We start from the raw sequence: 226727 nt of genomic DNA, 5'->3' as shown, positions 1-226727 counted from the left end.
TACCAAAAAAACAAACTATATATTTATTTGTCCATAAAGGAGTAATACAATAGTTTTTCTTTTTCGTAAGCTTAATCGCTGTTTGAAATATTAAAAAATGCATCTAAATTTTAAGCAGAGTTTTGGCTTATAATTAAATAGTACTGAACTGCTTTTGCTTTACATTAATTTCTTGTGTTATCTGAATGTAAGAACTGCTAGACAACAAATTGAATAAATTAAACAGAATATACTCAATATAAATCAATATTTTGTATAATACTTTCCTCTTATTTGCCTCAAAAATATATAAATATAATTCACAATTACTTATCCAAATTTTAGGTAATAGCAAACATTTTATAATTTCTTAAGTAATCTTAAGAAATTTATAAATTTTTAATAGGAAAATAATTCAAATGCTAACCACATATATATTACATAATCACACTGTACGTATACGTTATATATAAAATAATTTTCAAAATAGACAGATGGTTAAAAATAGAGAATTATATATAAATATATAAGCATCTCTAAAAATATGTGACTCCGGAATGTATTTTGTTCTTAACCTAAGTTTCTATATTAAAATAAACAAAACAAAATCAAATAAAATTGTGGATGGTGAAAAGTAAAAGAAACAAGTAAGAAAGCTACAGTCGATTGTGCTCGACTGTGAAATACCCGCTACCTATTTTTAATATTCTAAAAATATACCCAAAATATACCGCAAAATACTTAAATAAGACGAAGACTATATTTGATATAGTATTACTTTAAAAATATACCATAGAGGTATAGATGTATTGCAGGCACAAAGTTGTAATATCCTATTGGTAGCGGATGTAAAAGCAAATGTGTTCGAAGCAAATAATGAAAATAAATTTGGGAAGCTCTTTAAAGGTCTTTCCAAAGTTGTCATGTATAACTTCGATCTAAAATATATTTTATAATTACATTTATACACATTTCTCTTCAGTCTTAGAAATTTTCAAAATATCAAAAATAAGTAAATTTTATAAAAAAGAATAATTGAGGTTTTTATTAAGAAAGCAAGAAACTTACTTTAGTTAAATTTTTGGCAAAATTTCGAATTGAATTTTGTGCAAATCTTTGACTAACTTCGATCAACAATACCCAAAATTAAAAGCTTAGCAAACGCAACGAATAATCAAATGTAACTGAAGACTTTTGAGGTAAGGAAAGTATGTGGCACATTGTTGCAGATGTTGTCAAGTTTAAAGAAGTTTCAAGTGCTCGAGAGTTACGGTTTTGTGGAGTTAAAGTGGAGAGGAATGAAGTAAAGTTAAGTAGAGGGAAGTAAAGGGATGTAAAGTGGTTTTGTCGACCGTGAAATAAACCGAAAGTCGAACCCCTTTTTTGCCGAGCTGTGTTAAACAATGTAATTACGAGCTAAGCCAAAAACGCTTTAATTTATAGCTAACGACGTCGATGGAGGTTGTCATGGAACATGCAACGAGTATCCACTAGTCCAGATACTCCACAAACTGAAGAGGTTGCCAAGGGAAGGCAGAAGGCAAAATCTATCAGCCAAATCAATCGTCTGCTAAAGACTCAAGTATGGCTCACTAATGATGAGGGAGGAATGATGAGAGAGAATCGAATCGCAGTCGCCTAGCTTAACACTCATGTCAGCTGAGTTGAGTTGCGTTGAGTTGTCCTTAGCTTGGTTAAACCTGTTAACGTTAAGTTTGCCTCATTGTGCTTGTTGGTCCATAAATTGACTGGTCCTGGTCCTGGATACTGGAGTCGGAGCTCAGCCGTGCGCACTACTTGACCACACATTGGCGCATTGTCACGCGCGCATCGCAACTTCCAAGGCTCCTCATTCCACCTCCTCCCCCTCCTTGAACCAGCATATTCATCAATAGAGCAAATGCCACAGAGCAGTCGAAGAGCCTTCATCTGTGTGTCTGTGTGTGTGTGAGTCAACTTGGAGTTGGGTTAACAAAAAAAAATCTGTTAAAATAAATCACAACAATTTGTACATTTTCGCATCGTTGGTCAGAGAATAAAGTGTAAGTTGGTAAGATGGTGACGATGACGATGATGACGACACATGCCACATGCTGGCCTAACCAGCATCATCTTAGGGCCTCACACACACACACTCACACACACCAAAAAAAAGGACAATGTCGTCTTGGTTTGCTGTCGCTTTCTTTTTATACCCGTTATCCATAGGGTAGAAGGGTATTATAACTTTGGGACAGCAGGAAATGTAAATAAGAGACAGATTTATTTATTTTGTTTTCCATGGTATATATATAGTCTTTATTATATTTTAGAATTTGTTCGGTATATTAATTTAGTATATTTTAGAATACTGAATGCAGCACTACACCGATATACCAAATATGGCCTTAGGTATGTTTTAGTATTTTTAGGTATATATATTTGGTATATTATTTTAATATTGCATAATAAACATACATATATCTAATATAGTATTGCATCGATATACCAAGTACAGTCTTTGGTATATTTTAGTATTTTTGGTATATTAAATTGGTTTACTTTTAGAATACTGCATGTTATATTTTTAATTCAGCACTGCATCGATACCCCAAATCGGTACATTTTTGTATTTTTTCGGTATATTAATTCGGTATATTTGTACAATATGGTTTTATTAAAAATGGGCAACGGGTATCCCACAGTCGAACCCACTGAACTGCAGTTTTCTTGCTTGATTTTATATTCCTGGTAACCATTTAAGCTAAGAGTTATAGTGGCATTGTATGTATTAATTTATAAACTTTTTAAACATATTTTAGGAACATAATTAAACATAATTTCCGACTTTGGAATATTTACAACAGCACAAGTTTTAATTATATTTATTTTTTAACATACAACAAGTAAAATATAACATACATATAAATGTCAGCAACATGAGCTGACTTTCTGTTTGTAGCAAAAACTTTTTCATATATCGCTACAAGCTTTATTATAAAATTTAGAAATGCTGAACAAGTATTTTTTAGTTTATAATTATATATGAGCATTAACTTTTATTTACAATTTTGTTGTAATTTTGAAATTGAAATTGTAAAATTCAACAATAGCAATTAGTATTTTGATTTTCAACAAAAGAATAGACCCTTATGCATTTTAAAATAGAATCCATTAATTCTTAATTTTAAATTGTAATTCATTTCTCATTTAAATTAATATTAAATTGCCAAAAATGTAAATACCGGGTATGCCACAGTTGTTCATTCTTATTTGCAAATTGCTCGCTTTTTTTTGTATTTGGGTATTAAGTTGTCATTTGACACTTGGGATGAGCGACTCCCACATTCTCTGTCTATCTCCATCTCCCTAACACTCCTACCATATTGCACGTGACTCCAGTTAACACTACACCATGGAGTAAACTTCACTTCTTCAAAAACATTTCGCAAATTCAGGGTACTGAAGTTACGTTTTAGAGGTTAGAAATGAAAAATGTTTGTTGAAATAAAAACAGAATTGAAAAATGTCTAAGATATCTTAGAGGTATTTACTGAATTACGAGTACTTCAACTTAATGCATTTCTGTTCACTCTTTAATTTTTTTTTATTTATTTTTTATTTTTAATATTATTTTAACAATATTATAACTAATATTATTATTTTATTTTATATTTTTACTTTTACTCATATGTTTTTAGTAGCTGCCAAATTTATGTAAGTAAATGTTTACAAGTTTTTTGTGAAGATGATTAAAGCTTCTCTCTGTACCTACATAAAAGAAATATTTTATTTATATTTATGGAATTGCTCTAGCTTGAGCTACAAATCGAATATAATTATAATAATGTAATAACATATATGTAATATATAATTTAATATAATAATAATAATAATATAATATAAAAATAGTAATATAAAATCTATTAAGACCAGAAATGTCTAGCCTGATTTAAAACTTATAAATTAGTTATTGAATGGATTTACTTATTTTGGGTATTATATTAACAATACTCTTCAAAACTGTCCTTTATTCCACAGTGCAGTGCTCGGTATCCTCACAGCATGCGTGGGCTGAACTTATGACAACTTTGATTGCAGTCAATTTATTAGCAGCTTGGCAAATGTTTTCCGCAAGCCAATGCCACCAACCTCAAAGTCTGACCAAGTGACAGGCAGGGCAAAGTGGCAAGGTGGCAAGGAGACAAGGTGGCAAAGCCCAACGTACGTGGCTGAGCATTACAAATGCCTGACATAATTGTTTAACGCCATGTTTTTAATTAGCCACGACGTATGGACGGAAAAGTGCTTTTACCCTCCCCTCCCCTCCACACCTCAGTGAAAAACCAGGAAAACAAAGGCAAATGACAAACGGCGGTAACAAAAATACGAGACGAGCGGAAAACAGAAAATAAAACGAAATGCTGCCAGGATATATGCTTAAAACCCTATTACCATGGTAATCCTTTTGACAAATGAATTTTAACATGCCCTCACACACACACACACATACGCACACGCACAGTTCACCTTCCCACACATACATACACATAAAGACAGCTTCAACTCTTGGGGACAGCGACAGCTCAATGTCACTTTTGCCGCAGTCATAGACGGCAAACACAACGCGAAAAAGTATGCTATAAAATGTGAATGTTCCAACTCTGCGTATGCGTGTGTGTGTGTGAGTGTGTGTGTGTGCGCTCGTGCGCATATGTCTTACTTCACGGTAAGCATAAACAGCACATATGTTTATCGCCACATTCAAGTGGAAATCAAGTTAAGTTTAACTTTGATTCGATTCACTTGCAAATGTCTGTTTTTCCCCCCTTTTTTAAGCGTAGTTCTGCAAAGTATGATTTAAGAGTCAACTCTAATTATTACTGCGCTGCACATTAAAAATATTGCAATAATTGCGTAAGTACAAAGTACATTTGAAACAAGAGGTTGCGTATAATATCCATGACTCTCTTAAACGAGTAAAGAGGAAAGTGTCACACAAGAAAATTAAAAAAATCCAAATTGCTGGCAAATAAAGAGCAGTAAAAATGAAGTGACAAAATGGAAAAAGTCTTTGAGAAACTTAAAGTTATAGGAATAAATTTAATTTCACACATTCTTCAATTTGTTTCAACAAAAGCAGAATATGAGCATTGAATGAAAATTGGTCTGTTCTTGAAAATTGCAAATGAAAAAATGTTGATGCAATTGTGTAGGGAAGATTGTAAGAAATTTTACCATCTTTAAGGTTTAGTTTCTAGAGCAGAGTTCTAACTTTAGTTAAATTTGTCAATATGCTAAATTATCAATTGTAATAGTAACGATAAAAAAAAGTTTACTATCAAAAAATTCAAAAACAAAAAAATAAGAAAGCTTTTTCTTAAAATATACTATCTCAAATATACTAAAATATACCAAAGACTATATTTGGTATTTGATGAAGTAATATATTCTAAATATACCATAGAATGCAAAATATACCATATTGTCAGCCAAAGCAACTAAGACCAGTAATAAGTAACGTTTTAAATAATTACTTTTAATTTAAAATCAAATTAAATTAAATAACAGACAGAAATAAACCAAAACACAGCTTGTGGAAAGCAAAAGATAATTTCGCATATATCTTATATTCAACATAGCTGAAGTTAACTCAATATTTAAAGTAGTAAATGTTTGAAACATAAAAATTGTAATTTTATTACTTCATAAATTCAATAAAATAAGACATTTTATTACACATAAATGAGATAGATACATTTCTTGTTTCTTTCTTCTTTTTGCATTAAGAAGATAAAGAACAAATAATTAAATTTAATTTAACAGATTTAGTTATTGATTATCAATCAAATGATGTTAAGTAAGACACTAGGAACACACAGATTGAGTTATAACTTATAAGTGAATAAGAAAGCCAGAATTCCACCTAATATTTTGAATTTGGTTAAAGACTAAAATACGCCTATTTAAATAAAGACTTGAATACTTTATGAATTCAATGGGATATGAAGGACATGCTATATAATAAATGAGCTAGTCACAGCTCATGCCATCGACAAAACTACGCATCAAATAAAAGAGTGTGTGTGTATGTTATATTATATTTCATACGTTTATAAATATTCACATTTGGGGCATGCAGGTAAGATGCTGATGCTGATGCTGTGAGATGCTTGGATGTTGGCACGCACTTCTTCTTCTTTATCGGGTTGCTCTCCCATCGCGGCTATAGAGTAAACTCAATGCACACAGCGGGAAGCCAATTTTGGTAACGTTTTTAGCTTCGAAGAACGCTTGAGCTCCTTTTTTGCTGGTGTTGTTGTTGTTGTTGTTGCCTGATGCCACCAGCCAGGGCAATAAAATATTCATTTTCTTGACATTTGTTGTTTTGTTTTTCTCCTCAACGTTTTTTTTTTTTGTTCTCTTTGCTCGCTTGCTGTCGATTTTGCTGCTACCCAAGATGCATCATTCAAAGCAGCAGCAGCAGCAACAGCAACAGCAGAAAACGATGGCGCTTCCATTCATCGGTTGACACGCACCGTGAACTTTGGCACCCTTCATAAAAAATGTAATTTTCGGAAAAAAACATTTGGAAATTTCAAATTGAATTTGCCGCACGCTTCAAGTGAAAGAAGTAGAAAGCGACTACCAAAAAAAAAAAAAAAAAAAAAAACTGAACTCTATATATGCAAAGCGTCTTCAAGATTACAGTCAGGCCGGGCTTCCGTTCGCCTTACCTCCCTCCCCATCCCTCCCCCGTCGCTTCCTTGGGGCACACATAAAAGCCTGGCCTGCTCGTTTGAGACATGTGTAAAAGTATGAGAGTGTGTGTGTGTGTGTTAGAGAAAAAGTGTAAGTGACATGAAAGGCGCACACAAAGCGCAAAAACCTTTAATAACTTTACGCTTTTTGTTTTCAAGTGCACTTGCCAGCGCTCTGTGTGTGTGTGTGTGTGAGGGTCTGTGTGCCACGCCCATTCATCAAAGAACCGCCTCCTTCTCCCCAAATACGCCAGACGACGAGAGGACAAAAAATAAAGGCAAATGCTGCGCAACTTCCGCTTTGAAGTTTTTTGTTTTTACTCTCAGCTACCTTAAACTTGCCCCGCTCCCACGCCCCCACGCCTCCACGCCTCGTACACGCCCCCCTATGTATATGTATATAGTATACCACTTAGTTTGTTCTTTAAAATGTGTGTTTCCATTGTCAACTCAAACCGCTCGCTGGCATCGCTCGATGTTCCTTATTTATGACCTATTTATTGTCAATAAATGCAGCCTCCAAGCGACCATTTTGTGCCTCGCGACTAAATAAAGACAAATGAACCATCACTTTAGTGGGTGGATCGACACACACACACACATACACACACATACATATATGTATGTATGTGTATCTACATCTATATGCATCATGTACAGAGTTTCTACTCTAAGGTACTCATTAAATCGTCCACAAGCCAAATGGCCTGTCTTTTGTGCTTATAAAACAAATTTATGACTCAATTTATTTACACACATACACTGAGTTTTTTTCTTATTCAACTTGCTGCATTTTTAAGAAAATATATATGTATAACATATATAGTTTAAGCCACTTTATTTAAAATTTATTAACATTTTCCTTAAGCACTGGCTATGGGAGTGCTTTAAAATAATTTTTTGTATGCACTCTTGGCAACTTTAATGCCAATATTAAATTCCAACAAATTTTAAATTCATAGACTTTGCATATAAAAATAAAATTCAAAACAGAAAACAAACTTTATTTAAACTTAACATTTGGAAAGTCTTAAATTGTTATTAACAATGGAATTAAAATGATATTTTTTAAAAAAATGTTGTTTTTTTGAATTGATAATAATTACTTAAAAAATTAATGCATAAAATTTTATACTACAAATACTTTTGGAACTGAAAATTTGTTATAAATTTATAAGAAAACATTTTGTATTTGCATTGAGACCATAATAAAATGAAATATTTGAAATTGTAATCCAATATCACACATATTTTCACAATAAAAATTGTATATAAATTCGTAAAAAAAAATTTGTATTTTTTTTTTTGGACACACATATTTTTGAAAATAAAAATTCTATGTAAAGGTAAAGCCTGTATTTTTTTGGTACCATATATTTTTGAAAATTACTATTGTATAATATATGAATTCGTAAAGTTGAAATATTTTTGTGTTTTTGTTTTGTTTTTTTTTTTTCTTGACAAATCTTCAAAAAATATAATACTATAGAAACCCAAATAGAGTGAACATTCTAATCATTATTCCTTTTTAGGCAATCGTAAAAATTCTTTTTATTGAGATATAGAATATGTTAGCATTACACTAAAAAAGTAGAGAAATTTAAATTTCTTCACTAAAAACATTTCAATTGCCATGCAGAAACTTAAATACATCAAAAAATGGCAAATAAATTCATGTATACCTTTACATTATTATTATTTTATTGAAATAATAAATAAATAATCCTTATTTGCAATGAGATGAGACAGAGCGACTAAAGCCTTCAGGCTTTTTCCATTAAAATCATTTCGATTGCTTTACATAAACTTTAAATACATCAATTTATTCAACTCTGCTTCCCTTAATAGTAACTGACACTAAAATAAAAGAAAATTCCCCCTACTTAGCTAAAGAGTATTTGGAATTCACAAATCGGACAACTGCAGATATGCAGAGCAGCTTTGAGTTGGAATTCTAGAATTCTAGAATTCTAGAATATTGGATTGGACCCTCGCTGAGTTTACGTGATCTACAGCAGCTCGTATTTGCCGCCTCCGCAGTTTCGCAATCTTAACCATTTTCCGCCATCCCCGCGCCACGCCCACATTGAGGTTTACACAAAGTTAAAATATCCCTTTAAACGTTTCGAGCTGCTCAATGTGTGTAAGTAGAAGGGCATCAAATATAATAACGACCACAACAATGCGTGACGTGAATGCAAAAAAGCGTTAGGCTAAGGACCTAAAGAACGGTGTGTGCATTAGCTGAAGTGTGTGTGCGAATGTGTGTGTGTTGCACGTGTGTGTGAGTATGTTTGTGTAATACTTTACATATGTATATACGTACATACATATGTGGCAAATCACTTTCTAAATGCAATGCCAATAAAAAAGCATAGCAAAAGTGTTGAAATATATAAATAGATATTCCACAAAAGAAAAGCTAGCGCAAACACGGAGAGGGTGGGGAAATAGGAAATACTAGGTTTGGGGGATAAACGGAGATCAACGTTGATATAATTTGTTGGCGCTGACAGAAGCGGGTCGCTGCGCCCGCCGGCCAGATACAGCTCAAAAGAGAAATGGATGCGCTACGTGACAATAACAGGCTTCAAATGGTGACAGCAACTTTTGCCACCGAATTGCGTTCGAATTTTGTAAAGAATTTTCCACTCACCTTAATGCTGTCAACAATTGAGTATGCTAATTAACATATTAATTAAAGTAAACGCAATAGAACCATTAATCGACTTCCGATAATTTCCTGATCTATTTCCTTAAACATTAAAGTTTCGAAATTCAGAGATACTTTTCTGTTGTTAGATGAAAAATAAAAGAAATTAATGTAAGTCCAAATTTAAATTTAACTTAAGATTAACGCAATTTCAATAAATAATAGTTTCTATCTTGTTGGACCTCAGAATAGTTAAAAACAAGATAACATTTTTACAGCCTGCATTCTTAATATCATCAGACAAAGAAAACTTATTTAATATAAAATGAAAAAAAAAACAACATAAAATTCAATGTATTATTGAAAATTTCGTAGACAATTCAATTTTATTTATATAGTATAATATTTAATAGAAAAACGTCAAAATTCATTTTACAATTTATGAAATTTATTCAGCACAAACAGTTCAGAAACATACGCCCTCTGGCGGACCAAGTACGCAACCAAACAAAGCTTTCGTGCGAAAGCTTTTGCTGCCTACATTAATGGGTCTTGAATAAGGCACATAGATGAAAGCTTTCTTTTTCTTTTGTACTTAACAGTTACATTTTTGGTTCGAGTTCAACTTAACCTAGAACAAAAAACAGTTTGCAAATGCTCACACACACACAACTGTACTTAAGAATGGCGCCTAAAATAATGGTAAATGGAATCCATACACTACACTTCCTCAACGGGTTCCGTTTCTGGTTGCGTGCCATTGGTATCAGCAAGTTCCTGCACAGCATTGACTGGTTGTTTTTTAATCTAAGGGAATTATAAGGCAAAGTTGTATTTAGCAAAACATCTCTCCCAACTCTCGAGATCATTATCATAATACTTCACAGATCATGCAGTAGTTATTCGGGCCATCAAGCATGCATTTTGGGTTGCAACTCTTAATACTATTTACATTCTTAAATATTACTCGTATTTGTTTAGTATTTATTTACTTAGTCTAAGGTTAGAAAGTAGGAATTGTTTTTTCGATGAACTTTACCATAGAATTTTATGCGGCGCATGAAAACTTTTCGAATTGTGTATGGGGATCGCTTAAAAATATGTGTAGACCAGTTTTTTTGGCGAGGCGAAATTGAATTTTGTGAGACCCAAATAAATATTATTATTATATCACATACAAAATGGTGACCCCTTTTTGTCGTTGATTTGATTTGTTTTCTTTTTCGATGTTTCATTTTGTGGTTAGTATGCAATTAGTTTTCAATGGGTTTTCAACAATTTGTTATTATTCTGCGATGAATGTAACAATTTCTCAACCGAATCGCTGCGAGTTTTTCTTACTTTGAAACAATTGATATTGAAGTGATTACACATTTCCGTGACCTAAGCGAAAAAATACAAAAAAGTTAGATAGTTTTTAATGTAATTTTAAAAATTATTTCTTACCACTCCATAGCCATAATGCCAGTGTGCTAATGTGCAGAATATGGTCAGTCCATGAACGAGCCAGCGTTCTCCTTGAGGTGTCAGATCAATGCCGAAGACCTCTTCATACCAGGGAAAACAGCAAACTCCCACAGTGGCTGCCAAGGGCCACATAAGTATATTGAATGCATCACAGCGAGTATCTGACATTTGAGCGACAATTAGACGGCACTGCAAAAGGAAAAGAGTTTAGACAAAGGAAATCTAGAGGTTTATTCTTTATATACTTACAGCAATATTCGAAAAGATTGTGCCATAAAGCATCCAGAGTACGCGAGGTTCAAGATTGATTACATTATTCCGCGAGTAGAACGACCAGATCAAGGTGATCACAAAGAGCCAGACGAAGGCAAAGAATGGACGGAGCATTTCCATTGGGGGACGCATTCTTCCCGTCTTATTTTTGTATGATCTGTAGAAGGATTTTTGTTAAAAACAACCAAATAATTTAAGTTTTTTACGTTTCAATACTTACAAATAGATGTTCCTTATAATAATCGGATGGCTGGAAAGCATGCCAGAGCCAATAAGTCCCACTTCGAACACGTTTGCAATAGTTATATCGTAGAAGCTGGTGCGATAAATCTCTGGACCAACGAGAGTGGCGACAAACATCATTATGCTGACTCCCTGTTAATCAAAAAGTATTATGTTATATAATAATTTAATTAATAAAATTGTAGAGAACATCCAAGCAACTTAAAGCTGTTTAAACCTTAAAATTTTTTTGATTTTGTATTACCTTAGAATTAACAAATTAGTAAGGATCTTGAAGTCAACTTAAACTACTTTAAAGCTTTCTGAAAAGCTTTTTAAAGCTTGGGACAAAATAGTTTCCTTTACTTTGATGTATTTTAAACATATGATAAGCATTTGAAATCTCATTTCGAAATTGAAATAATCAAATTTAAGCTTTAATAAAACCACTCATAAGCGCCTTATAGATTTTTATAGTTCTCGATTAATAATCTAATACAATTGCCGAATTATCCCAAGTAATGATATACTTTCCTCTTAAAACTATTATTCCTAGTACTCACCCACATGGTAAAGTCGTAACCCCAAGGCAAAAACATAACGCCTGTATTATACTTCTCAACGTGTGTAAAATAAAAGTTGAGAAAGACGTTCCAAATAACGAAAAACATGCGTATTGGCGGCAGATCAACCGTGCCGAATAATGAAAAGATATAGATGGGAATAAGCGCTGCCGAATACGAATCCAATCCGTGATCAAAAAGCTCTCCCAAAGGTCCGCTAGTCCCCGTACGACGCGCCTGCTTGCCATCCATGCCATCTATATATCAACGATATTGATTAGTTTTAGAGTTTTATAGTACGTTGCTAGTCACTCACCCAAATTATAATAGATTAGTATGTTAATTGCAGCCACAGTCCATACCCAACCAGGTACAGTATTCCCTATAGACTTATCATTGGCAGCATCAAAATTCCAATCGTAATAAGCTATCAATATGAAATTCACGACGGTCATCAGAAATCCCACAAATGTGAGAATATTGGGTGCCATCCACATGGGAACGTACTAGGAACATAAGAAATTTTAAAGATTTGTTTGGAATACAAACAAAGAACATTAATTTACTCACTTTTACGCAGACATTCCAGAAGGGGTGCATAACATAGACACTGAGAAAACTTGTGTCTATGCTGCTGTACTATAGAGAAAAAATATATGATGGTTATATTAGTTTAAATAATGTTCAAAATGTTCGCAAAAGAATAAATATTTGAATTATGCAAAACAAATCGATCATATGTATGTAGGTCATAGAAACTTCACACATTAAAACATTTGCTTATCAGAATAAAATAAATTTACAAACAAAAGTATAAACAATAATTAAAAGAACTTTTATCAAAAAGGTTTCCCCTTTATAAAAAACAAGTAAGAAAGTTACAGTCGAGTGTGCTCGACTGTGAGATACCCGCTACCCATTTTTAATAAAGGCAAAATATTGCGCTATCATTTTCAAAATATACCGAAAATACTGAAAAAATACTAAAAATATACCAAATGGTATATTTGGTATATCGATATAGTACACCATTCAAAATATACCATAAACGGCACAATGTGCTAGATTGTCGGCCAAAGCAACTCAGACCCCTAGTAAGTAGGCGTTTTTGCCCATACAAAAGTATTTCTTTAACAACTTCTACAATTTTTATCTGATCGCAACCAAATTTTCAGGAATCATAACTACTACAGTAATTATTGTATATACCAAAATTTGTAGCTCTAGCTTTAAAATTACACTTGTTATTCAATTTTTTTGATTTGCGGGGGCGGAAGTGGGCGTGGCAAAAATTTGAAACAAACTTGATCTGCGTGCAAACATAACAAATGCTGTCGAAAAAAAATTATAGCTCTATCTCTTATAGTCTCTGAGATCTAGGTGTTCATACGGACGGACGGACAGACGGACAGACACACAGACGGACAGACGGACATGGCTATATCGTCTCGGCTGTTGACGCTGATCAAGAATATATATACTTTATAGGGTCGGAGATGCCTCCTTCTACCTGTTACATACATTTCCTGCCGGCACAAAGTTATAATACCCTTCTACCCTATGGGTAGCGGGTATAAAAACTGATAGTACTTATCAAATAAATTCGTTTATTTTAGTATCTTCATATTATATCTATACAGTATCGCTATCAGCAGACAGTTTCAAAATACGTGTTCCAATTTCAAAGTTTATTTTTTTCTATTTCACAATACTAACAATAAATAATAATAAGTTCAGAATATACTTAGTTTTCCACTATTAAAGTTCTATCTATATAAAACGTAGGAAATCTTCTTTCATGCTTAACATATAGGTTAATCTTTGCAGTACAAATTCCAGTCAGCTTGAGTTTACCAACTATCTCTCAGTCGCCACATGTTTGCTATGCATGTTGACAGTTCAATGCCTTCTGTGGGATTTACGAAACTGATTTGTTTGATCGCCATCCGGTTTATTGAATTGAATGAATGATCCAAGACTAGTCATAGCGAGTCTCCCTAACGAAAAATTGTGATAAGAGCCTCAAATCTTCTTCATGTTGCCCAATTCTCAGATTAGCTGCGAGTATATAAATCTATTATTCATATTCGTACATATATTCCTGTGTGTATAAACCGGAACTGGTTGTAATACTGATAATAATAACTATAGGTATAATAAAATTAATTGAAATTGATTGATGCGCCGCTTTAAATATGCATATCCATTGATTTTTCATGTTCGTGCGCAAAGCTTAAAGTTGAACCCCCGTATATAATTGGTATTACCAACCCCGACCTTCTAACCCAAAAATAAAAGTAGAACTCTCCTGCTACAAGTTACCCTATAGACGGATAAGAGTATAAGTTTAAGTATTGACAAAGTTTTCGCAACAAGTTTTGTATAACTTCGACATTTGTCAGCTGATTGTTATGAAACTTTCGGGATAGAAAGTGTAGAAAGTTTAAACTTATTTTCTTAGTGGTGTATTTAGCATACCTTATTTTAGTAGATTACAGGGTATACATAACTAAATGCTTACCTTGTAACGTTCGAAACCCCTCAAATGAGTCTCCGTCAAATAGCGCATGCAACACATTTTGTAGTTCTTGTTGTAGTCTCGTTAACAGTTGGAATATTTATTTTTGTTGTTGTTATTGTTGTTGTTGTTGCTGTTGCAGCGATAACAGCTGAGCGTTGAACTTGCTGGTCACACAGTTACTTTGTTAGGGGCGGCTAATTACGATGATAATAGTTGTAATAATAATGACCTTTGACTTTGATTAAAACGTGTTCTGGCACATTGCACAATTAAAGAGGGTTTGGCTCACCGGCACACGCACTTCTCTCTCTCTCTCTCACACTATCTTTTGATCTCTCCCTCTCGCCCAATCACGCTAAATTAAATAATCGCCTGCAGAGAGAGACAAAACACACACGGATGCGAACTGTTGTTTTGTAAGTTCCACGTTTGCCAGCTGCTTCGTTTCGCTGGCAAAACACGCAAAAAACCGTTATTCGATATGCATATACAATGTACTACACATAATACTATGATTTATAACTGTGAAACAGAACACTTGAGACGGCCGAGTACAAATTCAAGTGCGAGTGCGAGTGCGAGTGCGAATGCGACTGACTCGGGACTATTATCAAGACTGAAGACTGAAGACGAACTGAACTGGGCAACCGGTGCGAGCGCAGCCCGAAAAATAAAGCAAAAGGAACAACAGCAAAAGCAGCAGCAACAACAATAACAACAAGAGCTTAATTTACAGCGCCGACTGCGGCTGAGCTGCCGGCGTCATTTGCTCTTTCTCTCTCTTCCAAATCCCATTGCACACGTTCTTATCGCTTGGATTTTGTCTCTCCCAGCACACACACATGCACAGGCGCATACACATATTCGTCTGCCTACGCACACTCAACGTTTGTATGTGCGTAAGCGAATTTGCATTGAATGAATTAAAATTTGTAAAAATTGAGCGCCCTCTACAGCGTCGACGTCGACTGCGCGGCGGCAGCAGCCAAGAACAACAACAGCTGACAGAGGTTATTGGTTATCAGGCAGCGACGCATGGGTTTGGTTAGAGCTCTCGAGAGCTGATAGCCTCAATCTCTTCGGAGTTCGATTATGTTATATTATATGTATGTATGTAGATTCGTAGAAATGAGGTGTTGTGTTTTATTGAACTTCTATCAATGAACGATTAACCTGCACTTCAGCCATCACAACAAGCACAAAAACATAACAGGATCATAAACAGCTCAATCAATAACAGCAGATTCCATCATGTGACTGTGGGAATTGTGGCGCTCATTTCACATATGCACTTGACTAAATATAGATCACGTTATTTATACTGCCAAGTCTAATACAGAAACTAACATACAATCTATTTATTAATTTCCAAACAGTTCAAGTCCAAGCTGATAAGTGATAACCCTTTGCGTCAATGAGTTGCCATGCTAACAAGACTGACTAAATATTTCGGCATAATCTGGCATTATTTATGGGCTCGCTAAAAATGAAATAATTCCAATTATAGCCCAATACGAAAAATATTAGCAACTATGTTAAAATAAAATTATATTGAAGTGTATGTGATATGAATTTTTACTTATTTTTTAATACCACGAATATTTTGTAATCATTAATTATGATTGATTTATTGTGAAACAATCAATTCTCAAATATATTCAGGTTATAAAGATGATTTATTATCATACTTAGCTGAACATTTGAAAGTGACATTTTTTTAAATTGAATTTTCTGCTTAATTCACTTCTCACTTATCGAAAGTTTAAATACTAATAAATGGAATTCAGAAATTCAGAAATAATATATCATCATATATTCTGGGAAAAATTTAAAAAAAATAGAATATATAAATTTCCTAATCAAAACATAACTTTGTACCAACTACAATTTTTTTTGTGGACTGAAAAACTATCAATAATACTTACCTTACCATATCCATTATTTTTTATTGAACTTATAAAACTATATAGTTTATAGTTAGTCTTATCGCCGCAGACAACTCTCAATAAAAACAGGTAGCACAACAAAGTCCATAAATCGTAGTTTATAAACAACAAATTAGTTACATTTAATCATAATGTCGTAGTAGATAACTTGAACGCAATCATTTAATCGTTTTCCTGCCTCAACCAATATGATAATGATAAGTACATATCATACGTACTTACATCGCGATAACAAAGTGCAGTCTTATCTAAATTTTGTTTGATTTACGCAACAAGGCAGCAAATAGGTTTATAAATAATAATAAACAAAAGTAGAATCCAAACAAAAGCATTTGAAAGGTAAATCAGGTAAGTTAGTTGAGCCATCTGGATGTCTCCGTGGCAGTCAAACCCTCGGAGCGCAGACGCTGCAACATGGGGCGATAGATGTCCGGTGTGAAGGGCAGCAGCACACCGCGTTCTTGGATCTCACCTGCGAGAAAAAGAGTATATACATTTTTATAGATACATTTAAAGTTTGCAAGTTGTGTTTGCATTACCGTCCAGTATCATTTTGGCTGCAATTGCGGCAGGTTTGCCCACGGTCATGGCCATGGCCGAGTGACCCTGCGGCTGCCCATAGACCACAAAATTGATGCCACGCTCCTCGCGACGACCGTCGGGCCAGCGAATGCCAACCTCATGGCGCAGCACAACCAAATCACGTTCATCGCGTTCTAGAAACAAATAAATATATTCAATTCAATAAAAAAGAGCTTAAACCTCTAAAAATTTCTTACCGAATGCCAAGCGCTTGGAAAGATAATGACTCAGCGTGTCCAGCGGCGAGTTCAGCTTCACCACAGGCGTCTCATCGAGCAGTCCCAGACTCTCAATGCCATCCACATCGCCCAGACGCTCGACTAGCTTCTGCTTCAGATTCTCATAGAAGATACTCGTATCGGACATTCCCAGCAGATGTGTGACCAGCTGACGCCATGTAACTTCCGGTCCGCTGGGATGCAACAGAGCATGAGGCTCGGGATCAATCAAACCTAGCAACTGCATGGGCTTAATCGATTCCGAGAAGCCCTTGTAGCGTATGGTGCCGCGCAGCAGCGTGTGTACATCGCGTCCTAAACCATAGAGTGAACCGTACTTGGTGGAATCCCGATTGGGGAAACCCTCGAGGGCAAAACCGGGCAAAAAGTCAAGACTGCGAGGTGTGGACATCAGTTCACCGCCACCGGAGATTTCCACAATCTGTCCTTGGCTCAGATATTTGGCAGCCGAGAGCGTGTTGAGCAGCACGCCACGCGGAGACCAAGAGAACTTGTAGCGCAGCGCATTATTCGAATGCTCCGGAGCAGGCAAGCCACCACAGTAGCTGACAAAGGACTCAACGACGGCACCCTTCTCCTGCACCTCATGTATGCACTCGAGTGCCAGCAGATGATCAATTCCAGGATCCAAACCGACCTCATTCATAATCGTAACTCCATTTGCACGTGCCTCCTCGTGAAGAGCGGAAATCTCATCATTCAGATAACTGGCGGTGACCATGTGAGTACGCTCCGCAACGCAGTAGCGTGCAATCATCCCATGCAGACTGTAGGGCAAAAGGGAGATCACCACATCAGCCTTGCCGCACAACTCCTGCAAATGTCCTGTGCTCTCATTGACATCCAAATAGACGCTATCAACACCCGCATATTGCTGAGCCAAACGATCTGCCTCCTCCTTGACCTGAGAGCACACCGTGATGTTGACATCCTTCTCGCGATGCAGCCACTCGACGAGGGGCGCCGAGACCATGCCAGCGCCCAGCACCAGGACCTTCTTGTGGGACTCGGAGCGTCCCTCCATCTTGTGGCGCGAGCGATTGTTCTGCGAGTCGCGCAGCTCTTGAATGTACTGGAAACCCTCGGTCAGCTCACCATTGCTTGCGATAATTGCCTAACAATTGAGAGAGCAACAAAGAGAGGGAGAGAAAGCAAAGTGAGCGTTAATAAATAAAGATTGCAATGCATTGCAAATAATATACGCCCATTGTGTACTGATAACTGCTGAGAATTTAGGGCTGCACAAGTTCAAGTTTAATCAATGATTGCCAATTTACGAAAACGAGATAAGATCAAGGTATTGTGGTCTTCATAATTAATATAAAGTTTATTAATAAATTTACTAAATGAGGCATAATTTTGTCTAATAAATATAATAAACTTACTTAGTACTTGTATGGAATTTTCATTTTAAAACATTTCCAAAATTCCTTTTGAAATCTATTAAAATGTCGTAAACTTTTGAAACATTTAAATGAAACCAAAAAGTTTTTATAATGTTACTAGCGAAATACTTAAAAAACTCTCAACAAAAATGACTTGATCGACAAACAAAATACATATACTTATTTTCGTTCATCAAAATATTGTGTCTCGACACAAACATGTTTAATGTAAATTCAACTAAAAAATGTTGAGAAATTTTTTAAACATGTTTTCATTCCAATGCTTATTAAATCTTATTAAACATGTTTTTCACTCTAAACGCTTATTAAATTTGCATTCATTATGAATAATTTTTCTTAAATAAATAAATTAAATTCCTATCAGCAAAGAGCTGAAATATTGCGTATACGACAACTGTATGCAACTTCAATTCTTGAGACTTTTTCATAGCACATAAAAGTATGCTACACTTTTTGTAAAGAAATGTCCAATGAAGTATGAATTTATTGTGTGTCTAATTGGAATGCCGATTGCAAATATTTCGTATCAGAACTATGCTTCCATTGAAACTAACTAAAAATAATCTTCCCTATTAAATGTAATATCTAATTTAACAGAAAATAATAAAAATAATAAAAAATTTAATGAGCATTTCGACTTACCGACTGTATGGGATAGGAGAACTGTTCATCCTGTAGCCGCTTCTTGGCATCGCTCTTGATGATGTCGTGCACATGTGGCGACAGCAGTTCACCAAACAAATCTGTGGACTCACGCGGCAACTGAGTTGGCATATTATCAATAGAGCAGACCAGCACACCCGGACCCTTGAAGCTCTTGGTGTCCTTATTGCGATCAGCATCGTACAGACAGAATGGTGTATCGATTGTGGTGCATTCGTTCATGAACTCAATGGAACCGCCAGGATCAGCGGAAATATCGCAAATGGCGAGCATGCGATGTGGCAAAGCGGGACTTCCTTTGCTGGTGGGCAGCCAAGGAGTGTTGGCTGGACGCAGCAGATTCTTGGCATCCGGAATACTGATCAATTTGGGACTGCCGACAGCCCAATAGATGCCATTGACAATAACGGAGGCGTAGGGAGCAATCTTCTGATTGAATGTGGATATATAACGTTCAGGAAACTCATCGTACTCCTTGGCATCGAAACCGCCGCCCTCGCGACGTTCCAAATGATCCGAACGACTGACTTCACAGCCGTACAACTTATTTTGACCTACAAAGAGAAAAGTAACATAAGAAAATCTTGAATCTTCAATTCCTTAATTCCTTCCAAACTTACTGCCATGCTCTGCCACCTTGCGCAGCATTTCAGGCGGCACATATTCGATGGGCAGCTCGGAGAACACTTCCTGTGCACCCTGCGACACATTGCCCGAACCGGTGAACACAAATGTCAAAGGACCAATTGATTTGGGCATCATGCCCAACGAAATCTCATAGCCACAGTCACGTATCGCCTGTCGAGCCATCGACGAGTTGCGATAATTGTGCGCTGGGCCAATGTGCATGAAAGGTGTGTGATGTCCCAACGCCAACAAACGAAGACCGATGCCATGCAGAATATTCACCATGCCAGCGACGCCAGCGTATTTGCCAAAGGCCACCAAACGTGCACCGCGCTCATCAATAATACGTTCATAGTCGATTAGACGAATTTTCTGTAAATCATCATGATTAATTAACTAACACGATATCGCAGTATGGTAAATTAACGTTTACCTTTTCGAGAATGGCATCCAGCAGCGGCATGTTGGATTCTTGTGCCTTGATCGTGTGCGAGAAGAAGCAATAGGTTTTACCTGGAATGAGAGCATCGATGGGCACCTGTTTGACGCCAAAGATAACGGAAGCATCGCTGATGTCCTCCTGGATCTGAGCACCAGCTTGCATATATGCCTGACGGAATGAGGAAGCAAAACAGATCAGTCAATAAGTTAATCTTATCGCATCAATAAAACATTAATCGATTTTTATGCTCGCTATCTATGTGGAAATATTCAAGCTTCGTTATCGCACAATTAATCTGCAAGAGCACTTTAATAGTTTATTGCTCTTTTCAGCATAACAACCAACAATACTGGTTCTGACCGGATATGTGTCATGTGGACAGTAAGCAAACAAATTATAAATTATAAATACATTTTAAATACGATTGCAAACAAACTAATATATTTATTTATGAATTAGAAAATTTGCGAGTACTCTACATATTTAAGCGAAGAAATTTTGATTTTAAATAATTTTTGTTTATTAATATTTTTATTTTTTATAAATAAAACCTTGGTAGATTTCCACAGTTGCAGTATATTTTGTACTGTATGGTATATTTTAAATGTAGTACTATATTAATATATCAATTATAGCCTTTGGTGTATTTTAGTATTTTAGGGTATATTAATTTGGTATATTTTAAGAATAATACCGCACTGTTTAGCTTTTATTCAAAAAGGGTTGCAGACGAGAACACTCGACTGTAGCTTTCTTACTTGTTTCTTTTAATATTTTTATCAAATTAGAAAGCAATTTAATCAAAACAAATTTTTATTATTTGTATTGCATTTTTAAAACTTTAAATTCCCACTTTAAGTTAATTTACAATTATTATAAAAACAAATTCAAATTCTCACTTAATTTGAATTGGATATCTTAGAAATTGAATTTATTTCACATTATGAAATTAAAATACTCATTATCACTTAACAAAATTCTGAAATATTTAATTTATTAATTTTCTTATTATTAAAATAATCATTTTCACATACATAATTTTCAATACATACTCATTATCACATATAAAATTCTGAATTATTTAATTTATTAACATTCCCATTATTAAAATAATCATTTTCAATTCACAGTTCTCACTAATAATGCAATAACATTGATCGCATGATTAGTAATCGCATTAACCACAAGTGCGAACATACTGAAATCATGTGCTGCTTGCTAGGCAACACTAATCACAATCTCTAAATTTGCTGCTAAATTTATAAATACATTTTTGTTTTGAAAATGTCAATCGAAAGTTGTTATTGTTTTTAAACTGAAACACGATTATAAATATTTTATCTGCCAAGAAAATCAGTTGACTATGGGGAAGTATAAATACATATATGCGTAGTATATATATTAACATCCATATATAACAACAATTTGGTCGGAGATAACATGGAATTAACGTTGGCTTCCACAGGCTGTTGACTGCAACCAAGGCCAACAATTGCCAAATTTATAGCACACACCCGAAAAGCTTATCTCCCACAACACACAACAACACTTTTACGATACACCCCACTTTTTGTATAGTATATACCGCATATGGTAGTATATTATAATACTATGATATTTTTAAAGATGCGCTTATTTGCATTCCACAAAAGCAATAACACTTTTACGATACACCTCACTTTTTGTATACCGAATATATAGTATATACCGCATATAGTAGTATATTATAATACTATGAGATGTGCTTACCTGCATGGGATAAGCGCGTCTATTCGAAGGCTGAACGATAACCTTGACACCTTGCTTGACCAACTTTTGCACATGCGTGGGTCCAAAGGGAGCACGTCGCTCCCACACCGATTGATCCTCTCGCCTGATGGCAATCACACGTCCATGCTGCAGATCACATTGAATAAGAAGATATATGCGTATAACGAATTACGCCCCCCGGGGAAACTTACATGACGATGACGGGCGAAGGCGGGCGCGATTGTTGCGCGCAATTGAGACGAACGCCACATTGCAGATTACAGTGCGAATGCAAAAATATATGTGTGTAGAAGAAATATGAATATCACGAGATGAAGTCGAAATTTTGATGCCAACGCTGATGCACCATCCGTTAACTTCGAGCACTCGCAGCGATCTAAACCCCGAGCGAGACGACAAACGACGCGCCCTCTATCAGCAGCCGGAGAAAAAGGCCGAACGGACAGACGGACGGACGGACAGGCAGACGGACACAGTTGGCTGGACGAGCAGCGCGATAAGGCGACTTCAAAGAGCATTGTAAACCTATGTGGAAGAAACAGAGAATGTGAGAACGCTCTTAATTCTGTGCTTGTGATTGGCTACTTACGCATAGTGAAAGTGCTGCCGCCTGCCGACGACAGCTCAAAAATTTTCCATTCACAAAAGTTTCCATTGAAGAAAAACCGATCGATAATGAAATTGGAAATACAAAATTACAAAAATTTGATTTTTTGCTGTTATTTTTCTTTTTTATTTATAATTGCAATTCATCGATCGATTTCTCATAGTTTCGTCTAAAACACTATAGCTTGTGTTCTATATTATTCACATCAAAAACAAATTTCCTTATCACTAAAAAAATCACTAAAGCTACTAGGGGTGGAAAGTGGGGGAGGAGTAGATAGATAGATAGATCTCTGTGCTTCACATCTACATACACAGACTGGGGGAGATGTTAAAGATATAAATATACAATAATTCACTTCTATAGCTAGATAAACAGATATTGCAAAAATTCAAATATTGCAAAATAATAACATTTAATCAAAGGGGGAAAGTATATTGTATTTCTTTTTGGGTGTTGTTTGATTTTCATTTTTTGGGAGAGAATTGGAGGCCACAAAGAATGCGATGCAGTTGGTCAAGTGTGCCTTTTACAGCGCTGGCGCCTCGGGCAGCAGCGATGTGAAGAACGTTATGACAAAAGTGCGCACTATGGAAATCACAGAGTTATTGGCATTTGCCGGCTCAACAACAGCGGCAGCAACGGCAGCAGCCTCAGCGGCATCAGCTTGATCCGCACCACCAGCAGCACTTGCCGCTGCCGGTGTCACGGCTGCTGCCTCGTCCGCATCCTGTCCAGCGGGTGCAGCTGGTGCCGGCTCGGCAGCAGCTTGTGGATTATTGTCACGCTCAACGGCAGCATCCATCATGCGTTGTATTTGCTGCACTGCAGCAAAGGCGGCTGCATCGTTGCCAGCATTGTTATTCCTATTGATGTTGTTGTTGTTACGCTCGCGACGTCGACGCAAGATGCCAATGTGATAGCTGTAAAGAGGAAAATGTTTAGTAAACTTTTTTTTTAAGTTTTTTCTTTAGTTTTATATCTTAAAACTTCTGCTTAGAGAAAAGAGCTCAAATGAGACCAAAAATATATCCTTTTGTTTGTTTTCGAAGTATGAGTTTTCTTTAGTTTTAAGAGCCACAGAAATCGCAGTCAGCAATTCCGCTCGAAAATTTTAGCGGTGCCACAGAAACCAGAGCAATTTGACTAACCATTTCAAGCTGGGATGTTTATGGCTGCCACCTTGTCAAATTAAATTTTCTTAGCTTTATATTAGATTTGTATCGTTCTAAAACCACAGGTTTGATATTTGGATTTTAAAAGTTATTTTTTATATCTTCTAATTAATAAAACATTTAAAAATTGTCTCGAAACACATGATAAGTTACTCAACAATTCTAAAACCTATTTACCAATTTACGGCAACTGTGTGATTGGGAGTAATAAAGTGGAATCCAATTTACAACAAAGGCCGCCAAGACAAAAGACAGAGTGAAGCAAATAAACCCATCCTATGCTTTCTTAGGTTCAATTCTAAAATTTATCTTATGCGCATGAACAGTATAATAACGTGGAAACTAGGTAAAGTAACCGTTAAGTGATTACTACTGAAAAATAGACCACTAAGCTAAGTGGAGCAATGTAGGTGATGAATATACGTTATTCAGTTCTTTTTTGGAGAGTTATCGCTATGCGACATAAATAAGTCACTAAATAAATTTTGGTACCATGTTTAGTGTACATTTAAATGCTTCTTTGTGAATTCTAGCACTGCATAGGCCCGCCGTTAAGTGTTAACAGTTGTATTCCAAAATATACTCACAGATAAATGCCGCTTGCGATGAGCAGCACCAACAGACAACGCATGGGCGACGAATTGAAGTACAAGACGGTCGCGAAGATGGCCAAACGTGTAAAGCTAAAGAAACTGTCCAGCCAATCGCGCATCTCTGGCTCCTCCTGTATATTGACGAAATTGGGACCATCCACTTGACGGCCAGCTGCCGCTGCTGCAGCTGGTTGCAGACCAGCTGCGGCTGCCTCATTGGCTGCCTGTGCTGCTGCTGCAGCGCCAGCTGGCACCGCGGCTGGATCAGCCTGCGGGACACTCATCATGTGCGGTATCACAGGCATGTTTTGCAACAATGGATGCAGCATGGGCAACGCTGGACCAGCATTCTGTGCACCACTAGGACTGCAAATTGAAAGCGAGATTAGTATGGCAGACTTTAAGAATATAAAGTAGACTCACCGTTGCATCACTTGCTGCATGTATTGGGCATAACAATGCTGTATCCAGGCATTGGTGAGCAGCGCCTGTTGCTGTTCTTGCGTCAGATGCGTCATTGTGGACACATTGACAGCACCGTAGGCAGCTGCTGCTGCCGCTTGATAGGCAGCCAAGTGATACGCATGATTTTGCATGTTGGGATCGGTCAGGTGTTGCATCCATGGGTACTGTTGGTGTTGCTGTTGTTGTGGCTGTTGCTGTAATTGCTGATAAGGAATTTGAGCAGCAGCAGCCGCAGCTGTAGTCGATACATGACGTTGTCTAAGCTCGTTATCATTGGTATTATTGGTCTCCAGACGTGGCGTGGCATTAACATTGGCATTTGCGGTGGCATTTGTGTTTGTATTAGCATTGACGCCGTTGTCCTTTGCCGGCGTTGTCATTGCCTTATACGGCGGCTTTGTCAAGCTCCTGTTGACGCAGACCAAGTGAAAAATGTGATGCTGTTGATAAACATCTTTGTAGCTGCGTATGACCTCCGATAGCTTCTGTGTATCGTTCACCAGTTTGCCCGAATAGATGAGCTTTTGGTCTTTGATTTCCTGCAAATTGCACAAAACAAAACATTTCAATTAGTCCATGAACATTGAGAAGACATGATGTAAGCGAATGACGTGTCAGAAATGCAACTCACAATGTGCAGGTGATGCAATTCAGTAAACAGCAAAGTAATAAATAGAAAGAGACTGTGCTTGAAAGCAAAGTTAATTTTCGAATAATTTACAATATTTATTTTCAGTTTTCGCTGATAAAACCGAATATAAGGTTGTCATTTCCTCTGGCAAAAAGATAAGCAACGATCTGATTTCGCTTTCCATCATTGAACAGATAGATAAGATGAAACAAACAATATTATTTATAAGATAAACGAAACCTATTTTTGAAATTTAATTACTTTGGAGTTTAAGCTTTAATAACTATACTTATTCAATACAAAATGTAAATGTTATTTACGCCTAATTAATAAATCGTTAAGTTTTTCAATGCTAAATTTGCTAGTCATTAAATCATTCATTTATCGTTAAGCCATTGACAGCAGAACTAATTAAAGCAATAGCTAGAATAGTTTGGTTGGCCAAGAAAATTGTCGAGTTCGCTGAACTAATTAATATTTAGCCAATGGGCATAAATTTGCATATGGAACAGCTAAATTGTTTGTTTTATTCCATTTTGTGTGTTATCTAAAGTTGAGCTTAGGCGCATTGTGCTGATTTTCCATAAAGCGTGACGTGTACTTGGAGCACAATTGCAAATTAAGACGCAAATGGCAGAAAGCACTCGACGTTGGAGTGCAAAAGATATATATACAAACAATATTAAAAGATTGACTGACAGAACGTTGCTGATAAGATACACTCGGTGAACGGAGAAAACGATAGCGACTAACGAATACACTACGATCAGATAAATGTGACCGGCTTGCGTGATTATTTGTTAAAATGAGAGAATGTAGGCAAGGCAAACTTTCACAGCAACACTGAAGCTGTAAAAGAGAGAACAAAACACCTACTGGTCACAAATTCAACACGTGAGTCAGTGAAAACCGTAATTAAACAACATAATAATGTAAAAATGAGCAAGTGTGTGAGTGTGTGTGTGTGTATACATACCGGCTTGCCGGGATACACCATAGACAGCTGCTTCTTTAGCCGCTCCACGGTCCAGCAGAGATCGCTCTCGATGTTCATGTCATCGTATTGCTGATTTGACGATTTAATTAAAAGCCTAATGCTGCTGACGCCGCTGCCGCTGCTGGCGTTGCTGCCAGCAGCGCTGCTCCCAGCAGTTGTTATTGTTGTTTTGTCTCGCGCAGCATCATAACCAGCGGCCGTTGCCGCAGCTGGCGACGGCGACGGCGTTGTGGCTGTGCTGCTATCATCCATTGTTGACCCTCACCCTCCTCCTCTCTTCCTTCTTCTTCCCGTGCTACTTTCTATTGCTGCTTGCTAATTGCTGTGCACGAATATTCGTCAAACGAATTATTAAAGCAATAACAAAACCAACACAAACAGGCGATGTTGTGGTTGTTATTAGGGCGCAGCAGCAGCGACAAGTGTTTTTTCCTTCTCTTTTTTTTTGTTGTTTTTGTTTTTCTATTTGTAGTGAGCTGATGATTTGATCGTCAGCAAAGTTGTACACAGTATGTTTTGCTCTTCTAATGCACTAACACTACACTATATTTGATACTTGTTGTTGTTATTGTGTGTAGACTTCAACTTCCACGGTCACTTCCTTCCTCCGCTGGAATGAATGAGTTTTTTTTCGTTTTTTTTCTGTCGACAACAAATTTTGGTATTCCAGATTGTTGTTGTTTTAGGGTGTACAAAAAACGTAGCTGTTGCTGTGTTATTGCCCCGTAGACGTAGTGCATTAAATTGAGAACTATTTGTTCGATTATGAAACGAATTTCCGAGAGCAGTTCCCGAACTGTGAGCTGAGCAAAATAAATAATCAAAGTCCCATCGTCGTCTGTCTGACCAGCAACACTTGTTTTTTTTTTATATTTGATACACTGGGCAGGGTTGCTTTGATGCGGATGGCGTTGCCACTCTTATCAACATGACGTGTAGCTAAATGTTTGGCCAGCATTTATATTATTAATCTCAAATAAAAACTATAATAATTAAAGAAATAGATATAATGAAGATATTTATAAATATTTTGCAAATGTCTACTAAAAAGATATTTTAATAGAATTAATTTTCTTCTATACTCAGGCAAAATTAGTACTTAGGCTGTTGCACGACTGGCCACACTGACAATCATAGAATAGTTTCAAAGTCTGGGCATTTTTACATATGGTGACCACCGATAGCGTTCCAGAAAAAGTCGCGACTGAGTATAATCATCAAAATTCGTATAATTTTGGCATCCATGGAACAAAAATCAAGTGTTTCGGCGTTACAAGAGTTTTGCGCCAAGGCAAAAACTGGCAATCCAGTCTACGATTTCATTGATGGCGACGAAGGTGGTTACATTTGCAAAGTTGTGCTCATGGATACCGAAGCCTTTGGAAATGGTATAAATCAAATTTTCTGTAAACTGACTGTATAATTAGGATTATTCAATAATAATGTAATTTCCATTTCCGTAGGACGCTCTAAACGGGATGCCAAGCATTTGGCAGCTGCCAACATAATGCGTAAACTGCGCAAGCTGCCCGGCTTTGACAGTTTGGGCAGCACTGCTACAGTTTGCAACAATAATGTCGACGATAGTGTGCAAAATGAGATGGCAAACATGAACCGCGACATGCTGAAAGAGTTGCGCGACTATTGTGTGCGTCATGACATGCCATTGCCCACCATTGAAATTGTGCAGCAGAGTGGCCAACCCAACGCCCCCGAATTTGTCGCCTGCTGCTCGGTGGCTTCGATTAAACGTTATGGCAAATCCGATAGCAAGAAAGATGCACGCCAACGTGCTGCCATCGAAATGCTGTGCATCATCTCCACCTCGAATACAATCAGTAATGTGAATGCCTCCACAAATTTGGTTAGCACCAAGCCACAAAATGCCGACTTGGACGCCGGCTTGGAAGATTTGGAAAGCGAGAGGCGTCGCAAATTCAAAACATATCGTGAACTAATCGACGCTGGTGGCGATGATACGCGAAATATCAAAATTAGCGATCGTCACAATTACTTCAAGAGCTTTTATCCAGCATTAAAGACGGCAGCCTTCGATGTCATAAATTCCCAGGAATACGTTTCTCAGAAGGAGCAGCTAGACGTGTTGTTGGATGCCTTAAAGTTAACGCCGAAAGTTAGTCAATTGGAGTCGGCGTCTATGGAGCCTCTGTTGCAAATCGAATTGAAATGCGATTTGAATTGTCTGTTCATTGGATTGGAGAGCGTGATCTATAAGCAAATTATACAATATTTGCGGGAAATGTTAATTTAGGCGACTCACATTCGATACTATAGTCACATCTCATAATTTATAACATTAGGTATATTTCAACTAATACTTAAAACTAAATAAACGTGTTATTTACAGATTACACAGTATGTACATACATCATATATATATATTTGCTTAATTAATACAAAAAAATACAATGTGTATAAATGTGAAAGCGAAAGATTATTCATTTTTCATTGTTTGATTTGTTAACTTTGTACAATTCAGTTTTTATTTGCATTAATTATTGCATTGTTGGAGAAAGGAACGAAACCGCGTACTCATTTTTTTATTAATAATATACAAATGTGTTAATTTTTTTTCTTAACTACAACTACAAACTAATTGTAATTTGTGGGATTCCCCTAACTTCAAATACTAAATGATATTGCAACAACAAAATTGAAACAAAATGTGTCCATCTTTTTTTATTTCCAAATCCATAAAAAGTAATAGAGATTAGGTAAATCGATAAAAAACTCGCTTCTCGCTCCTATCGATGTAATCGAATTCACAGTTATCGAAGGCAATCTTTTAGCGGTTTCATTCCCATCTCCTCTTGAATTACGTATCCGCCGTGTTTTCTCCTATTTAATTTTTTTTTGTTGAGGTTGTGGGAGCTGGTTTTGTAAATTTTTGCTAAAACACTAAAAGAATTTTGGGGATTTACACGAAATAATTAATGTGGCAAAAAATAATCTAATAGCTGATCTTCTTGCGCAGCTTAAGATGCTGTTGTTGTTGCTGCTGTTGCTGTTGCTGTTGCTGATGATCGCGATCGCGTTCCTGGGTCAAACGGCTGCCACCTCGTGTCAATTGTGGTTGCCACGGCAATGTAGGCGGTGCTGTGGGCGTGGGAATCCCCGAATTCGATGCCGATGTGGAGGCCGACGAACCAGATTCAGCAAAAATGCGTCGCGATAGTCGAAAACTGCCACCAGATCCTGAGCCGCCTCCTAAGCTGGTTGTTGGCGTGCCACATTTGCTGCTGCCATTGTTGTTGTTGTTGTTAAGGTTGCTGTTGCTCTTGCTGGCTGCTGCTGCTGCGGCGGCTGCTGCAGCGACACTTGTTTTGCGCAACAATTTCGTGTTGTACTCGTCGCATTTGTCCTTCTCGATGCGTGTGGAGCTCAGGGAACGTTTGCTACGCTTGCTGCCCAAATTGAAGTTGTGCTGCTGTTGCTCATCGCTAAGCTGCCTTGTGTCTGGGGGAGGAGGTGTAGAAGAATGCGTGGAAGAATTACTCAAATTGCAGATGTGTTGCTGGTTGTTGTTGTGATTGTTGTTGTTGTTGTTGTGGTTGTGATTGTTGTTCAAATTGGGTATCTTTGATTTGCCCGTAACATTGGCTGCTGTAACGCTTGTTGTTGATGCTGCTGCTGTTGCTGTCGTTAGCGGATTCGAGTTGAGATCAAGCGTGGCAGATGAAGAGCGTGTTGCAATGTTGTAGCAAGCAGCAACAGTTGCCACCGTGGGTATCGCAGACACATCACGATAATAACGCGCTGTTGCCACGGTGCACGGTTGCTGCTGCTGTTGTTGTTGCTCCCCCGTTCCCGAACCCGACCCTGACCCTGACCCCGACCCCGTCGTTGCAACACCAGGTCGCTGAAAGCGAACACGCGATCGACCACGCAACGTCATGTGATGATGCGAACTGCGCGAAACGCTGCTTCGAATGGGCGGAATTGTTGCCGAGCTGCCGGCAACGCCAATCGGAATTTTACTCTCATTGATAGTGGCATACGATTTCAATTGTTTATCGCCAACAGCAACAGGCTGTTGCTGCTGCTGCTGTTGCTGTTCTTCTCGCTGCAGCTGTTGTTGTTCCGCTTTGCGCAAGTGTTTCAACTCCATTCTGTCAAATGTTGTTTGCATGGTGTGGAGAAGGGAAGGAGAGCGAAATATTGTGACCAAAGACCAGAGACAGAGAAATATACAACAGAAAGAGAGAGAGATAGGGAGAAAGGAGTGTAAGCTGAGCGGAAACCAATGCAATTCTACAACATCATCAACAACAACTTAACACACACAAAAAAAAAGTAGTTGGCCAAAGGAAAAAATAATATCGCAAGCTTGAGATAATTTTGGTTTTATTTTTTTGTTTTTATGCATGCACAATCAAATTGTAAGAATAATTTAAATAAAAAAAGGAATTTTGTAAGTACAACATACTTGAGAAATACAACACAATATCAGATAATATTATTAGCTGTTACAATTAGTTGCGTCGCTCAAAACTCAAAATTTTGAACTTTGTTTTATTTTGTTAGAAATGTGCAAAAATTTTGCTGTTAGCGGGTTTTTTTTTTGGGAAAAGGAATGCTAAATTAAAATTAATTTAATATTAAATGAATACTTGCTTATAAAATATTTACAACTGCCGTACGAAAAATATGTGCAACAATTGGACGAGAACACCACACTAAATATCAATAATAATCATAAAGGGGAAAAAATACAAATGCTAAGAGTAAAAACCGACAAGAGAAACTCAATTCAAATATATATAACAAAAGTGTGTTAATTGCTCTTGAAGCTAGCCAATTGAACTTGTGGATATAAAAGGGCTGGTGCTTAGTGGGCGGAAGGGGGCGGGGCGAGTGGTGGACGGCACTTACCTTTTGCTATAGATGGCCAGACTGCGAGTGCGACTAGCCGTCGAGTTGGTCTGCACATTGTTGTTGTTGTTGTTGTTGTTAGTGCTATTATTGTTACAGTTATGCATGGAGTTGCTTAGATTATTGTAGTTGTTGTTGTTGTTAAGGTTATGTGATGTTGTTGCCGCTCCCGCTGTTGTTGTTGCTGTTGGCGTTGTCACCGCTTTGAGAGGCAATGATGTCGTCGTGGACATGGCAACCACATTGTTGTTGTTCCGAAATGGCTGAGAACGAGCGCGCGTATGCCGCAGATTACTGTCAATTTCACTAAAAGCAAAAGCACACACACAAAATATTAAGTATACGCTGGTAAAGTTGTTACCATTTCAACCACTCACCTGTTGCCCGCTGCTGTGTTGCTGGCACGCGAATGATGCCGCCGCAACGCCTTGATTTGATTCAGTTTATCGCCCTGCGTCTGCGCCTTGCTCTTCTCCAGCGCCGTCTGCGTCATGCGCACCGATGAGGCAATCGTGTGACGCGCCGCCTCAAACACATTGGCACTCGGTTTGCGCAGCTTCTTCTCCGTGCAACTGCCCACGGCATTTGGCTCCAAGACCAGATTGTTGCCATTATTGCCACTATTGTTATTGCTGCTGCGCGAGGCGGCATTAGGATTGACCAGACGACGCAGCGAGGTGGCTATAATCGTTGGCTTGTTGGCGCTCGATGGCGATTTGCGGCGTCGCGTTGAAATCGTGTAGCTGGTGGTGGAGCTCAACGGTTGATCGGCCGCAGCACTTGCAGTGTCTGTATCATTGTCACTGACATTGCAATTAGTTTCGTCCGTCGACTGATAGTGCAAATCCTGCTCCTGCAATTCCAGCTGCCGTTCGGATAGCTCATCATCGGTCTGCTCACCGCCACCATGAACGCCACCGCTGCCGCTGTAGCTATTCGCATCCAGCGTGTCCTGATCATGCAAATGCATTGTGTCCACCCGCTGTGAAATGCCCTTGACGCGTGTCAACAACAGATCCACATGGTCAAAGGGACTCGCCGAGGATTGATGTTGCTGCTGCTGTTGCTGCTGACGCAGTTGTTCGTTCTCCACCAGTTTCGTCTTCAGATCCAAGCTATAGATGCCATACTTGTGCTGCAGCATCGGCAACGAGCTGCGACGTCGCATACGCTCGCCCTCCGACCACAACCAACTCTGCTTGCTGCAAGCAACGAAGAATTAATCAATAAGATTTCTTTAATATATAATTATGAATTCATTAGCTTACTCCTCCATCCACTGTTGCTGATGGCCAATCACAGAGCCAGGACGACACAATCGCAGCCAAGCGATAGCCTCCAGTGCACTAAATCCGTAATGCTTCATTATGTAGGCGCCAATCAAGCTGCCCGTGCGTCCCAAGCCCGCCTTGCAATGCACCGCAATGGCGCCCTTTGTCGTCTCGCAAATGTTTAGGAATTTCTTGAGTATGACATCGCTGGGCGTGCTGCCATCAATGAAGAACAGATCCCTGTGATCGAAGCCAGCATTCTCGAACGACGAAGCATGATACACTTTGGCATTCAGACGTATCACGGTCGTCACAAAGTTATCCCGAAAGTAGCTAAAATAGCGTTCGGGTGCATGGCATGGATAACCGTTGGGTAGCGTCTTCGACTTTTGATGTGGCCCACAGAAGGCGATAAACTTCTGGGGGACAATCCAATTGAAATCGCCGTTTTCGACACGCTCAAAATACTCGTACTCCTCTGCATCAAAGTCATTGAAATTGAAGAAGCCCGCCTGCAGGCCCTTGTGTATGGCATTGAGGCAGTCGAGCAGCGAGATCTTAAAGCTACTGGGTCCATAGCTGGCATCACAGAACAGCGTATACGCTGGCAAATCGCCGGCAACAAGTAGTTTATATGCCTCTGCTGGTGATTTGTTCAGGTAGATTATCTGTGTAAAATATTCACATATATAGAGTTACACAGATTGCTCTATTTCATATATTTGCAGCAAATACACTTACTGCATACGAACCAATCAGGTAGGCCGCATTTAGACGCTTCGCCGGATTCATTGAGGTGTAGTGCACGATTTTCTTGTTCGCGTGCCCCTTGGCACTTAATTTCGTGTTGAGCTTCATGCAGTAGCGATATAGTATACACAAATTGAGTGGCCCAAAATCATTGTAGAAATTCTCATACACAAACTCCTCATCGATGTTGAAATAATGTGTATTCGCCGTATTCTTTGGCTTGATATTCTTCTTGAATACCACAAAGTACAAGCGATCTGCAAAATTTAAATCTCAATATTAGAACCATATTTGGAATGAATTTATTCAAGTTTTCTTACCTGGTTGTATCTCGGTGGCACAAGCCAAGAGATCCGAGTTGTCGTCGTCCAGCATCATGTTTAGTTTTGTGAAGACTGTGTGTGTCATAAATAATGCGATAATAAACAATTATTATTTATTGCAGTAGTGTGTTTAAACACAAAACAAGTTACGAGTACACCGCAAGCAAAGCCCACACACACACGCCCTCCACAAATGCTTCCGCTTCTTTCCATAATAAATAACTATTATTTCAAAAAGAAAAAAAAAAAACAACTCATTTTTTTCCGTCTTTTCATCTCAAGCTAATAAAATTCGCCCACTCTACTGACTTTGCCTTTATTGGACAGAGTAAATGCTGTTTTCCGCAAAAGGTTTTTTTCCTATACATATAGACACACTTTCAAATATATAGAGATATATATCTACATTTGTGCACGTATAGTCATAAAAAATATAGTGAAAAACATGTGTTCAATATATGCGAATTGTCCTCCTTTGCCGACAAGGGACATTTGAAGCACCCTCGGTTGTATTTGCCCTATTTGCCCCACTTTTTCTTGCTGCAATCTGCTTCTGTGTGTGTGTGTGTATGTCTGTGTGTGTAGCCATAGGTGATGGCTATATTGATATGCATATAACCATCAAGCCGTCAGTCCACACGTCAGGCAGTCATTTGCCGACATCCGCATCCTAATAAACAAGGCGAAAGGCCATAAAAAGTACAATAACAATTGCAAAACCGACTATCAAATGCGCTTTTATGAACAGTCTAAGGAAATACTTTGTCAACAACATCAAAGTTCGTAAAGTAACTAAAGGGAAAGAAATTATTTGGTTCATGATTTATATCTATATTTCTCTCCATACAGAAAAGTAATAAATGGAAATAAATAAGAAATATAGAATTTAAATGGTATTCACAAAATGTGTTTATTTTGAAAATAAATAAAATAAGTTATTATGCTTTAAAATCAAATTGAAAATAGTTCGAATTATAAACATAAGAGTTTATATTCAATAAGTCTCAAATATGGTGATCATTTTATTTTCAAATCTATTCTTATTTAAAAATAATCCCAAAACGACGTAATTACGTTTTAAAAGTGTATCTTTCTTTCCAAGTAATAGAACCTAATCCATGTGAAGATACTCTCCAAACTATTGTGTATCGATTTGACATAACTTTTTGACACAGAACTTGTAACTAGTTAAGGGGAAGCCCCTCTTCTAGTGCTTCAAGCCAGGCAAACACACAGCTGATGGGTCTCAAAGGCCCTTTTCTCATTCCCCTCAGACAAAGTTTATGATGTTGCCCCGCTTGGAATGGACGGAATGTGTGTCGTTCACACACTTTCACGCACACTCATCCATCGTTTAGTATATGCACATATGTACATAAGTACATATGCACTTACATATGTATGTATTGTCCATAGAACTGTATTATAATATTCGATTTTATGCAAATTTTTAACCTTTTAGCTTAGTCATAGTGAGCGAAAGAGCAGTTGGCGTGCCGTTCGGTGGATTTTGAGTTTAGGGACCTACGTTTCCTTTTCCGGATTGAAAAGTTTAAAAGTCAAGCGAGTCGGAGCGCACCTTTAATGCCGGATTCGCATGTCAGAGGGCAAGAGTTAAAACCAAAGCTAAAGATAGATTGCAATCAGCCCCCAAGACTATAAAGACACACACAAACCAACGTACAACGTGGACTCAATGTATACTGCAAGTAAGTAAGGCATGCCAAGGAATGTAAATACATGCCTCGATAAGTGCTTCAGTAAATGGGTGCGAAATATCATTAAATGGGTGTAGATTCCACACTGTGTAGAATATAAGAAGTTGCAGCGTAATTTACTCTAAACTGAAAAGTAATCCTAACGATTTTTAACCTATAACAACTGTTGAGAGTGATGGATTACCACATAAATGGGTAAATGGGTATAATAATAGTTGGATTATAATCATTTGAGCAATCTAAAAGAATCATAATATCATAATTTCTTTGCAAACAAATTTAAATTTCAGCATTTTGTCTAAATCGAAATATTTTTTAATAAAATCATGTAAAACTATTTTAAGTAAAATAATTTATTATACTAGTTTACTTTTTTGGTACTAAACTACTAAATAAATTTATATCACGTAAAGAAAATAAAGAATTCTTTGACACTAATGTATTTAGCTTTATAATAAAGATGTTATCTTTACGAAATTTTATCAATAGTTTACTTTGTGGTAATAAATCAAGTTAAATTATTTGAAGTAAAGAAAAGTACATTATTCGAAAATCCTCTACGAGTTTTCAATAGCAAATAAATTGACAGTTGATAGATTGTATGTTTATTGATAATTATTTCATGGACAGTTGGGTTCTGTATAAAAGACCTTAACCTCCACATAACCTATAAATGAGCAGCTCTATGCGACAGGTAAAAGCGATGCAAGTTCAAACGAAATAACTTGGAATGCTCTACAACCAACAAAAATACATACATATGTGTAAATAGCCCATACAATATCCACACACACACAAGCATATTGTATTTTCAGCTATTCTTTGCTTATTGTGTCGCGAACAGATCGATCAGTTCTCTCTCGCTCTCACTTCAATGCGATGAATGAAAGGTTTAAATTAGAGCTGTGGAGTGCCAACGCGCCAAAATAACATGCATATCTATGCTATGCGTGTGTGTGTGAATGTTTATGTAAGTAAGATAAGTGCATATATGAACATTCCACGTGACGACAACAAAGCATATCTCCAAAAACAATCTCTCTCACACACACACACGCATAGAGTCTTGCAAGCGCACACTCATGCAAGTGCTTATCGATACACTCACACACACACACATGCACATGCATAGTCACAGCGCAAGTAAACATTGAAGGGGAGGCAAAATAAAAAGAAACAAATAAAAGTGTCACAGTGTCCACAAACTGCATTGAAAGCGGTTTGTGTGCTTGTATTTGTGTGTGTTGTTGAATTTATAGTTGAAACTTAAAGCTAAACTGAGCTAAGCTGGGCGCAGTAAAACAATAAGCATTTAAAACAAGTTTTTAAAAATAGCCCAGCCACATGTGACGTCACCAACAATAGCTTAAGAACAACACACAATATGCTGCACACACAAACCTACAAAAAAAGCTACTCTCTGTTTGTCAACGTTTAAAATGAATGGCGATGGCGCGATGGCGATGTTCGTCGTCGCGTCCGTTTCAAAAGTTAGTTGTCAGTTTTTGTTCAAATGAACGCAGCAGCGGGCAGCGCTGTTGTCGGTCGAAGCAGAGATTTTTGCCGCGCGCATACCATACACAAACACAGCCAACAATTTACAACTACAACAACAACGGCAGTTCTCCCCCCAAACAAGTCTCCACCCCGTCAATGATGCCTTTTTGTTTTTTTCTTTACAGTACTGCGCATGCCGTGTGTAGGCTCTCTCTCTCTCTCGCTCTTCCGCTCTAGCGCTCTCAAAAGCGCTATGCTTTTCTCTCCGTCATTTACACTTGTTCATATTTAAGCATGAGTGTGTGTGTGTGACTGTTTATGTGTGAGAGTGCTGGTGTTGTATTAATAAAAGCAACCAACGCACTTTTCTTCAAAATCCAACAACACAAAATGAAACTGAAACGCGAAATGGTCGGAAGAATACGTTTGTTGTTGTTTCTGTTGGTGGCTTTGGGTGCTTTGTGTACTGCGTAATCAATTTTTAGGGTATAACGTCGCTTTTCTGGACTATTTTCGTTGTAAAAGTTCTTGAGAGTGGACTGCATATTGCGGGGGGTGGGGGGCTTGTAACAGTTGCACAGTTGGCATACACACACATACATATACATTCATGTATTGGACTCACCTAAATATTGTTGGATGTATAGATATGCACAGCAGGATGGGGCAAAAGCAGAAGTAGCAGCAATCGTACAACACACACCATGGAACTAGAAATTTATATGTGACAAAAAATTCTTGGAGGGGAAGGGGACTCTGCAAAACGAACAGCACCACACAATGTTTTTTTTCCTGTTTTTTGTTTTTTTTTTATATGCGGGTTTTAACTACAAATTTAGATGACACAAAAATTTCAAAGCACAAAGCATCTAATACATCATTACTTTTGTAGTTGTTGGGTTTTTAATTTCTTAACAGCATTCTCAGTGTTAGAAAATCGTGTAGGTTTTTTGCTTCGTTTGCGTTTTATGTTTTTTCTTGTGTATATTGTTTTTAAATATCGTAACGTTTCTCTCACAAAAATAGGCGTTGCGGTCCGAGTTTTAAAGGCGTTTTCGACTGCTCTGCAAGAGCTCCCAAAGTGAACTGACAACTCGTTGCGGCGTTGGCGCTTTTTCCGCTTAGCTGTGTGTGTGTATTTGTGCCTGTGTGCTGCTTGCCCCATACGACCACTAATGCCGTGTTGGCGCTATACAAATATACCAATACTGTGATAACCGATTCAATTTTACTCTCTCGCTCTCTCGAGCGAGCGCATATTCAACCAAACCAGGGTTGATTTAATACTGACATCGCATTGCCAACTTGCTTTGCCAACCGGATGTTTTATATACTGATCAGAATATCCGTTGAATTTAAATTCAAATTAAGTAATTCTGCAGCATATGGAGAATGTATTACAATCATGCATTATTTTTTAAGATTAATAAATAGTTATGATACGAGTAGCAATAGCGAACTTAATTACTTACCATCCACTCAGCTGACTTTGTGGTTTCTGTGTGTGCACTTCACTCTGTGCAGTGACCATGGAATGTATGCATTTTTGTCCACAAACATAACGGGCCCCATGGCCAAGTCAGGTACAAATATCCTCTTCTCGCTCTTACGCATGCAGGAACTAGTGTTGAGCATTTGAGCATTCACTTGTTGCTGATCAAGAGAGCGGTTCTCTTTGAATGGATGCTCTTTGTAGCTACGTGACTGAACCGGGAGTTTTTTATGCATTTTTTTGATGAAAATTTTATAAAATCACAGTAAGATCAATAAAAAATTACGGTATGTATTAAAATGCTTAAATAATTGCCTATTAATAGAACTTTTCGTTTAAAGAATTAATTTAATTGCAGCGCGCGAAACTCAATTTGAAATTCAATGAAATCTTGCATCTTGCGCTCTACTTTCTGGCTTACACTCTTTCTTCCGCGCTCTTTTGTTGGCCTCTCACTTAAAGTATCTGAAATACTTTGTGGGCCCGAAGAACAGGCAAACCGCTCGTCACGAGCTCAGTAACGAGAGTGGATCTTTACCGAACGGACGGGTTTTTCGGTGTTGTCCGGAGTTTTTCTTTCGCCGTCTTCTTTCTGATTGTCTTGGAAAATATATCTTCTGTGTTCACAGTACGATTGTACATGTGAGCGTGTGTGTGCCGTGTGTTAGTGTGTGTGTCTGCTCCCTTCAAGTTTAAAAAAAGAAGTCGAAAAGTGTTTGGCTGCGGCAACACCACAACAACAACAACAATAATAACAACACAGTGTTGGAGTGTTTGTTGTTTTTGTGTATAACAGAAAATGTTTTTTGGAAACTGCGCGAAGTAGCAGCAGCAGCAAAAGGAGCTGTAACCAAAGCATGGTAAGTGAAAAATGTTTAAAGTTTTAGTTTAGTTTAGTCTTTAGTCTCATTGAAGTTTCAACTTCTGAACTAAAGAGAGTGCGCAGCTGTTGCGCTGCCACAAACGGACGCGTCGCAGTCGCTGTCGACGCTGCCTGTTTATCTGTTTTGTCCCGTTTGTTATTACTACTACTTCTACTTCTCTGCATCCGTTGTTTCTCTGTGTGTTAGTTGTTGTTGTGGCACTGTATTGCTTTTATCGCTTTGCTGTGATTTTTCATAAAAATGATTTCATTTTGTTGTCACATTAAAAGTTTTGTATTTTATTGTACTGTAAGTGAAGCACATAAATTCTTTTAGTTGTGATGTACATGTATTTTATAAGAACATACACATGTGTACATTGTACACTCGGTAACACGATACCTCCTACCCAAATCACATTTGAGAATGCCTTGCATATGCATTTATGTGCGCATTCATAACGACGAGGGCAGCTCGATAAGTTGCATCTCATAAATGCAGTTGCTTAGACCAAAAAAAAAGAAAACATGTGATTCATGTTGCTGTGCCTTGAATATCGTAAACCATTTTATTGCATTTCTAAAAATTGCAAATATACAAATTAAAATTTTATTGCTATACTATAAATAGATTGGCTATTAATCACATTCAAGTAACTTTCCATTATATAATATATACCATATTCAAAAAATGTTATCGTATTTTTCATACCTAAAAAAAGATTGTTTTTGTAGGAAATCTTAGTCGATGTAGTTGTACTCTAGAATTGATTGCCAATTATATATTGTACATACATATATTTCAAATGGTAGCGTTTGGGTAAATTGTCAATTAATTTCTTTTCAATCACATTAAAAATCAAAAAATGTATTCTTTAGTTAGTTTTGAACAATCTTAATGCTATTATTTTTATTTATAGGTAGACTTTGAAGACTTCTTTTTTTTTTTTAATTATTATGCTCTACAAAATTGTTAATTCTCTTGACTAGCAATAACTGTCTAAGCTGCCCTCTTGAATACCTATCACCTCATAATTCTCCGTGTTGTTTGCAGTTTGTCTATGTGTGAGTAGGCAAGGAATAGCAGAGTGCATTATGAATTGCATAGCCAAGCAAATTGTCATACGACGAGGTTACTAATTAAAACATGAGCCAAGCTTAACCCTGACAACTACTCTAAGATATGCATCCAAAAGATACAACAGCTATCCAGAAGATTCATTTATAGTTACAATTATAGTGTGTGTGTAATTTTTAGTGCATTTAGTGGGCAGGACTTAGCTCAAGTTCTAATAATAGTCGCATTGCCGCATGCTGCATGATCTCATTCTACTTAGAAAGAGTTCTACATATACCACACATGTTCTCCATAAGCTGCAAAACTGTTCCAGCTGAGGATGTTTGGTCAATTGATAGAATTGAAAATATAAACATGGCAAATGCTAAGAAAACATTGACTGCATACATGAGCAATTTTATGAACTTGCCGATAAATACACGAACATACATGTACATTAAATATATATGTATATTATATATCTACAAATATTATATGTAGTATATGTATGAGCACATGTCGGAATGAAGTCAAAATCGTAACGTTGCCTTTTGCTCCACTGCTGCTTCAGTTGTATACCCTTTAAGCCAAAAGCATGAATGGGCTTATGACGCTGTAACTAATCTTAACTTGGAAATCTTAAGAAATATTTTATGGGAATACCCATTAAAAGGGTAAGAAACTTGTTTTGTAACAGTTATAGCATATTTATAGTAACAACTCCTACAAAACTTTCAAAATTTATAATCTCCAATTTGATTCTCTATTTGACAGTCTAGGAAACTTGAAGATCACTTTAAGGATCGCGTTATTTTATTTTAATGATTTGAAATACTATTACCCAAAAAATACATTTATTTTATTACCCCGTAATCTTTTATATAAGTAGTTATGACACAAATTATCATTACTTCCCTTCAAGCAACATTTAATTATATTAATGACTTTGTTGACACATCCCCAATTTGCCAGTTCTAGGGTATTTCCAGCTCGGGCATTTAATGGCTTTGATTTCTCACTTGTTTACCCATACAAATTCATAAACAAACACAAACGCATCTCGGCGTATCTTTGTGCAAATGTGTGTGTGTCTGTGTGGTTGGTAAATTAACGTTTTGTTTAGTTCCTTGCTTATTTGTTTATTTGCCCGTCTCTGTGTTGTCTGTTGTGCTTTTTGTGCGCCCCAAACGAAAATGAAATTAACAAAAGACAAAAAAAAGAAGAGAAAAAATAATAAAGTAGAAAAAAGCATAAAAAAGTCTGCAGTAATTAGAACGAGTATAAAGCGGCGTTTTCAGGGTGTTGAGCATTAAATACCCTAGCTAATTTAATTAGAGTATCTAATGAAGTTAAGTTGTCTTCTAAGTGATCTTAAATAGTGTTGAATATTCTCAAAGATACCTTTTATTCTTTTGTAGTATCAAAATCATCTTGACTATTTGTGTTAATTTGTTAATTAATTTGTCTGTTCAAATCAAATTCGCAAAATTTGTGAGTATTAAATTGTCATCTAAGTACAATAATATTAAAATTGGTTTTATTTTCTAAAGATATATTTTATTTATTGGTTGTAATCAATTAACTATTACTACTGAATTAAAAAGTATCTCATATCTTTAATGTCCCACTTTTCATCACATAATGCATATACCCTTTGAAAAACAATTTTAAAACCCGCCAACACAAACACTCTCATCGTCTGTCCGTATGCACACACAAATAGTAGACAGACACATATGTATGTTGTGTCGACTCGAGTCACATCTGTGAATGAACTCTTATCGGGCCATGCCGTGCTCGAAATTACGAAATAGCTGGGAAGCCTTCTCTTTTTCCTTCTCAACCTCCTATTCCTTACTTCTATGACAGCTATATAGATCCGAATTCCAAATCCTATCAATGACCACATCTTTTCGGCTCCAATTTCATTTCATTTTTTGTTTTAGAGCTTATCTCTATTTGCTCACAGCTTGTAGCACAGTTTTCATTTGACTTACTTAGTTGCGTGCTTAAAGGAATTGAACTGATAAGAAGCATAGACCCAGATTTGGTCATTCAGTACAGAATCCAAACACACAAACTAACTAACTTAATGTATGAATACCCTGGGAATTAATAGGAGAAGATAAAAATTTCTTTTATTTTTTAAGAAAATAGTTCTATATTTTTAGCAAAGAATACGTATAGATTAAAAGAATTTTCTTATTTAAAGATCAATCTTATTAAAATATATCAAAGAAATCGAAGTGAATATGAATTTCCCACAGGTTTTAATTAGTTAACCCAATTTACAATTAAACATGAAGCATTAAGTGTGCTAACATAGATCACTTTAAAAATACTAATATTATAGTCTCGTTATTCTTTCTGAAGTTTTTTTTTTTAAGATAAAGATATTATATCTTCGATTGACCAAATATACTCAACAACTACTACGTATGATCTCATTTAGTACTCAGTCCAGCTCACCCCGTTGAGTACCCATAACTCTTTTAATGTATGTTGTTTTATGTTTTATGTGAATGAGACCCGATGCTGTGTCTAAAAATAATCATCATGCCGAGCATTTAGTACTCGACTTAAGGCTGATAAACGTTGAACGCACCAAGCAACAACGGATTAAACTCTGTATATACTACACACATAATTATTTACTTATTTATCGCTCCTAAAGTCGAACTTATGTGGTAGTATATACATCTTCTTTACGGCCTACGCTTCGATTCATTCAAAGAGACTTCAGTTTGTGCGTAAGAATCGTTGGGTAAAGACGTTCCATTGCGGAGCGTTTCAAAATTAAATTTGTGTTTTCTATTTTAATTAGAGATTGTTGATAAGCAAAGCTCTAACATAATAATAATGTATTTGAATATTTTACTTACAGTTCCACAGAGATTAGCAGCAACATGAGAGTGCCAGCTTGAACAGACGACCAAAAAAGTTAGGAACGAAGTGAGTTGCGTTTTGAAAATGTGATCCAAGTATAAACATTAATTCCCATCCAATTTCCAGCTAAAGGATCCGTATCCACGTGGTCAACGCCTATCTGTACACATAGTCCATATACGACATTTCTCTCTGTAGAAGGGAAATTGAAAACGAAACGCTGATTATAAATCGGAGCCGGAAGCGCTCTACTGGGACACGACCCCACAAATCGACAGCGAGAGCGCGAGGAGAGAGAGAGAGAGAGCGTCAGATTAAAGCGAGATGTCGCCGCGCAGCGACGTTATCGCGGTTTTCTTTGTGCTCGCCGTGGTGTTGTGCAGCCAGCTGGCGGCGACACAGCGACCACCACAGTCACCGCAGCACGGACGACGCGATCGTCCCCGCAATCCGCCTCGTCAATATGTCAAGACCCATCCCTGTGAGCGTTCCTCCTGCTATCCGGCGACGGGCAATTTGCTCATTGGACGCGAGAATCGCTTGACGGCCAGTTCGACTTGTGGTCTGCAATCTCCGGAGAGATTCTGCATTCTGTCACATTTGGAGGACAAGAAATGTTTCCTCTGCGACTCGCGCGAAGGAACGCGAAATGATCCGCACAAGAATCATCGTATTGGTCAGATCATATACAAAACGAAGCCAGGCACAAATATTCCCACCTGGTGGCAATCGGAGAATGGCAAGGAGAATGCCACCATTCAATTGGATCTGGAGGCCGAATTCCATTTCACCCATTTGATCATCACCTTTACGACTTTCCGCCCGGCTGCCATGTACATTGAGCGCAGTTTCGACTTTGGCGCCACGTGGCATGTGTATCGCTACTTTGCCTACGACTGTGAGGAGTCTTTCCCGGGAGTTCCCACCGTGCTGCACAATATCACCGATGTCATGTGCACCTCGCGCTACTCGTATGTGGAACCTTCGCGCAATGGTGAGGTCATCTTCCGTGTGTTGCCGCCCAACATCAATGTCTCGGATCCGTATGCGGAACATGTGCAGAATCAACTCAAAATGACCAATCTGCGTATTCAGATGACCAAGTTGCACAAGCTCGGTGACAATTTGTTGGACAATCGGTTGGAGAACGAGGAGAAATACTACTATGGTATCTCCAATATGGTGGTGCGTGGTTCCTGCTCCTGTTACGGTCACGCCTCGCAATGTTTGCCTCTGGACAATGTCATCACACAGGACTACGAGATGGTGCACGGACGTTGCGAGTGCACGCACAACACGAAGGGTTTGAATTGCGAGTCTTGCGAGGACTTCTACAATGATTTGCCATGGAAACCGGCGTTTGGCAAGCAGACGAACGCGTGTAAGAAATGCGAGTGCAATGGTCATGCGGTTAGCTGTCACTTCGATGAGGCTGTCTTCATTGCTTCGGGTCATGTGTCCGGTGGCTTCTGCGACAACTGTTTGCACAACACCCAGGGTCAGCATTGTGAGGCCTGCATGCCATTCTTCTATCGTGATCCGCTTGAACCGTTGAGCAGTCCCCATGTCTGCAAACCTTGCGATTGTGATCCCAATGGCGCATTGGATGAAGGCATCTGTGATTCGGTCCTCGATCCCGCGGATGTGGCGGGCGCTTGCCATTGCAAGGCTAATGTGAAGGGACGACGTTGTGATCAGTGCAAGGATGGCTTCTGGCATCTCAATCCCCTGAATCCCGAGGGCTGCGAGGCTTGCACTTGCAATACGCTGGGCACCGTGAACAACTCTGGTTGCAACATGCATACTGGCGAATGTCGTTGCAAGCGTTTGGTCACCGGCAAGGATTGTAATCAATGTCAACCGGAAACTTTCGGTTTGTCCGAGTCCGAGGATGGCTGCACGCTGTGTAACTGCGATCCAGGTGGCTCTTATGACAGCTTCTGTGATGTGCTGACGGGACAATGTCGCTGCCGCTCTCACATGACGGGACGCACTTGCTCGCAGCCCAAGCAGAATTACTTTATACCCTATCTGCCTGTGGTGCACGATGCCGAGGTGTCCGAGATGTGTGTCTCCTATAGCAATAATGCCAACTGCAGCATTGTAACACAGCCAACTGGCAACACCAACAGTCAAGACGAGGACTTTACGGGCATCGGTTACAAGCGTGTGGGCGAGAACTCCCAGATGGTCATCAATTCGGATAATATACCACGCTCCATGCCCTACGATGTGCTTATACGCTATCAGTCCACATCACGTGGCGACTGGGAGGGTGCCTACATTACACTGGTGCGTCCCGACGAAATCGATCCTCAAGGTGAATGTGCCCAGCTAGTGGCGGGACCCGTGACTGAGGCACGCGTGCCATTCACGCTGCCAGAACGCGATCGTCAGGTGGTGGCAATGCATGACGTGTGCCTTGAAGCGGGCAAGGTGTACAAGTTTAGGATCTTCTTTGAGCGCCGACGTAACAACGAGGACAATCCTACGGCCACCATACTGATTGATTCGCTGACGCTGATACCCAAAATCGAAGTGACACCCATTTTCCATGGCTCGCCAATTGCAGACTTGCGTTTGAGAGAATACATCAACAAGAACTGCAATCAGTCGCTGTACGACATTCGCTACAGGGGACAGGCGCCTGAGGTGTGCCGGGATCTTGAGCAGGATGTGAGCAAGTACATTTATGATGGCGCTAGCATGTGTAATTGCAATCCCACCGGTTCGCTGAGCAAGGAATGCGATGCCAATGGCGGCTTTTGTCATTGCAAACCGCATGTTGTGGGCAGACAGTGTGATCAATGTGCTCCCGGCACTTATGGCTTTGGACCCGAGGGTTGCAAGGCTTGCGATTGTAATAGTATTGGCAGCAAGGATAACAATTGTGATCTACTCACCGGACAATGCGCCTGCCATCCCAATACGTATGGCAGGGAGTGTAATCAATGTCAGCCGGGCTATTGGAACTTCCCCGAGTGTCGCGTCTGCGAGTGCAATGGACATGCGGCGCTGTGTGATGCTTTAACTGGACAATGTTTGAACTGCCAGGACTCGACGACTGGTTTCAATTGCGATGCCTGTCTGGATGGGTACTATGGCAATCCTTTGTTTGGCAGCGAGATCGGTTGTCGTGCCTGCCGTTGTCCTGATACCATTGCCAGCGGTATGTCGCATGCCGACAGCTGTTCGCTGGATACACGCAACAACAACATGTTCTGTCATTGCCAGGATGGTTATTCAGGACCCCGTTGCGAGATCTGTGCGGACAACTACTATGGCACACCCGAAGATGGCGGCAGTTGCCAGAAATGCGACTGCAGCAACAACATTGATCCCTACGAAACGGGCAATTGTGATCGTCAGACTGGAGCCTGCGTCAAGTGTTTGTACGACACGACTGGGGATCATTGTGAGCTGTGTCGCGATGGCTTCTTTGGTGATGCTTTGCAGCAGAATTGCCGTCAATGTGAATGCGATTTCCTGGGTACAAACAAAACGTTGGCACATTGTGATCGTCACACTGGTCAGTGTCCTTGCCTGCCCAATGTGGAGGGTTTACACTGCGGCAAGTGTGCCTTGAACCACTGGAAGATTGGCTCCGGCGAGGGCTGCGAGGCCTGCAATTGTGATGCCATTGGCGCCGTCGAGGAGCAGTGCCATGTCTTCACCGGTCAGTGTCAGTGCAAGGACGGCTTTGGCGGACGTGCGTGCAATCAGTGTCAGGAACATTACTGGGGCAATCCCAATGAGAAGTGCCAGCCTTGTGAGTGCGATCAGTATGGCTCAGCGGACTATCAGTGCGATCGGGAGACAGGTCAGTGCATTTGTCACGAAGGCATCGGTGGCTACAAGTGCAACGAGTGTGCCCGTGGCTATCTCGGACAGTTCCCGCATTGTGCGCCTTGCGGCGAATGCTTTAACAATTGGGATTTGATCTTGAATGCCTTGGATGAGTCGACACAAGCCACAATTCAGCGTGCCAAGGAGATTAAGCAAGTGGGTGCCACTGGTGCTTACACCGCTGAGTTCAGTGAGCTGGACAAGAAACTGCAACACATTCGCGATCTGCTGCAGAATACCACCGTCAGTTTGCAGGACATCAATCAACTGGATGCGGCAGCCAACGCATTGAAGCTTCAACTCCAAGCGCAACATCAGCGTTTGAGCGAAACGGAATTGAATTTGGATGACATCTACAATTCGCTGAGTTTGTCCGCTGTTGAGCTGGAAGGTTTGCAGAATCATTCACGTCTTGTGCAAAAGCTTTCGAAGGAGCTGAAGGAGAATGGCATTCAACTACAAGAGTCCAATATTGAGGGTGCATTGAACTTGACGCGTCATGCTTATGAGCGTGTAAGCAGCTTGTCCGCCCTGAAGGATGAGGCCAAGGAACTGGCGTCCAATACGGATCGCAATTGCAAACGCGTCGAAACATTGTCGAACAAGATCAAGGATGAAACGGATGCCATTGCCAATAATGACAAAACGATTGCTGAGTATCGCAATGAGTTGAGCATGTTGAGTTCGCAGATTCCAGACTTGAACAACCAAGTTTGCGGCAAGCCAGGAGATCCTTGTGATGCTTTGTGTGGCGGCGCTGGTTGCGGCAAGTGCGGTGGTTCCTTCTCCTGTGAGCATGGTGCCCATGCGCATTCAGGTGAGGCGCTCAAGGTGGCCAAGGACACCGAGGAGGCCATCACCAGCAAAAAGGATGCGGCTGATCAAACAATACGCGCTCTAACGCAAGCCAAGTTGAACGCTTCGGAGGCTTACCAGAAGGCCAAGCTTGGCTTTGAGCAATCCGAGCAGTATCTGAATCAAACAAATGATGCCATCAAACTGGCCACCAAATTGATCCGTGATGTCGAAGATTTCCGTCAGAACACAACTGCATTGCCAAGCGAAAGCAAGCAGCTGGCACAGGATACGTTGCTTCTCGATTTGACGCTGGATCCCAAGGAAATTGATTCGCTGGGCAATAAGATTAATGATGCTGTCAGCTCGCTGAAGAATGTCGAGTCCATAATCTACAAGACGCGACCGGATTTGGAGCGTGTCAATACGCTAAAGTCGCTGGCGAATGAAACGAAAGAGACGGCTGACAAAATACTGGAGACGGCCAATTCAGTAGTGGAGAATTTGGCATCAGCAAGCGTGTCGCAAGGCAAGGCACAGGATGCCATACAGCAGGCGAATAGCAACATTGAGCTCGCTGACAAGGATCTGGAGCAAATCGATCTGGAGACCAAGGAGGCCGAGTCCCCGGCACAGGTCACCGCACAACAGGTGGCTGATTTGGCAACGAAGATGAAGCGTCTAGAGAAGAATATACTGAAGAACGAACTGGACGCCAAAGAGATAACCAAAGAGGCGACGCGTGTCAAGCTCGATGCGGGACGTGCCCGGGAGGAGGCCGGTAATCTGCAGTCCTCGACCAGTGCCACCAATCAAACTTTAACGGATCGTGCCAGTCGCTCGGAGAATGCCCGAGAGCGCGCCAAGCTTTTGCTGCAAAGGGCCTCCAAGCTGACAGTGGACACCAACGAGAAGCTGAGCGAACTGAATGTGATGCAGGAGACGTATCTGCAGAAGAATCAGAAGTTAATCGAGCTGCAGAATGCCGTACAGGATTTGAATGCCAATCTAGACACTTATCTGCATAACATTCAGGAAAATGCCGACCGCTATCGTCAGTGCACCATCTAAAATCAGTGAAGTTAGTAGTTGCACCACCTAAAAAAGTGAGGTTAGTTTTCCAGTGAAAGTGTTTATTTGATTTTAATTAATATACCATTTGTTTTTACAGCTGCCTTCAGCTTTGCTGCTCCAATCATTTATTTTTGCCATATTTCATGAACAAATTTGCGCATCGCAAAACAACGAATTGAAGATCAAGAGGAACTAACTACAATTAAAACAAGAAAAATAAGTGTAACCGTTACGTTTTTTGTCTGTACTCTTAAGCAAATGCAAAAACAATGTTAACTCACTGCAAAAATGTTCATTTTTAAAATTACGCAATTTTTTTCTCTATCGAGAGTCGGTGTGTACACACTGAACGACGTTTTTTTATTTCTACCTTTTAAAAACAACAAAACAAAAACAAAAGCAATATTTTGCGTGTAATGCAAACAACTAAATACAATTACAATTACAAATAAATATAATTACAAAATACTACTTAAAATAACTCAGAGCATTTGTTTTTATTTTTATTATACTATTTGCAGAGAGCGGCAGCAGACAGCTTGTCTAACTTGAATGAGAAATGGCAAATGGGAAAAATGTTGTCCCTTTCAATTTTGTTTATTTTCGTTTGATTAGCAATTTGCACTTTGCAAACATAATGGCAAAGAGCATAATAAATAACACTATATATTATTTGGTTGTTACGTAGTATATTGCAAAATGCTATTTTCCCAATTTGCGGTTTGTCATTTCGTTTTGTTCCACTTTTTCGCAACGTCGCGTGCTGTTCTTATTATTGTTTTGATCTTTTCGTCCAAATTATTTCATTTCTTCATAAGCAAAATAGTTTTCTGGTATTGTTTTAAAAATGTCTGCAAAGGTAATCATTTGTTAAGTGTTTTCTAAAATGGATAAACGTTATATGCACGCAATGCGTAGCCCAGCAGGTAAAATTTGAATAGTTTACAGACTATTCCTAAACATATTTGTGTACAAAGTAAATCAGAGAAGCCCACTACAAATACCATTTAAGATAAACATTCATAAAACAAAAAGTTAAAGCTTACAATTAGCGTTATTTTTACGTTTTTAAAATTCAATATCGAATTAAACATGGCTTCAACTACATGTCATCGTTTAACAGCTCTAACGGCAATTTAAGAAGGACATTCCATATTTTTATTGCAATCATTATTAGTTTTTATTTTATTCTGAATTAATTAAAATTATGATTTTTTAAATATTTTTTGTTGCTCATTCTGAATTTATACATTTAATAAATTTAATTGGTAGTTTTTAATAAATAAACAAGGAGTCCCCTTGTGCTAATCACAAAAATAATCGAGCGAGACAATAAATCATCATCAAATCCGTGTTATCGATTATGTCGCAAAATGCAGCACTGGTTTCAATGTCCATATGACATATGCACAATGGCGACATGCTCACAGCTGTACCTCACTAAAGTCAACAAAGGCGTCGATGCATGACAGACAAATAAGGCAAATTTAAATAAGCTTTTGTTACTAAAAATAAAATCTGCTCCTGACATATGGATAAACATGGAATTTCAATTAAAAATCCAAATTATGCACATATACATGTCGGCGTGCATTTGCTGAGCGACTTTAACGAGTGTTCACTGTATTAATACGAACAGATGTCTGTCAGTGCACATATGTATGTATTTACGCATAGACACACACACACGCACACACACACAGATACGTAAATAGACGGATGTTGTTCTTGTTTCTGCTGCTTGTTATTTTCTCATGCAAGCAAGCAACACAGAAAAAGAAGCGAAGCTATTAATAAGAATATTCTGAAATAATATAATGCTACAAGAAGGCGGTCGTCGAATCTGCGCTGCTGTGCAATAATACGTCAAATAATGGGAACGACACCAGGCAGCAGCACCAGTCTATAAGGAAAAAATTAAAAGCCAAAAAAAAAAACGTAAAAGGGACAGAGAAAAAAAACAGTACGCAGCAAAATTGAAATAAAAGCGAAATTCCGATTTCGAATCAAGTGCGTTGTTGTTGTGCGCTGTGCTGCTTACATATTGAATTAAAAAATCGTCGCAATCAGTTTCACGTTCAGTTGTGACACAAACACACTCACACCAACATCACATAGAACATTTAGTAGTGAGAGTGAGAAAATCCTTTTGCCCCTTTTCAATGGATGACGAATTGGAAGACAAAATCTTCTATCAAACATACGTATCGCATATGAAAATCCTGTCCAAGTTTGCAGTGGGCTTCTCGTCCATCAACTCACCGTTGGCCTATTTATGGAAACTATGCCGCATCTACGTGCTACGGCCCGAGGTCATATTCTGCGGCATCATTCTGTTTGTCTTGTTGATCTATTTGCAAGCGGTCGATGTATGGAGTCGCAGCATCTTGGGACGCATCCAAGCGACGCTCGGACGTCAAAAGTCTGCGTCATCGCGTGTACTAGAAATGGCGGGCGGCGCCGGGGATCATCAAAGCTGGGAGGAGGTGCGTCAGCAGAGCGCCGCCTTCGCTGTGTTGGGACGTAGACCGCATATGGAAGACAGGTGAGTAGACGATAATCGATTACCCAAGTAGGTTCCCACATTAAGACTTCTCTTTGTAGGTTCATCATTGAGGAGAACATCAACAACAACACAGCGATTTCGTTCTTTGCTGTCTTCGATGGTCATGGCGGTGAATTTGCCGCGGACTTTGCACGCGATGTGCTGGTCAAGAACATCTACAACAAGATTATTGAGGTGCACAAGCTACTCAAGAGCGATGGCAAAGACGACTTCGCAGGCTACGACAAGAGTCCGTATCTGGCGCGCAAGCAAAGCCGCAAGGATGCCACCAGCAACAAGGAGAATGAACCCGTGGCACGGAAAGATAGTTTGCGTAAGGCGCACAGCACAACTGTTGAGTGCAAACCGGCGAAGACAACAGAGGCTTCAATTGCGGACTTTTATACAGCGCAGCTCAACAGTGCCATGCGTGCCGCAAATGGTGGCAATGCAGCCAAAGAAACGTTTCTTAATAACAACAATAATGCACAAAGTGCGGGCAATGCGCCGCCTCCCAGTTACGAAGCTAAATGCTACATTGAACACGGTCGCATTAATTTTGGCAAGCTAATCACAGACGAAATACTCGCAGCGGATCACAAACTAGTGGAGCAAGCGAAGCAGGCAGTGAGTAAAATAAATGCAGAGACAGTTTTGTAACCATTTAGTAATCATCTATTTTTGTAGACCAACATTGCGGGCACCACCGCCTTGATGGCCATTGTGCAGGGCAGCAAGTTGATTGTGGCCAATGTGGGCGATTCGCGTGGCGTCATGTTTGATGCACGTGGCATTGCCATCCCCTTGTCCTTTGACCACAAGCCGCAGCAGGTGCGTGAACGGAAGCGTATTCACGACGCTGGCGGCTTTATTGCGTTTCGTGGTGTTTGGCGCGTGGCTGGCGTCTTGGCCACGTCACGAGCACTCGGCGATTATCCGCTGAAAGATAAGGTAACCCATTCCATTCATTTATTTAAATGGCGTGACGAATGCATATAGTATAAGCTGTAGCTAATCTACTTCATAATCTATCTACTCTATATAGAATCTTGTCATCGCCACACCAGACATTTTGACCTTCGAGCTAAATGATCACAAGTGAGTACACCACACATTTGCCTTGTCTAAGTTAATGAACTTAAATCACGTCATCAACAGGCCCCGTTTTCTAATACTCGCATCAGATGGTCTTTGGGATACTTTTAGCAACGAGGAGGCCTGCAGCTTTGTCCAGGAGCATCTAAAGGAGCCGGACTTCGGTGCCAAGTCTTTGGCCATGGAATCGTATAAGCGCGGCTCCGTCGACAACATCACAGTGCTGATAATTGCCTTTAAGAACGATGTGTATCGCATTGGTGGCAGCAAGTTGCCTGCTGATGCAACTGCTGCAGCTCCAGCTTCAGTGGCCAAGGCGCCAGCGGCGGCAGCTTCTGTTGTGCAGCGATCAAATTCAATCAAAACAAAGTGACAGGTGTTATGGTGGTCCAACAGGTGTTCGCGATTTTGAATAGCAACAAAAAATTAAAAGAAAACGAAAAAAAAAACCTCTCTAGACAAAAACATTAAAAAATAATGAAGAGAAGAGAAAAAGTGCCCAAGTGCTTTTTTGAAATGACAAATTTGCTGCTTGGTTTCGAATTAGGATTTGTTTATTTATAGCAATTGTTTGTTTTTGTACAAATTTGTTTAGCATTATCACATTTTACCCCCTCACACAAACACTCACTCATATTTAAACACGCATACACTTCCTATATAACAACAAACAACAAAAACATTCATTCATCAAGTTCATAAATATTTATTTAAATTATTTTGTTATGCACTTATATACTATTTGTAAAAGAAAAATATTTCTTTTCTAACTTATGAAACGCGTTTACAAATAAAAACAAAAACTACTCGAAGAACGAAATTGGAATTTGTTTATACAATTTGATCCCATTAAAGGTAAATATTTAAATTTCTACAGCAAATATCGGATTCCACAGAATCATGATAATTAATCGTTCAATAAACAACAATCAATGTACAAAGAGCTGTCAAGAGCTATCCGATATTCAAATTACTAAAAGAAAACTATTAGATAATTTATAGAATCGTCGCTTTATTTACGTTTTGTAGCACAATCAAATCCCATTTTGCGACACGGACTTGAATCATACATGCGATGTCAAAAACTAAATACAAAATTTGCAGCGTCGTCCGTTTAGTGAGCTGATACAGACACTTGCCAGACACGGATGGTGTTGTCAGAGTAGCCAGCGAACAGAGTCTGGCCATCGGTGGACCAGGCCAACGACAGGCACTGGGGCTGCTCGGCCTTGGATGTGGGCGACACAACCTCAGGGCGCAGCTCCTCGACGGTCTTCTTGCATGCCAGATCCCAGATCTTGATCGATGGGCCGTAGGCGACGCACAACCAGTAACGGTTGGGCGAGAAGCACAGGGCATTGATAATGTCGTTGTGCTCCAGAGTGTACAGGTTCTTGCCGTCATTCAGATCCCACAGCAGAGCCTTGGAGTCCTTGCCACCGGAGGTGCAGAGAGAACCATCGGGCGAAACGGTGACGGTGTTCAGGTAACCGTTGTGTCCATGGTGGTTGTTCTTCAACTTGCAGTTGGCCAAGTTCCAGACCTTGACGGTACGATCCCAGCCGCAAGACACAATGATGGGGTTGGAGTGGTTGGGCGAGAAACGCACGCACGACACCCAATCGGTGTGGCCATCCTCCTGGATGGTGAACTTGCACTCAGCCAGAGTGTTCCACAGCTTGATGGTCTTGTCGCGAGAGCCGGAGACGATCTGACGATTGTCAGCGGAGAAGGCAACAGACAACACATCCTGTAAACGAAAACAAACCAATTTGTTATTAGCTAATTGTAAGAATTATGATATTCTTAGTGGGGTGGGAAAATCACATCTGGTAGAAATTTGTGGTTTACTTACGGTAACGCGTTGTGTACGTTAAACTCAGGCGTCGAATCGTAAAGATGTCAACCAGAAATTCTGCCTCGCATAGGCGCAATTATTTTTAAAATATGTATAAATAATACATATATTAATTGGTATTTTGGTGCCAACTAAACTAAGCCTAACCTTACTTTAAAAGAGGATGTGGCACCAATACCTGGGGTTTCGAATTATGGTTCAAATTCAAAATTCTAAAGCCCTGCACTAATTAAACCAATGCACACTTTTAACAATCTTTGGAAACTTATCCCACCTTGGTGTGTCCCTCGAAACGGCGAGTGGTCTTGCCGGCTGCCAAATCCCACAGGCGCAGAGTCTGATCCCAGGAGCCAGACAGAGCGTAGTTACCATCGGAGGACAGCACAACATCGCTGATGAAGTGGGAGTGTCCGTAGAGACGCTTCTGGGGATAACCGTAGTTGGTATCCTCATCGCGGGTCAATTTCCAGACAATCAAGGTCTTGTCTGCAAATTTATAATACAATTATTAAATACACAACAATATTTACAAATACAATTGCCGGATGCTGCAAATATTTGGCGATTTTTTAAATCGTCTTGGCTGCAAGCATAACCTCACAAAATGGATGCTAGGGAAAAAATACTTGCCACGGGAAGCCGAGATGATGGTGTCGGGATCCTTGGGGTTGGTGGCGATTTGGGTAACCCAGCCATTGTGGCCGATGAGGGTACCGCGCAATTGCAATGTCTCAGACATGTTTTAAATTATTTTATAAATCGCACTTGGAGAAACACGTCCAAACGCGCTGCAAGCTGGCAGAAAAAGAGGCGGAAGTGCCAGTGTTGTCAAACAAGCATAAACTTCAAAGTTATCGATAGGACAAACCAAATATATCGATACTTAAACAATTGTGCAAGTGCCGAAAGATACTAGCGCACACTGCTTGCAGTATTTGTATTTAGAACTTATTTAATAATTTATATTTTTAACGGCTTAGTTTGAGTAGTGGGAGTAAGCCGTATCAATAATTTGAAACCAAAGGTTTCTAGATGTAATAAAAAATTACGGATACAATTAATTTAAATATATACCAAAAGAAATATCGATGTATCGATATACTGTATATATCGCTATACCTCTAATGCGATTGTGTAGGTGTATTATTATTGTGCAATTGGCGATTTGTTTTGCATATAAGTTTTAAATTAAACTCGGACTTGACAGTTAACATTTTAATAGCTAACAAACAGCGTAGACTTGTAAAATTATAAAACACACAATATGAGCCTAGATCAACAACAGAGTGCCGCGCCTAATCCCCGCAATCCACACGGGCTTGGTGGGTTTTAAACCAACTAATGAAAAGCTGATATAATCAACATATTTTACCGGTGATTTGCAGGTGATCCAAATGACACAACGCTGCGCAAGGTAGAGCGTGAGGTGCTAATACCAAAGATCATGCGAGATAGAGCACGCGCCGAACTCTGCACCCAGGAAGTCGCCGATTTTGAGGAATGCTGCAAAGCGAGCAGCATCTTCATGGTGGCCACATGTCGCAAACAGAATTCAGCGCTTATGGATTGCCTGTCGCGTTGGTATCAGAATGAAGCCTTCAAGGAGGAATGCCGTGTCATCTATTTAAAAGAGCGTTCCGAATATCGCAGCACCGGAATACCGAAAAAGCATCGCGTGGAGAAGATTTAGTGTATTATTATTGTTTTTGTTTACTTTGCACAAAAGATGTGTAGTTAAAGCGACGTATCACAGTCTCTTCAATGGTCAGGGCTGAGAGCGTTTCTCTTGTGACTAGCAGTGGATTAAACTCTTGTGTTTGTTTGACGTTGAGCAGCAGAACATCCTTGTCTGAGGTCTCAGCAACACGCTGCACGCCCTTTAGATTCTTGGCCACAAAATGAGAGCTGTTATCATTGGAGGGATTTTGTACAATTACTAAGAAACTGGCATGGAAATGACTTGGGCCCTGTTTGTAAATTACTGCAAAAGTGGGAAAATTAAACAAAGTATTTGTGTAGAAGTTTCGTTACTCACAAAAGTCACCGCCAAACTTGATACCACTCTTAATGATCCAGTTCTTTGCCTTTAAATACAAATAAGCAGCCAGTTTGTACACAAACTGGGTGTCATATTCAAGAGCTACTTGAAGAAATCCCGTCCAGCTCAGCGTGTTGCCCGCCAAGTCGCTAATCTCCAGCGCCTCCAAGAAGTAGGCCAGCAAACAAGCCTCCTCGAGTCCCAGGAGCAAGGTCTCGTGGGGATTCCCCGAGATGGGGCCTCCTCGGGACATGCTGCCCTTACCATATCCGCCATTGTCGTGCAAGCTTGCAATTGATGCCTGCTCAGTGTTTACCACTTCTACAGCAAGTCCATTCAAGATTCCTTTATACTCACAAATTGGGAAGGCAGCATGTTTATTGAAGTTGTAAAAACTTTTTCGCTTTCGTTTAAAATGCGCTTTGAATTCCATTGCTTTGTTTAGCCTAGAGGTGGAAAAACATCGATTGCAATTATTAAAATAAACGTTATAATACCGATGGTTTATACTAAAAAACAGAAACCCTCTCAGGGTTGCCAAAAAGTACAAAAAGACGTTGTATTTTATATAGCTAGTTAAATAATTGTTTATTTAAAAAATCCAGATGTTGGTTGAATCATTTTTTACATTAATGTGACCTTCTCCCACTAAGTGTAATAAAATTTCCATTAAAAATAGATTTTCCTGCGAAGGCATTTAAGATTTGAATTATATGCAAAACAGCCATATCAATCAGCTCTTAGACAGCCTTACCAAATAATTCTAATTTGAATGCAAAAAAAACCTAGCAAGCGTCATTGAATAAAATTAAATGCTAAAAAGACATAGATATATTTTTTTTCTTGTGGCACGTTTTTGTAACTGCGATAAACATATACTTTTAAATACTATATTTACAATAACAATTCGCTAGTTGATTCGCCGTCTCGTATCTGCCATTCACCACGCAACGCGACAACACCTGACATGCAGCAGCAAGTGGCAACCTTTTGTTGCGGCGAAAACGGCGAATAAGTCACAAGACCAGTCAGCTGAATTTCGGTGCTGTCGCATTACTGTGTGAAAAGACACTCGTAATTTTCTAATATACTATTTGCTTTTTCCCCTCCATAGATATTTTTGCTAAAAACTATTTTGTGTGCAAACTGCGCGCAACATTCGAACATAGCAAACAGCAAATAAACAGCCAGCAAAATGACTACAGCACTTTATTTGCCCGAGGAAAACATTGGTAAGCGAAAACAGAATGAAGAACATCTGACCTCTGTGTGCGTGTGTGTGAAAAATCGAAGCACCCCCCTCATAAAAAAAGAATGTCTTTTGTTCATTTGCATTCCTTTTGCATATTGCAGATATGATTGCTGCCACTTCGGTGTTGCAGCAACAAGCAGCCGATATTCGCACGCGCACCATCAACTGGGCATCGTACATGCAATCCCAGATGATCAGCCAAGAGGATTATCAAGCGATTAGTGCATTGGATAAATCACGTGCCGCCTATTTGACTCAGAACTCCACACAGGTGGTGAAGACCCTGTTGAATCTGGTGTCGCATCTGTCCAAGGACTCGACCATTCAGTATATTCTTGTCCTGCTCGACGATCTGCTGCAGGAGGATCGCTCCCGTGTCGATCTCTTTCACGAAACCTCTGGCAAGCTGAAGCAATGCGTCTGGGGACCATTCTTGAATCTGTTGAACCGTCAGGATGGCTTCATTGTCAACATGTCGTCGCGTATTTTAGCCAAGTTCGCCTGCTGGGGCCATGAGACGATGCCCAAGTCGGATCTGAACTTCTACTTGCAGTTCCTTAAGGATCAGTTGGCCACCAATGTAAGTACAAAGTACCTAGTGCTGTTTGTCCTCTTTTCCTCTCTCGAAACGATTCCAATTGCATGTTTATGTTGTACATATGAATCTCGGGTCTCAACAACTGATTCTTTGAGAGAGATCTTTATACGCAGTGTACATAGCATGCAGCACGATATATCTTATGCTATATAGAGTTAGGCATGTTGATATTGGATTATGATATATGTTTAATCTGTAAACTATACGGAATGAAACAAACTTTATGTCTATATCGAGTGATTTATTCTTATCTTAAGATTTGAATATTACATTGTTATGTGTAATCCACAAACTAATTTAAAAAAGTTTAAGATTTATTTCTAAATATCAACATACCTACCATGGAATTATTTTACTGAACATGGATGCACTTAAAGCATGTTGTCTGTTTGCATTTTAACATAATTTGTAAATATGATGGAATCGTGCACTACCAATTTATGCTCTTTAGTTTCTGATATACATAGATTGATATCTCATTTGAGTCTTATTTTGTCCAATTTATACGTCTTGCATAATAGTATAAAAGTTATTATTCTTATATTACTTCATTGATTTATTGATTTTTTATAAAAGTTAATTTATATCTATAATAATTAGAATTGATATTAGATAAGCATTTTGTCTTGATGTATAAAGATATCAATCTTATCTTAAACCTGATAATATTATTTATTTTGATAGTATTTTCTCTATTTATAATACTTTACTCGAACTGTCATGGGATTGATAATTCGTCTTCAAATTTTCATTTTAGTTTAATATTTTCAATTGGATAAATAATTATATGCTAGGTGTCGAATATAAATAATATAAATTCCATAGTTTCCCAATTTGGTATTAAAGTACCCTGATATATTATTAATTTTTTTTGCATTCTAGAAAGTTATAAATTTTATAGTTTACTTTATTTTCTAATTTTGATCAAACTTTAACTTTTTTTTTGCAACGATTCTTTATCTTTTGATTTATCAAAATTATACTAAACGATAATTAAAACAAAATGTTGAGCTACAATATTTGTTACTAATTTGTTGTCGAGTTTTAAAGTAATAATTTTCAATTTTAATGATTTTTAAGTACGTTCTTTAACCAGCACGCTTTGCTAGTTTTGCTTGCTTTTTATATTAATTTCAACTTACACACTTCTCCTAATAATAACTCAAAACCGATAATAATTAATTGAAGCGCGAAAACTCTAAAAATGAGCCGTAAGAAATAACTATGGTTATGACAGGCAAAAGACAACAATGATTTGATTGATTGTTTGATTGAGAATGATTGCAAAAATAGTTTGCCTGTCTGCAGCCCTAGTTGAAATCAAAAGTTTGTCATTAAATTACACGCACCAAGAGAAATTCGAAATCAATTCGTATCAATGATGTTCGTATAACCGTTGTTTTGCGAATACTCAAAATTCTAAATATGTAAATCACCGCACCGCACCGCACCACCGCATTACCCCCACTATGAGGTGGGGAACCACAATAAAAATAAATCACAAAACAAACTATATTAGAGATAAATGAATAAATATTTTAAATAATCATTACGTTATCCGATTTATAAATGTTCTACGTGAAGTCTGAAAATCCGTTGCACATTATGTGAATTACATTTTTATGTACTCTTCTTTTTTTTTGTTGTTTTTATTTATAATACAAATTACAATTTACAATCCAAATATATTCCCCCCAACAAACAACGATACAAACTGTCCAAAAAAAATGATAAAAAACAAAAAATGAACCACAACACGCATCGTATATTACTCTACCGTATATAACTCCGATCACGATCACGATCACGGTAATGAACGATCGATCACTGCGGATGCTGAACATTTCTCCACGCACCACACAATTGACCAAACCCAACCAAACCAATTGACTGTCTTTAGAGCACTGCCTATTTGCAAGAGATGGCCCAGCTGGCCAAGCGGGCGCAAACGATCATTGTGCACTCGCATGGGCAGCATGGTAAAGATCATCACGGCAACCAGTACAGTCCCAGCGTGGCGATGTTGCAGCAACGCCACGATCTGGCCAATGAAACCTACCGTGACTTTGGCAACTCCTCGTCCGATCAGCAGCAGGATGGCAAATGTGTTATACCGGTATTCCATCAAAATATGCAGCCCACACACAAAACTCTCTCAATCTCTCACTCACCCACCCACCCAACAAACAAACTCCACTCGCCAAACACCAACAAAAAGAAACTCAATACTCAATAACTCCAAAAAACAAACACACACACCCGACAAACTCTCACACACACACATACATATATATACAATATCACACACTATAATTTGTGCGAGTTGTCAACGTTATAATCACGATCGTGATGTGTGTATATAACTTTTATGCTCCTCATTATAAAAGTCACCCCAGTTTCGCCTTGTATTCATTTTAACAAGTGCTAATAACTGATGTCTAAGTAAGATAAAAGTCCGATAACTGAATTCTTCCTTTCCCAAAGATGCAGCTTTTTCCACACAGTTTTTTTTCGCAAGAGATTTTAGCTCTAAATGCATTATAATGTTTTCTACATTTAATGAAACTGATACAATATACTTTTTTTTTAAATATATGAAATTATTTAGCAACGTTAACGAAACTCTCCTATCCAAAGGATGTAGCTTATTCCGCACAGTGGAATTGCAAAATTTTTTTAAAAAATTTTTTTCCTTCCTGATTAGACTCATTTTTTTTTAATAAATGAATTTCAAAATTAATGTTTATAAAATGAAAGATCTCTGTGTGTCTGTTTCGAGCGTGTGTGTGTGTGCGTTAATCAATAGTTTAATTGTTTACTAACCCCACTAAATATCATCAGAGCTGATTTGAAAGCAAATAAATGGAAGCATCGACGCTGTGTTACAATATGTGGTAAAGGTAAAGGTAAAAGGTAAACGGTGACGGTGTGAACGTAAAACACGATCTAAAAAGAACCAAAAAAGAACATACTACAAAAATAATTTAACTTCAATACTTACTCTGGAGGGCACTGCAACTGCAATTCGTATCCTATTTTGATCTACACTCTTATTTCGTGGTTAATTAGAGCACTCCTTCTCCACTGTAATTTCTCTATCTATTTTTTCACTATCTTCTTTCTCTCTTTATCAATGTAGTTTAGTTGTAGTCACTGTAACTGTTGTGTTGCTGTTGTTTGTAGACGCATAGACCGAGCAACAATTAGTTGGTATAATTAGAAATCAAAAACAAACAACCCAAAAGAATTACAAAAAAAACTGCAAAGCAAAATGTCATAACTAACTCGCTACTAAAACATAAAGCCTGCCAAAAATCCGTGAGTTGCATTATGGGATCACACTAATAGTATCTTTTGGTATCCACAGAACAACGAATACATTCAATCGGTGGCACGTTGCCTGCAGATGATGCTGCGTGTGGATGAATATCGCTTTGCGTTCGTCAGCGTCGATGGCATTAGTACGTTGATCCGCATTCTGTCGACTCGCGTCAACTTCCAGGTGAGTTTGAAATTGAAATGTGTAAATTGCTTTGGTATCAATTTAAATTCGATTTCTTATTCATAGGTGCAATATCAGCTCATCTTCTGCCTGTGGGTGCTCACCTTCAATCCCTTGTTGGCCGCCAAGATGAACAAGTTCAGTGTTATCCCCATTTTGGCCGATATCCTGAGCGATTGTGCCAAGGAGAAGGTGACACGCATCATTCTGGCCGTGTTCCGCAATCTGATCGAGAAGCCCGAAGACTCTTCGGTGGCCAAGGATCATTGCATTGCCATGGTCCAGTGCAAGGTGTTGAAGCAGCTGTCAATTTTGGAGCAGCGTCGCTTTGACGACGAGGACATCACCGCTGATGTCGAGTACTTGAGCGAGAAGCTGCAGAACTCTGTGCAGGATCTCAGCTCGTTCGATGAATATGCCACCGAGGTGCGCAGCGGACGTCTCGAATGGTCGCCGGTGCACAAATCGGCCAAGTTCTGGCGTGAGAATGCTCAGCGTTTGAATGAGAAGAACTACGAGCTGTTGCGCATTCTGGTGCATCTGCTGGAGACCTCAAAGGATGCGATCATTCTGTCTGTTGCCTGCTTTGATATCGGAGAGTATGTCCGTCATTATCCCCGCGGCAAGCAGTAAGTTCTCATCATCAACTCTTTGGCTACTTTTTATTTACTTCTGTTGTTTTTCCTTTGCAGCGTTTTGGAGCAATTGGGTGGCAAACAGATTGTCATGCAGCACTTGGGTCATGAGGATCCCAATGTGCGTTACGAGGCTCTGCTCGCTGTCCAGAAGCTGATGGTACACAACTGGTTAGTATGGCATTGCAAATACTTCTACTCATTGCTCCTGTGTGCCTCAGGTGCCGCTCGATACGCACACGCGTGTCTATACGAATCCCAATTCCAATTCCGAGGCCATTCAGAGTTGAGGCTATCAAAATTTGTGTGCAAAGCATTTTGAAAGTGAAATTAAATTTGCTGTGCTTTTCTTTTTCTTCTTTTTCTCAAAAAGGGAATATCTCGGCAAACAGCTGGAGAAGGAGAACGAGACCCAAAAACAAGGAGCTGCACCGATTGCTGGCAAGGCTTAAGTCCTTCAAAGGCTGTACCGCCCCTCGCCCCCAAAAACAAAAAAAACACCGCACAGCTACCATGTACAACCGTTAGCCAAGGTCGCCAGCCGCCTGAAAAACTTAACACTAACAATAAAAAGTTGCGGGGACGTGTCATTATCGTTAGTTCCGTTTCTGCCTACTCCCCCCGTCTCCTTCCACGCCCATTTATTATTATCGTTTTCTTCTTCTTGTTACCATATAAGCGCATGTGTTTTTTCCTAATGTTTAAACTAAGTTCTTAAACAAGTCCGTAGAATGTTGAAAGAAACGAAAAACAAACTTTTCAGATTGCTGCTCTTTTGTTGGCATTCCGAAAAAAATCAAGTAGAAAAACAAATTAAAATCAAAGATACATAAAAGAATCACAGAGAGATATTTTAAAAAAGAGAGAGCGCGATCGATTAGCCAAATGAGAAAGAATACATATAAAAAGAAAATGCTATATTATTGTCTTACGTTTTTGTTGTTATTATTGTTTATATATATGTGCTATGCGCAGCTGTACAGAGTTTGTCTCACGATTTTTACAAGAAAGTCTATAGAAAATTTGTATTATATATTCGCATCGCCGCACATGTAAAACCTATCAAGTATTTCTTTTTCTTAAAGCAAAATATATGAAAAAAACAAACAAACATTAAAATAAAATGCAATATTTAATTAAATGTTATTAAGCGTCTTTGTGAAAATCATTCAAACTTGAATCACGACTAAATAATGCATTCAACTGTTATTCAAATGTATAAAACAAATATACATACATATTATAATACATGTAAATGAAACAATAAATATTACTATTTAATGTTTTTGAAAGTAAAGTGCATCTGTTTTGAATTTGCGGGTAATCCCCTCGTAAAAGAAGCTTTGAAAGCTTTCTCAGCGCTTTTCGAAAGCTTCTTCCCTTTGAAATAATAAGACCTTCAATTGGTTTTTGTTGTTTTTTGTTATTTAATTATTTTGTTGTTCATCTCGTGGTCGTTACACTTTTTAAAATAAAATTAAATAATGTAATTGTCCTATTTAAACTTTATAATTAACATAATTGTAGTTTCTGTATTTTTCTCTTGCTTTTTATATGTATGTATTATGTAGATTGTTTTGTTTGTTGTTGTTGTGGTGATATCGACCGTAATACAGAATTATCCTGTTTGCTAAGGTGGTGTCTAGATTTACTTGGTGGCCGATTTCAGATAGGCAATCAGATCACCGCGCTCATTGGGCTTCTTCAGACCGGCGAAGATCATCTTGGTGCCGGGGATGTATTTCTTGGGGTTCTCCAGGTACTCGAACAGTGTGTCCTCGTTCCAGGTGATACCCTTAGCCTTGTTGGCGTCTGTGTAGGCGAAACCGGGCGCCTGGCCGGTCTTGCGACCGATCAGACCATGCAGGTTGGGACCGACCTTGTGCTTGCCACCGGCCTCAACGGTGTGGCACTGTGCGCAACGCTGCACGAACAGCTTCTTGCCCTTCTCAACATCACCAGCTGGAACGCCCATTATTAAAGTTGTATTTGTGATGTGTTAACACCGACTCGACTGATTGCCATGAAAAGGAGATAAGAAATCGTAGAGAAAAAAACAACAATTAGCTAAAAGCGTTACATAAACAAATGCATCACACTTTATTTGTATTATGATGTTTGCTAGAGTGAGCAATTTTTTTGTATTTTATCAACAAAAAATTATTTCTAATTTCCTCGTACTACTGATAAGCGAGTAAGTAACGGTGGCATGTGCCAACCAATTAGTAGTGCAGCTAAAGCGATTTCTGTTATCTAATGCTTCGAGTTTACCGTTACACTACACTTCGCCCGTCCGCTCAGAGTTCATTCATCGCTTCAGACAACGGCAAACAACGTCATCAGACACACAGACATACGCACACATTCACACGATTTGGTCACATGTTGGCGCTCTCGCCACTCACACACACTCTCATACACTTGCCATCTCCAACAACGTAACGTAAGATTTTTCGTTCGCTGCCGCACAGCAACAGGCAAAAAATTCCATACAAATGTTCCCCTTCCTCCTCTTTCTGACTCAGGGTCTTTGTCGCGGTCAGCATAAAAACGGCTGAGCGCGGCTTACGTTATGACTAACTTGCATTGCGTGTGCAATGTTATTCGAACTTGAACGTTAGAAATTGCATGTGACATTGTTGTAAAGTGTAAATCACATTCTCTCCCACACTCTCTTGGAGAGAGTGCGTTTAGAGAGCGAAATTATATAAAAGCGACAATGTTCGCTTGCTGTGGCGGCCTTGCTGCGACCACTTTTATTTCTACAAAAATTGCATTGGAAGTGGGCCAGCATCTTATGCAGCTGTGTGCGTGTGTGTCTGTGTAACTATCAATGGGTGCGAATACGTGAGTGTGAGAGGGAGGCGAAATTGGGCCAATGTTCTTGCGAAAGCTTCACATTGCTTACATAATCAACGACCTGCTTTTTTTTTGGTCTGCAAAAAACGGAAAATGGTTATGGGAAGTGCACAACTTGTCTAACAACCACGTGGCGCGCGAATTAAAATTCTTCAGAAAACGAGCCATTTTTTCTCTACAGCAAAAAGGCGGGAGTGAGATAGCATATGATCGTACTTTTTTTTCCGTTGGTTGCTTGCTCATGTAATCGGACTTGTGCTCTTTTCAATGTCAATGTGGCAGGGTGTTTACGTATATGATTATTTATAAACTAAATTATTGTGTGGATCATGCAAGATCAGATGAGTAACAATTAGCAGCCAACTTTTGCACCTTTCATAACACACACATACTTTGCATCAGTTTCCTATATGTACATACACATATAGAGGGATACACACACACACTATCATCCACCTTCACACGTTTATGTAACGCAAACAACCCCCAAAAAATAAATTTGCGCACGTTTATTTTGTATTTACACTGAACAATCACTAGTTATATAAAATAGAGCCCAAGGTACAAACGATAAAGCTATCTATTCACTTTTTAATACACTTAATCAATATTTCAGGGATTTTGCACACATCTGAATATTTACGTCATTGCTGAACACCCGCTATACTACTTACATTGAACACAAACCGTCGTTTACTGCGAACAGTTAGCTAGCGAATGAGACAACAGATGCCAATTGGTGTATCATATTGTGTTCTTAGCCTATCGTTATCGTCAGTCATTTATCGATACATTATCCAGTCGAATATTCTAATTAGCTGTTGGGCAACAATATTACGGGTCGTCGAATGTTCACAATATTTGAGAATTATTTTAAATCCAACTTTTGCTGTAGAATGTATTTACTATAAACTTTCTATAATTTTTTTTTTATAATAGTCAGCTGTAGTGAAATCATATACAAATATGCATATCGCAATTACAAGACATTAGTCGTATTCCCTTAAATTTTAAAAGTGCGGCATCCAACCTAAAAAAAGTAATTGAAAGTAATCGATATTTATTTTGGTTGCGTCTTAAAGGTCACTGCTACGTAACTGAATGCAACACTGTGCCCGCCTTGCAATAATTTTAAAAATTAGATGATTGAAATTGTGCAGTTTTTATTTATTAATGGTTATTATATGTATATAAGAGTTTCACTTGAAGGTATGGTATCTTCTAATTTAATTATCTAAAATAGTATATTCAACTATTTTCCACGCTTTAGGAACGCTATCAAATCAGCCCGATCCTCAGCCTTTTTAAGACCAGGAAACACCATTTTGGTACCGGGAATATATTTTTTGGGATCCTTCAAGTATTCATCGAGCGTGGCGTCGGTCCAAGTGACAGCTCTCTTGATATTAGCATCCGTATATTTGTAGCCAGGAGCAGATCCGCATTTACGTCCGACAATTCCACCTAGGTTTGGCCCTTGCTTGTGATTACCACCAGATTCGTATGTGTGGCATTGAGCGCATTTCTGTACAAATATCTTTTTGCCATTGTCCGCATCGCCTCCCATACTGGAATATGTTTTTCCTTGAATGAGAAAGAAATAAGAGGAGAGAGTGTGAGATGATGATACCAAGTCAATTTACAGTGTTTTTTTCCCAATAGTTGTCTTTAAAACAAAAGGCTCGGCTCATTCGGCCTTCAGCACACGCCTCAAGGACATTGGTGACACGCGACTGCGAGTGTGAAAGGGATGGCCTATATGTGCGTGTGTGTGTCTGTGGGTGGTTGAATGGCGCTTTTAGCTCTCTTATGTCACGACATATCGTCGTGAGCCTGAGCCACGCAGTCTGCCAAGTTAATTGCCTAGTTCTGAGAGTGGGTGTGAATGTGGGTCGTCGTTGTTGTTGTTATTACGTGCGTGCCTAACCAAATGTGTAAAACGTGGCTAACTGCAGCAGTCAGTATTTCATGTAGTGTTTTTTTTGCTTACTCACATGCAAAAAATAGAAGCAGCTGTCATAACTACAATCGTACACAAATTTAATACATACAAATGTATGTACATATTTACATTTGTATGTGCGTATGCAATGTATTTATAGCGTATTCAATTTGTGTATTGTTCTATTCATAAGTCGCCAGCTCGTGCACAGACAATTTAATTGCTGCCCAATAAATGGCTGCGTAAGTGTAAATGTGTATGAGCATGTGTTTGTGTGTCCACTTAAATTAAATTAAATATGTATCGATGATGACAAACATGATGACAAATGCACGCTCACTCTCCTCTCTGCTGTGTTTGTTATTGTTGCTCTCTTTATTATTTTCGGTTTTTGGCACTCTTTTCGTTGCAGTCAGCGATGAGTGCAAGTGACAGGGATGGCAATAGTACAGGAATTGGGTCAACCAAATGACAATGGAATAAAAACGCAAAAAAACAACATGGCGCACAACGTCTAACGGTACTCAAACTAGTGGACTGCGGTCATATCGTAAAACGAAAAGCACAAACACACACACGTGCATTCACACACATGTGCATAATTCAATTAGCAGCCCTGCAGCCCCTTGAGCATGTGCTTTGAACATTTCCTTTCAATTAAAACGCATTTGACGCATGCTTCTTACTTTTGCGTTCGAGCACAAAACAGATGCCGCCAAACACAAAGACAAACAACACAGGAAGCAAAACACACAATATGTAAACGAAGTTTGTATGTGTGTTTGCACAATCGACTCGCATCAGGTGTTTCTCCCCATTCTCTCCCTTTCTCGCTTTATTGTCGCTGTGTCCTGCTCCTGCTGCTGATGCGGTTGCTGACTGACCTAACCCAATTTGTGCTAACCATAAATCTTCCACAGACTGCTGGATGTTGTGGCTCCTCTTCTGACCGATGACCACTATAAATAAATGGCGCTTGGAATTGAATTACGCTTGAGCTAACATTTGTGGAACGTAATGGAGAGAAAGAAAGAAGAAAGTTCATCACAGAAGAGGAAGAAATTATTGTCTGCGAGATGCATTACACTGCGGCAAGTCCATAAAGGCCAAACAATACATGAATTCAGGTCGATTTGTCGTTATTTCAGTTTAATCAACTAGACAACAATAAGAGAAAAATAATAAAAAGGCAAAACAACTTTTGAAAAAGAAAACAACATTTGCAATGCTCACGTGGCGAGCACGGAGGTTTTTCTTTTTTGTTGCTGTTGCGCAATTTCGTTTTGGCTTTGATGTCGCCCAACCACTAGTTAGGAGAAGAGTGAGGGGGGCAAAACCACCCACAGAATCACCCGCTGTTATGGACTATGTGATGTGCGATTGTGTGTGTATGTCAGTGTGTGTGTTTGAGTGTGGCTGCATAGAAAACCCTACGTTTTTATTGTATATGTTTCAGTATGTTTATGATACCTGCTACTTATAGAGTAAAGAAGTATGCTAGTTTATGGCAATTGAAAATGCTTGTAGCAAAGTTTTCTTTAGTTTGCTTTCATCGGGTATATGAGAGTCGAGCATTCTTTGTCTGCAGCATTCTTTGCTTGTTCTATGTTGTTCCTGTGTGCTGCTTCTACTTTTGCTGCTACTGCTGCTTTGGTGCTGCCATTTTTCTAGAACGAGGTCGCTGACTGCCCTTCAACGTTGCCTGAGACGTCGTCCACGACAACGTCAAGTTACATAAGCAGCAGCAGTAGCAGAAGCAGAAGCAATAGCTAGCATCAGAGCGTCGTTAGTTGGCTTTGGCTTTTTATGCTACTTTTGCCAAATTTCCCCAACGCACACACACACACACAATGTTGGGAAGAGAGCAAGCGTGCGCGTAAGCGAGATGGAGATATTGAGAGCGTGCTTGACATCCCAATTGTGTTTCGTGTCATGCCAAGACCGAGACTGCAAGAATTTTATGCAGATCGTTAGATGAATCGTCTTGTAGAATGCTTCTTGCATTGAGTCTGGTGTACGCGCCCTCTTAGCGCAACGCGTAATTTCCCTAACGCCTACTTTTCTCGAACATGTGCAATTTTGTGTATCATTTGTCATTTGTTTTGTGAGTGCTGTACGAGAAAGTTGATTTTTTCCTACGCGTCTTTTATAAAACAATCAGAGGTAAGTTGTTAATATTATTAAACTACTATTCTAATCTGATTTAAATTAAAAAATATATTTGTATTTGTATTTATATTTACAGTTTTGAGGACCACGAAAGAGCTACGTTGGATGATAAAAATAGAAACTACAAGGCATTGTTCAGGGCGAAGAATATTGAAAACGGCGAAATAAATTAATTTTTTCTTTTAGCTATTATATTATTTAGTTATAAGTAAAACTGTTTAGATAATATTATATATAAATTTAAGTACTCATTGTATTAGTTTTAATAAATTTAATTTCAAGTATAATAAACATTTTATTTACTGCATATATTTTTGAGCGTATTTTTATTTTGCATATTCCGAACTACGCACTAGAATCTAAGCACAGATTTTCGGCAAGAGCTGCACCGCATATTTTCTACAAGAAACGTCGAGTACAAATTCCGCCAGCGCAGCCGAGGGAAATTTAAATTTCCCTTTGGCAAGAATTTATACTCGACGAGTCTTGTAGATAATCAGTTCCGCATATACGGCAAAACGAAGTGAGTAAGTCTTTTCGCATCTTGTGTCTACACATGACGGGACTGGAAGAAAACTTGTATATTGTCTACGAATAAAACACAATCGGGATTTGCCATGCAGCAGCTGCAGTCGCAGCAGCAGCGTGGGAAATGTGAATGAAAAATTGCTCAAAATGCTTATCAAATGATATGCATCAATTTTTTCTCGAGCAACTTCAACTACAGTTAAGTACTCACACACATATACTCCCACATGCTTACATATGCATATTTACATTGCCCCTCCAAATGCGAGTGCAGCAACAACAACGACAACAACAATTAGACTTACCTGCTTGTTGTGACTGTCTCTCTGCTGCTTGTTGCTCTGCTGCCTCCCACTATTATTCTGATGAGCGCCAAGCTGTGCTCTCGCTCTCACACTCGCTCTCTCCTCTCTCGTGCTTTGCTGCTGCTTTTGATTTTGTTATTGCTTTTACGTTGAGGCTGCTGCTGCTTTGCTTTGGAGCGTCGTTGCTGCGATGTGCGTTTTCATTCAGTCAGCTGAGCTCGCGGCGCAAGGTTCTCTGTTCGTTGTCGTTCGTTGTAAAGTTTCTCTATTGCTGCTGCTACTAATTTCGTTACGCGTTACGCGTCGTCGTGTGAATTAGGAAAAACAATACAAATTAATTGTATACTTTGTCAACGCAATATTTACCGAACGGAAAATTTGTTAGTTTAGCAGCAGTCACGAAAGTTGAAAGCTAGCTGCTCTACTTTATTCTTATCACACACACACACACGTTGACATCTGCTGTAATTGTAAAGAGCCTACTTTTTACTGCAAGTCAGCGTAGCGCCTACAAAGTCGCTGCCAACTTAACTTTTTGCGGTAAGTCACTGTACAAACCAGTGTTCGATAACGTAACGTAACGTAACACAACTAAAATTCATTAAGCTCGTCGAGTGTTGTGTAATGCGTTCTAAGCCTGGAGCTAGGCAAGCGTCATTTCATTGATGTCCTTGGGTTTGGCGCGTGTCCTTGAAATCCTACAACCGAAATGCTTGTCTTCTTTCCGTTTGTGTGTGTGTGTGTTTTGGGTGCTTCGTTTGTTTGTGTGTGTATGTGTGTGTGTGTGTGGGGAAGTGTGGCACGCATTTTACGTAATAAAAGCAAGTTTATATTTCGCCTTCCACTCGACCGTAAATCTGAGCTCGTTTTTCATTTGTTTTTATGACCCTATTTGAATTTTGCCCGCTTTTCCAGTCTTAATACTAATAAGAATCGCAGCACTACGAGCTGCCTTTTCAATTTCCAGTTAAACGTTAATGCTAATACTAGTATTATGTGTATATTTTCCGACACTGTGGCTTATGCGAGTGGAATTTTTATAGCAGTTTTTCCGAGCTGTTTGATTTATTAAGTTATTCATGGGAGCAGAGAGTGTTTTATGGGTTTTGTGGCATTGAAAGAAATTATGCAGTATATTAGTTACGCAAAGAATTAAAATATCTCCCTGCAATTAAACTTTTTTACGTCTTTTAGTATTTGAACTTAGATTTATTTAAATCAGTTCTTATTATTATTCGTTTTTATATTTGTTAACCAAAATTTAATAATCAGCTTCAATATAAGTGTCGATTCGAGAATATAAACAAAATCTTTATTCCTAAACACTCGGTAAGAGCCTTTCAAAATCTATAATTATAATCACAGTTTACATAAAATATGATGAAAATTCTCTTAATTTAATTTCCGCTTCGGTAGGCAGGGATTATTCGGTATTTTCTTTGAATGTTAAGGATGTTATTGATGATATCTCTGAAACAAAAAGTATAATCGTTAGATAAATCAACTTTAACAATTCACATTTGTCTTTCAAGCCATTGTGAATCTTCCTTTATGATAAATATCTACAATTATAAGCGCTTGTAGACATTCGTAAGAATTTTAATGTACATATGTACAATCACGATTCACACAAGACTTGCTAAAAGTATCTTAATTTAATCTCACATTATCTCTGTCTCCGGGGGATCTCACGTAAAATGTCCTTTCACTTTGCTTTCCCGGCTAAAAGGCATTATTTTCATTGTGCTCGTTATGTACTCCATTGGCTCCATTGTTTTTGTTATGAATGTGCTGCGTATATCTGAGTGTGTGTGTGTTATGCACTTATGTACGTGTATGTGTATGTGTTATGTGGGCCAATGAGCATTATCGCAGCCCCAAAGCAACCATCAATTTGAGACACAAACAGTTGCGGTGAATGTGAGTGAGTGTGGTTATCATTTAGTTATTAATTTGTTTTATGTGCCACAGCACTAAAAGTGCATAATTATTATTAATTAAGTGTGCCAGCAGAGCACTCACAATCGCACTCTGGAACTCATAAAAACTACTTGTGTGTGTTGAGCTATTCACTCTCATCTCAACACAGCACATCAGTCACATTGTATTCAATTTATTGGCATTTAGCATTTAATTGAACGTTATTTGCAAGCTCAAATCAAAGTACATAAATATACATTTATATATCGAGAGAGAGAGAGAGGGAGAAAGAGATAGAGAGAGATTGCAATATCCCGTTTTATATATGCTTAGCCAGCTGTTCCTGAATTTGGGTCAACTTCAATTCTGACCACATTGCCCAATCTTTCATGTGCTGCGCACTTTTTGTTGTTGTTGTTTTGGTTGTTTTTTTTTTATCATATCGTTAAATGCACTTGGCTCCACGAAACAAAAGCATAACTATGATCGAAATATGTGCACATTCAGAGTGCCCGATATAATCATATGTATGTACATATATACACTCTCATGCTTATCGTTGTGTTATCGCCTTTGGTTACATTTACAGCCAAATGGGGACCCGAGGAAATCAATATTTGTGTCCCAAATAGGGTCCAATAAAACAGCCCACCAACTAGAGAATGGAGAGTGAGAGTGAAACCCAAAAGAGCAACATTAAGCTGATTATATCGCTACGCTTCTTGACTGAACAGGGGGCGGGCCGAAGGGGGGCGTGCAAGCACTTGGCCGATAAGACTTTGTTGCTTCACTTCCCAAAACAAACGTTTCTTATTGTTATTGTTCTTTTCGTTTAGGATGCAATAGGGAATGTCATGCATAAAATTGCTTTGCATTATCAAGAAACATAAAATAAACTTAAAAATGGTATTTAGGAAAAGAAAATCGTATATTTGAATATTTACTAAGAAATTTATTTATTTTTGAAAAGATGTGCAATTTGTATTTTATAGTTTAGTTAGATAACTTTTACAGTAAGATATTTATATAGCATTGCATTATCAAGAAACATAAAAAAAAACTTAAAATGTTCAATGGAAAATTTCGTTTAGATAAATAAAATTGTCAAAGAAATTTATATATTTTTCATAAGATTTGTAATTTGTATTTTATAGCTTAGCTAGGCGGAGTTTACAGTAAAATGTTTATATAGCTTTGCATTATCAAAAAACACAAGAATGACTTAAAATTTTCTTTAGGGAAATGAAATTGTGTATTTTGAATATTTACGAAGAAATTTATTTACTTTTTAAAAGATATTTAAGTTGGATTTAATAGCTTAGGCGGAGTTTACAGTAAAATATTTATAAACTTTTAAAAAACTGAAAAAGCCAGCTAATGTCAACTAATTTGAAGATTTATCTATATGAGAAAGAGCTATAAAAGTTAATTAATGCTGACTGAACTCAGAAGGCAGTAAAATCATTTTCTTCTATGTTACTTTGCATTTAATTTGAGACTGAATTGAAATTCTACAGCAACTTGTTGTTTAATAGTTTTTTAATCGATTTTTTTTCGAATTTTGTGTTCATCTATTGCATTTGTTATTCTTTGAACTATGTTTTAAATTTTATAGAGAAACATTCAGTTGTTTTCAAATTCAATTTTCCTCAAGAACTTGCTTTGCGCTATTCAATTTCACTGGGAACAAACAAAGACTTATTAACTAATTTGCGAGCTGGTAACAAATGTTGTGCCTGGCTATTGACTGATTGCGATTAGCTTAAAATTAATGAAGGCCGCTTAAAGCTGACAAGTTGAAACCCGACCCGACTGCAAAAATCCTTTTGGAGGCCCGCATAAATGAGATTCGCACGAGCAGAAGAAAAATAAAAAGAAGCAGATGATGTTTTCCCTTAAAATAAAAGATGAAGATGGAGTGAAGACGCATAAATTTTCGGTGTGTGTGTGCAAAATTTACAGATTAAGCTAAAGCAACAAACAGTTGAGTGGGGGAGGAGGGAGGAGAGCTGGAAAAATGAATTGCCTTTTGTTTACAATTGCCACCCGGCGATGGCAAAACAATGGAAATAATGAATAAATGCGAGAGATGCGAAGTGAAATGCTGATGGAATTCGCTCAGTTTGCAATTAAAATTGTGCTGGGAGCGTCCTTTTCTGCTGGCGTGACATAAGCGATAATCATATATCATTTATCGCTAATCGTTAATCGATAACGATTCGCGTCGCAATTGGAGTCGGCACAAAGGTCAAAAGCTGACTGAAAAAAGGGCCACAAAAAGTGAGCTGAGAGTTGATCAAATATGCAAATGGTCTCGGGTCAACGATAGAGGTGTGGCTCAGGTGTGTGGTCTCTGGCCATAACAACAACAACAACAACAACGCAAACTGACAGTCATCTCTGCTTACCTGCCCCGCTCTCTCCGCTCTCTCTCTCTCTCTCTCTCCGAAAGAAAGCACTTGAGCTCTGACAACTTGACAGCTTGAGCTGTTTTGGCTTTTCTTCTCTTTCCCGCTTTGATTTCAATTTCAAATTTTATTTGTTTTTGTGTTAATTAATTTAAGGCACGTTTGTTTTCGTCGCCGTTTAACGAGCTCCAAATGATGCTAAAAATTGTTTACAAAATGCCTTCTCAATGGAGGCCATTAGTTCCAGCTACAGCTACAGCTCTAGCTCTCTTCTTATCAACGAACCGATGTCGAATACATTTCCCATCATTATGTAATCATCTTGACCCCTTCCACGTCTAACGAGTGACCACCAAATGATTGGGGGTCTTTTTTTTCTTTTCTTATTTTTATACCGCTAATGAGGCGCGAGACCGTCGCAATTTCTTGTGGCCAACTTTGAACTTCAGGTTTTCAGCGTGTTTTCTATTTCTTCATTTATTATTGGTTTTTCCTTTATTTTCTGTGCGTTTTTTTTTTTGTTTATTATTGTTGCTGCTTTGGCTCATTCGTTCATTTTATGCGCAATAATGATTAAATATTTGCATTTTGTAGTTTTCACGCGGCGTATGCGTAATATTTACAAAGCAGGAAATGAACAACGTCGACCAAAGTAATGGCTCTGCCCCGTTGTGGTCTGTCTGTCTATATCTGTCTGTCTATATCTGAATATGTGTGTGTTTGCTGGGCTGGGTTCTACCTAACGATTCGAATAAATATACACAATGGGTCAGCAGACTTTTTCTCCTCTTCTCTTCTTCTCTAAATACTACATAGTATTTAAGGGGTAAACAAATTAATATTGAAATACAAGTAAAATATTTCTGTTTGCCTGTGGCTGCTTTTGTTTGGTTCATAAATGTGTCTTGAATGTGTTGAGGATGCTATTCCGGATATTAAAATGCGATGCGATGCGAATATAGTTGATTTCATTCCAAATATTTTCATCTGTGATTAATGTGTTTGTTTCTTATTATTTCTTTTTGTAAACCTGTAAAATCTCTTTATTTGTAAACAATCTTTTATCTCTGCCATTAAGAAATATATAACACAGTTTTTAATTGTGGTTTTGCGGTTATTTGCACAGTTATCTAAATCTTTGAAATGCAAAGTATTTAAATTGTTTTATTGCTGAAATTTATCGAATTTTCTTAAATATGTTGATTACTTGTGCTTCAGTATTTTTCGCTTAAATGAATATTTAATTGAATTTTAAAAGCAAAGTTTTCAATTTGTTTTGAGTGCTCCATATAATTTAATTATCCGTAATATGCAGTCAGTAAAAGGATGAACTCAGTTTTCGTCCAAATTAAATTAATTTTTTGAGCAATACAAAAATTTAAATAGAGTTTTAATAAACTCTTTTAACATGAATCTTGCAAATAAAGTAAGAGAAATGTGTTGTGTTGTATATTTTTTAATATTTCAGTTCTTTTTGGACAAATTTGTTTATTACGCTATTTTTGGTACTTACAATAATAACTATAAATAATTTATAATTCCTAAAAACTTGGTTGCGATCAGATTAAATTTTTAGACGTTATTTAAGAAATATTTTTGTACAACAATCAGGTCTTAGTTGCTGACAATCTGGTATATTTTGCACTCTATGGTATATTTTCAATAAAGTACGGTATTAATATACTAGTTTTAGCCTTTGACAACTTTTAGTACATACTTTTAGTATTCAATATACTAATGCTTTGCATTTGGTAAACTTTATTTTTTTGCGGTGTATTAATGTAGTATATTTTAAGAATAATACCGCACTGTTTTGCTTTCATTGAAAATAAGTAGCGGGTATTTTACAGTCCAGCACACTCGACTGTAGCTTTTTTACTTGTTTTTCAATATTTCACTTAATTTTTAACAAATTTCATTATTCTGCTTCAATTACTTTTAGCAGTCACAACTGGCAAGTTAAGAACTATTTCTAGTCAAGCCTTTAGTTAATATGAAATTTCTTGCCAATTTTGCGAGGTATTTAGACTTGGGTTTAATGCGCATATTTTGCTGACTGCGTTTTCAGCATGTTGTAAGCAAACTACATTGTAGTTGGTAGTTGGTAGACGAATGCATTGTCTGTATTCTGACTGTCGCGACAGTTTGTCGTTGTGTAGCTTGTGCTTGTCGACTGCTCATTATGTTGTTGTTGTGTATGTTTGTATTTCTCAGGCTGGCGGTGTTCTTTTTGTTTGCTCTATCTATCTGAAAGATAGCTGCAGCTATGTACATAGCATTTTTCGGTTAATTTACATGACAACACGTTTCGAAAGTCAGTCAGTCAACAGCAACAACAGCAACATAAAAGAGAACAAGAGACAGAAAGAGAGAGACACAAAGAGAGAGAGAGAGAGAGAAAAACGACAACAAGATACAGCTACACGGGTATTGTAAGTAACTTGCAGATACATTCGTTCGTTTGTAGCTGCAAAGTTAACTAGACTGTTACAACTGTTGCTGTGGGAGGCAGGGAAAAAGGGGAGGGGCTGCCCCTTTAGGGCACTTGCCGCCTTGCGGTTTTCTTGTTTTTTTTTGCTGCCCTGCGCTGCTTCAATGCAATTCTGGGCCAAAACAATGCGGCGCATCTGTCGGATACATTTTAGTATCTCTATTTAGTTTCATGTAGTTTGCTGTTTGCAGCTGTTGTGTGATTTTTCGCAGACGTCGCTTTTTACAGTTGCAACAACAATGGAAGCAGCTTACAACAATAACAACAAAAGCAACAACAACTCATATTGAAATTAGCATTGCTTTGAATATTAATGAGGGCTTTTCCCGCCCAAGCGCATCTCGCGAAGCTACTTAAAGTTTGAAAATGTATCTTTTTTTTTTTTAAGTCTCGTGCAGCGTATGATTATCGTTGTAAGCTGTAAGTAAGCTGAACGTCGTTGTACATATTTATGAGCTGTCAATTCAAGTTGAACTGGAAACTGGTCGCAAACACTTCTGTGATGTCATTCTGCTGAGCTCATGGCGCGCCCAAACAACAACAGACGCTGATCACGCCAAGATTCGCTTGAGCGGCTGACTTGGAAAAGCTTTTGTCAAGGCATTCAAGTTCAGCTGATTTGGTAGATATTGCGTGCGCCGCAATTAGATGTTTGTTGCAGCCATGGTCATCGAAATATAGGGCATAGATTTTGTTTTGTAATCTGTCGTTTGCTCAGAAAACACTTTTGTCGGATATTAATTAATTAAATGTGCGGTGACGCAAAGACAACATTCTAAAAAAAGCTCGTTGTGTAACTGTGAGCATTGTCTGGAAATTTCGCAGTTCTAGCTTTTATAGTCTGCCAGTTCTGAGTGTTTATAGCTATGGACAGACGGGCATACAGATTTGGATAAGTCTTTTTGACTGTAAAATTGGCTGTAAAAATAGACAATTAACACAGTGGGTGTATAGTTAATGACTTTTTCTAATATTTATTAAATAAACACTTTAATTTTGTAGCTGTTTTATATATTTAGTTAGTCCAGTAAGTGTTATATAAAATTAAACACAGCTTTGTTATATTTACGTATGTGTGTCAAGCAGCTGTTGTCTGTGTCACGATCAGTTACAGGCACAACGCCTGTAGCAGTCAGCTTTTGACAAGTGATATGGAAGCCCCATCAAGACGGATGTCAACAAAGCGAAAGAGAGAGGGAGAGAGTGAATGAGTTAGGTTATGTCTGACTGTCTGTCAGAGACGCGCTCAGCTGGCACGCTTTTGATAAGAGCAGCGCGTTTGAAATGCAATTGGAACAGACAGAGAGAGAGAGAGGCATATACAAGCATAAATACATAGACAACAAATACATATATTCTATATGCAGCTGGTTTGCCCTCAACAGCATGTCAACTCGTTGGCACTCAAACAAACTCTCTAGCACCTTCTCTTTCGCACTCGCAGTGGGCAATTGAATGTGTCGCACGTCGCATGGCAATTGCAGAGGCTGCTGGTGAAATGAAATGCGAATGAAAAGCGCAAATTGATAATTGAGTTTGGCACAGGCTCAAACTGCATATTGCTTGCCTGCCAACTGGGTCAATGTGAGAGCATGTGACAACAACAACAACAACGACTGTTGTCAGCGGGCATCACAAAGGTTACGTATACGCCTAGTATATATTAGACATCCAATCATGGACTAGAAAATATGGTTATCTGTGTGGCGCCATGCTAAGTGTTAAGTATCTCGCATCTCCGTTTCCAATTCCAATTCCAATCCAAGTGACGAGGCGAGCGGTCTTCTTTTTAATTTAACGGTAATAAAAACATTACGTATACGCCCCGCTGCTAACGGCAATGCAATAAAACAAATGCTCTGCGCCCCCGCCCCCGCCTGCCTAGCTGGAGAAAAAGTCTAATCATTTGTTGTTGTTGTGTTCGCCACAGCAGCAGCACCGACAAAAGTGTCAACCGATGCCAGAAGATGCCAGACCCGACAGTTACGAGCACAGCAGCTGGGCGGGAGAGAGAGGGAGAGGGAGTTGAAGGGAGCGATGAAGAATGGGGGCCAACCAAGACGGAGCGTGGGTAGCGTGGGCAGCAGCAGCAGCAGCTGCATAGCTCGCATCAAAAGATTAAAGCGCAACACGAAACCAACGAAATTCCCATTTTCCCTCTGCCATTTCCATTTTCCGAATATCTAATGCCAAGCGCAGAAAACGAATGAAGAAATTACTGCAGCGCAGCAGCCAACAAATATTTCAAGTGAATTCAAATGAATTGTATTAAGTTTCTGACACCAATACGACTTTTCAATACTCTCTCTTAACAACGACATCACTTTATCAAACTCTTTCAATGAATCTTTAAATATCCAACACTTTTAGTCAGTTGATGAGCTTGTATTACCTTTCTTTTTAAATTATGCGAGTGTGTAAAGTATCTTGTTGTGTGTTTAGGGTATTGAAAATGCGCAGGCGTTAAAACCGTTATATCCATATGATCTCTTGAGAAGTGTTGTGGTGAGATGAACAACATCAAAAAGGTTTTTTTGGCCAGGCGAAGTAAAAATACTCTTTGAGTATTTTAGATACTTTATTTTAGAAGAAATTAACGTTAATAAAGATACCTTAAAAATAGGAATTCTATTATTTACAAAGTTGACATTTTAATCTATAGCATTAAAATTGTAAATTTTAGAAATTGTGATATTTAATAATTACATTTTTTATATTCTATATTTGAAATTTGTGATATTTTTTTATTAATTCACAATTCAGCTAAGAATTTTCGATTTTTTGTTTAATTTAAATATACACTTTATATTAATACGATATATATTACTTTATATTAATTCGATATATATTATATTTAAAAATGTTTTAAGAACATATATTTATTCGTCTTTAAAGATTTCATTTAGATTTGTTGAACAAAAATTGGTTAATTTATAAGTTATCGGAAGTTGAATTTCTTCTATTATTTTCACTGTATGAGTGTAAAACTCTATTATAACCGTTGTGATATTTTCTATATCATTTATTATTTTAAAAATGTAAAATATATAATTTTGCTATTTTTAAGAATCAATCTAAACTTGTGGAAAATGTATTTAGTGAGTTACACAAAAGTTTAATTTCTTCTATGCTTTTATTTATTTTATTATTCTTTATTCAAATACCAAAGAGGTATTTTGTTGTATATATTCAATTAATTTCCAAGTTAAACTACATTTAAATTTTGGAAAACATATATTTATTCTTTCCTTAAAAATTCAATTTAAACAAGATTATCAAAAAGACGTTAAATAGCTTCAATGGCTTCCATAGTTTCTATCTATTAAATAGCTTCTAAAAAATGTTTAAAAATTTTGAAATGGTTTGAAGAATATATATTTTTATAGTTCTCTTAAGATTCAATTCAAACGTGATAAACAGAATAGGTAATTTATTTAGTTATCTATCGATTATGAATATAGATTTAGTCAAAGGTTGAATTTATTCTATTTTTTGAATTGTTTTCTTCTTCGATACAAACAAGAGATATTTTTCTGTATCTCTAATAATAATAATTTCTTATGTCTCTCTGCAAAAGAATTCTCCAATATGTGTGCAAACTGAATGGATTTGAGTGTATGTATTGTATAAAAAAATTTTGTTTTGTTTTTGTCGTCTTTTCGTTTTGTTGACTAGCAGCGAAAATACATAAATAAAATGTTGTCGCGTGGTATACAAATTCAGCTGTTGCATTTCTTGTTTGTTTGTAGTTGTTGTTGTCATCGTCATCATTGTTGTTGTTGTTGCAGTATGACACATATATGTAGACTGTTGCTGTTGTTGTCAGTTTTGTAGACAACAAAAAGAAAAAAGCGCTGAGATTGTAAAACAGAAATGAGAATTGAAATTAATTTGCTGCTGCTGTGTGCGAGGCGACAGAAAGGCGTGGGTAGAGCAAAAGAGACACGAAAGGGACACAGTTCAGAAGAGGGAAGAGGGGGAGATATAGAGAGAGACAGAGGGAGGGGGGGAAGTGTTGGGTTTGTCGATTGCATTGCATAATTGCAAATGACGTAGAACGTTGTTGAACAGGATTTCATTTAATTAAGCACATATTTGTATCTGCAAGATACACAAACAACACACATACATAGATACACATTCGTTGTAAATGGGTAGCTATGTGTGTATATGTGAAAGTGTGTGTGTGTGTGTGTATGTATCTGCGTCTATGTAACGAACCGTTAAGTTTGTCATTGAAGCGGTTTTTTCTGGCTTGCTTTTTCGGATGGGCCACTGAAAAACTGGAGCAACTTTTTGAATGGGGTGGAGAGAAGAGAGGGATGAGAAAGGGGGTCGAGAAACGTACAAGGTCGTTGTCAGTTAGATGGTATTTGACTCGTGACAGGGGTGAGTGTAAAAGGGGGCGTGGTGTGAGTGTGTGTGTGTTGGAGGCGTAGCCAATAAAGCATTAACAAAGTTTTGCGTATACGCTGTCAGCAGTTTGCTCTATCTGCCCGTTCAAATGTCACGCTCCATAAAGTTCCCCACTCTCTCTCCCTCCCCTCTCTGTCTCTTCCCCCTCTCTATAGCTTCTTGTACAAGCACTCAACTTAGCCATCGAGTGGCTTTTGTGCTGAAGCAGCGTTTGATAGCCACTTGACAAAAGCTAATCCTCATCTCTCATCTCACTCATTTGCTCTTTCTCTTTTCTTTCTTGCAGCTTGTGCGTTTGCTTTTCACACTCTTGTGCCCCCCGTTGCCCACGCCCCGTTGGAGGCGTGCGCCCAGAACAGCCGTCAAGACGACTTACTCGATCATGAAGATGAGCTCGCCAAGGATCATGCAGCAGAAGCGGAGCAGTAAATCATCGAATTCGTCACGTGTCTCGATGACCACGTCGACGGCCGATGAGAATCTCATCGAATCGAAGCTCTTCAGCTGGATGCGACTCTTTCGCTTCGCCTCGCTGCTCTGTCGCGCCGAGTAGAGAGGAGAGCAGAAGAGCGAATAACTAAATCGAATGTTCTTTCTCCCCGATATGCTCTTCTCTAGTTGCTAAGAGACAAACCCCACAAAGCTATCTCTCCTATCTCTCTATCCTAAAACAAATAGAATAATGGAAAATGCATTCAACAAACAAAAGATACACAAAAAAAAAAAAATAACTAAAAGATACTCGTGCTAGTTGCCGCTTTCGATTCAAGTTTTCCTATTATATGATAAACAAATATGAAAAAGATTAACAAAGAAACTTTAATTAAATAAAATATAAATTACAAAGAAACAACACTTTATAGATTCTGCAATGTAGAGCGTAAGAAAAATGTCGGGTATATTTCCATTATCGAATTAATCAGTTTTTGGATTTGTGTTCCGTTATACGTACATATATTTTTTTGTATCTTTCACAATTAAGTCAATTTTTAGTGTAAATTTCGCACTCTGCGAAATTTGTCGCGCCTTTCGTACCTTTTGTATTGTAATAAGAGAAAACAAAAAGAAAAAATTATTGTAACAACATACATATGATATGATATGATGATATATGGCCGTTTATTGCGTTGTTTCTTCGGGATTTAGTGCTTAAGTTTACAACAAAAACAAAAAAAAAACATTAAACAATACCAACAACAAAACACAACAACAACAAACCGTAACAACAAAACGAAATATATTTTTGTAACTTACAAAACTGTTTTTGAGTGTCACAGAAAAAAAAATGGAAGTGCAACAGAAATGTTTGAAATTTAACTAAAATGCTAGAAAGCTACCATGCAATACTAACAATAAAAATATAATAATATTAATGCAAATAACAAATAAATATATATGAAATATGTATACAAGTAGAGAAATATATATACAGATTCGAAACTCAAAGTCGAGCAAAATGCGCTTACCACAAAACTTCACAAACAAAAACACACACACACACACTTACACACACAAATGTAACTGACTAATTTTTGTCCCCTTAGTAAGTGTAAATTGCATTTAATCCAAAGATGTTGCCAATCAAGAGAATAGATTACATAATTACGCAAAATAAACAACAATATGAAATATCACAAAACAAAAAACAAAAACCTGGCATATTGTTTTTAACAGATTTAAAAGTATTTTAATTCCACACAACCTCAATGAAGCAATTAACAGCAACATGACAACAACAACAACAAGAGCAACAAAATATCATACATTTTCAAAACTAATTTTTAATTATTAATTAGCAAGTAAGCAATGTAACAAACAAAACAACAGCAACCACTGGCAAAACAAAAACCAAACGAAAAACAATGCAAATATAAAACAAAACAAAACATTAGCAAAATGTTGACAAGAAGAAATATAATGCAATAAATCGATATCGATAAATAAATAAAGTCTTTAAGCATGTTGTGTGTTCAATGCAAATAAACTTAAAATTGCGTTTGTCTCTTTTTTTTGTGGAATCTTTAAATTTCAGCGAAATTCAAATTTAACGTATATCGTAATACGCACACTCAACTGTAGATGGCGCATAAAGCTCTTGGGAGCTAGCTGACAGAAGCTGCTTGGCATATGGAAGCGACAGGCATAATTGCAGTGAGCTTTCAACAGTGTCTGTTATATTTAACATTAACTCATGTGGTGCTGTTAGCAGTTGTACGCAATCAAAATATTTTTAAACTAAATGCGAAAGTAATGTTTTTCTCGCTTTTGTAATATGTTTTAAATTGTGGTAACAAATATACAAAATAATATTTTTTAAAAGAGCTCAAATTCACTCGTTTAGTCAGTATATTTTTGAACGTGTACTTGTATATTTTAAACTGAAAATTCGGTCACACTACAGTGCGAAGCTACAGTTTGTCGCGACCGGGTTTTAAATAAAGTGAAAAGGAAAGGAAAAAGTGAAATAAACGTACTTATGGCATTTATTCGATATATATACTGCATCTATGGTATTGTGCAGATTGTTTGGAGTCCAGGTATGATGAAGATTATCTTTTAGTACTTCAAATTCAACTATATTCTGTATTTTAAGGATTGGGACTCCGCTTGCCAAATTTACCGTTTCTTTTGAAAAGACGCGTCATGGCGCCATTTTATAAAACGACAGTTCCAATTGGCGTCAAGTCAATCGGTCATTTGCTTTTGCACGATCATTCTGTTTAGAAGACGATGTGTAAACAAAAGCGAAATAGAGAACAAACAATTCTTCCTACGAATCACAAAAACGCCGGCAAGGGAGAGAGAGAAAATGCGAGCAAACAATTAGAGCAAAAGTTCGGTAAGTATCGGCGTTTGGCGTCGTCTTCGGCATGTTCCCGAAGATAATTTCGTATCGAGGCGTCTTGCCCCTCCATATTTTCTCCCCCTATTTTCAATTTTCCCTTCAAGATCAGACCGCAATGCATAGTGAACAGCAATTTGCCTCCTGCTAGCTGATTCAGTTAGTGTTTCGTGCTCGTCGAGTGTTGTTCTCGGTTTTTCCTCAACAATAATATCGAAAGTTTTTCACAGCACACAGTTTTTCTCATTCTTTCTATCTATATATATACGCACGCAACATATATATCCGTCTCTATATATATATACGAGTGCTCTATATAGAAATTGAAATTGAAATTAAAATTGGAATTGTTCTAAAGTTAAAATCGAATTTAATTGTGTTGTGTGTGTGTCTGTTTTTCCGATATAAATTAAATAACGGTTGGTTTAATTACTCAATTTTTCCACACGCACTCAGAATGGATTACATAATCACAGCATTGTTTTTGAGAGAGCGAAAAAAAAAGAAAATTCGAAAACGAAACAAGAAAAGAAAAAACGTGGCACAACACGTTTTCCACTTGAAAAAAATAACGAAAATGTGCTACTAAATGCGAGTGCACTTAAAGCTAAATTATGTTAAAACACCATTAAAATGAATGGCAATTAAAGAGTGGGCCGCGCGCATCTTTAGGATGTGATGTGGGAGAGGAGAAATCAAAAGAAAAAATCGAATCATGCTGCTGTGTTGTTGCTGTTGCTGCTGTTTGTGGCAAGAGTGCAGCAAGTGTAGAATCAGCAGCAGCATCACAGCATGATAATTTTCCGACCAAAAGTTTAACGAACTGAGTTCATTTCTATTTTTGAATAATTCGAAAGCACAAGCACAAACGCCACAAAAGTGAAAAGTCTGCATGGTTTTTCCTCACATGTGCCATGTACAACACACATATGTATATGTATGCATATTGAAATATATGTGCACACTCACACTCATACTTACGCATGTGGGCTGATCTATAAGACGCCTACACTGTGCAAATTTTCATTTTCAACTGGACATTAAAAGAAAATTTAGTGCATATTGAGAACAGATGACGAAAGTAAAATAAGACGAACTCATTGCAAAATATCTACAGTACTTATTGTTGTAGTGTTTTCACTTTATTAATTGCTTTTAAAGTAGTTTAGACTCTATAGCAGCTATAAATATAATAAGTAGATATACAAGGCTTGTTAAAATAAATGTTTACTATTTGCTTTAGTCTTCAACAGCAGAAACTGTTTAAAAATATAATTTCTGGTTAAAATATATTTTAAATATTTGTTTTAGTTGTTCAATAACCAGAGCTATTTTTAAATATCTAAGGGTAGTAAAAAAGATATAGTATTTATTTATTCAAGCACATACATAAATCCAATTTATGGTTGTAAAATTTCTTTTCAATATTTGCTTAGGAAAAGCAAACATATAGTATTTAAAATATTTATTTAGTACTATAAACTGAAAAACTTGTCAAAATATGTCGTTAAGAAAATGCTCAAAAAATTGATTGATGTTTTTCTGGATTTTTCTGAAAAGTCATCACTTTCTTAAGTTTATTTTAACGAGTGCTTACTCTATACATATATCAGTATTTGCTCGTATTATGAAATTGTTTTCAATTCTCATTTAGCTAATTTCACTTTCATATGAAATTTTACACACTTGAAATGCATTTACTATAGAATTTTTTTGTGAAAATCGTAAAAACAGACGAAAGTTTTCGAATATTTTCCGAAATAGTATTTTCACTTTTGCTATGTTTATGAATGATATCAGAATTTGTGTTCGCTTTGAGTACTCTATATGAATATAAATGACATTCACCTTAGGTTTATTTTTTTTAAAGAAATTAAATTAAATTCAGAATTTTTTTCAAATGTCATGTTTACGAGTATTTCGCACTATTCCCTTGACTTTTACTCATTTCTCACGCTATGTTTATGAATGATATCAGTGCTTGTTTCATCCTTGGATCGGAACACTCGATAAGATATATATCATACTCATACATGCGCCTGCAGAGAGACCTTCAAAATGCTGACAGGCCAGCTAATCTATAGCATATAGTCTCCATGGTATTTGCCAGTGAGGCGTCTCCTACGTAGCATGCTACGAATTTTCATATTTTCTTTTCTTTCTTGTTTTTTTTTATTGTGCTCGACACAAATATTAATATGGATTGTAAATTATGTGCTTCATTTTTTTTCACTAAATATTATATGTGACAACTAAAATAAATGTTAAAATTGGCAAACTTGAAAGCATCGTCACTCCGCTACCGAATGGCGTCAGCGCCAATTTTAAAATCGAAAAAGTCGAGTGCGAGAAAAAGTCGAAATAAACATTTAGCCCACTTCCGTTTGAAAATAGCCCACAGCATTGATGCGTAAAGAAGGCTCTTCGATCCAATAGCAACCAGACAACGATTGCGGCGGACTCATTCTTTAGAATAGGTCATGATTTATTTGTGTTTGACATAATTGGGTTGGTTGTTCAGTTCAGGTGGAATCGTCGGCGTTTTGTGGCTAATAACGAACAAATTGTGATTGATGTTTTCAACAACACACTCATTATACAATATATATGTAGTAGAAACTATGATAAAGTGTTCTTCCCGTCGCTAAATAGCTATTATGTTCTTTTATATACTCGCAGTGTAATATGTTAAATTGAAGTGCCATCGTTAACCACCAAATAGTCATTGTCCCGTCAAATCGAAAAAAATAAATTAATATATCTGTTAAACATCTGCTTGGAAGAAGGGAATAACATCTTCTGCTTGCTGCTGCTAAGGCTGTGAATCACATAAATAGAATATGTCCGGGCAGCAACCGCCGTTGCCGCCGTTTGGCAATGGGCCACGTGGCTGGAATCCACGTGCCCCAAATCCCGCCTCACCGTCGCCCTCATCGTTCCTCTACCGTCCACCATCGCCGTGGACAACAGCGCCCAGTCCACCGCCGATCATAAGCGGACCGCGTAGCTTTGGCCATGCCATGTCACCGGCTCCACAACAACTACGTGGCCAACGTCCGAGCCTCAACAATGCGAACAACAATATGCCGCATCCACGTCCGCAATGGCCGGGTGGCAATCAATCGCCAGCCCCATATTTGCCACCCCAACCGCTGTACGAACCACAGCAAGGCTACTCGTATGGTGGTGCACCCCGTCCATTTCGTCCAGCCCCGCTGCTGCATCAGAACTCATATGGAGCGCAGCCAACGAGCTCGTTTCAATTGTCACCAACGCCATCGCCGATTGTATGCCAAACACCCAGCTCGGATTTCACGTATAGCAGCCGACAGACACCGCTGTCACATCAGCAGCAGCCGCAATTCCCTCAACCGGCTCCGCCACCACAATATTTGCGCCAAACGGGCGCTGCACCGCCACTGCCACCGCAACCGAGACAACAACAACATCACGCACAGGATCAGATTGATTTTGTAGGCGTGCCATTGGAGCCACCGCAGCCCAAGTCCTATGTCATCTACGATGATGAAGAGGAATTTGGACCGTCGACTGCCGAAATTATTGCGAATCAATCGCAAGATTACATCGATGAGAAGCTTGCCGAATATCAAATGACGATATTACAACTGCAAGGTGAGTGTGATGATCATTAAACCTAATACATAATTCTTATTTTGTACTAGAATTTTGTATCATTTTTCTCTGATACTATCAGAAAGTTTAACACTTTTGTGCACCAATTAAAAAAATTTGTCATAATACTTTGATCTCAGTTTATCCAGAAATTTCTGGCGGTATAGGGGAAAAATAATATTTATTCTGAAACTTCTAGTAATTTATTTTACTACTATTTAAAAGTTTAAGTCCGTTGAATATTTTAATGAATATTAAAAAATGTTTAGCATTGATAAGATTTTACTTTAGATAATGTTTTTCCAAAAATTTCTCTGCAAAATTTTCAAAAAAATGTCTCTAATTCCATCTAAAGTTCAATAATATCGTTGACTGTTTTTTCTAAGAAAAATAGCGACCCACCTTGATCTATAAAAAACTTCTCAATATTTGCTGACATTCTAGAAATGTCATTACGATTTACATATGTTTAGTTTATCCAGAAATTTTCAACAAATTCTCTGCGACAAAAAACAAAAAATCTCTTCAGTCTTCAGCTCCGTATATTTGATGTTCCAAAACTTCTATCATAGGATTTGACAATGAAATACAATGCACAATGTCCAATAGCTTGTGCATGTCCTGCAAATTGGCGACACCATTGGGGGCTCCATTGAGTTGCACAAATTTGCCTTCGAAGCAGATCTTGATGGTCGCATTGCTGCAGATGACAATTCTATCGAAGCTCACATTCGATTCATTGAGCTCCTCTTGATCGTTGGCAATTCGTTCGTTGGCAGTGCGACGAAAGGCGACGCAGATTGGCTGATATTTGATGCGATCCCTTTCGGGTATGGTGGTTAATTTGTGACGTTTAAGTGTGGCTTGAGGGTTCTTGCTTAGCACCACCTTACTGCTCCACTTGTCCGAGGGCAGCGTCATGTGCGATAAGGCATTTGCCAATTTGACCAATGGAAATTCGAGGCGTTGACCTTGCCCACGAGTTTCAGTTGGTGAATCCCTTGGTTTGATTACACTCCAAGTTTCATACTGAATGCACTTCTTAATCACATATCCGTCTCGATGCGAAACTATAGTTTTGCTTCCAAGGTACTGCATTCGTCTCGGTTTCGCTGTACTTTTGATTGTCTGCATCTCTATCGTTGCCTTGGCATTCACTGGTTGAATCTCGCTATCTATATTCATAAGTGGTTGCATCATCTCTGTATTTTCTCCCAATTCTGTATTGAGTATACGTTGCACTGGCTTAGAGCTTATCGATGGCCGGTTGGTTTCCATCTGCTCCACCTTGTTAGCCAACTGCAACTTACCATTTTTGTCATCCTGCTTAATGAACTCGTCTGCGAAGAATTTCTTAAGTCCCTCGGTTTTATACGACATATTATTGCCTTCGTTTGTTGTCTTCGCATTGACTTTGATTAAATTCATTTTGATGTTCTTAGAATCTTCTCAAACTAAATGACAAACTATTTTTGATTGCCGAAAATGACTTGGCAATAAAATTTCTTTTTTTTTTGTTTCCTCTGAGCCGTGTTGACGTTGACTTCGAATGCAGGAAAGAAGAAGCTAAAATTTGACATCGTCATTTTGACAAGAGTTGCCGCTATTTCGATTGTGCATAAATGCATTTCGATAAGAATGATTAATACCAATATGTCGTTTTTGACATTTGACATAATTTTGACATTTGGCAGAATTATAGGTATTCCAAATGAAATAAAGTAACTTTCGGCATCGATACCAAGAAAAGGGCAAAAACTATGAATTGGCTACAAAGTTCCGCAAATTTTCAACGAATATAAATATTTACATACAAATGTTTGTGTCTATATATTTTCTTAAATATATATGTATGTAAGCATATTCTTGGCAAGTTCAGTGCACATTGTTGAATCAGCTTCTTCTGCCAGGCAAATGTGTCATCTGAACTTGACCCAGTCGCCCACGTCGATCAATGTGCTCGCTTTTTAGCGCCCAAAAGCTGAATGAGTTCTTTGTAAAACTACAAATTCAATGTTCTATTTGTCACCTCTGCTGCATTTCGATTGCATGAGTTGATTGGCTATTTTTATAGCGAGTGAAATGATCAAAAAGGGCTTTAATATATTTGGTATAGTTTTTAAAAAAATTGAAATAAATTTTATGAGATACATACATATATCTTTAAATCTATATTTGAATATGCATATTCATGTGATCTATAGAGCTTTACCAAAGGAAAAGGTTGTGAAAATGGGAAATGATCAAAAAATGCATATAAATTTGGTATATTTTCTGATAAAATTTAAAGAAATTTTATGAGATCTAGAGATTTATATATTTGTATGCAGCTGAATTGGAAATGATCAATAAAGCTTTACAAAAAGGATTTAGTTATGTATTTTCATTTTTATTTTATTGCAAAATCGTTTAGAAACCCTTTAATAAATTGCTTAGATCTTTAAATTAATTAAGAACTTCTTTAGAAAAGTTTAGGTTGTTGTTGCCATTTGTTTTGTCTAAATATTTCAGGGAAATTCTATGCTTGAGGTAGATGGAACTGGAGATAGAACCTGTGATTATACAATTCCACATTTATTTTTAGACTTTTCATTAAAAAATAATTGTTTTAAATACGTATTTTAATTGAAGTGGGTGCAATTTTCAGTAATTGTGTACAATGAACAACTTTGAAAAATATTTACGATTCATTTCACAAGTTTATTTGCGTTCAAATAATGACATCATCAGATAAAATTCAGTTATAAACTTAGAGCTAGTAGATTCTTTATGTAATCAGTTGGCGTTGAGTTTAACTAGTCTTTGCTAGTGACATAGTGCTGGCCATGCTAACACAATCCGTTGCATTGCCATCCTCGACTTGATCCATAGACTCGACCGACTGTGAATGCTGACCATTTGGCTGCAGTTCCTGGCTGAGAGCATACATATTATAGCAAAGCACCAGTCGAGTGTTGAGACCCTCAAAAATGCTAACCACACTGGGCTTAAGATTAAAGAAAATAATTTTCTGTTGTCGACGACGGAAGTCATCAACCATAGAGGAGATAACCTTGGCGGCAGTAAAATCCGCAGCATAGATATAAGTGCAGTCGATGACCACGGGCAAAGTTGTTTTGCTGCCAGATTTCAACACCATGTTGCGTACAAATTCGACAGAGGGAAAGATCAGGCAACGATCGGGTGTAATCTTGACAAATCGTATACCCTGCTCTGTCTCCAGCTGCTCCAGCGTGACCTTGGGCCTTGCCGAGTGATAGAGTATGAACAGTTGATTGGCTGCTATGGCCACCAGGATGCCAATCTCCAAGGGCAAGACAAGACAAGTGATGAACGCCAAAATGCCGGGCACCAAATCAGAGCCTGGGTAGAGAGGAGTAAGGAATAAATCAAAATTTACAAGAATCTGAAGATTCCACTCACGTTTGCTTCGCCACATGGGCATTATGATTTGGTATTGCACCTGAAAGATCACCGCCGAGATGAGAATGGCAGCGAGCACTGCTCGAGGAATAAACGCAAAGTATTCGGTGAGAAAGCTGAGTGCCAGCACAACCACGAGTCCAATGTAGAAGTTGGACATGCTGGTCCGACAGCCGCTGGCATTGTTGATGGCCGAACGAGCCAAGCCGCTGTTGCTGCGATAGCCACTGAACAGGGAATTAGCAATGTTCGCCACACCCGTGGCTACCATCTCCTGTGTGATGTCGATTTGTTTGCCTTTGGCAAAAGCTTTGCAAACAGAGACACTCTCCAGTAGGGCTATAAGAGGCACAACAATCAAACCGTAGCCCAAGCTTTGCACCATCTCGAGGAAAGTTTCTCCTGGCACAGCCGGAATACCTGCTGTGGCATTTCCCGGTTGTGGTTCAACGGAGAAGGGTGGCAATGCCAACGAGGGCAGTCCGGGTGGTATGTAGCCGGTGAGCACAAAAGGATTTGAACCGCTGCTCTCCAAGTGCATGGCCATCACTGTGGTGGCAATCACAACTGTGGCATTCCTTGAGATGCCCATAAATTTGATCAGATGATTGATTATTCTCTGCAACCAATTGCATTGCGTACGATCCTTGGGTCCTATGCTCAGTCGGCCCAGATACCGCATGGCTAGCAACACGATAATACATGCACAACCCAGACAACTGTCCGCCAATCGAATGTTGTTTATATCCTTGATCATGCTAATCCATCTTTGCAAAAAGGAAGCACCATCGCTATTCACACCGAGAATATATTTCATTTGCGAGGTGCTCACAATCAAAGCCACAGCACTTGTGAATCCTGCACTCACAGGTCCAGAGACAAATTCAACCAGTGAACCTAACTTAAAGGCGGCCATGAGCAGCTCGATGAAACCGGTGAGAAACGTGAGCAGCACTGAGCGTTGCCAGGAGCCTTTGGCAAACTGATAGGTCATCAAGGAGGCCACTGCGGTGCTGCCAATGGTGTTGTCCTTGCAGGTTCCAAATAACACATACATAAAGCAGCCCATAAACGAGCCATAGAGACCATACTGCAAAGTGGGCAGAGCACAGAGTTTTAATTGAGTAAAGGAAAGTTTAATGTTTAAAGTAAAAACAAATTGTGGTTTATAAATTTTTTTCCATTTTAATTTGATAAAAGCATTGGCGAAAAAATAAGAAAGTTGCACTTAAGTGTGCTCGACTGTGTGATAACTGCTACCCATTTTCAATTCAAGCCAAACAGACCGGTATAATTCTCAAAAAAACTCAAATATACCAAAGGCCATATTTGGAGTATATAGTTGAAGAACAACATTTGAAATATACCATAGTGATCGAAATATACCAGATTGACATCCAAAGCAGCTAAGATCCCATTTCAGTAGGCGGAATTTGCCATACAAAACTTTTTCTTCCATTACTTTTACAATATTTGACCGATCACATTCTCAGGAATCATAAATACTATAATTATTATTGTTTAAATTTAGCTGCATCCTTCTACCTGTTACAAACATTTATAATGCCCTTCTACCCTATGGATAGCGGGTATAAAACGTACAACAAATTGTCGTATTTTCAAAATATATTTTTCAATTTTGATTTGATAAAAGCATAGGCATCAAAGGCTTTTCAACTTTCACAATTGACAACATATGGTGAAATTTTGAGGTTCAAACATAATGGATGAAGTTTCTTTTACGTCGTATTTAATAATTTTCTTAGACATGCAAGAAAAGAATTTTCAATTTATAAAAGTGCTCCAATGACACCATTAAGCACAATTACACATCTTTTATATTTATTTGTAACTATTCAAATTATTCGTTATCAAACCCTCATGATTTCCTGGCTAACCAAAAAGCGGAAAATAATTTTATCTAAAAGCAAGACACGCACTTCTTGATATGCTTTCGCTAGCAAGTATTTTTATAGATATTCCAAGTAGCTATTCTATCCGTAAAACTAACTTTCTCGATATACGATATAAAGACAATCTTTACAAACACAGCTGCACATCTACGTAGAACGCACGTCAACTCATTTATAGTCTACTTTGTGTGAACTATAAAACCGCAAAGATAAGTGCGACATTCAACACACGAATAGATTGTAGAGTGTATTCTCATTTACTTACCTGGGCGGGCAATCCCACAACGCCCGAGTAGGCGAGACCTTGGGGAATGACCGTAAGGCCGACAGTGAGACCTGCTATAAGGTCGCCAAGGGCATCACTTGGTTTGTACTTGGGCAGCCACTTAAGTATGGGCAAACGCTTCTTTAGCGTCTTCATGCGACAGATATTTCGAGCATAACGACTGCAGCAGGAATCGTTGGAATTGTCTTCCAACTTGGCAGCCTCCAACTGCTCGAGACTCTTGTACTTGGAGGTGCGATGATCGGTGATTAGGATGAACTCTGTGGAGGAGCTGTGAAATTGCGCCTCAAGATTCTGATTAATTTCGGTTTGACGACGAAATGTCACTTCGTTCTCCAGCGTGGACATGCTCAAGTATAAAGTTTTTAGATGCGTCTGATATAACTAAATCTAGACGAAAGACTGATGTCTGCTTTAGATTCTGCTGCTATTTCTGGAGCTGCTGCTGCTGCTGAACTGCTGCTGATGTTGACGCTACTGCGATACGCGCATCACATCTTATCGGTAGACCCAAATTACCTGTTTGTACAGCCAATGGCGTAGATGTGGGAGCGGGATATAGGTTGTATGTTTCATTTCCGTTCATTCAGTTAAGTCTTGGGTGTTATCTGCGCGTGCAGCAGCGCGATCATGATCATAATCTCACACTTGACAATGACCAGCCCCCTCGATGGGGCTCCGATTTGTTTGCTTGAGTGTCACAACGGTGTCAGCGCTGCTCCAAATTTTCCATTTATCAATCGGGCTCTGATTATATTGTACTTGTTTTTTGTATTGATTATACTAATATTGATGTACCACATACTATATCGTTTTCTATTGCGAGTTGTCAAGTTCATATAATGATTTAAAACAGAAAAATCAACTTGCCTAGCTATTTCACAATTATTCAAAATGATTTTAATCAACTTTATACCCAAAAATTTATGGGGTATGTACGTGAACGGATGCTGCTTGGCAAAGTCATAAAGTCTTTTCACAATATATGAAATTATTTTAGAATTGAGTGAGTATAGTATCTAGATATATGTATGTCTAGACAGTGTAGGGAACTTGAAATGGCTTTTCAGAGTTCAGAAAGTCTTAATCAGAATTCTTTTTCTTGAAATTTATCTCTTGCTATGTTTGTATTTTCAATTTTCACCATTTTCTTTACTTTCTCTTTATTTTCCTTAACTTAGGTAACATTTCAAACTTCTTACAGTTAACATAAGCAAAGATTTATAGAGCGAGTCGCCCTTAAAAAGTATATTTTTCATTTATAGACTTTTATCTAAAATATTCCTGGTATTCTCTCATTTTTCAAATTGATTACAAAATATAGATTACTCTTCTGTTATTCCTGAAATTCAATTGAAGCTAGTTTATTTAAAGGCGTCTCTCTGTCTGAATACTTTTCTATGATTTCATCGGGATAAAGCCTTCAGTTTAAAACAAATTACTGACTGACCCAATTTGTTTTTAGTTGTTTGTTTTTAAATATTGTATAGTGTCATAGCCATTAAATGTTAGGCACAAGTCTATTGTATAAGTTAAAACTAAATACAAAAGTGATCACACTTTGTGCTGACAAGGCTTACGAGTATTAAAGCCTTTTGTTGCGCCAATGAGATCACTTTTTTATATTATATTATAAAGCAGCTCGTTTCAGTGTCTATGTAACTTTGCACTACGTTCATGGGTAATTTGAAAAGTCGTTTATAGGGAGACAAAGGCATTCAGCTGTTCAGCTGATGCTGTGGCGCTGATGTCACAGGGGAAATGCCTGCATTTCGCTATTTATAAATTGCATTTTGGCTTGGCTTTTGCTTTCTTTTTATTGTTTGAGGGAATAAAATGGTTTACGCCTTGTTGCTTAATTCAGCTTTCAGCTGATGTTTGTATATTTTTATTTCATGTTTGGTATAAAATGTCGCCAGCAAAACCAAAAAAGAAATAAAGGAAAACATGTATTTTTAGATTCCTTTCGTTCGCCCTGCTTTTCTTGCTATTTTCAAATTTCACTTAGCTCGAACTTGTCTTGTCACGGGGCGTAAGTGATTAAAAATAGAGTTTTCCGTTTTTCGAGTATTTCTCGCTCTGGTTTCTCTGGGTTTTCTCATTGCATTTTCTGTATACATATTTACTTATTTATTTTTGAATTATTTTGTGAACTTTTTCTGTTTTTTGGCGTTAAGCAAATCCAAAATATTTGCTTACAGTTTAAGAGAACTCATCTTTAGGTTTATTGGTGCTTTGGGGATTTTAGAATGAATTTTTATTGTTGAACAATTTTTCAAAATTTGACTGAAAATGCATCATTAGGTTTCAAATTAGCCAATAATTTTTATTCTGGCAGCCAATTGTGTTAACGCTTGTTCTTTTTATAATATTTACACAATTATGAATTAAATATTTCTGTGCGCAAATTTATTTCTTATATGTAGATACATTAATGCAGATATAGATACATATTTTCGACTGCAAAGGTATCATTCCAATTGCGCCCACGCGCAAGCGAATGAAATACATTTCTATAAATAGGAGATTTCGAAATTTTAATTCTAATTTTAATAATTTTAGCACGTAAAATTGAGGCCCCAGCGATGATTCCTAGACATTTGCAAAATGCCGCATCTCGAACAAATCAAATTGTTGGCTGTTCGCAAAGCAATTTTTAATTGCTTTTTTATGTGTTTATATGCATATATAATATATAGGTCCAATATTCATATATGTACATATTTTTGGCTAATATTTTCTGTAATTTACATTGCTTAATTTCTGTGCAAATATTTTTGGGTCAATCGAGTTTATTTTGCCGGCGGTTTCTTTTTATTGACTTTAAATATCGCTCGTTTTATTGATCTTATGAACACTCAAGGTGTATGTATATGACTTTGAAACTAGATGAATGTCTATATACAAAAAGCGCTTTTAGCGCTCAAGTCAATATTTGAAAAATTGAACAACAGAAATGAGAAATAAGAAAAAGGAAAAGAAAAAAATCTTTTTGGCGTTTGTCTAACCATTAAAATGGGCAACTTTATGGTTAGGTGCGAAATAAATAGAATCGCATCCAATTTATTTTTAGGCAAAAACAAAATATTGAAAAGTGTTGAAAACAACTGACTAGAAATTCGCAAGAGGAAACAATTGTTTATGCAATTTTTTCGTACTTTTTGTTGTTGTTTAGCGTTACTCAGCGGCAAACAGATCGCTGCAGATTGACGAACATAAATATAGACTCAGAGACGAGAATCGAACTTATTTGTTTGGGAAACATTTCTATACCAAGAAATAAATACCTACATTAATTATGCGGAATATATGGGTTTTTGAAAAATAAAAATTAAAACTTTTTGCAAATATTTTTGTTAAACAAAGATGGAATTCAATTATCCGATTCGATGCGGTCATGTCCAATCAAAACCTGTTGTGAATTTCAATTTCGTTTAAAATTTGCAAAATCCGAAAGATTTTGCTTGTTATTCAAAATGTGACAAATTGACGTAATATTGTTCAAATTACGCAACGCAATTTCATTGACTCAATTTCGATGGGAACTAGAAGAACAACAACATTCCAGTAGCTGCCCCTCTTAATAACACTTCAAACTGTTTATTGTGTGGTCGTTCGGTCTGTTATCATTAGAATTACAGAGGCTATTTATAGCATCAACCTCTGAGGTTGCTCGACCTGCCAAGTGTATCTATCCACTTAACATTTTACAGCCGACAGAGGTTCACATTAGTGGCAGCACTTCGTAAACAAAAACTGTGCCATAAAATTTACATGAACATCGAGATTTTATTGTTTTTGCTTTTCGGGGGGTTCGGCCAGCTGTTATACACACCACTCGCATTGTTTACTTACCAATTAATTCATGTGTTCTCTGTTATTTAATGGGTTTAAGTGCTTGTTTTTATGGGCTAATACATGGATGTTGTGCTTTAAGTGCTGGGAATTTCAAATAGATTGGTAAAGTAAAGTAAATCTTATTGCCAATGCTCGCTAACAGCGATTGTCACAACATTAACAGTCGGCGGTGTTTTTTTTAGATGCGCAAATTCGAAAATAATAATTCCCCCTTATGCACATTAGACGGTGCGACCTTAAAAGTAAATGTTATTAGATTTAAATTAAAATATGTCTATGCATAACTAATTTGTATGACCCAGTGACGGTGACTTTACACATGAGGTAAGGTCAACTTCTAACAAACAGAAAGCCAGAGATGAATGCAGTCACCAAAGCGTGACGTCATTAGTCTCTCACTCGCCGATCGCTATTTACTTCGGAAACTTGTTTGTCCCAGTGATAAACACACAAGCCGCGATTATGTAAGCTCGAAAATAAACATTTGTTTTGGATTTCTGCTGGTGTCCAATGATGATGATGATCACTTTCATGAATGACTTTCATTAAGCGGCGTGTGCTTGTAAAGCTGACCCATATTTTCCCATTGGCTGAAACTGAAACTTTTATAATTGCTTTATGTTATGAGTAAAACCATTCAGGAGCTTGGTTCTACCTTAATGTCTGTAATTGGTATTTTCTCACGCTTATGATGTCACACACACACGAGACGTAAGGGAAGGAACAACAATAATAGTGTAAAGCGCAATAAGAAGTAAAAAGTATAAAGTGCTTAAATGTCATACAAACACACATACATTGAGGAAAACAGAAGAGAGAGATAGGAAAAAGAGCGAGAGTGAGCCGCGTGAGCATGAATGATTTACGACAGTGAGAGTGAATGAATGCAAGTGAGAGAGCGTTATAGTTACAGTTATCATTTGAATTTTTAAACTTAAACACCCAATATAAAAGAGCTTTGCAGCGTAACGGCATTAAAGCGAGCTACTATATAAATTATGCAACGCTTAAAAAATTCATTAAACAAATTATAATGAGATGCGATAATATAATTTAATGAAAGTGTTTTTCAAAATGTAGATCAATAAATTCAATCTGTATTTAGTATTCTACTATTGAAACCCGTTTGCAATTATAACAATTCATTAACTGTTAAATTAACGTTGCTTCAAGCACGTTTAAATAGTACCCCCTTTAAAAGCCGGCAATGACGCCTCTGCTGTGATAACACAAACTGTTGTTGGTTCAAAGGTAGTACGTGCTGCCGGAGTGAGAAAACATACATCGCAATGCGTAAATAACATAATAGCACACGCTCTCTCTCTCGCTCGCTCTCCGACTCTCATTTATCTCTCTCTCAAATGGCGTTCTCCCGTTCTCTCGCTCTCTCTGGCGCGCTCTCAGGCAACTTGAGCTTTACTACGATTACTATACAGTCCAGCACTCTGCTGGGCTGCTGCTGCTTCTACTGCTTCTGCTGCTGCTGCTTTGGGTCTCTGGACAAGGCGTAGCACATTGACGAATCAGTATCGAACCGGCTTTCTACAACTGCGGATTGGAATCGGAATCAAAAAAAATGAATGACTTAAGGCTCGGCTAAAATGTGATTATATCTGCTGCCCAAAAGGCATGCCATATGAGAAACAAAAATTATAGTATTCTACGTGTATGTGTGTGTGTGGAGTGGAATCTTGAATTTTTTGCCCACAACAAAAAACTAATTAGAATTTGTCCAAGGTCTATATTTTGGGCTTACGAATAAAATACGTGTTTTTTCCACCCAACAAGAAAAAAAAAATTAAGAAGTGCGAAGTGCGAGTCGAAACTCGTTGTGTATATAAGAGTAGTATTATATTGTGGCATATGAAAAACCGAAAAATCTAAAATCCAAAAAAGCTTTACCCTTGCACCGGTGATTAAAATTTTTTGGAAAATTGTGTGTGTGCGTGTTGTGTGGGCTTTTAGAAAATTAAAGTTGAATTACGAGCAAAGCGGCCAGCAAAAGTGAAGGCCGCTTGGGGGTTGTTCTCCAGAGGCAGAGGCAGCCCCAAAAAAATAAAAGAGCGAATAAAAACTCCACCCGTGGTTAGCGTCATCAACTCATTTTATGTGTTGTTGTCGTGTGCGTGAGAAAAATCAATTTTGCACTTAAACTGCCATACAGACGGAATCGGAATTGGAATCAGGACAAAAGGACAAGGCTGGTTGTTTGTGAGTGGATGACCGATGACATTTTGGCCGCAAGAGAAGCGTACTAGAAAACCGATGCTATCATGGCTGATAGCACAGAACCAGGCAGGCATAAGGATCCAACCATAGATAATGCCGGCGCTGATGGAATTCAAGGAGCCGCTGCTGCTGCTGTCGGCACTGACGTGCCCCCAATACCAGCTGTTCGACGTCGCCATGCGCATGCGCAGAAAACCATTGAGCGCGTCGAGGAAACAGGACAAGAATGCAAACAGCTGGAGACATCGACGGTGACGCGTACATACATGAAGACCATTACCACGTCACTGACCACCTCCAGCGATAACAATAGTAGCAGCATCCATGTCGAGACACCGCCGCAACGCTTGCGTCAAAAGGTGGCACAATACGAGAAGGTTTGGTCCACCGATGGCGCCGGCAAACGTCCGGCCGAACAGGGTGCGGATGAACTGCGTCAGGAGCAGCAGGCTGATGATTTCGATGAGGAGAATCCCTTCGATATCGATGTGCATGAGATAGAGCGGCGATTGCGCGAGGAGCGACAACGCGGCTTGGCCGAGGCAGAGGCAGCTAAGCTGGCCTTTCAGCAGGTCCATTTGCGGCACACGCCGCAATCGGCGCCACGTCGCGTTGAGGTGACCAGCGAACAGACGCCGAGTCCGTTTAATGTGACCCTGAAGACCACCAGCAAGCTAAGTCCTGGCGTCGAGTTGAGCAATGTCGAGGATCAGCTGTCGCCGTTCAATGTGACGTTGCGCACCACACGACGCACAACCACGGTGAAGCACAATCAGAGCCGTCAAACGGAACTAGAACGCTTCCTCGATGGCGAGCGTTTGGTGCGCGAGGTGCCAGCTGCCGATGGCGTGCGTACGATAATCACCTCATCGATGACTAGGGATGGCGGCTATACCGAGGAAAAGATTTATCGCCATGGCGAGGGTTACGTGTCGCCGCGAGATTCGCCCTCGTGGTCGCGCTCCAGCGTGTCGAGTGAACGTTCGAGTGTCACGTCGCCGCACAGCGTTGATATGACCGCAGGTGGGAGACGCATACTCATTAAGCTCGAGGATGAATCGATGGAGAGACGTGAATTGAGCGAAACAACGAGGTGTGAACACGAGCAGCAACACGATGAAACTGATGGCTCGGTGCGAGCACGCATTAGGCAGTTTGGTGGGCAGGACGAGGATGCTATGGCAACGGTAACGGGTAACATTGACATTACCGTGGGTAGCAACCCCCGCAGGCGGCGTTTATACCAACAAACAACACTGCAAGTGGGTGGCAACGAGACACAGCCACAACAACAACCACTGAAGGAGGAACAGGAACAGCAACAACAACGACCACCACGTCCAAGCGAACTGTCATGGCAAACAACGGGTAAATCAACAACAACAAAGACAATGCTTACATCCACGCCGATTGGCACGAAGGAGCAACCGCAAACAGCAACGCCGGACGCCGAAGTGTTTAGTCCAGCTGCAACGTGCCAATTGCGCGGTTCTTCAGCGGAAGAATCCCGGAAAATTGTAAGCCACAAGAAAACGATAACCACCAGCAGCAGCAGCACAACGACAAAATCGTCCTCTACGTCCTCCTCGTCTACGTCGCGCAAATCCGTCGGTTTCCCATCCGCTTCGAACGTTGGCGGTGATATCTCGTTTACGGCAACGCAAATACGCATCGTTGACGATTCCGCGGACGCGACGGACGTCATCGATAACGATTCCGATACGGAAGGTGTGCCGGCTAGCAGTCTTGTGATTGTATCGACACCAACGCGGGAGCGTTCCACAACACCCACAACATCGCCTTGTACGCCGCACGCATTAAGCGGCATTGGCACTTTTAGCAAGAGTCTGCGCCAGGATTATCAGACTCAAGCAACACAAAGTGGCCAAAAGGGCAACGAACACCACGAACACGAATACCAGGAATTCCAATCCACAATGGCTTCGATCAATTTCCAACGAAGCAATTCCCAGTACGACAGCCACATCAAGGAGAAACGAGGTAAACATCAACACCACCTAAACATCGACTATCGACTACACATAGCACCTTGACTAGAATCGAGTTTCTCTAACGTGTGTAATCGATCATCTCTTGCGTCAAATGCTGTCTCCATATGTCCCTCGACTTGCTTGATTAGCTTTCGATTTGCTTCCCTTCAATCTTGCGTCGTCATATCATATCAATTGTTGCTTGCCTCTCTTATCGCGGTTATATAATAATAATCCATTTGCGAAATTCTGTTTTGGTTTTTTTTCTTTTGTTGCTTTTTTGCACCAAATTGTTTTGGCAACTGATAAGGCTTGCACAATGAATTAGCTCAACAAGAGATTGTTATGATGGGTAGTATCACATGAGAGTATATAAATTTGTCATGTATGCAGCTCTTCACATGCGAATTAATAAAGCTATCTCAAGTCTAGATCTGATATGACGCTTTAAAGGTGAAACCTTGAGACTTTGGCTGTGAAAAAGCGTGAACAGAATATTTTAAACTGGGTAAAACAGAGATTCACTGGGTAAGACTAGTTGAAATACGATTTCTTAACACTTCAAGCAGTTGGACCATATAAAAAGAGTAAGATTTTAATTGGTAAAGATTATCTCTTTACTATTATTATCTTAACATACATTAGTATTTTAATAAAATTAAAGTATTGGACTGTAAGAAAGTACTTTTATTTAGACTCTTGAATTCATTCTTATATTTGAAAATATTAAGTTGAAATTCATAAATTCTCTAAACTATATTCAATAAAAATTTGTCTAATAGCGATCTCTTTATTTGTACAATTTATATGGCAATATATTTGGTTTTTGACAGTTTGAAGGCTATAAATTGAAATTGTAATCTAAAATGAATTATAATTTATAATTTATTTAATTGTAATAATATTCTAAATAATCTGTTGACATAGAAATACTTTGTATGTATAATTCCCAGCTGTTATCAAGAAGCTTCTGCCCTTCTGCTTAGAATCGAGTGACATTTTTGTGGTTTGGTCAATGAATGTCAAGGTCAATACTGGCGGCACCTTGCGGTTTGGGGTCAGTCGCAGTCTCAATGTGTGTTTGTTTTTCTTTTCAGCTTGCTGTAAATTAATTATTGCAAAACGATCGATAAATTTGTGCCCAAAATGACATCATTGACTGGCTGCTCTGGCTCCGGCTCAGGCTTCGACTTCAACTTGTTTAGCAGTCAGCTACCCGATGTGTTTGCTGTTTGTTGATGTTGTTGTTAAATATAAGTCGCCTCGCGCTGAACTTTTACTTGGCAATTTATATTATTTATATATGCGCACAGTGCGTTTGTTATGTATTTACCCACAACTGTTGGCAAGCAGCTTTGGCGGCGCTGTTACCTCTTTTTTTTTTGTTTCTTTTTGCCGCTTGCCTTGTATTTTATTGGCAGCCAAAAGCACTCGAAGCAACCACCCAAAAGAGCGTGACGGTTGCGGGTATGCATAGCAGGATGGGGAACGGGGAGAGAGAGAGAGCGACAGCGATAGAGGGGAAAAGGAGGGATGGTTGAATGACGTCTGCATCTTATTTGAATGTTTGGCAAAGTTTTGGGCTCTTGGGTCTCTGTTATGTGACCTCCTCGGCGGTTATTATGTTAAATACAACAAGCAATTAAGTGTCTGATTGTCTCACTCACTGTCTGCCTCTGTCCCTCTCAATGTCTCAATGTAGTCTGCACTCGATACCCGTGATACTCGTTCAGATACAAATGTATCTATATCTGTATGATTAGGTTCTGACATTCATGAGCGTATCTATTAATATCAGCCATCAAGATACTTATGCTTATGCCACAGCCACTTTTTTGTGTTCTAGTTTTTCGCGGGGTCGTTTTGTTATTTATGCAATTGATTTTGCTACTTTGAATCGATTGAAGGACAGCTGTCAGTCATATATATTAAGCTGACAATTAATACAAATTTAATTGGGTTTAGCATGACTTGCAAAGATTGTAGATAAAATATTTTCTTCTGTTTAGTGAATGTCCTAAAATAAATTAGACTTTGGAAAATGACATTATCAAATCCTATTTAAGATTAGTAATTTACTTTTTATCACATTTATTGGGCTATATGTTTGTTTAGTATGACTTGCAAAGAATGCAGATAAAACGGGTTTTCCATTTCGTAAATATCCTAATATAAATTAGGAATTAGGAAAATGATATTATCAAATCTTTTTAAGTTCGGCAATTTATTTTTTTACCATGCTTACAGGGTGTCTTCTCTTCGGCTACCTTAACTTTTCCAATCGTTTAGCACTCAATTTAATGTGACAATTAGTTTATTGCTACTGCCTATGTTTATACCCTGTACTTTTTGTTTGACCTTCTTCCTCTTCAATGCTTTGGCGATGCGCGTTGTTAATATCAACAGAATATCCTGCCAATATGTTTATATTGCGTGATTTGGCCACTTTTTCAATTCGTTTCTTTTTCGCTGCCATAAATTTACTTAGAAATGTATTTATTTTGTACGAGCCTCGCGAGCTGAGTGATTGAGTGTTGTAGGCCAGATATTGGGTACGATATCGTTCGTGTGGTGGTACATGAGCTGAGCGACTCTTAACAAATTTATAAACTGAAACGTCATGGCATGTCAAATGTATGCTAATTGACATGACTCGTCCCTTCGATGGGCTAACATAGCTATTGAATAGAGTACACCCAGAGTAGCATGAAAATGTAGGCAGGGTGTATAGAAACTACTAGTATTGATTAGTTTCTGGTTGCCTGGTTGCCTTTTTGATTGGGTTGATTTTTCCCTTCGACATTCTTTCGACAAGTGCAGATTGTGTGGCCATTTCACAGGTCAATTAACAGGGACTGATGAAGAGCGCCGCAGACTAATGCAATTTTAATTGTTAATCAGTTTTGCAAATTGACCGAAATTGCTGTGCCACATTTCAATGCCACGAAACTTTCGTCATTTGAATATTCATGTGATTTTCTGTGTGTTGTGTGAGAGAGGAGAGATATTTGATGCCATACTCAATGCTGCTGCTGCTACAATGAAAATGAAAACAAAATAAACAAACACACTCGAACAACATTTGGAATAACAACAATACGAGACGACGGCGTTATCTATCGCTAAAAATCTATCTGTCAAAAGTCCAGAGAATAGATCAGCAAAGCAGCCCCCAAGCCGTACAACTGTCTGACTGTCAGTATATCTGTCCGCTGTGAGATCATCGTTGAATTATTTATTGATGCTGTTGTTGTTGTATCTGTTGCTGTTGTTGGCTGTCAGTATCAATATTTATTGTCTATACGACTTTAGCGGCTTTTAATTGATGCCTAAAATGTGGTTACGACAACTTGAGCGAAGTTGGCGCCCCGCAATGCGATTTGTTATTGAATTGAATTGGAAATTCGAACTGTGATTTGTAAAATTAGAAGTGAAACAAGTTTATCAAGACGACGAAACATTCAAGTGCACTTCTGCCACAACTTGTGGCAAATACTTAACCCATAAAGCGTTAGTATGGGTGCAAAAACAAAGACTCTTTGCTTCACCCATATGAAAGACGACAGCTGTTGCGCATGTGGCAATAGAAACTTCTATGTGGAATCTTCATCCATCTTTCATCTCACTGTGGGCGCAGTCTTTAGAATTCTTTTTATGGTCAGTTATGATTTTTTTTTGTCTTTTGTGGTTTTTGCTTTTTTGGCCAACCACCAAAGAACAACAATTAACAAATGTGGAAGACCTAAACAATTTTGCAGTTCGAGTGCTTAATCATTTATTTGCGTTTCGCTATCGATATCTACAGTAAATGTTATTAATAGCAAAAGTAAATAAACTTAAATGCCTTTTATTATTTAGCATACCAGCAGCAGTTATGTGTGTATATTTTAAAACCATGACGTAATATACAAATGGTAGCCAAGTATTTAACCAGCTATCTATCTATTTACATATGAAATATTCAAGTTGTTGCGAGATACTTACACTTTATGACATGTTGCGGGTGTGTGTGAAAACCTGTGCAACGCACTGAAGCGTCAAATATGCCATATACGATTATATTCCCATTTGTATCTTGCCACATACTTTCGATCTCGCTTGTCACCTGCGGGCAATGCAACAGGTGCTACACTTAGGACACACCTCAATGAACTCATTGCAGCGATATCTTTTTAACGCATTTAAATTGTTAATCAATAGAAATAGGTGTTTATAGAGACATTTTTGTTGCCCACTCTACTTATATAAACGCTAAACGACATCATCTTCGTAGGCATACTTAATAACCACGTGATTTACAATTTCAACAATGGAAATGTAGAAAAATGTGTGACTCGAGTCAAGGTTAACACAATAAAGTTGTTTTATAATTTGTCACAATAAATGTTTGTAGCTAAATTCAAGTTTTGCACAACAAAAGATACTTTTCCAATAAGCTTTTCTTTTTGAGTTCGTTTCCGGCTGGCAAAAACTTTGTGAACTTCGTCGTGTAATTCTCAACTTCTGGGTCAAAGTAAATAGCGAAATGTGGAAACAGTCAATCGATGCTAATAACATGTTAATGGCACCAACAAAAACCTATTGTTACACGGTCTAAGCTTATGATTCTCAATTGGTTTAAAGACGCCAGTTTACAAGCGTTGATAAATGGTAAAATAATAGCACAACTTCCATAAGTTTTTACACAGTTTTGAAAGACTTTCAACGGTTTTTTTTTAAAAGAGATTCGCAGCGGAGTTTGTATTGGCAACTTTTCTTTTATTACATCTTTCGCACATACTTTAAAAGCCATTTGATTTCATTGTTACGCACTCGACAGCAATAAGTACTTGGCACATTTCGGTTTTAAGCAAATAAACAATTTATTTATACTACTGTTGCGGAAATGTTACATACTCACGCATACGAAACATTTCCGTTGTGTCTGCAGCATATGGTTAATATCTTGCCCATATACGAGTCATCAATACACAATATACTACACATTCAACTCGATGCCCCCTGTTCGACCCCATGGGTTACGCCTCTTTCCAGATAGAGCAACATTTTGTGTTGTTCGACTGCGTTTTTGTTTATGCAAATGAGACGCAGAACATTCTTTTTACTTCACTGTTTTTGGGTCTTAGGGGGAAAATCCAAACAAATAAATAAACTATTTTTACAGTACATTTCTCTATGTTTGCTGTGTAATATCTCTTCTATTTCCGTATGTGCAACTAGGCCAAGCCAGACATTGAGGAGACAGCAACTCACAGCTTTCAATGATTTTACTATTTTACTTCCATAAGTGAATCTATAAACTTTACAGTTGTTTAACTGCTTTTCATAATTTCAAATAAAAAAAGGCTTTTTTGCGCTCAATAAAATTGTAAACTGAAATGGCGTTGAATGCAATTGAAGTGTTTTTGGGTTTTGCTCGTTAGAGAACGAATATAATAATCAGCTGCCGCATCATTATAATTATCATCATTAACTTACTGACTGACTGAACCATTCACAACAACCAACTCACAAAAACCGTATATAAAACTGTTGTTAACATTTTGCTTCTTTCGTTTCGCCTGTTTATAATTTATGTTTGTTTGGTTTTTAGCTCTGCCTCGAGGGTTTTTCGTTTTATTTATTATTGTGTTGGACTCTGTTCCCAGCTGCTTGCTTTTTTGGCCATCATTATTGAAATTGAAATTTTTTGTAGGTAACCAAAGTCATTCAACCTAAACGCTTGCCCACTCGTAGTACTATGTCTATGTATTGCTTATATGGGGTCTGACCCGGTTCGTTGTCTTAATTGTTCTCTACAATTTCTCTGCGCTTTGTGTGTGGCTGAAAAATCTAGAATTTCTATGCTTTTACTTTTCATGTTGTGAATCTTGAAAGTTTTGCTCAAAGGTTAATTAATGGATCAGCCAAAAAAAATCGGAAAATGCTGCTATTGAAACTCGAGTATTGTTCTTTATTAATGAAAGCTCTTTTGTAGTCAAGCTTTTTTTTATAATAATCGATACATCATTAAAATATTTTTGTATTTTTTTTTATTGCTGTGTTTGCAGTCACGTCGCGTCGCTATTATTTTTGACTATTTTAAACACGACGTTTATTTCAACACTTTTTATTTTGTACATATGTATGTGGCCTTATCTGAATACCATTTTTCAAGTGCATTCTACCGCTTATCTCTAGAACAATTAGCGAAAGTATTTGTTGATTATCAACACTTTTAATGTGTACACTTTTTATGGTTTGGTTGGAAACTTATCAACACCTTTGTGTATGTCGTATACATCTATTTTTGTAACAACGTACAAATTAAGCATAGCTCCTATAATATGTATAAACAAAAATGTCAACTAGTTTTCAAATTCAAGAAAGAAAAACCTGTAAATACCAAAAACAGCAGTTAGTTTTATTTAATTTATTCCCGTTGCGTCGGATGTTACTTTAACAAATCTGGTTTCATTAATTTGCAAGACGAGTAGGCAATAGCCAAAAGTTTCTGTTTGGCTAAACAACTTTATAACAAACTTGATTGAATATTGCCGACGACCATACAAAAAGTAAAGCTTGAACAGTTTTTGATAAACGTTTGACTGGAGGCTAAAATGCAAGCGTTAAATTTATTTCGTTGAGGAATAATATTTTACTAAATTATCTTATTTCCTTCTTGATTTTCGATTATGTTGGCACGTTTGAAATAATCTTACAAATTAGCATGCACAAAATTTATGATACCGTTTATATAAGCTGAAAATTTAATTACAAACGGATAAGAAATACCGATTTTAGAGGAAGTAGTATATATCAAATGAGAATAAGGTATATACATAGGTCCATTTGGTTGGCAACAGCGCACAAGTTCGTTCTGGTTGATTTAATTAAATAAACATTAAGCAAAAACACCTTAGGCACATTAACAATGTATTTATTTATTGTGGGGCTTAATTCACAACATATTTACAAACCATTAGAAGGCTTTTAAATTGTCACATAAGAAAACTACATAAATTCTCGGACGTTTTTGATGTTTTACCCAGCGCCAAGTTCATTTTTATTGCTAGAAGATTTTTTTCAAAGATTTTATGCATTCATTTCTAAAAATTTCTAATACAATTTAAAATGTATTTTTGCCTTATTCTGTTTTGCAAATTGCGCGGCCTTGAACTAATTTCTATTTTAATAATCTTTTGTCAAATTTCGGGCTGAAAATTGCGTCACACAAAGCAAAGAAAATTGAAACATTTCTCGAAAATTGCCAAGACATAAAAACATATTGAGTTTAATTTACAATTATATTGTCGACTAATCGAATGTCGAGTGCTTGTAAATTGCGAAAACAATTAGCTTGAATTCTGTCAGAATTTTGTGACATTATTTATTTTGTGTAACACGCTTTCCACGCATTCTTCTTTGAATTTTCCAACTATAAAAATTTTCCATTTGAAATTTGAAAAATTTTGGTATTTATGGCGGGCAAATCTATTTTGAATTTATATTATAGGCATGCTTTTGGCTCGCTGCCAGTTCAAATAGACCACGCATTGTGCCATCTCTCTTCTTTGTCCATCGCGGAGTCAAAGGGGTAATTAGACAGCTGCCGCTTTATGACAGGCCGAGAATCCATTCAATACTCTGTCTGCATTCACTCTTTTGAGCTATAATGAATCACAGCCGAGATTCGTTTGGTCTTTTTTTAATTTTCATAATTATTTACAAAATAAAAATTGTTGAATTTGTTTAACGTATTGTTTATTATTTTTATTTTCTACCGAAATGGAGGTAATCAAAATGAAATGAAGTAAATATTTATGTTCAACAATTGACGTAAAGCAAAGATGAATGTGTTTTGTTTTTTGATTGCTAAAAAGAATGTTTAAAACATTTCTCAACTTTGAATTATGCTCTTTAAACTTAAGATAAGATACAAGATACAATGGCAAGTGCAGATTGGCGAACATGATGTCATTGTGTTAATTTCATTTAATGCCCCACAAAAAAAAAAACTGATAATTCAATTAATGCAAACATTAGATACATGTGTCGGCAGCTTTTGCAGGTGAAAAATACTCGTACATCGTTTCATGTATCTGTGCTTACTGGGAAGTGTATCTTATCGTTGTGCTGCCTTTAGCAGGTATCTTTTGCCTTGTGTATCTTTTGCAGCGTCATGTATGCGTTCGCCTTTTATGCCACCGTCCCGACAATCTTATAGCTTGTCTTACATTTAATTACAATTACACGAAAAAGAAAAAAAACCGTATTTCCAACATTTTCTCATGTTTTCCTTTCGTTTTCCCTCTCTTTTTCTCTTTACAGAGGAGCAAGAACGTGTGCAGAAGAAGACATTCACTAATTGGATTAATTCATACCTATCGAAGGTGAGTTATTTGTTGTTTTGCGATTCCTTCAATGCCAGCTATCGATGGGGTTTAATCGATTCTTCGCAGCTAAAAATTTATATCTTGATTGTGTGTGACTTTGAAATTTGCATATTGATTTGCATTCTTTTCGTAAGCGAAATAGAAAGAAACGTTCAAGGAGATTCGTCGCGTTTCAAATTTAAATTTTCAATTCATTTAATTTACGTGAAACTACATTTAATTGATTTAGATAGGTAGTTGCCTTGCAGCTCTGCAAAATGCAATTGACGATTTGCAACTTGACAGGCATCACTTTAAATTATAGCTGACAAATAACTGTCTTCTAGCCCCACTTTCACATTTGCTGTATCCTTTCTAATTTAAGCGCCTCCAACAGCAATAGTTTTCAGCTTTTTTTTTTTGGTCTATACATTCACTTTAATAATTGCAACACACTCCAGTTGACGAGCAATTGACTGAAAATGCACATCTTGTTTGGTATCACAGATGGATTGATGTTAGACTCATTTTGGAAATGATTGATATATAGTACATACTTTCATAAATGTTCCGATGGCCTTGTAAATTATTTCATGACTATTTGGAAAAAGTATACCCAATGGAAAAATAGTAAAAAACACAAAATGACTGGAATTTAAATTCAATAAGTAAAAAGATAAGCTTTAGTTAATGCTTAAAGCAATAATTTAGTATCCTTATAGAAATTGAAATAAATTTCTTCACTTCGGTGAAAACTTTGTGTAATATATAGGGAATAGGTTAAATATTTAAAGTCAACGAAATAATATGATACATGCCACATAAATTAATTTTGTTTGATGTACGATAAGTTAAAGGGTTGATGTTGATGTAATACACAAAACGTGTCAATTAAAATAATTTGCAATTATTAAGTCAGTCATTGTTTAATGCTGCACAAACAACAGGTCGCAAAGATAATACATCTCCCGAAAGGGGATACAAAAAAAATCACACCCATAAAACTCGAGTCATCATGCTTATGACAGCCTTGCAGGGGGGGATATAGACAATATAATACTGACTCGATGATCCGCATGAAAAAATGTTGGCATCCAGCAGGCGTGTGCGATGGCGGGGCTATTGTTATTGTTGTTATTGCTGTTATTCATGTTGGGCAGAGCGTATAAATTAGTTAATAAATTTTAATCAAATTCTGCGCACAATAACAGCGCACAGCGCGAGTATTCGGGTCACCGCAATGTGAATGAATGAATGAATGATTGAGTGAACCGAATGACATAACTTGAACTGAAAAATGGTTTATATGAGAGCTGGAAGAAGTACCCAAAATAAAAATTGTATCTTTAGGTCCCGTATCTGTGAGATACATCGATATGCCTCCAGGCATATAGACGGCGTAAATTGACAGCTCTAACAAATGCTCAATAAGCAAATACAAATTAAATAAATTACTTTTGATTAGCATGTTGTCCCGGCAACATTCTAGTACCTAGTGCCTATAGTTTTGTGTTTGTTGCCTTTCTCGCCAAATGCGAAATGTGCTAATGAAATGGCTGTTGTGCAATTGCAACATTCAACAAATTGCCGATTCATTGTGAGTCATTTTACATATTGCATAACGGTCTATTAACATACATAACAGCACAACAGACATCATTGCAACTGAAATATGGCTTCAATCAACGATCTTATGACCTGCCCACGCCTTGAAAGACTCTTTGCACAACGAACTCAGCCTGTATGTATCTGTATCTGCAACTGCAACTCCTTTTTTATTGCCAGTCACTTTGTCAGTCAGTTGTGGAGAGATGTAGATGGAGTTGAAGTTGGGGGTCTGGTTCTCAACGCATTGCATTGGCATTTTGAGCCTGTAGAACTGGTTTGTTTATGGCCAAGCAGCCGCCAGTCGACAGCAGTCAAGAGACCAACAGCCAGGCAGCCATTCAGCCGGCCGGCCGGCAAAATTCGTACAAGAAATGCCGGCTCATGTCTGCAGATTGTAGTTGTATTAAAAGATAACACATTAGATACAAACAGTAACGAACACGGGCTGAAGCAACACAGAGAAAAGTGCATTAAATCAACGTTCAAGGTAAAAGTAAGTCAGTGGGCGTATTGCGTGGGCTCCCCCTCCTTGTGTGTATGTATGTATGTGTATGTGGGGGATTAATCGCAGCTGCAACGGGCCACACATGAAACGGAACTGCTTCGCTGTCATTAATGCAGCATTGTTTCAGTCTGACTTCGAGCACTCTTTTTTCTTTTATAGGCCAACGCATAGCTGGCTGATGAACTTGGCTAACAGCGGTTGCCATTTCCATTCCACGGCATGTGGAATTTCTCGCATTGCCGTATTCCATGCAGACTTCTTGGACGCCTTGGGTGCGCGTGCCCAGCAATTGTCTGCTGACTTGGAAGTTGAAGTTATTCTTAGAAATAACACAAATACACAAATACACACGCATATTAGATAGACATTTTCAAAGTGTTTACGCAAAATGTGTCGGCCCTGCAGACGAGACTTTAGACCAGTGTTTGCTAACCGCCAATGGAATATTAAGTTGGAAGCTCTGCAGCAGACGGAACTTCATTTGAGTCAGAGATGTTAGGCCTAGATGTTACCCTCGAAGGGATTTTAAAATAGATTTAAACGCTGTTGGAATTTGCAATGCTTAAAGGGTTAAAAATATCATAGATGTCCCAAAGATTTCAGGTTCAGCGAAACACTTCTTGAATTCGAAATGTTTTCAACACTTTTTTTTGTTGCCATAGAATCAACTTGTTTAACAAGTCCGCACTGGCATTCTTAACCCCATGATCAAGTAAAAGAATTTCCTTTCTTTTATATAGAGTAAAGATTGAGAAACAACACTGTAAATTGTCCAATAAAAGAATACAAGAAATAAAAAGGCATTGCAAGACAAAAAGCTGTTAGAAAAGTTTGACACAATTGCCAGACAACACCATAAATTAAGTTGGTTGGGTGTGTTAAAGGGGTGTGTCATCGTTGGTGGTAAAGAGGGGGAGGAAAGGCGACTAACAGGAAATGCCGAAATTGATTTCGCATTGTAAGTAGCATAGTTCTCGGAAGTTGCATTAACACAACTTTTGCGACTCGAAACAGACAGAAACAGACACAGAAAACTTTACCGTCATTTGCATGTCCGCAACAGTTGAAGTCAAAGTTTTTCTTTTTTGTTCTACAAACTATTTGCCTTGCTTTTGGTCCCCTAGACTCACCCTGAGAAAAACCACTGGGAAAGCTCAATTAAATGCTACACTCAATTTTATAATGCCTGCTCGCGATGACTGCACTTATTTGCTTGGGTTTTTGTCGGTGCCACTTCCGATGTTCGTCTACGAACTAATGACATTAACTTAAATCGCAATCTTTTGCGGTAAAGTCAACCCAAATGCCAGCGCGTGTCATTGGCCAATTTGTCGGGGCAAATGACTGGAAGGAAAACTAAACAAATTATCGCATAGTGAAACGATTTAAACTATTTTAATTGATACTATTTATTTGGTGCGTTTGATGTTGCTTTTTCATCCCCAGCACACGCATTTTATGTGATGGGTTTAATATGTTTGTGTAAAAGAGAAAATAGGGCGAAATTCGCACAAGTAAGGAAATTATTTCTGTCAACTTAAGAAAAGTTGTACACAAAGAAACACACTTTTTTCTGCATTAATTGAGTAGATAGCTTAGCTAAATTTATCTGTAGTTTTGCATTCATATGTAATGTGTGACTTCGATTAATGAAACGCATTAATTAAATCGATTGAGTCGAATATGCAAGTATGTATGTGTGTATAGTATGTATTCGTATACAAAATGCACAACGTGTTCAATTTAAAACTCACTTACACATATGCATATTTACATTATGCACATACTTAATGGGCCCATAAAAATGCCGTTAAATGCTGCAGCAAAAAGGCACTTCAAAGTCGCTGTCGATGTCTGGTCATTTGGCTTTATTGCTCATTAAATTACTTGGTAATACATCTCGTATTTGCGTGTATTTGCGGATCGATCTAAGTACATACAAATGTATATATGTATATGTGAAACATGTTCTTTCATTAATTTTCCTTTGGTCAGTTTGTCTATTCGATGCAAAAAAGATATCAAATGTTTGTCGGTATAAAACATTAAGTTGCCGTAGTAAATTAAGTAAATTGTAGTTGAGTGTCTTTACAGTTACTTTAGACTCACACAAACTGAGTTAAAGCAAGAGCTGTTTCTATGTTCAGATCATTTCAAGCACCGAACTTGTAAGCGATAACTGCAAGTAAAATGTTTATAAAAATGTTATTTAGAAATTGTACGATGGCCTTTTTCAAATCTCTTTCAATAAGTCATTCAACAAATAAGTCGTTACGTTAAATAGCAAATTCTTAGTGCACCAATTATATAATATATAAATGATTACATAAAAGAGTCAAATATCGGATTCTCGGCTCTTCAGTTTATCATTTCTTCATCGCTTCTTTGGGACGAATTAGCATCTTAGCTTCTTTCAGGTCAATCGATGGGTGAAGCAAATTTTTTTGATTTAAGTTACTATATTAAAAAAAGAATAATTTAGTATATTTAATCAAAAACGGAAATTTGTAATGCTTACCAATGATGACAACTGTTGTACCACCAGCCACTTTTGAACTCAACTGCACAATTGCCACCGCTAAAATCGTTATCGCGATCGAATGTTGAGAATTTCATGTTTTCGCCGATTCTCATCGCATCCTCAGATGTTCCATTCCATTTGCCTAGACTCAGTGTGTATCCATTGTCTTCATCAGAAATTTTGAAGTCATCATAACGAGCATTGTAGACACTTCCATTCACAGCAACCAAATGTATATAAAGTTCGAAACGCTGCAAACTTGTGATACGATATATTTTCTCTAATCCTATGAAGAAATCGCTATCTAATGCACCGAATCCTTCGCGGTAGGTGTCCCAGTCTCTATTGAAATCCTCATTGCGCCCAACTCGTTGTTGTATTACAATCCATCCAGGTCCAGCTAACTGACTATCGCATAAAACATCGAAGAAATCTATCCCAGAGACATTTAGTTGATGAACTCCTGGATAATCTCCAAAAGGGATGCAAGTTGTGGGACTTAACTTATCAAGTTCAGAACGACATAATATATTTTCATAATCGCTCACTATTGTTTTCGAATGCCACTTTTCCACTTGAGAACTCAATTTTCTCTGCTCCTCTCTCATATTCTCTGATGCATTATTTAATAAATTGATTTCAAAACGACACCAGAGATTTTCTGTATCTTTTGTTTTTAATTTAGTTTGCATCTCCTTTAATTGCAATTCAATTCTACTCGAAAACAAACTTGTTTTATTTTCATCTTTTTCAATTAACACAGAATCGAGTGTTTTTAATTTAATTTCACAAATTTCTAAGTCGGAAGATTTATTTGCTAATTCTGCTTCTAATTTGGCAATAACATTTTTTTGTGAATTAATTTCAGATTCTAGTTTATCGTCTTTAATTTGAGACGAATGCAAATCGTTTTCCCCTTTCACAACTTTGCTTTTATACTCATTTAATAGAGCTGCCTCGTTCATGAATAGTTCATTAATTTCTGCAATTTCACGATACTTTTCCATAAGATCAGAATTTAATTCAATTAAATTATTTTCCTTAATTTCCCTCTCTTCTAACTCAATTTTAACCAGTCTAAAATAATCTAATAAAGGTTTTACAGCTTCATAGGTCTGACTGCAGCATTTTTCTGCCATTTGTCCGTCGGATTTAATCGTCTGATAAGAAAAATATGTAAACATTCTTAGCACTCACTTTACTACACTGCTTTATGTAACTGTTCTCACCTCTTTGAAGGCAGCTGGTGCCACCAAGAATATTTGAAGAATTATTAAAAAAACAGTTACGTTGATTTTTATTTTGCACATTTTGAATGTTTCGACTGATTGCAAGCATGAATAATTTGGAACTAAAAGTTGAATTTAAATCGAAGAATTCAGCTCTGTGTTGCTGATTTGCTATTGAGCTTTCACGTGATCAACGGATGTGGGTTTAGCTCAAAAGGTCTTAGCGTGAGAGATAGTACATGATGAAAGTAAGAAGCGTCTCAATTCATGTCGAGAGAAAAGACAATGTCGATTTTCGTTCACCTTTCGGAGAGAGGATTCTAGATAATGGAATTAGAAATGGTTCATATGTTCGAACTCTGAATATTGAACAGTAGTGTGAAAATTTACTGTATTATTAGAGAGGAGAACTAAACAGAATTTGCAGCATCAGTGGGCCAAGATATTTAACATGAACTTCCTATACACCCTCAATCTCTATCGAGGTCTTGTTGACTCAGCTTCCACAAAAATGTTACATTTAAATTGAAGTGAATTATGGCAAAAAAAAAGATAATTTTCAAACCTTATAATCGGGAACTCTTGGTAGAAAGCTTTCAAATCAACTCTCCACGACATCAACAATTCAAAGTAAACTAACTAAATTAAATTCAAAGTTGAAACCATGAAGTATATAAGTGCTCATAGTTTGATCTGCAAAGTGCATTTCATTAACGTTCAAATAATAAATAAATATAATATTATCGAAAGCAAGCGCAGCCACAAAATGTTTCACACAGTGCATATGCAAGTCAGTGTGCGTACATGTGAGTACAATATTGAAATATAGAACGCTATCGCACTCACTCTCCTTTGATCTATCATCAGCAACATAGTTGTTGTTATTGTTTAGATTTGCTCTTTGTTTTTGCATATGTATACCGAAGATTATATTTGGTATATTAATATAGAACTACACACATTAGAGTGCAAAATACAAAAGTATTTTGACACTGATCAAGAATATATAAGACATATATTTATGTATATATATACCTTATGACTCTTACATACATTTAATGGAAGCACAATTTTAAATACTTTTCTACCCCATGATTAGCGGGCATACAAATTCAGCAGATATTTATTAAAACACCTGCAACCTTGAAATTTTCGAATTACTTAAAAGAAATTATTAAATAGAATTTTTTACTTAATTTCCTCACCTTTAACTCGTTTAATTTATAACAATTTGTATATTTTTATTTTTTTTCAGCGTGTTCCACCGCTTCGCATTGATGATTTAATCAACGATTTACGCGATGGCACGAAACTGATTGCGTTGCTCGAAGTTTTGTCCGGCGAACGTTTGCCCGTGGAGAAGGGCCGCGTTCTCAGACGTCCACATTTCCTTAGCAATGCCAATACAGCTCTACAATTTTTAGCCAGCAAACGTATCAAATTGGTCAATATTAATCCCGCAGATCTGGTGGATGGGAGACCACCAGTTGTGTTGGGTCTGATATGGACGATCATATTGTACTTCCAGGTGAGTTGAGCTCTACGCTTAAGCTACAATTTGAAACCCCTTTTTCACATAAATACCCACCGTACAGTGCACAGTTTGTGAGCAAATTGAGGCACATTAAAGAGAATCGTGAATTGGTTGCTAGATGTACACTTGTTTAAATGTCACCCAAGTTTAGACCACCAACTTTTGAAGCACCAAATAGCTATTCACAATTATGCCAATTATAAACATAATTAATCCTCTATCTATAACTTTACTTTATTTATATTTAATTCTTCTAAAAACCATAACAAATCAAAAACAAACACAAGCTTCGTAAAAAGAGGCGGAAAAACTTAGTTGTAGTTATAAATTATGCGCCACAGGTAGGTTAAAGTCGATGTAATCAAATTGTGTTGGTGTCGTTGTCATTCGTACATCATTTTTACTTATGTATCCGTTAGTTAAACTCTTCAGTTGGTAGTCTCAATTATAAAGCACCCCAAAAATTATAATTTTCCCCATTACAAATCAGTCTCCGATTGTTCCATGCAAAGTGAAACTAATGCTTGAAACTATTCACAGATCGAGGAGAATAGCCGCAACCTAGAGTATTTGGGTCATGGTATTGGCGGTTCGGTTAGCTCACTCGACAGTGTTGGCAATCATAAGGCTGGTGGTGATCTAAGGGCTGAGAAATGGAAGCAAGGTGCCAAGAAAACGCTACTCAATTGGGTAACAAACGCCTTGCCAAAGTAAGTACACACGACACGCTAATTTAAATGATTTCTAATTGATTAATTTTACACAATTTGCAGAGACAGTGGTGTGGAGGTGAAAGATTTTGGCGCCAGCTGGAGAGATGGCGTCGCTTTCCTCGCACTTATCGATGCAATTAAAGCGAATCTGGTTAATTTAGCTGAGCTAAAGAAGACCAGCAATCGTCAGCGTTTGGAGACTGCTTTCGATGTGGCCGAAAGCAAATTGGGCATTGCCAAACTATTGGACGCTGAGGATGTGGACGTACCCAAACCGGATGAGAAGAGCATAATGACATATGTGGCACAATTTTTGCACAAGTATCCCGAACCAAAGGTAAGTTTGTACTATATAATGTATTTGAATGATTCAAATACTAATTGAATTTTCATATATTTTTTTAGGGTGCAACACGCGACGAGTCGCATGTGCAACAAGAAGTGAACGAATTGCGTCGTTTTCTGGTGGAGAAGACCACCGAATACGAACCAATGGTGATGATGAATTCATTTCCACGCGATTTTAGTGAATATCTATTGGCACGTTCTGAAGTCGATGCACATTTGCCTGCTTACAACCGTCTGAAGCAATTAACTGAGACTCAGAGCGGTTTTCTGCAGGTCTCACGTCAATCGTGGGATGAAATTAACGAGCTGTGGCAGCGCCTTCAATACCAGATGATGTACTGGCTCTGGCTATTGGACGCTGAGCTGCCCGGCGAATTCGGCATTGTGGGCAAATGGCTGGCCGAAGCCGAAAAACTGCTCATGGACAATGACATACCCAATGCAATGAATGAGGAGACAGCTGCTGTCATCAGTAGAAAGCTGGAGGAGCATAAGCTGTTCTTTGCCGATCTGCCACGCATTGTGGCCATGTTCGATAATGCCAAGCGCTCTCCGCTGGCTCAACAAGTGCCGCTCGAGCAGCTGCGCAACATGGAACGACGCCTTCAAGAGGTCGCGCCCAAGGCGGCTGAACGTCGCATTCGCTTGAAATTCCTCGAGCACAAGTGCTGTCTGATTGCCTTCTTGAACCTAGTCGAGAACAAAATGCGCGGCTGGACTGGCAAATATGGACAAGAGGAGAAGGTTGCCCAGCAGCTGGAACAATACAAGAACTTTGTCTCACGCAACAAGATCTTCCAAGAGTTCCAGAAAGCCTTTGTCGACATGCAACAGGTGGTCGATGAATACAAGCGCGAAGGCAACGTGGCACGCAAGGATATCAATGAGATTGATCGCTTCATGTACGAGACTGAGGAGCGTTGGAAGCGTGTCTCCATGGAGCTTAAGTGTTGCCAGAACTCTCTCGAGGAGGTCGTCAACTGCTGGCGCAACTGGAATCAATTGGCGCCCAACTGTGAAGAGTGGCTGCTGCTCGCCGAGCAGAAGCTCAATCAAAGCGAAGACGATCGCCTGGAGTTCTTCCAAGACATTAGCGTGTGGAAGGACAAGTTTGATGCGCTGGGCAATGCTGCCAGCTATCTGATTGCCTCCTGTGAGGAACCCATTGCCCAGCAACTGCGTCAACGTCATGGCGCGCTCGCCGAGCGCTTCGAGCGTCTGTTTGCCAACACCAAACAGTACATGCATGCCGGTGACATTATTCGCTCGCGTCAAGAGTACAAGTCGGGCATAGAGAAGCTCTCAAAGTGGCTGCGCGGTGCTGAGAGTGTACTGGATCAGCGCCAGGTGTTGGGTAACAGCGAGCAGATTCGCCGATATGGCGAGCAGCTGCAGCAGTTGGCAAGCGAAATTGATGATAATGAGGAGCTGTTCAAGACCATCAGTCGCACCTTCCAATCGCTTATACAGGACTTGTCGCGCGACGAGGTTGACAGGATGATGAAGCTGCTTAAGCAGGAGAAGGAATCGCTGGTGCGCATACGTGCTCAGCTGCCTGCCAAGCTGCACTTGTTCCATCAGTTGCAGATACAGCAGGAGTCGCTCGAGGCCGGTCAAAAGGAGATCCATCAATGGCTGAGCGAAGCGGAGCAACTGCTGGGCACACACAATCTGGCCGGTGGTCGGGAAGTGCTCAACGAACAGCTGCACAAGCACAAGACCTACTTCTCAAGGACTGTCTATTATCGCTCCATGCTGGAGAGCAAGAACAAGGTGTTCCAGAATCTGCTGAACGCTGTGGCTGCCGATGATAAGATCGATACTGCACCAGCTGCTCAGCAAATGCAACAACTGAATGAGCGCTTCAATTATGTCATTCAGAATGCTGGCAAATGGGAGCAGCGATTGAACGATGCTGCCGGTGGTTGGAGCAACTTCAAGGATAACGAACGTGTCGTTACTGAATGGCTGACTCAAGCCGAATCCATGTTGGTGGAGAAGCACATTGAATCGAAGACAACAATTGAAACGCAAAAATACTTCTTTGATCAAGTCAACGATCGTTGGATGAACGATCTGGTGCAGTCGGCACAGCAATTGCTCACGACTTTGCCTGCCCAGGAACAACCAGCTGTGGTGCAAAGCGTAGAACAACTGCAAACGCGCTGGAAGAATGTTCTTTCCCAGGCGCCATTGCATTTGCTGAAGCTTGACTTCCGTCTGGATGAGAATGTGTTCTATCAATCGCTTAAGGATGTCGAAAAGGAGTTGCAACTAGAGCAACAGGCACTCAATCGCAACGAGGATGTTGACTCTATTCTGCAGCGCAATCAACAATTCCTGCTGCAACAGGATACCGTGCCGCGTTTGGAGCGTTGCCTGCAAAACATGCAACGTCTCGCACAGGCGCACAGGCAACATCAGCCCGGAGACATTAGTTTGGATCAGGCTTATGACAATGCCAAGACTCAGTGGCAACAAATGTCCAACAAATTGGCTGATATGCGTCAGACTTTGCAACAAATCCCAGCACAATGGCAAGGCTATCATCTGAAGTTCAATGAGATGATCGAATGGATGAACAGCGTGGATCAAAGCCTCAAGAACATTGTGAACGAGGTGAACACGATGGAGGAGTTCGAAAAGGAGAAGGTTGTTTTCCAGGTGAGTTCAAATCGAGGGTCAAAAACTGCAATTTAAACTAACAATGCTTTGTCAAAATCCATTAATGCCTGCATGAAGCTGAGGGAACTTGTGGTAACTTAACAACTTTATTAAATTATTATAAATTATAGTAAACCATCTTATTAATAATGTTTTTCTTGTTAACTTTAGAAAATCTGCCAGGATGCAGATAACAAACGTGAGGACATGAAATGGCTTGTCAAAACATTGGATTCTCTGCTCAGCTATGCGACCGAAGATGAGGCCAATCTGGAGCAAAAGAAACTGGAAGATTTGATTGCACGCTACAAGAATCTGATACCCACAATTGAGATTACCATGGTCAAGACGGAAGTCTTCTCCAAATGCTATACATATCGTCGTGAGGTGCACGAAGTTGTTTGTCTGCTGACCAAGGTTAAGGATCAGACGGCCAACATTCCGGCCCCCGATAGCTTGGAGCGTGTCAATCGCCTCATCGAGGAGCAACAGTATGCCATCAATCAGCTCGATCATCAGCGGCCACACATCATGTCAATGCTACAACGTGGACGTGATCTAAGTAAGGATGTGCATGCTCCTGCCTTTGTTAATACCGAAGTTAAGAATCTGGAGACCGGCTGGAATCAAGCCTACACAGAGACCTCTGACAAGCTGCAGGCACTGAAGGGCACTCAAGCGGTATGGAGTGAGTTTGTCGATCAGAAGAACGACATCTTCTCCATGCTGCAGACCGCTGAGACTGAGTTGCGTGCTCTGACGCCACTCCAAACCGATCCCAAGAACGTTAGCCAGGATCTGAAGTCAAAGCGTGATCTGAATGTGCAACTGCAACAGGCATCGCACCAATTGCTACCCAAGTTGCATGCTCTGAAGTCGGAATTGGCACCACTTGCTGCCGCCGACAAGCGTCCCATACTGGAGAAGGAGGTGACTGAGGTGGAGAAGATGTTCTTCAATACCATGGAGCATGTTAAGGATCGTGTAGGTTACTTGGAAGACTACAGTGCCAAGTGGAACAACTATAAGACACGTCTCGCAGAGCTGCAAGAATGGGCCAACAAAGTGGCACCCAAGAACATTGAAGCTTTGCAGTCGGAGGATCTAACGCCCGAGGAACGTGTCGTCAAGGTACAATCCTTCAAACGTGTGCTGGGCGAACGCATGAAGCAACTGGATTTATTGGCCGCTGATGCATCGGAGCTGGCACCGAAGGAGGGCAACGTTGCGGAGGCGAAGCGTCTGAAGGGTGAAATCTCCAAATTGCAGGAGGTGCTCAGTGCAATCAACCGCAATGTGGATCATCAGTCGCAGGCCGTGCAGGAGGATCTGGTCAATTGGCAGCAGTTCCAGGCTGGACTGCAACAGATCAAGCCCGCCGTGGAGCAGAGCGAAGTCAAGGTAAATAATATAGTTCCTAAGCCGATCACACTTGATGAAGCCGTTGCCATGCAACAAAATGCCAAACAATTTGAAACACAATGCCTGGAGCAATTGGACAAACTCCATGGCATTTCAAACATCAGTCATAAAATGTTATGCAAAACCAATGCCCCCGATGAGTTAGATGCCATGCACTCCCGTTGGACGGCAGTCCATGAAAATGCAAAACAGGCGAGCGCCAAGCTCGAAAAACTTGTCGCCAATTGGCAATCCTTTGATGCCGATACCGCCAAACTGGAGGATTGGATCAATCAGGGTGAACAGCAAATGGGTAAGCGCCCAACCGTACTTAATACGCCGCACATTGACAAACTGGAAAAGGAGCTGGTCAAGCTCAAGTCCTTCAACAATGAGATTTCGCAGCAGCAGGCCAAACTTGTGGCCCTTGGACAAAATGCCGATCAGATTAGTTTACATCTGGCACCAGAGGGTGCTGCCGCTGTCAAAGATCGCGTCAACTTGATGAAGGGCAAATTGCAGAAATTGTCGGAGGCCACACGTGGCAACATCAATGAAGTCTCCGATGCCATTATTTCTCGTCAAGATTTCAATGCCAAACTTGTAAACTTCTCTAATTGGATGGAGCAGTTGCGCAATCAAGTCACCCAGGTGGAGGAAATCAATCCGGAACGCGTGGAGACAAGTCTTCATGTCATTCATGCGTTGCTGCAAGAACATGCCGACAAGAAGCCTAGCTTCAATGCCATCTATGATGAGGTGAAACAATTGGCTTTGGGCGCCACGCCTGAGGAGTCGAATGCTCTTAATGATGCCTACACTGCGTTGGTGGTCAACTATCAGAACCTCGAGTCGAATATGCTGCAAAAGAAGGCAGCACTCGAGAAGTGGACAGAGCTGTTGGGCTGGAAACATGACACTGAATCGCACTTGAATTACTTGAAGCACCAACTGGACAAGCCTGAGGGACCTGCTGTCGAAGAACTGAAGAAGGTCGTACAGGAGATTGATCATCTTGGTCAAGGTCTCAGTTACTGGAAGGATCAGGCTAAGCAGATCGATGAGAATCCTGCCATACAATTGCGTGATGCGTTGTCGCGTCGCCCCTTGATTGCCACACAGATTGTTAACGATGTGGAGAACAAACTGGAGAATCTGAAGTTGCGTTCGCAGAATCAGCAACAGCAGCTCCAACAGATGACCGTGCGAAAGGACAAATTCCATGCCCTTGAACACAACTTTGGTCAGGCATTGGAGGAGAATCGTGCCAAGCTTGAGGAGATCCTCAAGCAACATCCCAATTTGCACAACATCGATCAGATCATTGCCGATTTGGTGGCGCTTAATGAGGCGCTCAGGTATCAAGCAGATCTGAAGGACCGCATTCACGACGAAGGTTCACTGCTGATGCGCGAGGATATTGCCAGCATGCCAGCCATACAGGAGAGTCTGCTCGTTTTGGACAAGAATTATGATTCACTCCAGAACGAGATCGCCGATCGCATACAGAAATACAACCTAATTAGTCAGGCATTGCGTGAGTATGCCGACTCCAAGGACAAGTTCTCCAAGGAGCTGAAAAAGGCCGAAGACCTGTTTAATGCCATACCCCAACAACCTGGCGATGAAACTGAACTCCATCAGGCCTCAGAGAAAACACGCAAGACCATGGAACAACTGCGCAAGTCCAAGATGAATCTGGATGAGCTCGATCGTCGTGGAAACAATGTTTGCAAGCTCTTTACTGCCATCGGTGAAGCTGTACCTCAGGAGGTGCCACAAGAGGTGGCCACTGCTAAGCAGCACTGGCAGGACTTGCACGACAAGACCGCGAAAAATGCACATGTCTACGAAACAGAGGCAGTTATTTGGTCACAGATCGAAGATGCCAAGAAGGATCTGTTACCTTGGCTGTCGGAGACGAACCAAGGACTTTGCGACGCTGCGGACAATTCAATTGAAATTGAATTTGGTCCAATGCGTTTAAGCAAATATCGTACTGAGCTGCCTTCTTACCAGGCCCTCAAGGACACCATCAAAGAGAAGACAAACGATCTGGTTAAGATCAACAACGGTGCCGAGATTCCGGCTTTGAGCGCTCTCAATCAGCTGCTGACCGAACAGTTTGCTGAGGTCAGCAATAATGCGGATCGTTTGAGCGCCGTCACAACCTCGTTCAATGATCAGGAGCAGGAACTAAGACGTCGCACCAAGGTTGCAGGCGAACAGGTTAGCAAGCTGCGTGAGCAACTTATCAAATGCGATGATATGTCTGGCGATAACAATAAGATCATGGAACGTTTGCTGCAATGTCGTGCTCTGCGCGCTCAACTCGAGAACAGCGGCAATGAGATTGAGAATATCAAGCAAAATGTGGATGAGCTGCGTAATTTGTATCCAACATTTAATGAGTCCATTATACCCAAGGAACTGAACAATGTGCAGAAGCGTTACGAAGGAGTAGACCAGTATGCCAAGAAGATCGAGAGTTCTCTGCTGCAATTCCTCAAGAAGTTCCATGCCGACAAGGTGGGCATGCTGAAGCGTCTGATTGCCACGCAGCGTGAGAAGGTTGCATGGTGTCAGCCCGAATCGTCCAGTGACAAATACAACTTGGATGTGAAGAAATCCTCGTTACAGGAAGTCAGTAAGAGTATCGATGACTGCAAGGCGCGTCATGCGGAAACACTTAAGTCTCTGGAGATGCTGAAGGCCGTCGAGACACCACAAAATCTCGCTGAGCTCACGAATGATGCACTGCTGATGGATAAGGAGATGCAAGCGTTGCAGGATAGCTTTGATCGCATCAAGGGCATACTCGATGAGAATGTGGATCTGTGGTCACAGTACGAACAGTCGAACGAACAAATCTCCAACTGGCTGCGTGATGTCGAAGGTCGTGTCAAAGCTGAGACCAGCAGCCAAGTGAATCTGCCGGAGGTGCCACAGAAACTACAAGAGTTGGCGGTGCTCCAGCAGGATGTGTTATCGCACGAGCCCATTATCAACAATTTGGAGCAGACATCTCAACAACTGATTGAAAAGAATCCCGAGGCACGCATTGGACAATTTGTCACGCATCTTGTGCAGCGTTATCAAACCGTTGCCAAGAGTCTGGCAGGACACATTGATAAAATACGTAGCGCGCAGCTGTCGAACGCCAACTTTGCCAAGGCTTCGAAGGACTTCAATGAATGGTTCGGCGATGCCAAAATTGAGTTCCAGGAATTGGCACGTATGGGTTCGCCTGGTTCCTCCTCAGCCACAGCTCAACAGTTGCAGACCATTAAGAACTATCTGAAGACTTTCGATAATGGTCAGCTCTTGCTTAACAATGCCGTTGATATTGGAGAGGCACTTTATCCTGTGGTTTCACCTGAGAATCGTGAACGCATTCGCGCCGATCTGCGTCAAATGCGTGAAAAGTACGATTATCTGCGTGACGAGGCAAATGCCTTGATGCAACAGGTGGAAGGTGTGCTCATTCAGAAGACATCCATTGAGGAGAGTTACACACAGGTGTCGCATTATCTCAACGAGTCTAAGGCCAAGGTTACCGCTGGCGATGAACTCTATCCCACGTTGGCCACGAAGAAAGCTGCACTCCAAAACTACAAAACCCAATTACAGGAGATTACCTTGCATAAGAATGCTCTAAAGCAATTGCATGATAAGGCTGTCACTCTTTGCGACGATGAGTCGGAACGCAAGACTGATGAATCTATTCAGGAGTACAATACACTCTCGAAGAAGATCTCTGATCGCATTCAAACCGTGGGCAATCATGTAGTCAAGCATGAAGCCTACGATCAGGTGCTAGAGAAGGCACAGGATTGGTTGAACACCATCAAATCAGAGGCTATTGATATTCTGAACGAGACTACTTTCGAGAAGGAAGGGGCCGAAGAGAAACTGATTGTTGTGGAGAATCTATTGCAGCATAAGCCCGAGGGTGACTCCATTTTCGATACATGTCACAAGCTGTTGGAAACAGTGCTCACTCAGACCCACCCCAGCGGCCATCCAGCATTGCTGAAGGGTTTCGAGGAGCCCAAGAAGGCTTGGGAGGAATTCATGTCGCTGTGCCAGGATTCATTGGTCAAACTCAAGCAGCTCTGCTCGAAATGGGATGAGTTCGATTCGATCATTGAGGAGCTTGATAACTGGATGAAGAATGTCGAAGCTGTGGTTAAGAATCAGAACCTTAAGAGCACTGCCGAGGCAAAGAGTGCTCACCTGAAGCAACTGCAAGAGAGTGCCAAGGATATTGAGCGTCGTGGCGCTGCCATCAATGAGCTCATGGATCAGGGTCGTGAAATTGAAGGTGAAACCGATTTGAATTTGAAATTGTCCCGTCTCAACACGCGCTATCAAACCCTGAAAAATCTGTGCAAGGAATCCATTGCAAAGTACACCAATTACGTCAAGGATCACGACAGCTTTGATAAGGACTACGAAAAGTTCAAGGAGGATCTCCAAGCCTGCGTCAATGAGCTGTCAAAGACCAATGAGATTGTCGGCGATCAAAGTGTGTTGCAAGAACAACAGAACAAGTTGCGCGAGATGTCCGACAAGCGTATTACCGACTCGACGATCTTCGAGAGCCTCATTGATCGCGGCGAGAAGCTTTATGGTCACACCAGTCCCGATGGTCGTGAGATCATTCGTCAGCAGTTGCGCAATTTGCGCACCTTGTGGGATAACTACACGGATGATTTGAACTCAGCCACGCATAAGATTGATCAGTGTCTGCTGCAGTTCAACGAGTTTAGCATTGCACAGGATCAGCTGACCAAGTGGCTTAAGGATGTCGACAAGGCCATGCAGAGTCACACCGAACCAAAGACAACGCTGCAGGAGAAACGCGCTCAGTTGCAGAATCACAAGCTGTTGCATCAGGAGATCACCACACACAATGTACTCGTCGACAATGTGTGCGACAAGGCACAACTATTGGTAGATCAAATTAAGGACAACTCTCTGAATGTCTATTTGCAATCGATTAAGCAATTGTTCCAGAATATTGTGCAGAAATCCGATGAAATCCTTCACAATTTGGAGGGCTGTGTGCAAAAGCATAATGACTTGAATAATGCCCTTAATGCGGCCAAAACATGGATATCTAATGAGAAGGCAAAGCTCCTCGAATGCGACGATGCTTATGGCGAGAAAGCAGATATTAAACGCAAGATTGAAACCCTTGGACAGTTGGCTCAAAACAAACCACAGGCCATGAATCTTATTGCCGATATTCGTTCACAGTTCGACAATGTTAAACCAGCTACGTCTGAGAAGGGCATTGAGGTGCTTGAGAAGGAAATTGATGAGCTGGAGACGACTATGAAGAGTCACTTCGATGACATCGAAGGCATCGAGGGCAAGCAAAAGGATGTGCTTGCACAGTGGGACAAATTCGAGAGCAATCTCGAGGAGCTCACCAAGTGGTGTCGCAGTGCCGAAGCCGTTTTCCGCGATCAACAACTCAAATCGACACTCCACGAAAAGGTCGAGCAGATGGACAAGTATAAGATTCAGCGTGAACTCATCCTGCAAAAGGAGAAGGAAATCGACGCCTTCGGCGATATGGCCCATTCGTTGCTCAATAATAGCGGTGCTGATCGACTGAAGACGTTGACAACGCAAATTACAAATCGTTATCAACTGCTCCAAGTGCTCAGCAAGGAGGTTGTTAACCGTTGGTCCAATCTCGTTGATGATCATCAGTTCTATCAGGACAAATACAACGAGGTGGACTTGTGGTTGCAACCCATTGAAACGCAACTCGAGAAGGCGCTCAAGGATGAACCTACGCAGAGCTCTAATATCTTGCAAGTGCTTTTGTCCGAAAAGGAGCAAGCTGAGAGCCTGTTTGCTGCTCTGAATGCTGCTGGCGAAAAGGCTCTGCCCGAAACATCCACACAAGGTCGAGAGAAGATTCGCAAGGATCTACGAGATATACGCGATCGTTGGGACAAACTCGACGAGGGCATTCGCAATCTGGAGAAACGCCAGGAAGCCCAAACTGTGCAACTGTCTAGCTATCAGGATATTCTCAATCAAACCGTCAACTGGCTCGATCAGGTCGAAAAGTTGTTGCACAACGAGAACCCCGCCAGCTGGACTAATGCCCAGGAGATACGCTCCAAACTGTACAAGTATAAGGCTACCAATCAGGACATCAATTCGCACAAACGCATTGTGGAAGCCGTTAACGAGAAAGCGGCCACGCTGCTGACTACCGCTGCTCCTGCCAATGCCGATGAGATTGCCAAATCCATCGCCGAAGTCAACAAACGGTATCAGCAAGTTGGTCAGGATTGTGGCAAGCTTGTGGCCGATCTGGATGCCGCTTTTGATGTGTACCAGCAATTCAGTGAGTTACAAAAGGCACAACAGGATTACCAGAAGAATCTCTGGGATCGTTTGACTGGCTACTCCGATTACTCTGGTAACAAGGCAGCGCTGCAAGCGCGTCTGCAAAAGATCAATGAAATACAGGATGCACTTCCCGAGGGCGTAGCCAAACTGAAGGCTTTGGAGGAGCATATCGAGAGTCATGCCAGCAACATTCCAGCACGCTCCAAGGAAGCCATGACACGTGACTTGGCCAATTTGCATGCAGACTTCGAGAAGTTTAGCGGTTCGTTGTCGGATGTGAAGAGCGGTCTCGAGAATCGTTTGCAGCAATGGAATGACTACGAGGTCGACTTGGATCGCTTGATCAATTGGCTGGGAGAAGCGGAGAATGCGCTCAAGAACTACAATTTGAAGTCATCGTTCGAGGAGAAGGAAGAGCAATTGAATCGTTTCCAGTCTTTGACACAGAATCTGCGTCAAAACGAGGCAGACTTTGAGAAGATGAAGGATGACACCTCAGAGCTTGTGCAGAGTTCTGGAGAGACTAGGATCGCTGTCAATGTGCAGCAAGTTTCTTCCCGCTTCCAGTCGATTCAGGCTACGGCTAAGGAGATTCTTAAGAAATGCGAACAAGCTGTCCAAGATCACGGACACTTCAATGAAAAGTACAAGCAATGCTCCGATTGGTTGGCCAATGCTCAGGCACGCTACGATGACTGCAGTGATCTGTCAACGGTGGCATCCCGCGATGATCTGCTCAAGAAACAGCTGATTATCCAGGAGCTTTTGGCTCAACAGCCCACAGCGACTCAACTTTTGAACAGCACTGTAGAGCTGGGCGAGAAATGCTATAGCTCCACTGCAACCGAAGGCCGTGAAGCTATTCGCAGTCAACTGGATGATTTGACGTTTGATCAGTTGTTCGACAACATTGCCAGCACTGCTCGGAAGATTCAGGATAAGATTGCCAGATGGTCGGGCTTCGATGAGACCGCTGACAGTCTGAAGAGCTGGTTGATCACTGTGGAGCAAGAGTTGCCCGCTGAAATTGAGTTGAAGACTACACTCGATGAGAAGCGCAACAAATTGCAGTCATATCGCGATATTGTCAATGACATTAATAACCATCAAGTTGAGGTGGGCAATCTTCAGGAGATTGCCGCCAATTTGCCAGAGAAAACCGAACATGTTGATCAGATTCTTAAGGACATCACTGATCGCTTCGGCAAGCTGCAAAAACGCGCCCAAGGCTACGTGGAACGCTACGAGGGCATTGTGAGTGCCCATCAACAGTACTCAAAGGCGGTCATGGATGCCCAAGAGTTTATCGATGCCACCCAGAATACTGTGCACTATTGGGGCGATCTGGATTTGGAGCAAACATCATTGCATACCAATCTCGATCGTCTAAAGAATCTGAAGGCTAGTCTGGCTGATGAATTCCCACGTGTTGATCAAGTACGTGCGCTGGGCGAGAAGGTTATACCCGGCACTGTTGATGTGGGACAAGTGAACATCAAGTCTCAGATTGATACCACACAACAGGAATGGGAAGGTCTTCTGGCGGCTATCAGTTCTACCATTGAAGCCATTGAATCGAGACTACAGCAATGGTCAGAGTATGAGCAATTACGTGATCAATGCTTGGCTTGGATTCGCGATACCGACAACGATTTGCATGCCATTGATCTGAAGGAGGATCTGCCCAAGAAGCGTGCGCAACTGGATGCGTTGAAGACGTTGCAGGGCGATGTACGTGCCAAGGAATTGGAAGTGGACAATGTTACAGAGAAAGCACAAACTCTGCTCAAGGGAGCCACGACAACAAGAGCATCAGGTCCCGAGTTGGTGACCAAATATCAGCAAATCTTCCACAAGGTCAAGGACTTGAACAATCGCTGGCAACAATATGTTAGCTCGCACGAGGACTTTGATAATTCAATTTCGGAATGCTCATCGTGGATCAATGACATTAAGGAGAAGTTGGACTACTGCTCCGACATGTCCTCGATGAGTCCCAAGGAACTGGACAAAAAGTTGGCCACCATACAGGATGTTATACTGCTTAAGGATGAAGGCTCAGCTCGTGTGCTGAAGATCTTGGAGCAGGCACAACATGTGCTGGCCAACACAGCTCCTGGTGGACATGAGGCCATCAACAAGGAGCTGTCTGACCTGCAGGATTTGTGGTCCGGCATTGCTCTGCGTATTATGGATGTCAAGGCAAATCTGGATGATTCCATTACACAATGGTCTGGTTTCTTGGACCAAGTGCAGAATGTGCGCAAGTTCAACGAATGGTTGGATACGCTGCTCAAGGAATTGGGTGAGCACCAAACCACAATGACAGAGAAACGTGCACAGCTTGACCGTGTGAAGTCCACGGAGGAGAAGGTGCGTGTTGAAAAGATCGATGTGGATGCATTGAAGATTCAAGCCAAGGAAATGATTGCAAGCGGTCAGCAGAGTCAGGCGGCCTTCCAAGCTCAGAAAGTGCTCGACACTTTTGATGAACTGTTCGGCAAGACACAGAAATTGCTGTCGAATCGTCAGGATCAGTATCGTGATCATCGCCTGTTCAAGGAAGCCTACGATGATCTGGTTAGCTGGATTAGTCGCGCTCGTGAGAAGTTCCCTGCCTTGAAACAGAGCAGTTTGAGCGACAAATTGGCCATTGAGAATGCTGTTCAAGCGACTGAAGCGCTGCTCAATAAGCAGGCACAGGGTGAACTCCTAGTGGAGCATTTGGTTCACACAGGTGAGGTTGTTCTGGCAAGTACGTCGACGCAAGGCCAAGAGATCATACGCAATGATATACGCGCCCTACGTGATAGCTTCGAGAGTTTGTTCCGCGAAATCAATCAGCAGAAGGAGAACTTGGAAGTTACCATGGTGCAATGGCGTGCATATAAAGAGGAGTATGAACGTCTCATGGAATGGCTGCAACAAATTGACATACTTGTGAAGAACCACAAACTCAACCTCTGTCCCAATTTGCCCGACAAGGAAAAACAGGTCGCCGACATGCGTGACGTCATGGCACGCCTCGAGAAGGGCAAGGATGATATTGATAGATTCAATGCCTCAGCTGCTGGTCTACTTAAATCTCATTTGGATAGCTATGTCAACAATCAGCTGCGACACTTAAGCTCCATGTATCAGGTTCAGGTGAATCTGGGCAAGGATGTGCTTAAGAAGGTGGAAACAAATCGTGATCAGCATCGTGAATACGATGCTAACATGAAATCGGCCAAGGAATGGATTGCCAATGCCAAGCAAACAATACAATCCGCAGGCGAGGGTGCAGGTTCCAAGGAGGCCCTGCAGCGTCGCCTGGAACAAATCCAGGACTTGATACGCAATCGTGAAGTGGGCCAGAACCTGGTGCACACGGCCATTAACAATGGCGAGAAGATCATCAGGAACACACGTTCTGATGGTCGCGATGCTATTAACAATGAGATGAAGGAACTGCAAACCGACTGGGATCGCTTGGTCAACAAAATGTCAACGGCTAAGGTGCAGTTGGAAACGAATCTACTGCAATGGGCCGACTACAGCTCCAGCTATTCGCAGCTGCAGCAATGGATTACCGACAGGGAGGCGAAATTGCAACAGGCTTGCGAGCAAAAGATTATCAAATCGCAACGTGGTCAACCTGGTCTCAGCAGTGGCTTAAGCGAACGCAAGGCCAACCTGCGACAGACCAACAACATTGTCCAGGATATTGTCTCCTTCGAGCCAATGATTCAATCCGTCACCTCAAAGGCATCGGACTTGCAGCAAGGTGCACCAGCCACTGAAATCAATGATAAGTACGAGAACCTTACCAAACAGGCCAAGGATCTGTATGCTAAGCAGAAGAATACTATCGATAGCTATCAGGCTTTGATTGATGCGGGCAATGAGTTTGCCACCTGGTTGCGTAATGCAAAGGAACGGCTGAGTAAGTGCGCCGAGCCCACGGGCGATAAGCAAGCACTTGCGGAGAAGACACATCAGCTGAAGATTCTGCAGGGCGAAGTACCAGAAGGTTCAACGAAGCTGCAAAATGCCTTGGCTCAGGGTGAAATTGCTTGCCGCACAGCCGAGCCCGAGGATTGCGCGATTATCGAAGAAGAAGTTGCGTTGCTGCAAGAGGAATTCGATGCGTATGTGGAAGCACTCAACAAGGCCAAGGATTACTTGGAAGTGGGAATTGTCAAGTGGTCCGACTACCAAGATCAATACACCGAAGCGCTCGAATGGTTGACCAAGACCGAAGCTCTGGTCCAGTCCTACAACAAGCTGCAAGATAGCCTCACCCAAAAGAAGGTGGTGCTGGAGCAGTTCCAGGGTCATCTCCAAACACTCTTCGATTGGCAAAAGACATTGGATCATCTGAACATGAAGGCTCAAGTGCTTTTGGAGACTTGCTCCGACACACGCATCAGTAATGCCATCATGCAGTTGACCACCAAGTATAATGCACTGTTGACACTGGCAAAGGAGGTGATGCGACGCCTGGAGATGCACTACCAGGAACATCAGCAGCATCACACTCTCTACGAAGAGTGCCAGTCGTGGATCGAGAATACACGCGAGAAACTCGCAGATTGTGAGCAGATTCCTGGCACTTTGAATGAGGTGCAAATCAAGTTGAACACCGTCAAGAATTTGCGTCAAGGTTTTGAAACTGGTCAGAACAAATTGCGTTACTTGTTGGAGCTGAAGGAGAAGGTCATCATGAATACGGAACAGAATGGTGCAGCCAAAATACAGGAAGACACCGAAGCACTCAAGCAGGACTTTGACAAACTGCTTGTGGATTTGAATGATGTGCGCCAGAAGTTGGCCAATCGTTTGGCTCAGCTCGAGGAGATCTTCAAGTTGTACAAGATACTGCTTGAATGGCTTGAGGACATTGAACCCAGTGTTAAGGCAAGTGAAGAGTATCTGAATGACTTAAGCGAAAAGCGAGCTGCACTGGAGAAATTCCGTGTCACGCAACGTGATATCAATGGACACAATGATATCGTGGAAAAGATCAATGTGCGCTTGCGTGAGGACAACAGCCTGGACAAGAATGACTTCCAGCCTGGTCTGAGCAAGTTTGAAGATCTGCAAGCGCAGGTCAACAAGATTATCGAATCGCTCGAGAATCAAGTGAACAATCACGAAAAGTACAAGCATGCCTACAATGAGCTGCAAGATTGGCTGCGTCGCACTCGCATCGAGGTGGAACAGTGTGCCGATTGCCATGGCGAAAAGGATCGCGTTGAAGATCGTTTGAATCGTTTGGGCGACATACAATCCACTTCCATGCAGGGCAAATCGTTGCTGGATGCTTGCGAAGAACTCAGCCAGGCGGTGATTGCCACCAGCGGCAGCGAAGGTCAAGATAATGTGGCCCAAGAAATTAAGCACTTGAATAGTGAGTGGGAAACATTGCAAGCTCTGTCGAGAGATGCACGCAGCGGTCTGGAGTCATGTTTGGCCGCTTGGCAGACGTTCCTGCAGAAATTCAACAAGATTAATTTGTGGATTGATACAATGAGCAAGCGCGTTGCCAAATCTCATGAAGGCGATAACAAAACCCCCGAAGATTTGGTCAATGCCAAGGTAAGCCACAACAACAAGTAAAATGTCTCTCTATCACAAAAGTCGCACGCAACGCTAACCAAAAGAAGTCAAAATTATAATCAAATTACTAATCGAAAAAGAGTGCACCTAAGTTCACCAAGTACCAAAATTATGCGAAAATATGTATATGTATAATATGTCTACTAAAATCTCACTAATTAAAATTGCTAATCCTTTCAGCTAATCACCTAATCACAATTGCAGCTAATCATTTTACACACACACAGACTTTTTGTCTAATTGCCTAAATATGCTTTTATGTGCCTTTGATTTAACAAACTTGTGCAGCACTTAATTAATATGTGAAATCTTCTTTAGAAACTGCTGGAAGAGGTGCTCGCTGAGAAGGAAAATGTCGAGGATTTGAACGACAACTGCGAGCTACTCATGGAACAAAGCGCCTGCACTCGCATTCGCGATCAAACCATTGAAACTCAAGCCAACTATACTAAATTGTTGACTGCCGCCCAGGGTCTGGTTGCCAAGATTGAGAAGAATCTGTCGGATCACACTGAGTTCCTTAATTACAAGAACGAAATGGATGCGTGGATTGAGAAGGCACAGCAAGTGCTCAATGATTGCACCATTGATGGAAATGCCCAGGCTATTGCCCAAAAAATGGAGACAGTTAACGTAAGTAGCACAAATAACTCTTAAATCTATCACAATTATTATATTCTATCTTTTTCCACTACAGTCTCTGTCCTCGCATCTGCCTGAGGGTCAGCATTTGCTTGCCATGGTGCAGGATGCCTACTCGAAGGCCTCTAACATTACACCCGAGGATAAGCAGGAGAAACTGCGTGATCTGATGACAAAGGTACGTGAGGATTGGGATGCCCTGGGTCTGGCTGTTAAACAGAAGCTCAGCGATTTGAAGCAAGCACAAAACCGCTGGAATGACTTTGCTGTCAACAAAGATAAACTCGACAAGTGGCTGGTCGAAACAGAGAAGACATTGAAGACACCTCCAGAGACCAAGGGCGAGTTGAGTGAGATGAAAACACTCTTGGAACGCTACAAGACACTGTCCAATGAACTCAAGCAGAAGGGCAACGATCTGGAACATCTTATGTCGGAGGCACGCGATCTGGGCACCGAAGTGGATGCTGTGAATCGTCTGCAATCCCGTTGCGATAAACTGAAGAACGATTGTGCTGCATACATCAAGGACTTGGAGCAAGAGATGCTCGACTATAATGCATACCACCAGAGTCTGCAAGATGTAGAGAAATGGTTGCTGCAGATCTCCTTCCAGCTGATGGCACACAATTCTCTCTTCATTTCAAATCGTGAACAAACCCAGGAGCAAATCAAACAGCACGAAGCGCTGCTTGGTGAAATTCAAAAGTATCAGACCAATTTGGATGATCTAAATGCCAAGGGACAGGCGCAAATTAAACGCTATGAACCCTCAACTCGCGAAATACGTCCAACTGTTGAGTCGCAGCTGAAGAACATTCAGGACAGCTATAACTCATTGTTGCAGACATCAGTGCAAATTAAGAATCGTCTCTTGGAGTCGCTTGCTAAGTTCCAGGAGTACGAAGATACGCTGGACAACATTATGCGCAATCTGGAGACCTACGAGCCAATCATTCAAACGGAACTTGATGCCCCGGCTACAAGCTTGGAGTTGGCACAGAATCAACTCAAGTGTGCCCAGGATATGCAGCAAAAGCTGAATAACGAAAAGTCCCGTCTGGCAGCCGCTGTGCAAGCTTGTGAGGCAGCCACAGCGTCGATCAGTCGACCAAGCTCTCCTCTAGAGACAGCTATGCATGCGATACCCGAACGTGAACTGATGGTGCGCGCCAAGCTAGAAGATTTGCTGGATCAGGTGAGTGCCGTAAAAGCTTTAACTTTCAACTTTGAAATAATTTGTAGAACTGCATTAACTTTCCTGCAAGTGCGATAAGTTCTTTAAAAAAAACGCAAGGACTATTTAGATTCCCCAAATTGCTTTAGTTCATTGAGCAAATTGCTTTTTCAAACAAGCCTTTATATTTTATTACAATTAATTTATTTTTATTCAAAAAACCTTGCAAGAGAAATTAGTCTTTTGATATCATCCTTTGTTTGCTAAATTGCTTATTGCCCGAAATTTTACCTTATTTCATATATGTTATTTCGTTTATAAAGTTTACCACAATATATAAGAGACGTATATTAATCATAATTTAATTTGAATGAATTATTGTATCATACAAAAAAATTTATAACCGTTTCAAAATTGCATTTAGTTTGTTGAACTCATTTATTGTTTCCCCAATTGCTAACCAATAAATCTTTATTTTATCTAATTTATTTTTATTAACTTTAATTTTGCTCCTAACCCTGCCAAACTACATCACAACCCCTCAAAAAAAAAAAAAAAAAAAAAAAAAAAAAAAAAAAAAAAACGAACACCGCTCTAACTTTTGTTGCTGCACCGTAACTGTTGTTGTAAAACCGCACTACCACGCCCACTTTTGCTCCTGCCTGTGCTATTCATTTGTTGACCAAAGCCAACGCCAAATACTCAGAGCTCAACGAAGAATGTCGATGAAGATGGTGATGATGTCGATGACGTTGAGCTCAGCGAAGTGAATGAGGCGTTAATGGATCCAATTGCTCACGAGCGTATTACGAACTATCGTCGTATAGTACGCTTGAATAGTGCACACGTGAGCAAGCTGAATGCACTTGTCGCTAAGGTAAGACATTCAGACACTCGACTGGTGGCGGCTCTTGGCTTTAATATTCCGTAATTCAATACTAAACATAATGTTAACATTGACTCGTGTCTCATTCATGCAAATCATTTAATTAATTACGGAATTCCTAAATGTTCTCAGGTGCAATCCCACTTGGGTGGTTTGACTGCATCCGTTAGCGAGCTGGAGCAACAGCAGAAGCAGCGCGCTGAACTGCAGGATTGGGTGAAGAAACAACAAGGCTCAGTCGCCGACTGGCTGATGAGGCCTTGCAAGCTACGCTCTGAGGCCGCACAACAAGAACTGGTGTCTATGAATGATCTGCTCAATTCCATTGGCGATAAGCGTTCCCAGCTTATGCTGGAAATGACGGGATCATGTAAGTTCATTAAAAAAAATGTTGTATTAAAATAAATATATAATTTGTATTATTTACTTTGCAGTGGGTGATGAGGACACCGATCTGGATGATAACATCGATAAGCTGGAATCAGAGCTGATGGACGCCATTGCCAAGAAGCAGGCGGGTCAGAATGTCATCGATGGCTATCGCCAGGGCATGCAGGATGTGCAGAATTGGTTCGATTCATTGATTAAGCGTATGGATGTGCTCGATCGCGGCTCTGGCCTCAATTGTGCCCAGAAGATGGCTGCCATCAATGAGATCAAGAACGAGTATGAATTGCAAGGACATCCCAAGATCCAAGAGCTCAAGGGCAAGGCAGCTCAAGTCGCTGAGGTGATTAGCAACCTAGATGGCCAACAAGTCGAAGAGCAAATGAAATCGTTGGATCGTCGCTTTGCTGATCTTGGCAAGCGTATCGATCGCAAGGCTCAGCTGCTGGATGTGACCAACAAGGGCGTTGATGGCGCTAAGGGTGAAATCGAGCAGCTCCAACTGTGGGTTAAGCAGCAAATCGATGAGCTGCAAGCTCCTGCTGCACTTGGATTCACTCCTAAAGATGCAGAGGCTCGTCAGCAGAAGATTAAGAGCTTAATGAAGGATGCAGAGGCCAAGCAATCGCTTGCCGATGTGCTGGAGAAGCGCATTGCCAACATGCAGCCCGAACTGGAGTCTGCCGAGTACGCACAATTGGAGTCTGCACTGCGTAATCTTAACAGTGAGAATCGCAACTTGTCTGGCGTCCTGAAGGCCGAGCTTGACAAAGCTTTGGAGGCAAGCAAGGCGCGTAAGGCGCTGGAGAATGATTTGGACAAGGCTCGTCAATGGCTAAAATCCAAAATATCCGAAGTGCGCAAATTGCCAGTTTATCATCCATTGACCTCTGCAGAGATTGAGAAGAAAATCCAGGAGAACAAGAAATACGATGATGATGCCAAGCAATTCAATGATAGCGTGCTAAGTGATGTACAGCGTCAAGCGGCCAATATCATGAAGGATTGCGGCGATGCTGACAAGGCGGCGCTTCAAAAGATTCTCGATGAAATCGCAGCTGACTATCAGACACTGAAGGATGAGAGCGGCAAGCGCGGCAAGTCCTTGGATGATCTGCTTCAGGGTCGCAAAGCCTTTGAGGATTCTATGAAGAACATGGGCGATTGGTTAAATGAAATGGAAACCGCCACCGAAGGTGAATTGCGTACCACCAGTTTACCAGTGTTGGAGGAACAGTTGGCGCACTACAAGAAGCTGCTGCAGGACGCCGAGAACAAGGGTGGACTTATCAACGATGTGTCCGAGCAGGGCAAGAGCATCTTGCCCACGCTCAGCAATGCCGACAAGCTAAAGCTCAACGATGACATTAAGAACATGAAGGATCGCTATGCACGCATCAAGCAAACGATTGATGATCGCACTAACACCTTGGGTGATCACATCAAGAAGTACAAGGATGCCAAGAATAGATTGGCTGATTGCAGTCAATTCCTTGGCACCATTCAGCAGCGTTTGCGTGAACTCAATCGTCCGATTGGCTCACGAATTGAGGATGTGCAAGATCTGTTGGGCGCCTATGAAGGCATTCTCAAGGAACTCAAGGACAGCAAGCACAAAATGGGTGACATGCAAATGGATGATCTGCCCGAACTCCAAAGCATTCTGAGCCAACAGGATGACATGATCAAAATGATTGAGGATCAATTGGCGCATCTGCGTCAACTGTTGCTGCTGCGCGAGCAGTTCATTGCTTTGATCAACGAGATTATTGCGTTCATTATGAAGTACACTGATGTCATCATCGATATCGAGAACTCGCCCGACAGCCTGGAGGATAAGATTAACAAGTACGACAATGTGATTGTTAAGATTCAAGAGTGCGAAGGTTTGCTCGCTTCGGCCAACGATAAGGGCCAAAAGATTGCCTCCGAGGGCAATGCTGCGGATAAGAACAGCATTACCGAGCAGCTGCAATCGCTGAAGAATCAATTGCAAAATCTCCGCAAGGCTGTTGAGTCGCAACGCCAGAAGCATCAACTGCAGCTCGAATCCCACAAGAAGATGGCCGCCGAGTTGAGCGATATTCTCGACTGGTTGCACAGCAATGAAGGTGCTGCCAAGTCACGTCCATTGTTGGATCGCGATCCCGAGTCAGTGGAACGTGAACTGCAGAAACATCATGCACTCAGCAAGGAAATTGATGACCATTTGCAGAAGTTCAACAAAATCAACGACAGCGTCAAGACAGAGTTGGGCATGCCCAGCTCTCTGCTGGAGATGCTCTCCGAGGGTCGGTCGCTGGTCGCCTCGCTGCCCCACGAGTTGGAGGAGCGCGAAAAGTACTTGAAGAACAATCGTAATTCGCGTTTGGAGTACATGCAACTTGTGGCCAAATTCAACGATTGGGTCCACGAGGCTGAGCTTCGATTGCAGAACAGCCAGCATGGCATTGACTACGAGCATCTGGTGCATGATCTGGATGAACACAAGATCTTCTTCAGCAACGAGGCACCCATTCGTAATTTGGTGCACAAGCAAATCCAGGAGGCATCCGACAAGATCTGGTCCTCATTGAACAACTACGAGCAATCAGAGCTGTCCGCCGAATTGGCACAGTTCCAGACCAAGTTGGCCAACACATTGGCCAATGCCAAGACCCAGCAAAGTGAGCTCGAAAAGGAAGCGGAACGCTGGCGTGAATACCAACAGTCCATCGATCGCGTCAAGGCCACCATCGAACGCACCAAATTCAGCGATGAGCCTGTACAGAATTTGGCTGGTCTTCACTTTAATATTCAGAAGCTGTCGCATGCCATTGGAAATGTACAGGTGAGTTGACAAGTCAGATATCAATTGATTTTATACCCTAAGTGGATGGCTACTTAGAACTGGGTATTACCGAAATGCATAATATTTTATAAGCAAGAGATTCATTAATAATTTTTGCAAATTTGTTTAATCAGTTATGTAAAACAATAAGAATATTGTGATATTCTCTTTGTCCGCTTATTCAAAGTAGGCAAAATATGCCAAGTTTTGGCATAGTTCGTATATCATTTGCTATAGATTTCAATTTGAAAATTATACAAAAGCCTGCTCTAGGAATAATGAGCTACTAATCCAGTTCTTCTGGTTTCAAGCTGTCAATAGTTTCAGCAAAAAAAGTAGGCTTGAAATGTTAAATTCAAATTTAAGAGACGGAGTTAAGATAACACAACTAGCAAAAAAATATATATCTTAAATTTGGTTCACTTTTACTCAATTTTATTGTCTTACAATTCTGTAACTATAAAAAGACTGCGAGCTTTTTTTAGGACTTAGCTTAGCCTGAGATTTAATTTATTGTCTTTATATGCATATGTAAATATTTATATAGCTCTCTACATTTAAGTTCAAATCTTGGGTATGAGAGAAGACCTGTTTTGCTCAAGTGTGACACATTAACTACTTGAACCGACAAAAAACTGGAAAGCAAAGCGAGAAATATGTATCTACAAGTTTTTTTGAGAATGTATCCACAGTCGCGATTACTTTTACCCAGAGTGCAATACGATTTGCCGGCCGGTAAAAGCAATGCTTGACTTGACTCTTCCAACATATGCTCTTAGCACACTCACTCTCGCTCTTTATTTTTTTCGGTAGTGTACTCTTTCAATAGTGTGTGCGCGACATAGTTGTTTACTTTCATATTTATGTCTCTCCGTCTGTTACCTTGAAAACTTATTAATGAGTTCAACTATTAACCTGCACTTGACTGTCTTATCATCGACTAACAAACATCGCTAAAGCCAGACAGAAGGCATAGCACGCATTTACGAGTGTTTGATGCTCACTATAATCCCAGCTGATGTTGTTGCTGTTTTTTGTTGTCATTGAGTTAGGCTCATGACATCATCAGGGGCGGCTACAGTCGCTAAACTACAGAGTATAACCAGTTTGCGAGGGATGCGCAATCAAAGTGGCGTTTCTAGCTAATATTTTGGTTTAGTTTCCAAGTAAAAGTTTTCAAGTAACGAGGTAATTAAATTGGTATTACTATAAATTCATCGTATCGGTTTTTAGTTGATAATAATTTAAGTCGTTTATTACCTCATTTGATAAGATAATGCGAGTTGCTGAGTCTACTTGTTTGATTTTTTATTAGTAGTAACACTGAAGGGTGGATAATTTGCACAGGAACTTTGTTAGGTATTAAGAATGTCTTCGTAGATTTTTAATTTAACAGAAAAAGTTTATTATTCTTTAAAAAGAACCTACAGTACTTTATTTTAGCTTTAATTAATTGAAAGTCATGAATTTCAAGGTCGTTTTAATTTATAGAGAAACACTGTTTTCAATTTTTCGAAAATTATTCTGATTGGCGATAATTCTTTATTGTGCCGAATTAAATTATTCAAAATCTGAGTGTATCTTGAGTGTTTACTCCGCTTGGATCATTTTCATGTCCAAACTTTTACTATCCACAGTTTTGTTTATTTCGTTTTCGTGTTGTGAATACACAATGGTAACTTGAGTTTTGAAGGTCTGTTCTGCCATCCCTCGACATTGTCACATTGTAACAGCAACAAACACATGTTTAGCAGCTTTTTTTGTGTTGACCGAGCGAGCTGAGTGTAAGTTGAGCGAGCTTTAAGAGCGAGCTTCGTCTCACGTTGCGGTGCTCTCAGCGCACAGCTGATTTGTTGTTGCAGGGCTTGTGCCGGCTTGTGGCACAGCCAATTGTGTTAGTGACGGCGGTGGCGTATACGTGATATTGCCCATGTGTTGGTGCAAAGTATGACGTTTGTCATGAGCACAACAAAAAAAATTCGCCGCTCTCGCTCTTCTTATATGTACGGCCCACGCCTTTGCCTACGCCCACCCGATACACTGACCCCCTCAGCCGAAAAGTGTTACCATGTGGTGGCAAAAACGTGTTCAGCAAACAAAACCGACAATACCGACACTCGGCGCTCTCTTTGCTGGTTGTTTTTCGCCGCTCTTTACGCTCAGAGTAACTCGCTGGCGACAAAAGTGTCTCTCTTGGTTGGGTGTTCTAACTCATGCTTTGGGCACTGGCACTGCCGTGTGAGGAGGCTTTTTGTGAAATTCACTTCTAGTTGAGACGTTTATCTGTGCGGTTGTCAGACCTTATTTTTTGTTCGTATTATGCGGTCTATATAGTGACGAAACCAGCGACAAAGCAAAATAAAATTTAAAAACAAACAGCGAGAAGCAAATAAGAGAAAAGAAACTAGTGTTATTTTGTGTCGTGCGGAGAAGCTTTGTTATATTTGAATTACCCGTTTCGTTTGCCGTTTCAAACTTACATATATACATATTTATATATATATACGATGTGTGTACCATGTGCTTGAAAAGCGCAAATTGAGAAAAGAAGAAGCAGAAGCAGACGACAGCAATCGAATTTAAAGCTAACGTCATCAACAATAAAAAATAGAAGAAGCAGGAAATCTATTAAAGAAATCTATGTACATCGTTTTGTACAGAAAAGCAACAACACAAAAAGAAAAAGATACATTTTTTAAGTGCTACAATTAGCAAGTGCTGCGGTCGAAGATACACTCACCAGCGTGTGTCTGTGTGTGTGTCTGCGTGCTTAAACGTGTGAGTGCGTGTGCGTTTCCACTTTAGGTAAGCTTCGGCAGCTTGTGCCACACACGCATATGTCAAAGTTGAACAACAAAAAGAAAAATGTTAGAAATAATGAAAAATGTGTCAAGTGAAACGCAGACGGCGTTGTCGAAATAACTCAAAAATACACTAAAAAAAAAAAAAAAAAGACAAAACAAATAAACGAACCTACAGATAGGCAGTGTACTCGATACTCAATTTATATATTTAATTTGTAATACCTATACATAAACAAAAACATATATGCATACTTGCACTTGCATCAAAGTGCAACAATATTATTTGTACAAAAATTTAACGTTTTTCTCGTTGCCTTGCGCTGTCGTTGTTGTTGTTTGCAGAGCCAAAACAGCGATCTATCGCTTGTGAACCAGCAGGCACAATCCCTGATAAGGCAAGCCGACGCCCGCAATCGTCAATTGATTGAGCAGGATAACGCGAATTTGAATCGCAGCTGGCAGGATCTGGTGCGTAGCCTGGAACAGCGACGTGACAATCTGCAACAGTTGGCCGAGCATTGGGATACATTTGAGAATAGCCTGCACGACTGGGAGAAGGCATTAGGACGTTTGGCCGATAAGTTCCGCAATGTCGACCCAACTGTAAGGTCCCGACGTCATTTGGAAGATACAAAGAATGCCATTCAGGTGAGTTCAGCCAATACAATACAATAGTATGTAAAATGTTGTGCTTTATACAATCGCATCCGTAATTTACATAATCTTGAAGCATTAGCTTTACCACTATTTAGGGCCTATGAGCTCATGGACAGACTTAATTGATTTATTGTTGTTGTAGTTTGCTGCCGCATATACGAAATACAAAATTTCATTCATTTATTTAGCAGTTGACCACCCCCAAACCTCGATTTTGTTTCTGCTAATGTCAAACTATGTGTGCGTTTCATATATAGGCAGACTTACATATATAATACATATATATACTTGCATAGTATATCAACAATGTTACGCCGCCGTCAAGTTCATGGTCATCGACGAATTGACTCAGAGCTTCCGCTCTCTCTATCTCTCTCTCTCTCTATCTGTCTCTTTGACGCTCTCTTGGGCGCTCCTCTCGGTCATGATACAATTATAGAAGGTAGTGCCGTCGGAAAAAGCTGTCCGACTTTAAACAAAACAATGAGTGCGAGTGAAAGAGTCTCAGCACAGCAGTGTGAGCGAGACGACAATGAAATGCGCATTAACCCTTTGACGATGCAATTAATATTTACATATTTTGAAGCTGATATTAATGTCTCTTTAACATATTTTTAAAATGTAAATTGTTTACGAACAATATTAATAATATATATGAGAATTCTCTAATTCTCTAAATGTTTTAATTCTAACCGTGTCTACGGCATACATTGCAAAATGTCATTTTGCGCAAGGGTTAATTGCAGAAAAAAATTCGTCCGCAGACAACCTCTTGCGTCGAAATACGAATGCGTACTGACGGAAGCTTTTTCCGACGGCACTACCTTCTATAATTGTATCATGCTCTCGGTCTCTCTTTGATGGCGAGCTTTAGCAGCTGTCCAAACTGCTGTTAATGATTGGCACAAAACGAACAACAAAAATGTAAAAAACAAAAGTCAACAAATTCTTGACTTTCGGTTTCTACCACTTTTGTTTTTAGGCTTAGTTTAACAAATAGCAACAATTTCAACAATTTTAATCGCTATACTTCTCTAGTATACTACATATTTAAATTGTCATTTATCGCTTTATTATACAATGCGGCATCTCCGACGCTCATTTGTTATTGCAATCAACCCGCAAATCAACTGATTTCTTGTTGTTATTATTTATTGTTTTTGCATGACCTCATAGCTAGCGATAATTGTTGATTGTGTTCGATTGCGATTTGAAGAGAAACACACACAAACTTATCAGTTTTTGAAGCTAATTTTAGCGTCATGTTATTAAAAGAATTAGTGTCTGCGGCAGCATAATTATTATTTTCTTAAACAATTACACTATATTACACTCTGTAATTGTGGAAAATAGGTTAGTAGAACTCTTCAATATCGAAAATTACTTCTTTACCAGTAAATTCCCGTTTCAGCCCGAATAAATGAATGAATATAAATTAATATTGCTTGCAGTAATTGCCTTTGTAATTTCGAATTGAAATCAATTTGAATGAAGCCAAGTTCAGTCCATAAATGCCTAAGCCTGGTCAAGTATTATTAAATATTAACGATGTTGTCATCCATAAAAAGCTTTCAATGGTCGAAACAAAACAACAATTTATCCTAGTCGAAAATGTTTGTTTAACGAATATTTTAAAAGTTTTTTTTTTGTATTTTGTTCAGCGCAAATATTTATTGTTGTCTATAGGTTTTCCTCTTACTTATAAAACCCCATTCGAAATGTTGCCTTAAAGTCGAGTCAACGTTTTTGGTGTTGACCTTCGTGAGTTTCGAGCGGCCCCAAAAAAATACAAACTGGAATCGAATTAAAAATGCCGAGAAAATTTGTGTTTTTTTCTGGTTTTGTTTTGCTTTGTTGTTTAAAGCTTTGATCGATTGGCAAAAGCAAAAACGTGACTGACAAATTGCTGTAAATTTGGTATTAATGTTGTTGTTTTGTTATGTGTCTCTTTAGGAACTGCGTGAGGAATCAAATGAACTTAAATCATCACATAAAGAAATCGAGGCGCTCTCAAAATCCATCCTCACATTCCTTGGGGAAGTACACAAACCCTCGGCGGAGGCCATACAGGCCAAAGTGGATAAGTTAGTTGAACAGCAATCAAAGTGAGTACTACTCTGCCCCCCATTAAAATGCCACATATTAGATAAACAATTCATTCAATTCCATACTAAAGAAACTCAACAAGTGCTCGTATGACTGTATATATAAATATATGAACAGTGTTTAACTGTGCGTGACGTTAACTTAAATTTGCTCAACAAAAAAAAAAGAATAAAAATCAAAATAGAATTTAACGCCGGAAATCGAATTCGCTACATGTTGTATAATTGATTTGCATTTAATGGAAATTTATGTGGTTAAATTAACTAGTTTGTTTCATTGATCGTCGTTCGTCGGTCAATTAAACGGGTTCCACATGAAGTTCCGAGTTATATACAAATCATTTATCAACAGTTGCAACTTCTTATGTCAACTCTGGCTGAGAATATCGCTGTGACATCAGTGGAACTCTTTTTTTTTATACACTCAACTCGGCTCAACTCATTTAAGCTCAGCTCTTGAAATTCCATGCCGAAACTCACGTCAAAACCTGACGTCATTCCAACGGTTACGCTCCGGTAATGGTTACATAAGCCGACTTTTCTATGTATAGCTTCCAAACTGCGCAACATAATAAAAACCTGAAAAATTCTAAGAATAGTAAATCATTAAATTTTCAAGACCTTACTGCACTGAACAAACAGTCTGTGCTGAAAGTATTCTTCGCATTCGTATTGTTACCAAACGCATATCAACATCTGATACAAAAGTCGGGGCATACCCAATGTCTCTGGTAACTGTGCCAAATCGTTGGCCTTATCAGTTTGACTGCCTTAAAGGCAGCTACGTACGATAATAGAAAAATGTATCCCACACTCCCAATAGCATTTCATATGAGTGTGTGTGTGTTGATAAGCGCCGACAACAAAAATGAAAGAAACAAAAAGAATTCAAATCAATGTGAATTGTTTTTGTTCTTTTTTTTTGCGGAAATTCTTTTGTATGGCGCTTGACGCAAAAACAACATGAGAAACGCTGCCAATTTGCCAATTCGTTTTGGCATTTGACAAACGTTTATACATTTAACTTATTTGTTGTTGACCATTAAAAACGCAGCAACATATTCTCGGCAACATTATTGCTGGCAACATTTTAACAGCTCGTTAACAGCGACGTAATTTCACCACAGCAGACACGTCTGTTATTGGAACGTCTGCCGGCGATCACGTAAACATTTGTCTTGGCACGGCGGAGAAAGAACAGAAAGAAAATGGTTGAAAGAAAAAACAAGAAAAAAATAAGAAAATGAAATGAAAACATGCCGCGGCCTTTCTTAATGCAGCACTGACACAATTTTCACCCAAGACATGTGTTATGACTATTCACAGCATCAACGTCAGTTTTTTTTTATTTTATTTTTATACACATTTTGTTTCATCCGGCTATTTGCCTGACAGCCGCAATCGCGATCTGCCTCGTCTTTGCCTGCTTGTGTGTGTTTATGAAAAACGAGACCAGCAGCTGTTATTTTCTTTTTATTTTTTCTTCAATAGTTGTTCCCCAAAAGTCTTGTGACGTTTTCGGCTCGTTACACATGCACAACAAGCAGACAACAACAACACACCAATAAGATCTATTTTATTGCGCTACAGATTACCAAATCTTTTTATTTACTTTGATATCGTATTGGATTACATGCGTAATAGCTTTTTAAATGAAGGGGTTAATTGGGAGGATTTAAGCAAATGATTGAATGACAGATGGATTATTTCTATATACATGTGCACATTATATTTACAACTTTTAGGTTTAGTTTTGGTCCAGCTGTTGCCTATTTTCAATTAACAGTAATGCATTTTACGACCATGCCAATGGCAGACTTCTAAAGACATAAATCTGTTGCGTAAAGCAGCTGCAATCTGTAACAGAAAAGTACTTAAATTTGATTACTTAACGTACTTAAAATCAACTATTATCATCAATCACTCTGTTTCTGTTTATATTGAGTGTGAAAATGGGTATACGCAATTTTAGTTTTATTCGCACAAAAGAGGCATTGACAATGCCATCATCGAACCAAAAAATGATCTAATACCCCGAATGCTGTGTCATCGACAATTATACACCGCATACATATATTCCTTCAACTGCGACGCAAAAATTTAAATGCAATTTATACTTGAGATTTACTTTTTCGTATGGCAAACATGCAAGAATCTAATCAACATTTGGTTCGCATTCGAAAAAAAAAATTAAATACTTAAAATTTGTTTTGCGTAAGCCTTTTGGATTTGAAAAGTATTTCCATGTATTTCGGGGGAATTAAATAATTTATTAATAATATATGTAGATAACAATTAACTTCAATGAGCTTTATTTATTTCTGAATTATACGTAATACTTTTAAAAATAGCTAGCGGCCTAATGTAAATACGTATACTCGACTTGAGAATACTCTGCGTATGATTGATTTATTCGAGAAACAAACTTGATAGCGTTACGTTCAATATAATTGAATTCAATTGACGCTTCCCAAAGTTGTTGTGCTCTCTCTCTCGGTATGACTACAGACTATAAACAACAACCTAACAAAACAGCCAACACAATTATTGAAAAAGTAAACAAAAATCGTGCTGCTGACTTCATTCGCATTGTGCGAAAAAATGTGCAAAAAAAGTAAAGGCAAAATTCACATACATAAAAACTATATGCACAGGGTATTAAGATAAGCGCCAAACGAATTTGCCACAAATACTTCATAATTATTTCAGCTCCACAAACAAGCTAACGACAACGACAAAAAATCAAAGTAAAGGCGAATTATAAAGCTGCTCTCGGCATCTGCATTGACAGTTTGTCAACTTTTTTTGCATAAAAAAATTCAAGAGAAAACAATCGAAAACAACAACGGCAGCGGCAAGGCATGCCAAAACAACAACAATTAAGGCAAAAACTTTGCCCAAATGAGGTAATCGCGTAATTATAAATTTATTTTTCGCCTTGAATGGCGCTCACACTGTTAAGCAGTTGCTGCTGCTGTTATTGCCTAACAGGGCGCTGTTAAAGCTGTCTGATGAGTTGCTGTTGTTCCAATGCCATTCCATTTCAAAGGCAAACAACTGTCGCTGTCGCTCTCTTAGTAAAATTGATTGCTCACGTATGTGTGTGTGTGCGTGTGTGTGAATATATGCCGGCTTCTTGTTGCGTTATCTAAACCGGCAAACTGAATGTTGTTGCTGCCTTTATCACACACTTTCCAACCATGCAACATTTGCTTGTTGCGTGCGAAAAAATGTGCTCATCAATTGCAATTCGCAAAAATAGTATATTGGGATTTATTTTGACTTTTGTTTTTTTGGGTGATTTTTGCGGCATATTTGTCAGCTGAAGTCAACGGCGAATTTGTTCGGTTAATGAGTAAGACAAATGCTTTGCCGTTTGCCTCATTTTCAATGCCAAGCGCATATGCAAACTTTTAATAATAATAATTTTTAGTGCTTCGACCGTTGCTGCTCTGTTGCTTGCCTTTCTCTTTCACTCTCGCCCAGCACACACTTTGTAATATGTTAATGATGTGTGTGTGTGCGATTGTGTGTGCGCTTTGTTGTATCTGACTGTGGTGAGTTGCGGTAGCAGTTTTCGTTCTTTTATTTCCGTCTCGCGTTCCGCTGTTAACGATCACCTCACCTCTCGCACTCTTTGCCTCTTCTTGTGTGCGCTCACTTCACCTCGACAGCGGCGCAGCGCAGCGCTGCTGAAACGACGGAGGCAAAGTGAAACACACTTTTTGGCAACTTTTTCGCGCTGAGAATATTTTAGTTTTTATTTAGAGTTAGTTGCAAGCGGACGTGTTTTTTATAACTGGATGGCTGGAAACTAAATACGAAGAAGCGAACGCCCGCCCGAGCATTAAATATATATATAGACGCATATTTTTAAATTCAAATAATATAAATCTTAATTAAGAGGAGGATCGTAGACAAATAGAAGCAGTAAAACAAGAAAATACACACACACAAAAGCAGCCCCCGTCGACGAGACCCTCAAGAGAGAAGCAACGGAAAAGTATTTAACATTGAAAATAACTGGCTGTCTAGTAGCACACTTTACGCAATTTTCTATTTCTATTTCTATTTATTTTCATGCGATTATTTGCGATGCACTTGAAAACGCCGATTTGTGGATTACCAGGCGTATACGCAACGTTGAGGAAGCTGCTGAATTTCGCAAGAAATTCAAGTTTAAAGCAAAGTACTAAGCACAAAAAAAAGAAGCAAGTTAACAATTGTTCAGCACACATCTGCCTCCCCATCGGAGGAGGTGCGACTGTTGTCGCTAACAATTTGTATATTGGCCAGAAAAACACAAAAGAGCGGAATAAAACCGCAGTTGAAGCGCAGAATAGAAAAGCGAAAAAGAGAAAGAAGCGAATGCTAATTGCTAACACGCACTCATATTAAACGCGTCGTCAAAAGCAAAAGGTGAATGTTTAAAGCAAAAAAAAAAAAAAAACAAATAAGATGTTGACAACACTTTAAAAATAAAGTGTGTAAACGTTGTGTTGATTCCACCGTGTGGCATGATTAAGTCATCGACATAAAGCTCAAGTCGTCGCCTATGCTAAATTCAGCCTCAATCTCTCTCTAGACTCTAAAAGGGGTGGGTCTCAGTTCGGTCCCCGAAGTCCGGTCTTTAGTAGAAGCGGCAGCAACGAGGTCGTCAGGTGTTGTTCGACTTGTTGTCGCTTTTATTTTATTTGATTTTATTATTGAGAATGTTTGCGATTCGGCGCGTGTCTCTGATTTAAAATGATGATGACGTCGTCGTTGTCGTTGTCGTCGTCGGCTTCTCAGGAACAAATAAGTCACCCTCACAAAAAGGCCAAAGAGAAGCAACGACTAAAAACAAATCTTCAAATTGCTTATCGACAGAGCGTGAGCAGCAGTCTGATTACAATAATTGATCAAACTATGACTTGTCAGTTTGTTGTTATGGACATTAGCTCTCTGGCTTATTTGATAGACTTGATACATAAATAGTACATTGTTATTTATAACAACACACGCGTCAATGTATGCGACGTTGCTTTCGCTTTTCACATTGGCGCTCGCATTGTTCGCATAGTTTGCCATTTAAATCTCAGATATGCACTAAATTTAATACGTTAATTTGTACATTAGCAAAATGGCAAACGACTCTGAAAATAGCAAAAGAAACAACAAATTTTATTGACGATTTTCTTTGCTGCCGTTTTCTTACGCTTTCTATAACGTTGTTTTGTTTTTTTTTTTTTTTTGTTGACGCAAAATATTAGTTTAGTTTAGTTTTTTTTTCGAAAAGAGATTAAATAGCTAATTTGGGGTGACAGTTTTTAAGTGAAATTTTCACACTTTAAATTCCATAATTAATTCCCAGCAAAGTTGTTCTCAGTGGTGCTCGGTGAACTTTAACATTCGTTGTCCATTTTTTTAGTTGTATATTTTTTTTTTGTTCATTTGTTTGTGTTGCTGTTCTTTTTACAATTAATTAAAAACTTTTGTCGAAAATGTGTTTCAGCCTTAATTGGCCGGCAGCCAAATGTGTTGACTTGGCCTCATCATGGCACGTTGCTCTTCCGTTATTGTTCTTCTACTTCTACTTCTGCCTCATCTTGTTCTTATTTGTTGTTGTTACTTTTGCTGTAAAGGGCATTCAACGAGAGAGCGCACAGACGGCGTCCTTCATAAAATATTGTAGTTGCCTCCAACATGTCTTTAGTTATTTGTCTGATTTTCTATTTTTTAATTGCTGCCCCTCAAGTACTAAAACACTTGTTGGCATCAATTTGCTAGCGCCCACATGGCGTATGAGCAATACACATATATGCGTCACAGACTGGAATCAAGACGAATCTATGGAGAGTGTAAAAGTAAATATCAAAAGTCTGCGAATTGAATCATTTCGAATCATTTCAAATGTGCAGCGTGCCATGATGACGTCAGCTGCAGTTCGGCTCGCCGTTGACTGCAAATAAATAAACATAAATACCGAATATAATTATAAATTCAAGCATAAAAATAAACGCAGCCGTGTTAAGAAGCAGGCCAAGCAGCGGACAACATAAATAATATTAACAAACAATAAAAATAAAACAATAATAGCAATAGCAGAACAAAATGTAAAAGGCCAACAACAAACGAAGCAAGAAATTTTCGAAAAATGCTCACGCTCTCAATCGGTTTGCTCTTTCACTCTGTCTCTCCTCTCTCGCGCTGTCTCTCAAATCAGTTCAAGGTGCTTCACAGAATCACGTAGAATAAACCTCATATTGAAATTTGAATTTTCGAATTTCGAATTTGAAATTTGTAGTCTGGTGGCGAAGAAAAATTTCGCGTTTCGTTCAGTCATTTAGAAAACTCTCTTGTAGCGAAACGGCAGCATTCAATTTTCACGGAAATCTTCGCAGCGCCTCGAGGCCAACACAGCAACAGAGATCACATCATCATCTTTTGGCCAGCCCATTTGGATATATAGAGAATTATTGAAAAACTTCAGCCTTTGTGCTTTCTTCAAAAAAAAACTTTTTGTATAATATATATCGCATATATATCGATATATAATCTAAATATACAAGATATATTAAAATTGTGTTGCAGCACGCGTAGCTGAATTCTATTCTAGAGCAAAAGAAGACAACCGCGTGGTTTTCTCATAGAAACCTCACAAACACAAACGCACTGTTTACATATTATATAGGCATATATTTTACTTGTGCCGAGATACGTCATTGACTAATACGCCCCGGGCAATATTTCTTTTCTTTTTGCTCTCAATTATATATTTCACAGATTGAACGATACATTACGCGATAAGGACCAACAAGTTAGCAAGGATCTCGAGGAGATCGAACAAGTGTTCCGCCGCATCTCGCAGCTGCAGGACAAGTTGAACGCACTGCACGATCAATTGCAATCCGTACACGTCTACGACGAACACATTGCCCAAACGGAACAAGCACTCATCACAATCAACAGCCAGGTGAAACAGGCAGCCGAAGAAAGTCGCGCGCTTGTCGCACAAACGCAAACGCTCTATCAAACCAAACAGAATCTATTGCCCAGCGATATTGCCCAAGAGTTTACCGCACTCGAACTGTTAGCGGAACGCGTGCAGGTAGCCATGGAGACCAAAGAGAAGGATTTCAAGCGCGCCAAGACCGTTCGCACCGAATATCTTGCCGGTGTCGATGAGATTCAGCGCTGGCTTATGCAGGCCGAGGTTCAGGTGCAAGAGCGCACCTTGGAGCCGACACAGATGAAGGAGCTGCTGCAGCGTATCAATCATGAAATCGGCACCATTTACGAACGCTTTACGCTGGTCAAGACCAACGGACAGCTGATCATTGAGAATAGTCGCAACAGCGAGGAGAAGACGCTGGTGCAGACAACAATCGATCAGTTGGCCGCTCAATTGGCCCAGGTGCGCGGTTGGTTGGACGAGAAGAAACAGGCTGTGGGCGATAGTTTGGATGCATGGACACGTTTCATGAATCTGTATCAAATTGTGATGTCTTGGGTGGCCGAGAAGCGTACGTTCATCGATCAAACGATTGAGCTGCGCACGTTGCCCGAGGCACGCAATAAGCTGAATGATTATGCGACGGCTGTGAAAAGTATTAAACCGATTGTGAAGCATTTGAGCGAAATGGACAAGGAACTGGAACACATTGGTCAAGTGACAACTGTGGGCGATCTCAAGGACAAGCTGCAGCAGGCTGAGGATGCGAAGATATCCGTGGAAGCGGTGCTACTGGAGAGGGTAAACTACAGCATTATCGAACATATACAATTACTATTAATTCTCTTTCCAATTCTTTATACTTTGTGAATCCCATTGCAGAACTCACTGCTGCAGGAAGCCTGCGAGGAGTGGGATCAATGTGAACGCAAGATCAAGGATATACGACAATGGCATGAAAAGACCAAACAGACATTGGACTCCTCACCACAGCTGAAGAAACCCCTGCGCGATCAACTGGGCTATTGTGAAAAGACTCTGGCCGATATTAATGTGCAAAAAACCAAACTAAGATTGTCGATTGAAAAATTAGAGGTAAGTATGCGGATGCTTATAGCTAATGGAGAAACGCTTTTCCATGCGCCACTTTTCTTTTGCTATCCCTCAGGTACACTTCCGCAATGGCATGGGTGGCGATCCACGCCTTAGCGAGAACGTTGACGATTTGGTGCGATTGCTTGATGGACTTGGCGATGTGGTTAAGACCAAATCGCAGAGCCTCGAGCAAACGTTGTCCCAAATCGATGTGTATCAACAACAAATGCAAACGCTTCGCCAGCGTATCATACAGGAGGAGCAGCAACTGCGCCTCGTTATGGCGCCTACGTACTTGCCACACGATCGTGAGCGCGCATTAGCCGAGCAACAGGTACGTACCACTTTCTTGTTATCAAAATCAGTTTCTCTCAAGTTTATGTGTAGAACAATTCCCTGATTAGCAGTTAGCTAGATGAATTGAAATAAAAGGACCAAAGTCTAGGATCTCATTATATCTCGAATCTCTTAATTAAACAAATACATATATCTATTTAGTAGCTCGTAAATAACAGCAACTGTAAGCTAAGCTGAGATCTCAAAAGAAAAAACAAGCCCCTTGTGATATATTTTATAGATTACCCTACATCATTCTCATGCTATATTGAACGAATCTTTAATTTAATGCTATACAACAGTTGACAGAACAACCAGTTTGTTGGCCCAAAATAAAAACTACAAAAGTTATTAACCCTCAAGTAACCAAATATATAGAACAAGTGAATTAAATAATACCTTAATTATTAAAAGAACGTTCTGCAAGAATAAAAAAAAAGTGCGGATAGGTCCGAAACAAAGTTGCACGGTGGCTGCGTAAAGTAAATTGAATAAATTATAGTTTTTTCTTTTTGTTTTTCATTTCAATTATTTCTTTTGTTTTGCTTTATTTTGTTAATCAAGTGCGTATATTGTTAAATCTCGTCAAATTCTCTCTTACGTTTTTATTATTTTCGAATTCGATTTATGCCATTTTCATTTCATTAAAACATATAACTACATACACTGCAATACATTACATTTCAGTTCATCAACGTTCATCTTTGTGCTTATTGGTTTCTTATTTTTTCCATCTATTAAATTTATTTTGCCAATTCTCATGTCATACCGTGCAGCTCGAAAAACAAACCGACTTGCCTCTCATTTCATTTAATATGCCCATCATTGTTATGTCTCTGCCATACATTTGTTGTGTCTGTAAAATACAAAAACAGAAATACCAATTCATTGTCACGTGCCAAATCATTAACAAAAAATAAAAAAAAATAAAAGAAACTATATATATAAATATAAGCAAGAGAATTCACATAAGTTCTTGTTGCCGGGGGTAGCCCATTCAATATGTGTAGAAACAATCAAATAAATTCTTTCTCCAGTTCATTATTCAGCGAGCTATTTTAGGCATTGCCAGAATAAACGTTTTCAACTATTTCACACCAAACAAAAAAAAAATTCCCCTCGATATATATACATACTTGTATTATGTATATCAGCAGGGCATTATTTTAATATACAATACATATATATAGTTAGATTTAAAATTAAAAATTCGTTTTAAGTTTACATTGCGAATTGCAATGTTGGCGGTAAGTGGCAACTTTAACAAAGTCAAAAATTAATAACAATTTTTCAATATGATTTTTTTGTTGTATCAGTAAAGAAATTTGATTTTTGGATTCCCAGTAGTAGTTGGGGCAACTCTTGCTATGAGAACTTATCTTATTTTATCTTGCCGAGAACACAAACACACACATAATTACAGTCGAAGCATAATTACAAAATGGCGGCTCACGTTCAACATAAAAGAAGATCACCACAAATCACAATCACTTGACATCCACATTATGTATCATCACAGCTTTCGCTTAGACATTATTCATTTATGATTTTAGTCGTTTTGTTTTTTACTTTAATTAGTTAGCTTTTATGGCCGGGCAGACATTTACAAATTTCACTAAAAGATCCGCTCAACGTCACAGCTACCTCTCTTTCTCTCTCTCAATCTAATTCTCTTATTAAGCGTTATATCGCTCTCAATTATCTTTTAGTTACAAGTAATGGTTACGGTTTTAATTTGACTTATGTATTTTATTTTTGATATTTTGTATTTTATCTTTTTATCTTTTCTCTACGTAAAAAAACAAACAAACAAACAAAAATCTGGTGTCGTTGCGCTTTACGAAATATTTAAATAATTATAAACAATTTCCTCACACGAAAACATTAAATACATTTTACTAATATTTGAAATAATTATTTAACTTTTAACTGGATTCTTGGGCTTTTGCTCGCTTGCCTCTTGTGCTAAATTGAAACTAAAACACGTGACTAACTTCAAATCCATGCCTCTACCAACTATTTAACTATTGCCATAACTCCCTCACACACATGCATTCCATTGAATCAACACACACACACACATGGGTATTGCGTACTTCTTCAACACACAAAAACCTGGTATATGGTTGCTTGATCTATTATGGCATTATTATGCTCGCTGCATTTCATATAAAAATGGATCATATATGATTACTATGCTGACTTTTTTGTATTTCTTCTCTATATAAAATGCTCACGCCGAAACATTTAAATAATTCTCAACAAAATGCACCAAACGCATAAACAATATATATACTCTCTCTCTCTGTCTCTGTCTCTGTCCTACAACCCTCACTTAAAAAAATATAAAAATATCGATAATAGGCATGTCGTGAACGTGTCAAAAATTTGCATTCGAAAATAACCGCACGTAATGAGCGCATCAAATTGTTAATACATCGCGGTACGCCGGACGATGCTAAGCTAGAGATCTAGATCTAGAGATTTTAGATGCCGCGCCGCACAGCTATATGGCACTACAACACAGTACTTATAAGAAAATAACTATTATATATATACCTATATATCTAGACTAGATCAAACCAAAGAAATGCAGAGCAGCCACCGTCGTTTGGTTGTCAGTCTGCTGCCACTTCAAACAGTCTCCCAATGTTAGCTGGGGCAGCGACTAAACCCAGCGTCAGGCCCCTTATTATATTACATATATTAATATTACATGACCCAAATGCTTAAGAAAAAAAATCTACAAAAAAATGAAGAATTAACTATTAAATATATATTTTTAAAATGAAAAACCCTGAAGAGTATTACTTGTAGCCTCCATTTTAGCAAGTTGTCAGGTAGCTTGGTTAGGCCCTTGAATTTTCCAATCGAAAATGAAAGCTAACGTTCTTTTTGGCAAATCTCCCCCAATCTCTCTCTCTCTCTATTACGTGCACTCTCGCTCGCCTGCCCGCCCGTTACTCTCCATATGAACGCATTAGGCAATGCGACAATCAATCGATGGCATGCAGCAAACGTATGACGCAACCGCCGCCCAATCCTATGCTCTGGATCCACATTCAGTGGTAACCACTTCATCAACTGTCTCGTTGCTTATGAAGCCAACGGCAGTAGGTCTAACCTATGCTGAAGTGTTATCAGGACATGCGAGTCCGGTAAGCGGTAATGAATCGGCAACGACAATGGCGACAATAGCGACAACATCGACACAACCAAGACAAGAAAAACGCGACACGACCACGACAATAACGACAAGGCAACAACAACAACAATCGAACGTAAACCAAGAACAAACCTTTATTACTACAACCACCACAACAACGACAAGAACAACACGCACATTTGAGGATGAATCAGAAACATCTGAATCGAGCACTCATTTACCCACTGTGGTCTATGAAAGGAAGCAACCTCAACATGTTACACCATCCAGCAGCATCCATGTGTCCTCTGACTATGAGGAAACCACTGATCCAATTCAAATTGTAACCACAACTATTACAGCAGATCAACAAGTTCCTACTAGCAATACCAATCTTCAGTTTATCGAAAGCGAGCAACACCATTCATCATATGCGGGTAAGAAATTGCAAGCGCCGCGTGCTGAACGTCGTGGGCGTTCTCCCAGACGTCGACGTGAGCCGCATGTGGAGCAACAACAACAACAGCAACAACAACAGCATCAACAACAACGACATCAACAGCAACTCTACGTGCCACAGGAGGAGCGTGCACGTTCTCGTAGCCCGATTTGGGTACCCGGTTCAACCTCCTATGCAGAGGTGTTGCGTGGTCTTGAATTGGAGCGCTTGCAAGCCGAAGAGTTGGCCAGACAAGCAGCAGCAGGTCAGGCTCAGCCTCATGTGGATCTGACCATACAGGATGTAATAGATGCCAGCTATGTGTCACAAACAAAGCCTCAACCTGTCGAGCAATTTGTTAGTCAAGTCGAGCCCGATTTGAGCTATGTTCAGCAACAGGAGCAGAAACAGCAACAGCAGCTTTCTAGCTATGAAGTACCCATGACAGCCGAGGAGATAACGGCAACGTATTTACAGCCAGATCCACAGCTCTACCAGACCATGTATGAGAATGTAGCTGATAGCGGCCAGTGGGGCTATGTCTCCACCGAACCAAGCAGCGATCAACAGCTGCAACAACAGCAGCAGCAACAGCCGAATTACTATGATCCTATTATGCAGATGCAGTATCCAATACAGTATCAGCCGGTGGCTGTGCCACCAGCAGCAACCACAGGTTATCAAGTGTTAGCTGGTTACTATCCGCCCATGGAGAACTATCCATCGCAGGTGTATTACACTCAACAAACAGAATACACACAGGAATATCAACAGCAGGAACAACAACCAACTCAATCAGAGCTTAATCCAGAGGTTGCTGCTTATCAACCAGAAATTGTGGAACACTCATATATACTTGAGCCATATCGCACAGATATCAACCTAACGGGCTCTTCGACAACAGGTAATAGTGTGCTTGATCGTGTGGTCACCACACTGGCATCCATGGTGCAACAGAGTACCGAACCTCTAACTACAAGCACACAACAGATACAACCTACTGTTGTTACACTACATCAGGAACCTGAGCAGGTTTACATTGAGGAGCACGTGCAGATGTTGCGTCCTGTAGAACCACAGGAATTTGAAATGAATGAGCCACGTCCTGATATAACTTTTGGTCAATTTGATGTAGATGCTATTGAGACCATTCCCATTGAATTAGCACAGCCTCAGCAACAACCTCAGCCTCAACTACAATTTGATCATCAACTACAACAAGCACCGCAATCGCAAAGTCACACGACAGTGACGACAACGCGATTTGTGGAGGAAACGATTCACTCGCAACAGACAGAGCCAACTGTGATAGCACCGACGACGCCGGAAATCGTAGCAGCCCAAGAGACTGTTCTAGTAGTACGTCCTAAAGTGCAAGAGCCCAATCAGAATCAGCAAAAGCAACAACAAAGTCAAGATACAAGTGCTGGCAGCACGTATGCAGAAGTGCTTTTTGGTCAATTACATCGAGCACAACATCCAGTTTTCCAGCCATCCAGTCAACAGCAACAACAACAGATCCCAGTACGTATAGCTGCCCCTTTGCCGCAAATTCGCAATGCTGATCATGCAACAACCACTAAACACACAACAATTACCACCATAAAGAGTCAACAACAAGCAAAACGTCCAGAAAAGTCTCTTGATGTTGCTACTGAAAAGATTTCCAGGCCAAAACGACAACGCCATGAGCCACAACCGGAACTATTGCCAATCAAGGTCAGCACCAGAAAGGAGACAAAAACGAACCGTAAACATAAATCTCCCGAAACAAATGGTGCTAATGTTGAGCGCACAATTATTGTGGAAGATGTACCTTCTGAGGTTATCCAAGTCGAGGAGCCTCAAAGACACCCGGAGCCTAAGAGCCGCAAGTCTAAAAAAACTAAAAAGCCAGCGGAACAGTTAGTTGAATCATCCACTGAACCAGAGTTGAGTTCAATCGAAAGGGTGGTTGAAACCACAACGAAAACAATTACAAAGACTGTGACTACGCCAACTGTTGAAGTTGTCAAAACGGAAATTTCTATTACACCGGAAACAACAGCAGTGACTTCCTCTGGACCGAACAAAAAAGATAGAAAGAAGCACACACCAAAGGAAAAAATAGTTGAGTCAGTTGTCGAGATCATTCAAAAGGCAGAAATTTTGCCAGTTGTAGAGCCAACCATTGAACCAACTACGACAGCATCGAAGAAAGATAAGAAGTCCAAAAATGTGGTTGAAACAATAACTACTACCACAAAACGTGTTCAGCCAGTTGTGAAGGTTGTTGAACAACTAGAAACTGTTTCCGTAGTTGAGGAACCGATTTCTGAACCAAGTCCTGTTCCCAATCAAGCAAAGAAGAGCAAAAAGAAGTCCACAACAATTGTAGAAACCACTACAACCACAAACGACATTGTAAAGCCAATTGAGGTCGCTGGCAAAGTTGAAGGTCTTGTTGAACCAACGCCTGTTCCAGCACCTTCTAAAAGGGATAAGAAGAAGACTACAACTGTTGTGGAAACCACGGCCATTATAGAACATATTGCTAAACCAGCTGAGGTTATTGAACAGGTTGAAGCTGCGGTTGAAACAACTCCTGAGTCGACTCCTGTTCCATTATCTGTTTCACCACCTTCCAAAAAAGACAAAAAGACTACGACTGTTGTGGAAACAACGACACTCACGAACGATATTGTGGCACCTGCTGAAGAGGTGATTGAATCAACTCCTGAACAAGTTCCCGCTCAAGCTCCTATTTCAGCTCCTTCTAGAAAAGACAAGAAAAAGTCCACTACTGTTATGGAAACTACGACTACTACAAAGGAAATAGCAACAGCAGTCGAGGTTATTGAACCTGTTATTGAACTAGCTCCTGCACCAGTTGCTGAAGCAGCGCCTCTACCAGTTGCTGAACCAGACCTGGCAGCAGCTCCAACAAAGAAGGACAAAAACAACACCACAACTTCAGTGGAAACTACGACGATTTTCAAGAATACAGTTGAGCCATCTCTTGAGATTGTAGAACAAATTAATATTGTGCCCATTGAGGAACCAGTTATCGAAAAGAAAATTGTGGAATCAACTATTGAGAAAGAAGAGAAACCTAAGAGCATAGGTATATCAAAGAAGGATAAAAAACGCGAAATGATTCAAGATACAGTTCAAGTGGAACAAAAGTCAACAGAGACGGCAACAAATGGAGTTGAAATCGTTGAGTCAATTGTTAGTGATCCCGTGAATCAGATAGCTACCAATACGCAGATCACAGAATTTGTAGAGCCAGAGGTGTCTTCCATTATTTTGGTAACTGAGCCAATATCAACGATTGCCACAACCGAAACAAATGACACTTTTATAGAAAGTGACCCTGTGATTACCACTTCCACTAACACGATTTCAACGGATAGTGGTACTACTACTATAACAACCAGAACTATAACCAAACATATTACTAAGCGTATTGTAAAGCGTATTGTCGATGGCAAAGAGGAGATCGTTGAAGAAGATGTCATTGACGATTTGCCAGAGGAGAATATTTCTGTGGAGCATTATGAGCTTCCTGCAATTGAATCGACAACTTCAACTCCTGTTTCACTGCCTGGACTTTCTGCAACGCAGGATACAACTGTGGTTCAAGGTGGATCCATTACAAAGACCACAATCACCAAGACGAAACGCATTCTGAAACGAATAACCGCAAATGGTGAAGAAGTGGTGGAAGAGGTCTTTGAGGATGAGCCCGAAGTGGAACGTGATGTCACCCTACTTCCGACAACAGTTCTCACATCGACAAACGTCAGTGTTGAAACACAATCGAGTGTGTCACAGGAACAAATTCGTGATGCTGCTGAAAGTGCCATTGAGGAGATTGTAGATAAGGCTGAAAAGTTAACTGAGCCACAGAAGCCATCACGTAAGGACAAAAATAAGCCAGAGACTAGTTCCATAGTGAAGGAAACTGTTGATTTTATTGCGGCTGAGTCAGAGCAGAAACCACACAAACCAAGTCGTAAGGATAAGAGAAAGAAGCAGATCAAATCTGAGAGTGAAGAAGTTAATCCAAATAATAATGATGCCATAACAAAACTAGAAAGTCCTATCATGCAAAATGTAGCCGAAATTACCGAGCCACAAGTACCACTAGAAACCACAGAGCCCCTGAATACAACAAGTGCAATTTCCATTGATATAAATCAACCTCTGTCCACGGAGACGTCTGCTAACAGTGATGATGGTAGTCTCGTTAAGACGACCGTGATACGAACCACAAAGATCGTAAAGAAAATCAACCAGCAAGATGGCCAAGAAATGTCGACTTCAACACATTCAGATGTACCCTCATTGGATTCGTTTGAACTCCTCGAAAAAACTGTCGAATCACCTAAGGTAGAGAAATCTGAGATGAATAGTCGTGAAATCAGTGACGAGGGTGTTGTTAAGACAACTAAGACAACAACAATTCGTACAATTAAAAATACTAAAAATGAAGCTGACAAGGAAGTTCTAACAGAGAGTGCAAGTGAAGTGGAAGTTATTCCCGAATCTCCAACGACTGAAGATACTGTACAAAGCGAAGATGGTTCTGTGTTAAAGACCACAACAGTGCGCACGACTCGAATCGTTAAGAAAATTGCCAATGACGGTGAAAATGTCAGCGAAACGAGCAGCTTGACTGAGCCCATTGTTGAATCCATCATCCACGATGCACCAATTGTAGCAGAATCTGTGACCACTGAATCAAACAGTGAGGGTATCACAAAGACTATAACCACGCGCACCACTAAGGCTGTAAATAAATCAATTTTAACCGAATCTGTGGACGCGCCTGTTTCTGAACAAATTGTTTTTGGAGCGGAGCAAACTGTCGAACAACCCCCTATTCCAATGGAAAGTGTAGATATTAAAACATCTACATTGGATTTCATTACTTCCGAACAACAGAATATCGTACCAGTACCCGATAAGAAGCCACGGAAATCAAAGAAACAGAAGGAAGCTCCTCTTTCCAAAGAGAAACAAGAAACACCTGAAATTCAGACAGTCCCAACCGAAGAGCTAGTTGCCACAACCGAGAAGCTGGTTGCTCCATTTGTTGCGGAACCAAAACAAAAGATTTTGCCTCAGGAAACACCTGAAATTAAGGCAGTCCAAACCGATAAGGTAGTTGCTCCACTTGTTGAGGAACCAAAACAAGACGTCTTGCCAACAGAACCTTTCTATGAGAATGCTGGCAATGATGTGGTCAAGACTACAATCGTCAGGACAACGAAGATTGTTAAGAAAATCTCACAGAATGTTGATAGTGAGGCAGTGTCTGAAGTGGTATCAACTCCGGAAATGGAAAGCGAACAACCTGCTGAGCCCCTTGAAGTTGTTGAGGCTCCAATAACTGAGGATGCTGGTGGTGTAACAAAAACAACAACTGTGCGAACCACAAAGATTGTAAAGAAGTTAAATGAAGACGGCGAGACAACAACCGAGGAGAGCAGCACAATTAGTGAACCAATCACCGTTCGGGAAGGATCTCCGACGATTTCGGAAATACCAAGTGAAGCGTCAACCACATCTAGTCAAATAGATGGTGCCATCATAAAGACAACAACAATTCGTACAATGCGAATAACCAAGAGAATTACAAATGACGGACGTATAGTTCTTACGGAAAGTGACACACCAAGTGATGTGGTTGTTACATCTAGTATTGAAATGCCCGATCAAAGACCAGTTAGTCCAGTGATAGTATCAAGTACAACATCCCCTGTTGTCACTTCAAGCAGCGAACAGAAATTCGAAAATGTTGGTGTCAATATTGAGCTAGGTGTTAGGGACACTGCAAGCAAATCCGGTGTTAAAGTTATAGGCATTGAGACAACAGAACTACCTACTACATTATACTCTGAGAAAACAACACATAGTTCAACGAATGGCGCTACAAACGAAACACACACTATTGCCACTACTACGACAACTACCAAAAATACGATACTTACGACCACACAACGACGTAGCTTCGAAACCGAAGATGGCACAAATGTTCTTTTCGTGGGAGAAGGCATTGACGGAGCCTATCCACCAGGTACAGTTCAGAAAATTTCGCTCATTACTCATGAGGAGAAGTTGAAGACTCCAATCGTGAAAATGCATCTCGATTTTCCGGAGGTTAGTCTCCGTGTGACTGAGACTGTCACTGAGAATATTGAGTCACTGCAAAGAACTGCCGAATCGAATACATCTTCCTTAGTGGAGGTTGTAGAGTCTGTCGCCTCAGATATTGTAAAGCCCGTTAATCCCAGCATTTCTGTTACCTCTACTGATACTGTTGTCACCTCTAGTGAGGAATCATCTTTGAAGGTAGCACAGAAAGACAAAGAGACTAAGGTTTCCATAGAACAGGTTGACAAAACAATTGTAGGTGCAAAGGATAGTGAGCCCCCCACCGATTTGAGTCCAGAAGAGCAAAAGCTTTTCGAAGACATTCAAAAGAAACTGTCCAAGAAAGATAAGAAGAAGCGTCCCGCAATTCCCGAAGAATTCATTAAGCAGGAATCCCAGATCCTTGTTGCAGAAAGCAAAGGTAATGAAATAATTGCTATACCTGTAGTAGATGAAAAACAATCTTTAATTAATATTACTACCTCATCCAATGATAAACCAGTCCATTTAGCTCAAAATCTTTTGCAAGATGTGAGTTTGATTTCCAAAGCAAATACAATCGAGCATGCCAAAGCTGATACACTCTATCACGAAAAAATGCAAGAAACGCCAGATATTCCTTCCTCTATTGAAAGTCTAAAAGAAACGCAATTAGATATTCCATGTGAAAAACAGAACTTCCCAGATCCTACTAATACCGCTAAACAAATTGTTCCTGCCAAACCAAGCGCATTAATTGCTGAAGCATTTGTGGCTAACACGGTAAGCACTTTAATTTCTACTAATATTCAAAATATTATCCCATATGAAAGAATCTATGAAGTTCCTAAATACAATTTATCTCATTTTAATATTGCCGAGGGTCTTTATCACATAATCAAATCTAAGACAAATGAATCACACGAGCCAACTCTTGTTAAGGTTGAACCGATTGTAAGTTCGGTTGAACCTGTTGTTCCAACGACCTTGGTTGATAACTCGAACGTAGAAATCTTAGAGATTGCTGAAAAGATTTACGAAATTCCCAAATATGACATTCGCGTATTCACCACAGCTGAGGGTAACTATCACGTAATTAATTCCGAATCCACCGAAAATGCACAAGTTGAGGTTGAAAGTTCTGTCGATTCAACAATAAAGAGTCCTTCAGACGAAATTCAGACAATATCTACCACCATCTCCGAACCTGCAAAGGTATCACCCACATTAGATAAAATATTTGAGGTACCAAAGTACGATATACTATCATTGAGTTCAGCAGAGAGCTATTATCAGGCAACAAAGGCGAAAACTGAAATTCAGCCCGTCCAGGAAACCCAGACGATTGAAAATTCAAGCAACATAACTACTACGACCATAACTACAACTGCAACAGCAGTCGAACCCGAAAAGGAAACTAATGACACAGAAACAGTCACCGAGTCTTCAGTTACAAAAGATTCCAAGACAACCGTAAAAATCACGTCAACAACAGTGACCGAAACAATTAGTGAGGCAGTATTTCCAGAAGAACCAAAGGCACTTGAACCTGAAAAGAATTCCGAGGAGCTAAAGAAACAAGAAGAACCAGTAGTTAAAGAATCTGTCCCTGAAAAGCTTAGCGAGACAGTTGTGGAAGAAAATGTCGCATCAGAGGCAGTCCCCGATTCCCCAGATACTGAAGATTCCAGGACAACTGTAACAATCACGACAACAACAGTGACCGAAACAGTCAGCGAGTCTGTAATTCCAGAAGAACCAAAGGCACTTGAAGCTGTAAAGAAGCCTGAGGAGCCTAAGAAACCAGCATACGCTGGTTTGCCGGTTGATGAATCGAGCAGCTCCTGGATGGATGTTTTGGATGAACCAATGGTATTCTCAGATGAAGAAGAAGAAGCTGTGAAGAAACCTGCTCCTGAGAAGGTAACCGAAACAGTTGTTCATGAAAAGGATGTCGAATCTCCAGAGCCAGATACAGTTACTAAGTCCTCCATATCAGAAGATTCCAAGGCAACTGTAACACTCACGACAACAACAGAAACCGAAACAGTTAGCGAATCTGTAATTCCAGAAGAGCCAAAGTCACTTGAACCTGAAAAGAAGTTCGAGGAGCCAAAGAAACCAGCATACGCTGGTTTGCCGGTTGATGAATCGAGCAGCTCCTGGATGGATGTTCTGGATGAACCAATGGTATTCTCGGATGAGGAGGAAGAACCAGTAGTTAAAGAATCTGTCCCTGAAAAGCTTAGCGAGACAGTTGTGGAACAAAATGTCGCAGCCACCGAAGTCACTTGAACCTGAGCGAATTCCAAGACAACTTTAACGAGGAGCCACGACAACAACAGTGACCAACAGTCAGCGAGAACCAGTAGTGAAAGAATCTGTCCCTGAAAGCTTAGCGAGACAGTTGTGGAAGAAAAGCGAGACAGTCTGTGAGAATTGACAACTGAAATCCGAGGAGCCTAAGAAACCAGCATAGCGGTTGATGAATCGAGCAGCTCCTGGATGTTCTGGATGAACCAATGGTATTCTCGGATGAGGAGGAAGAACCAGTAGTTAAAGAATCTGTCCTGAAAAGCTTAGCGAGACAGTTGTGGAAGAAAATGTCGCATCAGAGACAGCCACCGAGTCCTCAGTTACTGAAGATTCCAAGACAACTGTAACAATCATGACAACAACAGTGACCGAAACAGTCAGCGAGTCTATAATTCCAGAAGAGCCAAAGGCACTTGAACCTGAAAAGAAGCCCGAGGAGCCTAAGAAACCAGCATACGCTGGTTTGCCGGTTGATGAATCGAGCAGCTCCTGGATGGATGTTCTGGATGAACCAATGGTATTCTCGGATGAGGAAGAAGAACCAGTAGTTAAAGAATCTGTCCTGAAAAGCTTAGCGAGACAGTTGTGGAGCAAAATGTCGCATCAGAGGCAACCACCGAGACCTCAGTTACTGAAGATTCCAAGACAACTGTAACAATCACGACAACAGTGACCGAAACCGTAAGCGAATCTGTAATTCCAGAAGAACCAAAGGCACTTGAACCTGAAAAGAAGCCCGAGGAGCCTAAGAAACCAGCATACGCTGGTTTGCCGGTTGATGAATCGAGCAGCTCCTGGATGGATGTTCTGGATGAACCAATGGTATTCTCGGATGAGGAGGAAGAACCAGTAGTTAAAGAATCTGTCCCTGAAAAGCTTAGCGAGACAGTTGTGGAAGAAAATGTCGCATCAGAGACAGCCACCGAATCCTCAGTTACTGAAGATTCCAAGACAACTGTAACAATCACGACAACAACAGTGACCGAAACAGTCAGCGAGTCTGTAATTCCAGAAGAACCAAAGGCACTTGAACCTGAAAAGAAGCCCGAGGAGCCTAAGAAACCAGCATACGCTGGTTTGCCGGTTGATGAATCGAGCAGCTCCTGGATGGATGTTCTGGATGAACCAATGGTATTCTCGGATGAGGAGGAAGAACCAGTAGTTAAAGAATCTGTCCCTGAAAAGCTTAGCGAGACAGTTGTGGAAGAAAATGTCGCATCAGAGACAGCCACCGAGTCCTCAGTTACTGAAGATTCCAAGACAACTGTAACAATCACGACAACAACAGTGACCGAAACAGTCAGCGAGTCTGTAATTCCAGAAGAGCCAAAGGCACTTGAACCTGAAAAGAAGCCCGAGGAGCCTAAGAAACCAGCATACGCTGGTTTGCCGGTTGATGAATCGAGCAGTTCCTGGATGGATGTTCTGGATGAACAAATGGTATTCTCGGATGAGGAAGAAGAATTAATAGTTAAAGAATCTGTGCCTGAAAAGACCATCGATACATTTGTGGAAGGAAACGTCGAATCTCTCGAGCCAAAGGCAGTCACCAAATCCTCGATTACAGAAGATTCCAAAACTATTGTTGCATTCACGACAACAACTGAAACAGCCAGTGAACCTTCAGTTGTACATGAACCATATGTCGCAGAGCCTGAAAAGGTTCACGATAATCCAGCCAATGTGTGGGAATTGAATTCGTCGTATGCTGATGTAGTAAAACACACAATGAGCTTCATAGATGGAGAGAAGTTAAACGTTGAAAAAATTCAGAAAAATACTTCTGAGCCAGAACTTTATTCATCAGAAGTGTGTGAGAAGGTTACTAAGAAATCTAAATCCAAGAAAGAAAAAAAATTGAAAAAAGTAGACGCTGAACCCGAGTCTGAAAGAAAACAATATGTAGAATCGACAAATGAACAAATTTCAATCCAAAACGTGGTTGAAGAGCCCACAAATGAGGCGTGCGTGTATGAAGAACACCACGTAAATAAAGTGCAGCTCCAAAAATGGTCGGAAATGGTAGACGAAGAAGGTCCAATAAGTGTTGATCAACCACAATCTGGAACTCAGTTTTCATGGTCATCTATTGTCCGAAAAGGAACAGATGAACCAACAACAATATTCACTCAGCAGAATACGGTAGAGCAAAAGTCCGCAAAGCAAAAGACAAATAAGACAAAGAAACCCCAAGTAGACCAAAAACCAAAAATAAGTACAGCACCGGCAACTCCTATTGAAATTTCACCAGAATTAGACACTCAAGCCCAAGAAAATATTATAGTTGACACTCTCCCAGATCAGAAGGCAGTGGGAGGAATTGTACCAACTCAAACTCATTCTTGGTCGTCGGTTGTTTCACAAACGGTAAAATCTACTTCTTCACATGACATACAAGACTTTATTCAGAAGGAGCAGAATTTCTCAACAATTGTTAACGATAAGCCCACTCAGAAGATAAAGAAGGAAAAGAAATTACAACAAATTGAACCAGCTGTAGAACACAAAGTTGTTGAATCGAAGCCAAAGTCTAAAAAAGAGAAGAAATTGCCAAAGGTTCAACAACATCAAGAAAAACCTATCGAAAAAACTATTGGTCTGAAAGAACCAAACGAACCACAATCTTCTACTCAGTCATGGTCGTCAATTGTTAAAACCACTACTACTACAACTCAATCTGTTTCCGAGTTAACACCCTTAGCTCCATTGAACCCAACTGAAGACCCCAAAATCACAATAGAAGAAATAGTTACTGAAACAAAGCCAAATGAAACTTTTGTTGGAAAGGCAGAAAATGTTGTTGAAACCAAGAAAAAGTCGAAGAAAGATCACAAATTGCCAAAGCCTGAAGTAAAGCCAATTGTGGTTGTAGATACGATTGAAGCAAATTTGCCTGAAAGTGAGGATACACAATCCTTAACTCAATCATGGTCATCGATAGTTTCGCAATCGATTTCTGCTCTGCCGAATGTTTCTTCAGTTATCGTAGCACCCTCATCTGAACACTTTATTCGTAGTGAACAGAATTTGTCATCTATTGCTGTGATAAACCGAAAACTCTAAAGACTAAAAATGAAAAGAAATTGCAAAAAATTGAGAAACCAAAAGAAGAGCATTCTAACCAAAAGCCCAAAGAGGAAAATAAATTACCAGAGAAACAATCGATAGCTGTATTTGACACAAAAGTCCCCGACATTGTTGATACACAACCTTCAACCATGTCGTGGTCGTCTATCGTTTCAAAAACAATTGAAGTGACTCAAACTGAACCCTCTCCAAAAACAGTAACAACAACAGAAGACTTCATTCAAAAAGAACAACATTTCTCAACCATACTCAATGATAAACAACAAAAACAAAAGGACAAAAAGAAAGAAAACGACAATGAACCTACAGAATTTTTGAAGTCCAAGTCCAAATCTAAGAAGGAGAAGAAATCACCTATACTCCAACCGCAGCCAGAACCAGATGCTCCATCCCCGATAGTTACTGACGAGCCAAATCTTGTCATTGATCGAACGGTTTCAGAAATTGTCGATACCCAATCTTCAACACAATCGTGGTCATCGATTGTATCGCAAACTTTGACAGACCCTACTCCTTTCAAACCTACTGAAGACCTCAATATTACAGAAACAGTTTCAGAGATGCCAAAGAAAACTGTTGCGGAGGAAGTCAAGCAAGTCGTTGAGCCTAAGAAGAAGTCCAAAAAGGAAAAGAAACCAAAGGAGCCTGAACCTGCTATTGAAAACCCGATTATTGTTGAGGAACCAAAGAAGGTGATTGAATCCAAGGATATTGAAATCGTTGATACCCAACCTTCAACTCAATCGTGGTCGTCAATTGTAACGCAAACAACTACGGTGGAGACAGTTTCTGAGCCCGCACCATTAGCTTCCTTCAAGCCAACTGAGGAACTCAATATCACAGTTGAAGAAACAGTCTCAGAAATACCAAAGGAAACTGTCGTGGAGGAAGTTAAGGAAGTCGTTGAGCCTAAGAAGAAGTCGAAGAAGGAAAAGAAACAAAAAGAACCTGAGCCTGCTGCTGAGAAACCGATTGTTGTTGAGGAACCAAAGCAAGTGACTGAATCCAAAGACATTGAAATCATAGACTCACAGCCTTTAACTCAATCGTGGTCATCAATCGTAACGCAAACAATTACGGTGGAGACAGTTTCTGAGCCCGCACCATTAGCTCCCTTCAAGCCAACTGAAGAACTCAATATCACAGTTGCAGAAACAGTCTCAGAAAAATCAAAGGAAACTGTTGTGGAGCAAGTTAAGGAAGTCGTTGAACCTAAGAAGAAATCCAAAAAGGAAAAGAAACAAAAGGAACCTGAACCTGTTGTTGAAAAGCCGAAGATTGTTGAGGAACCAAAGCAAGTGACTGAATCCAAAGATATTGAAATCGTTGATTCACAAACTTCAACTCCATCGTGGTCATCAATTGTAACGCAAACAACTACTGTGGAGACAGTTTCTGAGCCCGCACCATTAGCTTCCTTCAAGCCAACTGAGGAACTCAATATCACAGTTGAAGAAACAGTCTCAGAAATACCAAAGGAAACTGTAATAGAGGAAGTTAAGGAAGTCGTTGAGCCTAAGAAGAAGTTGAAGAAGGAAAAGAAACAAAAAGAACCTGAGCCTGCTGCTGAGAAACCGATTGTTGTTGAGGAACCAAAGCAAGTGACTGAATCCAAGGATATTGAAATCGTAGATTTACAGCCTTCAACTCAATCGTGGTCGTCAATTGTAACGCAAACAACTACGGTGGAGACAGTTTCTGAGCCCGCACCATTAGCTCCTTTCAAGCCAACTGAAGAACTCAATATCACAGTTGAAGAAACAGTGTTAGAAAAAGCAAAGGAAACTGTTGTGGAGGAAGTTAAGGAAGTCGTTCAGCCTAAGAAGAAATCCAAGAAGGAAAAGAAACAAAAAGAACCTGAACTTGTTGTTCAAAAGCCGAAGATTGTTGAGGAACCAAAACAAGTGACTGAATCCAAAGATATTGAAATCGTTGATTCACAAACTTCAACTCCATCGTGGTCATCAATTGTAACGCAAACAACTACAGTGGAGACAGTTTCTGAGCCCGCACCATTAGCTCTCTTCAAGCCAACTGAAGAACTCAATATCACAGTTGAAGAAACAGTCTCAGAAATACCAAAGGAAACTGTTGTGGAGGAAGTTAAGGAAGTCGTTGAGCCTAAAAAGAAGTCGAAGAAGGAAAAGAAACAAAAGGAACCTGAACCTGTTGTTGAGAAACCGATTGTTGTTGAGAAACCAAAAGAAACTGAATACAAGGATATTGAAATCGTTGATTCACAACCTTCCACTCAATCGTGGTCGTCAATTGTAACACAAACAACTACGGTGGAGACAGTTTCGCAGCCAGCACCATTAGCTCCCTTCAAGCCAACTGAAGAACTCAATATCACAGTTGAAGAAACAGTCTCAGAAATACCAAAGGAAACTGTTGTGGAGGAAGTTAAGGAAGTCGTTGAGCCTAAGAAGAAGTCGAAGAAGGAAAAGAAACAAAAGGAACCTGAACCTGTTGTTGAGAAACCGATTGTTGTTGAGCAACCAAAAGAAACTGAATACAAGAATATTGAAATCGTTGATTCACAACCTTCCACTCAATCGTGGTCGTCAATTGTAACACAAACAACTACGGTGGAAACAGTTTCAGAGCCCGCACCATTAGCTCCTTTCAAGCCAACTGAAGAACTCAATATCACAGTTAAAGAAACAGTGTTAGAAAAAGCAAAGGAAACTGTTGTGGAGGAAGTTAAGGAAGTCGTTGAGCCTAAGAAGAAGTCGAAGAAAGAAAAGACACAAAAGGAACCCGAACCTGTTGTTGAGAAACCGATTGTTGTTGAGGAACCAAAAGTAACTGAATCCAAGGATATTGAAATCGTTGATTCACAACCTTCCACTCAATCGTGGTCGTCAAATGTAACACAAACAACTACAGTGGAAACAGTTTCAGAGCCCGCACCATTAGTTCCTTTCAAGCCAACTGAAGAACTCAATATACCAGTTGAAGAAACAGTCTCAGAAATACCAAAGAAAACTGTTGTGGAGGAAGTTGAGGAGGTAGTTGAGCCTAAGAAGAAATCCAAGAAGGAAAAGAAACAAAAGGAACCTGAACCTGTTGTTGAAAGGCCGATTGTTGCTGAGGAACCAAAGCAAGTGATTGAATACAAGGATATTGAAATCGTTGATTCACAACCTTCCACTCAATCGTGGTCGTCAATTGTAACACAAACAACTACGGTGGAAACAGTTTCAGAGCCCGCACCATTAGCTCCCTTCAAGCCAACTGAAGAAATCAATATCACAGTTGAAGAAACAGTGTTAGAAAAACCAAAGGAAACTGTTGTGGAGGAAGTTAAGGAAGTCGTTGAGCCTAAGAAGAAATCCAAGAAGGAAAAGAAGCAAAAAGAACCTGAACCTGTTGTTGAAAAACCGAAGATTGTTGAGGAACCAAAGCAAGTGACTGAATCCAAGGATATTGAAATCGTTGATTCACAAACTTCAACTCCATCGTGGTCATCAATTGTTACGCAAACAACTACTGTGGAGACAGTTTCTGAGCCCGCACCATTAGCTCCCTTCAAGCCAACTGAAGAACTCAATATCACAGTTGAAGAAACAGTCTCAGAAATACCTAAGGAAACTGTTGTGGAAGTCGTTGAGCCTAAGAAGAAGTCGCAGAAAGAAAAGAAACAGAATGAACCCGAACCTGTTGTTGAGAAACCGATTGTTGTTGAGGAACCAAAAGTAACTGAATCCAAGGATATTGAAATCGTTGATTCACAACCTTCCACTCAATCGTGGTCGTCAATTGTAACACAAACAACTATGGTGGAAACAGTTTCAGAGCCAGCACCATTAGCTCCTTTCAAGCCAACTGAAGAACTCAATATCACAATTGAAGATACAGTCTCAGAAATACCAAAGGAAACTGTTGTGGAGGAAGTAAAGGAAGTCGTTGAGCCTAAGCAGAAATCCAAGAAGGAAAAGAAACAAAAAGAACCTGAACGTGTAGTTGAAAAACCGATTGTTGTTGAGGAACCAAAAGTAACTGAATCCAAGGATATTGAAATCGTTGATTTACAGCCTTCAACTCAATCGTGGTCGTCAATTGTAACGCAAACAACTACGGTGGAGACAGTTTCTGAGCCCGCACCATTAGCTCCTTTCAAGCCAACTGAAGAACTCAATATACCAGTTGAAGAAACAGTCTCAGAAATACCAAAGGAAACTGTTGTGGAGGAAGTTAAGGAAGTCGTTGAGCCTAAGAAGAAGTCGAAGAAGGAAAAGAAACAAAAAGAACCTGAACCTGTTGTTGAGAAACCGATTGTTGTTGAGGAACCAAAAGTAACTGAATCTAAGGATATTGAAATCGTTGATTCACAACCTTCAACTCAATCGTGGTCGTCAATTGTAACGCAAACAACTACGGTGGAGACAGTATCGCAGCCAGCACCATTAGCTCCCTTCAAACCAACTGAAGAACTCAATATCACAGTTGAAAAAACAGTCTCAGAAATACCAAAGGAAACTGTTGTGGAGGAAGTTAAGGAAGTCGTTGAGCCTAAAAAGAAGTCGAAGAAGGAAAAGAAACAAAAGGAACCTGAACCTGTTGTTGAAAAGCCGATTGTTGCTGAGGAGCCTAAGCAAGTGACTAAATCCAAAGATATTGAAATCGTTGATTCACATCCTCCAACTCAATCGTGGTCGTCAATTGTAACGCAAACAACTACGGTGGAGACAGTATCGCAGCCAGCACCATTAGCTCCCTTCAAACCAACTGAAGAACTCAATATCACAGTTGAAGAAACAGTCTCAGAAATACCAAAGGAAACTGTTGTGGAGGAAGCTAAGGGAGTCGTTGAGCCTAAGAAAAAAACCAAGAAGGAAAAGAAACAAAAGGATTCTGAACCTGTTGTAGTTGAGGTACCAAAAGAATCTGAGAAGCAAGAAAACTTCATTATTGGACCATTAACTCAATCTTGGTCATCCATTGTTTCTCAAACAAATGAAAGGGTTACTGAAGCACTTCCTACGCAGGACGTTCAGGACTTCATTCGTAAAGAACAGAACTTCTCAACTGTTGTTAACGATAAATCGAAAAAACATCTTGGTAAGAAGGAAAAGAAGGTACAGCAAAACCGAACAATTGTCGACGGACCAGCTGTTGAAGAACCAACACCACTTGTTGAACCAAAACACATGACGAAAAAAGAAAGAAAACAGACGAAAGTTCAGGAATCAGAACCAGTTATTGTTCCAGAGCCAGCTGATAATATTCCGGAAACTGTCGATACACAATCTTCAATACAATCATGGTCTTCAATTGTTACGCAAACGGTTGAAATCAATCCCACAATTGTTGACACCCTTCAAACTGAAACGAAAACTACCACACCGGTCTCAATTCCTGCAACCGAAAAAGCCAAGAAACAAAAATCAAAGAAAGAAAAGCTACCCAAGCCTGAACTTGAAGTAATTTCCAAAGTGGTTGAGCGAGTTGATGAGCAGACAATAGAGGATAAATCCAATCAGACCGATGATCAAGATGTAGATACTTCCCGGGACATAATTGAACAACCACCCGCCGACTTCAAGATTGAATTGCCAAAACCGTTACCATCTGTTTGGTCTCATTCAGAAACCTATGCCGAAGTAGTTAAAAAATCCGGTTTCGTGGATAACACAAATATTAGGTATAAAGATTCAGAGTCTTATTCTCCGATTAGCATAGACACAATTGAGCATAAGCCTGTTGTACGAACAAATTTGGTTATAGAACGACCTCAAAAACCGGCTGTTGAAGTTACCGAATTTCCGGATCCAATCATCCCTCCAATAGTCAGTATCCAAGATGTACAGCCTATTGAAACAATTGAATATCCGGAAGTGTCTTTTGGAATGTCTTGGAGGGATATGATAGATGAAGAAGTAAGTCCAACAGACGTTGACATACTGTCTTGGACTTCCGATACACAACCCTGGGATGCAAGTGAAGATCAGTTGGAGCGAGCTTCACGTACAATCAGTCGTCCGATAATACAAGTCACCCAAGTAACTAAATCTGAAGACGCAGTGCAAGAACAAAGGGATGATGGCTTCCTTGAAATAACTCCAAAAAAACGAAACCGCTCTCGATCTCGTTCTCAACAATCACAACATTCAAATGTCGAAGAAATGCCGAAAAAGAAAAAGTCCAAAAAACCCAAAGATAATCACCAACTTGTTGCATCCAAAACCTCCATTGATCAATCTGTTGCAGTTGAACCGGTTGAGGATAATGTCGATAAATCTCCAACATTATTCGATACGGAGTTTGAGCAAGCATCCGCAACAGTTTCAATTCCAATTACCGCGGGCATGTCATGGGCTGCCATAGCAGCGCATAATGTTCCCGAACCAGCTCAACAAATTCGTCAACTCCAAACGGAAACTAAAGAAATTATCATTGAAAATGGAAGGAAATCCACGACAGACAAAAAGGTATCAATTGCACTTAAGCTGGACACTGAGCCCAAACCTAAGAAAACGAAGCAAAAATCCAAAAAGAAACCTTCATCGGATATTCTTGATTTCATAAATGCTGAAAAGGAAAGCACTCAAATAATAAAAGTGTCAGATCAGAAACCAGAAGTTGAAACTGCAACTCCAGTTAATACATTGGAAGAAAGCATATCTGAAATAATTTCAAATGCTGTTGAGATTGTCGCCGAACAAGTTCCTATTAAAGAATTAGAACCATCTCAAGAAATCGTCGGTATTCCAATCTCAACTCAATCGTGGTCGTCAATTGTAACGCAAACGACTACGGTGGAGACAGTTTCGCAGCCAGCACATTTAGCTCCTTTCAAGCCAACTGAAGAACTCAATATCACAGTTGAAGAAACAGTCTCAGAAATACCAAACAAAACTGTTGTGGAGGAAGTTAAGGAAGTCGTTGAGCCTAAGAAGAAGTCGAAGAAGGAAAAGAAACAAAAGGAACCTGAACCTGTTGTTGAGAAACCGATTGTTGTTGAGAAACCAAAAGAAACTGAATACAAGGATATTGAAATCGTTGATTCACAACCTTCAACTCAAACGTGGTCGTCAATTGTAACACAAACAACTACGGTGGAGACAGTTTCGCAGCCAGCACCATTAGCTCCCTTCAAGCCAACTGAAGAACTCAATATCACAGTTGAAGAAACAGTCTCAGAAATACCAAAGGAAACTGTTGTGGAGGAGCTTAAGGAAGTCGTGGAGCCTAAGAAGACATCCAAAAAGGAAAAGAAACAAAAGGAACCTGAAACTGCTATTGAGAAACCGATTGTTGTTGAGGAACCAAAGCAAGTGACTGAATCCAATGATATTGAAATCGTTGACTCACAACCGTCAACTCAATCGTGGTCGTCAATTGTAACGCAAACGACTACGGTAGAGACAGTTTCGCAGCCAGCACCTTTAGCTCCCTTCAAGCCAACTGAAGAACTCAATATCACAGTTGAAGAAACAGTCTCAGAAATACCAAACGAAACTGTTGTGGAGGAAGTTAAGGAAGTCGTTGAGCCTAAGAAAAAGTCGAAGAAGGAAAAGAAACAAAAGGAACCTGAACCTGTTGTTGAGAAACCGATTGTTGTTGAGGAACCGAAAGTAACTGAATCCAAGGATATTGAAATCGTTGATTCACAACCGTCAACTCAATCGTGGTCGTCGATTGTAACACAAACAACTACAGTGGAAACAGTTTCAGAGCCCGCACCATTAGCTCCTTTCAAGCCAACTGAAGAACTCAATATCACAGTTGAAGAAACAGTCTCAGAAATACCAAAGGAAACTGTTGTGGAGGAAGTTAAGGAAGTCGTTGAGCCTAGAGAAAAGTCGAAGAAGGAAAAGAAACAAAAGGAACCTGAACCTGTTGTTGAGAAACCGATTGTTGTTGAGGAACCGAAAGTAACTGAATCCAAGGATATTGAAATCGTTGATTCACAACCGTCAACTCAATCGTGGTCGTCGATTGTAACACAAACAACTACAGTGGAAACAGTTTCAGAGCCCGCACCATTAGCTCCTTTCAAGCCAACTGAAGAACTCAATATCACAGTTGAAGAAACAGTCTCAGAAATACCAAAGGAAACTGTTGTGGAGGAAGTTAAGGAAGTCGTTGAGCCTAAGAAGAAGTCGAAGAAGGAAAAGAAACAAAAGAAACCTGAACCTATTGCTGCGAAACCGATTTTTGTTGAGGAACCAAAGCAAGTGACTGAATCCAATGATACTGAAATCGTTGATTCACAACCGTCAACTCAATCGTGGTCGTCAATTGTAACGCAAGCGACTACGGTAGAGACAGATTCGCAGCCAGCACCTTTAGCTCCCTTCAAGCCAACTGAAGAACTCAATATCACAGTTGAAGAAACAGTCTCAGAAATACCAAAGGAAAATGTTGTGGAGGAAGTTAAGGAAGTCGTTGAGCCTAAGAAGAAGTCGAAGAAGGAAAAGAAACAAAAGGAACCTGAACCTGTTGCTGCGAAACCGATTTTTGTTGAGGAACCAAAGCAAGTGACTGAATCCAATGATATTGAAATCGTTGATTCACAACCGTCAACTCAATCGTGGTCGACAATTGTAACGCAAACAACTACGGTGGAGACAGTTTCGCAGCCAGCACCATTAGCTCCTTTCAAGCCAACTGAAGAACTCAATATCACAGTTGAAGAAACAGTCTCAGAAATACCAAACGAAACTGTTGTGGAGGAAGTTAAGGAAGTCGTTGAGCCTAAGAAGAAGTCGAAGAAGGAAAAGAAACAAAAGGAACCTGAACCTGTTGTTGAGAAACCGATAGTTGTTGAGGAACCAAAAGTAACTGAATCCAAGGATATTAAAATCGTTGATTCACAACCTTCAACTCAATCGTGGTCGTCAATTGTAACGCAAACGACTACGGTGGAGACAGTTTCGCAGCCAGCACCTTTAGCTTCTTTCAAGCCAACTGAAGAACTCAATATCACAGTTGAAGAAACAGTCTCAGATATACCAAAGGAAACTGTTGTAGAGGAAGTTAAGGAACTCGTGGAACCTAAAAAGTCGAAAAAGGAGAAGAAACAAAAAGCTTCCAAACCTGCAACCGAAATTGTGGATGAACCAACACCATTGGCTCCATTCAAAACTAGTGAAATTGATTCTACAGCGTATGATTCACAAAGCACAGCTGAGGCTGATGCATTCATATGCGAGACTTCGTACTGGTCAGCAACTCTAAAACCAGGTCAGAAAGAGAAAGAGATCATTGAAGTTGAAACTAAAGAGGAAGCTCCAATTACTGTTGACATACCAATAGATAATGATATTCCGGAAGTTGCAGTACAATCACCCACCGATCAACCAACAACTTGGTCAGCTATAGTCCAAACTGAAAATAAGGTGTTCTCATCTTCTGAGAAAGATAATAAAGAGGACTTGCCTGCTTGGTCCACTGTTGTTGTCAGCAAAACGACAGATTTCCAAGAGCCCAAACCACAACTGGATGTTGAGAATGAAGCAACAACAAAGACAACTACCACAACGACAACAACCTATGTTACAACAACTGTAACAACACACAAAGATGTAAACACTGCACTTGATGAACCAACAGCATATGTATCCACTGTACTGACTTCTCATTCAAATGAACTAGCAATTGCTCCAGAATCTGAGCTCAAAGAGTTAGAAAGCAAGAATGCAGAAACAGAAACAGATTTATTGAGAAATCTACAGCTTGAGGTAACTGAACTGCGTCCTAGATATGACATAATTGAGGCACAGTATCAACTATTGAAGGTAAACGAATCCAAGGTAAATGACCAACCAATACCTGAATCGCCAAAGGTGGAAACATTATTGGATGATTATGTGATAATTGACCCCAAGGCAATGCCAGAGCTTAACTCTGAAATCCTTGCTTTTAATTTGCATCTTGATAGGCAGACATTATTGCGTTCCATACCTGATAGGGCTATAGATGATGCTTTTAGTCAGTTGCATTTAATCAATTTCGTTGCACCTAAAGTTGAAACAGAAGTCAAATCTGTTGAAACCGAAAAAGTTGAGCAGGTAATAGTAGCTGAATCCCCAATAATTGTTGAGGAGGAAACCATACTTGTGGAAAAATCTGTACCGACAACTCCAGAGCAGACCCCCTTATCCCAAGTGTTAACTGCAGAGCCCAGCAAGCCAAGTGAACTGCTGTGGCATCTCAGTCAAGACAACTTCTGGAAACTCATCAATCATTATAGACAGACGCCAGAGAACGTGTATGCTGCATATGCAACACTTTCGACCAGTACGGAGACGGGAAAAACTCAGGAAACTCAAGACGATAAGCATAAGACTGACATCATTACTGATACTGTAGTGACAACGACTACGATTACAGAATCAACCAAATTGATTGCTGATAACGTTGTAGATAAGACTGAACCAGAAGCATCGTCAATTGTAAACATTCCTACTGTTGAAGCAACATCAGCAACACCATTACCGCTTAGCAACATTGATCAGTTGCGTTTAAATCTGTCCATGGATGACTGGCCAAAATCTGGCATCGATGCCGATTTATACGATAACAATGTCGATAGACTGAAGCGTGATGATGTGCCTGTTGTGGAGACAAAACTCGACAAAGACAAGAAATCCGATGATGTTGAAAAACCAGACAAAGTAGACTCGAAGAACGACGACATTGACAAGAAAAACAATGACAACAATGATGACGAGGACGAGGACGACGATGATGATGATGATGATGATGAGGATGGGGATAAACTGACTGTGCCTGAAATTCGAAAGCCGCATGACGATGATGACAAATCAAACGACCGCGATCCTGGTAGTGGTAGCAGTGGCAATGCAACACCAACACCAGAAACCGATGCAGCAAATGACGATCAGAATCGCAGTTGCTCGTCGGAGTATATGTCAACCGATTTGCCAGGCGGTGTTGGCCATTGGCGGGATCAAAGTACTTACTTGGCATTAGAAGCCGAACCTCAGGTAAAAGTTGAATTGACACCAACAACAGTCGAGCGTAAAGATGATCTACTAACCGAAACAATAACAACAAAAACCATTGAATTGACACCTTCAGTGTCAGCCCCTGAAACAACAACCAGCCCCTCTGTTTTACCCACAACTAACGTTGCAAATGCACTAATCCAATTGGCGAGCGCCACAACTCACACTCTGTCCGCTGCCGCAAATGCAGCAGCAACAGCAACACAAGCGACAACATTGGCGGCCACTAGCGCCATTTTGCCAGTGGCAACAGCAGTAATTAATAAGTTTGCTGCTGGACCGACAACACCGTCAACACCACCATCGACACCAGAGGAGGAGGCACCACCAGCAACAATAACGCCAACGCCAGAAGCAGCTCCAACAATCACCGAAACGACAACAACATCAACGACAACAAAGTCAAGCAGCGTCGATGGTGATGAGCTGCCACAAGTTGTTGACAACTTGTCAAATATCGTAAAGCGCACTGTAGTGACAACAACAACGGTAACGACAACAACCACAACTGAAACGTCAGCAGCAGAGCCAGCAACAACTACAACGACAACTACTACAACAACTGCTGGCAATGAGTTGCTAGAAAAACAACAACGCCAGAAGGTGAAAATCACATTGAGCCTTCGTTTATTCATAATTCTAATAATTGCAGCTTTTGTGTGTGGTTTTGGTATTTGTTCATGGCTTTTATACGGCAATAGTTCGTATTCCTCGTGCTCCTCTTGTTGTTGTTGTTGCGGCGCTTCAGCCACATGTTGCCACAGTTTGCCACCACCAACAGAAGCAGCAAATCCTGAGAATGGCCTACAATAAGGTCGAGTTATGGCGATTGCTGTTTTGATTGTTGGCTCTTTGGAGGTTGCGCCGAAACAATAATAACAAAACAAAAAAAATAAGATATACATATATTATTACTAACTGTATTCAATTGTTAACTTTTTGACTTATGTTTTCTTAAGAGTTTTCTTTTATGTTTTGTTTCCTTAAATTGCATCATTAATATGTATGACGTATGACATAAGTGTAACCGTAATATAATTTGAAGTTTATATTCCTATTAATGTAGACATAATACTCTTTAGTTTGATTGCATTCGCTTATGTTCCTTACTAATTGATCTTAACATTTTTGTAAAACAACGGATACTAATAGAAGTAAACTACATTTAAATCAATTTATTCCCAGTAAATCTAAACTTAATAAAATAAAAAATTAACCAATTTGCACGTTTTAATATTTGAAATCTCTTTAAAAAATATATATACTCTATTTGCACAGTTTTTATTTTCAAATAGGCAAACACGCAGACATTTCCGCACACACATTCAACCGCACAAGTATTCGCACTTGCACTTGCACACACACAAGTACACACAGAGAGACATTAGCACAGTGCTGATGAAATGAACGCACCCAACACAGTTTTCATGCAGTTTATGCCCATTTGAATGTTTGTACTTATGAGTTCATTGCCTTCTTGTGTCTTACCGCCCAGCAGTACTCGCGAAATGTATTTATTTTCCCACATTTTATTCGCGGCATTCTTGCCGCTTTGCTAAAAATAAAATGCAGCATCGAACTATATAGAAGAGATCCATGCAATGCAGCCCCGATTTACTCACTCAAAAATATCTCAGTGCGCCAGTCAATTTTTAGTTTTAGTCTAGACCGTGAGTTCAGTGCGGAATGCCTTATGGCACGCACTTTCAATCATTTTATTGATTCAAAAATAAAATAAAATAACTTTTTTACCAAAACGAAAAACTGTGTGAAAAATAATACAACAAAATATATATGTGTATGTGCAATAAAGTGTATTAGTGAATTTGCCATATTATATTCAAAGAAAATTAAGAGGAAGTAAGAATTCAGTATTTGAAAGAACATTTAATGTATAAAGCCGGTATCGAATATACTTTTATAGGTTTTTTCAGTTAATGCATTCAAGGCAAATGATAATAAATTACTATATTCTTTAAAAGAGTAATTATCTATTTTAACTAACCGACTATATCTAGTTGTATTATATATCGGTGCTATTTCATTGTCTCTTAACGTTGAGTTTTAAATATAGAAAAAATTCAACTCTTCGTCTATTATCTTTCATAATTTGATTTATATAGTATGACAACCATAAAATATTAAATGTAAAATATTGTATTTTTTCATTATTTTATAAATCTGATTTCCATCAGTTTTAAGTCTTTCGCTAGGTGCTTTTGTCTATCCGCTGTCCTATTCGCCAATTTCATAAAATTCCGCTCATTTAAATCTTAAGTTATATATAATACATATACTCTTTACTCTAAATATGCGCATGCGCCGTTACGTTACAAGCAGTTTATGAAATTACAATTTAAGCTAAGTTTTTTTAATTATGCATTGCCTATCCTTTTATATGGCTGACTGCCTTGCATCCATTTTGTTTGATGTGTAAATATGTTGTAACAGTATAGAAGCCGACAACAAATATTTACAAGAAAAAAATCAAAACAAAGCCATTTATGCAATATTTGTATTAACATATTCATTAATGTTCCTTCCCGCACAAATTAAAATTGTGTTATGCAAAATTATAGGAATTATTAACGCAAGAACTTGACGAACTGCTACAATCGCTCTCAACCGTCGAGGATGGCATTGGAAATATGAACTACAGCAGCTTGGAAGGCATGCTACAGGGACTGAAGGTAATAAAATCTTTGACTATATACGTCTCGCATACGTAGAGAACTGTAAAGCAGCAATCTAACAAACGAATTGTTTGGATGCACGTGTTCGACTTGCAATCTTTAACAATAACACCAATATTTCGTAGATTTACTTACTACTTAGTACTACTCACACTGTAAATACACTAGTTGATTAATTGAATTTTTATTATTTTTGAAACGATTAATGGATGCTGGCGTGTGTCACACAAATTAAATAACACAATCGCATCATTCCATAAACAATCGTACATTTCAAACTCGAATAGATAGTGAAATCTTTCTAGTATAATTTGTGTAGAAACGTTAGAAATGTCTATATTCAAGTAGTCAAGCCTTTGCAGTCGTACAATTACTTTTTATTCTAGGTCGAAATATATTTTCAGTTTTTATTATTATTGCCGATTAACAGTTTGTTAAATGAATTATGTTGTTTTGCCCGGTGCACAGCTAATCCAAGACAATCTGGAAGTACACGAGAAAGAAGCACGCAACCTCAAGGAACAAGCGAAGGCATTGCCCACAGATCCGGCTACCGAGCGTCTGCTTAACGAAACTACAGATCGAATTGATCTGCTTTTGCGACGCACACAGCAAGGCATCACCATGATAGCCGTAAGTCATTAATAAATTCATACTATTGCCACACAATTATTAATTACTTTTGTGTTTGCAGAACGCAATGCATGGTCAAAAGAAGCGCGAGCAGGAGATCGATGAGTATCAGCGTCATTTATTGGAACTCGAACGGTGGATCAACGAAGTATCCGCCGAACTGGCCTCGTTTGAGACAACGCCCGAGAGCACCAACGATGAACTTGTGCTCAAGACACAGGTCGAACGCAGCCAGCAATTATTGCGCACGTTAAAGGAGCGCCAGCAGTCTATGGATGATTTGGTTGAGCAGACACGTCAATTGCAGGGCCAACCCGATGTGGCTCCTTTGGCCGATACACTTATGGAACAGCTCCAGAGCATAATCATCATATTGCGTGAGCAAATCACTGTGGCGACCACACGTATCTTCACTATTGAGAAACGCATCGTGGAGCTGCGCAAGGCCAAGAGCGATGATGCTCAGCGACAGCGTGTGCTGGAGGATGCCAAGATTCAGCCACCAATTAGCACTCATACGGCACCTGAATCAATCGAATCCAACGAGAACACAATTGATTCCAGCTCGATGCCTGAGGAGGAAGTCAAACCAACCGGCATCTATGTGGAGACGCAGACATCATTCAGTGAACGACAGCCAGAGCAACAGTTGCCACAACAGCCTGTTCAACCACAGATAACCACTAGTAATGTGGAGGCCCAAACAAGTTTCCAGGAACCTCTGCCAGTGGCGCCCGTTGAAACAGCTGAAGTGGCACTGCAAACGCTAAAGGAACGTCCACCAACTGAGAACATAATGGTGACGCAGACACTGCAGGATGGCCAACAGACGATACAGATTGATACGACTCTGAACAAGCATGTCGATGAGACACCCGAGAATGTGGAGATCGAGGCGCGTTATCATCAGCAGCCCAAGGGCGATGTTGACCGTGCCACCGAGTTGATACTGAAAAATGTACCTCAGGCATTCGAAACTACATTCGTGGAGCCCGATGACACAACCACCGAGGTGGTTGTTGGTGCAGATGGCACCAAGCATATTGTTGTGAAGAAGATCACAACTCGTACGCGTCAACAAATCGTGCAACAACAACAGATCAGCTCCATCGAGACTGTCAGCGATGCCGATGGCAACATTGAAGTAAAGTCTACTGGTCAAATCAATTTGGAGAATGTGCAGAACACAGATACCATTGCTGATCCCCAACAGAGCAGTGTACGCACTGTGATCACACAGCAGACAAGAGGCACACTTCTGGATGGCTCTCAGCCTGATACGGTAACTGTTAGCGAGTTCGAAACCGAGCCAGTGATTGAGCAATATGAGCAGCTGATGAGTCCTGATACCGAAGGCAAATTGCAACCATTCCGTGCCGAAGCTGGACAGTCTGACCTGGAGACACACGGCAGCATACGCACCGTGATGCAGCAGGTGACGCGCAAGGTTATACGCAAAACACGCAAGATTATCAAGCATGTGACAATCGTTAACGGAAAGGAGCATGTGACTGAGGAAATTGTTGAGGAGCCAGAAGAGATTGAGGTCACGGAAGAGGAGACATCACCGCATGTGAATATCAACATAGTGCGAACGGTGAATGGCAAAGTGGTGAGTGAAGAGGAGTTCCAGCGTTTGATGCAGGAGCCAGGTGTCGTCATCGAAGAAGTTGCGACGGACCTGTCCCAATCAGAGACAGTGGAACCGCAGCAACAGGTATTTGATATTGAGTCTATCAACATCAGCACCACAACAACAACACAACCAGAACAACAACCAGAACCACAACAACAACTCGATATACAGACAGCACCAACAACAACTACAACCATTACAACAACAACCAAAACAACTGAAACGACTAAAGAAGCACCTGTAGAATTGTCAGCACCTCAAGTAGACATTGAAGAAACCGTAGAAGTTGCAACTACCAGTCCCGTTAATGTTACAGCAGCGGAAGTAACTACAACTACAACAACAACGACTAGCACAACAACTACAACTACAATTCCACAAGAAATCCCAACAACAACACCAATAGAGACTGAAATAGAGACCAAGACAGAGAGTGAGATCGAAATTGAGCCTGTGGTTGAAGATATCAATGAAATTTGGCCAGTCGAACATCATCTGAATCCCACAAACATTGAATTCTCTGATCATGAAACCACACTCATTCGACAGACAGCTGGCGGTCTACCAGCTGAAGATCCTTCCATGCCAGTTGATACCATTTGGCCAACAAGTCCCGAAACTGGCAATTCTGTCTCTCTCGAATCCTATGAATTTGAACCAACATCCCCAAGACCTGAGACTGAACAACCTCAAGTTGAGGAGGAGCCACAAATACCTAAAAAGACTGACACGGAAGCCTTCCTGCAAGCAGAACAAGCACAAGCTGACCCTATTAAGGAACAGCCCCAGACTACAGCAGCAATTGCAACTTCAGAATCACCAGTTATTTCTGAAATTGTCGAAACGAAGCCGCCCCAAACTGATGTGCGTGTGGCAACTCAACTGTTCATTTCTGGCGAGGCAGCTGATGCCGAATCCCCACGTAAAACCTACCAGATCACAGCACCTTCGGTGGCTACAGCTGCCGGAGTTGGTGTACTAAAGGTGGCTATGGATGTGGCAGAACCGGCAGCACAACTGCCCGGCAAGGTTACTATGTCCATTGTAGAAACTGTTGTTGCCTCGACCCCAGATCGTGATGATGACGCTAGTACCAAGCGAAGTCGAAAGAAAAAGAAGAGAAGAGATTCGGAACCTGTCGAAGATCTTACACAACCAAAGACTGAACCCAAAGTGGAAGCTTTGCCCGAGCCGATTCCTGTTTCCGATATCGAAGCGGAGTCTGTGCATGAAACTGGCTACGAAGCCGAAGAAAAGACTGTTGCCGATGACGATGATTCCACGGATTCGAAGAAGAAACGCCGCAAGAAGAAGAAGCAGCAAAAGGAAAAAGCTGAGGAAGAAGATTCACATGCACCCATCTCTTCCGACAACTCGCCACGTGACGACACCGCTAGCATTGAATCGGAGGGCAAGGTGCGTCATGAATCGATTGTGCAGATCAGCGATGAGAGTAACTTGTCCAGCATCGACATTGATACAACCGTCAAAGTGATTGAGGATGCAGTTATTACTTCACCTTCGGAGTCGCCACGCCAACCATTCACTGAACTGGTTATCCCAACAGAAGTCGTTGAGCTCGCACTCGTCGAGGACGTGGAGCAGCAGACGACACCACGTGTGCCAACACCAACAGCTGTAGAAGTCGAGCAAGAGATTAAATCCTCGCAGACATCGCCACAGCATCAGCCACAGCTCGATGAGACGGCAGTGCAAACCAGTCTGGATGTGCAACCCGACAATCAGGAAAATGAATCCCAAACACTGATTGTGGAGATTACGGAAACCGAAGCTCAGACGACGCCACGTACGCAGGACGAGCAGCCGGAGCCAGTAGAAGTCTCGACAACAGAAATCCAAACCGATGTCAGCGGCCAACCCCGCGAGACTGTCGAGATATCCAGTCAAACAATTGTGACAACCACCATTGAAAAGGAGTTGCAAACAACGCCTAAGGAATCTCCACGTGATGTTGAGCCCAGGAGTGAACAAGTGGTGCCATCGCTGGTTAACGATTTGGTTAAGGATATGACCATTGATTTGCCAGTACCCACTACAGAGCAGTCCACGTTCACAGAAGTGACGACCACAACGGAGACGCAAATGCAAACAATGACACCGGAGCCCACAGAGCAATTGATGGCTGCCAACACTGTGGAACCTGTCGAGGTGAACGATGTACTTGTGCAGACCACACCGAGACAGGATAGCCCGCAACAGCCAGCTTCCCTGGAAGACAGCTCACTCACTACCACATCCATTTCGGAACCATACGAGCTGGAGGTGCGTACCACAGTGGCCATACCACCTGACTCGGATACATCCGTGGTGGAGCCAACTTTGTATGAGTACACCCAAACAATTGAGCTGCCCAAGCCGGAGAAGCCCAGCAAAAAGGGCAAAAAAGCCAAGAAGGATGCCAAGGAGCCACCAGCAGTGCCAGAAGTGGATCAACAAATCAGTGTTACAGTTGAGATTGCACCTGAGCTGTTGTCGGAATCGGGCATTGTAATCTCCACCAACCAGCAAGTGGAAGAGGTGCCATGTGTGCCACCTACAGTCGAACCAATTGAGCCCGCTGAGAGCGGTGCGCAGAAACCACAAAGGGTTCAGCTGCAAATCACCAAAACAACGGTTTACGACGAGTATCCCGATCTGCCAGTGCACATCACCGAGCAGAATAAGGTAAGCATTGCCTCGCAGCAGCAACAGAGCAGCAGCAGCAAGTCACGCACTGGACCCACCTCGTCAGTAACCATTGAAGAGGTTGCCTCGCCCACCGAGGAGCTGATTGTGCCCATCACACCGGGCCCCGATGTCAATCAAGAAAACATTTGGGTCGCACCCACGAGCAACGTTAATGTGGCGCCGACTCCGCTAGATGCTTCACAAGCGCTAATCATGAGCGAGAGCCTGCAGCTTTATCCGGGCAACAAGCAGCAACAGCAGCCGCAAGTGTTGTGGACTGAAACTAAGGAGGCCATTGATAATCGTATCAGGCATCTGAAACAAGCCTCACCACAGCAGCAAACACCGCTAAGCGATGTGCTGCACTTGGCAACACTGTCCGAGCAGATTAAGCAAGTGCCCAGTGAACAGCGCCTAGTAGAGGTCAACGATGGGTTACAGTCTTTGGATGCGGCCATTCGCAGTGGTGACAAAACCATCATACACACTACTGTTATCACGGTCATTGAAAAGGTCTCAACCTGGCTGGAAACGATCGAGTATCGTGTCTATTTGATACGTCAGAACTCAAATGAAGGTCCTTCCGAACAGAAGCTGAGCAACTACAATACACTGAACGATGAGTTGCATGCCATCAAACACAATGTTCAAACATTGGAGGGGCAACTGCAGCACGTTGACAAACCATTGGGTGAGGAGCTCTTGCAATGTGTGGACACACTAAAGGAGCATGTGGATGCAGTGCAGCAGGTGACGCAGCAGAATCAAGAGCAAGACAGCAATGATCTTGACAAGTGGCACAACTTTGAGCTGCTCTTCCACGAAGTGACTGTCATGCAGGAACAACTGCAGCTTCGCTACGAGCAGGCAATCAGCCAAGAGCATCCGCTCTCCGTGAAGCTGGCCATACTTAATGAGCTTGAGCAGCAGCACGCAGGTTGCCAACAGCCGTTGGCTGAGCTCATGCAGACGGCACGCTTTGTGCAACGCGATTTCCCCGGCAAGAAGATGCCCCAGGATGTGCACGCCGCTTACGAGGCGAGCATGAACATTGGCAACAGCATCGAGGCGGAGCGCGATCGTCTGCTGCAACTGCAATCCCTGGCCGAGGAGTACGAGCAAACGCTGAAGGAGTTCACCAACATCACAGTATTAGCCGACAAGATGATGGAGAGTCCGATTGTATCCAGTTCGCTGGAGCAGCTGAACAACGAGGTGCAGAAACAACGCAAGTTCTTTGTCAATCTCAGCCATTGCCGGGCCATGCTCGAGTCTTTGGAGGAGAACATTGACAGCGAGACGCGTGAGAAGCACTCGGAACTGCACAAGGAACTCTATCAGAAGGCCACACAGCTGTTGGAGCGCGCCTCAGAACGTTCCTCGAAGCTGGTGCAAGCCGCTTCCCGCTGGACTGTGCTGGAGAAGGGCATGCGTGATGAGTTGCAGTGGCTACAGGTGGCACAACAACGTGTGCCAGATCTCTCGGCTGTAACTTCCGCCGATTACGATCAATATGCCACGCTCTATCAATCGCTGAGCAATGACATCTCGCATCACTATGTGAAGATGACCCAACTCTCGGGCATAGCCAACAAACTGCAATTGCTGGTCCAAGCACCAAATCTGGTGGAGGAAACGAACGAGGCGCTGATTGTATTGTTGAAGCTGCGCGAAGAAGTTGCACTATATCTGCATCGCCTGTTGATCTTCAAGGAAATCTGGGTGCAGTACGAACAACAGACCGACAAAATGGAGGCATTCGTACGCGAAGCGGAGCAGGAATTGCGTCAAATCCAAATACCCACGAAACCCACAGAGGAGCCCATACCACATATGCGTCAGTTCTGGGAGATCAAGGCACGCTTTGAGCTCCACAACAACATACGCAATGAGGCAGGACACAGTTTGGAGAAATCTCTAAAGGTTATTCCATTGGCCGATGAGATGCTGCAACGACAATTCCATGCCCAGCTCGAGGATCGCTGGCAAGCCGTGGCCCAGGCCATCGAGCTCATCCAGCACAATATTGTGGAGTGCCTCTCCTCGGAAGATATGCCGCCCGATGAGAAACTGAAGTTGGTCGAACGTGAATTGCAGGAAATCTACCTGACCATGACCAGCATGAAGGGTGTTATCAAGAACGAGGAGGAACTCAGTCTGTACATTGAGCGGGTTCAAGTGCTGCGCACTCGCGTCGGCTTCATTGGCAACGAACTGGGTCGCATTGGCCTCCAGGAGCCTGCGATTGAGCCCGAGAAGGTGGGCGAACTCTTTGCTCTGTCTCACAAGATTACCACACAGATTGCTGAGGAACTCGAATTTGCTTCCGTGCTGCGCGATCAGCTGCAGGCCATACACGAAGGCATCAGCAATCAGCGCAAACATCAGGCCAAGATCTCGGTCATACTCGATGAATGCGAGGCGGCCGAACGTCAAGGAGCCGATGTGATCGAGAAGGCCGTTGCCGATTGCCAGGCAGCCGGTGAAGAACTCGTTAACAGTTGGCAGGAAATAATGCGTATACGCCAAATGCTCCACACGCTGCCCATGCGTCTGAAGATGTCCGTGTCGCCTGTGAAACTGGAACGTGACATATCGCAACTGCAAGATGATCATGCTTTCCTCGAGAGCAAGTGCACCAATATCATGGCCATACTACGCAATCGTTTGGCTATCTGGCTGCGCTACGAGCGACAGTTGGAGCTGGTGCATGGCTCTGTGCAGGAGACGGACTTTATGATGGAACTGATACGTGTCCACGGACAGGTTGACTACGAACGCCTGCGCAAGGCCACCGAGAGATTGGAGGTAAGTTTCCAGTTGAAATTCAGCAAATTTTATAGCAGTCTATACTACCTGCGCAGCATAACAAGACATGCTCAACATTGTCCGCTTATCTGCAGAAATGCAATAAAAACCGCGAGCGTCTTCTGCCTGCGTTCAGTTAAACGTGAACATTCGCAGCATTCACAACATTCACTTCAAATAACAGAACCTTAAAATTATTGAAAGATTTAATTATAAATTCAAGGATAAGGATAGATAATCATAATATTAATTAATTTATTAATATCAAACATTTACAAGTAAATAATTGAGCATTGAAAATCAAAAACTCAGCGCTATTTAAAAACGCCCCAAACCCGCACGCGTTTTTAATGTGCCTTACAAAAAACGCGCGCATGTTTTAAAATCGTTACCGAAGACAAGCACACAAAGCTTTGCAATCAGCTGCAAAGTGTTCGTATGTGAAAAGCTTCTGTTGTAAAGCTTTCGTGCACGTTTTGCTTTACGTTGCGTTTTGTGTGGCGGCAGAGCCACAGTCGACGTTAGCTTCGAAACGCGCGCATGTCGTCGTCGCGTTAATTGTCGCTCCCAAAAAACAAACAATATTTCGACTAGTCGCGCTATCAACAACTGACTCTCTCTTCATTCCCGTTCTGTCTCTCGCTTCAACGCAGGGCTTGGCTGGTGATCTGCATAATCGAGAGCAATTGCTGGACGAGCTTAAGGGCGCCGCAAAGCCATTGATCGAGAGCTGTGATGTCCAGATAGTCGAGCAAATTGAGTCGGCCGTACAGGATGCAGTAGTCGCCTGGAATGATACCACGGATAATCTGCAACAGCTTTGCACACGCTATCAGCGAGCCGTTGAGCTTTGGGATAAATATCGTAACGCGTCGGCGGCGGTCAAGAGTTGCATTGAACAACAAATGGATAGCGTAAAGTCGCTCGAGCAGCCCTTGGATGCCATGCAACATGCCAAGGTAAGCAAACATTAAGTATACGTATTATATAGGGGAATAGATTAAAGGTATGTGGGAGTGTTTGCTCCACTTGTGCCCGTTTTAATTACCTTTTGATTTTGGCGGGCCACCAAGAAGAAGTAACGACAGCGTTTAATTACCAACCTCTGCTCTGACCGGCACCATGCATAAGGCATCAGGCAGAAGGCAGCAGGTTGTAATTACATTGATTTTCAGCCGTAACACTCAGCCCAATCAATTTTGGGCGCGTCACTGTAATCGCTGGTAATAGCCACCGTGTTGTTGGACTAACTTTGCTGTAAACACTCACACACAGATACACGACTGCGTATGTTGGCTTGTTTGTGTCATAAATTATTTTGTTTGACACAAATAGAGACAGAGCCGGGCAGACGGAAAGGCGGACAGAGCCGACTGAGCGACCGACGGACACACACATGGACAAAGGGGCAGCAATTTTTCGAGTTTCGTTTCGATTTTCGGTTTTTATTTGCTTTAAAAATTAACGCATAGTTTTGTTATTTATATTTATTGATCATTAGGGTCATTATAAGAGGCCAACAACAACAACAACGACAACAGCAAATATGCTGTAATTATTTTTCCAACTGTCGCTTCACATGGAAACGAAGTTTATCAACCCGACTGTGAACAGAGTCGTAAGCTCTCTATATTTATATAGCTGCTTTATCTCTCTCCACAGTCAAAAAATGAAAAAAATACGAGAAATTATATAGGAATGCCACATACATTAACACATGCCCTAAGCTTGTCCGAGCTAAAGATAAATGTAAAAACGTATTTCTTCACTTTTTCGGCTCACAACCAAAAATCGCGAAGGTCAAAACGCAAAGCGTTTGTTTGCTTATGTTCTGAGTTTCTTGTTGTGATAAAGCATGAATATTTTACAGATGATATCATAGGGCATCCGACATGCGTCGTTGTTGTCGCTGTCGTCTTGCCCTTTTAGATTGAGCACTGCACACACATAGAACACTATGTGAGCTCGTTATTTAAATAGATCTTTGGCTGCTCTAGCTGCGGGCGACCTGTTTTCTAAATTGAAATTGAAATTGTAAATGAAACCGAAAGTGCACTCGACGTGCTAATTACGTAGAGAAACGGGAACGAAACACGAAGAGAAACAATGAGTGTTGGCAATTGATAAGAAACATTAAGGGGGATTGACTGACGCGACCGGCTTAAGCTAAAAATAACAAACAAAAAAAAAAGAAATGACAATTGCCTTTGCACTAAGTATCTAAAAACGTGTTGAAGAACTTCAGATATACTTCTAATCGTTTGTATTTCTAAATTCTTCTTTATTATCATTAGAAACGAACTTATCATTAATATCTTTTCCTTCAATACAGGTCTGTCAAGACAATCTCACCACACAGAATGATCGTCTGTTGGAACTGCGCGACATTGTCGCCAAAATCGCCGCAGATGTTGGCCTGGATGCCTCATCGTTGATGCAAGGTGAACTCGATGCGTTGGGTCAGCGTTTGGCCGAATGCAAGGATGCGATAACGACGCTGGCAAACGTGGCCGACACACAAGACAAGGAGCGCAAACAACTCGACAAGGAGGTGACACAGGCCAAGGTCTACTTCAACAATGTGCAGCAGGTGAGTGCAGCCAAGGGACTAAACCTCGAAATCTCAAATCCCAGAAGGGGCGCCACACATCTACAATAATGTGCAGCTCATGGCATCTATCGATTAGAAAGTGTTTGGCTGATTTGCATATGTTAGGGCTAGCGTGTGGAAATTCCCACCCGGGCGACAACTACAAAGCAACAAAGCAACAACAAATGAAAGCATGAAATGAAAAAAAAGAACCGGCAACAGTATGTTAATCCAATACGAAGGACATGCTATTTTAAGTGGGTTAAAAGTTGAAAAACTTTCTCTCCGCGAACAACGCATGTTCGAAGCTAGAACTAAAATTCAAGTCACAGTGGGTTACAACTTCATTATGGTCATTATTGATTGATCAGAGGCGTGCATATATATTGTGGGAGCTTCTTGTGTGCTGGCATATTAAATTTTCCATTGACAAATAACAGACCACTAGCAAAGCGACAGCAACAACAAAGCAACAGCGAGTGTATGAATATTTAAACAAAGCCCTCGCCCAGGCAGACAAACACCGGACAGAGTCGGTCAGCTGGGCAGTCGCGACAATTACAACTGTCATATATGTCCGATGTGCTGAATAGCTAATGATTTTTAACAAATAACGTCCGCAACTGCAGCAGGTATTATCAAGAAAGGTCAGTTAGCTCAATCACTGTGACAGTCAATTGGTTGTGTGGTCAGCTAAATAAACTAAGATTGCATTTGTTGAAAGGGTAATATAGAGAAGGAAAGTTCATTGGATTAAAGATAGGAAGAAATTAGTGAAAAGATGTACAAAGAGTTCTGACGAGTTTTCGATTATTGCATATTCAATGAATGCCAGTTTGACCTTTTAACATATACTCAATCAGTTCATCAATTTGTCTGATAGTTTTGACATTTTTCCTTTTATCTATTGTCTGTATTCAATAACTTATCTTCACATTGCTTTGACCAAGACACATTTGATTAATATTTTCGAGCGTACTCGCACCACTGTGCGCCCATTTGAAATTCACATTGCTAACCAACCAGTCGGTTGTCCCCCACAAGTCTCCCTCCCCTCCACTCTCCTCCCGACACCCGCGCTGGGTGGCCAGACAGTTGAACAACGAGCGCGTGTGTCGCTCGCATGAGGTCATTGCCAGTTGGCGGAAAGAGTTGCCACTGCAAGGTTTTTGTTGTTGCTGTTGCTGTTGCTGTTGTTGCTGCACATTGTGAAGCCGTGCAGTGGCAAATGGTAACTGGAGACAACGGCAGCTGTAGTCGCGTTATGGTTATTAGGGTCATGCTAATTAGCCAAGCACAAAACGTTGCTGCACATTGTGCAGACACCTGTCCAGACCACTAACTAAATTCTGACTTGTTTTTGCAGGATATTGCACGTGGCGAGCCGCAGACGCCCAAGGAGAGCGAAGAGCAGTTGGCCGCACTGCGTGCCCATCTGCAGACACTCGCTCGCACCGAGGAGCAGCTCCGTCAATTGCGCGAACGCCAGCAGAACAACAGCAACCATGTGCTGGCTCCCGCCGATGCCAATGCCGCTGATGATAGCATTCTCGAGGTGTTGGCGCTGTGGCAGAAGATATTCCAGGATACCTTCCAGGAGTATCATCGCCTCTCCACTCGACTGGCACGCACCCAAAACAGCTCGGAAGCGTTGCGCCTGTGGCGTCAATACCTGCAGCATGTGCAATCGTTCCTGGCTTGTGCCATACCCGAGGACTACAGCAGTCTGCGCGAACAGCAACAACTGTGTGCCATCCACCAGAATCTGCTCATCTCTCAACAAAGTGTGCTCTCCGAGACGCCTCTCGAATCGGAACTGTCCGAGCAGTACAAGGCGCTGACGAATCTGCACAACGAGACACTGTCGCGGATTATGCAGCGCAACGATGAACTGGAACAACGTGTGAGCGGCTGGAATGCCTATCGCCAGCAGTTGGCATCGCTGCTCGACTGGCTGCGACAACGCGAAGCCGAGCGCAATGCGCTGCAACTGCGCTACATTCATCTGAAGCGTGTGCCACATCTGAAGGCGCGTCTCGATGCATTGCTGTTGCAGCTGGCACGTGGCGAGCAGCAGAGTGCGGCACTGAAGGCACAGCAGCAACAGTTGCTGCCTTATTGCGACGATGCGCTGGCCACCGCCATGCGCATGGAGCAGGCGAGCATCAATCAGCGTATTAGCAATCTGCGTGCCGCCCTCGAAACCTGGCAGAACTTCCTCAAGCGCATCAAACAGCTGTCCGAATCGTACGATGAACGTGTGCAGCATCTGCAGACGGAGTTCGGCAAGGCACAGCAATTGTTGGATCAGGAAGCCGAACACCCGGCCACACAGCCAGCGGAGATTGAGCAGCGTTTGGGTGCATTGCGGGCGCAGCGTGTCCAACTGGCTGCCCAGGCACCGGCGCTGGAGAGCCTTACGGTCAGTCAGGAGGAGCTGAAGGAGTGCATCAGTCCGCACGACATGAAGGCGATACGTCAGCGCAGCTTCCTGCTTTGGCAGCATCATGCCGACCTCGACTATCAGCTCTCCGTGCTCATCAACTCGATTGAGGAGCGTCTGTCGCTGCTGTCCAATTACCAGACCAGGTACGGACGCATCTCGCAGTGGCTGCGTACTCTCGAGGAGCGTGTGGAGCGCGATGCCGATGTTGCGGCCATGGCCAATCCGGAACAGGCAGCCAAACAGCTTGAGCAGCAGATCAATGGTGAGCTGCAGCTGCGCGATAAGGAACGCGAATGGTTGCTCTCCGCTGGCCGGGAGCTACTCACACTCTATGCGGATGCTTCGCCGCAATCGCAGGAGGTGCGCGGTCAGGTGCAGCAGCAAAGTGATGCGCTCATCGATCGCTGGAATCGTCTCAAATTCCTGTGCAAACAGCGTGCCACCAAGATTGGCGAACTGAAGCAAACGCTGCTGCGTCTTGAGGAACGTATTGCGCTAATCCGTGCCTGGCTCTTTGAGGTGGAATCACAGCTGGACAAACCGTTGAGCTTTGAGAGCTACACGCCAAATGTCATCGAAGCGAAGCTCCACGAACACGAACAAATTCAACGCTCGATTGAGCATCATAGCAGCAATGTAGGTGAGGTCTTGAACCTCGTCGAGATGCTGCTGAACGATGCGGACAGTTGGCGCACCCAGGTCAATACAACTGGCCTGGCATCATCTGCCCAAAATCTGGAGCAACGCTGGAAAAACGTTTGCAGTCAGTCCGCGGATCGCAAGCAACGCATCTTGACCACTTGGAATCTGCTGCAGGAGCTCATAAAGCTGACCACTGAACAAAAATCGTGGGTGGCCAAGCAGGAGTCGCAGCTGTCCAGCTACGAGCGTGATCAGAAGTATGTGAACAAGCAGAAGCTCGAGGAGCGACAGCAGGCACTGCGTGCCAAGCTCCAGGAGCTGGAAATCGAGTCGGTTAATCTGCGTCTACTGGAACAAACGTATGCCAAGCTGACGAGTAGTCCTGGCGTTGAGCCCGAGAACATTCAGAAGCTGACGCTTCCCACCAAGGTGATGGTCAGCAAGTGGCGTCAGCTGACGCCGCGTTTCCAAACGCTGCTCGATGCCATCGACAAGGACGCCAAGGTGATGCGTGACTTTAACAACGCTCAACTGGAACTAACCAAATCCCTGACGAGTATTCAAAAGGCGCTCGAGCAAGTCCCGAATGCGGAGAGCGATGCGACCAACGTTGAACCACAAGCTGTGCTGCAGCGTCTTGAGGGTCTGGAGCGCAAGTTGCAACAGACCGAGCAGCAGGTGCAGCAAGCGGATGCTTTAGGCAAAGAGGCTGAGGTGCGCACCAAGCAACAGCCAGCGCAGCTGAAGCAGTTGCTCAAGCTGATCACAGAGTACACTCTGCTGTGGAAGACGGTGCAGACGCAACTGGTCACCGTGAAGACCACTTGGGCCGCACGTGCAGCCAAGCAATTGGCCGGTGCCGTCAATGAGACACACGCCAGTGTCCAGGTGAACACGCTGTCCCAGCGCAAGCTTCGACAGGCGCAACTGCAGCGGGAAACCTCGATTACGGCCAAGGATGCCTACATCATGGAACTGCAGACGGCGATTACCGAGTGCCGCAACAATCTGGATGAACTGCAGCGCACCATTGTGGACAAGACCCGCAAGCCGGGTCCCCAGAAAATTGCCAAGCTGCTGGGCAATGCCCAATCCTCGACGGAGTTGGTGAAGCATCTTAGCAATCTGCTCGTCACCGAATGCAATGCGGATAATCAAGCGGCGCAAGTGGACACCGTATCAGAGCTAACGTTGCGCTTTGAAACGCTGCAGTCGCAGTGGAAGGCGCGACAACAGCACGATCAGAATGCAAGGTACGTTTTCAATTGGACAGAACTGTCTACTCTCCTTTAGAGACCCTGTTGATGGAGCTACTAATTTAATTTGAATACTTGCAAACTGTCATGTTTATTACATTTCATAATGTTGCTAAAATCTCAATTAATTGATATCGATCACTTCATTAAATTTTAATTAATGTCAACCAATATATCATGTTTATTACATTTCATAATATTGCTGAAATTTAAAAATGTCAATTGACTGATATCAATCACTTCATTTAAATTAACGTCAATCAAAATGTTTTGATTTTACATTTAGTAATATTGCTCAAATTTACAAAAGTTTAGTTGGTTGACATCAATCACCGAAAGTTTTAATCAATTCTTATCTATAATTTCTCACTTTTGGTGAAATTCTATTCATTTTAAATTGAAAACCGTCATTTTACTTAGTGATTGATATCAATCGTGTTTGCAAGTATTCTACAAATATTGTGCTTACCCTCTAATTTATATTGGTGTTTTGGGCGTGTTTTATGGCTAACAACATTTTATTGCTTTATGTCTCGCTCTTGCTCTCTCACACACACACAAACTCACATCTACAACCACACTCGACACATTTCCAAACGCTTCACGCGAACGTGCGCATTCATGATGCTGCTTGCAGGTGCCTGCTACCTGCGGCCTCCAAGTACACATGCATACAGTAAGTGTAAACTCAGATAAATAACTCTCTCTCGCTATCTCTCAATCTTCTCACTACCTGCTATTAAATAACAATAACAACCCAAGCAAGCGCCTGCGTCTCCCTCCCGCTGTTCAATGTTCTGTGTGTGTATTTATCCACCAGACAAAAGCTGGCAGCTTAGATACTTTCGACTGCCAGACTCCAGCGTGGAGCATACTAAGCACATTGGCGCTTGCTTGGGCTGAGCTTCAATCACGTGTCATATTTTCGACTCGTGATTGATGCAGCTTTAGCTAACAATGCATAATAGAAATGTTAATGATGTAATTGCTAATGATTACCCCTTTGATTTCTGTACAAACAGTGAGGTCGGTCGGCTAACGTGTCCGCTCTGCACGCAACGCAACTGGCAGCAGATCGACAATGATCTGTGGCGTCTGGAGCAGTGGCTGCAGTTTGCCGAGAGCACTCAGAAATCCCAAACAACGCCGCCCTCGAACATTGAGCTGCTGGAGGATGTGACCCAAGATCATCGCGAGTTCTTGCTGGATCTGGAGAGTCACAAGTCGATCATCTCGTCGCTAAATGTGGTCGGTGATCATCTGGCCACGCACACGCTGGACACGGAGAAGGCACGTCAACTGCGCGGCCGTCTCGAGGCCGACAATGAGCGCTGGAATAATGTGTGCATCAATGCCACCAAATGGCAGGGTCTACTGCAGACAGCGCTCATGGGCAACAGCGAGTTCCATCAGACCATCGATGAGCTGGTCGAGTGGCTGCAACGCACCGAGAAGAACATAAAGGCATCCGAGCCGGTGGATTTGACCGAAGAGCGCTCTGTGCTCGAGGGCAAGTTCAACAAGTTCAAAGATCTTCGGGCCGAACTGGAACGCTGTGAACCACGTGTTGTTAGCCTACAGGATGCAGCCGATCAACTGCTGCGCGCTGTTGAAGGATCCGAAGAGCAGTCCCAGCAAACCTATGAAAGGTAGGTGTAGTCGGGTCCAATGCCGAGGGCGGAACGAAATAAATTGTGCCGTGAACCTGTCGAGCTAAAAAAAGAAAGGGGAATCAAAAAAGGAAAAGTGGGGGGATTAGCGCTAGTTGGGCGGCGTTTTTATGTTTTAATTAGTTTATTATGATATGTAGAGTATATTTGCCTAAATTCTTTCAACTACACATATTCCATCTGTTCTATTATTTCTATTAAAAATTTCTTTGGCTTGCCGTAATTTCTATTAATTTACACCTATGTCTGTATATTTATGCCACATTTTCCCACACAAAAATTGTACTAAAAATGTTCTTTTGAACATCCTTCTTTCGGCATTCGACACTATCACACTATCTTCTACCCCAACGTAGCTTGTGATCTACTGTAGATTCTTTATACACTTATTAGCTAGTTAGTTTTTTAGTTAGAAAATTCACGTATTGCTTTGGAAAATGTGGGATCTATTCCGAATTTTACTTTTGCATCGATTTCTCTCAAAAAGCATGCTATATATTTAACATCCTTTGCGAGGCTTATAGATTTGAAAGTGAAATTTGGTATTTTCCTATACAAATTTATTTTTCGACATTTTCGCTTAAATATTTTGCTGTTTTTTGTTGCGTATTTTTTTGATTTGTGTTTTTTTGGTACTCAAAATTTGTTCGTCCGCCCATTCTAACACTTCATCACAACTGACAACGCCAAGAGCCGCCAGCAAATGTTTTAAATTCTCTAGAACCCTTTCCAGATTGACCGATCTCCGCCTGCGTCTGCAATCCCTACGTCGCCTCTCCGGCATCTACATTGTCAAGCTGGGCGCCGTTCTCGGCTACGAGGGCGACAATCTGGGCGTGCCATTGCATATGTTGTCGAATGAGGTAAGTGCAACAATTCAAAGAATTTTCTATCCATTAAGAAAAAAAAAGAGAATTTGTCCTACTATTTTCAACAATTTGATTTTTAATTATTTGTGAACGCACCGAAGTAAGTGAAATGTTTGAAGAAAATTGGCTCTAAAAATCATCGAAATAAAAATTTAAAATTGTTACTAAGATAAATTACATAATTTTTATTTTTATTTTATTTTTGAATTTAATTTATTTTTATTTTTTATTTTTCTGCCATATATCTAGCTTTTGGATAATACTACATTATCAACCTCTTCTATGCAGGCCGCCGCACCCAACACAGAAAATGCAAAGTAAATATTAATAGAAATTTGTTGTTTCATTTTTAATTCAACTAGTTGATAAAAAAACAACGAATGTAGTTCTTGTAGCATTTAGTTTATGATTTTGAAAAGCAAATGCAAAATGCACAATTGTACAATCTCTAATTGGCACTCGATATCTGTTGCCTGTTGCATGCTCTTCAGTCTATAGCTATCAAATCAAATCAAATTAAACACCGCAACTAATCTATAATTCTATCGATTCCACAGCGATGGCGATGCTGCCGATGGCGATGTCATCAATACCACGGTACTGGCGCAAGGTGCTCGATTCCTAGGACGCGTTGCACGTGCCTCGCTGCCCATCCAGGCGCTAATGTTGCTGCTTTTAGGTGTGGCAACCCTGGTGCCCCACGGTGAGGACTACACCTGCATGTTCTCGAACACCTTTGCCCGCAGCCTGGAGCCAATGTTGTCGTATCCCCACGGACCGCCACCAACATAGTAAACGAGTTGTGTCCGCGTCAGGTTGCCATTGGATTAGTGCAATAAATTCACAGTAAAATCACAAAAACACAATAAAACCAACCAAGAAACAAACAAATGATAAATGTAAAACTAACGAAAATGTAAATGTACCGAGAGTGTGGAAAACAGAACAGAGAATAGAAATGAAATCAACAACACGAATATGCCTTTAAAAAAAAGATAATATGATATGATATGATACTATATACTATAAAACGCAGAACGCATATGCAAAATTCTTGTACAAGTTGTAAGGCGCATAGATTGCGTCAAGTAATGTAATGTCATGTAAATTTTTGTAATTTTTCACATTATTGAAGAGCGTATTTTTTATTTTTGTTGGGTAGCTAGAGACATACTTACAAACAATATACTTCTGTGTACATACAAAACAAAACAAAACTCGACGAGAAGAAACACTAAACAAAAAAAAAAAACTAAAAAATCAAAAACAAAATGAAACTAACGACAAGTAACGAAAGAAACACTTTTACAAAAATACTTATATATACATATATATTAACGAGATATATACATTATACATATATATTTGCACAGCAAACATTTATATAACTATATAATATCCTTATGCCCAAGAAAAAAACTATATAGAAAGCCCAACATTTTGTATATAATATCTAAGCTGACAGACAAAACGAAATACGCACACGAAATTTTTTATACTCAGTTTTCGCGACGATTGCTCCAGCAATATCGGCCTGAAGTTGGATGATTCTATGCAATTTTCGTGGAACATTTTTGCATAGAATCATCTAGCTTCAAGCCTCTAACTGCTGATTGGACTAGCCACAAGACAAACCATGACCCACATAGACCAAATGCCGGGAGTGCTATGCAAAACTCCAATATCTTGTTGAGCTGCTGCACGTTCATCTCCCAAACTCAGGACGTTGCAGTTGACCCGGCGAGTTTGGATTTTTGTGTAGTTCACCTGGCGCTAGATAGTCACAATGCTGTCACAGAGAGTGTGAGTTGCTCTGTCATAAGCCAAGTTTCTCTCCCACGGTTTATACCACGCAGAAGTTTCTCATTAACAACACCAGCCACATAGGTGACTCTCATCTAATATCTTGTGAAGCATTTGATTTTCAAACCTTTAAGCATTCCTGAACTCATTTCCAAAATTCGTACCATAGACAAACAACTAATAACTTTAGTCAATCAGCTAAAATAACCATTTCTGGAGTAAACGAGTGAAATGGGAGAATTGAACAAAAAATAATCGAAGCAAGTGTCCTATGCCGGTGCTAAACCAAAACTAAAAACAAAAATCGATTTTCCTAAAGAAAATTTTCGAGTTGCGTAAAAAAAATTGAAAAAAAAATCTGCAAAAAATTGCAAACGAGAAAAATGTTGAAAAAATTGCATATAGAAATGGAAAAAGTTATCCATCCAGTTATAAAAAAATAAGAAAAATGAAAAGAAATCAGAACATAAAACTAAACTTTCGTTGTTAATATTTTTTGATAATCCTTACTCTATTTGCCTTATAAACTATATTTTTTATTATTTAATGCCTACGAGCAATTATTGAGAAAATACATAAATATTTATTTATTAAGTTTATACGATATACTATATTTTAATTAAGTTGAATTAAATGTTAAACTTTTGTGTGTTTTGCTGCTTCTGTACTTTATAAGATTTCCTTTCTTGTGAACAACTGTACCTTTATGCATATATTAAAGAAATATTAAAAAATATATTTACCATGTTTTATTTTATAAACGTTATATATTCAAAAAACAGCACGGTTTGTTTATTGTTTAAGAAAATATATTATCATAAGTATTTGCGAATAGCAATAATTGAAATTGAAAAAGTAAGAGAGGAAGTATGTTCAAAGCCTTAAGCTTCGTTAATCCATCCTGCGATGATGGCAGCTTCCCTCTGACGAGCGTCGACCACAGATGGCGGATCCAATGGGTTACTTTGACGCAAGTCCAAATGATGGGCACCCTCCGGCAGGATGATGACATGCACTTGATTGTTGGGTGCCTGGAGAACACCGCCACCGCTCCAGGGATCGAGAAGACCATTGCTGAAGATGATGTTGCTGACCGCCTCAAGATTATTGCCACCATAGCGCAGCTCAATATCATATGGTTTAGGTGTAAGCTGGTATTTCTTATAGCACTTCTCGGTGAAGTCTTTCAAGTTCCAATCCTTGGTGCGATACATGGTGTCGCTGCTGTTGGAGCAGAAGGGCATGACCATTTGATTGCACGTCTGTATGTCCCACCCCTTGTTGTCCAGCGTGTCACCAGATTTTGAGTACTTGTAGTCGACACACTTCTCAGTGCCCGTGTAGTTGGTATAGACGGCCAAGGCACTTGCCATGCTCTTGATCAAATCGTCATCCTTCTGGTGCAGATCCTTCAAGTAGAAGCACAACTGACGCACCGGATTTGGAGGCAGCGGGGCCAAAAACGTGGAATTGTAGGGATAGTTGGCCATGGCCAGATTGCCATAGACATCCTCGAGGAAATCCAAAAACTCATTCAAATCATCGGCGTTCTTAATGGGATCACACAAGTGAAAGAGGTCGCCTAGCTGCTTCTTGCCCGCATCGTTGGCAGCCAAGGTTTCAAATGCCTTCCAAGATTTGCCAATGTTCGCGCTGCAATTGGCATTGTAGGCAGTCTCATAAACGGTTGTCGTAATCCTATTGAAGATCTCGCAAGGCGTCAGTCCCGGGAATTGTAGAATTGGTGCCGAGGCAGCCAAAGCACCAATCACAATATGCGGATACTTCATGCGGAACCAGGCCGACAACATGCCACCGTAGGATCCACCAAATGCGACAACAGGCAACTGACGTCCGTCACGCAAGTAGGTTATCAACATGGCATAATCCTCCAACGCCTGTTCGACCGTAAAGTAGGCAAGATGCTCCGGTTTGCTGCTGTTGAATGTATCGCTGCCAAAGGGCATCGACTTGCCGTAATAGCGATGCTCGGCAAACACGACCACGGCACGCAACTTATCAGCCAGCTCCCAGACAAAGCCACTGTTCTGGGCAAACCATTCGATGTCGCCCTCATTGCCAGTGTAGAAGAATATTGGACTCTTCACATTGCTCTTGTCGGCATACGAATCATTGTAGAGATATCGTATATTAAAGCTGGTATTGTTCAGGAAACTGAAGTGATCCAGCGGCACCGAAAATTCTTTGATGGCATATTTAAATTTCACTTCAGCAGCAGATAAGCCAGGCTCAAAGGCCAATAAAATTAAAGCTCCACAGAGAAAGGCAAACATTTTAATATTGCCCGCACACAATATTGAATAATGAATGACAGTCAGATGTCAAGAATTTCCGATCTTTGTTTGTTGTTCCAGGTTTCCAGATGCTCTCGTTCTCTCTCGAATCGTTCTTATCACTTCAACGAAGCCGGCTTAATTTAGACATTTTTCTTGGAAATAGAGCTTTCTGAAGCTTTCCAAAGAGTGACCTTAAGCAACTTTTTATTTAAATGTACGTTTAAATACCAAATCTGAACACTAACTTTAAGAAAAAAACGTGAACTGCAACTTGGTTACACTTTCATAGAGTAATTCAAAATTTAAAATTTACGCGCCATTTTAAACACCTTATTCCTCTTGTGTGTTAAATAGACACTATATCTATAATATAATAATTTTATATATATATAATAATATAATTTTACTATGGTTTAATCATTTTTTTTAGGAGGATGCAAAACTAAAGCAGGTAAGTAAAGGTCATTTTAATTCACCCGAGCATCAGTTTGAAACTCAAAAATACAGAAGGCGATTGTTAAGCTCAAGTGGCTTCTGTTAATTTACAGTGTCATTTCGATTATAACAGCGTTGGTGTGCTAACTAACCAGGGTTGCTCTTCTAGTTTGTTTTGCCAAACCGCGGTTAACATTTTTAAATGGAAAAACAAAGATTTTAAAATCCGTAGCCTTTTAAATAAAAGTCAGTTCAAACGAAGTTTGATTTTCGATTTATTACATTGTTTATCGAAAGTTGAGATAAAACCAAATCCACAAACCGCACTTGATTAAGAAGATGACCAAATGCGCCAACCTCTTCGCAAAGCCTCCGTATATATTGCACTACTGCTAATATTCGAGGCCGTTACCGGGCTGCTCATTATTATCGTAACAGCTATCTACCAGTGGATTTTGGCTGACTATCTGGATGATATAGAAAACAACCTGCTCTTCAGTTATCTCTTCAACATTTACATTTTTGGTGCCCAACTTGTTGTCAGCTTCCTTTGCAGTCTCTCGCTGTGGAATCGCTTGTGGAAACGACGTTGTACGCCCAATGTTCGATTAATGATATCCGTTTGGCTCTTTTATTGCTGTATAATTATATCATCGGGATTTGGCACCCTTTGGAATGTATACTATAACATCGATGTGCTGGAAAATGCGGCGGAAACTTCGCTATTTCGCGGCATTGATGAGTATTACTCCAACCCGGAATGGAAACTTTTATGGGATGGTCTGCAGTTGCGAAGACAGTGCTGTGGTGTTCACAACTACAGAGATTGGATGAAGGCAGAATGGATGCCAAGGCAAGAGAGTAATTGCACAAGGAAATCCGTCTTAGCTCCCCTTGCCTGCCAGAAGAAACTTCATGATAATAACGCGCCAAATTATATGCTGGATGGACAGCAAGAGCCTTTCCCAACACTGACAATCAATTCGATAAACACGAATGGATGCTTGCCTGTTTTCACTGACTTTGTGTGGCGTTACTTTTACATTCTGCTGTTGTTATTATTATTGGCCTTAAAGTTCTTGGTGAGTTCTACAAAAAAAAATTTGGATTTTTATTGAACAATTGTGAATCTACAGATTTGTCTGTGCTGTTTCACAAAGTACATACTACAACGACAGAATCTAGGTGATGGTTGTGATAATGCCGGGCTTACAGATGAGGATGGGCGACCCTTGGTTATGGTAAAGTATCCAAGGAATGTAAGATGCGTTATTTTGGGAGAGGACGATTTGGCATCTGATATAGCGCCCGATGTCGCGTACTGTAATTGTGACGAAGCTGGTGGTGAACAGTGCGATTACTGTGAAAACTAAACCGAACATATCTAATATATATTTTGTTACATTTTTAAAAATATTAAATATTTATATTAAATATATTTTTCACATATTTATACATTTTCGATTTTTACGCATATGTAAGTGCTAACACTTTAGATTACAATCGATAACAAAGGATAAACGAACCATTATACAACACTTAGTCTTACAATCTATCGACTTGCAGCACTTATAAATATACTGATCAAAATAACGCTTACCTTTTCTTTGAAGACATTTGACAGAGGAGCACGACGTTTTGTGTAAATGTAAGTATTAAAAAATGTGTATCTAACAAATTAACAATCATAAATCATATCCAGGGCATATCTACCAAAAGTACCGCACATTGTTGGCGACGACGATGGAGAGGAGCAACAAATTCCTCAAAACGGAAATGAGTATGTAAAAGAAACCGTTGTAATGCGCATTAATAATTTATGTATGCCTCACACTTAAGGTACAATAATGGCGAATTATCCGAATTAGATGAAATTACTTCCGAAGAAGAGGATGGAGAAGAAGGGGAAGATTGGTCCCAAAATGTTCATTACATAGATCAGCTGCTGTAAGTTTTTTGTATATCAAAAAAAAAAACCTTTCTTTAATTGATTTTTATTCCTTAGCGGGTATCCACCAGAACTGGAGGAAGCTGCAGCAAATCAAGCACATGCATTTTCATATGCGGCTGAGGATAACATTCTATCGGAGATTAAAGTTGAACTTGAGTCGAATGAGGGTAACGGCGAATCTGATTACAATTTTAGGAAGGACTCTATCGACACTAAGATTGAAATAGAATCAATGGTTGATCCCAATGAACACAGCATTCAGCTTGCTGTTAATAATGATCCACCCGCTATGATTCGAAATGTTCGCGAATCAACTCTAGTGGTGCAAGAGCAGCAGATACCAAGTCGTCGCTTGCGCTCATTGTTCCGTAGCATGTCAGAGAAGTCCGTTTCGTTTATGTCAAAAAAAACATTTCTTTAATTGATTTTTATTCTTTAGCGGGTATGCATCAAAACTGAAGGAAGCTGCAGCAAATCAAGCAGATGAATTTTCATATCCGGCTGAGGATAACATTCTATCGGAGATTAAAGATGAACTTGAGTCGAATGAGGGTAATGCCGAATCTGATTACAATATTTGGAAGGACTGTATCGACAATAAAATTGTAATAGATTCCAATGAACACAGCATTCAGCTTGCTGGTAATAATGATCCACCAGCTATGAGTCGGAATGTTCGCGAATCAACTCTAGTGGTGCAAGAACAGCAGATACCAAGTCGTCGCTTACGCTCATCGTTCCGTAGCAAGCCAGAGAAGTCCGTTTCGCCAATTACGTTACCACGCAGTCGTCAAGTAGCCAAAACTAAAGTCCCAACACCAATTTTAGTTAGCCGACGCACTCCCAAGAGTCGTATCGCTACAAAAAATATGAAAAGGCTACGCGAGCCATTGGAGTCACTAACGGTACGACCACTGGATGTGACTCAATATTTCACTGAGATATCGGCGCAGTTAGTAAGCAATCGTTTGGATGAAGGAGCATTTATGGAGATGCGCGATCAGATTGACCGACTGGTCGATGAAGCAATTGCTAAGACAAAACTATTTCAAAAACATCGCAAGAGTTCCACCACGTTCTCAACTTTAATGGAATGACCTTTACTAATGTATTAATAATCAATAAAGGCGCAGCCTTCATTAGCAGCAGTTGACAAAATTAGTGTTTTAAAGATTGCTGCTATCGATGCAGTTAGAAAAGTCCGTAGAGACAGCAGCGCTGCTTGTGCTGATCAAGAGGCGACTTGGCACCTCACCAATAGATGGCATAGTGCTTTGATCACTGGATGCGATGCTGGAGAGTGTGCCAATCTCGTCACATACTCCCGAATCAGAGCTGGTCATGGAAATGGGCGTGGCATCAGCTAAATTAGCTTCGACATTGCGCAGCTGTCGTTTGGGGCTTTGCATGTCACTGGCCACGATTTCGTTGCTATGTCGCTTGAGTGGACGAGCAGCAACGGCAGCAGTTGGACTCCAGTTGAGCTCATGATGCACCACAGCATGTACTTCCATATGAATGGGGTTAGTTGGTGGACTGTCGCAGTTGCGATCGAAGCTGCGACAGCCGATAAAGGATTCCATTAATGGCGATGTTGATGACGAAAACACTGGGTCAGCAATCATTGTTGAATTGCTTGACATGCGAAAGTCAAACTCGCTTTCCTACAAATAATGTATTACATTTAAAATATTTCATATTATTTACAAAACAATAACAACAACATACTAAGAGGGCGCGCTCGAGATCCAAACATTCCATGGCATTTGTGGAGACTGCCGACATTTCCATTGCTTGGGCCACTTGTTTCATTTCCTCCAGTTCCATGCCATCCTCGTACGCGCCGTAGGATTTGAGCAGTTCCATTAAATGTTTGCTATTACTGCGCAGCTCCATTTCGATGTACATATATTTATTATTTTCTTATAGGACTTTCAGCTGTATGCAGAACGCCGTTATTTGAGCGCATACACGAATGTGACCGTCTCTTATTTGGATTGCAACTATCGATTGCTTTTCATCATCGATCATTTTAATTTCCATCTGGCGGCCCAAATTTGTACTTAATAAGAGCTTCACAAAACCTTCGATATATCGAATCAGGATAGTTTCACAAATTTATGGTAGACTCAGTCCTTTTAGTTGTGTTGCAGCCATTAGAGTGAAAAAAGTTTGCAGTGCGCGTCGGTCGGTTTTCCAAAAGTTAAATGTGCAGTTTTTCTAATTGTATTCTTATTAAAATCAGCCAATTGTTACGTAAAGCAAGTAAAAAATTATACAAAAGTGCATAATAGTTAATTGTAACTTTTACAAAGTCGCAAAGCAAATGCGACTTGCTGCTTGTCTATCGCAGCACCCCTTGTCACGGTTAACGGTAAAACGCGCTCGCGCGGTTGGCTTTGGTAAATGCTACGTTTTCGTTAATTAATTCGTATTGGAATCAGTTTTAATATGCTAAGCGATGCAATATACTTAAAGCGCAACAAAAATATGCAACATTCATACGTGAAATGAAAATACATAATTGTAAGATTTGCTTGTGTACAATTCTTATAAATAAAAGCTAGATCCTGCGGAGCATCTAGAATAGCTTAAGTCTCGTATCAGTCAGCAAAATATCGGACGATTTGCGTGTAATATCAGTGAGCATCAAATTGTGCGCAGTAAGTAATCGTTTGGTTTTTTGTTTTTTTTTTTTTTTTTGTGCGAAGCTTTAGTACTTAAATGTTAGCAATTACGCTCAACGGAGCACCTTAATTCGTTTCGATTTACGTATATAGTTTCTTTACCTCTATGATTACTAGTACCGGGGGTAATCATATTGAGTGTAGTCGCGTCGCGCTCATGATTGTATTAAGTGCTTGTAGCTCCTGCGGAGCATCTAAATTAGCTTAAGTTTCGTATCAATCAGTAATATATCGTGAGGTTTGAGTGTAATATCAGTGAGCTATAAATTGTGCGCAGTCGGTAATAACACTAACCAGTGTTGCCAGAGTCGCTTTTTTCCCGTCAAAACAGGCTTTTTTCAAATACCATTTACTTGAAAAAATTGCAAACAGCGGGCAGCGGGAATTCTGGTTTTTTTTACTTAAATGCTTTTTTTAGATTTTTTTTCTATTTGCCAAAATTATGGGACAATATTTGCTGAAGCTGTTCTGTCGATGCTTGCCAACATTTTTAGTGTCAAATCGATCGATACAGTGTTGTTAAGAACGTTGTTTTCTACTTAAAATGGAAATACATTTATTTCTAAATCATGCATTTACAGTTATGGCTTGCGCAGACTTGACAAATGCTGATATAGATATAGTATAACCTTCCTAATAAATTCCTAAAAATGATAGGAACTTGATGAACATATGACAATAAAAATGAGGAGAATGAGGATAGTTTTAATGAAATTCTCCAAATATTGTGAATATTAGAGTAGCTGCTGTACAAATTCTATACATATGTTTCAATAAAACCGATTTCGTGCGCTCATCCTGTGACTATTAGAAAAATATAGAGAATCCAATGAATTGAAAAATCAGTTTTTTTTATAGGTTTTTGTTTTTTCTAATTTTTCAGCTTTTTTGCATCGTTTTTCCCGTCAAAAACAGCTTTTTTTCTCAACAAACTTTGGCAACACTGACACTTACCATACAATATATAGATGCTTCATCCTATACAAATTTTTGTATCATTAAAAACTGAATTGTGGCGACCCCAGCCGGGCCGTGCGCTGCGATTCGAACACCAGAGCCTCTTCGGCTCATTCGAAATTTCGAAGTTCTAACGCAGGGCGCATCGTTGAGTTCAGTCGCAGATCAAATGCGGAGCGATGAGCACGGGTGTATTTCGTTGCGCTCTGCTTTCGTTTCTATGTATGCGTGTATGCTCGCCTGTATCAGTATGTGTATGCATGTGAAGTTTTGCAACGTGCGGTTGCCTCGCAAACAAGCAGCTAGCGCACGACAATTTTGTTTTGTCGCCATAATTCAGTTTTTAATGATACCAAAATTTGTATGGGATGAAGCATCTATGTATTGTATGGTTAGTGATATAACTCATTTTAAATGTGCATTGCCCATTAAAAAACACTCAATTTGTTTCTTGCCATTCACAAGCCGTTTGCATCGTAGATGGCGCCAAAAATCAATGGGACAAGTTTGACACTATTAAAATTGTGCACAATGTGCATGTGTATTAAAAGAATATTATGGCATTTCATTATTTTTATCTATTTATCGATATAATACCGCTTTTCGTGGTTTTACACATGTTCATTAATTACAATTCTTTAAGTTGAACAATAAAAAAATATAATTTATTCACACCGCCCATAAACACGACACACGTGTCTAAAAAAATAGCGCAAACTGAAGCGACGGATGCCAACAGGGCCAACATATAAAACAGCATTTTTCTAACTGAAGTTGGTAACACACAATCAAAATGGCCCCCAGCTGAAACTTTAGAAAAACTTGCATTTATTTTTGCAAGTTTATTTACATTTTTGTACGTTTTTATTTTAATTTTTCATCATATAAAATTTAATTATTTTGTTTGGGTTGTAACGAATTAACATTAAGTTGTTGTCAGCTTTAGAAACGATCACAACATCAAAATTTCACAGAAAATGAGTAAGAAGAAGAACTTGAATAAACGAAGAATTGCTGCGGCGCTTAAAATTCGTGATCTAGCTCAGGCCTGCTCTTATAATACAAGTACAAAGTCTTGCGGGTCTTATACACTATCTTATTGGAATTTAGCGATGTGTCGGCAACGTAGCCCTTTATCTTATTGACTATCTCCTCAAGTCTATTATTCCGTTTATTCAGCTCAAAAATGGCCTCATCGTGGCCATCATCATCAGCAGCAGAGGAGCGCAGCATTTTGACAATGTTGTCCAGGTGGTCTCTGCTGATCCTGGGATCGACCATCGAAGCGACTCCTGTCGTTGGTGACACTTTATCTGAAGTCTTCTGCTTTCGAGCAGTTTTTTCTGAAGGCTCCTGCTTTAAAACGCTATTATTTGAATCTTCTTCCTGATTTAAAGCATCATTGCTTGAGGACTCCTGCTTTGAAGCATCATTGTTTAAGGACACTTGCTTTGGAGCATCTTTGTTGGAAGACTCCTCGTGTTTTAAAGCATCAATCTTTGAAGACTCCTCGTGCTTTGAAGACTTTCGCTTTGGATCCTCATTGTTTGAAGTCTCCTGCTTTAAAAGATCATTGTTCAAGGAGGCTTGTTTTGGAGCATCATTGATTAAAGATTCCTGCTTAGAATTATTGCTGTTTGGAGACTCCCGCTTTGGACCATCATTATTTGAAACCTCTTCATGTTTTGGAGCATTATTATTTAAACACTCCTGCTTAGAAGCATCATTGTTTGAGCATACTTCCAGCTTTAAAGCACTATTGCTTAAAGATTCCTGCTTAGAATGATTTTGATTTGACAACTCTTCCTGCTTTGGAGCATCATTATATGCAGACTCTTTCTGTGAAATGGATTTCTCTGCTGTCAGCAATTTATTGAAAAAGATCGATTTGATCTCTTTTGATGCCTCATTCAATGATGTGTCGAATTCCGGAGGCCCAGGATTGACATCCAACTTCGGCATGGACGAGGCGAGTGTCGAGAAGGAGCTCTGCAGCGTGCCGTCCAACATCTGATAGATGTTTCCCATGGAGTCAGTCTCGACTTTTTGCCAATTGGTCAAACAGGGCTTTGGAATCCTCGAGACGAAATCCATCATGCAAGGCTCAGCAGCCAATGAAGATGCTGCTGGTATATGAAGGGAATTTAGGGTTAAGGAATTTAATGCAATTTTATTAATATTGAATCTTTACTTACCAGGTGCATTACGTCTGCGCATCTCCGGCCTATTGACCAGACTCTGTGAACGCGGCGCCACACGTACTTTGTGTGATCCCTGCTGATCTGCTGGCTTGGAAGGGATCACGATGCTGTTGCTGCGTTTCACTTGCGTGTTTGATAAAAGATACGACTTTCTACTGATTCGTTCTTCCGCGTTCTTTTTGTTGAGCATGTAAAATTTATGAAACCAGAGCATAAACTTGTTGTTGGTCAACCTTTTAATGCACTCCTGCTGCGCTGCATCCCGAAAGGTGCGTAGCTTGGCAAGTGCAAGATGCAATAGGCAAAAATTTCTATCGATCTCAACGGGCAGAGTGCAATTGAAGATCACCTTCTTCAGATCCATCACTTGGGGAAAGAGTTTGTGCACCAATTGACAGTAGATGGTGCCGGTCTTCATCTCGCTGAGATCCTCCAGCTGAATACCGAGTTCATCATAGACCCAATTTAACAGGAAACGAGGCGACTTCTTATCGCTGTCTAAAAGAGGCACATACTGAGCACTGACAGAAGTGGATCTACTCATATTGATAGTTATCTTCTGTTAATTTAATGTAAAACCTCTGAACTTGAAGAAGAGATGTGCAGGAATTCTTTAGTTATCTTTTCAAAAGAAGCGTAAGAATTCTGTAGTTTTTTTTATTCTTATCTAACTTCATTTCCGACAAAATTTAGAAGAATTTACTCATACGATTACTCCAATGTATACTATAGGAATTCTATTATTATTTTCAATTGTTATCTATCTTTTCTTCCTTTTAGAAGAATTAAAGTAGTTACTCGTAAGATAAATCCAATTTATAAGCTAAATTAATCAAATTCGATTCCTGTTCTAAATGTTTACTATATTTGCAAAACGCTATTCAACAACAAAACTATGGTAGTATAAAATATTAAAATTGTAAATAAACAGCTTAGTTAATTCTTAAGATTCACGTATATAAACAAGTAATTGTTAACCGCGTTTTAAAGTACCCTCAATTTATAGAAGTGTAGAAATTATATTTTTACCATCTTCTTTTTCATTTAAATTAAGAAAAATTAAAAGCACGCTTGTATTTTATATCATGACTCCAATGTATACTATATTCTATAATGATTCTTGATCTGTTTACTACATTTGTAAATCTGCGCTGTTCATTTTTAATGAAAAACAAAACTATGAGAATGAAAAGTATTTAAATGTATTAAAGAACTTTAAATATGCAAGCAAGTTTGTAGCTTAGATAATACTTAAGATTAAAGAGGGACGCTTTATAGACACCACTATTAAAGTTGTTTGTACTCACCACTCGCTGTTTAATGTAACCAAACTTGTAACTTTATTAAAATGTATAAAACGTTACAATATATAAAGATTTTTTTAAAGAAATTTTTCTAGTAGAGATGTAAAATTCTCCGAAATTCGAATTGTAATAATTGCTTACACTGACTGAGCGACAACGCATATCAAAAATTCTCACAGCTTGCTGTGATCATAGGAAAGTAACTTCAAATTGCTTTTGAACATCTAAAATCAAGACTTAGGAACACACAAAAACTCTTCTTGAGGAAATTTCCTTTCAAATTGTTTAGCATTTAATATTAATTCATAGAACAGAACAACTCTAAACGGAATTTCATTTCAAATTGTTTAGCATCTAAGATTAAAACTTAAGAACATAAAAACTGTTCTTTGGGAAATTTCCTTTCGAATTGCTTAGCACCTAAAATTAAAACTTAAGAACAAAGTGTTTGTCATCTAATGTTAAGGCATAGAACACAAAAACGCTTGACGGAATTTCATTTCAAATTGCTTAGCATCTAAGATCAAGACTTAGGAACACACAAAAACTCTTGGTGAAATTTCATTTCGAATTGTTTACCACCTAAAATTAAAACTTAAGAACAAATTGTTTGTCGACTTATATTAAGATATAGATGGAATTTCATTTCAAATTGTTTAGCATCTAAGATTAAAACATAAGAACACAAAAACTGTTCTTTGGGAAATTTCCTTTCGAATTGTCGAACATCTAAGATTAAGAGATAGAACACAAAAACTCTTCTTGTATACATTGAGCTAACACGCTCCTCGCTTAATCGATGATAAAATGGTACATTGAGAATTAGAATTAGAGACTGTAGTAGAACTGTCGACTGTCCAGATAGTGAGCGATGCCCACCCAAACGAGAGTGTTCCACACGCTCTCGAGCAGCAGCAGAAAATGCGTATTCATCGCCCCAATGCGCCAATGCCAGGGCAACATTCGATGCATCACTACATACATGATGATCGCATTCATGCCGCACTCGGTGAATGGATAACCGAACCACCATTGTCGCACATCTATCACATAGTAGAGCAGCGAGAGCAGCAGCAAAGCCAACGCGACTGTGACAAAGACAAAACGACAGCGACCACAGATTCTTGTTCACCTGAATGATTCCGCTCTCCCTCGAGAATCCACACAAGGCACCGCCCAGCAATCCCAACAGCAAGGCCCCAAGCAGCCAGCGCTTGAGACGCGAGCCAAGTGGAATGCACCAGCAGCGTGACGCCTGCGTAGGCGCCCAGCAACGTTTGCACCACGCTCAAGACGCAGCCTAGAAAGAGACGAAGACGGTGACGGAGAGAGAGAGAGAGAAAGGTCATTAGAGCAAGAGAAGTGAATTTGTTAAACAAATTTCAAATTTTACATAATTTTCAATTAAAAGATTTTCATTTTAATTTTCATTTTTATAGGACTATATTCCAAAATGTATAGAATTTTAAATTAAAAAAAGGATTATTTTTTAATGAAGTCAATTTCTTTGACAAGTTTAAAATTTTACATAATATTCAATTAAAAAGGATTTGATTTCGTAAATTTGTTTAACAAATTAAATTTTTAAAAATTTGTTAAATTTAATTTAATGGCTATCTTATCTTCTAAAAGAGTAAAAAGTAAATTTCTTTGACAAATTTTATCAATTTTTAATTAAAACTTATGAGAAAGCTACAGTCGAGTGTGCCTGACTATGAATACCCATTTTGAATAAAAGTAAATAGCCGGTATTATTATTTAAAAATATACCAAATAAAGATACCACAAAAATACTAAAATGTGTCAACAGTTATATTTGGTATATTGATATAGATCCAGATCCTAAATATACTACAGACTGGAAAATATACCAGAATGTCAGTTAAAGCAATTAAGTAGGAGTTTTTACTTATGCCATATAAAAACATTTCTTGGATAACTTTCACATTTTCTATCTGATCGGAATCAACTAACTGAATATAATATTTATATATAAAAATAGTAGAAGTTATGAAAGAAAAACTTTTGTATGCCTACAATCTGGTATATTTTGCACTCTGTGGTATATTTATGATCTAGATCTATATAAATATACCAAATATAGCACTTTTTACAAAATTTAGTAGTTTTGCGGAGTATTAATTTGGTATATTTTAAAACTAATACCACTCTCATAGCTTTTTTTTACTTGTTATAGACTTCACTAATGAATAACAAAATAATAAGAGTAAAGGTTCTTTATATAGTACTCAGTGAGTACTAAACTAAATTACAAAAATGTATTTTATTTTTTAAAAAAAAGATTGAGCTTTTAATAATAACAATTGTATTATTTATATTTTCTCTAATTTTCTGAAATGTTATTAATATCTTAAAATGTAAAAAACTAAATTTTAAAGTTCAAACTTTTTTTAATTGAGTTTTAAATAGTGCTTGCAAAAAGAATTACGGCTTTATTTTATTATTTAAATGTGTGATTAGATTTTACTTCTGTCAGTAAAGTTGAAAGGGAATGAAAAAATTTAAATCGCTTTAAAAAACAAGTAAGAAAGCTACAGTCGAGTGTGCTCGACTGTGAGATACCCGCTACCCATTTTTAATAAAGGCGGTATCATTTTCAAAATATACCGAATATACTGCAAAAATACTAAAAATATACCGAATGGTATATTTGGTATATCGATATAGTACACCATTCAAAATATACCATTGACGGCACAATGTACCAGATTGTCGGCCAAAGCAACTCTGACCCTAGTAAGGAGGCGCTCTTGCCCATACAAAAGTATTTCTTTAATAACTTCCGCAATTTTTATCTGATCGTAACCAAATTTTCAGGAATTCTAACTACTATAGTAATTATTGTATATACCAGAATTCGTAACTCTATCTTTAAAATTAGGCTTGTTATTCGATTTTTTTGATTTGCGGGGGCGGAAGTGGGCGTGGCAAAATTTGAAACAAACTTAACAAATGCTGTCGAAAATTATAGCTCTATCTCTTATAGTCTCTGAGATCTAGGTGTTCATACGGACAGACGGACAAACACACAGACGGACAGACGGACATGGCTAGATTGTCTCGGCTGTTGATGCTGATCAAGAATATATATACTTTATAGGGTCGGAGATGCCTCCTTCTGCCTGTTACATACATTTCCTGCCGGCACAAAGTTATAATACCCTTCTACCCTATGGGTAGCGGGTATAAAAAACAAAACATGTACACATTCTCGATCGGGAGTTAAACCCGGACCCACAACATGTTGGGCTTGCAAACCACCAGCAGAGCCAACGCGGTCCTTGTGCAGGCGCCATTTAACTGCAAACATATAGACCGCGAGCAATTGTTGTTGTCTTCATCTTCAAGACTTTCGTCACGGCAAAGCAACATTGACGTGCGCTAGCTGCTTGTTTGCGAGGCAACTGCACGTTGCAAAACTTCACATGCATACACATACTGATATAGGCGAGCATATAGATACATACACGCATACATAGAAACGAAAGCAGAGCGCAACGAAATACACCCGTGCTCATCCGCATTTGATCTGCGACAGAACTCAACGCTGCGCGCTGCGTTAGTACTTCGAATTTTCGAATGAGCCGAAGAGGCTCTGGTGTTCGAATCGCAGCGCTCGGCCCGACTGGGGTTGCAATAATACTGTTTTTAATGATACAAAAATTTGTATGGGCTGAAGCATCTATGTATTGTATGGTTAGTGGCTGCACAAAAAGCTTTTTGAGCTATAAACGCACTTTCCCATCATCGAGCTTATGTAGGGGAGCAAGTGTACTACTTGCTTTGGGCTTGAACTGCTTGCTATGGTGAAACATACTCCAGTTGGATTAAGTTGGGTTTCTTACAAAAATTTTTAACACATACTTTTAGGATGGTAAAAAATTTTAAAATAGCAATAGGTTAGTTTAGCGCCGAAAAGTATTCAATGAGTTTTGTATTTTGCATATGCAGATTGTATCACATACTTTTAGTTGTGAGTGCGTGTATCAAGTATTGTTTAATTCGAATTGCGTGCTTTTAGGAGCACATAAATATGAACAAATTTTAACTAACAAAAATTGTTCAAGGCAAAAAATACTCGCAAATATTGCAGATTTCAAATCGAATCGAATGCTTTTAACAGCTCTTTCACACGCTTAACATTTTAATTTTATTTGAATTATATATTTATTTTGTATCAAATGCAAATTTAAATTTCCTACAGTGATGCGTTTTTTAAAAACCTTTGTATCTCATTCTTGATACATTTTCTGTTGGTCAACCAGTGAGAGAGAGAGTGGCGTACATTCCTTATGGTCGATGGACATTACCCTTGCACCATTATAAGCTTCACACATTTTATTAAAACATTTAGTGGCTAAAATGAAAAAATCAGAGCTGCAAAAACAGAAGGAAAGACGATGAAAAAAAAGTTTGCTATGCACAAATATTTGCATAGTTTTTGTTTCACTTTTTTTTTGCGCTCAGTATCTTTTTTTAACTTAATCCTTATGCTAGAATATATTGTACATAGTATAAATTTGCTGGAACAATTTACGAGCAAACATTAAAAAAAAAAGAAATGTCGCCACCAAAGCGGGTGGCAAAAATTATGCTATAATTCAAAAACAGCGTCAGTATACATCCACTATGAACATATATAGATGTATATACATATATATATATAGGCGTCGTTCATTAGCACAAAACCCACACATTAATTTGATATGTACATACAAATGTGAGGGTGTGTGTGTGTTAGTGATTGTTCTGCTAATCTTAAGGGAGTGAAGAAGCATGTGTGTCTGTTACAGTGTCTACTCTTCTGTCTGTCTCTCTGACTATGTGTGTGTGTGTGTGTGTGTCAGTGTTTGCTTTTGTCACCATAAAGGATATAAGCCATGTTTTTACTCTTTCATATGTGTGTGTGTGTGCCTGCATGTGGATGTGGGTGTGAGCAAGTTTATGTTGCCAACATTGCTGCAGAAAAAAGTGCAAGCTTTTCTTTCGCTTTGCTTTTGCTTTTGCTTTGGTGTTCTTTGCTTTGCCTTAGCTAAGCGAGGAGCAGCGACAAGCCAACCAGGCCAATTTCAGTTTCGGTGATAAATTTCGTATAATAAAGAAGACATTAAGCAAAACCCTGGCGAGAACGACAGCGACAACGAGGCATGAGGATGAGAGGGGGGAGAATCGCCCGCTGCGCTTTGTCCATATACATAAGCTACACAGTTTACACCTTTGCAGCGAGATAGCACTAAAAAAAAACATAATATAATATTATGCTTGCTTTTATAAAAGCATACGCGTTTGCCGTTTGCATGTAAATGTTTGCAATTTCGTGTCCTTTTTGTTGCTGTTTTTACAGTTTTGATGGCGTCATCTAGCGGTCAGTAGATGCTTGAATATCGCTTTGAAATCGCATTAAATCATAAATGCATCGCATTGAATCGCATTAGGGCATAACCCCAAATTGCAGTCAATCGAAAAGCGTTGAAAAGTAAATGGCATTTAATATTTATGCAATTTTATTATTGATTGAGATTACGCTGATGCAAAGTGCAGCGCCCTTAAATGCACCTGCAAAAACAACGCCCAAAGGGTCGAAACAAAAGCCAGTTCATTGCAAAATCGACCCAAAACTATGTGGCGGACATTTTCCGAGTTGCATTTTCGCTGCAATGACGCTTAATAATAATGTTATGCTTTATATTCAATTACGCACAAAAAGCATGTTATACATATTTGAGTGAAATTGAAATTAAAAACGACCTTTGTTTTTGTTTCATTTCAATTTTTGGCATTGGTTTCTTTTTTTTTGCAAATTTAAAGTGCCAACTTTATAATTACTTATTTACGCGTTGTAAAATTTCATAATTTCAAATTCAACAATAATTTGAATTTGCATTTTGCAATGCACTTCTACCTAAAAGGGAAAAAACACTAAGCGGATTCTTCTACTACAAAACAAAAAGTATTTGCAAAATGTTGCGCTATTCCATTAGAGAGATTTTGTGTAATGCACTTTGGCCAGGCAAAGCCAGCTTAAATCAATTTTGAAATTTTACAACCAAATTTTCACAGAGAGTTGCAAAGCTTGATGATGATGGGGTGTCTTTAAGAAATCTGCTTTGAATCCTATTGCAATAATTTCAGACTGTGTGTAGACAACGCCTAGTTCTTCACACACACACACACACACATTAGCCTCAGCGTCCTTATTGTGGGTATTTATGGAAAAGTAGCAAATGCGAAAAACAAAGCATAAAGCTGTAACAACATAACTGACAGCTTACAGCTGGACATGCACAAAATACGCAATAGCAAATGGCAAGTGAACTACCTGGGAAAGAAGGTTGGCTTACCTGGTTGCTGGTTGCTTGCCACCTTGTAGTGCTTGCAACTAGCATGCACTTGTGTTTGACACTTGTGTGTGAGGTAATAGCGGGGCAGGCCGGCAATCAAAGTACACACGGAGGCACAGAGAGAGAGACAGACAGAGACTTAAAAGTGGCATCCACACATAAAGGCAACAAACTAACAAAACGCCCTGACAGCAGGAAGCGAAAGAACCCTAGACGAGGGGGGGGGGGGGAGATACTGGGCGTGGTCGAACGTCAAGTATTAGAGGGAGGAAGGCGGGAAGGCATGCAACAACCACAAGCCAAACAAGCGGCAAACAGCAAAAAAGAATTACAAGCAACAGAGAGACAACAACAAACTTGTCTACATTAGTTTGAAAATTTCCATTTCTGGAGTCGCTCCTTAAATGGATATGTCGACCATTGGCTCGATAAAGTGCTCCTGCTGTTCCTCAGATACTGTTGCTGATGTTGCATGCATATATCGTGTGGATAACAGTTTGTGGCTAGCACATTTCAGCTACCTTCTCGACTCGCAGTCAAAGCCAACAAATATTAGCTGCTAAACAAGTTGTACACTGTCTTGTTGTGCTTTCCTTAATACCCTGTTTGCTGAAGGAAATAATGGAGTGTTGATTCCTTTCAATTATGAAGATCTTTGATGCCGATATAATTCGAAATTCCAAAAAAAATAAGTGGCAAAGTGTTTTTCAATCATATTTGAAATTGTGTTCTTGATTAACATTTTACATTTGATCAACTTTTCAAAGCATTTGTTAGTCGTACTTGAAAGTTTCTTAGCTTTGCAGAGTATTTGTTAGTCGTGACACTTTTTTCACTCTCTGCACACTCGCTTGCCTCATTTTTGTGGCACACACGAATTTTACAATTACATATGTATGAAATGCCGAATAAAAGACAAAAGCGACGCGCGTGGAGTAGAATTAAGCATAAATAAGAGAGGGCAACCAGAAAGAAAACGAGAGAGAGAGAGAGAGAGAGAGAGAGAGAAAGAGAGAGGGAAAGGGAGCAGGACAGAGGACAAAAAGAGAAGCAAGAGTGGGAAAAAATTGGCATAAAATGCAAAAATGAAATGCAACAAGCAAAAAAAGATTTCGCTTCGTTAAGTTTTTAGCGTGCATGTTAAAACATCAACAACAGCAAAAGCAACAACAACAATAATGTGTTAATGCGCACACACACAAACATACTAATTCACACACTGCCATTGACAAATACTCAGACACACACACACACACACGAACACAAACACGAGTGTAAATGTAACCACAGAAAATGCAAAACACATGCGACGAATGAAAGAAAGTGACAAGCAGAAGGAGGAGAAGGAGCAGAGAGAAAGGAATTTTGTCGAAGCAACATTTCAACATGATGCAACAGCAACAGTTAAGGAGCAGCAGCTAAAGGGAAGAAAGAGATGGCACCAGCAGACGAGAGAATGTCGAATGCAAATGCAATAAAATAAAATAAGAAATTGCGCTACCAGCAAAATGCAAGCGAATGCGAATGTGAATGTGAATACGAATGTGTGTTTGTGTAAATATGAATACGAATACGAATACGAATATGTGGTAAATTTAATGCGAATGCTGGCGCCACATGGGAAAAAAGTGTGGTGTGAGGATTCAATGTATTCAGCATACAGGTTAAATTGTACAGATTCCTGGGTTGTGGATTTCTGCTTTTGATTACGATAAGTTGCAGTTCTTTGAACTGTGATACACTTGACGATTTTATGAATGCACACGCCATGCTTTTATCTTAACCATTTCGCCCACTTTGATGGGTCAATTGCAGAGCAGTCTGTAAGCTATTGAACTGCTTTCTGCATCTTCGACTTCCACGAACTTCATTACAGCATATTAAATTGTAAATCTGCGATTTAAAATGTATTTAAATCACATGCTTTATGGGCTAATTAACATTCTCTTGCCGAGCAAAACAAAAAAAAAGAGCGCGCTTAATAAACCTAAAGCTTAATTCCCAAATGTTGCGCTGCGGGCAACAAAATCTTCACAAATGCAACAATGCAAGCGCAAATTTACATGTGAACACACACAAGCAAACATGTGCTAAGCACACACACACATACACATGCACTAAAGTGCCACAAGGCTTTTCAGCCACACAAACTAAGATATTTACTTATATTATAAGTATGTAAGCTCACATATATATATACATATATATATGCATACTCCCGGACTAAACATACTTACCATATACACACACGTACGCTTCCATCATTTGCCAGGGTATTATTTCTTCCCGCTTCTCCTTTCTGTTTTTTTTTCTTGTTGTTTTCTTGCTCACTTTTCAGTGTTAGTTATGTCTGCTTGCGGGCGGGTTTCTTTGCATTTTATTTATGTTTTTCTCTCTCGTTTTGTGCATACATTTTTTTATTAAGCATAATAAAATACAACAAAAATGAAAGAATAAGTAAATAAGTACAAAAAGAGTCCACAAAAACCAAATGCATAGTGCTTTCAATGCGCATGCACAAGGCAACTTGAAACTGCAAGATTTTCGTTAAGTGTAGCATACTTTTAAGCGCCTCGGGTTAGCTTTGTGTGTTTAAGTGTGTCTGCTTAATGAGTAAACAAAAGCACATAATATTAGGGGACTTTCCGAATTCTTTTGGTTGGCTGTTTTAAACGTTAAAGATTACCTATCAAGAGTTAAAATGTGGAACTTAAAAACTAATCTTGTTTGACATAATTTTCTATAGAAATAATGGTGCATTGATCCAGAGTCGAAACAAGTTAGAAAGCTACAATCGAGTGTGCTCGACTGTGAGATATCCGCTACCCATTTTGAATAAAAGCAAAATATTGCGGTATTATTTTCAAAATATACCGAATATACTGCAAAAATACTAAAAATATACCAAATGATATATTTGGTATATCGATATAGTACCGCATACAAAATATACCATAGACGGCACAATATACCAGATTGTCAGCTAAAGCAACTAAGACCCCTAGTAAGTAGGCGTTCATACGGACGGACGGACAGACGGACATGGCTAGATCGTCTCGGCTGTTGTCGCTGATAAAGAATATATTATATATACTTTATAGGGTCGGAGATGTCTCCTTCTGTTACATACATTTCCTGTCGGCACAAAGTTATGATACCATTCTACCCTATTGGTAGCGGGTATAAAAAGAGTATCACGTTTTCTATAGTTAATAATGGCTTAAAAGAGCAAACCTCTTACGAAGTTATGTATGTATATTTCTATACAAATAATTCTGCCTTATGAATATGAATACCTTGTTTTCTACAGTTTAAATTGTATTTAAAGAGCAAACCTCTTGTAAAATAATGTTGCCTTGATACAGAGTCGAAAAAAGATGATGTACTTATATGTATCACGTTTTCTAAAGTTTAAATTGGCTTAAAAGATAAAGAAAATGCTTTTTTTGGTTCCTTCAGTATGTGTAGCTTGCATTTTAATTTGCTTTATTGGCTCGTTGGACGAATTGTGGTCAGTAAAGCAGCTTATGCACTGAATGCCACCAATTAAAATGTATAATGCGAGAGATGGTTAATTATGAGCCATTAAAAGTTTTCTTTACTACGTTGCAAATGTTGCAAATGTCAGTCGACAGCAGTTAAGTAAGGTCCAGAAGGGTTTATCAATAATTAACTGTCATCGTTATTAAAAAATCCAAAAAAAAAAATATAATTGCACGAATATGCAACATGTTAATTCAATAATTTTAACGAGATTTTTATTTGCCAATTATTATTTTCGTTGAGCATTTGGTTTTATATTATTATTATGTGTCGATTGACCCTCGTATGCAATTTGAAAAGTTTCTGTAGTTCCAAAGCTCACTTGAAATTTAAGCCTCTTCAAGTGTTGATAAACAAACAGTTTTTCAGCCACATGTTTTCATAAATTTTGCAATCTGTTTTGCGTTTTTTTTTTTACAAAGCAAAAATCTGTATGCTAATTTGCTTAAAAGACAAGCAAAGCAACAAATGTTATAAACTATGCATAAATATTTGTAACAAAACAGTTTTGTTTTGTATTGGGCAATAAGAGTAAAAGGCTTTTAACTGGCAAGGGAAGCGTTGCAGAAGCAGTAAGAGAAAGAGAAGCCAGCTTTGAGGGAGGCAACAGCTGTGTGTTGCAACTACAACAACAACAACAACAAGAAAAACAACCTAACAGCAAGGCTTCTACACTTTTCGTTGAGATGCAGTGAAATATTTTTCTTTTGCATGTTTTCCAATACGCCACTCCATCTGCACAATTTTCTCTATTCGTTTTGTGTTATTTATTTACATTTTCCATTTGTATGTGTGCACAGCACTTTTCTCCCGCTCTCTCACTGTCTTTTGTTCTCTATATTTCTTACTGTGTTTCTCGCCGATATTGGTGCGGTGTATATGTATATATCTGTGTTAGAATGTGTCCCTTAGTCATGTTTGATTTGCAATTTCGCACAATCAATGCTGAAGCAGAGTCGGCAAATCCCAAAAATTGCCAATAAATTTGTCCTATTGACTATGTCTGACTACAAATTTGTAGTCGCTGCTGCTGTTGCGCTTACTTTTGTCGACATTCAATGCAGCAACTGAAAACAACAAACCGGTTACATTCAGCAAAGCAAGTCAAATCTTAAATAAAAGAAAAAAAAAAAAACTAAGAAAGTTACAGTCAAGTGTGCTTGACTGTGAGATACCTTTTTCTAATTTATTATTATTTTTAAAATATACCAAATTAATATACCCCAAAATACTAAATACTGGTTTTGGTATATTGATATAAAATTACATATATATTGTAGATGCTATAATACTAAAATATACCAAATTAATAAACCCCAAAATACTAAATACAGGTTTTGGTATATTGATACAATATTACACTCAAAATACATCATATATACAGTAATACTAAATAATAAAATATACTGAAGGATTGATATAGTACTATACTCAAAATATACCATAGAGTCAAAATATACCAGATCGTCAGTCATATATATTATATATTGATATAATATTACACTCAAAATATATTGCAGAGACCATAAAACTAAAATATACCAAATTCATATACCAAAAAATACTAAATACTGGTTTTGGTATATTGATATAATATTACACTCAAAATATACCATATACATATATACAGTAGTAATACTAAAATACTAAAATATACTGAAGACTATAATTGATATAGTACTACACTCAAAATATACCATAGAGACAAAATATACCAGATCGTCAGCCAAAGCAACCAAGACCCGTAGTAAGAAGGCGTATTCCGAATAAAGTGTTTTCTAAATATCTTTTACAATTTTTGCAACCAAATTTTCAGGAATCATAAATACTATTAGATGGTCTCCTTCTGACTGTTCCATACATTTCCTGCAGGTATAAAGTTATCATACCCTTCTACCCAATATTAAAATATATACATCTTGAAATCATTTAGCAGACCTGCGATGCAAAATAGAATTTCTATTAGCCAGCCAGGCAATAAGAAAATAAGTAGCTATTATCGATATTTTTGTGAATTTTCCACTGCACACAATGATCCCCATTCAATGTTCAGTAGTTCAATGTTATGTTTGATTAGTGAATTGCAAAGCGTTCCCCCACAATTTGCTAATGTAATGCTGCCGCCTGTTTCGTTTAGTGGCCACGTTTTATGTTTTCATCGAGGAAAAGGATTTGCCATTAAATTTGCTTGCCAGCTTTCCAGCACATTAGGCACCTATTATTTGGCTAATTTTGCATCTTTTGGTAATATAATTTACACAAAATAACACACGACTGCACAAACATACGCACACACACAGACTGGGCAACAAAAATGCCTAAATCCGATACGAGGCGAGGCGAGTTGACTCCGTCCATGCAATTGTAGCAGCTGTCATTGTGACTGGCTGACTGGCGAAATTTTCGCGCAGCACTCATACGCCACGTTGTACGTTACACGTTACACGCTGCAAACGTTGCCAACGTTATTGAATGCTGGCTGCTTAATCAATGATTTGGAAATACCTTACGCAACATTAATTTCATGCTAGATTTTTTGTTTGCTTTAGCTTTCGCTTTTGCCTGCTAAGATTTTTAAAGGGATTCCCGTCCAAATAGCAAACTAAATGCAGTTCTCATTACCTAAATAGAAAAACGATAAAATTTTGAGATTTATTATACAACTTTAAGCTACATATGTTATAATGACAGGTAATTTAT

The 226727-nt window shown here is 39.8% G+C and overlaps 22 protein-coding genes and 1 long non-coding RNA gene across 63 annotated transcripts; 9 read left to right on the top strand and 14 right to left on the bottom strand.

Annotated features, from left to right (window-relative positions):
* Positions 1–9769: 9769 nt before the first annotated feature.
* LOC117565198 (ethanolaminephosphotransferase 1) lies at positions 9770–15033 on the bottom strand. 3 transcript variants are annotated; one of them, XM_052002540.1, is made up of 10 exons: positions 14708–15033; positions 14419–14612; positions 12468–12536; positions 12214–12403; positions 11898–12154; positions 11333–11487; positions 11089–11269; positions 10819–11028; positions 10714–10755; positions 9770–10179 (listed from the first exon to the last, which is right to left on the bottom strand). In XM_052002540.1, exons 2-10 carry the CDS (start codon positions 14473–14475, stop codon positions 10093–10095), a joined length of 1248 nt encoding a protein of 415 aa, XP_051858500.1. In that variant the 5' UTR covers positions 14476–14612; positions 14708–15033; the 3' UTR covers positions 9770–10092. The 3 variants fall into 3 exon arrangements, 2 of the variants coding, with proteins under 2 accessions (XP_051858500.1, XP_034100093.1); XR_004571842.2 differs by having other exon boundaries at positions 10412–10755; positions 14419–15033; XM_034244202.2 differs by having other exon boundaries at positions 14419–15033.
* Positions 15034–16458: 1425 nt separating this feature from the next.
* LOC117564607 (alpha-aminoadipic semialdehyde synthase, mitochondrial) lies at positions 16459–22483 on the bottom strand. The gene is made up of 8 exons (XM_034243462.2): positions 22285–22483; positions 22073–22219; positions 20315–20491; positions 19875–20253; positions 19234–19808; positions 17144–18299; positions 16904–17080; positions 16459–16836 (listed from the first exon to the last, which is right to left on the bottom strand). Exons 1-8 carry the CDS (start codon positions 22342–22344, stop codon positions 16718–16720), a joined length of 2790 nt encoding a protein of 929 aa, XP_034099353.1. The 5' UTR covers positions 22345–22483; the 3' UTR covers positions 16459–16717.
* A 319-nt stretch (positions 22484–22802) lies between these two features.
* On the bottom strand, positions 22803–27424 carry LOC117564609 (homocysteine-responsive endoplasmic reticulum-resident ubiquitin-like domain member 2 protein). The gene is made up of 4 exons (XM_034243464.2): positions 26541–27424; positions 24892–25472; positions 24463–24834; positions 22803–23623 (listed from the first exon to the last, which is right to left on the bottom strand). The coding sequence occupies exons 1-4, from the start codon at positions 26811–26813 to the stop codon at positions 23230–23232; spliced, it is 1620 nt and encodes a 539-aa protein (XP_034099355.1). The 5' UTR covers positions 26814–27424; the 3' UTR covers positions 22803–23229.
* A 238-nt stretch (positions 27425–27662) lies between these two features.
* LOC117564610 (uncharacterized) lies at positions 27663–29081 on the top strand. The gene is made up of 2 exons (XM_034243466.2): positions 27663–27949; positions 28025–29081. The coding sequence occupies exons 1-2, from the start codon at positions 27805–27807 to the stop codon at positions 28831–28833; spliced, it is 954 nt and encodes a 317-aa protein (XP_034099357.1). The 5' UTR covers positions 27663–27804; the 3' UTR covers positions 28834–29081.
* A 792-nt stretch (positions 29082–29873) lies between these two features.
* Positions 29874–38083, bottom strand: LOC117564608 (dual specificity protein phosphatase CDC14AB). The gene is made up of 7 exons (XM_034243463.2): positions 37639–38083; positions 33796–33870; positions 33467–33732; positions 32723–33393; positions 31832–32656; positions 31455–31760; positions 29874–30038 (listed from the first exon to the last, which is right to left on the bottom strand). Exons 2-7 carry the CDS (start codon positions 33851–33853, stop codon positions 30023–30025), a joined length of 2142 nt encoding a protein of 713 aa, XP_034099354.1. The 5' UTR covers positions 33854–33870; positions 37639–38083; the 3' UTR covers positions 29874–30022.
* A 939-nt stretch (positions 38084–39022) lies between these two features.
* On the top strand, positions 39023–49483 carry LOC117564605 (laminin subunit beta-1). Of its 2 annotated transcripts, none has more exons than XM_034243461.2 (4): positions 39023–39365; positions 43309–43376; positions 43437–49057; positions 49123–49483. In XM_034243461.2, exon 3 carries the CDS (start codon positions 43635–43637, stop codon positions 49020–49022), a length of 5388 nt encoding a protein of 1795 aa, XP_034099352.1. In that variant the 5' UTR covers positions 39023–39365; positions 43309–43376; positions 43437–43634; the 3' UTR covers positions 49023–49057; positions 49123–49483. The 2 variants fall into 2 exon arrangements, with proteins under 2 accessions (XP_034099352.1, XP_034099351.1); XM_034243460.2 differs by having other exon boundaries at positions 43437–49062.
* Positions 49484–50727: 1244 nt separating this feature from the next.
* LOC117565848 (protein phosphatase 1L) lies at positions 50728–53475 on the top strand. Its single transcript, XM_034245165.2, has 5 exons — positions 50728–51570; positions 51630–52197; positions 52258–52521; positions 52616–52668; positions 52729–53475. The coding sequence occupies exons 1-5, from the start codon at positions 51188–51190 to the stop codon at positions 53036–53038; spliced, it is 1578 nt and encodes a 525-aa protein (XP_034101056.1). The 5' UTR covers positions 50728–51187; the 3' UTR covers positions 53039–53475.
* A 185-nt stretch (positions 53476–53660) lies between these two features.
* On the bottom strand, positions 53661–55335 carry LOC117565849 (guanine nucleotide-binding protein subunit beta-like protein). The gene is made up of 3 exons (XM_034245167.2): positions 55154–55335; positions 54798–55009; positions 53661–54415 (listed from the first exon to the last, which is right to left on the bottom strand). The coding sequence occupies exons 1-3, from the start codon at positions 55260–55262 to the stop codon at positions 53780–53782; spliced, it is 957 nt and encodes a 318-aa protein (XP_034101058.1). The 5' UTR covers positions 55263–55335; the 3' UTR covers positions 53661–53779.
* Positions 55336–55700: 365 nt separating this feature from the next.
* Positions 55701–56213, top strand: LOC117565851 (COX assembly mitochondrial protein homolog). The gene is made up of 2 exons (XM_034245169.2): positions 55701–55845; positions 55909–56213. The coding sequence occupies exons 1-2, from the start codon at positions 55788–55790 to the stop codon at positions 56211–56213; spliced, it is 363 nt and encodes a 120-aa protein (XP_034101060.1). The 5' UTR covers positions 55701–55787.
* Positions 56027–57042, bottom strand: LOC117565850 (tRNA-splicing endonuclease subunit Sen2). Its single transcript, XM_034245168.2, has 2 exons — positions 56559–57042; positions 56027–56504 (listed from the first exon to the last, which is right to left on the bottom strand). The coding sequence occupies exons 1-2, from the start codon at positions 56992–56994 to the stop codon at positions 56221–56223; spliced, it is 720 nt and encodes a 239-aa protein (XP_034101059.1). The 5' UTR covers positions 56995–57042; the 3' UTR covers positions 56027–56220.
* Positions 57043–57409: 367 nt separating this feature from the next.
* LOC117565847 (V-type proton ATPase subunit H) lies at positions 57410–63192 on the top strand. 4 transcript variants are annotated; one of them, XM_052003027.1, is made up of 8 exons: positions 57410–57603; positions 57676–57793; positions 57915–58393; positions 60312–60527; positions 61779–61913; positions 61980–62542; positions 62606–62708; positions 62770–62908. In XM_052003027.1, exons 2-8 carry the CDS (start codon positions 57757–57759, stop codon positions 62836–62838), a joined length of 1602 nt encoding a protein of 533 aa, XP_051858987.1. In that variant the 5' UTR covers positions 57410–57603; positions 57676–57756; the 3' UTR covers positions 62839–62908. The 4 variants fall into 4 exon arrangements, with proteins under 4 accessions (XP_051858987.1, XP_034101053.1, XP_051858988.1 ...); XM_034245162.2 differs by lacking the exon at positions 62770–62908 and adding an exon at positions 62922–63192 and having other exon boundaries at positions 57417–57603; positions 62606–62719; XM_052003028.1 differs by lacking the exons at positions 60312–60527; positions 62770–62908 and adding an exon at positions 62922–63192 and having other exon boundaries at positions 57425–57603; positions 62606–62719.
* A 759-nt stretch (positions 63193–63951) lies between these two features.
* On the bottom strand, positions 63952–66192 carry LOC117565252 (cytochrome c-2). Its single transcript, XM_034244265.2, has 2 exons — positions 66082–66192; positions 63952–64562 (listed from the first exon to the last, which is right to left on the bottom strand). The coding sequence occupies exon 2, from the start codon at positions 64521–64523 to the stop codon at positions 64197–64199; it is 327 nt and encodes a 108-aa protein (XP_034100156.1). The 5' UTR covers positions 64524–64562; positions 66082–66192; the 3' UTR covers positions 63952–64196.
* A 358-nt stretch (positions 66193–66550) lies between these two features.
* Positions 66551–70808, bottom strand: LOC117564541 (cytochrome c-1). The gene is made up of 2 exons (XM_034243363.2): positions 70352–70808; positions 66551–66991 (listed from the first exon to the last, which is right to left on the bottom strand). Exon 2 carries the CDS (start codon positions 66972–66974, stop codon positions 66660–66662), a length of 315 nt encoding a protein of 104 aa, XP_034099254.1. The 5' UTR covers positions 66975–66991; positions 70352–70808; the 3' UTR covers positions 66551–66659.
* Positions 70742–82803, top strand: LOC117564542 (uncharacterized). The gene is made up of 2 exons (XM_034243365.2): positions 70742–70891; positions 81873–82803. Exon 2 carries the CDS (start codon positions 81969–81971, stop codon positions 82137–82139), a length of 171 nt encoding a protein of 56 aa, XP_034099256.1. The 5' UTR covers positions 70742–70891; positions 81873–81968; the 3' UTR covers positions 82140–82803.
* A 1945-nt stretch (positions 82804–84748) lies between these two features.
* Positions 84749–201791, top strand: LOC117563755 (muscle-specific protein 300 kDa). Of its 26 annotated transcripts, none has more exons than XM_052003292.1 (30): positions 84749–84847; positions 87108–88061; positions 110072–110133; positions 117234–117506; positions 118053–118222; positions 118286–118562; positions 118631–121237; positions 121409–134596; positions 134936–135250; positions 135315–136457; positions 137125–137313; positions 137455–137692; positions 137757–140539; positions 143686–143991; positions 145954–146105; positions 152871–153840; positions 153922–154134; positions 154208–154468; positions 157455–164957; positions 183136–183246; positions 183718–183882; positions 183944–191014; positions 191668–191973; positions 193347–193604; positions 194971–197945; positions 198586–198624; positions 198971–199597; positions 200340–200481; positions 200737–200804; positions 201045–201791. In XM_052003292.1, exons 2-30 carry the CDS (start codon positions 87269–87271, stop codon positions 201277–201279), a joined length of 43440 nt encoding a protein of 14479 aa, XP_051859252.1. In that variant the 5' UTR covers positions 84749–84847; positions 87108–87268; the 3' UTR covers positions 201280–201791. The 26 variants fall into 26 exon arrangements, with proteins under 26 accessions (XP_051859252.1, XP_051859255.1, XP_034098134.1 ...); XM_052003290.1 differs by lacking the exons at positions 84749–84847; positions 87108–88061 and adding an exon at positions 99381–101771 and having other exon boundaries at positions 157455–164616; positions 164698–164957; XM_052003295.1 differs by lacking the exon at positions 157455–164957 and having other exon boundaries at positions 84752–84847.
* LOC117563758 (sodium-independent sulfate anion transporter-like) lies at positions 90741–94442 on the bottom strand. The gene is made up of 3 exons (XM_034242261.2): positions 93663–94442; positions 91485–92574; positions 90741–91424 (listed from the first exon to the last, which is right to left on the bottom strand). Exons 1-3 carry the CDS (start codon positions 94029–94031, stop codon positions 90853–90855), a joined length of 2031 nt encoding a protein of 676 aa, XP_034098152.1. The 5' UTR covers positions 94032–94442; the 3' UTR covers positions 90741–90852.
* LOC117563759 (angiopoietin-related protein 7-like) lies at positions 114591–116068 on the bottom strand. Its single transcript, XM_034242262.2, has 3 exons — positions 115979–116068; positions 114747–115909; positions 114591–114685 (listed from the first exon to the last, which is right to left on the bottom strand). Exons 1-3 carry the CDS (start codon positions 116057–116059, stop codon positions 114595–114597), a joined length of 1335 nt encoding a protein of 444 aa, XP_034098153.1. The 5' UTR covers positions 116060–116068; the 3' UTR covers positions 114591–114594.
* Positions 170765–177612, bottom strand: LOC127565318 (uncharacterized). 7 transcript variants are annotated; one of them, XR_007954674.1, is made up of 4 exons: positions 177267–177353; positions 176898–176966; positions 172344–172421; positions 171946–172043 (listed from the first exon to the last, which is right to left on the bottom strand). It is a non-coding gene; the product is annotated as an uncharacterized LOC127565318 (long non-coding RNA). The 7 variants fall into 7 exon arrangements; XR_007954678.1 differs by lacking the exons at positions 171946–172043; positions 176898–176966; positions 177267–177353 and adding exons at positions 170765–170834; positions 177498–177612; XR_007954676.1 differs by lacking the exons at positions 171946–172043; positions 176898–176966 and adding an exon at positions 170765–170834 and having other exon boundaries at positions 177198–177311.
* Positions 201792–203003: 1212 nt separating the features above from the next.
* On the bottom strand, positions 203004–204715 carry LOC117563754 (lysosomal Pro-X carboxypeptidase). Its single transcript, XM_034242236.2, has one exon. The coding sequence runs from the start codon at positions 204582–204584 to the stop codon at positions 203172–203174; it is 1413 nt and encodes a 470-aa protein (XP_034098127.1). The 5' UTR covers positions 204585–204715; the 3' UTR covers positions 203004–203171.
* A 540-nt stretch (positions 204716–205255) lies between these two features.
* On the top strand, positions 205256–206424 carry LOC117564453 (uncharacterized). The gene is made up of 2 exons (XM_034243234.2): positions 205256–206104; positions 206159–206424. The coding sequence occupies exons 1-2, from the start codon at positions 205370–205372 to the stop codon at positions 206393–206395; spliced, it is 972 nt and encodes a 323-aa protein (XP_034099125.1). The 5' UTR covers positions 205256–205369; the 3' UTR covers positions 206396–206424.
* A 133-nt stretch (positions 206425–206557) lies between these two features.
* LOC117565528 (uncharacterized) lies at positions 206558–208121 on the top strand. Its single transcript, XM_034244672.2, has 5 exons — positions 206558–206670; positions 206725–206802; positions 206862–206969; positions 207028–207357; positions 207413–208121. Coding segments are annotated over exons 1-5 (1176 nt in total). The 5' UTR covers positions 206558–206668; the 3' UTR covers positions 208071–208121.
* Positions 208037–208958, bottom strand: LOC117565529 (uncharacterized). Its single transcript, XM_034244673.2, has 2 exons — positions 208702–208958; positions 208037–208637 (listed from the first exon to the last, which is right to left on the bottom strand). Exons 1-2 carry the CDS (start codon positions 208879–208881, stop codon positions 208140–208142), a joined length of 678 nt encoding a protein of 225 aa, XP_034100564.1. The 5' UTR covers positions 208882–208958; the 3' UTR covers positions 208037–208139.
* A 2503-nt stretch (positions 208959–211461) lies between these two features.
* LOC117565261 (probable serine/threonine-protein kinase DDB_G0267686) lies at positions 211462–214263 on the bottom strand. Of its 4 annotated transcripts, none has more exons than XM_034244283.2 (3): positions 214126–214263; positions 212813–213404; positions 211462–212740 (listed from the first exon to the last, which is right to left on the bottom strand). In XM_034244283.2, exons 2-3 carry the CDS (start codon positions 213360–213362, stop codon positions 211641–211643), a joined length of 1650 nt encoding a protein of 549 aa, XP_034100174.1. In that variant the 5' UTR covers positions 213363–213404; positions 214126–214263; the 3' UTR covers positions 211462–211640. The 4 variants fall into 4 exon arrangements, with proteins under 4 accessions (XP_034100174.1, XP_034100172.1, XP_034100173.1 ...); XM_034244281.2 differs by having other exon boundaries at positions 211463–212743; XM_034244282.2 differs by having other exon boundaries at positions 211463–212743; positions 212813–213399; positions 214126–214259.
* Positions 214264–226727: the final 12464 nt, after the last annotated feature.

This window comes from Drosophila albomicans, chromosome 2L, assembly GCF_009650485.2.
Source record: "Drosophila albomicans strain 15112-1751.03 chromosome 2L, ASM965048v2, whole genome shotgun sequence".
Classification (NCBI taxonomy): Eukaryota; Metazoa; Arthropoda; class Insecta; order Diptera; family Drosophilidae; genus Drosophila; species Drosophila albomicans.
The sequence above is the reverse complement of the archived record's forward strand: the minus strand, read 5'-3'. Positions and strand labels throughout refer to the sequence as shown.

What these genes read in the sequence shown, in the direction of transcription:
- LOC117565198 (XM_034244202.2), bottom strand. Translation starts at nt 14,475, where the DNA reads ATGTGTTGCATGCGCTATTTGACGGAGACTCATTTGAGGGGTTTCGAA. An exon ending in ATTATAAGGAACATCTATTT is followed by an intron (nt 11,270 to 11,332) that starts GTAAGTATTGAA and finishes ATCCTTCTACAG; the next exon opens with ATCATACAAAAATAAGACGG. An exon ending in CAATCTTTTCGAATATTGCT is followed by an intron (nt 11,029 to 11,088) that starts GTAAGTATATAA and finishes TTCCTTTTGCAG; the next exon opens with TGCCGTCTAATTGTCGCTCA.
- LOC117564607 (XM_034243462.2), bottom strand. Translation starts at nt 22,344, where the DNA reads ATGTGGCGTTCGTCTCAATTGCGCGCAACAATCGCGCCCGCCTTCGCC. An exon ending in TGGATGCCATTCTCGAAAAG is followed by an intron (nt 20,254 to 20,314) that starts GTAAACGTTAAT and finishes GATGATTTACAG; the next exon opens with AAAATTCGTCTAATCGACTA. An exon ending in TCTCCTATCCCATACAGTCG is followed by an intron (nt 18,300 to 19,233) that starts GTAAGTCGAAAT and finishes CTCAATTGTTAG; the next exon opens with GCAATTATCGCAAGCAATGG.
- LOC117564609 (XM_034243464.2), bottom strand. Translation starts at nt 26,813, where the DNA reads ATGGATGATAGCAGCACAGCCACAACGCCGTCGCCGTCGCCAGCTGCG. An exon ending in TGGTGTATCCCGGCAAGCCG is followed by an intron (nt 25,473 to 26,540) that starts GTATGTATACAC and finishes TGCAATTTGCAG; the next exon opens with GAAATCAAAGACCAAAAGCT. An exon ending in ATCGCAAGCGGCATTTATCT is followed by an intron (nt 23,624 to 24,462) that starts GTGAGTATATTT and finishes TCCTCTTTACAG; the next exon opens with CTATCACATTGGCATCTTGC.
- LOC117564610 (XM_034243466.2), top strand. Translation starts at nt 27,805, where the DNA reads ATGGAACAAAAATCAAGTGTTTCGGCGTTACAAGAGTTTTGCGCCAAG. An exon ending in TACCGAAGCCTTTGGAAATG is followed by an intron (nt 27,950 to 28,024) that starts GTATAAATCAAA and finishes CCATTTCCGTAG; the next exon opens with GACGCTCTAAACGGGATGCC.
- LOC117564608 (XM_034243463.2), bottom strand. Translation starts at nt 33,853, where the DNA reads ATGATGCTGGACGACGACAACTCGGATCTCTTGGCTTGTGCCACCGAG. An exon ending in ACCTGATTGGTTCGTATGCA is followed by an intron (nt 33,394 to 33,466) that starts GTAAGTGTATTT and finishes TATTTTACACAG; the next exon opens with ATAATCTACCTGAACAAATC. An exon ending in CAGCAACAGTGGATGGAGGA is followed by an intron (nt 32,657 to 32,722) that starts GTAAGCTAATGA and finishes CGTTGCTTGCAG; the next exon opens with CAAGCAGAGTTGGTTGTGGT.
- LOC117564605 (XM_034243461.2), top strand. Translation starts at nt 43,635, where the DNA reads ATGTCGCCGCGCAGCGACGTTATCGCGGTTTTCTTTGTGCTCGCCGTG.
- LOC117565848 (XM_034245165.2), top strand. Translation starts at nt 51,188, where the DNA reads ATGGATGACGAATTGGAAGACAAAATCTTCTATCAAACATACGTATCG. An exon ending in AGACCGCATATGGAAGACAG is followed by an intron (nt 51,571 to 51,629) that starts GTGAGTAGACGA and finishes TTCTCTTTGTAG; the next exon opens with GTTCATCATTGAGGAGAACA. An exon ending in ATTATCCGCTGAAAGATAAG is followed by an intron (nt 52,522 to 52,615) that starts GTAACCCATTCC and finishes TACTCTATATAG; the next exon opens with AATCTTGTCATCGCCACACC.
- LOC117565849 (XM_034245167.2), bottom strand. Translation starts at nt 55,262, where the DNA reads ATGTCTGAGACATTGCAATTGCGCGGTACCCTCATCGGCCACAATGGC. An exon ending in CATCATCTCGGCTTCCCGTG is followed by an intron (nt 55,010 to 55,153) that starts GCAAGTATTTTT and finishes ATAAATTTGCAG; the next exon opens with ACAAGACCTTGATTGTCTGG. An exon ending in GTTTCGAGGGACACACCAAG is followed by an intron (nt 54,416 to 54,797) that starts GTGGGATAAGTT and finishes TTTCGTTTACAG; the next exon opens with GATGTGTTGTCTGTTGCCTT.
- LOC117565851 (XM_034245169.2), top strand. Translation starts at nt 55,788, where the DNA reads ATGAGCCTAGATCAACAACAGAGTGCCGCGCCTAATCCCCGCAATCCA. An exon ending in CCGCAATCCACACGGGCTTG is followed by an intron (nt 55,846 to 55,908) that starts GTGGGTTTTAAA and finishes GGTGATTTGCAG; the next exon opens with GTGATCCAAATGACACAACG.
- LOC117565850 (XM_034245168.2), bottom strand. Translation starts at nt 56,994, where the DNA reads ATGGAATTCAAAGCGCATTTTAAACGAAAGCGAAAAAGTTTTTACAAC. An exon ending in CAAGTTTGGCGGTGACTTTT is followed by an intron (nt 56,505 to 56,558) that starts GTGAGTAACGAA and finishes CCACTTTTGCAG; the next exon opens with TAATTTACAAACAGGGCCCA.
- LOC117565847 (XM_034245162.2), top strand. Translation starts at nt 57,757, where the DNA reads ATGACTACAGCACTTTATTTGCCCGAGGAAAACATTG. An exon ending in AGGATCAGTTGGCCACCAAT is followed by an intron (nt 58,394 to 60,311) that starts GTAAGTACAAAG and finishes GACTGTCTTTAG; the next exon opens with AGCACTGCCTATTTGCAAGA. An exon ending in AAGCTGATGGTACACAACTG is followed by an intron (nt 62,720 to 62,921) that starts GTTAGTATGGCA and finishes TTTCTCAAAAAG; the next exon opens with GGAATATCTCGGCAAACAGC.
- LOC117565252 (XM_034244265.2), bottom strand. Translation starts at nt 64,523, where the DNA reads ATGGGCGTTCCAGCTGGTGATGTTGAGAAGGGCAAGAAGCTGTTCGTG.
- LOC117564541 (XM_034243363.2), bottom strand. Translation starts at nt 66,974, where the DNA reads ATGGGAGGCGATGCGGACAATGGCAAAAAGATATTTGTACAGAAATGC.
- LOC117564542 (XM_034243365.2), top strand. Translation starts at nt 81,969, where the DNA reads ATGAAGATGAGCTCGCCAAGGATCATGCAGCAGAAGCGGAGCAGTAAA.
- LOC117563758 (XM_034242261.2), bottom strand. Translation starts at nt 94,031, where the DNA reads ATGTCCACGCTGGAGAACGAAGTGACATTTCGTCGTCAAACCGAAATT. An exon ending in TTGTGGGATTGCCCGCCCAG is followed by an intron (nt 92,575 to 93,662) that starts GTAAGTAAATGA and finishes CCCACTTTGCAG; the next exon opens with TATGGTCTCTATGGCTCGTT. An exon ending in GCCCATGTGGCGAAGCAAAC is followed by an intron (nt 91,425 to 91,484) that starts GTGAGTGGAATC and finishes CTCTCTACCCAG; the next exon opens with GCTCTGATTTGGTGCCCGGC.
- LOC117563755 (XM_052003286.1), top strand. Translation starts at nt 99,815, where the DNA reads ATGGCTGATAGCACAGAACCAGGCAGGCATAAGGATCCAACCATAGAT. An exon ending in AGGAGAAGGTTGTTTTCCAG is followed by an intron (nt 121,238 to 121,408) that starts GTGAGTTCAAAT and finishes TGTTAACTTTAG; the next exon opens with AAAATCTGCCAGGATGCAGA. An exon ending in AAGCATTTGTGGCTAACACG is followed by an intron (nt 164,958 to 183,135) that starts GTAAGCACTTTA and finishes GCAAAATTATAG; the next exon opens with GAATTATTAACGCAAGAACT.
- LOC117563759 (XM_034242262.2), bottom strand. Translation starts at nt 116,059, where the DNA reads ATGTGCAAAATAAAAATCAACGTAACTGTTTTTTTAATAATTCTTCAA. An exon ending in CACCAGCTGCCTTCAAAGAG is followed by an intron (nt 115,910 to 115,978) that starts GTGAGAACAGTT and finishes TTTTCTTATCAG; the next exon opens with ACGATTAAATCCGACGGACA. An exon ending in TACAACAGTTGTCATCATTG is followed by an intron (nt 114,686 to 114,746) that starts GTAAGCATTACA and finishes TTTTTAATATAG; the next exon opens with TAACTTAAATCAAAAAAATT.
- LOC117563754 (XM_034242236.2), bottom strand. Translation starts at nt 204,584, where the DNA reads ATGTTTGCCTTTCTCTGTGGAGCTTTAATTTTATTGGCCTTTGAGCCT.
- LOC117564453 (XM_034243234.2), top strand. Translation starts at nt 205,370, where the DNA reads ATGCGCCAACCTCTTCGCAAAGCCTCCGTATATATTGCACTACTGCTA. An exon ending in TATTGGCCTTAAAGTTCTTG is followed by an intron (nt 206,105 to 206,158) that starts GTGAGTTCTACA and finishes GTGAATCTACAG; the next exon opens with ATTTGTCTGTGCTGTTTCAC.
- LOC117565528 (XM_034244672.2), top strand. An exon ending in CATTACATAGATCAGCTGCT is followed by an intron (nt 206,970 to 207,027) that starts GTAAGTTTTTTG and finishes TTTATTCCTTAG; the next exon opens with CGGGTATCCACCAGAACTGG. An exon ending in TTCCGTAGCATGTCAGAGAA is followed by an intron (nt 207,358 to 207,412) that starts GTCCGTTTCGTT and finishes TTTATTCTTTAG; the next exon opens with CGGGTATGCATCAAAACTGA.
- LOC117565529 (XM_034244673.2), bottom strand. Translation starts at nt 208,881, where the DNA reads ATGTACATCGAAATGGAGCTGCGCAGTAATAGCAAACATTTAATGGAA. An exon ending in ATCTCGAGCGCGCCCTCTTA is followed by an intron (nt 208,638 to 208,701) that starts GTATGTTGTTGT and finishes CATTATTTGTAG; the next exon opens with GAAAGCGAGTTTGACTTTCG.
- LOC117565261 (XM_034244281.2), bottom strand. Translation starts at nt 213,362, where the DNA reads ATGAGTAGATCCACTTCTGTCAGTGCTCAGTATGTGCCTCTTTTAGAC. An exon ending in GCGCAGACGTAATGCACCTG is followed by an intron (nt 212,744 to 212,812) that starts GTAAGTAAAGAT and finishes TTCATATACCAG; the next exon opens with CAGCATCTTCATTGGCTGCT.